This window comes from Colias eurytheme, chromosome 2 (genome assembly GCF_061535395.1).
Source record: "Colias eurytheme isolate Ceu_HAF_F1 chromosome 2, ilColEury1 Martin Lab GWU primary, whole genome shotgun sequence".
NCBI classification, from domain to species: domain Eukaryota; kingdom Metazoa; phylum Arthropoda; class Insecta; order Lepidoptera; family Pieridae; genus Colias; species Colias eurytheme.
Genome location: NC_142981.1, coordinates 7,001,230 through 7,289,587, shown reverse-complemented (window position 1 = coordinate 7,289,587; position 288,358 = coordinate 7,001,230). Strand labels below are relative to the sequence as shown.

At 33.2% G+C, this 288,358-nt stretch overlaps 26 protein-coding genes and 4 long non-coding RNA genes across 39 annotated transcripts; 14 read left to right on the top strand and 16 right to left on the bottom strand.

The window, feature by feature from the left end:
• Positions 1–34,366: 34,366 nt before the first annotated feature.
• On the top strand, positions 34,367–36,060 carry LOC149910455 (uncharacterized). Its single transcript, XM_090114036.1, has 2 exons — positions 34,367–34,392; positions 34,810–36,060. The coding sequence occupies exon 2, from the start codon at positions 34,810–34,812 to the stop codon at positions 35,503–35,505; it is 696 nt and encodes a 231-aa protein (XP_089970162.1). The 5' UTR covers positions 34,367–34,392; the 3' UTR covers positions 35,506–36,060.
• A 4,405-nt stretch (positions 36,061–40,465) lies between these two features.
• On the bottom strand, positions 40,466–50,853 carry Eogt (EGF-domain O-GlcNAc transferase). Its single transcript, XM_090113999.1, has 8 exons — positions 50,372–50,853; positions 50,001–50,091; positions 49,809–49,909; positions 49,142–49,318; positions 48,783–49,057; positions 48,192–48,526; positions 47,712–47,814; positions 40,466–42,963 (listed from the first exon to the last, which is right to left on the bottom strand). Exons 1-8 carry the CDS (start codon positions 50,682–50,684, stop codon positions 42,793–42,795), a joined length of 1,566 nt encoding a protein of 521 aa, XP_089970125.1. The 5' UTR covers positions 50,685–50,853; the 3' UTR covers positions 40,466–42,792.
• Positions 50,854–51,546: 693 nt separating this feature from the next.
• Dp (transcription factor Dp) lies at positions 51,547–60,458 on the top strand. 4 transcript variants are annotated; one of them, XM_090114013.1, is made up of 11 exons: positions 51,547–51,977; positions 52,180–52,301; positions 52,673–52,721; positions 52,793–52,878; positions 52,976–53,145; positions 54,442–54,610; positions 56,361–56,558; positions 57,043–57,191; positions 57,689–57,771; positions 58,029–58,112; positions 58,561–60,458. In XM_090114013.1, the coding sequence occupies exons 1-11, from the start codon at positions 51,929–51,931 to the stop codon at positions 58,719–58,721; spliced, it is 1,320 nt and encodes a 439-aa protein (XP_089970139.1). In that variant the 5' UTR covers positions 51,547–51,928; the 3' UTR covers positions 58,722–60,458. The 4 variants fall into 4 exon arrangements, with proteins under 4 accessions (XP_089970139.1, XP_089970133.1, XP_089970153.1 ...); XM_090114007.1 differs by having other exon boundaries at positions 56,346–56,558; XM_090114020.1 differs by having other exon boundaries at positions 51,601–51,618; positions 56,346–56,558.
• Positions 60,459–61,009: 551 nt separating this feature from the next.
• Positions 61,010–62,197, bottom strand: LOC149910452 (COP9 signalosome complex subunit 9). Of its 2 annotated transcripts, XM_090113982.1 has the most exons (4): positions 62,071–62,194; positions 61,727–61,888; positions 61,492–61,564; positions 61,010–61,210 (listed from the first exon to the last, which is right to left on the bottom strand). In XM_090113982.1, the coding sequence occupies exons 2-4, from the start codon at positions 61,793–61,795 to the stop codon at positions 61,173–61,175; spliced, it is 180 nt and encodes a 59-aa protein (XP_089970108.1). In that variant the 5' UTR covers positions 61,796–61,888; positions 62,071–62,194; the 3' UTR covers positions 61,010–61,172. The 2 variants fall into 2 exon arrangements, with proteins under 2 accessions (XP_089970108.1, XP_089970101.1); XM_090113975.1 differs by having other exon boundaries at positions 61,727–62,197.
• A 2,767-nt stretch (positions 62,198–64,964) lies between these two features.
• Positions 64,965–66,732, bottom strand: LOC149910451 (uncharacterized). Its single transcript, XR_016457921.1, has 2 exons — positions 65,588–66,732; positions 64,965–65,155 (listed from the first exon to the last, which is right to left on the bottom strand). It is a non-coding gene; the product is annotated as an uncharacterized LOC149910451 (long non-coding RNA).
• An 82-nt stretch (positions 66,733–66,814) lies between these two features.
• On the bottom strand, positions 66,815–67,865 carry LOC149910450 (uncharacterized). Its single transcript, XR_016457320.1, has 2 exons — positions 67,522–67,865; positions 66,815–67,005 (listed from the first exon to the last, which is right to left on the bottom strand). It is a non-coding gene; the product is annotated as an uncharacterized LOC149910450 (long non-coding RNA).
• Positions 67,866–68,680: 815 nt separating this feature from the next.
• Dus2 (Dihydrouridine synthase 2) lies at positions 68,681–71,455 on the top strand. Of its 2 annotated transcripts, none has more exons than XM_090113959.1 (6): positions 68,681–69,051; positions 69,708–69,846; positions 70,035–70,367; positions 70,533–70,820; positions 70,919–71,081; positions 71,160–71,455. In XM_090113959.1, exons 1-6 carry the CDS (start codon positions 68,898–68,900, stop codon positions 71,436–71,438), a joined length of 1,356 nt encoding a protein of 451 aa, XP_089970085.1. In that variant the 5' UTR covers positions 68,681–68,897; the 3' UTR covers positions 71,439–71,455. The 2 variants fall into 2 exon arrangements, with proteins under 2 accessions (XP_089970085.1, XP_089970092.1); XM_090113966.1 differs by having other exon boundaries at positions 68,917–69,055.
• Positions 71,456–101,088: 29,633 nt separating this feature from the next.
• LOC149910448 (uncharacterized) lies at positions 101,089–102,204 on the top strand. Its single transcript, XM_090109370.1, has one exon. It carries the CDS (start codon positions 101,089–101,091, stop codon positions 102,202–102,204), a length of 1,116 nt encoding a protein of 371 aa, XP_089965496.1.
• A 2,388-nt stretch (positions 102,205–104,592) lies between these two features.
• Positions 104,593–110,675, top strand: LOC149910447 (protein big brother-like). Its single transcript, XM_090107951.1, has 3 exons — positions 104,593–105,521; positions 105,858–106,037; positions 109,791–110,675. The coding sequence occupies exons 1-3, from the start codon at positions 105,348–105,350 to the stop codon at positions 110,139–110,141; spliced, it is 705 nt and encodes a 234-aa protein (XP_089964077.1). The 5' UTR covers positions 104,593–105,347; the 3' UTR covers positions 110,142–110,675.
• Positions 110,676–116,425: 5,750 nt separating this feature from the next.
• peo (ubiquitin E2 variant domain-containing protein pendolino) lies at positions 116,426–118,441 on the top strand. The gene is made up of 5 exons (XM_090113948.1): positions 116,426–116,680; positions 116,939–117,003; positions 117,243–117,343; positions 117,480–117,667; positions 117,745–118,441. The coding sequence occupies exons 1-5, from the start codon at positions 116,604–116,606 to the stop codon at positions 117,992–117,994; spliced, it is 681 nt and encodes a 226-aa protein (XP_089970074.1). The 5' UTR covers positions 116,426–116,603; the 3' UTR covers positions 117,995–118,441.
• On the bottom strand, positions 118,435–119,304 carry LOC149910445 (UPF0598 protein CG30010). Its single transcript, XM_090113938.1, has 2 exons — positions 119,025–119,304; positions 118,435–118,953 (listed from the first exon to the last, which is right to left on the bottom strand). The coding sequence occupies exons 1-2, from the start codon at positions 119,187–119,189 to the stop codon at positions 118,435–118,437; spliced, it is 684 nt and encodes a 227-aa protein (XP_089970064.1). The 5' UTR covers positions 119,190–119,304.
• Positions 119,305–122,450: 3,146 nt separating this feature from the next.
• On the top strand, positions 122,451–129,765 carry kat80 (katanin p80). Its single transcript, XM_090113928.1, has 16 exons — positions 122,451–122,770; positions 122,862–122,992; positions 123,178–123,511; positions 123,626–123,824; positions 123,921–124,071; positions 124,365–124,539; positions 124,733–124,867; positions 124,977–125,033; positions 125,593–125,772; positions 126,231–126,374; positions 126,452–126,554; positions 126,638–126,779; positions 127,409–127,546; positions 127,842–127,954; positions 128,037–128,111; positions 128,192–129,765. The coding sequence occupies exons 1-16, from the start codon at positions 122,740–122,742 to the stop codon at positions 128,445–128,447; spliced, it is 2,364 nt and encodes a 787-aa protein (XP_089970054.1). The 5' UTR covers positions 122,451–122,739; the 3' UTR covers positions 128,448–129,765.
• A 6-nt stretch (positions 129,766–129,771) lies between these two features.
• On the bottom strand, positions 129,772–130,695 carry Mpp6 (M-phase phosphoprotein 6). Its single transcript, XM_090113919.1, has one exon. The coding sequence runs from the start codon at positions 130,516–130,518 to the stop codon at positions 130,117–130,119; it is 402 nt and encodes a 133-aa protein (XP_089970045.1). The 5' UTR covers positions 130,519–130,695; the 3' UTR covers positions 129,772–130,116.
• A 453-nt stretch (positions 130,696–131,148) lies between these two features.
• Positions 131,149–135,079, top strand: l(2)34Fd (nucleolar protein 10 lethal (2) 34Fd). The gene is made up of 10 exons (XM_090113907.1): positions 131,149–131,375; positions 131,495–131,755; positions 132,210–132,350; positions 132,606–132,814; positions 132,939–133,167; positions 133,298–133,424; positions 133,618–133,786; positions 133,874–134,111; positions 134,322–134,453; positions 134,641–135,079. Exons 1-10 carry the CDS (start codon positions 131,310–131,312, stop codon positions 135,064–135,066), a joined length of 1,998 nt encoding a protein of 665 aa, XP_089970033.1. The 5' UTR covers positions 131,149–131,309; the 3' UTR covers positions 135,067–135,079.
• A 1,067-nt stretch (positions 135,080–136,146) lies between these two features.
• On the top strand, positions 136,147–139,741 carry GrlHz (Gustatory receptor-like Holozoa). 2 transcript variants are annotated; one of them, XM_090113895.1, is made up of 9 exons: positions 136,147–136,333; positions 136,515–136,615; positions 136,881–136,955; positions 137,335–137,498; positions 137,987–138,185; positions 138,292–138,467; positions 138,554–138,734; positions 138,816–139,031; positions 139,415–139,741. In XM_090113895.1, the coding sequence occupies exons 1-9, from the start codon at positions 136,303–136,305 to the stop codon at positions 139,655–139,657; spliced, it is 1,386 nt and encodes a 461-aa protein (XP_089970021.1). In that variant the 5' UTR covers positions 136,147–136,302; the 3' UTR covers positions 139,658–139,741. The 2 variants fall into 2 exon arrangements, with proteins under 2 accessions (XP_089970021.1, XP_089970015.1); XM_090113889.1 differs by having other exon boundaries at positions 136,467–136,615.
• Positions 139,742–142,300: 2,559 nt separating this feature from the next.
• Positions 142,301–159,741, bottom strand: na (sodium leak channel non-selective protein na). The gene is made up of 35 exons (XM_090109356.1): positions 159,395–159,741; positions 157,288–157,473; positions 156,951–157,174; positions 156,735–156,863; positions 156,490–156,635; positions 156,295–156,403; positions 155,901–156,100; positions 155,568–155,728; positions 154,934–155,101; positions 154,651–154,842; positions 154,419–154,556; positions 154,133–154,339; positions 153,807–154,057; positions 153,409–153,534; positions 152,923–153,111; positions 152,410–152,589; positions 151,957–152,077; positions 151,744–151,875; positions 151,255–151,422; positions 150,963–151,030; positions 150,738–150,878; positions 149,490–149,610; positions 149,204–149,337; positions 148,891–149,056; positions 146,149–146,343; positions 145,640–145,857; positions 145,116–145,339; positions 144,705–144,841; positions 144,489–144,625; positions 143,757–143,916; positions 143,470–143,574; positions 143,265–143,328; positions 143,062–143,152; positions 142,895–142,971; positions 142,301–142,440 (listed from the first exon to the last, which is right to left on the bottom strand). The coding sequence occupies exons 1-35, from the start codon at positions 159,494–159,496 to the stop codon at positions 142,301–142,303; spliced, it is 5,307 nt and encodes a 1,768-aa protein (XP_089965482.1). The 5' UTR covers positions 159,497–159,741.
• A 333-nt stretch (positions 159,742–160,074) lies between these two features.
• On the top strand, positions 160,075–169,999 carry Oseg4 (intraflagellar transport protein Oseg4). Its single transcript, XM_090113865.1, has 22 exons — positions 160,075–160,242; positions 160,358–160,469; positions 160,680–160,819; positions 160,955–161,057; positions 161,396–161,556; positions 161,855–162,002; positions 162,299–162,429; positions 162,740–162,943; positions 163,581–163,695; positions 163,812–163,925; positions 164,260–164,482; positions 164,809–165,034; positions 165,466–165,635; positions 165,871–166,086; positions 166,157–166,300; positions 166,369–166,492; positions 166,723–166,854; positions 166,956–167,049; positions 167,633–167,808; positions 169,282–169,368; positions 169,454–169,563; positions 169,828–169,999. Exons 1-22 carry the CDS (start codon positions 160,219–160,221, stop codon positions 169,997–169,999), a joined length of 3,126 nt encoding a protein of 1,041 aa, XP_089969991.1. The 5' UTR covers positions 160,075–160,218.
• Positions 170,000–170,015: 16 nt separating this feature from the next.
• SelT (selenoprotein T) lies at positions 170,016–171,842 on the bottom strand. Its single transcript, XM_090113877.1, has 3 exons — positions 171,558–171,842; positions 171,229–171,358; positions 170,016–170,922 (listed from the first exon to the last, which is right to left on the bottom strand). The coding sequence occupies exons 1-3, from the start codon at positions 171,716–171,718 to the stop codon at positions 170,602–170,604; spliced, it is 612 nt and encodes a 203-aa protein (XP_089970003.1). The 5' UTR covers positions 171,719–171,842; the 3' UTR covers positions 170,016–170,601.
• A 9,838-nt stretch (positions 171,843–181,680) lies between these two features.
• On the top strand, positions 181,681–185,396 carry LOC149910437 (PITH domain-containing protein GA19395). 2 transcript variants are annotated; one of them, XM_090113855.1, is made up of 5 exons: positions 181,681–181,836; positions 181,953–182,153; positions 182,352–182,473; positions 182,794–182,898; positions 185,112–185,396. In XM_090113855.1, the coding sequence occupies exons 2-5, from the start codon at positions 181,971–181,973 to the stop codon at positions 185,320–185,322; spliced, it is 621 nt and encodes a 206-aa protein (XP_089969981.1). In that variant the 5' UTR covers positions 181,681–181,836; positions 181,953–181,970; the 3' UTR covers positions 185,323–185,396. The 2 variants fall into 2 exon arrangements, with proteins under 2 accessions (XP_089969981.1, XP_089969973.1); XM_090113847.1 differs by having other exon boundaries at positions 181,682–181,836; positions 181,936–182,153.
• A 1,959-nt stretch (positions 185,397–187,355) lies between these two features.
• On the bottom strand, positions 187,356–214,170 carry vkg (Collagen alpha-1(IV) chain viking). Its single transcript, XM_090113836.1, has 15 exons — positions 214,059–214,170; positions 198,779–198,964; positions 198,559–198,603; positions 198,023–198,307; positions 197,017–197,268; positions 196,136–196,919; positions 195,685–195,945; positions 195,345–195,567; positions 194,334–194,449; positions 193,826–194,226; positions 189,602–191,672; positions 189,344–189,521; positions 189,002–189,116; positions 188,504–188,724; positions 187,356–188,015 (listed from the first exon to the last, which is right to left on the bottom strand). The coding sequence occupies exons 1-15, from the start codon at positions 214,149–214,151 to the stop codon at positions 187,853–187,855; spliced, it is 5,394 nt and encodes a 1,797-aa protein (XP_089969962.1). The 5' UTR covers positions 214,152–214,170; the 3' UTR covers positions 187,356–187,852.
• Positions 214,171–214,251: 81 nt separating this feature from the next.
• Positions 214,252–228,411, top strand: Col4a1 (Collagen type IV alpha 1). The gene is made up of 12 exons (XM_090113819.1): positions 214,252–214,346; positions 214,507–214,546; positions 217,048–217,350; positions 217,573–217,815; positions 217,911–218,132; positions 218,525–218,830; positions 218,912–219,379; positions 219,810–220,193; positions 220,657–221,113; positions 221,408–222,925; positions 226,682–227,913; positions 227,995–228,411. Exons 1-12 carry the CDS (start codon positions 214,327–214,329, stop codon positions 228,271–228,273), a joined length of 5,472 nt encoding a protein of 1,823 aa, XP_089969945.1. The 5' UTR covers positions 214,252–214,326; the 3' UTR covers positions 228,274–228,411.
• On the bottom strand, positions 217,022–229,671 carry LOC149910434 (uncharacterized). The gene is made up of 2 exons (XR_016457897.1): positions 229,470–229,671; positions 217,022–217,333 (listed from the first exon to the last, which is right to left on the bottom strand). It is a non-coding gene; the product is annotated as an uncharacterized LOC149910434 (long non-coding RNA).
• A 5,592-nt stretch (positions 229,672–235,263) lies between these two features.
• On the top strand, positions 235,264–238,446 carry LOC149910433 (transmembrane protein 164). 2 transcript variants are annotated; one of them, XM_090107929.1, is made up of 7 exons: positions 235,264–235,647; positions 235,981–236,413; positions 236,560–236,742; positions 237,136–237,252; positions 237,441–237,519; positions 237,727–237,827; positions 237,979–238,446. In XM_090107929.1, the coding sequence occupies exons 2-7, from the start codon at positions 236,279–236,281 to the stop codon at positions 238,213–238,215; spliced, it is 852 nt and encodes a 283-aa protein (XP_089964055.1). In that variant the 5' UTR covers positions 235,264–235,647; positions 235,981–236,278; the 3' UTR covers positions 238,216–238,446. The 2 variants fall into 2 exon arrangements, with proteins under 2 accessions (XP_089964055.1, XP_089964048.1); XM_090107922.1 differs by having other exon boundaries at positions 235,264–236,413.
• A 1,149-nt stretch (positions 238,447–239,595) lies between these two features.
• On the bottom strand, positions 239,596–241,608 carry Fsn (F-box synaptic protein). Its single transcript, XM_090113810.1, has 4 exons — positions 240,895–241,608; positions 240,479–240,752; positions 240,150–240,240; positions 239,596–239,992 (listed from the first exon to the last, which is right to left on the bottom strand). Exons 1-4 carry the CDS (start codon positions 241,263–241,265, stop codon positions 239,895–239,897), a joined length of 834 nt encoding a protein of 277 aa, XP_089969936.1. The 5' UTR covers positions 241,266–241,608; the 3' UTR covers positions 239,596–239,894.
• An 869-nt stretch (positions 241,609–242,477) lies between these two features.
• Positions 242,478–244,410, top strand: IntS10 (integrator complex subunit 10). Its single transcript, XM_090113782.1, has one exon. The coding sequence runs from the start codon at positions 242,628–242,630 to the stop codon at positions 244,368–244,370; it is 1,743 nt and encodes a 580-aa protein (XP_089969908.1). The 5' UTR covers positions 242,478–242,627; the 3' UTR covers positions 244,371–244,410.
• Taf5 (TATA-box binding protein associated factor 5) lies at positions 244,401–248,951 on the bottom strand. Of its 2 annotated transcripts, none has more exons than XM_090113764.1 (13): positions 248,914–248,951; positions 248,734–248,821; positions 248,478–248,663; positions 248,186–248,388; positions 247,867–248,066; positions 247,302–247,503; positions 246,969–247,158; positions 246,779–246,854; positions 246,488–246,625; positions 245,997–246,190; positions 245,527–245,640; positions 244,944–245,124; positions 244,401–244,705 (listed from the first exon to the last, which is right to left on the bottom strand). In XM_090113764.1, exons 2-13 carry the CDS (start codon positions 248,794–248,796, stop codon positions 244,497–244,499), a joined length of 1,956 nt encoding a protein of 651 aa, XP_089969890.1. In that variant the 5' UTR covers positions 248,797–248,821; positions 248,914–248,951; the 3' UTR covers positions 244,401–244,496. The 2 variants fall into 2 exon arrangements, with proteins under 2 accessions (XP_089969890.1, XP_089969897.1); XM_090113771.1 differs by lacking the exon at positions 248,914–248,951 and adding an exon at positions 248,892–248,910.
• Positions 248,948–254,396, bottom strand: LOC149910429 (uncharacterized). The gene has a single exon (XM_090113792.1). It carries the CDS (start codon positions 254,349–254,351, stop codon positions 252,876–252,878), a length of 1,476 nt encoding a protein of 491 aa, XP_089969918.1. The 5' UTR covers positions 254,352–254,396; the 3' UTR covers positions 248,948–252,875.
• LOC149910428 (uncharacterized) lies at positions 248,948–254,538 on the bottom strand. The gene is made up of 2 exons (XR_016457890.1): positions 254,394–254,538; positions 248,948–249,082 (listed from the first exon to the last, which is right to left on the bottom strand). It is a non-coding gene; the product is annotated as an uncharacterized LOC149910428 (long non-coding RNA).
• A 5,015-nt stretch (positions 254,539–259,553) lies between these two features.
• Positions 259,554–272,036, bottom strand: LOC149910427 (uncharacterized). Its single transcript, XM_090107911.1, has 9 exons — positions 270,777–272,036; positions 270,284–270,431; positions 267,358–267,586; positions 266,841–266,937; positions 265,255–265,387; positions 263,952–264,169; positions 260,752–261,013; positions 260,596–260,671; positions 259,554–260,135 (listed from the first exon to the last, which is right to left on the bottom strand). Exons 1-9 carry the CDS (start codon positions 272,034–272,036, stop codon positions 259,904–259,906), a joined length of 2,655 nt encoding a protein of 884 aa, XP_089964037.1. The 3' UTR covers positions 259,554–259,903.
• A 7,982-nt stretch (positions 272,037–280,018) lies between these two features.
• LOC149910426 (uncharacterized) lies at positions 280,019–281,811 on the bottom strand. The gene is made up of 3 exons (XM_090109781.1): positions 281,587–281,811; positions 281,272–281,443; positions 280,019–280,251 (listed from the first exon to the last, which is right to left on the bottom strand). The coding sequence occupies exons 1-3, from the start codon at positions 281,809–281,811 to the stop codon at positions 280,019–280,021; spliced, it is 630 nt and encodes a 209-aa protein (XP_089965907.1).
• Positions 281,812–288,358: the final 6,547 nt, after the last annotated feature.

The window sequence follows — 288,358 nt, the reverse complement described above, 5'->3', positions numbered from 1 at the left end:
TAGTTATCCCTTGATTGTAACTGCTACCAATGGAGGCATTGCTCTTGTGTTGTCCACAGTTGTGCGAGTGCAAAAATGAAGAACTGAGCTCGTGGGGAGCTATGTCGAATGAATCTGTGTTAAGATTATGACAGTATAGGACAGTTAGCTGTGGATGCGAAGACAGGACATTACTTTATTCATCCGTAAACACGCGAGGCAGCCACGGACAGCGATATAGCAAGAACTAAACTAGCAAAGTTTAGTTCGCTTACCAGACTTTGTCATGTTTTAAATGCAGTATATCCTCTGAATAGCATTGCATTTATGACTATTGATAAACTTAATTCACCCGTAAACACGAGAAGCAGGCACGGATAGCGATATAGCAAGAACTAAACCAGCAAAGTTTAGTTCGCTTACCAGACTTCTATTTTAAAAGCCGTATAGCCTGTACATTTCATTTATTGCCCCCCCCCCCCCCTCAAAGCAAAGAAATGAGAAGTCATTTGGCAGAGCTTTCTCGTTAAGGGTAGGGGTTCCAAGTAATATCTAATAATAAGAGGCTTTTGTTTGGAAAGATTGACTTTCCGTTATTTATCCTCTATCCTATGTAACTCAACAGTCAGTATTCTCAGCATTCGTTGAGTACTTAAACGTTTTACGTTAATAGTTGTATATAACTTTATTATACAATATAATAATCCTGGTGGGATGACAAAAAACTTGTCTAACAAACGATTATCCTAATCCCTCAGCGATTTATTGTTTGAGCCCCGAAGAAAAATCTCATGGGTGCAATAATGAGGTCAAATGGGTTGAAAAACGAGTCAAATAAATTGCCTACAAGACCGGGCAACTAAAATAGGCCTATGAGAGGTCAACTATACGTAATCAATCGTCATTTGTTACATTCAATCGCTTTGCGATTAAAAAATCTCTTCCGATGTTTGTATATGTAAATTGGTCGGCTAGTGCCATTTAATTACGATACCAAACATACCGTTGACACAAGGCTTGGTGACAATCCTCGAAACCACCGCCACAAATCATCTGCGAGATGATATTTGATCCGACTCGCCTTCCTTTGTTGTGATTAGGCTTTGCATTGGTAAATACAATTTGTTCAATTCCAATTTCCATAATTGGTAAACCAATGGTGGTTTCCTGATTCCTGAAGCGTAAACTTTTAGGATACGAAGTATCAATTTCATGCGCCCATTATTTGACGTATCTAACCTTTATTGTATTTATTAGGTCATTTACTATACTGCCCACTGTGAAGTAGATTTCAAAACCTTTTTCTACCTACCTTAGAAGAGTGAAGATCCGATACGGTCATATCCAAAACTTCTTTCGTGGGTCCTCGTTGACAAAAGCAAATATCTATGATCATTTTAATGATCAATCCATTGTATATTTGCACCAATCGCCATTAAAGCCCCGCGAGGGCTGATATATATTTGCACCATTTCCCCGTGGGGACGGTTGTTATCAAAGCCCCGCGAAGGCTGATATATATTTGCACCATGTCTCCGTGAGGTACTGTTGTAATCAAAGCCCCGCGAGGGCTGATATATATTTGCACCATTTCTCCATGAGGGACGGTTGTAATCAAAGCCCCGCGAGGGCTGATATATATTCGCACCATCTTTTCCGTGAGGGACGATTGTAATCAAAGCCCCGCGAGGGCCGATATATATTTGCACCATTTCCCTGCGAGCGACAGCTGCGCGAGGGATGTTTGTAACTAGAAATAAGTAGGGCCTGCCAAAAAATGCTTAAGAGACACCCTGCGAGGGTGAATTTGACCTGGCTAACCCCTGCGAGGAGTAGTGGCCACATTTATGTATTCTGCTTCGAGCAAGAATACACCTTAGTGCTAATATAAAAATAGCAGTAAATAATCATTTAAATAATATAGCAATTAACAAGGTCCTTTAACTTATTTTCCAATGTTAGCGACATTTAATAAATTCATAATTCAAATCAATTCACTAAATTTTAAAATGTACTTCGATTCATATTTATTTTTGTTCATGCAATCGATGTAACATTTAGTTGCTTTATATCCGTTAACATTCCTTACGAACGCAACCATACCGTCGTAGGACGTTATATTTAATTGCATAAAATAATCTCCACTCACCCGCAATTTTTTACTTTTTGTCAAGGTGTACAAGTTTATAATATTATTCTAAAACGTTAGAAGTGAATTGTAAATCCTTTGAAATAAGTGTATCTAAATCTAATTTATATTAAGATATCTCGATAATTATTATACGATAACCCTTTCAGCACAAGTTCAGTAAACCAAAGAATTTAATTGTAAAATTTTGGTACTTACTCGTTTTAACAAAAAAGTTGCATCATTTGAACATAGGAAACGTAATTTTCAATCAAATTAGCCGTGTGTAATATGTCTATTTTCACATAAAAACGGATCAGAATAATACTCATAAAAGGACACGTATAGACTACGGATAGTTTTGAATGTGTGGAACATTCATGGTACGTATCTACTATACATGAGCGAATTCCATCATTATTCAGTTGAGCGGTAACTCCCGTACGATTTATAAAATAAAATCACAACATGTTCTGACATGTCGTGACTTCTTGGAGCTGACTCATCTCGTTCGATAATTTTTAGTAATAAACTATGATAGGAATTCCGAACCGTTCCTAGCGATAACGACAATGTAATAAAGTCGTAGCAATGGATTGTATGCCTGTAAAGCTTTGAGTTGGCTCATATCCATACTAAGTATTAATTGTAATTTTTCCACGAAAAATTCACTTGTACCCTTGTAATAAAAACACATTATTAAAAATGAAATAAAATATTAAAAATATCTATATACAAGAGAGGGTATTTGATATATCTAGTAATATCAAATAATCACAAAAGTAATATTAACGATTCGAGTAAAGCCGAACGGTAACACCGTTAAAATAGCTTTACTCACAGTATTAAAAATTCAAATATTAATTAGTACATATTGCATAATGAAATATTTCAAAAGAAAAGTTACTATTTCAAGTAAAATGTAACGGTTGTATCGTTAATTTTAAATATCTTTATTCATGCTATTAAGTATTTAAGCATATTGAAAAATAAACTATTGCTGAAGGATTCATTAAAAACCTCAGCATTTTAAATAAAGTCCAACGATTATACCGTTGACTTTAAAGATTTTTACTCATTTTTAAGTAAAATATTATTAGAATAGATGTAAAAATAACTCACTGTACCGATCCGACGGGATACACTTTTTAACACTTTTAGCACTTGCTTTAAGCAATACTTAATACTTAATAGCACCAAGGTTGTAGTCTTGTAGACAACCTTCTCGCGGCGGAAGCTAGACGCCAATGAAAAACATCCAGCGCCCGACATTATCGTGCGCCCCGCCACCTGGTGGAGAGGTGTGCGAGAGAGATAGCATATATACAACGGAAAGAGAGGGAAAAATAGGCGGAAAAAGCTAGGTACCTTCTCAATGAAGTAAGCTTCAAATTACGGTCAAGTGTTTAATATAATATTATTTGTTAAAATGTGTTAAACAAGCACGCAAGAATATTGATACTTGTTTGTATTGCAATATTTTCCTCGTGTCCTGTTTAAAATAACAACCAAATTGCCATGATGTAACGGCCTTTTTTTAAATATCAATGAATGCGTAGCTTTATTTTCTGAGAATAAAATATTTCATGTAAATGAACTGATGTACATATTTCCCCCATAACGTAATTGCGCCTGACACTGTGATCGATGGGTCAGTTATATCACAGCGTTTCGAACTTTAAGAAGCTAATTCCAGATTTAATGAGACAGCTCATCTGATTTTTTTAATTGATGAACCGGTAGTTCCATGTCGTTTTTGTAAGTGTTCACTTGACACAATTAAGTCTACAGCAACTTTTTAAATGCATATTTTTACTAACTTTTATTAATTACTAGCTGTATCCGTGCTCTGCGGCTCTTGCGTTAAAGTAACGTCCCTAAAACGACGGAAAGTTCTCAATTTCTAACTTGTAAACAAACTTTTATTTTGTGGATACCTAAAAATGTTAAAATAAATGGTTATACTTATTCACTAATATACCTACTCGGGTTTGTGAGATATTTCATTTCAAATATGTGAATTTAACCAGTAAGTAAGAGCTCTATTCAACCTTTAATCTAATCGAAGATTTAGATCAAAAGCCATGAAGCGGCTGCCCGCTGCTGGCTGTAGACGCAGGCCCTATGCAATTGCTAATGGAAAACGATACTTTATAAATATAATTTCTTTAGAACTTCCGCTTTTCTTTACTAGTATTTTCAATTTAATTCAGATTTATCCCGATTCTCCAGTAGTCCAATATTCCCAACTCAAGTAGCAGGAACTATTTATTATATAATTTAACATGAAAACGGAGTGGAAGTAAGGCGGCAGGAGAAAGCTGTGCATTCGCCGCGAACCCGACACGTGTCGTTTGTTCAATTAGTGTAGGGTGTCGTATGAGCTAGCGGGCTGCGGGCACCGGGCACCGGCAGCGCACTCGCGACCGCAATCTGCAACGGTTACCTGCGGCCGAAGCCGGAACGTAATGTGATAACTGACCATTGCTTGTATTGCTTACATGCCTCGTAAATTCATGGCCCTTCAATAAATACGTCTTTCCATTATTTATTGGCAAAAATAGCTAGCTAAAGAGGAGAGCTAGGCGAGGTATATTGGGACTCGGGAGAAACTATCGAAGTTAAATATGTATTTTAAAAGCTTTTCTTCATCTATATTTATGCAAAATTATAAGGTGGATACGTTTTAAAATATTGTGTTACTACTTACTCCTTACAAAAACATTGAAAAATAAAGCGTACATTTTATGACGGGAAGAAAATTCAATGAGTTAGTTTTAGCGAATACTACAGGTAGGTATATAATTGTAGTAAATAAAGATAAAAAGCTCTTGATTAAATTTATTTTTAAGTTAACAAATACAATCCTCAAAATATATTAAATTCGTTCATTAGATTGTAAATATACTTATTATTCATTTAATATTTCAACATGAGCTTTGGCTCTGTAAAAGCTCATGAATAAATGATCTTCAATACTAAATGATTGCATTTGATAGGAAATATTAAATTAACTCCTTCATTAAAATAACCACATAACGTAGATACCTAGTAATAATTTTTAACAAAGACATTCGGAGTATTTTGGAATATATTAGTCATTAATAAAATATTAAGCTATATAGTACTTGAGCCGACAAAGCCATGTGACGGCGGTCCGCTTTAAGAATTTTAATATATTAATCATTACGTAAAACTCAGTAATATATTGTTTTCGCTATTTGTAGACGATGTGTTTTACAATGTAACCCGTTTCTAATGTCTAAGATACCAAATTAGTAAAAAAGATATATGTGTTTCGTTAGATCCAATTTCAGTTCTTGGAAAAATGAAGAAACTAGTTTCTAATAGACCTACCTTTATCAGATGCCGACAGCGCGCCGCGCCGCGCCATAATGAAGTTAACTTGTAATCATCGTGTAATCTATTATTTGCTCGTAAATATATTGCACTTATGGTTAAGCTTTTTGCGCTAATTTGTCATTAATTTAAATAAAAAATTATGTATAGGTACCTACTTGTTTATGCCACTCTTCTTCGTACATAATCAACCTCTAATTTAATAATTATTTTCCATTGAATCTTTGAGTTTTAATTGTTTATGTCTTGAAAACAATAAATCCCTAGTTTTTTTTTGTCTAACGACATTGTTCTGAGTGAAAGTGTATAAAAAAAATCTAAAAATTCTTACCCAATGACCTTTCTATGCTCATATCGCTCAACAAAGAGATCATTATTGAATCAAACAAAAGATTTATCGTGACCCGAATTCCCGCCGACTACTTTTTAAAATTATATTGGAATTGGAATTTCGGAACCCTTACACATGCAATAAATTTTGTTATATTTGTGTTGCGATGCTATCTTAAATTCTCATTCTCAGAATATGTTTCTTCCAATACGTTCAGTTAATAGGTATAATAGATATTAAATAAATGCCATTATTTCGCGATAGTTTAAACTTTTTCGAACTTAGTGTATTTTGAGCTGAAAGAATTATCGAAGCAACCGGTAGCAAAGTAATCACCGTAAACCGGCTTTATGCTTTTGAGCTACTGTTCGAGTCTGATTTCATCAACATCTGGCCACATGCCTGCCGTTGCCGAACACATTGAATTGATAATTATCATATTTAACTACTTTATTGCCCTATTAACACTACATAACGATACGTTGTATGAAAATAATCGGTTTTCATTACTTTATTATTGAGTAAGGATATAGGAGGAACAGTATTTTGTAATGTAAAAAAAAAATAGAATCGCAACGTTTAGTGAGAACAATAAAAAAGCAACACAGACATATGTGAAATTTGTACAAACTATGATGAAACATAATTGCCTATTTCGTCCTAAATGTTCGTCTAAGGTGTCCGAATGTAATTACCAAAAGTCAGAGCAGTCCCGCCCACGAGTGCTCTTGCGTGGTATCCGTCTCCAGCAACCTGCATACAAAACTAAATTACACGATCATTCTTTGTGTTGTACTCTTCAGCTATTATCTTTATTATAGGTTTGTAATAACTTATTTTTGTCAGTATTGGTAATAAACGTTCAAATGGTTAGAAAGGTAATCAATCAATAAAGACATTACTTTGGATTGTGTGTGTCGGAGATTTAACGACTCGTGTTTATATTTTATAAATATCAACTTGTAGGTTGGTTGTGATCTTATATTTGTACAGTATTTATATGTAGTATATTTTTTTCTATGAGGAAAGATCTTCAAATTAACAACATACAATTATCTGCATTTTTAAGAATAAGATGTGGCATCGAAAGCTTTGTATTTTTAGAACAATCAATTCATTTTTTATTCGTTCACTTTAATATTAAAGGTAGTAAAATAGGGATTTTTGCCTTGAAACATTAGGAACTAACTTGCTAAAAGTTATTAGCAAAGGGGAATATAGCTTCGTTGCTATTTATAGCTTTGTTTAAAGCTTCATGCAATTAACTGTAACTGTAATGAGTAGTCCATTTTACATTCACCGGCCGCACTGTACCACTCCATCACAAAGAGTGAACATTTAATCGGATAATAGCGACAGATGCCTTATAATCTCAAAACCGTTAAATATTCTAAGCATTATATAAATACACAAAGAACGATTATTAATTAAACTCTATTAAATGTCACATGAAATCAATGTAAGTAACATGGTGTCAGGTTACGGTTGTTTTTATTAAGTCTCATCTGGATTTTGGTTTTTACTAAAATATTAGTTTCAAAACATTACTATTTAAATATTATATAACATAAACGAAAAATTAAAGGCGTAAGTTGATAATGTACATACTTTTACCATTCACGGTTAAGGTCGTGCCGGTAATTTACGAGGTAACATGAAAAACACAGGCCACAATAGAGACATTCTCGTAACCGCAGAGCCTAAACAATAAAACCAACTAATGGATTCCTAAACAGCTTCCATTTAGTTTTTAGATCGCAGCTTAAAGCGTCGTGACATTGTGTCGACTGTGAAGTAGATCATATCATCTCGAGAGGTGAGTGGCGCAGAGTGGCGTGACAGGGACAGTCGGCTCCTCTCCGCTTCGGCCGGCGACAAGTGAGCACAATCGCTAATTGAATCAGTTGCTAGTCACTGTCTCACTGCTACCAGAATACCGCCTCCATAACATCACTTTTCGTTGACGAAATTATGGTTTCCTCCACGCTATCGCCCCATCTGACGCTAAAGAATCTCTGATGAAACCGCGATACGGGAGTATCAATCAATTACTTGCAATATCTTTATCTGTATTTTTAAAGGCAGCAAATTTTAAGATTCAGATTGAAGTGCTTTAGCTGTAACTGTTCAACATTGTAGGTAATTATTTATATACATAATATGGATTTATCTATATTAGTAATATAGTTGTATCAATTTTAATATGTATCGTTCTTTCTCAAATATAACATTTTAAATCACAATATATCTGCTAAGTTCGTAAAAGTCTCGGGATTACAAATTAGCATGAAACAAATAAAAAAATCAACACGTTTGATAATCGTCTCTACCCTCTATTATTTATAATTAAGTAACACTGTGATAATGAAACTCTACCACCTAAATATAAGTTTCACGTAATTTCTACTACAATTTACTAATAATGGGACTTATATTATATGGGCTGTATAATTGTATATTTACTGTACATATTTTTTATCGATAGAGCTTACAGTACCAACATTTCGGAAATATTTCATGGCCGTAAGTACCGAGGAGACTGATAATTATTATTGGCCGACAAATCTTCACTTAAGGAACCGTTACTCGTGATTTGTTGCAGTGAAAACATTCATTTCTTCATTTGCATACAATAGTCCGGTGCCAAAAAATATTGGGAGTATAAACGCTTACTGTGAAGGCATATGAAAGTTCTTTTAAGCTATAAGCTCATTCCGCCTTTGCAGTTAATACAATTTTTAAGATATTCTTTATAAATTGCATTATACTTTCTTTTAATATTATGTAGATTAATCGCTGATTGTTAAAAAAAAATTATCCAGAAATATAAAACTGAATATGTATTGCGAAAAATTTTCATGATTTGGAAAGAGTTTTGTGTTATAATTTTTCTATATGCATGTGTAAATAACTATGATAATATATAATATTTGCATCAGTTTCCATTAATACCTTTCTCCTCAGTTCCTTTTAATTGCTTAATGTCACCTTAATTATTTAAAACATTTCATAAAATTGGACCAAACCATTTAAACCTTAATGAAATTGATAAAATTTCGGCGTGGTCTTGACTCTTGACGCAGATAAAATGGACTAACGGCGCTTCGCAAGCCAATTGTTTTAAACTATTAATTGTACCACTAAGAACAATGCATACATTAACAATGAAACCGGAAAAATCATTTTGATTCATGTAAGACACCGTGACCTATTATTAATGTAGACTGTAAGTGATAAGTCAGATTAGGTTATTAAACCCGCTTTTCTTAATAATATTAAGATTTTAGGAGTTACAAAATAATATCTACCAAAAAGTCAGCAATGATAATATAAAGGAATACCAGAGTTAACGTATATAGGACTACGCTATACTACATAATATTATTAAAGCTATTATCAATCTGAACTAAAGATAGCCCATTAACTATTCATTGTAAGAAAGTACCTACTTTGAAAACAATAGATAATTTGTAAAGCTTTTTTAGAAAAAGTAGTAGTCCAAGAATCACTATAGGTATGTAAAACTTAACGACCCTTCAAAAGGCTTTTTGCTAAGGCTATTTGATCTTCCTGAAAAATTTTCTTTTCATGTTGTCTTGTCTCAACACAAAAAAGTAGGTATTTTTCAATAATTCAATAGTAATTTCAGATATTTAATTCTAAGACATTTTATAATACTCCTACTTTCTTCATCCATAGTGTACCAAGACGCTCGTACGAAGGATGGTATAAGATAATAATCAAAGCCCTACCTATCTACTTGCTTATTATCGTCGGGTGTAAACGGTAGCGGTTAATAGTTAAGAGTTCGTGAGATGAGTACTTTATATCGAAGATTAGGATTGTGGGGCTCCATGATTTGGTTTCGCGGGCGGAAACGGGCGCGCCCACGCGCAGGTCAGAGCAGTGACCTCAGAGCTCACCTCACGGGCGCGGGCACACTGCACGTCTACCGCTCGCAAACCTCATTGTTCCACCTTCTAAGTAATAGCGAGCATTGGTTTTGAGTTGTCGGTTAAAACTGCGCGTTACAGGTTCATATAGCGCTGCCCGAGATAAGGTCAATGATATAATCAACGAAACGAAACTACGATCGTAAGTTTCACTTTAGAAGTTCAGTTAGCTAATTTCTACATTGTACCTACAACGAACATAATATGTAGATGCAAAGTAATTTTTTAACAATACTATGGCAGTGGTGGATTGTTTATTTGGACATTGAAGCAAATTAATAATAATATATAACCAAATCTGTGGTATAACCCTAATATAATATGTTTTTGTTATGGTGTTTGATGGAGTTTTAGGGCAACATCGGATGGGCGACGAAATTGCAACATTTGCGAATGTCGTACTCGTACAAAACCTATTTTATTAACGAACAAACAAAAAAAGCTACCGTAACATTCTCGAATATCAGTATTTTTACACGCTTTATATTAGCTTCACCTGTATGTTTGTAACCGACTTCTTTGGGCGCGATTTTGACCCACTTTAAACGGCCAGATTTCGTTCAAACTTTGTACTTAGATTTATTGAGGTCCGATGACAATACACTAATTTGATAAAATTTTCTATTTTTTAGTTTGGTTTTCTATAAAAAGCGTGTTTTTTAGTTTTTTTTTAACTATTATTATTATTATTATTATAAGCAAGGAATATAATAGACATGCATAACATCAAAACAATTTACACTTTTGATTTACGCTCTCAATATGAAACATTAGGCGAAAGGCCCATCACCTCACAAATTACACCTGCGTTACTAATTATTTCGGACACGGATATATCTTCTCTCATTTAATTCTTTATTTGTAACCGTGTTAAAATTGTATTTATTACCACCATCTGTCACCGCAGTAATGACTGCCGCACCACATGGGAAATGTAGTCTTAATGCTTCAGTTTAAGATCAATTAAACTTCTCGAGGTCATTATGACGAAATCAATGAAGAGTTAAGAGCGTTTTAACATTAATCTGCTGTCTTTTTATTTTATGTTTTTAAAGAGATTATTTAAAATCCTATAAAAAGTGTTCACGGAAGTAGGTACTGGTAGAGCCTTAAATTCGCCTTAACATACATTAAGTTTTGACAACAAAATATAGAATCAATTCAGTATTATACACGAACACGATTTTTGTAAAAAATTGCGAGATAAATTCTGAACTGCGTAAGCAGAGCATTACAATCAATATTTTCTTTCAGGTTGCTGAGGTCTGATCTTGATTTATAGGTGCGCAGCTTAAACTTACCGTATTATTAACAAGTTGTAAATCATTTATCGGAATTAGGACCGTGGAGAATCGGCACTTGATATTTGATGACTCGAGTATTAACAATCGACACTAGAACGATTTTATATAATTTACAATATCTACATTTAATCTGTTTTACAAAGTATATTCTATTTATTTCATTACAACGGTAATTGTTTATTGTAAATGTAAAAAATATATATTAAATAACTGAGTATTTTTCTAATAATGTTTAAGTATTAAATATATTTATTAAATTAATCAGTGTTTTTACTATAATACCTATTGTTCACTTTTTTTCATAAAACATCATTCTCATCTGTTACCACCTTAAGGATAAATAATTCAGACAATACCTGCGTAAATACTACGTCTTTGCGTTAAAGGTTTTTGTTTTTCCGGAACAATATTATCATGTGTCGATTTTAGCATTGGAAATCATAAAGAAGAGTGTACGTTGATAACGACTGCGTCCGCGTCGATTAATTAAAGAAGTTTTTATATTTTTTAAAGTGAAACTTTTATTACATCGTCTCAAACTTTTTGGTCTGTGTAGCGCATGTCGCGTGTATCGCGGCTGCCGAGTAGGTATACCTACTCGGCAGCCGACCGTCACGCGACATGCGCTACACAAAGCAGTGTTCGGAACCGTTCGAACACTTTCACTTATACCGTGGTTTCATAAAACCACACAACATTTTTTTCGTTTCGTTTCTTTCAAAATTTTTGGTGCCCATCTATATGTTCAGTGATAGTTCTATTACAAGCTTTAATTATAACTTTTCATCCGACTTCACAAAAAGTTTTCAATACGAATGTATTTGTTATTTAGGTTTGCTTCCTCGGAGCTCCTGACTTGGTGAACTGATTTTGATGATTCTTTTTTTTTTTTTGAGAGCCTTCCGGTTGGTTCAGATCAAAACTGGACATTATGGATCAAAACTGAAAGTTTATGTTAAAAATAATTATATCTTTATTATGTTATTTTGCGTTTACAAGATAGTCGTGTAGTTACACTGCTTGTAAGTCAAAAAGCTCTGAACAGATTTTAACAATTTTATTTTATTGGATTTGTAGGCGATTGGGTAATAACTGTTTATTAAAAAAAAAACGACTACATGGTCTGAATTGTTAAGCAGCAATTTAGTAATTAAAAATAGTGACAATTTATAACAGTTCCAGTCCTCCATTCGAAATTTCCCTGCAGAAACTAAAGATGAACGACTTGGGTCATTTATTTCTCGCTCTAATTTGATTAAAATAATAGCAGCTAAATTCAGATATAATGTGATCGTAAACTATATAGTATATAATATGTACTAACTTATACTTGCTAAATTAATTTAATAAGTATGTGATAATAAAATATAACATTATTTAGCAATAAATGAGTACTAACAATTTCCCTCACACAAGTGAAAAACGCCCTTATTCAATTCGAATTAAAACATAAATATTTAACCTGTTACTTGAAAACAACATGTAAGTGAGTTAAAGTTGTTTATATCCTTAAGTCAAAGTCATGAATTATGAAATAAGGAAATGACGATGATGTGTGTATTTCGTATTAGGATAAAGACGTCGTTGTCGCATCTAAGAAGTACAATAACAATTATTTTTAGCTCAGTTGCAAACGTACCTATATACATTTCAATGGTGTTGATTTAGCTATAAGGTTGTGTAATGCGATATAAGGAATATAAGATTTATCTATTAAGATGCATTTTACATTCAACAATGGTTTATTTAATTTTACCTGGCTTTCATTAAATTTAAAAACAAAAGTTTTTACTAAACTAATATTATTAATTCGTTCAATTCAACACCTATGACGTCATAATATAGGCGCTCCTATTCTTATTTGGATCGCAAAGTAAAGCTCAAATCAGTGCAAGAGATGGGAGGGGGAGAGAGGTAAATGCATCATCCGTGATAATGAAGTGACTCGCGTGCACGACTGTAGCGACACTCGCATATATTGTAATGCACTATCCGCTGCCTTATTACGGATCTTGCAGACGATCAGCAACAACCAAAAATTGCACAATAGCTGTTGTCAAGCGTCTATTTCTTATTACGTAAAAGCAGACAACAAGCAGACAATCTGCCGTCAACACTGCTGCCTCTGTCGAGCAACTGAAAAACTAAAAATGCAGTTGTCGCTAATGTAAAGTCAAAGGTTGCTTTGCAAACGGTATTATCTATGACTTGTGACAGCAACACGACAGCAACAACTTAGCAATTCATCTGTTAAATATGCGACAGGTCTAATGCTTGTTGTTGACTAGTTGCTGCTTGTGTTATCATCACTAAAGTGTATAAAAACGCCAAATTACTCACAAATATAGTGTTTTTTATTGATTGTTAACTAAGATCATCAAATATTTATAAATATTATTAAAATATATTGCGGTAAGTGAGCAAAATGTTTTAGGTTAACATTTTCGACAAGTTTTCTAACATAATTGTAGCATTGTACCAATAAGGAGGTATTAAATTTTGTCGTCGCATACATTAATAATATCTTAATTTACGGTTTTATAAACAATGGCACGAACATGTTTATTAATTAATAAATGTTAGAGGGAGAACTACGAGTGTCTGTGCTTTTTTATAAACATACGTAGTACCAACAGTTGCCACTTGATTGTGAGTGGCGCTGCTTTCCATACAAAATCAAGTGCATCGGTCGAAGAAAGCAGATGTTGTGCGACAGCGACGCAACAGCTTACATAATACGAATTTTTTTGACGTTTTGCGACCAGTCGCGAACCTGTCGCGCTGCTGTTGCGTGGTGGTCGTTATCTGCTGATTTTTAGCTAATAAGGCCGCCGGTCTCCTAGTCGTGCAATACTCAGGTACCTGTTGCAGCCTTCCCTCGTGCCGTTATTGTGTGAATAACATTTAGAAACTTGTTCGTATGTGATCTGTAACCACTTTTAGAAAAAATTGCTATGTGAAATTGATTAAGTTTACAGCACGAGAATTATAATACCTTAAGCCATATTCATAAAAGGAAATATAGATTTTTCTATTCATTTATTAGATATATATCAAACATAAAATATATAGTAGGTATTATTTAAAGATTGTACAGTTTTTGGAAAAGCTTATTAGAAGTTTGAACGGCAGATTATTTCAAAAAATATATGTACGTATAGTTACATGTATCTATTCATTTTTATCTATTCATTATTGTTTATATTATAATTATATTGTTATACTATTTTTGAGTAAGCTTTTTGATACCTCTCAATTTTAAATCGACACTAGCAAATAGGGTCCTATTAACTCTGAGAAATGTTTTTAGAACAGATATATTGCAAAAGCAAACGTGATATTCAAAGTGCTTAAAGTAGAACAAAGTACCTGTATATATTGTTTTGCAGGACAATGTTACAATGAATATGGACGCCATTTGTGAACAAGACAGGATCTCAGGTTTCTTAAACTGGCACCTCCCACGTGGTGCCTTGTGCCCTTAACCTTTCGTGCGGTCGTATCGCGGCTTATGCGCCTTTTAGTGTGATCACCATAAACGCATACGGTTGCGAGCTTTATCTAAATTTGGAGCAATAACTTCCACAATACAATTACGGAAAAATGGACTTTGCAGACCATTAAATCCTGAATTGGCAGTCAATTAAGTACAGGTAGACATGGTATATTGCAATCGTTAAGTAATTTTTATGGGCAAGATAGGTCGCAAAGGTTTTGAGTACGCGTTTAAATATAATAATAAATATTCTCACATTGAAAAATTATCTCTTTAAAACATAATTTACACAAAAGCTTTATAATTAACCAACAATATAAAAGCTCTACATTTTATTCGAACTCTACTTAAATAGCACTTTCATACAAAACAAAAAAAAACGATTAGGTAATACAACTGAAGGCCACTATTTCACTCCAAATGTGAGATTGATAAGGGCTTTGACGTTCCAAACTGCGGATATCTGAAAATGAATTCGATCAAGCAATGAATCCGCGACAAGCGCGCACCTGCACCGCTCAGTGGCGGCGCCGACCGAGACGCCGACGCACTTTCAAAAAAGGTTTACGTGGCACTGTTGTGTAGACCAACAATATCAGTTTTACGATTGACCTAAATATCAATTTACATTCTCATTCTAGACTTTAAAGATCACTCAGACATGTGAAAGGCTTTTTTTGTTGTTCACCTCATTAAATATTCTAGCTTTTTATACTACCAATATACTTAGTTTATTCGTGCAGACTTTTGATTTAATTACAACTTATTAACGCAATTATAAAAAAAAACTATCCTCAATTAATTCGTGTTAATCTGCATAAAAAAAATATTTTATAGTCTACTTATTTCATTAGAGACATAGCCCCTGGTGAATATTTTTTTAATCGCTTTAAGTTTTGGAGTTTATATGAAAAAAAAATCAAATAAAAATTTCACTTTATAATATTCATGTAACTTTTGAAAAGCTTTAAAAGCGCTATTCTAAGCTAAACAGATAAACGTATTCGTTTATAATATTATGCATTCAAATAAATTATCTGATACATTGCCTGTTTATTACAATATCAAAAATATCAAGTAAGCCAAATTTGCAACTTGAAATAATTAAGACAGCGCGATAAAGATAATATAGGGCAACTCAACAGAATAACAATAAAGGAAACCTTAATGGTTTATGACTACAAGAGTTAAGATTAACAATAGTGCAGATATGGAATATTTTATTTCGCCGTGTCGAGTCTCCCACGCCATTGGATTCAATTATAGAGGAAAAGCAGATAGGTCGACTCGCGAGTGGTCCGCTCGTGACCCGTAAATTGGAACGGTCCGTGGTCGTATGCCCTTGTCGCACCTCGACCGACGCGCACCTTCTCCGTCCACTCCGAACACTCCAACCACACCAACTACACGCTACATTATGTTACGGCACCAAATCAATACAACAACAAATAAACGATTATTTCTCACGCGTGTCCATATTAGAAGCGAACACAAGTGTAATAGCTCCTTTTGCGGAGATCGCTATCAAATGCTTTCTATTCGGCCATTGAAAATTAAAGCCATTGAATCTGAGCTTCAGGTGAGTTGCAGACACCTTTATCCTTTATCGGTTTTCGAAAGTTATTGGGTATAATATCTTTAGACGATAATGTATCCATTTTAGTTTCTATTATCCGTATTTATTCTATTTATACCTACTTAAAAATAAACGAAATATTCAAATAAAAACTGAATAAAATATCTAATGTTTCTGATTTCTAATTCAACACGATGAATATGAATTTCGTAATTATTATTCCAATGTTCCGAATAAATATTGTTACACGTTGCTTACTCGAATATTTAAGCGATTATTAATTTGACAAAAAGAATAATAGGTACGTTTGTCAATCGCAAGTCAAGATAGTCATAATAGGAAACAACATTGAGGTGATCGCTTAACACATATAAATTAAGTTCATTGTTCTGTTCTTTCATGCGCACACATTGAGAACGAGTAATCGTATAAAATTCTCGGAAATCTTTTCTCGCTGCTAAACTTATTATTTTGTTCGTGTTTCATCTTAGCACGTATAAAGTTACACAGCGGCTTATAAAACTGAATTATTGTTCTATAATAATTTGACTTTTAATGGGTGCAAATTAGTAGCAATAATAGGTATGCTATCGGGCAGAAGAAACAGAAACACTCCATATTCGAGCAGTAATGTTTCATAAACAATAGCGAATAAGTATCTAAACAAGCGCATTGCCTTTGTAGCAACTTAAATCAGAAACCTAAAAGCATATCTATCTTTTAGCCTTTTCAGAAATTATGTATGTGCCTTTATTTGTTAAACCATAACATTTTTAATAGGAGTTTTCCTTATTTATATTAATTATTGTAAAAGCATAAAGGATAACTCATTTTATTACTTTAATTACTTATATATCGTTCAATTAATTAAGATTCGTATGAAAAACATTCAGGTATGGTAATACAATTCTATAAATATTTTGCTACCCAAGTATGAAATGATTGATTGGCCCAATGCATAACAGAAAGTATATGAAATAGTTAACCATATCTACACTATACCACTTTTTAATTTAGGGAGATAATGAAAAAGTTACTTTCCTAGTGAATTGTGAAACTTAATTTGTTGACGGAAACCTAAGGTAATAAGCCCTAAGAAGGACATTTAACTGTAAGCAAACATTATGCTCATTATGTTTAAGAATTATGATTACTTTAATTACCGTCCCCAGCTGGATTGTAGCTGGTCGGTGTGCATATTTCTAACTCTATTCCGTAGGAATCTTAAGAATTCCCTGTTATAAGAAAATGTAGATCTCTTTTACAAGCAATGTAAATATAATTAAAGATTTAAATCTCGGAAGAAATTTTTATAGCAAAATAGCTTCGTCCAGTCTAAACTGTCAGTGTTAATCATTTATTTGTTCAGTTTCTATGAAGAAATTCTTAGTGTTGCAATCATTTGGTAAATCTAAAGCAACAGGTACAAGGAATATTTGAGATGAGTAGACGTGAGCGACTGTAGCGGTAAATAGAGGAGGATAAAAAGTACGGCGGGCGCCTGCGGCTGTCGCGTGCCAGCTAGCAATTAAAGTGATCGCTCGATGCGCCTCCGCCACTACGTTGACTAGGTATATAGGCTATAGCTGACTTGTCAATTTTAATTATTATTATCGCTCTTCCTTCAACAAAACAAGTAAATAGCCGAGACTAGTCATCCGTTAGCTGATGCCGTCTACTGTCTAGCCATGTGATCATGATCAATTCAATGAATTTGTAACAGACCTATGCGCAAAAACCGCAGACGAATACAAAGATTTTGTTGGAAACCATTAATTAATGTATAATATTGTAGTTTTTCTAGAATTTCATGGAATCAGCTATTGATTGAACTATTGATTGGATAGAATTCATTAATATTTATAGGTCGTGTTTATGTTAGACTTAACAGAATCAGATTTTATTTGTTCGCTTTTTTTCTCAACAGCAATAGCGCAATAAGGTGATATATTACAATCTTTACAACGACTGTCTTAAGTATCTTATAGTGATTGATTAAATAAAAATGATCTAAAGAAACACCTTAACAACTTTCAGCATTTATGATCTTTACATATATAATAAAGCAGTAAAATAACTGAGTCTGTACATTGGATATAACTATTTAAAAAATAATATGTAATTGTAATGGGTTTAAAAACAGTAATAGAGCAGGAATCTGTTTGTCTATTTGTTTATACACGATGCTAATTTCCGGAATTACTGGACGGATTTGAATTATAGACTTTTTCTGTATAAGTCTGGGCAACATATATAAGCTTTAGTTTATTTTGGAAACTGAAACACCTGATGCAGAACCGCAACAGATCACAAAATTATGTCATACCTTGCAAATATTGTTTCACACGATGAGCATTATCTGCTGAGAGTATATAATTTGAAGACCTGGAACACCTGATATCAATCTCCATGAGCCCAGCAGCTACATTATAATATACATAATATAAACAGTGTGTAATCGTTAAGTGTGCACAGGCGATTATTCCGTAACTATTACAAATATCAAAAAACTTTAAAATGATATCGGAAGTACTGCGTGATTTGATATCAAGAATGCATCATCTTGACGTCCACTTAGAAAATAGGCGACCTTTATATCTAAGCTATACCTACCTAATTTAATTGAAATCCTCCAGTCGTTCACGGCCAAAGGTCACGCGAACGAAGTCGCGGGCACCTGCTACATTGGCATAAAATAATAAGACATATAATATTTAACCCATCAAATAATTGAAAAGGTAACGGTGTGATTTATGCAAATCGATAGCTTGACGTTCAATTTAAACTGAGAGGCACGTTGCGCCTGCGGCCGCGGCGATCTCGCCCATTTAAGCGCTTCGCAGGACACGCGCTACTTTTCTTTATCGGATACATCAATAGCCAAAACCAAATAAGTGCAGTTTCACAAATGCTTGAATAATTGTTAAGTTAAATAATTCTTCGTAATTATCTAGATTCTAGTTAATACATTTAAATATTATTAATGTGGGTTTATTGTTTTTAAGTTTGCCTTTTTTGTACTTATTTCGTATATATATAAGTACTAGCGACCCGCCCCGGCTTCGCACGGGTGCAATGCTGATACTAAATACACTACAGAAAAACTGTGAACGTTGTATATAAAAACATAGCGGCCCGCTCCGACTTCGTATAGATAGCCTGGCGGCCGGCCGGTACCGCCGCAAACGCTACGTCCCGCAATTTTTAAATCTGTAATATCTTCGAAAATATTCACTTAAATCATACGGTGTAAAGGGCCATATAGATCTATATTAAACGAACAATGTATTCAAGGTATTTAATTGGTTAAGGATTAATGCTGTATTGGTTAAAATCGCATCGAAAATAAGCCATTATTTTTCGTAAAAAGTAAATGACAAAAAAATTTTATTGTGGGTTATCCATAAGAGATAGACATATACCATCGCGGACTTTTCTATAGACCTTTTCAATGTGTATAATACTTAGTACATTATTTTGATAAAACTCGTAGGGTTCAGCCTGCGTTTGCAATGTAAGCGGAAAAAATGTAATTTTTTACGACATCACTTTAGAAACCTCAAAAATAACAGTACTTCTCCACTATTTAATGGATGTTATTATACATATAAACCTTCCTCTTGAATCACTCTATCTATTAAAAAAAACCGCATCAAAATCCGTTGCGTAGTTTCAAAGATTTAAGCGTACAAAGGGACATAGGGACATAAGGACATAGGGACATAGGGACAGGGAAATCGACTTTGTTTTATACTATGTAGTGATAGTGATTATTATCTAACTATTTAAATTAGACGTATATTTTGATAACAATGTCAATAATCTTACATAAAATAAAAAAATAAATAATTGGAGTCGTGAGTATGTAATTGTAGAGACATCTAATATCAATTTTTTATATCTCTACCTATACCATTCATATCAACTAGCGATTTTAAATCTTGACAAATATCCAAAACGACGAATGTATCTATGACTAAAGTAAAAACTATTACCACATAAACCACTAGTACAAAGGCAATTAACAGAAAACATTGTTCAGTGTTCAACAGCACAGGGTAAACCAGGCACGAACTGAAATACGATGTCGATATTAAGTTGTAAGGTGCTGTGTAGCTCGTTGGTGAAATTGGCTGCAACATGTACACAATGTGGAACCGACGTACCTACTGAACTATTGCGTAAGATATCATGTCTTATTTATTGGTATATACTAAGATAGGAAATACAATAATATGAGAACTGAATATAAACATTTCTTATGAGAAAATGTAGTTGATATCTGATGAAAAGGATTGTTGTATAAATCGACGATTACCTGATCCCTATATTTTTTCAAGAGTTCAACACTGCGAGTTTTATGTTCCCTTAAATAATTGCTAGAAACTAAAATTAAATCATCAGGTCGTTACAGATTACATGGGAATGCTTACATGGGAAAACTCAAATCATGGATTCCCGCTACTTATACATAATATGCTGATTCTATTTCGAAATTTTCTTCAGTCTTGGTATTAAAATGCTTGACTGCAGATCGAGAGTTTGATTCCATACTCGAGTAAAAATATGAATATTATAATTGGTGATTTTGAATGAAATATCTCATCAATCGTTGATAGATAGCCCTTTATCCTTAGTCCTTACAGATGTCTTAGTTGTTCTATAAGAAATGAAATGATTTTCAAGAGAATGGGGGACAATTTTCAAGAGAATGAGAGTGTAGAATAGATTTCTGAATTCTGGTTTCAGATTCTAGGCTATCTATGCTCTCGGTATGCTTTTAAATGGGATAAACAAACTGTCTCCAAACAATACACAGTTAACCGATGTCGGCGTAATATGCATTATGTTAATAAGAAATAATAATTATACATAAATGTTTATGAAAATGGTAAAGCAAATAATAAATAAAAAAATAATTGATTTTAGTAGAAGAATATAGTTTATCGTTAATTAGTTTGAAGTTCATCTTCGTTATTTAACTGTTGTTAACTGTTATTTTAACTACTTATGTATTATATGGGGCAAAATCACTAGTAACAGTTACCAGAGCAATATATATCTACCTACATACTATACAATAACATAGGTTGCCATCTTCCTGATTCCATACTGTGCTGTAATAAAGTGACTCATCAACGGAGGTGAAAGTTAACAAGTTCGACTAAGCCTCGTAAATCCGAGGCACTTGACAATGAACAATATGACACTTCTTAATGCATTTCGTAATAAATCGCTTAAAGCTCCTTGTGTAACAATACTTACTTTACTACACAAATACTCAAAGCTACGTGAAAGAGACTTGTTAGAATTTATATCTTTATGATCTAAGTGAATATTAAGATAGTATCTCTCTAAACAACTTTAAAATACATAAGTAATTTTATACGCATACGAATCTTAATGCAATTATATATCATTTTTCAAACTGTTTCACAATGAGATATGATGAAATTCAGTGATACAATTTAATATCTATACATCACAGTCTTTGAATTTGAAAATAACAACTATTATTTTAAAAAAGCAACATGCCGACGTGAACTTAAACATGAACAAGTATCGATGATGACAGCGAACAATGCATCTGCAATCACAACTCGCTATTTCAATACATTTGACACAAGTCTGACCTTGCTGTTTAATTGAGTGCTACTTGCTCATATTCATATGTTATTTGGATAGGCCAATACCTTGACACATACGGTCATTCACTTAGTTTTTGTATGCGGCTTTAGATTAAGCTTGACTGACACAAATCATGGAAATACTCAACTTTGGCCTTTAAATTTTTTATATAGTTTTATAGTGTAATATTGCCTGTGACATCGAACTGCAAAATGCTGGAAACTTATTCAGTAGTTATACAAACAAGAATTACATTGTAATTAAATACATCTATATTCTTGCTACATAATGCACATTCATGTTTTGAAAATAGAGTAACGTGTTTCACCATTGAATTGAGAATAAACTGAAATCATTAAAAACTGAATAGTTTTTAATGATTTCAGTTCATTCTCCACTTCACCTGAGACAATAAGTTTCCTAATGTTAAAATTTGAAAAACTACAAAAACATCGACTGCCCAAGCGGAATTAGGGTGAGCAGGTAGTTTAATAATTATAAGATAATTATAGAAAACTAAATGTTCAACATTTGGCTTAGTAAAAGTTACCTACTTTGAGCCTAATTGGTCTCTATTATCATCAGTTCATTGACTTTAGAAACGATGTAGATAAGCTGTGACATTGTCTTATACGACATTTTATAATGAAATAAAGCGATTATATTGTATCGCATACTTTGAAAGTTTAAAGCCAGTTTGAAAATGTTTTGAAAGTAGAGCTCCTGTTATATAGATTACGGAAAAATATGAGCATATAAATTCTCGCAAAAGGGAAACCAAGCAATTAGATTATTATGACCTATTTCTATAATAATTAATAGTTTACTTATATGTACATAATAGCACCTGTAGGTATATTTTGATGTCACAAGATTGGCACTCAAAATGCACAATAGCTTTAATAGCTGTTGTGAACCTCGTTTAATTTTATTTACTTCTTGTTGACAAGTTCTAGGCTATGAATTACGAAAGGGAAACACGAAACATCTTTTTCGCTTTGTTATGACCCATCATGAATCCCTATAGATATCAAAATCTATTGTAGATTTATAAATCGTATTTAAAGATAGATCGATTGATTTCTATATATTTAGATCAATAATGAGTTTGTGTTTAGGTATATGAGAAAAATTAAAGAAAACATTATAACGTGGATACTATAAAATATATAAACTGTATAGGTAGGTATATTAAATATATATGTACCTAAATATTCAAACATTAAGTCAACATACAACTCGACAAACGAAGACAGACTTTCTTAATTCCAACGGATCTAATATTTACAATATTAATTGAAATGGGATCATGATATCAACAATGGGTTACAAAAAATAGATATGTGCAGCATGTTGGCATTAAAAAGGATTGGGGTCGAAGCGAGGCAGCACCCAGCGGCCAGCACACCCGCTCTACTGCCTCCGCACCGTGTCCCCGCTATCGCTTTCACGTCGTGGTTATCGCCGCAGTGATAATCTGCATAGTGCGAACCGTTATTGAAAGCCACGGTACTAGTTTGTGCGTGAAGGCTACAATAGCGGCACTTTAATCTGATATTTATTGACCGAGAGATAGAATGAGGCTGCACCAAGAGGTGACCTAAATCTAGGCTTATATGTGTAATTGAATAAAATCTGCCCTGAACTCCGTGTCGCATAGTGGAGTGCAAATAGAATCCTATAAGAGTTCGACTTAAGATTTATTACTGTTTTCTGTGCTAATATCTATACTATACTATGATAAAGAGTTATACCTAGTGTTAGTAGCTTTGTATGTTACAAACATAGAGCAATCTTTAGAAGAACTGATCCGATCATGAAAGTTCAAAATTACATAAGCTTTTCTCGTGACAATCCGTAGCAAGTGGCTAGTATAATAAAATTATATCAAATTAATTATTCGGGATTGAAACATGCAATCTTAGTTCTATAAAGAGATACCATATGTTCAATAATAGTAAAGTAAAGCGGCGTATGAATTCAAAATATTTGACCTGAAATATGAAGATTGAGAGGAAAATTAAATTGCCAATTTAAAAATACAGAGCTTACAATATCAAACAAGTATTGGATTTACATTTGGGCGTGAGCTTGATGCTGGTGGCGAATCGCGAAGACACATTTGCACGCCTCCTATCAGTGATCAATTTCGGCTTGGATGAGATTATCTTTTCATCGGAGTAATTTCTCTTCGGTCTTTTGTCGATAACATCGTAAAAACAACGGTTTATATCGTTATGCATAATTACAATCTTGAAATGAAAATCTTTGGATTGTGACTTATGTTTCGCTGTTTTTTGCTCGGCGGGAACTCCTACTTTGTATACACTTTGCGTCATTATATTATAATAAATTAGGCCCGTCGATAGCTTATAGAGCTGGTTCTTTTCGTATTAAGTACGTGAACTTTTCTTTATACCTAATGTATTTTATTTGAAACTAGCGGTCCGCCCCGGCTTCGCCCGTGGTACATGTTTACGTTTTCTCTACATAAGAACCATCCTCGTACTTCAAGGAATATAATAAAAAAAGAATTATCGAAATCGGTTCAGCCGTTCTCGAGTTATGCGCTTACCAACACATTTTGGGATTCATTTTTATATTATAGATTGGTACAATATAAATGTTTCGTCGCAATAGTAAATATCTTAAACCAATAAGTGAAAACACAGACAAATGGGATAAAATAGAGAGCAATCAGAAACAATTTTCTATTGGTATAACTCGTTGGACATATTCCGGCAACAAACACGATCGTCCCGCGAACCGTGGGAATGCCCCAGTCAAGTAACGGACAGACGGACAAATGATGTTGGGCGATCTATTGCCTGTAATTGATGATGAGTATTGTACTGTGCTTTTGAAAGAGCCACGAATGTTTGTCTTCGTTCTGTTACCTTCTGTAAGTATGTTTGCCATTGTTTGTCTACTCCATTGACGCTTTAATCGTTTAGTCTTTATCAAATAAAAAGGCACTCGACTTCACTTATATAATTTTCGTTTTGAGATTTAACGGCTGTCAGGTGCTGTTTATCCACTTGGCATACTTAGTAGGTACGTATTATTTTTGTGTAAGTATGTTGATGACAAACAATAACTCCGTTTTTAAATAAAATATACATATATGGATTAAGCAGAAAGCCAACTATTAGCATTTAACACAGGGATGAAAAATCAATCTCCCTTTCTGCATCATAAATCAAAGTCAGTGAAATAAAGGCTTCGTTTGTAATTGCAGGTGCTTTTATGCAAGTGTCCGATTCAAAGTAAATAAATGCTGATAAATATAGAGAATAGTACTGGTAGCTGGCGCCTACGATCGCTATCAGCGACATGAATCTGCAGCGTCGTCGCATAGTCGACCACCGTGCGCGCTGCCACCGCACCGCGCAAGCTAAACTCATCACGAATATACCACTCATGTCAAAGCTAATGAAACAACCACCCGAGAATGCAGTCCAAATATATTTTGTCAACAAAAGGATTATTAGAAGACCGTTTGTATCAAGGTGAAAACGTGCCAAATAAATCTTGTAAGATTATTTTTCTGAGGTTTCTTCGAGCTTATGTATTATTTAATGCAAAAATTCCTATAGATAGATAAATTGCAAGTTGCAACCAAAGATATTTTTATAAATAAATAAAATGATTTTCATTATGAACACGTAGATTGGTTGATTTTAAAATGTACACAGTGGCGAGATTTTTATTTCTTCGGATACAGAGATTAAACTGTGGAGTGGGTCAATTGGTTCACTTAAATAACTACAAGCTCTAAGTTATAGAATACCTTTGTAAGTTGCATTACTACTAAAGTTTACCAATATCTTATTTATAATTTTGTTGTTGTTTCTAAATTAATGATGTAGTGAGATGGATTAGATCCTTAAAGTAGGCCAGTAAATATCAAAAATAAAATTTTAATAATTCATACGGCGATCTATCTATTGAGATGCCGTATTAATAATAGATTCTTAATCGATAGTACCAGAAATTAATACCATCGATAAAATAAATGACATTATAGCTTAATCAAGAGACTTAAAACTGTACACTGAAAAAAATGTGTATAGAGATGTATTAAAAACTATAAGAGATATCATCTCGACGTAAGGATGAATTTATTTCAATTAGCTGTTTGATTCTTATTACCGATACAATCTGGTTAAGCCAAAAAGTTATAAACACGACGCCCAAGGCAGTTCGGCCATTGGTCATTAATTTCCGTCTGTAAATATTGCCTCTACATGCGATTGTTTTACGATTTACCGATTCTCTCTTGAAATATTGTTTTCTTTAGAGATCCGTATCGGGACACTTAAATTATCATGAGATTAATACATTTTGTACTACATATCTGTTTGTATTCAGAAGAAAATTCGGTTTTTGAATGGAATTGGAATATACAATTTATCATCTACTATGATTTAAATTATTTTAATATTTTTGTAATGCTTATCTTATATTCTAACATGTATCTGTGTAATATGCCCTAAACGGCTAAACGCCTAACGGTCTGGGTGCATATCGATCATTTTCCTTTTTGTGTGAAAAGAGATGTCACGGACCATTACTCCTTACAAATAAAATGCTTTTGAATAGGTAGAAAATTCTAAATTTTTTGAAAATGCCACTTTAAAAGGAAGGGTCCTCTTGGTAGGTACTCATCCGCGTAACTGCGTAGGTAACTAAGTTTCCTTATTGATATGGGAACCATATATAGCGTAAGGTATTTCTTATTATTCTGATGATAGGTGTAACTTTGTTGTGTACCTAACTAAGGAAATAGGATTGTGAATGAATTAATAATTTTCAATTCATACGTACTTTCTTTCTCAAAACAAATAGTTAGGTATGTAGGTAATACAAAATCATACCATAATTGGCATATTTATTCAATCATAAATAATCAGATTTGTAAAACATATTGCAAAGAATTGCAGAAGACTTATGCAATATTTAATAATTTAATTCATTGGAAAGTAACGTGAATAACAACAACAGGATAAATCAATATATCAAGTAAAGGAGCTCGAACATCTCGGATCGGAACAATTATCAGTTTATCGTAAGATATAATTACGGTAGTTACGATCAACGGCACTGTTACAATTAACGTAGCGGTTCATTCGCGAAATAATAAATAAAACGAATTAAATCCATATGCGATTCACTTCTAGAGATAAGATGACCATCTCCAGATAAAGACAAAATAAAAATGAACACAATTTTCTTTAACGTCTTCATCCAAGATGTTTTTTGCACGCCTCATAAGCGAAGCGTTGAGGTGGGTACTACTGTCACTTCACGCAAAATATCTGATTTTTCAAACTTAAAATGTCTTTATGTATCATACATTGCACTTGTAAGATAATACATACACACACATATTAAGAAAAAACACTATTTTTAACGTTCATGATATTTTTGATGTCATTTTTGTTATTTAAACTAGTTAAAAAACAGTTTAAAAAAGTTCTGTCTTGGACGTCCGTGTGTCTGTATGTGCGGATCCTTTTTCTTGTTAACACGATAGCGACCGAAATACTTTATTAATCGAGTCTTTTTTTTTCTCTTACGCTTGAGTATGCTCAGGAATAGAACCCTTTCATTTTTCAGGGTCTGATTTGATGTGGTTTAATTGTTATTAAATAAACAAAAATAATAATTAATAAATATTTATTAAAAAAAATTATGAGGCGTGCACTTTTGGATTTTCCAAATTTTTTTTATAATATTGATGATCGATGTGAACTTATGAACATAGAAACATAATATTAATAATTAATTACAATATAGTTTAAAGAAACTGTATATTATACAGGTACATTATACTGCTCGTATACCTCCAAACTTCTTGCGGCCTACATGTATGTTGTGATTTGAATATAAATTGTTTTATAAATTCTAGGAAAGTAATATCTATGAACTTTATTAGGCGCTAAACCCTAATGATTATATAATTAAATTATACTCAATCTGTACATAGTCTAAAGTAATCTGCAAAATGAATCCGACTATCCATAAAACGATAGCGCCTGTTACACCAGACAGGCAATTACGCTTTCAAGAGTTTAGCTTGACGCATATTTCATATAGCCCGAGAAAATTAAGTCAAAATAAATCCAAAGCAGATCTTTGCTCCCTCCCGCCTAAACAGGATCACCAAAATTTAACTCATTCCGAATGTACAAGAGTGGTTAGGTAATGCAAATGAAAATTCTCACATTCTAAATTATTCATATGTACACAACTAGTTTTCCGCCTGCGGCTTCGCCCGCGTTTTCAAAGAAAAACCCGCATAGTTCCCGTTCCCGTGGCATTTCCGGGATAAAACCTAGCCTATGTTACTCGTGGATAATGTAGCTTTCGAATGGTGAAAGAATTTTTAAAATCGGTCCAGTAGTTTATGAGCCTATTCATTACAATCAAACAAACAAACAAACAAACAAACAAACAAAACAAAGTTTTCCTCTTTATAATATTAGTGTAGATGATACGTTCGCTCAACCCAAAAAAAAATAACAAGGACATCACACAGGTAGTAATTAAAACATTTAATTAGTAATTTAACGAAACATTTTATTAAAAATATAATATTACAATATCACAATAATTATAATAATTCTAAATTGATAGTAAAAGCATAGTTAATTTTATAAAAAATAAAAATACAAGCAAAAAAGATTCTGTTCAGATCACACGTAATTAGCAATGAATAGTAAATGATTCAGATATGTGACCAGTCAAGAACAGGTAGGTAATGGACGCAGACCTCCAGTTCACATCTACCTACCTGCGATAGTTCTAACCAACATTTATTTTGATCATAAATTTTTAACACTTACGCAATACGCATACCTACTGTTCATTCGTATAATGTATTTTAGTGAATAACAAAATACGATTTTCATTGTTGTCATCACGAGATGACCACCACGGGCCACGCATAATCCAATGAGAATCCAAATAGAAATAAAAATCCATGTTTAATGAGAAACCTACCACGGCGGAATTGAGGAAGAACTTGTGAATGTTTACGAACAAGAGCCCACGACGGCCAGACATTCCTTGTTTTATAAAAGTTGAAAGTTTCTCTGTATATGTCTCCTATACAGATAAGAACGACCAGCGATGTTACTTGGGGACGTATAATAAGATGTTACCTCAAAAGCCGGACAGTTTTCATGGTTTTTACATCTTGCCAGACACATTTAAAAAATAACTAACATATCATCCAAATAACGTTACTACCTAAAAGCACAGAATACATAATAGTAGCTAAACGCTACTAAATGTGTAACAAATATGAAGCAACCTACTAAAAACATTAGTTTACTATAATTATTAAAAAATAACAGTATAAGACAAGTAATAAAGTCATTAACTACTTATATTTTACGGGGACTTATGTTGATGGAATTCTACGTATCTCGATGACTTTCATCTCGATTGCAAGATGCTACATATCTTCCAACAACGTTTCATCTATACTTACTAATATTATAAAGCTGAAGGGATTGTTTGTTTGTTTGTTTGAACGGGCTAATCTCAGGAACTACTGGTCCGCTTTGAAAAATTATTTCGGTGTTGGATAGCCCATTTATCGAGGAAGGCTATAGGCTATATATCATCACGCTAAGACCAAGAGGAGCGGAGCCACGCGAGTGAAACCGCACGGCACAGCTAGCTTCATATAACTATGAGAAAGGGACAGATATATGAACATTTGCTTTAAAAAATCAAAGAATAAGAAGCGAATTAAAGAAATTGGTGAAAACTTTTCGGAGAGAATTTGTTATAACAAAAGATTTTGTCGCTTCCAAAAACGTATGACATGGAACCCGCAGCGGTCGGCAAACATACTTATCGCTAGATTACTAATCCGCGCCGTTGCTAATTGAAGATTGAAAGACAAAGACGATGTGAATCAGCAATCACAGGCTTTGTTTATGAGAAGAATATGGAAAAGAAAAATGTAGTGTTATAAATTTTTTAGGTGTAATGAATTTGGATATTCCCATTTCAACTGAAGCATTAGTCGTAGTTATCATAACAATGAAAACATAATCGGTCAGAAAGTATCATTATTACCAACAATTTTGACATCTGAAAAGTCAGTGTTGGTTTAAGCAAATTAATAAAAAGACAGTGCAGGTAATCTAGGTGCGTACCAGTGTTGCCACCCTACGGTTTCAACCTTGGTTTCAACAGTAGATTTACTGTTTTTAACCAATGATATTATATGTATATAGAAACAAGAGGTAGATACGCCACCAATGCACCAAAACGGATTCCGTGCACTGGTCTTGTGTGGGACCAATTTTTGGAGTTGAACCTGAAGTCTGAAGTGATTGACTTATTTAATAGAATTCATAACAAGAAAAAGCCTAAAAATCTTTCCGAACAAAATATTCCTCATCACTCAGGAAATTTGCGTTGACACTAAACTTTTATTTCTCTGCAGCTTATAAGTACGTAAGGCGGGTATTTCATACAGCCTTACCACACCCGATAGTTTTTGGAAAATGGTACGAGAACACTTTTATTTCCCCAGGAATTACAAATCAATCTTATCGGGAAACAGATTATTATGCACTCTAGCGGCCGATGAGATGGCCTTGAGACACCAAACCGTACGGACAGGCAAACGTACAGACGGACTAGTAGATTTTGGTTGTGGTTCTTCTAGCACTACTATTGCAGTATTGCCACACATGTTTATGTATTTGTATTAGTGTGTCTTAATGAGACTTGAAAAATCCCTGTGGGGTATTTTTTTGTTAATACATAGTTTGACAGGTGAATCCAAGGCTGAATTGCTAAGGATATGTTTGGTAAAATGTTTTAATTCAGGAGTAGATGTCGTTGCCTTGACTTTCGATGGTTGTGCGACAAATATGTATGTGCGATAAACTACACCAGCAAAATTAATCATCTATTAATAAAAAAATACGAAGATATTCCACTACACACCTCCTCATTGAGATTTTTTTATGCAAATTTACGCAGTATTCGAAAAGCTGGAAAATTGGATGAAATAAAATGCATAATAAAATCAATAGCAATGACCACACATTTACTTATTTTCACCGAGACCTGGATTACGTCGGAAACCGATGCTAAACTGTATGACCTACCAAACTACACGCATATTTATAACTATAGACCAAATTGTAGAGGAGGGGGTGTTTCAATATATATTCATAACAGTATACCATACGAAATAACAGAAGAATTATATAAAGACGGGAACCACTACCTATGGATATATATACAAAAACTATCGCTAAACATCGGAGCCATTTACAAACCTGGAGACACAAATATAAAAGATTTTTTGGAGGTATATTCTCCACAACTCGAGAGCAGAAAAAGATCAATAGTACTCGGGGATTTTAATATAGACTTGCTTACCACAGACACAAACTCCACAAAATATCTACATGAAATTAATGAAAATGGATACGAGATTATAAATAAAATTAACAAACAATACTGTACTCGAGAAACCAGCACTTCTAAAACCATTCTGGACCATATATGTACAAATATAAACAATCACGTATTTAACATATCCTTAATAGAATCAAGCTTATCAGATCATAAACAAATCTACCTGGAAATAGGATCCCTAACGCCACCCAAACCCAAGAAGATTCAATATAAGGCCCTAGACTATGAAAACTTATTCAAGAGTGCGTCATCAGCTACCTATTGTAATGAAGACAATGACTATTGCTACCTCGAGAATTTTATAATAGAACAAATAAATAGTAACAAAAAAGACAAAACAAAATTTATGAATTTACCACAAAAAGATTGGATAAACCGTGAAATAATAGAATCAATAAATTTACGAAATCACTTATGGCAACAAACAAAATCTCAACCAAATGACTATAACCTACAAGAAAAATTTATCAAGCAGCGTGAAAATACTAAAGAACTTATAAAGATGAAAAAAGAGACCTACTATATTAATTTATTCCAAAAGACCTCAAACCAACCGAAGAAAATGTGGGAATTAATAAATAATTTAGCTTTAAATAAAATAAAAGAAACAAGTGCTCCTCCAAAGCTGTTATCGGGTTCCAATTTAATTACGGATGGCGATTCTATATGTGAGTTATTTAATTCTTATTTTTCCGCAATAGGCACAGAATTAGCAAACAAAATACCTAGCATGTACCACACGAACACTGACACTACACTTTATTATACACAACTTTCATACGAGAACAAACTAAACGAACTAAAACATTGCACAACTGGTCTAGACGGCATAAGCACTAAAGCCATCAAATGCTTAAAAAGCTGTATTGCTGATCGCTTAACGCATTGCATCAATAAATGTTTAACTTTTGGGGTGTTTCCGGACTCTCTAAAAGTGGCTAGGGTCAGTCCAATTTTCAAATCTGGGAGTAGAACTGATCCAAGTAACTATAGGCCGGTGTCAGTTCTGCCCGTTATTTCAAAAATATTTGAAAGAATATTGCACAATCGTCTCAATGAATACTTAATCGACAACAGAATATTAATTGATCAACAATATGGTTTCCGTACAAAATCAAGTACTCTTACAGCTACCGTAGATTTAATAACGAAAATTAAAACTCAAATAGACCAAAAGAATTTCGGATTAGGTATTTTCATCGACCTAAAAAAAGCTTTTGACACCGTCAGCCACGAAAAGCTTCTTCGAAAGTTAAAAAGCTTAGGTGTGACCGGTAACGCCCACAAAATGTTTACATCATTCTTAGAAAATAGAAGACAAGTTGTCAAAATTGATAAGTACACTAGCTCAGTTCAAAACTTATCATATGGCTGTCCTCAAGGGTCAATTTTAAGTCCTTTGCTCTTTTTGATTTACATAAACGACATCGATAAAATTGGACTTACAGGATACTTGTCATTATATGCAGACGACACGTGTCTCTTTTACTTTGATAAATCCTTACATAACATTATATCATTAGCTCAAAAAGATTTAGATTTACTTTCTACATGGCTTAAATTCAATTTACTCACAATCAATATTAAAAAAACTTCATTCATGATATTTGCAGCAAAAAATAAACCTCTTCCAAATTCTACCCCAATTATTACCATAGATAACGAAATCATACAGCATTCGAACTGTGAAAAATACCTTGGACTCTGGCTAGACGATAAACTCACATGGACAGTACATATAAATCATATCAAAAATAAACTTACATCATAACTAAAATCACTCCATCGAGTAACACATTGTATTCCGAAAAAAGAACGTTTAATGATTTATAACTCCTTAGTTAAGACACATCTAGACTACTTAATTGAGATATGGGGATCAGCTTCCAAAACAAATTTAGATACACTACAAAGATCTCAGAACAAAATTATAAAAACGCTTTTTAATTACCCGTACCTAACTCCCACAAAAACACTCTATTCATCAACAAAACTACTCAAACTCTCACAAATCTACGCATATTCCACATGCATCCTTATAAAAAATATAACAACAAACGCAACAAAATCAAACTTACAGCTACATAAAAAATCAACAAAGTATAACCTGAGAAGCCAAAATAATTTTCAACCTATCTCGACTAGAACTAACTACGGGAAAAAAACCATACTCTTTGAAGGAGCACAAATGTTTAATAAATTGCCAAACAAGTTAAAAAATTGTAAAAGTATAAATGTATTTAAGAAATTACTTAAAAATCACATTTACTGTAATTTAGAATAGTACAGTAGAATTTATGCTTATTTTGTATAATTATTGCATGATAACTAAAACTAGAGAACTAAGTTAATTTAATTTAAGATAGCATGTAACTCATTTTAAGTGAACAAATTGTTCTTATGAGTAATAAAGTCTTTAAACCTATATAGCTGCCGCTAATCTTCTGCGTTGTAACTTAAATAATGCAATGAACTTGAAAACAACATTTAAACACCCGTCTTGTAATAAATAAATTGCTGTACTTTTGTTTTGGACCCTTGCCATAATATGATAAAATTGGTACGCAATACATTTGAAGCAAAGAGGGTAATATTTAACAATCAAGATAAGCTTATAAAGTGGCAGCTCTTAATTAACCTAAACAAGCTTCAGATGAATCAGAATCTCAATTTTACAAATAAACTATCCGAGAAACACATATATTTCCGGAATGAAATTATGAAAGTAAAACTTGCAACTCAATTGTTGAGCAAAAGTGTCGCTAGTGCTTTACTTCTATAAGACGAGTTGCTTACAAAGACACGTCCAAATTCAAAGACACTGGAGCTACGGTTGAGTTTATAAATAACTTCAACACGTTATTTGTTATTTTTAACTCCCGTGCCAAAGACAAGTTCGGTTTCAAAAAACACTTAAGCAAACTAAATTACACCGAGCTGATCACTTTCTTAGAAGTAGTCAAGAACTACATTTTATCCTTGCGTATATAGGGGAGGGTGGGGTAATCACGGACGGCGGGTAATGCCGGACACATCAGTTTAGGTGTGTTAGAAAAGGATAGCAGATATTCTCAATGCTTCAATCGCGAGTCGAGTTCGAACGTAGTGCCGGACTGTGAGTAGGAGTCTGATTATTATAGTACTCTTTGGTAGGAGAGTGAGGCTGCGCACACTTTGCAAGGTATGTAAAATTGAGTTTTTTTCTACAATTTCATCTAATTTTAGTGTAATCTTGAAAAGTTGTATATTATGGCATTAATGACATAGAAACCTGGTATCTTTTATGTATATCGACATGTAATTAGATAAGGTTTTAAAGTTCTCAGCACTTGCATCACTCGATTCTAACCTCAAATAAAAAAATAGTTCTGGATATTTCTGTGAATCGGCTAATGACGGACGACTTAGATGGGGCAATCTCGAACGTCCGCAATTACCCCTACATAGATTGATTTTTATCTTTTATTTAAAATATTTGTTTCCACCGGTTAACTGCGGTAGTTTTTGTTTCCTTGTATCTAACCTAAAATATTGTTTTAACAGACTCTTAACTGATTTGTTATAAATATGTATACTTACTTACTATATCTATTTTTAGATGCCACGACGTTACCAAAGGAAGACTGAGACCAAATACAAATTAGAAGATTTAGAGAAAGCCGTTCACGATGTAAGGAACAAAATACTGTCGTTAGGAAAGGCATCTATTATTTATTCTGTTCCAAAAAGTACTATACATGACTATCTCAAGAAAGAAATAATAAATGAACCTAAAACTGGAAGAAAAGCTATATTTACTGATGCACAAGAAACTGAATTAGAACAACATATAATTAAATGCAGCAAAGTATTTTATGGCTTAACAATAGAAATGGTGCGAAAAATAGCTTTTAAATTTGCAGAAGTGAATCAATTGAAACATAATTTTGACAAAACATCTCAAATGGCAGGAAAAGACTGGTTTTATGGATTTAAAAAGAGACACCCTGAAATTTCGCTTCGTAAGCCTGAGTCTACTTCTATCAATAGAATAACAGCGTTTAATGAAACGGAGGTAAAAATGTTTTTTAACAATTTAGAAGCCGTGCAAGCAAAATATCACTTTGATGGTAATCGTATTTACAATGTGGACGAGACCGGTATTTCTGATGTCCAAAGGAATTCAAGAATTTTGGCGCCAAAAGGTCAAAAACAAGTCGGTATGGCAACAAGTGGTGAACGAGGCACGACAACAACAGTTGTTTGCGCATTCAGTGCTTCTGGAAGGTATGTTCCCCCATTTTTTTATTTTTAAAAGGAAGCGAATGAATGCTCATTTGTTGCGAGGAGGCAATGCTGACATGATCGCAGCAGTTAGCGATTCTGGTTGGATTAACGAGCACCTATTCGTGGATTGGTTACATCATTTCATATCTTTTGCTAAACCAACTCTTGAAGAACCAATTTTGCTTATCCTAGACAACCATGAAAGCCACATTAGCCTTGCTTGCTATCTGCTTTGTCGCCAGCAGGCGCGGTCCCAGGGGGGGGGGGGTCACGGGGGACATGACCCCCCCCCCCCCAAATTGTGATCGTCATATCAAAATATTGACCTTACAAAAAAAAATGTCTATAATCGCGATGCATTTAATAAATATTTATTTTCCTGACATCTAACGGCGCTTTATTGGACTACGATGTCCGTAAAAACCTACATGCGACATCTAGGTAAGCAGCAAAGAACTACGTAGTTTTGATAATCTGGGCAGTCGATATTATAAATCGTTCGTTTAATCTGAAAAATATTCAAAAATATAGTATTATAATAATTTATTACATATCGTTGTAATAAAGATTTCTATGGATAATAATAATTTGTGAATTGTGATGTTGTTAAACAGTAGTTGTGATTGTGACTGAGTCCTGAGAAGAAAAAATATTGGCGTATAATAATATTATACCTAATACTAATTTGATTAATAACTTAATTACTATAAAATAAAGATATATATTGAACAACAAAAACCTGAATATACAGAAAATGACTTTGATCAGGTGAAAAAATTGTCAGAATGGTACTCCCATTTTTTAACTGCTCCCGCTGCCACTGTAGTTACGGAATATCAGTTATGGTCGTTAAAATGGAAAAGGAATACCTGGAAAAAAAGAACGTACCAAATTGTGTCCTCACTTCAATTGAAGTTTGCGGTGAAGATCTGTACCCCAATATAAAGACATTTTTAAAAATACTGGCAACACTTCCCATAAGCTAAGCTAAGCTAAGACGGGTTAAAACTTGGTTGAGGGCAAACATGTTGGAAGAAAGGCTCACAGGTTTAGCTCTCCTTAATATACACCCAGACATAACCCCAAATATTACTGAAATTATCAATAGATTCGCCAATAAAAATAGACGGCTACCATTTGTAATATAATATGTGTAGGTATATTATATTACAAATGGTAGCCGTGGGGTAAGGGGCAGATGCATAATGCATACATCTGTTTTACTGATCGATTTTCTTTAGGGACAAGTAGTTGATCAGCCTTCTGTGTCCTACCATACCGTCAGCACTGTTAAGTTTAAATCGCTCATCAGAAAGGCAAACAGATCACAGATGATGATGTAGAGAATGGAGATGAGGATTTAAACCCCGTTTTTACAACGAGTGTCTATGCTGCCGAAAACAATGTTGCAATACTGTCTGAAAGACTTAACAATGAACAGTGTCCGGATGTAAGTAATCAAATTGTAGGTTATATATCTGGCTGGATAGCCCGCAAGCTGGCTCAAATTATCAAACGTGAAACCTGTATTGCGGAGTTGTTCACGTGCAATAAAATGTGGTTTCACAAACTGATATCGCTGATAGATGTTGGTGGCTTATGCTACTCTTCAGAAAATCTATTTTTGGTTTCTTTTAAATGTGAAAACGTTATCAAATCATATTTAAACGAAAAAGGAGTTCATTCACCAATATTCAGTGGGTATCATTGAAAAACCAAATTTTGAAGGCATTTGTAGGCACGAACGTTTTTAATTCTAATCCGTATGCAGAACATTCGAGACAACAACCACCCACTCTGAATCATCGACTTAATTTAATCAAACTTATAATTGAAAAATATTTGAATGTGCGTATGCATTTTGCTCACAAAAATAACCCCGCAACAAAAAAGCAGACTACACGACAGAAAAGAAATAAATTAAATGTTTTTGAGGGTGTTTAATAATGCTTTACTAGCTGTGCTCCATGTTTTTGCCCGCAGTGCACCACTTCTGTTGGTCTTGGCGAGATGAAATGGGCTATCTTACACCGAAAGAATTTTTCGCGAGATTAGCGCGTTCAAACAGTAATTCAGTATAGATTTTTTTTTTTTTTTCTGTAAATAACTAGTTACTGTAAAAAGCTATTGTAAATAAATATTATTTGCTTTCGATAAAAAGAAGTAATCTTCATCTTTTCTTTTATTTTTTGAACTACGTACCACTATTATTATATCCTAAAAGGTGGAGTGATGCCCTTCGTACGGGCTAAGATCGCCGTTCGTAAGATCGGTCCTTAGAGATCTTTAGAGAGGCCTATGCCCAGCAGTGAGCGTCTATCGGATGAAATGATGATGATTATCACATCAACTCCCCGACCGAAGGCGTGTTCGCCTTCACAGCTAGTAATAAATACTTTAAACAGTTATATCCCCTAAAGTCTTGTCCTTGTCTTGCCTTATCCTCTTATTAATACAACTTCATAATAAGTAAATAGTAAAATATGAAATTGATACATTTGTACGTGTACAGGAAACGTAAGCTCTATATCACATTGGCGAAGTCCCTTTTTACTGGGAGCCATTAATTAAGAGAAGAAGATGGAGTAACCTGTGTATCATTGTACCTTCTGTGTCATTAATCTATGCCCAATTGCCATAGCAACTATTTATTCTTATTTGTTTTTACGTATTTAATTAGTGAAATCTGAATGACATTTTCTTAAATTTTCGCGCAAGTGACGAACTTACTTCGTCTTTTTTGTTTATACATATGATGTTAATAAAGCTATCTATCTCTCTTATAACATAATATTATGTCAATGTAATAAATTTAAGTAAAATGAAATTGTGTCAAATGCTTTTATGTGTGCGCCTGACGCTGCGTGTGGAGTATTTTATTTGGGTATTTGGTGAGTATATAACGTATCTATACATAAAATATCATTGTTTTTAACATGACAACACTGTTTTCTGTTTTAGTACGATTTTCTACTGTTTTTTTTTTATAGTTTATGCGTGTATCTAAATTTTATAGACTCGACGCGCGCTATGGCTGGGGAATTCCCGTTTTCTTACGCGGCACCGTTCACACAATGAAAAGGGTTTTTTCTTAGACACATTTATACTTACTTGAACATAAAAGAGATAGTTGTGTATTGTTTTTCGTCTTGGATCTTTGATTAGGTTAAAGTTTAAACCAGGTCTTTCCAGTTAAATAAACAGGTTAATCACAGTTGTTTCTCGATAAGGCAAACAAGCTGTTATTTAATAAGTGAGTAGCGAAGAATAGCTGATTCCGACAAAACTCCTCCTAAGAAGAAAGCTTTGAAGTATGAACAGAAGTTTATTGATTTATGGTTACAAGACGAAAAGTTCAAAGGCTGGCTAAAGAAAAGTGCTAAAGGTAACAAGTATTTCTTCTGTTCAGCTTGTAACTGTGATAGAAAATGCGGGATTCATGAATTACTGCGCCAGAAAAGCTCTACGTAATAATTGCAAAATGTTAGTAAAACAACCAACATTAACATCAATGTTATCTTCGAGCTCACAAAATCCAAAACAAGCTGCAAAAAAAGGTGAAATCAAGATGGCTTGTTTTATTATTTATTTATTGCAGAGTACAATCTTTCGTTTAATGTAGCGTTCCATTTGACAAAATTAATACGCGCTGTCTGTCCATATTCTAAAGTTGCTGAGGAACTGTCTATCAACACTCAGCAGAACTAAAGTTAGTGCAGTATTATCATTAATGTAACTGGAGAAACTGCGCTAAAAACCTGATAGAGAATTTAAGAAAAAAAAACTTTTCTTTGCTTGTGGATGAAAGTACGGGCAAATCTACCATTAATCATTTGGCGTTGATTGTAAGAACAGTGGACGATAATTTTCAAGTTGAACACCGATTTCTTACATTGATACCCATTGAAGTCCCACGTCACACAAATTACCACATTGTTCAAAAAAATAACTACGAAAAGCCCTTCAGTAGTGCAAAAGTTTGAGGCGCAAAAAAAGAAGAAAAATTCTACAAAAAAGATTTGGAGACCAAAACGCATTAATTTTAATAATGAAAAATGAAAATGCAGATTACGGTGAATCTTGCCAAAAACCAGACATGCCTACCTATGAATATGAGGCAAGGTTAGGTTAGGTCCAAGGAGGAAGAGGTTATCTTAGCATCCGTAATAAATTCCATTAAAAAAAGGTGTCATAAAATTTGAAATTCTCACTTTCCACTCAGTGAAAATTTTTTATACCATGTCAAATGTTTTGTCTTAGGGCGGCTTGCGCAACATTTGGTCTAAACAGAATTTAGTTAAATGCGTTTATCTTGCTAAATATGTTTAGCCTAAATACAATTAAAAAGGTCTTGCCCATGTCCGTTCGGATGGTAATTTAACTAATCGTAGTTAGGGAGTCGGTAAAGCAGTTTCTTGCGTTCCTTTTTACGTTTTTGTGCGTTGTACACATGTTGTACACTTGACTTAGAGCAAAATGGTTGCATTTCTTAAAAAAAAATCGTGAAATGGACCGACGAGCTTTCATTAATAATAAGTACATTTCCTTACTTGTTGCTGGTTTTTAAATGTGGGGCTATTTGCTGTAACAAAATTGTAGTGGTTTCTTTCGTTAGACGAAACCTTCTGAAGAAGTCAGTCTGCTCTCTCAAACAATTCCCTCGGTCTGTTGATATATTCTATATTCTCCTCATCGTCGTCATAATACAATTCCCACAAATCTATCTTACAAACTTCCTACCGAACTCTTAAATCTTTTATAAAATAATAGTAAACTTCTATAACCTCAAAATGATGACGCGCGATTGACTACTAAACGTATTTAGCGACGCTAAATAGCCATCTTTGGGTATTTAACTTTGACAGTTCGTTAAACGTGATTAGTGCCTAAATTTTTGTTGTGCAAGACGCTAATTATAATTAGCAGACTAAATGCGTTTACGTCGCTCTTAAACTGTATTTAACGACGATGCGCAAGCCGCCCTTAATTTTGGTTATTTTTTCTTATTTTTTAATTTCAGACGACATAGGTATTAAGAGCATTTAAAAGTACAAGTTTCTGATAGAAATGCTATTAAAAAAGAAAGCGTATTGCAGGCTGAAAGTGCTTTATGGCTCGAGTTACTTCGCTGTTTAGTTACAGCATCGAATTTTGGGAAAATCTGCAAAAGAACCAAAGATATCAGCCCTGCTCCCCTTGAAAACCGATGTTATGCGGTTACTCTTTGGACCATGTGACTGCTATACAGCATGGCAAAATCAATGAGTCGCCTGCGCTTAATCAGCTTGCTCGTCAAGAAAAAATTTCTATAAAACGGTGCAGTCTGTTTATTGACCAAGAATGTTTTATTCTTGGAGCTTCACCGGATGGAATGTATGATAATGACAATGCGATAATTGAAATCAAATGCCCTAAATCAGCATATGGAATGATCCCGAATGCGTATTGCAGCAATATGCGAAAAGCTCATAACCAAATGGAAACTGAAAAAAATAAAAAAGTGCTAAAAAGATGACAAATAAAAAAGATAAACTAGTATATGAAATAGGCCTGAATAAAAGCCACAATTGGTATTTCCAAGTACAGGGTCAGTTACACATAAACAAAAAAAAAAGATACCAGTGTTCCAGTGATCATATTTTTTAGTTCTATTTCACGATATTTTTGCTAAACTGTAGTTACTTGCTCCGGGGTATTTGAGCTTTAAATGACTGACACAATAATGAATTGCGTTATTTTGAATTGTTTTTTGTCAGTTTGAATTTTAATTTGCTGTAACATTTTCATTGTGGGTTGTTGCTTAGTTTTGCTTTGTTTTCGCTTGTTAACAGCCTAGCCGCAGTCAAAAAATATTGGCTTTAGTCCCAAAAGAACATGCTGCATCTGAAGGAAGTGGCGCATCCGATTCAGAATGTGAAATGCCTACTAATGAGACTAACCCTGTCAATAACACGAACAGCGGCTCCTCATCGCCTGTTCCTTCTATTGGGTCTTTCGATGACATGGACATTGTTATTTATGAGCCTAACTGGGGATGCTACTTCACTAAAACATTTGTACATCCTGAGGCAAAACTATGGCATTTTTGCATTAGGTGGTTCCTAAAAGAAGTAGTCGTATAAGAGGAACAGAAAACGTACTTCTGACAGAAAAGGTGTTGAAGAGGAAAGAAAGAGGTTGTTTTTCACAAGGGGTGTGCAACGATAATAATTGTTTCGTTGCAGTTCGATGGAACGACAACAAAGTCGTCACACTAGCTAGCTCTTTTATTGCAAGCGAAACTTTCCAAAAATACAACGCTATTGCAAAGATGCAAAAAGGAAGACCGACGTTCAGTGCTCTCAAATAGTTCGAAAACAACAACAAGCATATGGGTGGGGTCGATCTGGCCGATATGCTTATCGCGCTCTCCAAAACAACAACCTTTCAAAAGCCGTAGATGGTATCTAGGTATCTTTGCACAGATGATAGATATTTGCCTGAATAATGCTTGGCTGTTATATCGATCTTCAACCAAGAAGAAATTGAGATTGAAAGAATTCAGATTTGCTGTGTACGAGAGCTTCCCAATGCAAAACCGGAGTGCTGAACTTCAAAAGACTGAGGCCTCCACTTTTCAAAACCTCGAAAGAAACCACCACTTCCCGAAAGCCCTGTAAAATATGACAATGTAGGCCATTTTTCTTCCACTATGGATGAAGTTTGTTGTAGGTACTGCCAAAAAAACCGTTGCCTTTTGGCTTTTGCATCAAATGCAAAGCAAGATTGTGTTTCGTGATTGGCAAAAACGAACGAAACTGTTTTTTATAAAGTAAAAGCAGAAAGAAACCCAGCACAATCAAAGGTTAAAATAAACCAGTGAAAAACTGCAGCAAAGAAATACTTAAATTTCTATACAAAGCAGAAATATTTAGAATGTATTCGGATGAAGAATTTAGACTGGGAAAAAAATCGCAGTCTGCAACTATTTACATTAAATCTAAAATGCTTTCATGACTGATAAATGATTGGCAAAAGTGGTCATTTAAAACAACATTAAACTCGTCTAGAGTTATGGAATAAGTAAAATTTCGTTGAATATTGAATAATAAAGTTACCTACACTATCTTTTCGGAATGTATTTCAGTTTCTTGATCTTTGAGACGACTTTTTTAAATTTATTTTGATTAAGATTAAGTCTTGAAAATTAAGTACTTTTTACATAACTAAGCAACTACCTATTAAAAATTAATTGTACATCAAAATTGTACTATAAAAAAATAATTTCAAATTAGTATCACAAATTTTGAGTTTAAATCTTACTCTAAAATACAATTTATAACTCGTCATTCATACGTCGAGATTCAAGAGATGCCATCACAAAATTTTGGAAGTCCTGTCTTTGTTGTACGTATGCGGCGCATATTTTCACCAATCTCAAAAATTCTTCAACATCAAAAGAGTAATTTGTGAATTTTGCATGCGACGTACCACCTGGGCCATGTCCCTAAAAATAACAGTATTAAAATATAAAATATGATAACAAGTTTAAAATCAATTTAAGAAACTTTTAAAACATATAAAGTAAAAGCTCCTTATTCGCGCTTCCTTCATTCACGGTTTCACTATTCGCGGCACATTTACGGAACCTATTACCCGTGAATAAAGAGCTTTTACTGTAATATGGAAAAACATTTTTATTTTATTTATTTATTTAATTATTTATTGCACACACAAAATAAATAGAGACACACAAAGTACAGCTAATAGGAAATAATGTGTACAAACGGTGGCCTTATCGCTAAGTAGCGATCTCTTCCAGGCCACCGTATGTAATAAGTAAGGAGAGACGTTAAAAGGAGGTGGGTGAGCAAAAAATAAGGCTTTAGGAAAAAAGAAAAATATAATTATAAATATTCAATATATATTATAAATATATGTATAATATCATATACAACAACTATATAGTAGTAAATAGCAAGAGAAAACATAATTATAAATATTTAATAAGTATATCATAAAGAACAAATATAATATAGTAGTAGGTATATAACAAAGAAGAAAATAAGGTAACAGTAAGGAAATAGAGGAAGAAGCTAAGCAAGAGAAAGATAGTGTGACTTAAGAAGGTGTTTAAAACTCCTTAAGGATTGCGCTTGACGTACTTCTAGTGGAAGTTCATTCCAGAGTTTGGCAGCACGAACAGCAAAGGAATGACCATAAAATTTGGTGTTCGTGATAGGGACACGCAAAAGTAAAGTTTTGGAAGGGCGAGGGAAAGGAGAGGTAAAGTAATCAAATTTATCTTTGAGATAGTGAGGAGCTTTAGGATCAAACAGGACGGAGAATAGAAGATGAAGGATGTGGGAGTTACGACGGAAGCGGATGGGAAGCCAGTTGAGTTTTTTGCGATAGTCTGACACGTGGTCAAACTTACGCAAGCCAAAGATAAAGCGAATGCAAAAATTCTGAAGGCGTTCAAGTCGACTCAACTGGGCTTCGGAAAGGTCAAGGTAGGAGGTATCTGCATAATCAAGATGGGAAAGGAGAAGGGAATGAGCTAGCATTATTTTTGTAGGGATAGGCAGAAAGTTGCGCAGGCGCCGAAGTGAGCCAGCGGAAGCAAACATCCTCCTGCTGACCTCCTTCAGGTGAACATCCCACGACAGGGTTTGATCCATTAAAATACCCAAGTTTTTAACGTGGGTACTGTAACCGATCTGTATGCCGTCCAACAAAACATCCGGAAGAGCTGCCCAATCAATCCTTGACACGTATGACGCACTCCCAATGATGATTGTCTGTGTTTTAGCTGGATTTAATAATAGTCCAAAATTCCTGCTCCAGTTTACAATGGTAGACAAATCATTGTTGACCTTACTGATTGCATTGGGCAAGTCTTCCAGAGTCGCTTGGGTGTAGATTTGGACATCGTCAGCATACATGTGGTAGAGAGAAGTTAAAGATTGAGTTAAGGTATTAATAAAAATTGCAAAAAGGAGAGGTGACAAGACGCATCCTTGTGGCACGCCGGCATTGATATTGCGCCAAGACGAGGAAATGTCATCAAGCGAAATTCGCTGCCGGCGTCCATGTAAATAACTATGAAACCAATTACACGCAGATGGAGATAGGTTAAGCGAGCGTAGCAAACCCAGCAGTAAGTCGAAGTCTACAGAGCTAAAGGCGTTGCTGAAATCGAGTAACGTGAGCACTGTGAGCTGCTTGTTGTCCATGCCGAGTCTAATATCGTCAGTGATTTTGGTGAGCGCAGTAGTCGTTCCATGACCAGGACGGAAACCGGATTGGAAAGGGTTCAATAAATTATGTCTATTAAGGAAACTACTGAGTTGTTGATGGACTAATTTTTCAAGGACTTTGGAGAGGAAAGGTAAAATAGAAATTGGCCGGAAGTCACTGTGGGAAGAGGGTTTGGGCTTTTTTGGTAAAGGAATAACCTGAGCACTTTTCCAGGCGGAGGGAAAAGAACCCGAGGAAATGGAGCAGTTTAAAATATGAGTTAAGATTGGGATAATAAGGTCAAGGATAGGGATGATCATGTTACGACTGATGCCATCACTACCGACTGCATTAGACGACACTGACAATACGCTCTTCTTAACATCTCCATCAGCGAATTGGCTCAGATGAAACGGTGGAAAATTAGGAATTGATAAAGAAGAAAGATTATAAAGTGTGTTTAATTTTGTATTATTATCTAAAGTGGGTGGAGAATCGGTGAAATGTTGATTTAAAAGTTCTATATTTAAGTTATCAGGAAGAGAGTTACTACTTTTATTACCAATTCCTATGGATTTTAAGAATTTCCAGATTTTACTGGAGTCGCCGTTCTCGACAGATGAGTGAATATGGCGTCGTTGTGCGTCTCTACAACATGTATTGCAACGATTCCGAATCCTGACATACTTTTCCCTGTTCAAGTCACTATTATTCGCTTTATATTTGGCTTTTGCTTTCGATTTTAAAATTAACAGTGACTTGAGGTCATCCGTGAGCCAGGGAGCTGGTAGATGCTTAAGTTTGACTGGTTTGAGGGGTGCGTGTTGGTCGTATAGTTGTGTCAGAAGCGAAGTAAATAAATCGACTTTGGAGTCAGTATTATCGGCAGAAAGGATGACAGACCAGTCAATCTTACTAGCATCACGGTGAAGACTCTCAGTGTCTATCCCAGCAAAACTGCGTCGCATCACAAGTTTGGGTTTAGGTTTAGGAGGCCGCACACTGTATGACAGGAAAATTAGGTCGTGATGAGAGAATGCACTAGCATCACACTGACCATGTTTCAAGACCAGATTGGGAGAGGAAACAAACATTAAATCGAGGAGAGAAGGAGAGCAATTTGGAAGGGAGTGAGTAGGTTTAAGGGAAAGAAGATGAAGGTTATTGGATTCAGTAATAGAAAGAAGAGTCTTGGCTCGGGAGTCGTTTTTAAGGAGGCAAGTGTTAAAATCCCCCATAAGGATGGAATGTTCATAGATAGGGACAAGTTTTTCAAGGATGGTTTCGAAGGAGTGGAAATAATTGATGGAAAGGGAAGGACTATAAAACACACCCAAGAGGAGTTTTTTATGAGCTAAGGAAACTTCAATAATAAGATGTTCAGCCGCGTCCGGGGGAGGGGGTTGCGGCGACATACTAATAATACTGAACGGTAGGTGGGACCGTAGATAGATCGCGACGCCTCCCCCACCCCTCCCCAGGCGGTCATTCCTTATCAAGTGGAAGCCAGGAAGTGAGTAATTGGAAGAAGGAAGGCAGGGTTTGAACCAAGACTCGGAAATTAGGATAGCATGGACATTAATAGACTCGAAAGAAGTGAGAAAATCGGGATAGTGTGCAGGCAAACTTTGGGCATTTATATGGATTACATTGAAGCTTTTCAGGTTGGGAGGGAGACTAGAGGATAGGAAATTATTCAAAGGGACAAAAGAAGAACTGCGAAAACTATCATCACTATCATTATCATCTTCAGAAGAGAGAGACATATAATTAAGGTCACTAGATGAATTGTCGTTAACCATTTTAAATCAATTATAAAGTTTAAACACCAACTTACTGACACCACGATAGCTTTGAGTTTATAATGAATATACTAAATACGTACTATATGAATACCAATAGACAGATAGATATATACTATAATAATATGTATACTAATATATATATGAATATTAAAATATAAGTTATGTATTAGAAAACGCTTATTTTTTCTACACCCCCAGCAAATACAAAATAATATAGGTTATCGCAAAACTACATGAAACGAAACACTTCAATGACAGTTGACATCTGATATTGACAATATTTGACATAATGTCATTTCATTACAATTTACAAAACAATATTTGAAAACCGACACAAAAATTAAAAAATTACTTACAATAGACACAGAAGAGGGTAAAAATTAATAATTGGACATACAGAAGGAAGTTATAAGGAAAAAGAGTACATAAGACACAACAATAAAGGTGAAAATAGTTTGAAAAGGACATAACATACAATACTGGAGCGTGCTTTAATATACTTTAGGTTTACTTAATCTTATTACCCATTCTTTTAGGTCTTGAAATGGCTTTAGAACAATTATTTGCTATTTATTTTTATTAAACATCAGCTATTTTGTTACACAATCGAGGAGAACAATCGCTTATAGTAGGGGAGGCCAAGAGGGGATTTTGGGATTTACTCGAGCGCGTCAGATTACTATAAGGGACGGTACCTTAGCTATTCATTAGTACCTCTAGTCAATATGAGCAGTTATGGTTGGTGGGTGCGCTCAGGGGCCCCGCTGGAAAATTTGAATAATCCATAATTCCCTAAGGTTGAGCTCGAATCGTCAGATTAGCGAAATGGGGACTTCTTATATTGTAATTAACCCCCCCATATATTAATCTGACGCGCTCGAATAATATTACTTTAATTTTTTACCCTTTCTTCATAGCGATTAAATCGCCACTTAAATCGTCAGATTAACGTATACTTTTTTTCAGTGACGTCCTGGAGCATGCAAAATATCAATATCTAACGCGCTTGAGTATTTCCAAGCCAATTTTTTTCTTTTTTAAATTAAAAAAAATCAAAAACCCTTCCCCACCGCTAAAAGTGAAAACATTATAGGACCTTTTTTTCTCGCTATGGTTTAATCTACCAATTCTAATAGGTTCCCATGACGCTCGAGTAAATCCACATTTAGCATCCTGGGCTCCCCTACTATTAATATGAGCAAAAACTTACTTCATCCTCCTGAATCAGTTTTGTTTTATTTTCCCATGTAACGTATTTCAGACCGCGAAGTCTAGACAAATCTGAATAGCAGTTAGGATCCTCACAATTGTACCTGAAAATTTGCAATAATATTTTTAATTTAAATAAACATACTGTATGTCGATTACATTAGATCTCTTTTTCCAGGCACATCAAACCTATTTTTATACTGACGTACAGACACATTCCTTCAAAACCTAAGCCTTGAATTCCGCACCTTCTCTACATTCTTAAGTATGACTCGTTTTTTAGTTTACAATTTTATAAGAAGTGTTGTAGTCCTTTTTCATTAAGGTTTATGAGAATGGATGTATGGAACCTTTTAAAACTGACTCTGACTTTAAAACAGTTGATCTGTTATCAAATGTAGATAAAATTTCCCACAGATATGAAAGCAATACATTAGTTAACACATTCAGTTTGAATCATGATTTAACAAGTCATACTTACACTTCAAACACTGCTGCCCAATCGGGAAGGAACAATAAATGTGTCAACCCAGCTCCATGCATTCCTATGAACACATCAGTGTTGTGAGTCATTTCCAATTGTTGTGAGAAAGGTATTGTTCTGTCATACACAACTCGCTCCACATGGTATTCTTTATTCTTAAGCAATTCCTTCACTATTTCCTCTTCGTTCATTATCTTTCGATAAGTAGTGCCTCTTGATAATAACGTAATCCTAACTTTGTCATTTTTACGTATATGCAGTGGTATCTTAAGAGAATGTAAAATATGTTTGGAAAATGCGTGAAATAAACCACTTCTTTCACATCCATATATCTGAAAATATTAGAAAATATAACTATTTATAATGTTGCAATTTTCTTTTTAGGACAATAGTTAACATGGTAGCTTAAAAACATTTTAACTGATAAATAAAAGGATATTATTTATTTTTGCAGGGCATGTTCATTTTATCATCATGATCAAGTCTTTTTCTATTCTTTCTACTATATTTTGATATACAGTTATTTTCTGAATGATATAAATACAATACAACCAGCTTCCGTTTCATATGGCTTTGTTGTCAACTTACCACAGGTGTATTATAGTAAAGTCCAAATATCATGCGTGGTAAAAGAGGAAATGCAACATTTTTGAAACATGCAACTTTTCCTCTGAACATTTTTAAGTCCCAAATGGGATTAACAGTAAAAGCTTTAAAAGCATCTTTGAAGGCAGATTCATATGTAAATGTTTCCCAAATAAGAATGTGATTGTCCTTTGAAAATGTTGTTGGATGAGTAGAATTGACATGCAATGATGCATACAAGTTAAAGAAATCACAGAAATGGTGATACATATTCACAGCTGAAATTAAAGAAAAAAAAAATGATGTCATCAGATTAGTATGTACAATATTTACAGACAGTAAATCAAATTTCATAAACTTACTTGCATCTAATTTCATGATGTATGTTGGTTTTTCTATTACTATATCACATTTGCTATCTTTTATTGGTCTTTCCGGTGTTCTTATAAAATTAACAAACTCAGGTGCCCAGGACTGCAATGCACTCATGTGTTCTGCTTCTTTCATTAATCGGTCAGAATAAAAATTGCAATGTCCTCCTGTAATTGTATTAAAAGAGATGATAAATTTAAAAGTTTACTCTTTAGATAGGATTATATTTCCTCTAATAAAAGTTAAAATTGACTACAGGCAACATACATACACATTTTCAAACATAAGCTATAAGTACCATTAATAATTAATTATTGAATCATATGTATTTTACACATTCATATGTTATATTTTTAATCACTGACACCTACACAGTTTATAAACCTTCTTTGTATTGTGTAAACATTAACAACATGCCCGCATGGGAGCGTTTAATGTAACATTTTTGGATATTTCTCGTTTTATTTTTAAAAATTTATTATCGCCATATAACTCATTAGGTTAAGTACTTTCAATATCAGTTTAAAGTTTTTTGATATCTGCAATAGTTACGGAATAATCGCTTGTGCACACTTAACGATTACACCCTGTATATAGATTTATAGAAATTAATTTTATATTCAGTTTTGTGGAAGTATTATGCATAATGTTACTTACCAATCTGACCAGGTCCCAGAATATCCATTTTATATCTTAAATTGTTTCCACGACCAACAAGGCCAGTAAAGTTAAGCATGAGATTCCGACCTCTACAAAATCTATAAAAGATAAATACATTTGATTATTTAATGATATCTATTTATTATCTTTAAATCTTACTTTTACTTGCTAAAGCATATATTTTCATACCTTAAATATTTAGAACACTCTAGAGAACTGTCATCAGGGATAGAGGCTTCGCACATTACCATTAGTTCATCTATTTGCTCCTTTACATAACCTAATAGAAAAATTCTGAATTAAAACACTTATAATTTTGAAAGTACCCACTGGATAAAGAAGCTTAAAGAAAAAATTTACAAGAACTTATCATATTTACTTGTTTTTGGCCTAAGATAGCATAATATTGCGTGGCCACATCATCAAGGAGTTGTTTGCCAACAGGGCACAAATCTATAGACAAGACGAATTCCTATCTTATTTTATAATAAAGTAGAAATTTAGAAACTTAAACCATAAGATAGACCCATACTAATTTTATAGAGCAATAAAAATCTTACCAAAATCAGCTTGAGTATAGAAAGTTTCATATTGAGCTTGTTTTGATTTAACCCAGCCTCTGTGATCACCAGGACATCGAGGCCGTACATGATAAGAATTTTTTTGATTACAATCTGTTTCATAGCCCCAACAAGCTTTCCTATCTAAAAATGATTTGTATGGACAATTTCCATCTTCCGAACAAGATTTGGCAATATCAGGAAAAGAATTGAATAAATATACGAAATGTTCAGGTGGAAGATTAATGTCTTGAACATTAATTGAAGAAACATTATTCCAGAACAAAAATAATGTTAATAATTTTATAATCATTTTTACTTTACTCAATAATACACTCGTAATAAGTACAATTATAACTTGAAATGTCGTCCGTAAAATTCTCTTCTTCCTAACAAATTATCATAATATGTAAAGTTAAAAATAATAAAGATTTAAGTTTTGTTTCAAGGTTATAATCTAAAAAGTAAATAATCGCATCGCCGCTAAGATGCGAAGTGAAATATTGTCAAAATCATGTCATTGTCATCTGTCATATAATTTGACATTAAATCAAAATCAGCTGACTACATGCATGTTTTCGGCGGGCCCGCGGGGTAAAGTGCGCGGCGCGCAGCGCGGTCGCGGTGGCATGAATTTAAAAGTAGGTACCTATCATGGATCACGGCAGGTACAAAAATAGGCCTTTTTTATAGGTGGAAGTCACAGGTGGAAGTTCTGTATTTAATAAAGAAATCGTTTTGTGGGTTTCTTCACATTCAACACGACAACAAACAACATACAAACTTGTGAATATCATTTCTTTTAATTTTTATACTTTATTGAGCAGCATTCGACCAAATTTTGACTAAAGACCTGTGGACCTGAATAAAATCCAACTTTATATTTTAATATGAATGTTACTTTTTTGAACAGCGCCGTTTACATATTATATTGTATAATTTATTAAAAGTATATAAAAAAAATATCATGTAAATATGTTGTCGTCTCTAAATATAAATTAGAGTTACTTTTGAACTGTGTTTACGTACCAAATTGTGATCGAATCACGAATTATTTGTTAAATTATATTTTATTACAGAGTTTATATTATAACGGACAAAAGAAAAATAAATCGTCGTTTATAATCTATGAAATATGCCTTTGTTCTTCGACAGATGTCACTGTGAGTTTCGCGCCTTTTCCGGAAATAAATCCGGCGGGGCTTTCTGGTTTTGGGTACACGTGAACAGCGTCATCCAATCAGCTGGTAAATTTTAAGACCGGCGCCACTTTGTCATCAATGTTGTCCACAGTGATTGTTTAAACTTTTTCATGAAACATTCTAATTAAACATTTATTGTGACTTTGTTTTGTGTTGAGTGGCTAAATCTTAGGGGCTAGGTGTTTTTTATTTGCAGTAGAACGTTGCCTACAGCATTTTCTGACCTTCGAAATATCCCAAATTGTCGCCATTTTGACCATGCAAGTTAATTTGTTGTAGTTTATTTAAGTGTTTTACACATAATTATCACCATATATACGTAAATGGATACCTTATTGCATGGAGTATTGCGAAAATGTCACAGAAAAGTAGTGTAGTAAATTTTGTAATACATGACGCTAATGGTTAGTACATGGTGCCGCCAAATTTCTCAATGTTATTTGCCTACTTCTTTTTTCAATGGTATTTAGTGTTAGGTTAAAAAATATTGTATTTTTACATCTAGGAATCAGTATAAATCATTGCCTAGTATTGTGATTAATTATTTGTGCCTTACACTTAATAAGTAATACATTCAACATAGGATTAAATTATTACAACTTTTAGGAAAGCCTCAAATGGTTAAGGTAGTGCAAAACCCTAACAGTCAACCCCTTACCGAAATAAAAATCAAACAAACCCCTGTGAAAATTTACAAGTTAGCTCAACCAGTAGAAGGAAACATTAAGGCAAGTTCCTAGCTGATCTTAATATATAGAAATTCTCAATCAGTAGGTAAACAATGAGAAATTTACATGAAATAAACTACTGTGTATTTAACATATGGTCCACCAAATTTTTTTCATTAGTTGTTTTGTGTTGAGCTTAAGTAAATAGTACAGCTTTAGTTTCATGTCTTGTCATGCTTCTAGGTAGGAATTCCATATGATTCATTAGGGTATCCATTGTTACCTTTGTTTTTTTTATTTATTTATAGAATTAAATATTCTGATGTAAATATCAGCTGTTTCTGTTGTATATTTTGATTGATTGTGTATGTGCAAGTTGAAGTATACATATTATTTTTACAATGCTGTAAATTTAGCCCTATCTTTTACAGCCTCAAGCATATCAACCTATTAAACTGACTGGCATTAAACATACATCAGGTATGTTAGATTATTCAGTATGTGAAGTGCAAGCAAAGTGCAAATAAATTTTATGAATTTATCTCTTTCAGAGCAATTAGAAGAATCTCTTACTATTTCTACACCACAAGAAGTTGCTACATGTGTTGAGCCTGAAACAAATTTGAATAAATCATTGGTGTGTAATTTAAACACAGATTTTTATTGAACTGAGGTGTTATTAAGGGAATGAATAATTAAAATTATCAATTAACTAATTCATGTGAAATTTTCAGATAAAAGTACAAAATCCATTTACTGAAGTAAACTTAGAATTTGTACCTAAATTAGTTCCAATTGTACGAAAAGGTGAATTAACAACAGATAGCAAACAAAGTGAAGCTTTAAGTATGTCTCATGCATCTCGGAGAAGACATGATTCAGATAATGATGCCCCAACAGAATAGTAAGTAAATTGTAATATGTAAAATTTGTTGTATGACATTTATTACTTTTAACTTAGATGCATGTTTCACATGGTTAATATTGTGAACATACATACAAAGATACAAAGATAAAGTCCCTGAACCAGCTGTGGAGACGAATATTAACTAAGAAAACTTGTATGTTAATTAAGTAAACTTGTGGAATACTGTTTGATTCATATCAATAGGCTCATTGTTCTCAATTTAAAAGCAAATTTCATACTAAAATATAGGATATATTTGATTAATGTTACTTATAAGGGTAAAAAATTTCATTTACTGATCTAATAGTTCTTTAGATAACCTAACTTAAATAATCCCATGTTTTATTTCTCTTGAATAAGCAACTAAATTTGTTGAAATTTGTGTGGTAGTAGTTGTACTTATGTACCAAGTCCTACTAGTATGTATATTGTATATATGTATAAAGATTTTTACAACTCACTAAATAAGTTATTTTGTATTGTACTAGCTTTTAACCCGCGGCATCGCCCGCTTTGTCTAAAACATAATAAATTATATATTAAAACCTTCCTCTTGAATCACTCTATCTATTAAAAAAAACCGCATCAAAATCTGTTGCGTAGTTTTAAAGATTTAATCATACATAGGGACAGAGAAAGCGACTTTGTTTTATACTATGTAGTGATTACATTAGCCTGTAATTGTGTCCCAATGTTGGGCAAAAGCCCCCCCAAAGCGCTTCCATGAATCACAATCTTGGCTATTTTAGACCAGTCTCTATTAAATTGGTCCAGTTCAATCCGCCATCTTTTCTTCGGCCTGCCGTGACGCCTTCTTGTCTGGGCTCCACAATGTCGTTACCTTGGCCCACAGTTCGTCCAGCATACATCTAATATAACATATAACAAAATCTAATATAACCTATACAGCTCCATTTAAGCGAAGCGGCTTTTTGCGCTACATCGCCGATCTTAGTTTTGGAGCGCAGCTCGGTGTTTCGAACACAATCTGTTAATTTAACACCCAGTATGCTTCGCTCCATTGACCTTTGACAGACCTTCAGATTGGACTTTTATTCATTTGTCAAAGACCAAGTTTGTGCAACATAAGTTAAAATTGGAAGAATACACATGTCCATAAGCTTCCTTTTGATGTTTAAATAACGGGTCACACTGTTTAACTCTTTTTTTATTTGAAATTTTGGACCAGTTGTCTGTAATGTTATTGAAGCTGTAATTTTGTTATATGTTAATTATTAATTAATTAAATTAAGTTGATAATTATTAATAAAATATTACTTCTGACAATTATAGCACAACAAAAAGGCGTAAGCATGCAGACAAAGTTGGAAAAGGGTTAAGGCATTTTTCAATGAAAGTTTGTGAAAAAGTCAGAAATAAGGGTTTTACTTCATACAATGAAGTTGCTGATGAACTTGTCCTTGAATTCGCCACTGGAATACATGGATCATCTGATAGCCAAGTGAGTTATATTTTAATTTATTTTATTTAAACCTATCGTATCATTGTCGACCAAGGAGCTATTGGGGCGGCTGATAGTAAGTACTAAGTGCTACAACTGCCCATGAACAAGTATAATCAACTAAGTAATAACTTTGTGTTACTTCCACCTTCCCTTTACAACAATCAAAGTTGAATGTATATTGTAATAACAAGGAAAATAGAATTTCAATAAATTTTTAATAATCGTGACTCGCATTAGACTAACCTACAATATATATATGCACTAGCTTTCCGCCCGCGGCTTCGCCCGCGTTTTTAAAGAAAAACCCACATAGTTCCCGTGGGATTTCCGGGATAAAACCTATTCTATATGTTAATCCAAGTTATCCTCTATATGTGTGCTAAATTTTATTGTTATCGATTCAGTAGTATTTGCGTGAAAGAGTAACTAACATACATACCTACACACACATACATCCATCCTCACAAACTTTCGCATTTATAATTATTAGTAGGAATTAGGATTAGTAGGATAGGATAAGACGACCTAATACAGACTGTAAATTGACATGTACTTAATTACTAGCATCTCGTCTGGATCTGCTCGAAAATAAGTTAACGTTTAAAATCCGTTAAAAAAATTGGTTGTGTGTAAAGTAGGTTTACGATCGAGATGTTTACGTGATAACGTTTTATTGGTGGCAGCGCTCGAGATGAGACGGGAGATCGGTCCGTCTCTCTCTCATTATACCTTTTTTTTTTAAGTGGGGAAATCTTGCATAGATACCCACGGCCTCCGGGGAAAGGGCCGTGGGTTATGTCGGATTCCTACCGACCAAAACCCCACTGTGTTCCGTCAAGCCGCATCAACGACGGGGCCACGGGTATAGGTAGAATTCTTCCGTGACCCCATCAGCAGCTGCCCGTCTCCAGGCCAACACAAACTATGAGCCCGCCAGCTCTGACCTCATGGGGCGGCGTGAGCGGAACACGTCTCACGCCGCTTCAACTCACCGGACGATGGACTAAATCCCCGCTCCATCGCTCGGAATTATAATTTGCGATCGCGCTCGTGAGGTTTTGGTGTGACACAAGTTTCTGAACATGTCACCCGACTAAAACGATTTTAAAAACGTTATCACGTTAAAATCTTTAATTTCTATACACATAATTAATATTGCAAACACGCCATGGCCCGCGAGTACTTCGGCGCGCCGTGAGCGCGCGCCCCTTCGTGTGTTTGCACGTATTATAAATCAATAGACTACAGGCTACACAGATGCCGTACAAAATCAAATAACCAAATTTTTTATGAAATCCCTTACAAAAATGGTGGTCCACAAAGTCGGTATTTATTTTTATTTTCCGACAATTGCCGGGGTAAATTTGGTCATTTGATTTTGTACGGCATCTGTGTCATACCATTTCTAAACTGCTTTTAATCCATTATTCCGCAACGCCGTACAAAAATCATGGAGACAAGGGGAAAAAATCTCTACCTGTACTTTCGAATTCTCATCTGCACTCAGGTGGACAGCTTAGTGCTTAGTGAGGGCATAGTGCTAATCTTATTATTTTATGCTCTTATATTGTTCTAGATAGGTCATTTGGTGGTTCAAATGACCCATAATTTTTTCAATATGGGCCTGTAGTTAACATTCCCATAAAAAATCAAGCAAAATTAACCTACACTAAAAGCTCCTTATGGGAAAATGTTGTGTTCTAATGTAATACAGAGAAACTTAACATTTCAGCAATATGACCAAAAGAATATTCGACGAAGAGTTTATGATGCGTTAAATGTTTTAATGGCAATGAATATAATTTCAAAAGACAAAAAAGAAATAAGGTGGCTGGGTCTACCAACTAATTCATTACAAGAATGTACAGCTCTTGAAAAAGAAAAACAAACAAAATTGGAACAAATTCAAAAGAAAACACAACAGTTACAGGAACTTATATTACAGGTAAGATAACAGTTTTATCATAAGCTATTTGATTTTTCAAGAAATTTCTTGAGAGAAAATGCGTTTGTTTTAAATTGATATTTGGATACAAATGTTTGCACAAATATTTTGATAGCATAAGACTTGTATTAGCAATGGTATAGAAAATATTGTAAGTAAATAGAACAAATAAAATTAATTCTTATAATAATATTTACTGAAGTCACATTGTCAAGCTATATAATTATGCCGTAATTCGTAAACCTCTCTGAGAAAACTGTTTCTATTTCGTAAAATATAGATCATAATTTACTCAAGAACAAGTCTTTCATCATAAAAAATCCTCATAATATATCATTATTAACAGATAGAAAAAACACATGCAAGTTATACCCATTTTTGCTTAGGGGAAAAAAATACTATAGTATCAAGAAGTCTGAGTACTTAATAAATGACGTTGAATTATAATGGTGTATATATTTATGCAGGCTTTTGTATTTTTCAGCATATATCATTTAAAGGTTTAATAGAAAGGAATAAAGAAGCAGAAAATAAAGGCATAAAACCGTCAGCATCATCAGCAATACATTTACCATTTATTGTTGTAAATACAAGTGATAAAGCGCTTATTGATTGTAGTATCTCTAATGATAAGTAAGTATGCTTACTAATCTTCTCTTTAAGATATTAAATCTTAAAAATATTACATACATCTGTATATCATAACACTTTCTTGTATTTATGCACTTTCTACCTTTTTAATTATTTATTTGTCCTATATCCCAAGTAATAAATCGCTTCTAAGCGATATAGCTGCCAAATTGTACACCTATTTTAAGTTATTTTTTTTGTGTGCATTGCAGTGTTTTGTAACAGTTTTATTGTAACAGGGGACAAGCCCGTTTGAATGTGGTTAAACAATGGATGATAAAATCAAATGAGTTTAATTGATTTTTTATCAGTTGAAACAATTATATACTTAATTTCCATAACTACTTAAATTTAAATATGCAAATTAATTCGAAAAAAAAAATCCACTTATTTCTTAATATCTCAGCATATCTATACGATATAACTACTAGCATGTAGGACAAGCTCAATTAATAACTTTTTTCGGCTTGATTAAAAGATTTTTTTTTTTCTATTTTCAGGACAGAGTATATGTTTAATTTTAATAAGAGGTTCCAGATACATGACGACATAGACATATTAAAAAGGATGGGTCTTTTATTTGGTATGCTTTACATATAATATTATTTACTTAAACAAATATGTTTCCATTTTCTTTTCTCTCGGATATCAACATGCATTGTCATATCTGCAGTAACGCGTTGATGCGTTCCCTCTATTATGCACTTAGCTGTGTTTTCTATGCAAATGGAAATTTCTTACATATACATAAGACACGCATACGCGCGCTACACTGCATGATGCGGTACAGTTTGCCCATTGCCTAAATCAATGTTAAAATTGTTATTATTTATTTTTCAGGTTTAGATAAAGGAGAATGTTCAGAAGAAGATATTGAAAAAGCGAAAAGTATGGTTCCCAAATCGTTAGAATGTTATGTTGAACGTAAGTAGATTTTTGTTATCATTATAAAATAAAATTTATTTCATGCCAAGATCGTGAAAAAATATGAAGGTTTTGTTTATTGTATAATGTCCATTACTCAAACAAATGAACTTGCGGTCACTATTGCTCACGCTGAAAAGTTTGTCTTATATTTTACTACTGATTTAAAATGTCCCATCAAGATTAGTTAGCACAAACCATGCACAAACAAGAACTTAATAGTTCTCTTCTAATATTGTCTCATTGTAAAACCCCATTTTACTAATCAAGACCTTTCAGTTGATACTCATATTAAAGGTGTCCCAAAAAAATTTGGTGCATCCACAATTAGAAGGGCATGGGTTAAATTTTTTTGCAAATGTCGCTCTGTTGTTCTCTTAAACTAGTGCAGTGACAGCATATGGGAAGCCTAATCTCCATTAAATTCAATATTTTCTTTGCATTTCAGAAATGGCAAGAGGTCTCAGCAATAACCTTTCGGATATTCTCGATGAGGGATATTTAGAAGAAGGTGTGGATGATGAAACATTAGGTGAAGCAGATGTTGATGATGATCAGGAAGCTGATGCTAATGAGTACAGTGAAGACAGTAGTGACGTTGATGTTTAACAAAGTACTGTTGTTATATTTGGTCTGGGATTTAGTTCAACAATGTATAATTTTGAATCAAAATGCACTTTTAAGTGCAGAATTATATTACAGTTAAATTTAATGTTGTACTTTAACATAATTTAAGTGTGGAATTTATCATTTTGATAAATAATATTTATTTGTCTTACTAATAATAAGCAGGCAGAAAAGCAATAAAAATTATATTTGTTATGTTATCCAAGTCCAAATGTTTGAACTAGAATTATTTAATATGCATCTGCATTATATATCAACTGCATTCTTAATTGATATTTAAAAGTTTAATATCATAAATCGGAATAAGTCTCGAAAACAAATTGATCATTTTTCTTTCAATAGGCTTCACATAACAACATCAATATTTAGGAATTACAATAATGAATTTATTACGTCTATTATCTCCTAGAATACGAAGAGGTAGAAGCGGCATTCGCGTAAAAACAGGTTCCGTTTGAAGTCAGCTAATTTAGCTTATTTGTGTTTAGTTGGTCACGTTGCAAACTCTTTTCGGCTAAGAGTTTAAAATGTCTCGATACTATCTTTGCCTAACGCAGAACGGCTTTAACTGTTAACTTGTCCGCATATACCGCTTCTACGTCAGTTTATTTATGTATTCTATGGTCTACTACGATAAATCGCGCAAGCCAATTTACAACTTTAACAAGACTTAATTCAAAATAAAAAGAAACCCCTGGGCTCGTCATTTCGACGTCCATCGTTTTTAGTTTTGGGGTTTATTTATAATTAATCAGCTTAAGCCTTAACCTCTTGCGTACAATAAACAACTGTTTGCATTTTTTGCTATTTTCCTCCCATACCTTAGTGATTTTTGTGAATGTATATGAGTGATGTCAATTGGTCCTAATTTTTGAAATCCTACGTTTCTTGATAATATTTCTCGACAGCCTCTACAGAAACGCACTTTCTAGCAAAAGGCACTTAATTTAGTTGCAAATCAGTATCTCCCTTATTTCATTGATTTCTTTCCATATTCAATACTCGGTGTGATTAATCGTATGATGACAATTAACTTGAAGACTAAATTACTTAATAAAACTCACAGTTATGTGAAGCAGGACTCGAAACGCAAGTTTAATAAATTATGCACTTTTATAACCCAATGACGGATGGAGATTGTGTAGTTTTAACTTTTATTATTGTAATAAAGGTACCTGTTTTATGTGTAAAATTGTATAAATGTTATAAAATAATAGGAAACAGTAACTTTATAATAAATATACACTGATGTTAAGACAAATTCATATTTGTTGAAATGCATTGATTGTATAATGCCAAGATGCATTATAAAGTAATAAAACATGTTTTATTCTTTTTACCCTCCATAATAATATGTGGATATTTCTAGTTTTAATTAATTACTATAAGATAACCTTATTATTTTGAACTACAAATGCTCAAGCCATTCTTTATGAAATTATATGAATTGTTGTTGACTGTTTCATTTGTAGATTTTTTCTAGTTCATTTTTTATGTTCAAAAAGCAGAAAGGATTATCTGAATTGTCAAATTTGATCTCAAATGAAATTTAGGACGATCACTTATTGAGGCACAGTATTTTTATGATATTTTTGGGGTATTGACTGAATGCACTAGCTGTTACAATGTACAAGATCCGATGACAAAACGTTTTCAGCATATCTATCATTTATAGAATAGATTTCATGTTAAAGAGTATAAATAAAATAATTAAATATTTGTTTTGTTTGATTTTTCACCTACAAATACTTATTTTTGTTAATCTCCCGATTAGCTATCAAACTGGTTATCAATTTTTCAAAGAATACCAACTGCTTTGTGATTGGTTGCTACTCATGGTACCACTAATAGTATCTTAATGCATATATGAATAATAAACTCGTAGAAAAGTCGAAACTGTACAATGGATATTTTTTCAAAAGAATACATACTTGGGGCATCATCTACAATACCAAAGCCTAAAATTAAGTTTTTAGAATTTTTGTCTATGTGTCCAGGCTAAACTCAAAATCGTACTGCATGGATTTACTTCAAATTAATCCGTCAGTCCTCGGATCACAGACAATAGAAAATCTATTGTGTCTCGGCCCGATCGGGCCGCTCGGTGGTCAATGGGTTAAGTACAGAAATAGCTTGAAAGCTGAGGAAGGACAAGGATAGGTTTTATCCCAGAAATCGGAAAGCTAAGAACAACATTTCATGAATTGCTAAAGATAATAATAAGAAGTGACATAATAGAGAAGTTTGTTAGAAATGGATATTAAATAAAATTCTTTGTCAAGTTTTAATGAACCATACACTTATATTTATTAGAAAATTGAATACAAGAAAGCAAGCTTTTCAACATAATAATAGATGGCCAGACTTGAAATGTCTTTACTTCCGTTGTTAAAATTAATAGCTAATAATATAAAATAAAGGATTTTCCTATTGTTATTTTAAATCATCATCATCAAACAAATCTTCAAAATCTGCAAACAGAAAAAAAAAGATTAAATTGTACCTTATTCAAATAATAATAATATATTGGTATGTATATTTTTTTGTTACTTGAATAATAAGTGGTGTTACAATCATAATTAACTATATTTTTCTTCTATCTGTATAGATTTTTAAATTCAAACACTTGAATATTGAGAAATGAATCAAAAGAAAAAAGTAAATTATTATGGTTGTCTCAAATTGTGGAAAACGATAAAAATAACTTGTTATTATTAGTTTAATTTCAAACAACAATTGGACGATACTCTACCATTAAAAAAGTCTCCATGTACTGCTTTTTCATTAGCAGCTAAATCCATTAAAAGGTTGGAAGGTCCACCAGCCTAAAAATATCAATAAAACAATTGTACTATTGTTAAACTACTTAACGCAAGTAGTACCTTAATAATTGTGGTGATATACTGAACATGTACTTAATATTTGTATAAAAGATGAAGTGCACAAAAATAAACCATTTGTTTGTTTCTATAATAATATATACATACTTCCTCTAAATCCATGTAAGGTCCCACTCCTTCAGGAAACATTTCATCAGCAGCCACAGTAGGTTTCATTTTTTTACTGACGTGAGTTGACTCGAATGAATTATCCAATTTAATGTTCGCTAATTTTATTTAAGATGTATAGTTTTAATATCTTCTCCTGCTCTAGAAATATATTTTATAGATTTATAGTATTTGATAATCTCAAACTGTATCGGTTATAAAAAAATATTGATATTTTTATATAAAATCAATAAAGTAATTCAGATTTGTAAATGACACAAGCTCCTGCACTAATACAAAATCACTGATTTACGTAAAAATATTTCTAATGATATCTTATTTACGTATTTGGCTTTTTATTGTATCTTTTGAACACAACACAAAGCACATTTAACTTATAAGCACAGAAATAAACGGGTCGAAAATAATATTTTTAACTGTCAAAGGTATATTTTCAAAATATACCTTGGACCTCAGAGGAATAAACCTATAGAGTACTTGTATCGAGCGTATACAATTTACATATATTTGTTTCTCTCTATCTAAAGAAAACGTCGTATGAAAGAATGAGATAGCTATAGACTACAAGCTACGTTTCAACATAGTCATGGCACCATTTTTACTATAGGTACGTATTTAGATAGATAGAAGGTGATAGTGATGGGATGTGCTTCAATCGATAAAATCGTGAATGCATTTTGCATTTACGGTTTCGTGAAATAATAAATAATAAAAAAAAACAAAATTAATCATTAATTTCAGTTGAATACATTATTTGTTTAATCCTACGAATATAATAAATGCGAAATTATGCGAGAATGGATAACTTTCTCTTTCACTGCTGAACCGATTACAATTAAATTTTGTACATACACACATAGGATAGGTTTTATACCGGAAATCCCACGTGAACGGGAACTGTGCGGGATTTTCTTTAAAAACGCGGGCGAAAAGCTAGTATATTTTAAAATAAATTTTAAAACTTGAAATGTAACTAATTTAAAATAAAGATGGAAATGATGATAAAGTTAAAGGAGTGAGGAGAAAGGCACAGTCAGCATGAATTTTAACAAGTTCATAAAAGGACAGTCTTAAAGAAAACATTTTCCTTACATCCTACTAATAAAGCGAAAGTTTGTGAGGATGGATGTTTGTTACTCTTTCACGCGAATACTACTAAACCGATTACAATGAAATTTGGAAAAATTACTTTTGATCCCGTAAATCCCACAGGAATGGGAACTATGCGGGTTTTTCTTTGAAAACGCATGTATATTAAGTATGTATTTCAATAGTAGTTTCTCATCTATGAGAACTGTCATTTAATCAACCGTTTAATTTTCACATAGTTACACATTTAAAGTAAATGTGTAAAAAAAATTCCAAATAAAAATTCACTCACACACAAATGTATTTATTATCTAAAGGAACAAAAAAAAACGTAAGCGTAAGATTGCACAATTCTTCTAGAGTATCCATCTTGATAACACGCAGGCTCGAAATGCAGTGAACACAATCTAGCAAATTTCGACGGCGTCCAATCTACACGTCTCATGTTTTATACCCATTTTTTATTTAGCTCTGGAAATCTAAAACAAAATGAATTTATTAATAATCTAAAAGAGAAACAACAAACTAAACAGATAAGTCAAATAAAACAACCACGTGGTATTTTTTATTTTCCTGCTGTAGAAAATTTACACCTATTATTTGCAACAACAACTACATATAAATCTGATATAAGAAACAAAATAAATAAATCAACGTTAATATGAAATAGATTTTTTGTCATAAATCGATAATATACGCTAGATGTGTTACAACACTACGGTGGTAAACAAAATGCCAAACGTGATAATATTGTGACATTTTTTAAAAATTATTTAATTCTTTTGTATTCCACAACCCCATAAAGTGGGTAAATGTTACAGTTACAACATAAACTTATAAAAAAGCGCTTGATAAAACCTTCAAATAGGGTAAGAACATAAATATTTATCAATTTGCTGAAAATCACTTACCGATGGAAAGATATTTTTTCATTGTTTTCATCCAAAACTCCCATTCGACTAGTAATAGCCGATAGCTAAACATACAATAGTCATTTTAGCACACTGACAAATAAAAAGAAACACTATACACTTTATATTTTCTAAATATTTCGTTAAAAACACTTGAAGCACTGAGCCCACCAGCTGGTTGGAAAACAAACTGACTGCCGGCGCGCTACGTTTAAAGACAGTGCAGATACTCTATCGCTATCTCAATCTGACTTATGCTGATATTGACTAAGAGTAAGTAGATTAGAAAATATGTATTTTGTTCTGTCTCAATATAAGAACTCTATCTCAGAGGAATAAACCTATAGAGTACTTGTATCGAGCGTATACAATTTACATATATTTGTTTCTTTCTATCTAAAGAAAACGTCGTAAGAAAGAATGAGATAGCTATAGACTACAAGCTACGTTTCAACATAGTCATGGCACCATTTTTACTATAGGTACGTATTTAGATAGATAGAAGGTGATAGTGATGGGATGTGCTTCAATCGATAAAATCGTGAATGCATTTTGCATTTACGGTTTCGTGAAATAATAAATAATAAAAAAAAAACAAAATTAATCATAAATTTCAGTTGAATACATTATTTGTTTAATCCTACGAATATAATAAATGCGAAATTATGCGAGAATGGATAACTTTCTCTTTCACTGCTGAACCGATTACAATGAAATTTTGTACATACACACATAGGATAGGTTTTATACCGGAAATCCCACGTGAACGGGAACTGTGCGGGATTTTCTTTAAAAACGCGGGCGGAAAGCTAGTATATTTTAAAATAAATTTTAAAACTTGAAATATTACTACATAATTTAAAATAAAGATCAATAAAGTTAAAGGAGTGAGGAGAAAGGCACAGTCAGCATGAATTTTAACAAGTTCATAAAAGGACAGTTTTAAAGAAAACATTTTCCTTACATCCTACTAATAAAGCGAAAGTTTGTGAGGATGGATGTTTGTTACTCTTTCACGCGAATACTACTAAACCGATTACAATGAAATTTGGAAAAATTACTTTTGATCCCGTAAATCCCACAGGAATGGGAACTATGCGGGTTTTTCTTTGAAAACGCATGTATATTAAGTATGTATTTCAAAGTAAATGTATATTAAGTATGTATTTCAAAGTAAAAAAGTAAATGTGTAAAAAAAATTCCAAATAAAAATTCACTCACACACAAATGTATTTATTATCTAAAGGAACAAAAAAAAACGTAAGCGTAAGATTGCACAATTCTTCTAGAGTATCCATCTTGATAACACGCAGGCTCGAAATGCAGTGAACACAATCTAGCAAATTTCGACGGCGTCCAATCTACACGTCTCATGTTTTATACCCATTTCTTATTTAGCTCTGGAAATCTAAAACAAAATGAATTTATTAATAATCTAAAAGAGAAACAACAAACTAAACAGATAAGTAAAATAAAACAACCACGTGGTATTTTTTATTTTCCTGCTGTAGAAAATATACATCAATTATTTGCTACAACAACTACATATAAATCTGATATAAGAAACAAAATAAATAAATCAACGTTAATATGAAATAGATTTTTTGTCATAAATCGATAATATACGCTAGATGTGTTACAACACTACGGTGGTAAACAAAATGCCAAACTTGATAATATTGTGACATTTTTTAAAAATTATTTAATTCTTTTGTATTCCACAACCCCATAAAGTGGGTAAATGTTACAGTTACAACATAAACTTATAAAAAAGCGCTTGATAAAACCTTCAAATAGGGTTAGAACATAAATATTTATCAATTTGCTGAAAATCACTTACCGATGGAAAGATATTTTTTCATTGTTTTCATCCAAAACTCCCATTCGACTAGTAATAGCCGGTAGCTAAACATACAATAGTCATTTTAGCACACTGACAAATAAAAAGAAACACTATACACTTTATATTTTCTAAATATTTCGTTAAAAACACTTGACGCACTGAGCCCACCAGCTGGTTGGAAAACAAACTGACTGCCGGCGCGCTACGTTTGAAGACAGTGCAGATACTCTATCGCTATCTCAATCTGACTTATGCTGTTATTGACTAAGAGTAAGTAGATTAGAAAATATGTATTTTGTTCTGTCTCAATATAAGAACTCTATAGGTTTATTCTCAGAGGAATAAACCTATAGAGTACTTGTATCGAGCGTATACAATTTACATATATTTGTTTCTTTCTATCTAAAGAAAACGTCGTAAGAAAGAATGAGATAGCTATAGACTACAAGCTACGTTTCAACATAGTCATGGCACCATTTTTACTATAGGTACGTATTTAGATAGATAGAAGGTGATAGTGATGGGATGTGCTTCAATCGATAAAATCGTGAATGCATTTTGCATTTACGGTTTCGTGAAATAATAAATAATAAAAAAAAAAACAAAATTAATCATAAATTTCAGTTGAATACATTATTTGTTTAATCCTACGAATATAATAAATGCGAAATTATGCGAGAATGGATAACTTTCTCTTTCACTGCTGAACCGATTACAATGAAATTTTGTACATACACACATAGGATAGGTTTTATACCGGAAATCCCACGTGAACGGGAACTGTGCGGGATTTTCTTTAAAAACGCGGGCGGAAAGCTAGTATATTTTAAAATAAATTTTAAAACTTGAAATATTACTACATAATTTAAAATAAAGATCAATAAAGTTAAAGGAGTGAGGAGAAAGGCACAGTCAGCATGAATTTTAACAAGTTCATAAAAGGACAGTTTTAAAGAAAACATTTTCCTTACATCCTACTAATAAAGCGAAAGTTTGTGAGGATGGATGTTTGTTACTCTTTCACGCGAATACTACTAAACCGATTACAATGAAATTTGGAAAAATTACTTTTGATCCCGTAAATCCCACAGGAATGGGAACTATGCGGGTTTTTCTTTGAAAACGCATGTATATTAAGTATGTATTTCAAAGTAAATGTATATTAAGTATGTATTTCAAAGTAAAAAAGTAAATGTGTAAAAAAAATTCCAAATAAAAATTCACTCACACACAAATGTATTTATTATCTAAAGGAACAAAAAAAAACGTAAGCGTAAGATTGCACAATTCTTCTAGAGTATCCATCTTGATAACACGCAGGCTCGAAATGCAGTGAACACAATCTAGCAAATTTCGACGGCGTCCAATCTACACGTCTCATGTTTTATACCCATTTCTTATTTAGCTCTGGAAATCTAAAACAAAATGAATTTATTAATAATCTAAAAGAGAAACAACAAACTAAACAGATAAGTAAAATAAAACAACCACGTGGTATTTTTTATTTTCCTGCTGTAGAAAATATACATCAATTATTTGCTACAACAACTACATATAAATCTGATATAAGAAACAAAATAAATAAATCAACGTTAATATGAAATAGATTTTTTGTCATAAATCGATAATATCCCATTGACCACCGTAAGGCCCGATCGGGGCGCGACACAATAGATTTTCTATTGTGTCTGTGATTCCGAGGACTGATGGATTAAACGCTAGATGTGTTACAACACTACGGTGGTAAACAAAATGCCAAACTTGATAATATTGTGACATTTTTTAAAAATTGTTTAATTCTTTTGTATTCCACAACCCCATAAAGTGGGTAAATGTTACAGTTACAACATAAACTTATAAAAAAGCGCTTGATATAACCTTCAAATAGGGTTAGAACATAAATATTTATCAATTTGCTGAAAATCACTTACCGATGGAAAGATATTTTTTCATTGTTTTCATCCAAAACTCCCATTCGACTAGTAATAGCCGGTAGCTAAACATACAATAGTCATTTTAGCACACTGACAAATAAAAAGAAACACTATACACTTTATATTTTCTAAATATTTCGTTAAAAACACTTGACGCACTGAGCCCACCAGCTGGTTGGAAAACAAACTGACTGCCGGCGCGCTACGTTTGAAGACAGTGCAGATACTCTATCGCTATCTCAATCTGACTTATGCTGTTATTGACTAAGAGTAAGTAGATTAGAAAATATGTATTTTGTTCTGTCTCAATATAAGAACTCTATAGGTTTATTCCTCTGAGGGTTTATTCCTCTGAGAACTCTATAGGTTTATTCCTCTGAGCCTTGGACAGTGTGACATTGACAATTGACATACGACAGATCGACAGATATTATTTATCATTTTTTTTATGACGGCAACGTTTTAACTTTTTGACTTATCGCTAAAGGAATCGATATTTTTTCTAAGCGTAAAAAATCGAAAACGGATCGACCAATTCGGCTAATTTTTTAACGTTCATGTACGCCCAAGGAAAGCCCAATGATATAAAGCATTAAGCAACACAACAGCTGAATGCTATGCATTTTCTTCTGACTTCTGAATTGAAATCATAATAGTTACTCGTCTTTAAAAAAACGCTTCCTAGATATTCATATATCGGCCATCAGCGCTGAGTTACGCGTGTCGTCAGTGTGGTCGTCAGCGTGAGATTAAATTCAGTATTAGAAAAAAATCGTTGCTTTTTGACACAGTTACTGATATTTCTTAGCTTACATTTTATTTATTACTAGCTGTGCTTCTCGGTTTCACCCGCGTGGCTCCGCTCGTGTTGGTCATAACGTAAATCGTAATTATATATAGCATATAGCTTTCCGCGATAAATGGGCTATCTAACACCGAAATGATTTTTCATATCGGGCCAGTAGTTCCTGAGATTAGTGCGTTCAAACAAACAAACAAACAAACTCTTCAGCTTTATAATATTAGTATAGATCAAAAGGTCTCGTAACCGGACCATTAAATCTTCAAAAAAAAAAAGAAAACTGGCATTTCATTTTGACACATCAGGGTGACAGGGTCATCAGGTGTTCACGTAGAGGGAGAGTTCATATTCAATTCTGTGGTTCAATTTGTTGCTGTGATCGCAGCTATGTGTGTTGAGTGATTTTAGATATAATGATAACCACGAACATAACCTTTAAAAGTTAAAACATGAATGATAACTTTATACGAAATTAATATTAGCTATGTCCTCATATTAAGATGTAAAAATCTAATGAAAGAGATAAGTGATTTTCAATTAATTTTTATCAACTAGATTTATTCCAATCAAAATGCTTTCATATGAAAATAAAATTATCCTGGCTCCAATGGTGCGTATTGGCACTTTACCTATGCGAATATTAGCACTCCGTTACGGAGCAGATATTGTGTATTCGGAAGAATTGATAGATTGGAAACTTTTGCGCTCAAAACGAAGGTATAATGGTAGGTATGTTGTTCACCTAAGTTAAATTAAAAATCAAGTATTTAGTAATAATATTTATTTGTGTGGCATTTGTAGCAATTTTACTTGTACAGGTAGCTCAGGTATTAGATTATTTTATTTTTCTGATGGTAAGCTGCATTAGGGTAATTCCAGATGACAGGGTAAATGCAATAACGTTGAATTAATAAGTAACTAGTGATTGATTAAACAAATATGAATAATATTGTTATCAAACCCGTTTATTTTCATGGGATGCCTTCACAATACTCACAATAAAACAATGCTCTGAAGTGGTATTCACAATTTTCCGATTTACCTGACATCTGGAATTCCTCAAATGTTCTAAAAATTATTTCTTCTAACACACATATCTTGCATTAATTAATCATAAGTGGGTTCCATCTTATATATAAAAATGAATCGCAAAATGTGTTGGTAAGCGCATAACTCGAGAACGGCTGAACCGATTTCGATAATTCTTTTTTTACTATATTCCTTGAAGTACGAGGATGGTTTTTATGTAGAGAAAACGTAAATATGTACCACGCGCGAAGCCGGGGCGGACCGCTAGTTTTAAATAAATATGTATGTATCTGTATAATTAATTAACAATTATTTCACAAATTACGTTGACTTGTTGCTTTTAAATTTCTAGATATACTTAAAACAGTGGACTATGTGGATCAAACTGATGGAACCATAGTGTTTCGTACATGTGCAGAGGAAAATGGAAAAGTAGTACTGCAGCTTGGTACCTGTTGTGCAGAAAGAGCTTTGAAAGTGGCAAAACTTGTGTATGTTTATTCTATTGTTATTTTCATATTTATGCATAATATATTTAAGTCCCTAAAATTTGAATTTTCAAAAATTCAAATTTTAGTATTTACATTTTGTAGAAGAGAAATGTAAAAGAATTAAAATAAACTTGGCTAGAACTTGTCGTCCATACAAATATTTTGATTATGTAAATAATACTTTTCAGAGAAAATGATGTTGCAGCAATTGACATTAATATGGGCTGCCCTAAAGAATTTTCCATTAAAGGTGGCATGGGTGTTGCGCTATTGGAGCAGCCAGATAAGGCCTACAATATTTTAAATAAACTTGTAAATAATCTCTCTATACCAGTCACTTGCAAAATAAGAATTTTAGAGACTCCAGAGGACACACTGAAATTAGTTGAAAAATTGGCAAGTTCTGGAATAAAAGCTATAGCCATTCACGGAAGAACAAAACATGAGAGACCCCAGCATGCTGTACATACTGATATTATAAAATATGTTGCAGAAAGATTGTCTATTCCTGTCATAGCAAAGTAAGTTGAGATGTTCAAATTATAAGAGAGCCTATAATTGATATGATGAGAGAGAGATTGATTAAAATTTTTACTATTTGATACTTAGGTATGTTATTTTATAAGTTTGTATTTATTTTACTTGTATTATCATAGAATAAGATTTATTTTTGTTTTTTGTTCTAGTGGTGGTTCAAAAGAGATAGAAAAGTACACAGATATAATAAAATTTAAAAATTTGACCGGATGCTCAAGTGTCATGCTAGCAAGAGCTGCTGAATGGAACTGTTCAATATTCAGAAAGGAGGGTTTATTGCCTATGGATACAGTAATTAAAGAATATCTTAAACTTGCTATAGACTATGATAATTCACCTTCAAATACAAAATATTGCATTCAAAATGTTCTACGAGAGTTACAAGATACACCCAGAGGAAGAAAATTTTTAGACTGTCAGACCCAAGAACAAATTTGGTAAGTTATTAATTTAGTAAGGTTACTTTAGAAAGCAGAAAACTATAATAAATGGATCCTTTTCATAAAGAAATATACTCAAAATAATTTGTTTACAGTGCAATATGGGATATGGATGAATATTGCAGAGAGAAACAGAGCCTTTATCAAACATTGGGTATAAATGGTAGATGGCAAGTGAATCCAGATGAACTACAACCACCCAACAAGAAATTAAAAACCACAGAAAATGAAAAACTGGATGATGTTGAACAAATGAAGGTGTGGTTAATTTTTTTTTTAAATCAAAACATGATATTTTTGACTTCAGTAGTTAACCATTTATGGATATCTTTACAGGTATGTTTTATCCGGGCCAATTTCACTGATCTGACATTGCCAAAAACGGAACTCCATTGCTGGGCTGCCAAGAATGGCCATAAACTTCCTACATATGAAACACAACAAGTGCAGAAACTTTTCAGAACAATATTGACTTTTAATGGGAAAAAATATACTTCTTCATTTTGGGAAAAGAACAAAAAATTTGCAGAGCAGGGTGCTGCTTTGGTCTGTTTATTTTCTTTGGGTCTTAAAACTAGAGAAGATTTGATTGATCTTGGCAGTATAATAAAGTGAATGAAACATCAAAAAAACTTTTTCATTCCATTTTATTCTCTTTAAATTGTTGATTTTTTATTGTTTCTATATTATCTACTAATTCTTTATCAAGTTTTTCGAGTTCGGAATTGAGAACATCATGTTTTTGTAAACCCTGGTTCAATTTCTTCAGATTTGTATAGCAATCGAAGGCTTCTCGTAATGGATCATCATTAAGACTTAATTGCAGAGGCTCTTCCAATTGTAGAATACCCGAATCCGATAAATCTTCCAAAATACATTGCGGGGATGGTAAATTTGGAATTGGATGTTTGGTATTATCCATAATACTTAATGGATAAATTCCCTGGTACTTATATGAAATAGCTTAAAACAGTCAATCCGTTATGTTTTTGGTATTATCATGAGCATTAATATTTCACTGATCAATACATACACGAATACCTACGTTCTCACTTCTCAATCCCAAAACTTCTGATTGACTTTGACGACTTGACGTTATTGACAAAAGTTTTGACATCGTATTTTTGTGTCTACGCCACGAAATAAGTCCCGCGGTGAAGGTATGAACTTAATTTGACAGGTCGGTTAAATAAGGGTTTTCTCTACCACTATGATTTGAATTTGAACCATACGGGAAAATATTTGGGCTCTATTGAAAATTAAATTGCATTACAATCAGCTATGATTACAATATTATAAAACTTAAATAAATTTATACTTCACAGACCGTAATTACCAACTGGACTATGAGTGCAAAATAACTGAGGAAAATTTCACACATAATAGAGTTAATACTATAATAATTATTGTCCTTTTTTTCAATACTCGTCAATTTCAATAATCTATTTCCCCAGTTCTAAGAGAAGAGACTTCTAACCAGCTCAAGAGAGACCATAGACGAAAAAATGTTTTGTGATTTTATGAAACCACGGTAAAAGTGAAACTGTTCGAACGGTTCCGAACACTGCTTTGTGTAGCGCATGTCGCGTGACGGTCGGCTGCCGAGTAGGTATACCTACTCGGCAGCCGCGATACACGCGACATGCGCTACACAGACCAAAAAGTTTGAGACGATGTAATAAAAGTTTCACTTGTATACGTAGTATATTATTATTAGTCTGTGGTTTCACTTTAAAAGAAGTAAACTTCTAAACGTTCACTCGAACGTATACTCATAGAATTCTACCTTCATACTGTACGACGTACGTACTTTAATTTGTCATTATTTCCATACATAAGATTAACGTTGGTCTGGAAATGCAATACAACATACATTTTTTATTCCTCTTTGTGATTGTAGAGTTGGAGTTAAGTTCTCTATATATATCTATTATCTCTCTATTATATCTCTATACTCTATTACATTTCTTCCTCGCGTAGAGTGAGAATGAACCATAGAGGAGGCACTAAAATGACAAGTAATGCGTGAGAGAAATACACTTATGACTATAAAGCTAAGAGCAAGCGAGACAGAAACATTGTTTTTTGTTTCTCTCATGTTATGCGATTTCTTTTGTTGGGGACAAAGGCAGTTTGTCCCAAACAAGCGGCTACAGTCCATTGTTTAGCTAGTTTTCTGTTTTTTCTCGCTGTTAGGTGACTTCAAAGTTTAATAAACGTTGACAGTGATCTGTTTTAATCCGACTTTAAGTGAAAATATGGTGCGTTGTAGTGTGATTGGTTGTAAAAATCGGCCGGAACGAAGATTACCAAATATTACCTTTCACACGTAAGTAAACTTATTTGAAGTATATTGTTTTATAGAACTGGATATAGTTGATACATTTTCATTAACTCTAATGTGAAATTATCTACAAATATATAATATTTTCATCGAAATAGACGTAAACATTTCTTTGTGTTATCCGACTAAATTACGAAGTGTTCTTGTTGTTCAGGACGCCATTTGTTTTTACGTAGTTTCAAATTTATGGTATAATCATGTGATTAACATAAGGGATACCAGTACAGGGTAAAATTTTCCCCAAAATCGTGAAATGTTTTTTTAATATTAAATGTTAATGTTTGTGTAAAGTTTGTTACACGGTTCGGTTTTCCGGTTCAGTTTTCCTCATTTGCATTGGTTTAAGTATTTTTTTTTCAATGTCGGTTTTTTTGTATATTCCAGGTTACGATGCACATCATAACGCTGAAGACTGCGAAGCTGGCCCTTTCACACGAGCTGCAGCTGCCACTGAAGGCAGCGAGGACGCTGCACTGCCCCGTCAGGAGAGGCCGTGTTGGAGTAAAATCCGGAAGGCCACCCCCCCGTGCCTTCCTCACCGCGGTGCGGCGCGCCTTTATAAGAACGAACGAGCGGCGGAGTCGTCCATTTTCGTCTGCTACTCGGGCGCACATTATCGCGGAACCTCTGCCCATTTATTTCTACCGTCATTTTGCTGTTCATTTTCAAATAAATGTATTTCGTTTAATTTGCTTTTAATTTGAACTATTTCCAGTACTTTTTTTATTAAAGTAGGCCGTTTTTATGGCGGGTCGCTAGTTAAGTTAATAAATAACAAAATCTTTTCAAATCTGTCTTTTTCTTCATAAACCTTTCTTACAAAAAAATACCCAAACATTTATAGATATTTTGCCAGTTTTTCGGATAAAAAGTTTTTGTAATAGTTGGCAACATTGACGTAAGCATTCGCCATCTCGTTCGGGTATACGCCGATGTCGTCTCTATAGTTCATTCTCACTCTACGCTTCCTCGTACTATAGATATCAGATGTCGCTATAACAAACCACAGACATTAACAAACAATGCAACGACTATATTGCCAGCAGATGGCGCATATTATTTATTAAAGCACAATTGGCAGGACGAACTCTGATAACGGAATTCTGGGAAAATCAATTTGGAAGATCTCAAATTTTATAGATTTGAATATTTTTTTCTATTGATTATTCATAATATAGTTAATGCATTGATTATGGACACCATAGCACGTCATGATGAAGAGAAAATCTAGCAATGGTGCACAACTCGCAAGCGCCCTTTAGCAGCTTTAATGTTTTAGATATGTTAATCAGTAATCTGTTATTCATATACATATTATAATAATATGAGGTACATATTAGGCATTCTGTATTTATTATTGAAAAACAATTAGTCTTCATGTTTATTGGATACAATTTAGAAAAACATATAAAATATAAAATGTGTAAAAAAATTTTTGATTTTACGTTCCATTTTACTTTTTAAGACCCAATTAAGTAGGTATGTAAGTACATATTGATTTCATAAAATTATTTAATATTTACCTAATTGTAAGATGTTTTAATCGGGATTCACGATGCAAATACATATTTAATAAGAAACGTTGAAGAGATCCGAAAGTTGATATTATATTGATAAATTTTAGAAGGTAGAGATGACTAGAGACTTTTTTATAACTAACGAGTTAATCTATTGCTTTTTTTTCGCAATAACCTCTCCAAATTCATAATTAAAAACAATAGGCAGTAATTCATAAAAATTACGATATTTCTGCAGTTGAAGGGTCCTCAACCGTCCCACACAAATCTGTGTAGGAAGTTACCTACCTACTTATAGAGAAAGGCTTTCAATATTGACGTTTTTATTTCAAACTAGCTGTGCTCCGCGGTTTTACCCGCATTGCTCCGCTTCTATTGTTCTTAGCGAGATGATAATATATTATAGCCTATAGCTTTCCTCGATATATGGGCTATCTTTTACACCGAAATAATTTTTCAAATCGGACCAATAGTTCCTGAGATTAGCGCGTTCAAACAAACAAACTTTTCAACTTTATAATAGAATATTAGTAGTAGTAGGTACATTATATTACCTAGATAATATAAAAATAAATAAATAACATTTCTTTACAGTCATTAACGTTAAACTCGATCAACCAACAATACAGTTGGAATATTATTCCGCATCTATTCTTTGGAATGACTTGGATTAATTATTGAGGTTTTGCAGTCTATTAACCTTAGAATATTTTGCAGTCTATTAACCTTATATTTTCATTTGGACTTATTATGCAAGGACACTCAGTAAATAATACACAGTTAAATAGTAAAATAAAATAATAATTATTTTCAAAATTATATCGTTAGTTCACAATATTGCTCATTGCCATAAGCAAAACATATGGCTCATCAAAGCAATATATAGCCAATATTGTGATCGATTATATTATTGATGCAATACTACAAAATCACATCAATAAAACTGTAAAATACATGTGTAATAAAACGAAGAAAGACGAGATATCTGATGTTCTGGAACGTTGGAGTTATTTAGGTGGATGGTTTGCGGTTTCCTGTCGCGACCGCGGCTGCATCCTTCGATTTACGTCTTTACACGTTTTATGTATTGCTATTCTTATTTTTATTATATTATACTGTAACTAGCTGCTCCGCGCGGTTTCACCCCCGTGGCTCCACTCCTGTTGGCTGTAGAGTGATGATATATAGCCTATATCCTTCCTCGATAATTGCGCTATCTAACACCGAAAGAATTTTTCAAATCGGACCAGTAGTTCCCGAGATAAGCGCGTTCAAACAAACAAACAAACAAACTCTTCAGCTTTATAATATTAGTATAGATAAGTATCTACATGAGTTACATAATATTATAGTACCTAATATACATATAAAGATTTTGGAAAGGAAAATCAAATGTTATTGATAGTTTATCTCTTATGCTATCAAGCTTCGATCAGCTTTTTTGTTTTTTTTTTTTTAAATTCTGATCTGATCTTCAAACAGAATTTATGAAAAATTAAGATAATTAGGTTTAATGATGAATGATATCTGAAAGTTTTAACGAGTGTGTTGATGGATATGGTTGTTTATGATTCCGTAAAGCCTAACCTGTTTTTGGTTAAAGAATATATTTTAAACAATCCTCTGTCAATTGTTATTTTAATTTATTTCTCAATGTTATTCTATTCTGATGTTACCATTTCGATGTTAGTAGACCCTTATAAACTAAAGACGTAAATAATCGAAATAGGCTGAAATAGCAAGCAATTGAAGAATTGAATTTTAAGCTTCATAAGCTAAAGCTTAGCTACTACTAACACTTAGGACGCTTTGATATTAATGAATTAACTTGATATAAGAAAGCTAAGCGTGTTGCGTGTGGTCTTCCGTGTAACCATAATATTTCATATTATGCTCAATAACCGACGCAGAAAGCGTCAAATTACAATCACTTCATATTAGTGTCATTCTGGAATAGTATGGACTCGATGAGTGGACACAACAACTTGAATATTATATATAAGTACATACATTCGATTCGAGTTGTTCGGTCCATCTGACAAATAACTCAGGCCCCGGAATCGCAGACACAATAGAAAATCTATTGTGTCGTGGACCGATCGGGCCGTTCGGGGCTCAATGGGTTAATAAGTAGCTAGATAATATGTTATTTAACTTCTTATTTTGGTAAGTGGATTGAATATGGTGCGCATTTATTTGATATTTTTTTCAAAATTCAATTTTCTTTACACAGCCCGATCAATGCGTTTATAAATCAGTCAGGCAATCAGTCACCTTTGCGTTATACATATCTCTTGTATATTAAATTCTCATGTCACAGTGTTAGTTACCATACGATACTCCTCCGTAACAGCTGGACCGATTACTATTGGGTAGTTCTGAGAATCGCCATGTTACAGCTATTTTTCATAATACATAGATGTAACATGGCGGACGAGGTGATTAAAAATTGTCGCGTAAGAACCACAGCACAGTTTTTTGGGATTATTATATTTAGTCCATTGAAAAGTTACATTTGGGGTTGCGTTTTTTAGAGGACGCAATTTTATTTTTTTGATGTGTAGGGGGGGTCAGTGTGAAGCTATCACCAAGTTTGTGGGGTCCCGGTCGCCACCCTTGTTCCACGGCCGCCATCTTGAAAATAGCGGTTGAAATGGTTTTTACGATATATCTCTTAAACTATTTATCTGATAATAAAACAATGTGAACATTATTTGTTGCAAATTAAATTCTCTACAACTTAGGTTCAGTAACTTTTTGTCGTAGAACTATAAATAAAAAAGTTAGAAGCGTAAATGTTCAGAAATTAATGATGTTTATATTTTTCAATAAAACTTTTTTTTATAAGTTTACGAAGAAATTATATCAGACGTTTTTTGTAGATTGCTTTTCGTGGAACAACTTTTATTACAACATTTTTTCATTAAGTAAATAGCTAAGGTTTTACAGCCCTCCAAAGTGAGTACATGTTATGTACAATTAAAATTACACGATTTTAACAAAGCAACTAGTTATGGAGTTTCTTGCGGTTCTTCTTCATAGATACTGCTTTCCGAATCGGTTGTAAATGGTAAAAATATGTTATGCCGATTCAAAAATGCTTCAAGATGAAATTTATCATAACATAGGTACTATAAGTACTTACAAAACTTATTTAGCACTGGACTTTAGTTAATTTCTTTCTCTACAATTTAAACAAATTACATCGCATTCAGGACAACCACAAAATTACTTCAAAGCATAAGTTCAAGTAACGACTAAACCGCAAACTTTTCTCCGACCTAAAACCCGCATACAAACAAAAGTATCTTCTCATCCATCTATAGGTACAATGTATGTAAAATTCCTGTATAAAAATTATTCTCTAAAAAAGACAAAGTCTACAAAATGTAATATGGCACTAAACTAGCATAATATTCATCTCATATTCATGTAGAGTACTTGTCATTTTATACAAGAACAAAAATGCTAAATGCTGCTTGATTCAGATCTTTGAATTGGCGATAGGAGCTTTGACGATCCCAATGTTATCTGCTTAGTTTATTTACAAAAATTCTAAATAAATGTGGTAACACCGAACATTTTAGAAAACGGGGAAAAAAGGGAATCCTACCACTTTTGGATCCAGAGGAGAGCGGCTCTCTGGGATTTTTCATTATTTTATTATTTAAGAACATAAACTTATTAATATTATGACAGCTGATAATATAATATGTACTAGGTGTTACCTAATAATCCTTATAACAGAGCCATCTCGCATCCGTTTTTATTCGTTGTCTGTGCCTTATCAGGTATGATACCGTTGAATCTTTGTTAAAAACTATATCACTAGATTTAATAATATACTCCTGACTTAAGATGATTTGTTTAATGTAGGTATAGAATTTATTTTAATAGAAGTAGTTGAAAATGGTATTAATGAAATGACAAAACATAAAATGATTTAACTTATCAATTAGGTAATGGCCACAGTAATGGCCCTAAATGTCTTCGTTACTCATAACTTCATAACGATGAGAAATTTGCGTACATAATATGTTTACTGAGTTGATTATCGCATTTAAATATTACTCTGTATTTTGATACATTTAAAAACTTGAATTGCATTGTTTGACTTCAACAATGACCCGTCGCGTCGGGCACATTGTCTGTCTGCATATTGAAATTTCAAATGACAAGCAATGCGACACTCATGTTGAAATAGGGAAAATATTTTTTGTTATTATATTTACTTTGCAGGCACTTTAAAAGCTCGCGATTATTCTATTTCAATAGGATCTGATTCCTGTCATCTAATATTCATAATTTATTGATTAAATTGCCACATATTTTAATTAAACTTTATAGCAGTTTCTGCGACGAGAAGCTATAATTTCTTAAATAGGTATAATTATTAATTTTCCAAATTTGAAATTTTAAATCAGAAAAGTATTAACGGTCTCATATTAATATTTATTTATGAATTTATGTTCATTAAGTACAAATGAAGCTGTCATTATTATCTCAGCTTCCACTTGCAGGAACGTGCCAGATCATAATCAAGAATAATATCTCGTAAATAAATCGCGAGCTATGTTAGAAAAACAAAAGGGGGTTAAGTTATTAGGCTGAAATAAGGGCGCGCGTGCCGACGCACGGGTGGCTGACAGACTCGTAACGGCTCCGACGGTAATAAATTGCTTTCGGAGACAGATGACGTCCAACGGAGAACTTTATTTTTTCTCTTAATTCTTCATTATAATTTACGAAATAAAAAGAAACAACCCGAGAAGGTACTGGGTATATGGTGAAGTCAATGTCTATGGTTCAAATCTCAAGCCATTCACAGTACAGTATGTACAGTAACATCAGTAGTTTATGCATTTATCCATCACAAATTAAAAAACAAAACATCGAACTAAACCCGAAAAAGGGATTTCTATGATTAAATGAGTCTTTTTTAAGCTTTTAGTCTACTTTAATAAGCTAAAATAGTTAAAAACAAAAAAAAAGTTGTTAGGAAGTAACTGTCATATTATTATCATTTTAAAGAAATAAAGCTTCCCAAAATAAGCTACCTACCTTTACATTTTATTAATTGAATTGTTTTCTTAACTGCATTTCCAAATTATTTTTATTTATGAAAAAATAAGCTTTGTTTGAGTGAGAACAAATAACTCTATAACTCTATTTAACGATCGCTATATAAAAACAGAATGATATATTTGTAAGGACGACGAGTTCCAACTGTTACAGTTGTTTACAGAATTTACGAGCGAGCCCGAACACGGCAAATACATTTGTTAATAGACACATTAGCTGTTAAATGCGCCTGCGCTCGCTCTTAATTGTCGACATATTGTCATGTCTACGGATTGTTAGTAGTTGCCTTTGTCAGATCCCAGCCCATTTAAGTATTGAGCAATTTATTTAGAGTCCACTTACTTATAGAACAGTGTGAAATTAGTTTTGAGTGCTACCTTCGTCGAGGGCAACTTTTATGTCTCGTACAATAAACAATTAACTAATACGAGTAAGAGCGATGGAACAGGGAGTAAACTTATGCTAGTGTATATTTGGTGTTGGCAAAATTGGCCATAGTGGCGAAATTTTTAACTAAAACTCGTGGCAAGTCATTTTATAATGCCTCTAAATTTTTTAAGTAGGTAGTTACATCTGCATCTTGATGTTTGAATGGCATTGTAGGTAATACGTGATAAGCGATTATAATGAAGTGACTAAGACGTAGAAATTATCATATGGTAAAACCGTGTCCTTAACCTCGCGTTTTGTATGTTGTATTGTCAAACAATTTCAAATCTGTGCCAACATTGTTATTAAATCGTGTCAAGAACCTTATTAAAATGATATTTTTACCTATATTAAATACTTAGATACTTACTTATACATTTATGTAGTTACATTACCATTAATTTTACATTTGAAATATGACGTCTGAATATATTCTTTAAAATTTATTGGAACAATGAATGTGATGGAAAAAGAAAAGCTGCTCATCAATCTAGTACCTATCTATCGCTCTGCAATTACAAAACCTTTGATCCTTTGAACCTTTGATCAGGTTTGGGTTAATCGATATAGACTTAAAAGTTAATTGTTGGATATGCGACTCAAAATCATTTTTTTCTCCAAAATTTTAGGTGTGCTCTGAGGTGGTGCCATAAATATTGTACAAATGAAACAAAAAAATTAAATATTCTAGTTTTTAATTCTTAAGCATTTCCAGAAGGAACGCTAGAAGGTATTACAATACAGATCCATTATGTACATATATCCCTGTCTCTATGGTTTGCAACTTAATTTGTCATCATACGTAGCGATTTTATCCTCAAGTTGAAAATTCTGCGTATTATGCGTTTGTTGTGCCTATAAATCTAGCTGCTAGATAATATGTAAAAATAATAATCAAACATAAAATAGCGATGAATAAAACATGAGTGACAAAACAATAGTCGGCGCGCAATTAGCGTAATGGCAACGTACGGCTCATACAGCTTTGTTTTAATGTTTTGAATACGTCACTAACGAGCTTCAAGTGGCGCGTGCTCCGTGGGCCTCCGCCTCCTCCGACCCACCCTTTGTTTTATTCCTTTTTGATTTCATTGTTTTTTGTTAGGTATGTCATTTTGCATTACTAACATACTTCCATGGCAGCTTTGAAAGGTACGTTTTGTTAGTTAATTAGAAACAAAGACTAAATAGCAGTAACTGTCAGAATTAAAAATATAATGCTAGGGATAAGCTAGGGATTTATATATAATAGCTATTAAAATTACTGAACTTAATGTTAAAATGTTATTTTAAATTATTTGTTTCGGTCTGCGTAAATATCTAACTCTCCTTTTGCACATCTACTAACATGGGTAAACTTGGGTAACTTAATTACTTGATTTTGGAGTTTGTATACCTTAAAAATAATTATTAATAAGAAATAACGTTAACGGTGAAACAATTAACTGAAAACTGATATAACATTCCAAGAAATCAACAATAGCTTTGATAGAGAGCAAACCCCGCTTTGGATGATTTGTAGAGTTTGCCGCTCGCAAGGCAAAAGACCGTGCGTATCTATACAATATGAAAAAAAAACTTTATCATCATTTAATCATTAATTAATTTTATTTTAGACTAGCTTTCCTCACGCGGCATCGCTTGCGTGGTAACATAAACATCCAAATTGCACATCAATTATTCAATGTACAGAAATGGCTGGTTACTATTTTCTTAAATACCTACACTATAAACTGGTAATTTAAAGAGTACCTAGGTACTTTCTCCGTTTGTTCATATTTATTTGTATAGGTAAACTGTGTTCTCAGAAAACATTGAATACCTATTTAGTATTTTTAAAGTAGGTATCTACTTATCTGAGAAAGCTCTAGTATTTTTAATTTATGACATTTTATTCATGTTTTTTTAATTGTTATAAAGAAATCATCGGACCTTCCTTTAGAGATATAAACTGTAACTTTGAGTTTGTATCTAACATGGACATCAGCACAACGCATTAATGAATAGCTTCTAGTTTTGCTCTATTGCAAAACTACAAGACGTCGTAATGTCTGCCCGATACTAACAACATCCGAATTATACGCTGGAATACACTCGATTGAGATAAAGATAACAATGTACTACAAAATAAGTTTCATTGAGTCTTTCAGTGGGACAAAGAGAGACTTTAAATGGATAAGAATAGTGAAAGACTTCGAAAATCAGTGAGCGCATGGACCACCAGAGTAGGCGGCACATCAATCACATACTTAGGTGTTTAATAAGCTAGTATATTAAAATTATAATTTTATGTACATTTAAAACTGTTGTGAAAAATGGATAGGTATCAAAAAATAGAGCAAATCAAGAAAAACTCACGTGCTACCGCCTAGCCTACCACTGTTTACTACTTAAGTAGGTAACTCATAAGTCATTGAAATAATTATACAACATATACATATGTAAAATATCGACAAATCACAGAGATGTAAGTTCGTAGAGAGAAACTAAAGTAAAGTAAGAACTAAGAAGGCTTATTAATCATATTGAAGATTGTAGAGTGTAGAGTGTAGACATAAGCAAATAGTTACAGATTACATTTCATCATTCCAAACAACAATCAACAAGACGTCTAGGTAGCAGAGCGTTGTATTGTCAAGCATCCATTCATCTTGTTTGCTATTCAATAGCAATCTATACGCGTCTAAAGATCTCTCGTTCACGCATACTTTAACAAACAACAATGTTGCAGCTCGCGCATCAGACTCGCACCTATACCGAACAAACTATATCCATTCAAAGGAAAATACGATCTTATTACTTCAGTTTTAATGTTATTTGTTGAAAAACGGGCATTGATGTTATGGAGGCGGCATATTATAACACAGGGCATGTTATTCTTAGCTAATCTTTTGTACAAGTTAAAGTTTTTATACAGTTTTATTGAAATGTTTAGCTTTATGTCAGTAATTCGATAAAAGAAGTTCTACATTGAAATACGATTACAAAGGATATTATACTTTTCGGAATGCTATCGAGCATGGAAACGGCCTGCTTATGCAATATTGAGACGGTGTTTTACTATGATGATCGTATTAAATTTGAGCTATAAAAATCAGTCTTATAGCTAATTACATTATAGTTTTATTATGTTATAGGGAGTTAGGAAGAAACAGATATAATATTATACTAGTAGTAGTAGGTACTTACTGTGATTTATATTTTACCTACCAATCACCATCACCATTCAGAAATATGATGATAAAAATCATAATATAAATATAGGTTATAATATTCCATTGTGTCTGATAGCGTATAAACAACAGTCAGAAAACAGTAATAAGTACCTAAATAATTTTAGCAATCATAATAATTATGCTGCCTGTTTACGCGCAATCAAAGATCAAAACTAATATAAAACGTGAGGGTCCAAAATGAGAAAGATGCACTGTATAGGTATAGCAACCCCACCTTCTCACGTTTGTTTTCAATCGGCTTCTGCTACTTATCGTCAATATACATAAATTATATGTAATGCCCATCAAATTTGAAATCTGATGGAAATTAGTTTTGTTCTTAAAAAAATATTTTGTTACCTAATTATAATATAATTTTATTGTTTAAAGTTTAATACATATATTACTGTAGTTTGGTATATTAATAACGAAATAGCTCATATGCGATGCCAATAAGTTTAAAAACTATAAATTAATTATCATTTTCGACGTTAAAACCAATTCCCCTCAATTAACGCTCAAAACAGTACAATTTAAGCCATTTAACGCTCCGGAAATGGGCGTTTATATGCTATAAATAAACAAAAAAGAGGGTTGTTTTAATTTTAATAAAGAAGATAGTAGTCATTAAAGATCATTTAAGCGTCCGAGTCCGTCGTGCGTTGCACTCTCTAGGCCCGACTACCACTATATCATCGTATCGGTCACGCGCGCCTCGCTCCAATTTTAGCCCTCCGTAAAATAGCGCAACAACAGGAAGGGTTGGATTTTAATTACGATATTTTTCTATTATTTCCTTTGCTGTCTTAGTTTCGGGGCAAAGGGGCCATGAGATGTAATAAATTTCTTTTTTTATGAGGTCACGGTTAACCCTCTTGATAACGTTTATCGCACATCTGGTGAAAATGAGAAAACCATTGTTATTTCGTACTGATGATTTTATTAAATTACGGTAGATTCTAATAAAAGCGGGATGTGGAACAATTCTTTAACACAAAGGAATTTAAATAATTAATCTAAGATTTAAGTACCTACGTAGCTCACACCTACATCTTTTATTCTCGAAAATAAAACACAACGACATACTTATACATAATATATTATGTATATATGTATATGTGTGTGTGTTATGTAGATGTGTAGGAAAAAATTTAAATAAAATAGATAAAAATGTTTATCACAAAACAGCAATTTGAAAACTTCCACTGCAATTTCAGAACCGAATTAAGAATTGTATGGAAGCGTTTTATCATGTCTAAGTAAAATGTCACATCAATGATGGATGGAATTGAATGTTCGTTGTATCAGATAACATGAGTATATGTCATGTGAGAACTTGTCACACCGATCTGTTCCGCCATGCACGAAATGGAGAGCCCTGCTTTACATTTTCAACTGATTGCACACGAGAAGCGTAAGTCCGGATAATTTTATTGATCACGCACACGCCTACCTTTATTGTAAAAAACTCCGCGAATAAAAGGGTTTAATGGTTCATTGTAACTCAGAGAATCTATTGACTCGCTTTTTGAAAAGGTGGGTTTTTAACTTGTATCTATCTATATTGAGTGATCAATAATAATATTCTTTATGGATGGTTTGTCTCAATCAAATGTAGAAGCGTCACAATCATCTGACTAACTTGATGTACTACTCGACCAAGCCAACTAGACGCTCGGGTGGAATGCGGCCTCCCCGCCCGCTTACCGCCTCAGGTACCGCGTTCGCCTTAGTACGGTTCGCAGCATCGACGCATTCGTACGTTTCGCATCGCTAGTTATTTCTGTACTTTTTATTATTAATCGTTAAAGCTTGTTGTTGACTGTTAAGTTTTTCGTTGTTATTTGTTTAAGTTTTTACTGTGTTGTTATTCATAGACAGCCCTCGAAATGGGGAAAAATAAGACTATTCATAGCGGAGAGCGAACAGTGATATTATTAATATTTTTTTTTTGCTATCTGTACCCGAGACATGGGCGGGTGACGTCACAGTTGAAAAGGGTCTAGTTGGCTTGGTCGAGTAGTACCTTACCTCATAATTCGCTGTGGATATCAGTCGTTAGTCGTCCTAAAAAAATGTAGAGAATACAAATTTCTGCAGATTTGTATTCTCTACATTTTTTTTTAATTAATACCTATTCACATACAGTTTTTTGAAGATCAACAAACATTTAAATGAGTAGGTAGAGCTCATTATTCCTTCCTCATAGAAATCAAATCTAGAGGCAAGATAATTTTAATAAATTTAGTTACATTTCAATCATTTCAACAAATTCAAAATACTTAACTACCAACTATTTTTAATTTAGTAATTTGGCACCATAATCTAAAAATATGTAAGTTACAAAACTTTAATACCTATTATGTATAAGTTACTATATAAATTAAATTATATTTTAAACTAGCGGTCCGCCCCGGCTTCGCCCGTGGTACATATTTACGTTTTCTCTACATAAGAACCATCCTCGTACTTCAAGGAATATAATAAAAAAAGAATTATCGAAATCGGTTCAGCCGTTCTCGAGTTATGCGCTTACCAACACATTTTGCGATTCATTTTTATATATATAAGATTAAATGTCTAAAAGGACATATACTACGTATAATATCACATTACTGTAAATACGGTAGTATAAATTAACACGTTACATAATATATTAAAGCCCATTTAATTTAATACACTATAAAATAATTTAAAACATAATACGTAAAAGTTTGCATGAGCAATATGCAAACAGAAGGCGATAGTTCGAAAGGATTGTGCTGTCGTCGGGTATGAATAATTATAATTCGTTTGTAGCGAGAATGGATTTGTGTACTTAAATGATTAAAATTATTTGAATACAGATTTATCGCAATAGGTATGTGAGTGGGAGCTTTATACGCAAATACAGATGTTCGCACTTAGGGAGAATGAAATGTGCATATCGATCCTAGTAAGCTTTAAATAAAATCTAATGGGATATAACCCACGTGTTGATACTTTCCTAAAGATAGTAGTGTTTTAGATTTTATTATAAATTTTCATTTCAAAATACTTTTTGGATGTGATTAGTAGATAACTTTTTGTAATGTTACAATTCCATTGTGATCTCTAAATATAATTTTTTAATGCACTTATCACTAGTGAAACTTCATCAATAAAACGTGTCATCAATAATATTCTGGATAGTCGATTATTGTATAATGTTCTCTTCTCATATTATATAAGTAGCCAATCAATCACGATACGCCACGTGCTTCTGCGTCCAACGTTTTTTGGACAAAATCGATGTTTTTTCTCAAAAAAGTGCTGAGCTTCGACAATAGATTTACACATCGCGATAAAAGTGAACACACAGAAGATAAGCAAATATTTGAACGGGGGCGTAGCGGAGCATGAAACTCACGAACAAACCCGTATTAAGCGCGGATTAGGATAGACGTTGTTATTTGATTACTTAGACACATACTATACGAATTTGGGAACATTGGATGAACCTTTATACTTTACACAAAGAAACGGCTCTTTTGAGATAAGAGGATTTTATTTTTGAACCTAACAAATATAGTGAAGAAACGTCAATATAAATAAACAATTTTAATAAGACCGTTATTTAGAGCTGAAATTATGTTGTTTGTTTGGAGAAGATTTTGAGTTTATTTTATTTCTTTAAATCTGTGTCAAAAAACATTTAACTTTTTATTAAATAAAGTAGACACTTCACACTTGTAATATTTTTTGTAATGCATAGTACGTTTGAAACATAGCGTCTGGAACTGTAGGGTAAAAACCGGATAGTTGCGCCAGTGGGATACTTGCCGCAGTTTCGAATACACTATGTTACGGACATTAGTGGCAATAACGCTTTACTATAGTTGTAAGTACCCCTCCCGCAGACCTCAGTGCCACGTCAATCGTTTGTGTAGAATCACGCGTTTCATCTGTGCGAGCGAAATTGTTCCGCGGTGAAACTTCGATAGGCGTTGAAACTATATTGGTAAGTCATTTGTATTGAATATTTTTGTTACTCATTGTGATTTCAATGTAGTTTATGTTTCTTTGCGTGCATTAGACTTTAAATTATACTGTTAATTACATTTTATTGCAAAATATTGTTGATTTATTTCGCAAATAAAAAGGGCAAGTATCCGTATCAAAAAGGATAGTCGCCTTAGAAACTTGTGCGGATAGTTGCTCTCGGGGCAACTATCCGCAACTACAAATTCTTTCACTAGCAAATATTAATATCATTGCGTTTTTATTGGTAATAAGGCATCTCCGTGCCGGTACAATATTCATTTCGCTAATTTTTTATTTAACTTCCAGGAAAATACCCTGTCCTTGATTTTGAAAATGAAAAAAGACTAGTGACTCATATACTAAAGCTCGGAGACGCAGGATTTCCTCCTGAAAGAAATACAATTCGTCAGCTAGCTTACCAGTTTGCCGAAAATTTGGGGTTAAAGCATAACGGCTGGGCCACAACGGTTAAAAAGCTTTCTGGAAGGAAATCCCGAAATAGTTTTGAGGCAAGCTGAGGGTTTATCAATTGAAAGAGCGAGGGGTCTCAACAAGAAGATGTTGCAAAATTTTTTGATCTACTTATTACCTACTGTCTTAACTGAGAATGAATTGCTGGTTAAACCAGATGGAATATTTAATATGGATGAAACTGTATGCTGCATGCGATGTGGAAAGATGAAATCCCTCACTTCTGATAATTAATGCCAAAGTTGTAACAAATAATAAAGACTGACTAAGTGAATTGATATAAATTTGTTTTTTTATTTAAAAAAAATATTGTGAGGCATCTATCCCCTCACGAGGCAAGTATCCTCTGAAGTATTATTTACGATAGGCAACTATCCGCTAGATTGGGCAACTATCCTTCATTTGAGAGGTCAAATAAAACAGGATTTACTCAAAACCTTTAATAATTATGTTTAATAAAATAGGCTAATATGATGGTTTAAAGACCTATCTTTTGGTATACATGTTTCATTATTCTTATTAAGTACATAATTTTTCATAATATAGCTTTTTTGAAAAGTGGCGCAACTATCCGGCTTTTACCCTAGTCTGTAGCGTCGCGTCGTAGACTCGTAGAGTTTTTTAATCTTTAGCACATGACATTCTAAATTAGTTTACAGCAAAATTGAAACATTCTGCTTAGATAAAAGTAATAAATATGATTTCAGATCTAGGTAATAAAGGGTATAACGAAATGGTTGAAGGTGTCCTGGCTGCCGTCGACCCCCAGACGTCTATTACGCCTGCGCAGTGTTACATATACGCGGTGTCTTGAAATCGATCGAAACTATGTAGGTAGTCTGTGTTATGTACCTATTTGCTATTGTTTTATAGGAGTAAAGACCTTTACAAATCGTTTCATAAAAATGAACAACAGCTTAGAGGAAACGTATCTCAAAGGATAAAGATAACATAGTTATGTCAATGATTCAGAGTTAAGTAGATAATTTTCAGTTGAATTTTACAGGGAAACACAATTAAATTGTCTATAAATAAGTATTTATTTATTTATGATTTACCATAAACAATTAGATACAATTTGGAACTTAACCTTGGTATAGGTAGGTGCATTAAGACAAAAAGCTTATCGCTATGTCTAACTCTACATAGCAATTTCTTCCAGACAGAAACGAAACAATTTCAAAAGCTAAAATTTCTTAATCGCTTTAGCTGTGTAATGTGGAACAAGATCTTTAGATCTATTGATACATGGGATAAAGTTGTATTTATGAAATAAAAGGGGGAAATATCGACTAAATCGGTAAAATATGGAGCGATAAGGTCCTAACATAAATCATCAGATGCGCGTGAAATCAAATTACCGTTTACCAGTCGCCGGCGAAATGAAAGGGTTGCTATTGCTCCGCGTGACCAATACTCCCCAACGCTTCCAACCTTTCTATCCCTTTCCTGTTTATTGAAAATCTAGTAAATAGAAAAGGGACATACATACTATAAATCTATGTGGATACACACCGCAAATCAAGAATTGTGCAAATCGAAAATGCAAACAAATTTAGTCATGAAATTGGTTTTGTGAAGGCGATAAAATAAGTTATTATGTGTAATGAAAATGTCATGCTGAGCTCCCAGCCCTAAACACTATTGATGATAAAGAGGATTTTCCCAAGTGACCATGGGAAAATAGTGTAAAAAGTGTTTTTAGAGCAGATTATGTAAGTATCGGTTCTTTGAGAAAGATTATAGATTAATTTACCTCATTTAAGAATTCTTAGAATTGTAATCATTGAGGTAGATAATTTAAAAAAATGATGAATTAAGTACGATTGTCATACATAAAAACATTTATTTCTATTGCTAAAACAATTATGTAAATTGTCAGTGAGTTTCATATATATACCTAAGTATAAATTTTTGTCTTTCCCTGCAGATAAGCATTTCGACATTATCGATTTCTAAACTTTAAACTAAAAATGTTTTGAAATAATCGTAAATCAATACAAAATTAATCTCTCAGATTGAACTTATAATAGCTGGTTCCTACAAAGAGCACAAAAGCCGTCGAAAAATGTGGCGCTCACGTCAAACATTAATCCTGCGATTGACTTTTGTTATCGAAGCTCAGTTTTTAATTAGGGCAAATGGTCCGGTGCATGGCGGAGGCGGACGTGGCCGTTGTTATAGCCATGATTGACACAAATTGCCTCTAATCGAGAGCGCATAAATGCTGTCCAATACGTACGTGTTTTTAATTCAATATCAGATGAACATTATATTGTGTTCTGTAGTAAAATCAGAAAGTTAGCAGCCGGTCTAATAACTATAGTTTTTAATCTACTTAGTACTTACAGATAAATATTAGAAAGACGTTTCTAAATGATTTGTATGTAGGGAATAAACTTAGAAAGTACTGGTCTAGTCAGTTGTGCCAGGCAAAATTTAATCCCGCTGTTCATATCTAGATACAATTTAATACAATTTTAAATAATTTTAATTATTTAATGCATTCGTATTATTTACAGTTACCAAAGAGTTAACATTCAATTCAGGTAGCGATATACCCAACAGAATTCAAAAGGATTGAATTAACAAAAATATATCGGGCTTAAAATTAGATTTAATTGTATTTTAATCTCGGCGATAAACGTCAATCAAGTCTGTGAGACTGATGTACAAGTATCAAGAGAGCTCAACTCACGTCGCGCCCCCATCGCCATTCAAAAAGGATTTTGAGCAAGGGTGAAATTAAAATGTCAAAATAGTAGCAACGTAGTGCGAGATATTTGTCTCTACCTTTGTTGAGCGCTATTGTACATTTTACATTTTGTAGGCCGCTCAAAAACGATACCATTTAAGTATTTTATTCATTGAAACATGTCACCCTTTTATGTCCGTCATCGAGTTGTAAAAAGTTTTAACTACCATTATCAATAGTTTCAAACATCTGAATTTTTATCGGTGTAACCAGCTTGTGATATTTTATCCATATATTACCTACAGTTTACTAAACACAATGTAGCTAATGTTAGGTTTAAAGCTTTGCGACTACAGTAATTCTAGATAATTAATATTTCATATTTTATCACATCAAAGTTACACCTTTTATTTGAGTTGTAGCTATCAATGTACCTATAATTTTTATATCATCTGTAGTCTGTACTTACCTATCAATTCTTTCTTATACAGGGCGTCCCACTATTGGTATACTTAGCGCGAAGGGACTTGTAGTTTTGCATACACTGATCACGTAAAAAAATACTTAAACAACAAAATTACATCAAAAAAATTTTGCTACATTTTTCCTGATAATCCATATTTTCTTCTCTAGCTTCGCGCAGCCGGCATATACCTACCGCTTCGCTAATATGAGCATTTTGTCTATGAAAACGTAATCTTAAACGATAGGTCACGTGCTGGTAGCAAAGTTGGGCGGATTGCTTGTTATGGTTGTACCTACACATAGAGTTTTAAGAATTCTATTTGAAAAAAAAACTGCGTCTGGAATTTTATAAGTATTTTTTTACGTACTCAGCGTATGCAAAACTATAACCTCCTTTGAGCTTAGTATCACAAAATAAGATTGTAATACTGTGTTAGTATACCAAAAGTGGGACACCCTTTATAGAGATTTTATTAATAACATATTTCGTGTTAACATAGACATACTTTATTCTTAGAAACTTAAAATAGGTATGTTTTTAATAAGTTTTAAATAATTGGGTCGATCAACTTTTAATGGTCCGACGGTACACGCATCATGTCCCTGAACGATAATTAATAAACATGAAATCAGAAAGAGTTAAATTGGTTTTAATTATATTCCTCTTAATATTTTCTAACATTATTGTGAACAATATTTTACTTGCTTTATTAATTTGTGCGTAGTTTCATGGTTGTCCAGAGACTAAATGCAATTTTCCAGTACTATCACATTTGTCCCCAAGCTACTATGCATAAACAAACTTCGCATCACGAACACATACTATCACGACCATAAATACCAAATAGACTTCTTGATTCAGTTCATGATTATTGACATAAAAACATACAAATATTTTTTTTTTATTGGATATAATACGTTTTTCAGGCATTTTACTTTTGTCCCCATAAATCATCTACATGGCACAGGTCTCACAGACAACCGTAATTTAGTTATGGAAACAAAACACAAATGGCGCGGTAGATTCCTAAACAACAAGCTAAACACAACAATTAACTGTCGGGCTCAAACGCCATTTTGATTTGTATAAAATCACGGCAACAGTCGTCCGAGCGATGTTGGTGAGTGTGGGGTGGCTTTATTGTCAGTCCGTCAGACAACTGTGATTAAAGCATAAGTACTTGATGCATTGTTATCAATTATACTACACGAGATGCGCTTTCGTCTATAATTTAGTGTGAGCTGAGATTAATATATAAAATAACAATAGTATTTGCTTGGCGGCTCAAAACGTTAAAAATGTCCCGCGGACAACCAGTCACTGGGCCAACCAAAGTGGTTGTACCATGGACAATTTGGTTGTACCTAGGACAATAATTATATAAAACTTATACTTTAACAGTTAAATAGTTCATGTTTTGTTTATTACTCGGCTGTTTCGGGAACACATTTTTATTACGCGATTTTATGTCTAGTTTAATTGTAATTTTAACATTTCAAAAATCAAGACGCTACTACTACAACTAAGATGTCCCCATATGAAAATCACATTATACTTCATTCATTCAGTTATATCGAGAATCAGTTCATTTTAATTAAGTAAAATCAATAATGCGATACGTAACAACCTCGCCTTAATAGTTTTTTTGTAAAAAATATCACTATTTCCGCTTTACTGAAACTTTTTTATATATGAAACATTATTTGGTTGTTCAAAAGACATCATTCGTTTCAATTTTAATAAAAATATTTCGTATTTTGGGTGTAAATAGAACAAATATCAAAATATTATTTATTATTTAATATTAGAAGAATTTGTTTTAATTCTTAAGGGAATTTAACATTTAAAAAAGTACTATTGTGTAAGTTGTCCAAAGGACATTATTTCCCGTGAATAGATCGGTTCGTGAAGGTAAATCCACAAATGTATTAAATCAACTGCACTGCTGCTTATATAATCTTAATCTACGAAGAATTATCTTCTAAATGAAATAGTAAAATGCTGAAAATTAAGTAAAAAAAAAAAATACGAGAAAATTATGATCGGGACCTTTAAAAATTGATTGACCCAATTAGATTATTTCAGATTAATAAAGAATACCAAACATTTTTCAAAAATTCTCGTTATTATTTTCGGATCATTTATTTGTATGCAATTGAAAAGAAATACGAGGGATAGGAGTGCAAATAAATAATTACGCACATTCTGTAGATACTTGGCCCTGGGCCGAAATGCACTTGTCTATTGTCGAATAAAATAGGGGCTGCTCGATATTGCGACATTTTAATTATCCCCCACTCAGTGAATTCTAATATGCATTAATTTGACTAGACATTTTAAATAAAAAATTCAATAAAAAAATTATGTCCATCTTTTAATTGAAAAAATGAATAAGATGTTTGTGGAGTAGGTAGGTATACTTAAATTAAAAAATATAACCATTGCAAATTTGACAAAAATAACGAATATGGCGATAATTGAAATGTTTAACAAAATTGCTTTTGTTAGATTCTGAAGGGCACACTATGCTAAATGCTTTTATTTAACATGACGTATTTTAGTGTATCAATTAGAGTTCTGTATGCTGACGGCCCAGCGTGAGCCGACGCGCCCCGGGTCGTTGCCGCCCGGGGTTCGCCCTGTCCCTATGCTCCATTCACATTATATTACACAAGCAAATTGATCGCGTTGTTTTAGAACAAATATGCTGTTGCAGATGTTCATCGTGTACAAAATTTGCTGTATGAAATTCCAAACCTATATCTATCGGGTGTAGGTGATCGGGGTGGATAGGATACTTGTGTAGCTATGGCGATATTAAAATAATGTTATATCATCTATTGAATGAAATCTAACGTCATGCTACTGGCTACTATCCGAAAATTTTATAGGTTATGGGCCCTAGCACGGTATCTAATGGCTATTTGCTGTGGCTATAATAATTATCTTATTATTCTGTTTTTAATTATTTAACTTATAACAAAAGGTGGCCTAAACAAAACAGTTCCATTCTTAGTCATTATAACGAAAAAGCAATAATATATTTTTTGTAGCTGTTACCATTACGAAGCGACCTGCTGTGCTGCTTCTCTATAATTACGTTGCCGTGAGCGACATTTCCAAACCTTTTGAAAACGATAACACGGAAGCTGTTACGAAAACTTAAAAAATAAGTAAGTATTGTTACTATAATGCATTTACGAGTAAATATTGAGTTTATACAAAGCGGGACCCGGCAACCCTTAAATATAGTCCGCAGGGTGCCATTAGATCGGCTCAAAGAGTTGGGTGTGCCGGCGGAGCTGCGAGAGTCGACTTTGTAAATCTAATTAAAATATCAATATGTTCACTGCACCCGCGTTAACAATTTGATTTCACGCTTTTTGGCCTTTTAATAAATTATACTCTCTGATAAAAGTATTGCAGTATTTTGTGACTCACGTGTAGGTACTGCTACACTGCGTCCTTATACTTATTATATTCACATGTGAGTGACATAAAATCGTGAGTAAAAATATAATATTTGAAAAATAACATTTACGTTGTGCAGAAACTTCTTGCAAGTGAACATCGATTATTCGCCCGTCATGATATGTTTACGAATACAATGAAGTCAACGACTTCTTCGTAAACTGTCACATATCGAACAACGGCCTGTCGACACACAATCTAACTACCCTTATTTTTCTTTCAGTAAAGGATCCAGGTAGCAATGCAAACAACTATAAAAACGTGACGTGTCAATCGATTTTTTGCCAATATGTCACATTCGCACCAATCAAACATATAAGTGATAAAAATTTCCTCACACAAAGAAGTTTTAAAAGTCGCTCAACAGGGAGCAAGCTTTTGATCTTTTGTGTAGAAGGATCATTAGTTAGCAAATGTCAGCCCGATTTCGTTTCTATTTCGATTTCTTAACCTTAGCTTAACAAGAAGGTAAACGCGTAAACAATCTTAATCATGATTTATAGTCACTTCAAACTTCCTACTTCTTGTTGATATAGGTACCTATATTTGTTCGTCACCTGTCGGTGTTTGTAAACTTTAGAGTTAATTATTATACATATAATGAAAATGACTATCGAGTATGTTTATTGTTTAAATGCTAATTGATTTTAATTTTAAAGCTCTCAAACTAGACAAGACAAACTAACAATATTCCACAAAATATAAATTTTATCGTAGCTCTGTTGTTCATTTTAATAAACGTTTCACATTTGAATATCAATTCCGGATCATTAATAATAATGTAGATCTACTAAAGAACAAATGTTACAATGCACGCCTTGCACAATATTTCATCGCTCATTCTCGCAAAAAGTGAACCCTTTTTTCTTTCTATTACAATTGTCACCCTTTTACTTCCATTTCAATTAAATAATGTCTGGTCATTTGGGGCGGGCGAGTCGCGTAGAGCGAACGGGACGCGCAAAAAGCTCGCGTAGTGTGAAGTTCGCGCCTCTTTAGCCCTCGGTGTGCCGGCGCAAAGTGCGCGTCATCCTGCTAGGACATTAATCATGGCCATTATTAAACTTGTTATTGTGTTGATTCGAAGATAACGCGTTATAAACGGTGCCGTCCGCTTTCAACAAAATAAGCTTTCTGTAATGACGTGTAAGCGAAACGTATGAAGAGTTCTATATAAAAAGCATGATTAATGACATTTTATACAGTAACAAATCCGCTTATCTTGGTAATATATTGTAATTTTAAATCAATCTGTAGTGAATATATATTGATTAAATTGTTTATGCAATAGGTAGGTATATAAATTTAGATTAACATGAAGTATGTACTTAGTAAGATAGAAAAAAACTACGATCCATACCCATAGGTAGATATGACCAGAATAATTGGACAAAAACTACGATCCTTATAAACTGCTTGCATCATCAAATATTAAAAATAATAATTTCTTAGTTGTAGGTATAAGTATTTGAGCGGTAAAGGAGCTTGATGAATTACCTACAGAAGAACTGGAATTCCTGCAGGGAGCCTAAAAGTATAAAGTGTTTATATCGTAACTTTCTGAACACGAAATCTTTTGAAAGTTATCAACCTTAATCGGCAAAAAATAACGAAGTATTTTTGAAGTGAAACTTCTTTATCGGGGTTGGAAAAAAATTTAGTGTAACATTTTTTCGTTACGCGTGACATTTTTCCGTTACACGCCATCTTTTTCTTATCCCTACCACGCGTGATTCGACGTATTTCTATAAAGATGCATATAGTAAATTATTTTTTGAAAAATAAGGTCATACAGAAGTTACGTTTGTTACGTGTGTACACTAGTACACGCACACATTTTTTTTTAAAGTTACATGTAGGTAGAATATTAATGAAGTCATAATATAATAAAATATGAAATATCTACTTTCTCGCATATCGAATCCTACATACTAATATTTAAATACGATAGTAGCTCTATCTTTAAGCGCCGATTTCATGCTTAAAGCTGCGGAACGTATTTGGATTTAAATTAATCATTGAACCATAGGTTGTTTTTGTTTCCATGAATTATTAGACTATGAATACGTGTAGTTCCCAATACATATATATGTAAAAAGTGACACACGAACATCAAATAAAATAATATTTGGTATAACTTTGCTAATACGGGTTTTATACGAATTACGAACATAAAATAAAATATTTGGTATAACCTTAAACTATTGCTTATACGGGTTTTCCGATTTGATGACGGAAACTCAATAGTTTTTTAGTAAGGCGCCGCGTATAAAACACAGTTAACTATGATCATTTGTGACGTAACAATGTGACGACAGCCTCCGCGCACGCGTAGTAACTGGCTAGGAATTTCCGATCTTGACGCAATCACGATTTACTCGACGAGCCTTACGTCTGTTTCATTCTCAGAAATGTTATGCCAATTAATAGCGTTTTTTTCCTTATTTTCTGTATTCTTAAAGTACTACTTTAATATTACGAAACTAGGGTTTTTTAAATGTCGATCACCAACTTATTTGCAGAATTTTGAGAAAAATATACAGTGCCAGATTTTCAATTAAAAGAATCAGAAACATACAAGTGTGTGTAATGTAAGGTTCATTACACAACCTTTCAATTACGCAGAACAGTATCTTCTTAATCGACTATAATCATTGGAACGAAGTTTTTATCATAAGCATGAATCACAGATAACATAGGTAATAACTAATAACTAATACCATCATAAGTAAAGATAAAAAATTCATATCAATTTGTATTTCAAAATATCCTAAGTACCTAGGTAACTACATTATCCTAATATTTTAACACAGTTAATCGAACTCATTATGCAAAGTGCACACGTCTTAGGAGGTGACTGATCGTAAAGTAAATAATGACTAAGTATTAAATGTTATATTAGAACGACATACATAACTACATACTAGGTAAAATTGGTATTCCCCATATTGTGTTTTCCGTATTTTTTGTACGTTAAATTGAGGTATTTTACAACTCTTTCTTACCTGATGTTGCAGCTCTACCGTTAAAAAATAGAAAAGTAAAGTGTCAAAGTCAATTACAGTGGTAGAGAAAAGCGAAAAATCTAAAATACCATTTGTAATCTAGTTAGTAGATTGATAAACCTCAAGAACAAAAGAAACAACTATATTATATAGAAAATAATATAATATAATTTGCCTACATCATGTATCTACACCGTTATCCGTAAAAAGTAGAAAAAAGACCTTTATCAAAAAGGACCCTTATTCAACGCGCATCTAGATTAAGTTGTTATGGGACTTATGTGGTGCCTTATAAGTTTTTTGTTTTCCTTTGATATGGATGAGTTTCACAGATTTTTTCTTCAGGCATTATATTATTTATAGTGCCACTGCAGCAAAAAAAACCATCGACCTTTTGACCTTGAAAGTAACCTATTACTTTCATCTGATGAAGTTGAATTCCTAATTTTTTGTTAATTAGGAATTCAACTTCACTAAATTAATGATAAAGAATTTTCTCTTTTTCTTCTATCTACGGCACACATGTACTTACATATTATTTGGTTAGTTAAAGATATTAAATAATTAAAACAAGTAGTTTCTACATCAGTGGGTAGAAACACTGATTCGTATTTTAATTATAAAACGGATACAAACATGATTTGTAAATTAATTTCAAGAAGCTTGACGTAATTGCTTTTAGAACAGTGGAAAACCCGATGCTGATGAGATGCTGGAAGCATTATAAGTATTGATGGCCTTTTTAGTTTTTACTAATAAATTTATGAGACACCTATATAGCTGTGCATATGCATCCTGTATTTGATTCGTATTTCCAACTACTGTACAATTGATCAACTGCATTATCTACATTGTAGTGTTTCAAAGTTATTTCAAATTATTTTATTGAATTCAACTACAAAGGAATCCACTGCAGTTACCGGTATAAACAACAGTATAATTTATTGTACTATAACAATAACCCAAATGTTAAACCCTTAAGACAATAGTAGCAATAGTGCCGGTCCGGTGAAACTGGTCCCGGCTACGTCATTCAGGATTCATCTTTACAGTTTAAAATTTAACAAAGGCTAATTTTGTTGCATTTTATTGCTTTGAAATAGGATCAACAGCCATTAGAATATTTTTTGCCACGCCTTTTATTAGGGTGTCGTTCGAAGGCCATGCGGCAAAAGACAAAGCGTTGACCGGAATTGCTCGCATAAACAATGTTTGACGGCTTCTTTGCTAGTTTACGACTGCCCGAACTTCGAGCTGTTCGGCCTCTAAAATATGACAATGTTTTCATCCTGCAAATGACTTACTATTGAGTATCAACGTGTGATTATTTATTGAAATATGTACTACTAGATCTTTATTAAAAAAAAACATTGCTTTAACTTTTGTGCATGCAATCACTTTCAGTTACAACGTTTGAATTCGTCTTTTTTTTATTTTATTTTTTAAAGATTTAAGGCGCGAATTTTTTAAGCCAGTTTTTAAATTAAACTATGGATAGCTACATTTTTGTCAGAGTGATTGTTCTCTTTTAAATAGTTTTATAATAACTCTAATGTAACAAATGAGTCAACTGCCCACAATGTGCCTCACAATAAAATGCATGCTAATGGGAACATGTTGTAACCCTTTCATTGTACACGTTTTTTATTGTTTTATTTAGGGGTCAATGAATACATTTTGCTTTACAATTGTAAAAAGCTTTATGGATCAATTAATTAAATGTCTCTACGGTCATTGTTGTTAAGCAAATATGGAAATGAACTAGTTAGTAACAATACTATGATTTATTAGGTCAAACGCCACAAAAAACTAAGGTGTGAATTTTAGGCGTCAAAATAACCGTCGCTATGTGTAGAACCCCTTTTGCTCAAGTAAGAATTTCTTTATTATGTAGCGTACTAGTAAAGCAAACACAAAAATTTAACAGCAAATGCAGCAGAGCTTCTAGGAAATGGGAATGTTGGTTGTTTCGGTGAACAATAACGGCCGCTGCTTTGAAAACAGAAATTGCACGCCATTTGCACTACGATTGTTGTCATTGAAATGGGCCGAATAAAACAATTGTATCACAAAACAGCGTTTATGACTGTACCAAGGACTGTACTGTGAAGGTCGGTGAAAGTTTAAATTCTATGAAATGATTATTTTTTATTGCAAGCTGCCTATTTCTGGCATAACCATAAAATATATAAACCAAACCTGTTATCGTCACGGATGTGGTTTATAATTCGTTATCAAAATCCGTGAAGCAACAAAAAAGGTAAAGGCAATAATTATGTAAATATTGTTAGAAATCATAAACAGTTTAAAGGAATCGATATTTTATGTTTATGGTGTTTTAAATATGATCGTCCGTATACCGATTAGGTACACATGTTGAATGTTGATACATAATAATATGTTGTACTTTCACACATTAAACTGCTAAATCGCTGCTAGTAAAAAATGTAGAAAAAGAATTCAATAAAAATATTACCTTTTTAATATTATGTATTATCACAGTTTTATTTTATATTGTGAATTTTATTTTTTAATACGAGTGAACATGCGTCGCGCGCGAATTGGACAACTCACACCGGGGAATCAAGTTTATTAGAAACTAGAGGTCCGCCCCGGCTTCGCCCGTGGTACATATTTCGCAATAAAAGGTAGCCTATGTCCTTTCTCGGGTATGAAAATATCTCCATACCAAATTTCATGCAAATTGGTTCAGTAGTTTAGGCGTGATTGAGTAACAGACAGACAGACAGAGTTACTTTCGCATTTATAATATTAGTATAGATTTGTAAATAACTATAAGATAAGCTTATAAATAACTACATGTATAAGCTAATCCTTTCTTTATCTTTATTATTAAAATCGACAATCAATTTGCAATTATGTAAGACCTCGTTAAATGCTCACGGAAGATGGTAGAGCCTGTCTTCACTCGAACCAAAAGCTTTGACGATTGTAACAATTTTTTTACCAATCAAAACAAACAATTCATTATATTTTAATCTAAAGGCTTTAATTGAGGTAATATTTATTGAGCCACTTACTTCTTTAATAAAGACATCATTTTCAATTTACCTGTACACCATTAATTTATATTTCGTGTTAACGTAGAGCTTTTGTAGAGCAAATTCTAATCCTAAACATTAAAAAATTAGGATTTTATTAATCTTATACAAACAGGAGGTGTGACAAGCCGATTTAAATAATTATGTCTTGTTAGACAGACATAATTAATTTTTACCACTACTAACACTTCCAACAAAAACTTCAAACCCAGGACACCAACAAGAAATAAGATGTTGCAAATGACCATAAATTAAAAAATTATAGAAATTAGTGATAATGTTATCAAATGTGCTTCTCATTTATCGAAATTACTTCACTGGCCTGAAATCGTGGGCGTGAGACCGTGTTATTTAAATGGTCACACCAGAATCACTATCAGTCTATTATTATACTATATTTGATATCGTGCGCTAGACGCGTTCGGAATCGGACGTGATTAGTGCTAGCACAGTAAGGAATTCACATTCGCGCTACGCGCGGCTTTGCCGCTGCATGAACTTTTATAATGAGTTGTAAAACACTCATTGTAAATGAGCTGTTGGCGTTCATCCAAAATGCCATCGATACAATGGACGAGGTTAGCATCATGCAAATCTGCAAAACTAACTTTAACGAGGAGGAAATCAGCAGTGGCAAGGTGCTACTCTACCAAACGCTGGACAAGATTGCCACGATGCCGTCCCGCCGCAGGAACGGGGGTGAAAAATGTATACAGGACATCATCAGCCTATTGAAGGTGACTGATCCCGATGACGTGCCCGATTTCGTCGCAAAGGAGTTGCATAAACTTCCACCGGTGGGATTCGATCACGTCGATGTTACGAGGCTCCTTAAGGACATCACATTCCTTAAGGCGAGTCTGGCCGAGGTACACACCAAGTTGGAGGCTTCAGAGAAGACCATCTCCGATTTACGAGTCGAGTTAGCGACATATCGCGATGCGCATGCAATATGTAGGTCACCCGTGCCGTCATATGTGAATGCACGACGCGGAGCGCAAAATGCAAACGTCGGCATTTTAACCGCTGATGTTGACGTGTCGCCGACCGCCGATGACCCGAGTGATGCCCCGCGCCCCGCTCCCGTTACCTCTCCCCCGGAGAAGACATCGCATGTCACGTTGCCAGCTGCTCCTCAACGTGACTACGCCGCTGCAGCCGCAAAAATGACTGCGACCCCAAAACAATCAAAAGGAGTAAACGCACCCGTGCGGAAAAGTTTACCTTCAAAAACGAAGGGCGTCGACGAGGATGGCTTCATTAAAGTACAGAAGAAAAGGAAGCTGACTCGTCAGAACAAGTGTGGCACTGCAACGAAAGAACCAAACTTGCGGATGCGCGCAGAGGTGCCGACGACGCCGCTCTACGTGTCTCGTGTGCACTACTGTACCAAGACTGAAGATGTTGTCGAGTACTTGCATGCGAAGACAGGTTTGAGTCTGCGAGTGGAACGGCTGGAGTCTCGCCATAAAGTGAGCTTCAACTCTTTCGTGGTGAGAGTGCCGACCGCCAAGCTGAGCGTCTACATGGACGAAGGGTTTTGGCCGCAGGGAGTTGTGTTTCGCCGCTTCCGCGGACGGATACCCGGCCCCCCGGAATCGCGTCACACGCCGAAGACATAGCGTGTATTAATTTAGTATTTAAGTAGTTTTAAGTTCATATGGGCCGTAGTTTTAAAGTTATATTAAGACCTTTTTAACTGTAACTACATTTGTTGCCTGAAATAAACAAATAAATAAAAAAAATAAAATAAAAAAATTATTTGCTATTAATCATTTTAGGATATTATGTTTTATATATGTTTCTCTTATTTTTCTGTCTAGAGTCGTTTGCTTTCTAATAAACTTGCCAGCTATTTCATGACAATTATGAATAGGTACTCAAAAAATTGAAATTGTAATAAGAGGAAAAAATATATTACGAAGTAGGTACGTGATTTGCAAAGAATTGCAACATTTAGTAAGTGTGGGTGTTCTAACGAAGGGCGCGTGTAGACCCTCTCAACTAAAGCCCTGCGTGGCGCTGGAGATCAAACGGCATTGCTTCATGCCACGTGGCTGCCATTTCAATAAAACGAAAAAGACGTGCCTAGATAGATAAGAGCTGTATGAATTCATAATAAGCAGTTACGTACGTACCTTTGAGCAGATTACTATTGAAATGAATAATTTTAATAGTTTTATATAAACTTTTTAACAAAGATCGGATCACCTTAACACTTACCTTAACAGATACAGGGGGATAATAATTTAAAAGGTGTAATTTTTTGTGGTTAAAACAACGGTTATCGGTTATATGTTAGTAAAATACAAACATACTGCATTAAGTTATGAGGTATCTCTCGGTAGGTGTGCAAAAATGAATAAATTTGGACGATGTAGGTTAGGGAAACCATATTAATTATGAAATAAGCTCAACTTCAATTTACCTAATGCACCTATGTTTTCTATTCTATATAAGTACTTACCTATCTTTAATGTCTATGTAGCTGTGAAGCACTAATAATCGTAATCGATATCGATACGTTTAAAGCATTTTTTGTTACTTCTAAGGACCAAAGTGTCTCAGTCGGCGCTATTGAGTAACAGTTTAAATACGAAACATAACAACAAAGGCGACACTTAGCGAAGGCGTTATCGAGGATCAATCGATCATGATACTTTTAAAACATTCGATACATTTCTCGACTAGCGCCGCCTATTGTGAATTTAGTAAAGACGTTACTTTTTGTGATCTTAATTGATGTTCCTTTTAAATGGAATCTTGTTGAAGCATACATGTTTTGGCACAAATAAACGATGGTATTTATAAGTATAGTTATATTATATACAGGGTGTCCCAGTATTGGTATACTAAACGCGAAGCGACTTGTAGTTTCGCATACCCTGATCACGTAAAAAATACCTACTTAAACAACAAAATAACGTCAAAAATTTTTTGCTAATTTTTTCCTGAAAATCCATGTTTTCTTCTCTAGCTTCGCGCAGCCGGCATATACCTACCGCTTCTCTAATGTGAGCATTTTGTCTATGAAAACATAATCTTAAACGATAGCTCACGTGCTGGTGGCAAAGTTGGGCGGATTGCTTGTCATGGGTGTACACTGCAGTACCTACAGTGTACACTGTACACATAGAGTTTTAAGAATTCATCTACATATTTGAAAAAAAAATGCGTCTGGAATTTTATAAGTATTTTTTACGTACTCAGCGTATGCAAAACTATAACCTCCTTTGAGCTTAGTATACCGACGGTGGGACATCCTGTATAAGAGCACAAGAGGCTATGGAGTAAAATAGAGATTTAAAGTAACGAGTGCTTAAATTTCATTTTTACCCCTAATTAAACAATCAAATAACTTACTTACTTACTTACTTACTTATATTTTATCACGAAATTCAGCCAATAGGTATGTTCTATAGGTATCGACCAGGTATAGGTAGGTATGCGAGGTCTGATTTGTTCTCTACTTATTTAGTTGGAAAGGAATCAAAAGTTTTGCTTAATTTTATTATGTTTATGAAAGATGAAAAATAAATACTTTTTGGTTTTCAAAAGCAGCTAGGTATAAAAAGCTTTTCTGACCTATAGCTTTAATTTTACTCTTATCTTTAAAAAAAACTTTCTTCTCTTCGGAAATCTAATGAATTGAAGTAGGTACTGGAAGGGTTGAAATTTTATGAAATAACAAATCCCTTAAAAACCTTGCGCTCTACATTTTTTATAGGTACGAATCAAAGTAGGTATTTCATACGGAAGAGTTATCGTATAAATTATATTGTATACCTAGGTAAAGAGATACCTAGGTATTTTAGGGTTCCGAACCTCAAAAGGAACAAACGGATATACTTATAGATTTTTTAAATAAATAAAGGTTATAGTTTTCACGAACTGAATAGAATTATGTAGAATAGGTATAGGTACGTAATTACCTACTTACTTACTTGCCTACATTTTTCAAAATGTTCACTTCTTCATACCTAGTATTTAGACAAGTCAAACACAGTCGTTAGCAAAGAAAAAAGTGGTCCAGACTGGTTAATATTCTAAAAACTAAAAAAATACTTTGTTATTGAAATCACTTATCACAAGCGCACTCTAAACTAGTTACGAGTTAAAACAGTTTAAATTTTAAACAAACTACAAAGTATGAACCTTGTGCTCTTTGCTCCACAAACGGACAAAGGCAAATCAGAAAATGTCGCATTAAAATATTATTATTTATTAGGTATATCATTTCAGTAACGCTTAAACTAAATATCGTATTTCAACGTATCCTGGGATCATGCTCCCCCTATTGAACATAAAAGTATATAGGGTATATTTATCTTCTTACAATGGAACAAAAAGCATGATACAAGTACATAAAACACTCGAAACGTCGAAAGCATAATGCCCATCATTATAAATTCATATGCTTTGTTGCTTACAGTATTTATTTTGAAACATTTCGAGGGGAGAAAACCCTCTTTCCGCTCGAAAGCTCCCGAAATTACGCAAAGAAGGCGTTAGCACTAGCGGGGCGGCAGCGACGCTCCTTACCATTGGCCGCTTGTAACCCCTCCACGGGGAGACCCCGCCTTGATGGAGATTGCCGGGCCCGGTGCGCTTCCTACGACAATCATTCGGTAGTTGGATGTCGATGTGTTAGGTCGTCGTATCGGAAAAACCTATAGTTCTGTGAAGATTGATTCATCGTGCGTATTACGCCAGTGTGATAAGTAATGTGGAGTGTGTTTTTGTGACTTTATTTCAAATTTATGGTATGCACGCAATGAGTGACCCCGCGTCGTTGGCCGGAATGTTACCCTTTGATTCAATTGGACTCTATGAGCAACCGAAACCAAGGTTTATATTTAAGATGCCCCGTGTAGTTCCTGACCAAAAAGCTAAATTTGAATCCGATGATCTCTTTAAAAGACTGAGCAGGGAGAGTGAGGTAAGTTCTTAATATGGCTCTATATTTTTAACATTGAACCTTATCATTTTGTTATTAAACTGAATCATTTCAACAGGAAAACTAGAAAACAATAATGAACATTCAATGTAGGAGTTAACAAATTTCCTTATAAAGATGATTTACTTAATTCCTCTAAATACGTAATAGTCCGAACTCCGATTTAACAGCATACATAATAATAATTAATATTTCTTAACAAGAAAGTAGAGCGGCGTCAAATTAGTGATTATAGGTAGATATAACTAAAACTAAAAGAGAGTATAAATAAGGATTTTTATTTAACATGTATTTTTATAACGTCCATTTCTTCTATAGGTGAGGTACACTGGTTACCGTGACCGCCCTCCAGAGGAGAGGCAGATGCGTTTCACGAGCGGCTGCCGCGAGGGCCACACTGAAATCGCCTTCACTGCGACCGGCACGAACCTCCAACTGGTGTTTGACCATTCTCCATACAATAATAGAGGATGTGATTTCCAGAAGGAAAATGGCAAAGTAAGTACACATTTTAATAGTGTACAAAGACACAGTGTTAAGATATTCTGCTCTACAATTTTGTTTTATGGCGTTTATCGCATATAGGCGTGATAGTTGTATTCTCGTTTTATCGTAGTTGTTAAGTTACTAACGATGAATGATTTTTTTTCTAATTGACTTCTAAAAGGAGCTTCTCATTTTGAATACTTTTTATTTTATTTTTTCACCATCCAAATTATCTTGTCAACCAAATTAGGTGTAACCTACGTTAAAAAGTAATATTATAGTAATATAGGGTAGGATGTATTTAATACGTATTTAGTTTAAATAAATGTAATTTTATTTTATTTTATAAAATAAATGTAATATATTATGACATAGGTAAATAAATATTCGATAATTTTGGTTTTTCCATATCAATGCTTTTTTTTAAATATGTATTAAATTAGAATTAGATTAGGTTTTTTGAATACCTTTTATATTAAACATAATGAATGGGTAGCAAAAACTCTAAGTAAAAAGCAAATCACTCGGTGTTTCTTTAACAACAAAATAAGCATAAAATTTAATTAGCTTACCCGCGCAACTTCGTCTGCTCCTAAAAGTTGAAACTTAAGTTGAAACTGATGTTATAATATATAACCAGCTTTCAAATAAACGAAAAAATCTTTATATAAGTGGACAAAAAGGGACAAAATATAATAAAAAACCTATGGTATATGCCATAAATATAACATTGACCATTGTATCCAATATAAACAGTGCCAATAATATCGCACGGAGTTCTTTAAAACCAGTAAATAACTCATTGGTACTAATTTTACAAAATGTTTACTAGATTCCTAATTACATACCTACCACATTAAATAAGCATTAAAATCTCATTTTTTCTGGAACTGTACTGAAGTTAATCAATTAATTTTGACGTCAGTTAACAATTTTGCAATGAGCGATATTATTAATCGATATTATTTACTAATTAGTAACTGTACTTCCTGTGACTTTCCGCTTAAACTTAATTACATGTTGTATAATGCACAATGTAGGTAAATATTATACCTAGGTTCAGTAAATACATGTAATATAAATATTTTTAAAGTCCGCCGCTACCTCATTTACCAACCCATTGTATATTATTCATTATTATATATTTAAAGTTTCTCGCCAAAATTGGCTACATCACCCACCTGCGAGCACACGACATCGACAGGGTAATGTTGACCCACCATAGCGACGATACTTTTTTTTTTTTTTTGTGTGGTGTCTCTCAATGTTAGCCAGAAGGGCTTCTACATTTTAACGCGGACGCGGGGGTGAACTGAAGGTTCACCCTGGTAGCGACATGCACAAGGGCGTCCCCCCTTGACGGGGACCACGAACCTCGGCTTGAGCTGTCGCTTGAGTGGAGGAGGCCAGAACGGCCCTAATCGGACGGGCAGCGACGATACAATATAGCACACGCTGTAGCCGGAAATCGGCAAGGAGCGATTATTATTGTATTTAAATAAAGTAATGAATCATTAGGAAATCCCTTCATCAAGGCCAAGCACTTTACCTGTTAAAATCTCTAGGCGCTACATGTAGAGTTAGAAAAAGCATACCTACTCGACTACCTATTAATATTTCTAAGTAAGTATAATAGGTTCATTTGTATGAATATTACGACGTCGTTATATATTTTATAGAATATATTTATTATAGATAGATACTTATTTTGATTTTATATTTTGAGGCAGAAGAAAAGCGAATCGTAATACCACAGACCGTAATACCCACGCAGGTCATCAGGTACCTAACAGCTACAGCAAAAATGTTATCAAATCTTCCAATATTTTACAAAATTTTAATAATGTAAAATAAGCCTAGAAATAAAATATTCTTCTGACGACTCATATTAATTATGAGTCACATAATGGAACGTGCGCTTAGATAGACGCCTAGGCTTCACAATATTAATGACCTCATTTCCAACGTTGTTTAGACTCTCGCACGTCATCAACTTACATTACTTCCGGACAGAACATTCATACGAAAATTAAGACATAAATAACATTAGCCTCTCACAAAAAATAAAGCTATAACACCGTATATAAAATGCTGGTCACGCTCTGTACTTAATTCATTTTGAATGAAAGACATCTTATCTACTCCGTTGATTATTCCGGTTGACTTGATGTATATTGTAAACCGTAAGTGGAGTTCATGTTAATGCATTAATTTTTGAATACTCAACTCATACCTATATTAAAATACGTTTTTAAAATATTGCACGGTTCTTTAATGCATGAATTTGAATTCGAATTCTCTGTATGAACTATCGAATTTTAAAAATAAACTTTTGGAAAGGATTGCTGCCCAAATGCTTAGATTTATAATATATGCAACTCATTCAAATACTGTAAATCCCGTTAATTAAGTAAAATCCATCGATAACGTCGAAGTGCTTGATGATATTTCGAAATGTATACGGGAAAACACTCGAGAGAAACCCAGTTGATGGAAAGTTTTATTGAATTTAGCCCCTTCGTTACGCCGAGGCCACCCGCTGTGGGTCTCTATGCATACTTATATTTATTTACACTTGGTTCATTTAACAGTACACTTCAGTGTGCACGAGCCCTCATCTTTTGAAAAATATTATGCATTATATTATTTGGATTTTTTTCATTTGTGGCATCTAATCTATCTACTGTGCGCATTATAAGTAGTACATACCTAATATACATAATAGTTACTTCAATTAAAAATAAAACCGCATTTTCAAAGTTTATATAAATCGAGGTATGAAACTTTATGATACACGTAGAATATCTAGAAGAGTAGGTATACTAGAATTCAATAGTACGAATTTGAGAACTTAGTCTTATTTAGAAAAAGCTAAAAATTAGAAAACTCTATCTTTTGTAAGTCTGGCGAAGGCAAAACAACATGAAAGGAAAATGGTTGCCTGAAATCGATAATGAAAAGCTCCTGTAGCATTGGAGATGGGGGAGCTCCGCCCGCCCAGCAAACATGGCGGCATTATTTTCCTTCTCCCTCTGTAGGCCCCTCTCAGCGACATCGAATAATTAGATTTTCCTTTTGAGGGGCCTGACAATGCCTTCGAATATTTTTGTAATATATTTAACAAATTCGTTAGATAAAAAGTATTCAATAATATATGTTAGTTAATACATTTAAAACAAAATGATATGAAAACAAAAATATAATATTGCGTATTTAATTATAAATGAGTACTTTTTCCAAATATAAAGCGGTTACAGAGGAGGGATGCAAGGCAACTGTATGATGAACGTGCCATACGGTGAACGTAGATCTTAAAAAGTAAACCTGTTATTAGTAAAATTACTGTGTCAGAAAATAGAGCCCAAAAATTAAATACTTACGTGTTACAAAGAGCGGATGCCGGAACAAACAGGCACGCGATGCCCAACTGCAATGCGCCTGCCTTCTGTCGTTTATGTCTGTACTATGTACTGAAATAAAATACCTATACAAAAATACTTAATGTTATAACTATGGTCAGGGTCTATAGGAACAGATTGCATAATAAGATATCTAAATATGTTATTCTTTATCACATCTGCTTAGAATAATGTCCCATAATTTGAGACAAAAACGCTAAGAGAAAAAGCTCCAAATCATTTCTTCCAAGATTAATGCGTTCTCAGTTTTGCTTCACCACCTACATCGAAATTTTTTGCTCCCTTTTTTAATTCGAAGAATTTAGATTTGTTTCACCATAGTAACCTTTCTTTTTTTCCTTAATAGGCGCACATTGTGTCCCGGTTCATAATGAATGGGGTCTGCGTAAGATGGCGCGGATGGATCGATTTGGAGCGGCTCGACGGCGCTGGGTGCCTCGAACTCGACGAAGAACGGGCCGCGATTGAAGATGCGGCGTTGCGTGATCAGATCGAGCGCTACAACCAACGTCTTCGTGACTTTGAAGACAAACAGCGGGCTTATCGGGAGCATGGGGAAGAGATGCGAGCTCACTCACAAGTACACGTGCAACGGTGCCATCCAGGTCGCCAGCCACCGCACGCCACGCACCCTGCCCATCCGCATCCAACACACCCGGTTCACATTAAACATTCACAAGGAGCGCTCATATCCTAAGAAATGAAATCTCAAGAAATATTTTATGCGCTAACCGAAACGCTCAATACATTTTTGAATCTCACGTAGAAAAACTGTATAGACCTATGTATTTCCTAATTAAGCCAATGAATATAACCAAATCCATAATTTTATAAATACTAATCATTATCAGTATTTTCAATGAGCAACTTATTGCAATCGTTGATGTATTTTAATTTTAAGAAAATAGAGGTAGATAATGCAAAATGGATTTATAATTGTTTCTGTAACAAGTTTTTTGGATTTTTTTTTTTCAATTACATAACTAACTACCATGTTTTAGCATTATCAATATTTGTAATTTCATAATAACAGATATTATTCAATTATTGGTATGGTCATCTTACTAAAACAGATTCGATCCTATTTAAGTTCTAAAATATTTTTTTGAATTTATGAAATAAACGTTAATTAATTTAGTTGAATGACATGTTATTTAATTTTAAGATTATTGTTTATATATTATGTCAAATGTGATATCAATGTGAATAAATGTATACAATTTAAATCTTATTTCTATTCTTGTGTTTTATTTCCCACGTATGCAAATATGTACTTACAGTTACATATCCATTTATAAGCGTTGAATTCCACTATTAAAATGATCATACAACTCCATCAAACCTTCAATATACAAATATTATTAACTGATTAAAACCTATAAGCATCCAACCTTTTTATTCATAAAGTTGTAGAGAAAATAAGGCCAAGTGTTATTTTTTTATAATAGATTCCACTATAATTATTCTAGCTGAAACGGCCATTAACTTTAATGTTACCAAATTAGCAAAGTGTTAAAAACGTCAAATCCCTCCAAAAATATTTTCATGTAAAATGTCGCAAATACGCGATTGCAAGTAGCAAGAAAACCTTTAAAAAGTTATAGGTCTCATGTAGAGCCAAGCGTCTATACTTATAACGTCTCTAGTTTAAACGTGTAGGTATACTCTACTAGTCTTAACTTAAAATCTTCACCTTAGTTAAAATATTAATTTAATAAGTTAGGTATGTCGTTTCGATACTACAAAAAGTACCTATAGGTACTTCACCTCCTGAAAGTCGGCCTAATCGCATATTTTAATTAAGGTGTAGAGTTTGTATAAACAGTTGAAGATAAAATGGTGCTAGAATTTAAAAAGTATTATGAATTATTCCACTACGATTAATGATTTTGAAGAAACCACATTTTCATCATTTTGTTTGCGAAAACTTCAAAATATGCGTCGCCCGCAGCTTCGCCCGCGTATAAAAAGGAAAACCATTTCATGTGCAGTTCCCGTTCCCGTAGGATTTTCGGTGATTTTTCTATATGTGTGTGCCAAATTTCATGAAAATTGGTTTAAGCAGTTTTTGCTTGAACGAGTAACAAACAAATATACAAACATTCGCATTTATAGTATTAGCAGGATTTTTTTATCTGCTATAATTACCATCACTGCTGCTTAAATCGGTGATAAAATACTGTGATTTCTCCGGTATAGGTATATGCCTCTACAGCGGGATTTAAATAAGCTGATGATGATTATGATGTGCCTCGTGAATGTTATATGGTTAATTTTCAAAGGCTAGATTAATAGTAATGGCTATGGCTATATCAATCCTTTTAAAGTGAAACGACAATATTTTTTTATTTCTGAGTATTATCTATACTCTATAGAATACTGGTCAGGACAGGAATTACTGTGATTTGTAGATGTTGTAGTAGGTATAAAATAATCCTTATCTAAAGTAAAATAATAAATAAAATAATAACATTTATTTGACTCTCTCACAAGGGTTAAAAATTTGACAATGAATGAATACCTAATACATACTGTACATAAATATATTAGGCAACCTTATGAGAGCTGGTGCCCGAAGTGGGTTCTGCAGAACCTGTGGTACGGGTCACCAGGCCCCACTATACTAAGTTGGGCCTGGTGACCCGTATCACAGGTTCTACAGAACCAATGTAGAAAATACAATGTAGCAGTCGTATGGATCGAATCTGCAGCAAGCTTGTTGCAAAGTCAGGGTAATCATGGGTATTTTAAAATTTTGGTTTAGGTAGCTAGCTACCTACTAGTTATTATTCTGTGGTTTAGAGAATCTATAAATAGGTTATACAAAATTTAAAGGATATATGTAGATAGCTGCTTAGGTAGGTATAAGTTGCTTACACATACTAGGAGCTTAACTACACTGAAGTACTTTTAATTCAATTCGACATAGAAGGAACCATGAGCAAGATAATTATGCATAAATGGTGAGTATTATGTTAGGTCAATGTATTTTTATAAGAAGGTTGCTGTATGGCATTCGACACATGTTACTTTTAGCCAGGTAGGTAATAGCGATTATTGTAGCTGCACACGCCGTGCACCTGTGTCCTAAACATCGAACCAATCGACCCTCCCCTGACATACACCCTCCTTCGATATAACTAATTTGGAACGGAAATGTTCACGTTCAAAATATTATTAAATGAGTTTAATTGCTGTTTAACAACGTTTCTTTTGTTTGTGAAAATGCCTATAATTAACATAATAAGTTAGGCTTACAAAAAAAAGGGAATTCATGCAATACTCGTATAATAATTATTATGTATTGAGTAGGTAGGTACTTAGGTGTAATGTGATTTTATTTTAAGAAAAGCACTTCCGGTCTAACTAAATGTAGGCAGATACGATACGTAGCTATACCGAAATACCATATTGATCACGCTCTAAAGCTTTAAACATTGTATTTTGACCATATTCATATTATAATCTTCTAAGAATAGTGATAAAAAATCAAAATATTTTATCAAAGACATTTGGCAAAAAACCTTATGCATAAAAGTTTACGCGGAACTGAGCTTTACATATCTATTACAAAGTTAGATGGTATCTTAGTTTTATTGTGACGCACAACACCTTCCCGCAAACTTGGGCAGGTACCTTTCCTGTATCGGACATCAGTTAAGATCGATCATGGCAAAAAACTGGACGGTAAAAGGCAATAATCAGGGAACGCTTTCCTGAGCCTACTACACAATGAACCCGTGATTTATCAGTACATTCTTTTTGTGCAAAAAGCGCAGGTCAGTGTTAAAGCGAAGCACCAAAAGGCCATTTCGTGTAATCCGCGTATAAAACGCGTGGGAACGATACAACTTGTTCACCCGATCATGTCAAGAATCTAAAGTTACTTGCACAATCCGTCTTCCGTTTAGTCGCTTGGTTATTTTTTATAGCTGTATTATAATATATATACATGCCATGAAAATATTACACCTACATCTTATTTTAATTATTATAGTTAGGTAAGTTACATGATAGATAGTCTATAAACTGTACTTATTGATAACGGATAACCACCATAAATGCTTAAAACATACTTAATTGGAGTTTAAATTGCAGCTTAAACTTATTAAGTCATTTAAAGGGTTTCACTTTCGACTGATATCTGAGACGAACTCAACCAGTCTCGTATCATGCATGAGTGACATTCTCTAGTAAACTTGTAATACGCATTATGTTGGCTTCACTTCTCAGTTCCCATAAAAAATACGTTTTTCTTTTTGATATTAATACCTCGTGATTATTTATTGAATGAAGCTCTTAAATAAAAAAAATGCTGACTAGATACTATTTTAAACGTCATCTCAATTGACTGCAACATGACTGCAACCCTATAGAAACATGATTGTGTCTAAGGCTTGGTCTAAGGTAATAGTTAATTTTCACCCAATATGTAAAAAAATAAATGAATCAAATTTAAACGATAAATAAAATTAACAATTAATAATCCTATTAAATGTGCATGTGCTTACATTCAATTTGGTGATTGCAGGCTTGCAAAGGATCAAACAGCATTCAGGATATTGATATAGAGCAAGTTGAATATATTTAACGTTTACGTTCGAATTTATTATAACATTTAGCTAAGACCCTAGGTATGTATAATATTATGATGTGGTCAATAATATAGAATATAATAATTTAAATTAACAAGACACACAGGACGTAGGACTATAACAGTACACAGATAACCTACACTAACAGATATTATATTTTTAATTATCTCTACTAATTCCACCATCAATGTATTTTCTCGTACTTTCGTATCAGTTCACTTTGAGGTTTAGGTGTTTACATGGTATATATCTATATAAGTATTTATATTTATTAATGTCTATATGTGTTATAAATCAAAATTCACATTCAAAAATAAATTATTGTATGCGCACACATAATGTCTGCATTGTGATATGCAGATGTTTTTTTGCCGGACTAACCTTTATTATAAAATATTCAAAGGCAAAAAAGCATTTATTCTATTTACAAGACAAGTAGATAGTGAATACTGAATACTCATCATGTGACAGGCAACATCTTACTGCATAATCATCCGGGATAAAATAACAGAATTGTTTACTTCAAACGACAAGTAATGAGGAAAATAAACTCTAAATAAAACTGTTTGTTTATCCTGGCTCGAATTACTAAACTGCAGAGCATACATCAAATGATGAAGTTTTATTACGGAGCCGTTTAACTAGCGAGCGGCACTTTAAAGCGGGTAGCGCCATCTCGTCCATATGTTTCCTCGAATTAACGTCTGTTTTCTTCGAAGAAAGCTGCCGTCGTTAAATATGTAGATTACTACATTAAACGTTATTAACTACTTGTTCGTAATAAAAATAACGTTTATAGCCAGATGCAAGATTATTAGTATGCAGTCAGGAGTCAGGACATCATTATGACTCATGGCGGATATGTATTGTTCACATCACGGATATCTATATGATAGAAACGTTGCATAATATATGGTCACAAAATATGAATGCTATCTTTTATGCATAACGAACTTCACAAACTTAGTTCAAAATTCAAAAAATATGTTTATTTTTTCGCCTCGCAGGCATGCAATATTGGTCTAATTATGATCATCTTTCGCAAAACGTGAGATAATATGCGTAAAATATTTTATTATTGAGCACACAAGGGCTAATATTATACCTACCTACAAAATCGCAGGGAATTATGACCTCTTATTTCCAGACAGATTACGCCGTGAATTGAACTGACTGGCAAATTCATATTATGGTATTCAAATGCTTTTTTTTTTAAATTCATGCTTTTTTGCTCCACAGAGTAATATATAAATGCGCTATACCGTATTGCAAAGACTAAACTAAAATGTAAACAACTGTATTTCGTGACATCTAGATACAAATGGTATCTAAGTATATTATGTAAGTATAGTTTAGAAGTTTTTCGAAAAGAAAAATTTAATAAGTTTCAAAATTGCATGCCGCTGACTATAGCATTGCGGCTATACAATATAGCCTTTATAATATTACAGTTTTTATTTAATTTTTTTACTACATACCTACTTTATGTTAATTTTGTTTTCACACAAGGTCCAATCAGGAAACGCTGAGGCAAATTAACTATGTAGTAAGTACGAAATTAAATTACAATATAAGGAATTAAATAATCTCGTACCGTACAAAAAGTTTCACCGTTAATCTACAGCCACGTGCGCTATAATCTCCACTAATTGAGAGCACACGTAATCTAATCCTGGGATCATCAGGTGATCTCAATAATTCCAATCCCCTGATAGCAAAAGGGGAATAAATAAGTGAAAAGGACTTATGGGACGATTCATAATTTTAGTGTAGGTAGATACATATTATAAGTAGTTACCTACACTTGAGAAATAAATTTCTTTAAATTGGGAACCTAGAACATTTTATGCATTTCATCTCATTTCGACTTCTGTTTGTTATCCCAAATAAAAAAAATAATAATTATAAAATTTACCAATTTTTTGAAAAAAGATAGTCATCCTCAATTCGATCGATATAATAAGTATCTTTTGGCGTGATGGCTACACCTTATTGGGTAGACCCAAATTGGGTCACGTATAGCTTCTTTCTTATTTAAATTTAAATAAATAAAACACTTAAAGAAAAGTTGCGCGTGTGTAATAATTGGTATTATACGTATTATTTAGCATGTACGTAGCCGTGGTAGGCACTCCGCGGCATAAGGATTAAGGGGTAGGCTGTGGGGGTAGGGCACGCGTGCCATACTATTTACTTTAACGCCATCTATGGGTTTCCTGCATGAAATAAAAATGTACAATTACCTTAAATTTCTAATGAACACTGATCTTTACTCATAAGATGCTTTAGTTAAATCCAATACAAAAAATTTTATAATATTATTTTCATCCCAAAAAATTATATTATTTTATATACGCTGTCTGAGTGGACCTTTATCAGTGTCAACTGTCAAAATTAGGCCTCGATGACGTTTCACGTTGCTATGTATTATATTTTGTAGTGTTCAAAAATAAATTAATAATTTGCGACATATTAATTAAATATTTATATTTGTTATGGAACGTGGTTGAAAAATAAAACAGTATTTAATTTTACTTCATTTCAATTCAGAAAAATTTACGCTCATGAATGAGAAAGAACAAGAAAACATGAAGGAACTTTATTCAATTTTCCGACAAGAATATATTATTATGGCTGAATAGTAAGATAATATTCTCTTTAAAAGCATGCAGTATGATTTAGGGGCGAATATAAGCAATCCATAACAGTGTAGCACTTTCTGGAGAAGAGACCTTGTATCCTATGTCTGAGAGCAATGAGAGTGAATGTTTGCCAACTATGTCATGTAAATAAACAAAAAGTATCTTTGGGCTACTAAGCCATACTGCATGATTCTAAGGTTATATGAGTCCTGTAAATTCAATTATCACATGTTTATATTGCTTATTAATACTTTCAGTCGAATGCTACAAACGGAAAACTTAGAAGGGATTTATGTAATACCATCATATGAAAATTCATTTGGTAAGATTTTTGAACTAAATATAGTAATCAAATTTCTTATCAAAAAACTTTGGAAAAATCTGCTATAGAATACTAATCTATAAATTACATAACATAAAAATACCTGGCCACATCAATATTTGAAACTACAAAATGAGTGTGTGTACACGCATTAATTACAATAATTCAGTGCCAATCAAAGATTTTTTTCAAACTTACGATTGAAGTAAATAGACACCTTGAAATTATTTTTGTTTCAGAATGGTTTGGAGTTATTTTCGTAAGAACAGGCATATACAATGGTGGAGTATTCCGATTTACCTTAATATTACCTGAGAAATTTCCAGATGATAAAGTTCCTGTAAGTGTTATTTATTTATAATAATTATATCAATGATATATCATAATATGATATAATTAAATTTAAAAATATTTTGACTTATTCATTAAGAGTTTACATGATTATAAAATCCTAAAACTATTAAATTTTTTTCCAGACACTAGCATTCACTTCACAATTGTACCATCCAGCAGTTGATGCAAATACTGGTGAACTTAACCTCAATGAAGTTTTCCCGCACTGGGATAAGAAACAAAATCATATTTGGCAAATACTAAAATATTTACACTATATATTCTCAAACATGAACATAAAATCACCAGCAAATAATGATGCCTCTATGATGTTAGTAAATAATCATAATAATATTTTTTTGTGTTAAATGGGTTTAACAGACATATTTTAATTACCCTCATTTTCAGGTTTAAAACAAATAAAAAGATGTTTATAGAAAAGGCCAAGGAGTGTGTTTCATTAAGTGCTGAACATTTATATGATGATCCTCCTACAGAAGACAAGCATTACATAACGTTTAAACCATATGACCCCAAAATACATGACGCTGCAAGAAATAAAATGCTGAAACCGAGAGAAATTGATGAGACTTCACATGGGATTTCTTGGGTTCAAACTGGAACATATCAGTCTTTTTCTAAAGAAGAAACTTCATGATTCACTTAAAAAAATATATGCAAATTAATCAATAGCCATATTAAAACCCTGTGATAACAAAGTATAAACAAAATGCTGATAAAAGCACAATAATAATATATTTAAAAAATTTCATTTTAAAACATTTATTTCAATATATTATTTTCTTATTTTAAAGTTTGACTAAGTTATACATTCATTAACTAATATTATATACATAGTATCTAAGATATTATAACATTATAAAAATAAAAAGTATTATTTTAACAAGTAGCCTTGCAAGAATGATACACAATGATATCTAAAAAAACAATACACAAGTGATAACCCATTTTTTAAATTAATCAGATAAAAGGCACAATTATTTTTTTACACCTTGATCACAATTTACTTTGGCATTGTATTTACACTTGTTTCTATGTAATTCTGTTATAATGTAAGTATATAAATTAAAAACTATATTAATCAGGCACTGTTCTTATTTTCAATTTGTACTGTTTCACCTTATCTTTAAACCAAAATTGATCTAATTCATAGGTATTATCACCCCATTTGAAGTGTGTTGGTGGACATGAATCTCCTTTTGCAAATGTAAAGTTTTTACTTAATTCAATTGCTAGTTTTGACCGTATTAAACCAACTCCACCATATTTTTCATCAGCTGGATGATAGACCCTTCCAGTCTCTGGGAGCATATAGATTTTCTCAGGCATAAATTTAAACATCATGGATTCACCCACATATGCATAAGTCAAGAATTCCATTTTGGGAGACTCCTTAGATACAATATGTGTAAAAACAATTGGAACATCATCACATCTAATGTAATTTCTTTCTCTTCCACACAGTGATATGTAAGGAAATTCATCCTCATATTTACCCGTATTGTTTAAACGAAGCCTTTTGAAGAAGAATTCTAAAAATTTCTTTTCTTTAAAACAAGAAGTAAAATTCTTCATTTTTGAATCATCTAAAAATAACTAAAAAAAAGGAGACAATCATTTTAATGGTTCCAAATTCATTGATATTCAACTGAATTAGAAATACTTACCATACCTTGATGGTCTATGTAGTAAAAATATTCTCTAATTTTTGGCTCGGGTTCTTGCCCTTGAACATATTTTAATGACCTTATTTGAGACAGTAAATATTTTAAGTTACTTGTTCGTAACTTATTAACGTTCAGCGTTCTACCAATCATATTTCTATAGAACATTATAAAAAAATATTTAATAATCGCGAGAAGTAAACGTTGGAGGGTTGGAGTGTATACTGTGTGTATACAATATGGAAATTCTCTATATACAAAGTGAGTACAAAGTACTCTGATGGTAATCACAGATGGAAATGCCAAATGGAATAAATATTACAGTGATTGACAATTGAAACTGACAATTAATGACAAACACTTTTTTTTGTTAGGCAATGAGACAGTGCTAATCTGTGGTGTAAAGGTCCGACAGCACTAGGGATAACCATGGGGTAACTACGCGACGCGACACAGCGAAGTTTGAGGCACGTCACGGTCACGGAGCAAGTAGAGGCACGTTTGAGGTGTAGCAATTTGTGCAATACACGCGCTTTAAACTACCTACTTTAGCAAATACAGTCAAAGTTCCTTATTCGCGCTTCCTTCATTCGCGGGTGGAAAAAATGCGACCTAATTTCTATATTCGCGGTCCAAAATTCTTTATTCGCGGATCGAATCGGTACATCGGTACATACATATATGTATTTACCTAAATAAAAATCAATTGTTATCCTTAGAAAACGCCTGAACTACAACTACGAATTTATAATGTTGACTAAAAAACGAGTAAAAAGTGTTAAGCCATTGCCTAAACCTGAAGATAATACCGAATTAAATGGTAATCAATAAATATGTATGGTCAAAAATTTCAATAAAACTGATTTCTTTATGTATTTGCTTCCTTATTTCGTCACCTAGGAACGTATCCCCTATAACCCCATACAAATTACCATTCCATATTCACGGTTTCTCTATTCGCGGCACATTTACGGTACCTATTGCCCGCGAATAAAGAACTTTTACCATGGAACTATATATACTACGTATGGAACCCACACTCCCTAAGAAAAAGTAAAGTCAAAAAATTTGACCTTGAATCTTATCGTTTCCCCTCCGTCTCTTTCTAGTTACGGTGAGTCATAATATATATAGTATGTCTATATTTCCGTGGGGTGAGTATAAATGTAAAAAATTCAGGATATTAAGGAAAAAAATAACGGATACATCAATTTTATTCGTATTAAAATTTTACTATAATACTAGATTTTGCCCGCGACTTCGTCCTCGTTGAAGTCATAAAACATAAAATCCCATTTATCCCGTGGGGATTTCGGAATAGCCTTTCTAAGTGCACCTTTAGGATACTCTAGATATACAGAGTGTGCCAAATTTCATGTCTTTAGGTCCAGTGATTTTAGGCTGTGCGTTGTCTGTCAGTCACTAAGTAACGGGAGAGTTTTATATTTATTGATTGATTGATGGTTGATGATTTACGGCGGAAATAAATTACGTAATTGCATTTATTATTCTAATATAGTTACTGTAGAATTTTTGCAAATAGATAAAAAATAGATGTTCAAGTATTTAACATTGGAAAATTGTAATGTTCCTTTCAGCGTTTTTTCATGTTTGCGTCTTCCGTCTTGCATCTTCAGAACACAGGACCGCTATAAATTATGACAACATTTTGCTGTATAATTTGGCGTTACGTCCAGTCATTTGAGGAATTAATGAAGTAAAATATCAATGTGTTTTTATAATATTTATTTATCATTACAATGCCAACTGCCTTTACAAATTTGCAAATTATAAGATAATAACAATAAAAAGTAACGAAATCGGTTCACTGAAAATATTTTTATCATTCCATACCCTTAAGTATTTAAATAGTTTTAAGAGTACTTGAAATATGAGATCGTGGTCTAGCGCTTCCCTATCATACAATAAAAAACAAAATATAATATATTCAGGGTGTAATCGTTAAGTGTGCACAGGTGATTATTCCGTAACTATTGCAGGTATCAAAAAACTTTAAACTGATATCGATATGATACTGATATGATACTTTACCTAATGAGTAAAATAACAATAATAACTTTTTTTAAATATAACAAGAAATATCTAAAAATGTAACTTTAAACCCTCCCATACATTTTATTTCCCGTAACGTATATATTACGTTCCCACTGCTGGGACATGGCCTCCTATGAGGTTACAGCCACATCCACCACACTGGCCAAGTGCGGGATTAAAATGAATGTTGCATATCTTCACTTTTTCAAAACAGGATATTTTTAATTCTAGTATATTTAGCCATGTATTACGTTCCGCTAGATTGGACGGAAACCTGTAAAGAGAAAAGAAGATTATTTGCAAAATATAAAAAAAAAAATGTCATTTAGATACAGATAACACAAAATTTGTGCTGTTGTCTTGTGCTTCTATTTCAGTAGGTACCATATATGTATGTACTTTGAGTTTTTGATTTTACAATATATCATTATATAAAAGTAGTAAACAACGTTTTTATACCATTAACTTTCACGCCAATTGAACTAACTCAAGTGGAGAAAGACTTCTCCTCATATAAAATACCATACCGAAATATATGTACACAATTTTATAAAGTATGGACACCCTAGTCTAATATTTATTACAATCATGAAACATTTAATAATAAGCAAATAACGATGTTAAATGGAAAAAACCTAATCAAAATTAACATTATAATCACAACTTCGATCTATTATTCCAGATTTAACAACAATTAAAGTAGAAATATTACTAAACTACAATTTTACATGAAGCGTAGTTTATGCATGGTTTTTTGTACTTACGAATGAAATATAATATCACATCCTGGATGCCATTCACTTTTGCAACCGCGCACAATATATTTACAACCATTTCTATTAATTTTGGCTCAGAATAATTCCAAAATACAAGGACAAACTCACGAAATGAACATAAACATCCGCCATTTTGCAGTAAACATTATTTGACACCTAGAATTGGGGCTGCCGCGCAACGATTTTCATAACATAATTCAAAATATGGGAAAAAAATTATGAGCGTGTTCGATAAGCAGTCCATTTTAAAAGTTGTAAACCTTTGTTATTTCAATGGAAAAGCAAACCTGCATGAATCTCGTTTAAATTTCATTTTTTTAGCGGATTTTATTAATGATTTATGTCATATAGACTATTATTACTGACAGTCGATTTTTTAATGCACGTCAATAGGGGAAAAATTTACAATCACGCTGGCTACCCTATGGGGTAAACAGGGGTTACTTGCGGTCATTCTATCAGTTTTTTATTTATTCTTAGGAGTTTGGGTTCCAGTATGACTATAGTTCCATGACTTTTACTGTACTATTTTGGTTCTGAATGACAGTACTAATAGAGTTCTATATTATCTGTGACTAAACCAGAAACCACACCGAAACCGTATTCCTACTGCTTGACAATGACAACAAAGAAACATTTCAGTTTCAAACTAGGTACCTACATATTTGTCAAAATACTATTCATTATTTTTGCCATTGGAAGATTGTAATATAAAAATTTCTAGTTATAACTTATAAACAAGACACATTAGATTATTGTAATTGACCAAACAAGTAATTTATTGGGAGAAATGATTGAGTGAATACGGAATGAAAGTTGATTTCAGCAAGATTTAAAGTGATATCCAAATAAGGTTACTATCACGTACAAGGAATGCTATATGAAAAATGGATACATTAAGACGATCATGGAAACTTCGTAAGTTTTATTCTATACATAATTATGTTAAAAATATTTTATTAGCAATAGTTAACTCCTATTTATGATTTATGTCTTATTATATTTCTAGAGGAATTTGTCGCCCACAAAGCAAATGTCAACTGCTTGGCCATGGGTCACAAATCCAATCAGGTGTTGGCTACTGGAGGTGATGACAAAAAAGTTAATTTATGGGCTATAGGAAGACAAGGCTGTTTGATGGTTTGTAATAAGTGTTTATACTTTAGATTGAAGTGTTCCAAAAGCTGTTTGTTGTCTGAATTCATTCAAATAGCTATGTAATAATGTTCATTTAAGAATTGTACTATGTCATGTATATGATATGTAAACAATTAAATTACACTAACAATTTAGATAGTTCTCCTTATTTCTATTTATTTTTCCAGAGTTTAAGTGGGCACACCACTCCTGTAGAATGTGTTTGTTTTGGACATTCAGAGGATTTGGTGTGTGCTGGTTCACAAACAGGTGCTTTAAAGATTTGGGATTTAGAAGCTGCAAAATTGTTAAGAACATTTACAGGACATAAAGGAGCTATTAAGTGTATGGATTTTCATCCATATGGAGATTACTTAACTACAGGATCTTGTGATAGTAATATTAAATTATGGGATACTAGAAAAAGAGGATGTATTGTCACTTACTCAAGTCACCGACTGGCAGTAAATAGTCTTCAATTTAGTCCTGATGGACAGTGGATAGCATCAGCTTGTGAAGATGGTGAGATCACTTTGAAAATAAAATACCATGAAAGTTAAAATATTATTAAATAATTAAACTACCTATTTTATAAAAATTCTATTGAGTGAATTAGTTTTTTAATTTTTGTTTTAGGTCTGGTTAAAGTTTGGGATGTAAGAATAGGCAAAGTATTACAAGAATTTATGGAACACACATCAGCTGTAACATGTGTAAAGTTCCACCCACACGAGTTTCTTCTTGGTAGTTGTGGTACTGACAGGACAGTTAATTTTTGGGATATGGAAAAATTTCAATTGGTGTCTAAATTTGAAAGAGACAACACCTCTATAAGGTTTGTAAAATTATGATAATGTTTGACATGCATAGAAATGTTTATTATTAAAATTACAAGAAAAAAAAAATACATATTTTATATGTATTTTTCTAGGCATATGGCATTTAGTGATGACGGTGCTACACTGTTGGGCTGTGGCAATGATGGTTTGCATGTCATTGGTTGGGAACCAGCAAGGGTTTTAGACACAGTTGCTGGTCATTGGGGACAAATACATGACATGACTGTGGCTCAAACACAACTGGTAAGCTTTCCTACAATATTTTAATTTTCAAACAAAACTGTTTGCTTTAACTTCACTTAATAAATTATATAAAAAAAAAATTGCTATAATACCAAATTTCATATAATTAATTGTCAGATGAAATTTAATTGTACATGAGACTTAAAACTGACATTACAATAATCGTGAAAATTGTGTTGTGATCGAGAGCCTAATCAATTATTGTATGTAAATTATAGGTTTAATGCATCTACTCTTATAAAAGAAAAATATTATTAATAATAATGTCTTAAATTATTATCAATTCCTTACAGATTGCAGGCTCATTTCATTCCACATATGTGGTGTTGTCAGTAGTTGATCTCAATAAAGTGCATCCATTTGGTGGACCTCCACCAGCAGCACCAACAGTAGTCAGAGATCTATCTCCATTCCAAAAGGGTCACACCGTTCGAAAGAGCTTTTCCAAAGAGAAACCTGCTAAAGAAGGTAACCACAATGCTTAGGACCTATCCTAATGCTAGGATTTTATTGACATTAAAAATAAATTCAAATTCTATCAAAATTGTGATGTGAAATAACAATAAGGTTTCTTATTCTATACTTAAATAAAGCATCTCATTTTAAATGTGAATAAAGTATGATAATTGATATGAAATAAAAATAACTAACTTATTTGCAGTTCTTCATAGACCAACACTCCTTGATGAGAAAACAGCAGAAGAGTCGACTTCAGGGACTGAAGCTGACGAGGACTCAGGTGCCATTATATCAAATATTAATGACTACACTGAAATATTTCGCCCCTCTAGAGCATGTGAGTAGTTTTATATGAATCAGAATCGGTGTCCCCTAAACAATTGATATTTATTTATACATATTTGTAGAAATTGTGAGAATAAAAGTAATTGACTAAATTTTTTCAGTGACTCGTACCCCACCACCTGCTACAAGCTTATCATCGGAAGACTTTTCTGTCTCAAGTAAGTAATGATGATGATTAATAGGTATTATTTTAATCAAGTTAGTATAAACTATTATATACTAGCCAAATAATTGTCTTTTATTCTCCTGTTTTATCTTAAAATCATTGATAAATATGTCGAATTATTTTCTCATTAGTCATGACAAACTAAATTATCATTATGCAGCCCTGCTCTTAGAAAAAGCTATTTTTTATTTACTAATGCAATGTAATAAATGACGAGTATGTAGTCCGCACATTTGGACTGCGTATTCTTAAAAATTTATTTCGACATGAAAACAGGCACGTCTAAACTTTCTACTAATGAAGTAGGTTTACGATCGAGATGTTTACGTGATAACATAATGCAGTGGCAGCGCTCGAGATGAGACGGGAGATCGGTCCGTCTCTCTCTCATTATACCTGCGATCGCGCTCGTGAGGTTTTGGTGTGACACAAGTTTCTGAACATGTCACCCGACTAAAACGATTTTAAAAACGTTATCACGTTAAAAACTATGTAACTTCTATTTTTGGTGGTAGAATACTCACTAAAATGATGAATATACCCATTTACAGCACACGATTGCAAGCTCGAAGGCTCAGTCAGTACATCTCTCCGTGACCTGATGCTGGACGAACCCCCTCGACCACCACCACAACCCTCGCCCCCGCAGAGACAAAGACCGGAACACTGCTCACGTATACCCACCCCTAAGGAACACTATGTAGTAATAGAAAAGAGAACTGAATTCCCGCGTGAGTATAGTGACTAGTGAAGTGTATATTGTGTAAAGTAACTATGTGTAAATATTAATTATGGTCTTTGTATTTATGTGATTGTTGAAAATTACTTCATGGAATAGCAAAGTCGCTTCCCGCTATCTGTCGCCACGGATTTTGAAGCAGGGTATTTAAATAGATTTACTGATCAAGGTTTATACATACATAACAATAAAATTAACACAATAAAACACAATAAAGTTAACAGAGTAGCGACCACACATCATTGTGTGGCCTAAACAGGGGCTCTAAACAGCGACCTTTAACCCATTGAGCCCCAAGTTGCCCAATCAGTCCACGACACAATAGATTTTCTATTGTGTCTGTGGTTCCGGGGCCTGAGTTATTAATGGCTATTCATAATTATTAAATTAAATCGACTTTATTTATATGAATATCATCTGCTTTAACTAACGCTATCATTTGGTTGGCAGGTATAATAGACAGCAATAAGGACGAAAGCTTACTAACTAGTGTTCAAACAACAACTATAAATGACTTTACTGTAAACACTGTACCAACACCCAGTTTAAACAGGCATAACTCATATAAAGAATCAAAATCATCTACCGACATATGTAAGTCAGCATTTGCTTGCTTTTGCCAATTGAAATATAAAATGTAAAAAATTAAACTTGACTGCAATTTATTTTAGCTGGAACTAATCTGCGACAGAGTAACAGTGAAATATCACTAGGACCAACTTCGTTAGGTCCTAGATCCTTGTCATTTACGAGAGCATCTACTCAAAATTCCAGGTGAATATAAGCAGCCTATTATTATTTTAAAACCTTAAAAATGTATGTACATATTAATAAGTATTTTTTTTCTATTATTCAAGAACCAGAGTTGATGCAGTAGCACGAGAGCGGGTGACAATTAATAGAAGTGTGGAGACTGCAGTGGAAAGGGATCCTGAACCAGAGTTTGTGCCACTCTCCATTGATAAACCTGTTGGGTTGGATCTTGATGACTTTGTACCTGTAAGAACAAAAAAAATTACTTATAGCATTAGTCTTGTGTCATACAAAGCAAAATAGGAGAAATTTTGCAGCAGCTAAAACAAACACTTAATCACACTGCATAGAACACAATAATATGTATTATAATGTACTTATGAAAATGTTTTTTAAAATTGTCAAATATAGACATAGTAAAATAATCCATACTTAATATTATAAATGTGAAAGCAACTCTGTCTGTCTGTTACTCAATCACGCCTTAACTACTGAACCAATTTGCATGAAATTTGGTATAGAGATATTTTGATAGTCGAGAAAGGACATAGGATAGGTTTTATCTCGGAAATCCTACGGGAACGGGTTTTTCTTTGAAAACGCGGGCGAAGCCGCGGGCGGAATGCTAGTAATCTATATATATAAAACTCAAAGGTGACTGATATAGTGATCTATCAACGCACAGCCCAAACCACTGGACGTATCGGGCTGAAATTTGGCATGCAGGTAGATGTTAGGACTTAGGCATCCGCTAAGAAAGGATTTCCCGAAATTCTTGCGGGAACGGGGAAAAACGGGGATGCACGTACAAAGTCGTGGGCCGAAGCTAGTTCCTTATAAGAAAGTCGTTAATATTTGAATATGATGTTGTATAGCGCGGTGTGACGGCGGGCGTGCGTCGCGGCGGGCGCGGCGCGGGCGCAGAGCCGAGCGAGCAGGAGGTGCTCGGCGTCATGATGCGCGGACACGACTCCATGATGGCGGTACTCGCGGCTCGCCAGAGGGCGCTACAGGTGCATATCTACTAATGAGAAATCATTTCAGCAGCAATACTATTATTATACCGATCTTTATCGAATAATAGCTTGATCTATATAGAAATAGTCTGTTTCATTACTTTTCATAAATTGCCATGGTTATACTAGAGTCGCCTCATTTGGTTCAAGGTGTAAATACATTTCTTAAATACTACTTTAATAAAAAGTTTAAAATACATTCAAAACTCTAGTATGATTGATATGTATTTTTTTTAGTGATATAGTTATTATCAATAAAATAAATCTTAATTTTTTAAAGTTTTAATTTCAGATATTCCACTCCGTTCGAGTAAATAAAAGTTTGAAATCGGCATTAGAATCTGTCATCGCATTAGAAGACGCATCTGTGATACTTGATATTCTGAATGTAATGGCGCATCGACCGTGAGTATTCATTTTATAGAATACCAAATATTTTCCGTCGGATAACACGAATAATAAAATTGTATTTGTTTTTTCTTTACAGGTCATTATGGAATTTAGATATTTGCTTACTAATGTTGCCTAAGATCTTTGAATTGTTGCAAAGTAAATATGAATCGTAAGTATCAAATATGTATTAGAACTTTCGAAATAATTGTGATTAAAATTTTAAACTTACATGAGTGTTATTTTCTCTAGGTATATGCAATGTGGATGCAACGCTTTGCGGTTGATAGTACGAAACTTTTCATCGGTAGTTCGCGCTAACGTCAGTGCACCAGTTCGCACACTTGGCGTTGATATCCCACGAGAGGAACGCTATGCTAAATGTGCTCAAATCCACCAACTTTTACTCGATATTCGAGCATTCTTGCTTAAAAGACAAACATTACAAGGTCGACTAGGTGCTGCCTTCCGTGATCTGCATACATTGATGCAACAGGGCCTAGATTGATAGTGATACGTATAGAAATAGAAACACGCTCTGAAAAGTCTATGCACACGCCATTTTAGTCAGGCCTTAATTTTAATTTCTATGGAAACTTGAATGTTAATGAGGAAGCAGGATTATTTAGATTCATTTTATTATTTCCGAGTACAATTTATGATTGAAGTGATAAAACACTTTATTAATATTTTTAAATTACTTTCCTTGCAATAAGATGAAAATGGGATATAACACATTCATTATTTCATCAGATGTGGTGTACATAGACTTTCAAGATTTGTGAGAAAAATATTTATTATATAAATGAGTGAAAAAATCTTTAAAATATTCAACTTGAGGCCTTATTAGAGAAATTAAAAAGCATTTAAAACATAGGATCTCATCACTTTAATTTGTTTACACAATTGAAATGGACATTTTAAATTTATAGGTATGATTGTTAATCTTTTGCAGTTGTCATTAATTTTCAGGAATTTCTTACCATAATGAATTATTAATATATGCTTCTATTCATAAAACAATGTAAATATGAGTTCATTGAATGGAGTAGAAAGGATTAGTTCATATTACCAACAACTAATGAAACAAGTATTTAAAATGTATTTTTTATTAAACACAAGTCTTATAGATATGTTTTTATAATAACTCTTAGCTTAAAAGTATTAAAATTAAATAGTATCATACAATAGAAGCTTATTACTAAATACCAAGTAACTAACATAACAAATTTTCACATCATAACATTTTTAATGTAGCTCAGTTTTTTAAAGTGAAACTTTTATTACATCGTCTCAAACTTTTTGGTCTGTGTAGCGCATGTCGCGTGTATCCGTCACGCGACATGCGCTACACAAAGCAGTGTTCGGAACCGTTCGAACAGTTTCACTTTTACCGTGGTTTCATAAAACCACACAACATTTTTTTTGGAAAGTATGTTATTCTTAAAACTAATGTTTAAGCAATTTCCATTGCAAGTTTTAACTATATGTCATAGGAAATCAAATTGATAGTACAGTAAAAATAGTCACAGAGCTGTAGTAGTAATAAATCATTAATGTGCCTTTACTCTGCTCAGGAAGACAAACTACCATATGAATCTGAATAGTATGACTTGCACAAACCCACCTATTTTACTAGCACTGTGAACATTGTGTATTCACCTATCGGTCTACAATGATGTGTAAGTAAGTTTGTTGTACTTGCTTCCTGAACAGTGTACAAGACTAGATGCTCAACTATAATACTAGATCTAACAGTAAAATTACATATTAATAACTAACTCAATTATACAGCTGGATAAAGCATGATCAGTACTTAATTTACAAATTTTTCTAAGGAAAATTACATAAATATTGTAATCTTGGATATAACCGATTATTTAAAGTTTCTTTAACAATTAAATTCACTTTTAAAAGTTTATAAGTTGTCTATCATGCATGAGATTTTTTCCTTTAAAATTTACATGTTTTTAGTTTATAAATTATTTTAAAATAGACTGATATACTTTGTATATAACATTACAATGTAATAAAATAATTATAATTTATGAGACATTTTATTTCTTTATCCATCATATTGTTAGATAAATTAAAACACCTCATATTCAACATGATAATTCATAAATGTATTCAGCTATATACCAATAGGTAGAAAATTTCAAATTTCTATTTTCCGTTTACCTTTTCTTCTTTATGATACTGTATTTACTGGGACTTGAATTCCTTTTTCTGTTAAATTTATTCATTTTGTTAGCCAAAAGTTCATCAGATACATCTTTTTTCATATCCTCCTCATCATTGATATCAGGCTTTTTCTCAAGCTCCATGAGTCTTTCTATTTCTGGATTCATACCTTTAAAGGATAACCTTCCTTCTAAAAGATCCTCGCAAAAAATAAAACTTGATTCAGCAATATAATTCCCAGAGGCATGCTTCATTTCATTTGTAATTACATTCGCGTATAAACTCTCGTGATCTTCAACGTTTTCCAACTCTTTTTGTAATCTCTCCTTAGTCTTTTTCATAAATTTCATGTCTAATACAGATTTTGGTAAAGTTGGTCTTTTAATTGGTGCCATTTTATTAAAAATTCTTATATTATGTGACCGGCCCGATTTAAGTTTTCCAAATTTATAAGAAATACTTATAATGTAGACGATTCGACACTTTATTTTAGATAGAAACGTGAATTCTGTAAAATAAACGTGCTATTATATCCAAACAGTCCTAAATTCTGTTTTGACTTTTGACAATTGAAATTTTATAGTGACAATGACATATATAGCTATAAGCGTTAAATGTCAAAATAGATTATTAATTATAAAAAATGATATTCACTCCACGATTTCTTGCTAAGATAATATAGGTAAAGATAAGATTATCATGTTTAAATAAGCATCCTTAAGCATCCCTAATACTGTACACGATTATTCAGATAATTAATTGAAATATCTAATTACTCGTCGTTCACTTCGCTTCCGAAATTTTAAAATTAGTGTTCGAACAAAACATTAAGTTTTATTCTCTAATTATTAATATAATATTTTCCACAATACAAAAACCACACAGCAAACGCTGCAGCTGATGGAGAAAACAATGAATTATTAATATATTGTCGACTGTTGATTTGGCTTATAGGTCTCGTAATCAAGCCATTAAATCTTAAAAAAAAAAAAAATTACTGTTGATTGTTGATAGTTTACAGTTGACAGTTGACACTTGACAGTACATAAAAACACATGGTCCATGCTTGAAAAGTGTTTGAAAATTGAAAATGTTGAATGGATATTTTGTTAATTTATATTATTGTATTATAATAGAACATATAGTGCTTTAAAGTTTTGAAGAAATAGTCCATAAATCTTTCAAAATGCAAGTATCAGAAATTGATAATGTTAAGATTTATAATCTCAGTGCGGGAAAATCATTACCCGATGTAAGTTAAATATTTTTTTATTAACTTTTTAAGTATTCTTATCAATACAGTTAAGAAATTGTAAATTAAGTTGAATTTTCAAATCATTATTTTGTCTCAAAAATCTTGTTTGTTTATAGTGGTTAACAGAAAGAAAGAAACGAGCAATTTTAAAAAAGAATGTAGATCTCCGACGAAGAATTGAACTTATCCAAGAGTTTGATATGCCAGGTGTGAGTACCAGCATACGAGCTTCAAAAGATGGACAGTATATTATGGCTACTGGCATTTATAAGCCAAGGGTTAAATGTTTTGATGTCAACAATTTATCAATGAAGTTTGAAAGATGTTTAGATTCAGAAGTTGTTACTTTTGAAATACTTAGTGAAGATTATACAAAGGTAAACATCTTAAATCTTTCTTAATACATTATGTACCTATTACAATAAAAATCTATGTATGCTTTGGTGTAAGTACTAAACCAAAATAGTCCTAGACTATATCAAATAGTACTTAGACTTAATTCATGAAATATAACAATTTATTCATCAATTATGTAAAATTAATGAAATATATATATATTTATAACTAGCTGCTCCCCGCGGTTTCACCCCCGTGGCTCCACTCCTGTTGGTCGTAGCGTGATTATATACAGCCTATAGCCTTCCTCGATAAATGGGCTATCTAACACCGAAAGAATTTTTCAAATAGGACCAGTAGTTCCTGAGATTAGTGTGTTTAAACAAACAAACTCTTCAGCTTTATAATATTAGTATAGATATTGAGTATTCTTCAAGTGAATGGAATAAACTAAGTGAAATTATTATAATATGAATGCTATGGATATATTTTCAGATAGTGTTTCTTCAATGTGACCGCTATGTGGAGTTTCATGTGGGACATGGAAGGCATTACAGATTGAGAGTGCCTCATTTTGGTAGAGATATGACCTATCATCGCCCCTCTTGTGATCTTGTTGTTGTTGGAGCTTCAAGTGTAAGTATAATATTATTAATATTTATTGGAAGTTTGAATTATTTCGATTTTAGAGATCTAGTTCAATAATGGCATAACAATTAATTTGTAATTTTGCTTGTAAGTTACCTATAACTAGGGAAAGTTTCAATTCTTCTTAATGTTGTCACTATCCTATAATACTTTATAGCTTTATATTTTAGCTACTGCTAAAATTACATCCTATCTAACATTCAGATTTTTAAACATTATTTTAAAGATGGTTTTTGTTTTCAGGAAGTGTACAGATTAAATTTAGAATTAGGACAATTTTTGGCTCCATATGTCACCAAGGCAAATGAAATTAATTGCTGCAGTGTAAATGAGGAACATGGCTTATTAGTATTTGGTTCAGAAAGTGGTCATGTTGAAGCATGGGACCCTCGCACTAAATCTAAACAAGGAGTGTTAGATTGTGCTTTACACTGCTCAGATGCTCATTACAGGTATTTTGGAAACATTTTGTAATATATAGAAGAGCTTTTCTTGAGATTTGATAAAGAAAATTAACCAATTTAAAATACAAATTGTCAATAGTTTACTATACTTTATATGACATATTTTTTACAGAAACTCTACCATGCCATCTATAACAGCTCTAAAATTTAATGGTGCATTGCAAATGGGTGTAGGAACTTCATCAGGGCATGTTTTGCTTTATGATATAAGATCCAGCAAACCATTATTAGTGAAAGACCATATGAATGAAATTCCTATTAAAAAAATTGAATTCCACAAACAAATGAATTATGTTTACTCAATGGATTCTAATGTTGTTAAAATATGGGATAAGAATACAGTAAGTAATTTTATTATGAAATTGCGTTATTTGGACAGTAGTGCATTTACCTCAAAGTTTTCCTTTATGAGCAAAGTGGGTGATTTTTTTAAACCTTAATATTGTGATTAATAATTGTTTTTCTTTTTAGGGCAAACAGTATACCAATATAGAGTCATCTGTTGATTTCAATGATCTCTGTGTAATACCAAATACAGGACTTTGCATGATGGCAGTTGAGGATCAGAAAATGCAAGTTTACTATGTACCCTCATTAGGTGAGTGTTGAATAAATTTTTATAATTAGTTATTTTAAATTGTGCATTGCCAGTAGTTAAGGATGAATAAAAAATATTAAATATGTTTAATTTATTTGTGAAATGGACAGAGCTTTGTGAAAATGACAATAATAACAAGACAATAGTTAGACAATAGACTGATTCATTTACTAACCTACATCTTTGCTTACAGGTCCTGCGCCAAAATGGTGTGCTTTCTTAGATAATTTGACAGAGGAAATGGAAAGCTCTGCATCACAAACTGTATATGATGACTATAAGTTTGTCACTAAACAGGAGCTTGAAACTTTGGGCTTAGATCATCTCTTAGGAACAAATCTTTTAAGAGCATATATGCATGGGTATGGTTACATACTAACTTTTCATTTAGAAGACCTTCCACCATTTTTATACAAAATATGATTTAATAATTCATTTATATTTTTTAGATATTTCGTTGACGTGCGATTGTATAAACGAGCGAAATCGATTGCCGATCCATTTGCATTTGAAGAGTATAAGAAACGCAAAATCAGGGAAAAGATTGAACAAGAAAGACCTTCTAGACTTAAAGTGGACGATAATTTGCCGAAAGTCAACAGAGAGCTTGCATCTCGTTTATTGGAGAATGGAGATAAACCTAAAAAGAAACAGACTGGCAATCTATTGAAAGATGACAGATTTAAGGTTAGTTTGTTGAATAATTTTAAGAATAGTTAAACTTAAGTTAGGTACATTTTGCAATTATATTTCTGTATGCTTTTATTTAACTGTATCAACTTAGGTGAAACATAAATGACTACATAATATCTTATTAAAAACAGGTGTTGTTCAAAACTGAATAAGCGAATAAAGAGTCTTTACAACAATAATATGACAATATTTTTTTGTGTTTAGGCATTGTTTGAAAATCCTGACTTTGAAGTGGACAAGGGTGCTGAAGAATATCGATTATTGAACCCAGTACTATCTCGATTGGATAAAAGTAAAGATAAACCCAAGCCTGAAGCTGAAGTGGAACAAATGGAGGTTTGAATAATATTTTAGTTATGTTTATATTTGAAACAGATCTCAGGGAAATAAGGTTACAACAATTATGTTTAGTTCTCTCTCACACTGTTATATAGAAAAAAAAATATCTTGGGCAGAATTAAAACAAGATTCTTATTAAGTCACAGTTATAAACATTCAAATGGATATATTTCCTATATTTTAGGATGATGCTGAAGAAAAGGATTCAGACGCAGAGTTTTATGACACGAGTGGCGAAAGTTCGGACGATGACAGAACGTGGGTGAAGGAAGTTAAGAAACAACATAAAATTATAAGGAATAAAAAACAACGCGACGATGACGAAGAAGACGACGACACTAGAAAAGAGAAAGTCTACGAGTTTAGTAATGCACCCAAAACAGTAAATATTAAGAGTGTAATGCAAGTTAGTAAAAAGAGCTTAGGAGAACGATTAAACAAAGAAGGGTCCACTGTTGTATCAGGGACTGGTGGTAATAGAGAAATGAAGTTCGTTATGAGAGGCAAGAAACATATTTCAGATAATCAAAAGAAAATGAAGAAACACTATGAAGAGAGAAAACAATTGGTTAGAAGAACTGGATTTTTAAAGAAAAAGAATCGATCATAGTAGAAATAAATGTAAATATATTTTTGAATATGGTCTTTTTTTGAGATTTTCCTAATACCTTCTTATATATTTTACTTAGACATATAACCATTACGCTTTTAATGCTAGAATTACATAAGGATGATTTGCCGTCTTAATATTAAAGAAATATTGAAGAAAAATAAACACGCTATAATAAGATGAACTCATAAAATTATTCTATAGTTGCCAATCCTTGTATAAAAATTTTTGACTAACGGGAATTTGATTATCGGGTATAAATATAAGGAGATTTTTTACATTATAAAATCTAGATTTATCTATACGAATCGAAGCCGCAATGTCTTCTCCAACTCATACTATAAACAAGGACATGTACGCATAATTTGAAATAGGTGACATTTATTAATATACCTACGAGATGAGCAAAACAAGAAATATTAAAAAGAAAGCTAAATAAATGCTTCACGCTATCAACCAATTACGCATAGGGCATCAGAGTTCAACATTCGTAGCGAACCTTCGGTTCTTAAAAGAATTTATGTCAATTAGTGTACATCTGGGAATGTTATGTGTAATGTGTATATAAATTTTTGACTAGGTACATATTACTTTGTGTTTGATCAATAAAAACTTAAACTTAAACTTTCCACCCGCAGCTCCGTCCGCGCAGCTGCGTAGTTTCGGGTAAAAATCTATCCTCAAACCACATTACTACACATTTTGTACTAAATTTCTCCCAAATAAATTCAGCGGTTTAGGCGTTAAAAAGATTAGAAGAGATAGACAGACGGATAGAATGTTAGTTTCGAATTTATTTTATTAAGCAAAAATATTGAAATACACCGTAATTAAACCACGATATTAAAATCACACTTTCTTATAATTCAGTAGAATAATGGATTCATTATTCCTCATCCATCCTGTATGATATATTTTAACGACATATGAATAATAAAGAAAGCACGAAATAAGCGTACGAGAATAAATCAATGATTCTGTTTATATTTAAATATTCTATTAATGTTGATAATTTCTGATAAGTTGCATTTTATAATGAGAGTATCATATATACCTAAAAAGTTGCATTAAAATGTAGTTCATTGGCACTCACCATCAACAAGCAATTTGTAAACACGTATTTATTCTTAATAAGTCATAATAATAATTTTATTATGAGGGTAAGCGGTTGCAATAATTCGTTCGTGCTAATGATACCGGATAGAAGTTTTTGAAGATTCACAATTTGAATATAATATGCAAAACGAAAATGGTTCCTACAGTAGCAGTAAGTACACGACTAAAATTGCAGTTCAACATGTTTTAATTGTTGCTTTAATTAATAATAGAAATAATAACATTAATAGTGTCGTTAAGAAGTTATTGTATGAATAATGTTTTTCAAAGTAATTAATGTATAGATATGGGCAATAAAATGGATAATGTGAATTACTTAATCGGTCGTATAGCTAGCGATCTACTGGACAGCCATGTACTGGGCAACGAGAAATTGGATGTGCCAGCTATGGAACGATCCATGAGATCAAGCGTAGATGGAAACAGTGTCGATGTGAGTGTAAACGTTTTGTTCTGTTGTTCGTGAAGGACATTATTGTGACCCAAAATCCTAGCAACTAACTATTATCAGAAAAAGTTTTGCGTGTATCGACTAGGTGTGCTTCAATAATCGGAAATTTATATTTACTTGTTTTCCAGTTAAAGAAATATCACAAATTCAAAACATGGTGATACTGTTTTTTAAACATTTTTTCTATGTTAATAAATAAATAATATCCTTTATTTTTTTCTAATAACAATTTTTTTAATAATTCCAGATTGGGGAAATCACGGAATCACCCGAAACAGAATATATGAGTACTTCAGCAATTTTACACTATTGTAAATCCAAAGTGAGTAGAACATAATACATATATTACCAATATTTATTTAGATACGTTAATTGATAAAATAAAAAAGACGGATAAATTGAAATAAATAAATTGAAAATTTTAGTACTTAAGTAATAACCTATAGTTAAATTTTGGGATTTGAGTTGTATTTTAATTTTAAAACTATGGTTATGATTTACCCACTTGTGATTGAAATTAAACAGAATTTTTTTTAAAAGAATAAAATTTTGCATGTTGAACCAAAATAAATCAGAAACTATGCGCAAATGATGTCAACATAAATTATACCTACGTCTGAAAAAATTCCTTATAACACTTAAGGATTTTATGTTATAATAACAATAAAGAACATTGTTTACAAACATTTATTTTATTCTAGATATTACTGCCATATTTAAAACTGTTATCTGTAATGGGTCTACGTCCTGGTGCAGATGCGTCAAATTCTTCCTGCTATACAAATTGCTTGTCTCATTTTCACTCTGCACAAGTAGCAGTATTTATGTGTCTGGGATATATTCTACAATATATGGCATGTTTCAGGTAAGACATAATGCCTTAACATTATAGCACAAATCTGAAGAAGTTCTAATAAGACAGAAGTTCCTTTTAAGACGAGCCTGCGTCAGAGTTTAAACTAGGTCGTGGGAACAGTTCAGAACTTAAAGGTTAATATTAATCGTAGCATATTTAATTTATGTTACTAGCCAGTTAGTCTATTTAAAAGGCTGTAAGAACTGGGGATTGTATGTTAGAAAGACGTCTCGTTTCGAAATTCCAACTAAGATCTGAAATACAATGGCTTGTACTATCGAGTAGAATGTTTATAATATGATATTATCTATATCCATATTAATAACAAATAATGAACAAAAGAGAAAAGAAATCGCCAGAAATATCTAATAGAAGCGATAGCTATACAAGCTAGGGAGAACATTGCAAGCATTGCTACATGTTTTGTCAAACTGTATCCAAATTCATAATTGAGTTCGGTATGATTATAACCTATTATGTATTTTCTTTTATTGCAGAAGAGATCGCGGCTTCTGTTATAAACTTGTGCCCCTAACACTTACTTCGATAGAATACGATGCATACAAACAAGTTTGTTACGGGAATGTCACATTTACATACATTGGACCTAGTTTATTGCATTTTCTGGGATTTATTTATGCTCTTTATCTATTTAGGATATCAGACAATGAACAATTACAAAATCTGATGGAAAGAGTAAGTTCTTCATTCTTTAAAAATATTAAAAAAATACAATAATAAAGATTTTCAAGTTGAAGGTATAACTTTAAACATCCTAATAAAATATCAGGAATATTTTTAGGTCTTCCTTCTATCTTCCTATGCCCCACAAGGTACACCGACTACGAAACCAAAGCGTCTATTACGTATGCTCTGGTTTTTTATTATTTTGAGTGTGCTTTGGATGTGTATGTCACTATGTTCTGTAAATTTAATGTTGGCCAGAGGAACTATTATGTTTCGGTGGATGGAGGATTGGTACGTGTATACATTTGTAATTTATTTTTCTTGTATTCTTAACGCTGCAGCTGTATACTGATCCCATCCCATTTCTTTTATTTCAGTTCCAATGACGTTCTACTCGTACTAAAAATTCTATTGATCATATGTACATTAATCCACGACATGGTTCAAGCGACAGTCATTACAAGTTATTGTTTACAAGCACAGCTATTACAAGCTCATTTGATGTTTCTGAAAGAACGTCTTCTGAATAGAACAATATCACCATTAAATTGGATGAGGGTATGTTTCAATTTCTACATTCACTGAATACATGACATATATTGACATAGGCTTTTATTATCTGAAACATTATTTTTTTAGGAAATATCCGAATTTAGAAAACTTCTTAAGTACTTGAACGATGATTTAGCGCCCGCTGTATGTTTGTTTACAATAGTAAATGCATCGTGGGCAGTGTCCGGTATAATGTGGCTCCTGGATTTAGATAAAGTGGATACAGGAACAGAACCCATTGCTGGAATCAGCATACTAAATCAATTATTATGGGTTTCTGCTGTCGTCGTACCGTTCATACAGGTAACCATTTGAACATAACTTAGTGAAATTACTACTGTCCTGTCCTTACCAAATATACATGTTAGTTCTGTTGAATCTGTTGCTAATCTGTTGCGAATCTGTTTTCGAGCTAACAACACCAAGTTCCCATTTCAACTGAGTTGTATATTTCTAACGATATTTGAGACATACTGGGATTTTAAGTTTTTATTACATCGTCTCAAACTTTTTGGTCTGTGTAGCGCATGTCGCGTGTATCGATACCTACTCGGCAGCCGACCGTCACGCGACATGCGCTACACAAAGCAGTGTTCGGAACCGTCCGAACAGTTTCACTTTTACCGTGGTTTCATAAAACCACACAACATTTTTTTTTTTCAACTTACGTTTGTGCATCTTTTCAGGCGGCGAGACTGTCAGCGGAATGTCGTCGCACGCAATCAATTGGACACGAGTTATGCGTCCGCCCGTTCTTACACCAAGATACGTCACAGGAAGATATCAGTACAGTACTTGCGTATTCCACTTCTCTAAAACTAAGAGCTAAACTTTTTTGTTTCCCAGTCGCTGGCCGATATATCTGCTTATTATTGACCCTGACCTTAATAATTTTATTCGCATTAGGAATGTGTCATTATTTACAATAATTGTTTTTGGATCGAAAATTTTAATTTAGTTAAAATTAAAGATGAAATTTATTGAAATTATTATTATAAAATAAATAGCATGAATTTGTTTAAAATCGTTTTATTTCACAGCACATCAATTCTAGGAATAACACTAACAATATGTAATATAAAATTTTCTATAAACATCCACTACAATAAATATTTACGAAACCAGCAAACAACATTTATTTACTTAACTTAAAATATAAAAATTGATCATCAAATAATCGCACAGTACACACAATATAATTAATAATAATTATTTGCGTAAGAAAACTGATATACAATATGAAAGGTTACAACAATTAACACGTATTAACTATACATAACGACAATGATTCGTAATCTTCTAATTCTCTTCTCTCTCTTCTATAATATAAATAAAAAATGCATTACTATTAAAACTATAAAAAGTAATGGTTCAATCTCAAAATATTTTAATATAGGATTTTCTACGATATACTATAAGTTTTACGTTTTAAACATTTACTTATACTAAAATATCGACCATTACCAACTTGTGACACATGGATTTTTATTTTCAAATTATAACTTTAATTAAGTCTGATAAATAATTATAACCAACAAGAATAAACCTACGTTAATAAGTTTTATACAATAATTTTCGTTTCCGAACTAGTTTTAGTCCATTTACTGTTTCTAATAAGAAACTATAGTACATCCGATGCATACATAATAAAGTCTTTAAGATGTATAGGTAAACCAGAATCTGATGGCAATTAGGGAAATCAAAATTTTGAGTGTGCAACCCTAGGGAAAATGGACTGAACGATCTTGATACTGCTTATTTTTTAGTTTGTTCTCAATATCATTAGTCACATTACATAAGTGGACAATACTGTACTTAATAATGAGATATCCACTTAATATTATGTGGGTACTGGGTACATACTTACATGTATAATATACATATTACTTTTATACAGGTAATACATATTATTATTTACACATACCTATATTTGTATGTTCATTATCATTATGCCATGTGAAAATATCGATAGAAAACTAGACTGCTTATAATTTTTTATAAAATAAAATAAAAATAAAACAAAACTATATTTATTTTCGTAAGTATTAACAGATACACACATTATAAAATTGACTTGGACAGCTTGGACTTGACGAATAGCCGTATTGGAAACTCCTGTAATAAGTTTTCATAAAATTATATTCCAATCAACAAACAATATTATAGTTACCTACATATAATATTTTTTAATTGAAAGTATCAAAGCGGGTAAGTCCAATTTAACAATAAAATCTTCTAAATTGAAAATTGTGATGTGTTTGACCCTTCTTCATCAAATATTTTTCTATACACATTATAAACAACACCTCTTGCTTGTGATCACAGCGGCTTTTTCGACATTTTCGAAGATTTTTTAGACAAAATCCTAAAAATTATTTATCAACTGCAAAAAAGACAAATAATTTGACAACCAATTTGATAGTTGTCAAATAAGTTGCCACATGAAAATCTTTTATTTCTTAAATATAAATATGCCATCAGATTCTGGTAGACCTATATGTGTAAGTATATCTATTAGCTATTGCATTTTTTACGAGTTACGGTTTTATGATTATTACTGTATTTGGGCGTACTCAGAAAGAAAGCTTGAAACTTATAAGCGCTTATCGGCGCTTGTCAGCGCTGGTAACCCGCGCAGGAAAATATATGAACATGACAAGCGCCGATAAGCGCTTATAAGTTTCAAGCTTTCTTTCTGAATACGCCCTTTCAGTTATGACAACGTTGTTTTTACTTTTTTAATTAGGTAAGTTACAATAAATAGACAATTCATTTAAAATATTTAGTACTGCATAATCATCACAAAAAATATGAAATAGGCCGTAAGTCAGACGCACGTGAAAACAGGAAGCTTTATTTCATTAATTATTGAGAAATTAATGTTTTCATTTTGCTGCTTTGTTAAACTCTAAGTAATTCCATGTTGTAATTAGTTCGTTCATTTCAGCCGTGGGACGTCCACTGCTGGACAATGGCCTCCTCAAGGATTTCCAGTACGGTAATGTTGTAATTAACTAGTGAGTTAAAAAAAAAAAAAACAAACAGCCAACCGTCATAAAGCATTATTTCGTTTGTTCGACATGTATACAATATACATGTCGTTGTTTGGACGCGTTCTGATAAACTTACTTTAGCAATTGTGCGTCTTTCGATTAAATTAGATGCGTATAGACAACGTGGTTCAAACGCGATCTGATTAACTTTCTTCAGCAATAGTTTGTGAATATGAGGTCGAACCGAAGCACATATAAAAAGAAAGACGGGTTGCACTCCGGGAGTGCCGGCAGAAGTGAAAACTTGATTATTAACGTTGAGCATGTTTGATATTTTGGAATGGTATCCGTCTTACGCTTTTTCGATCAGGTCACGTGTTCTGACGCGAGTTTAAGATTTTATACCCATTACAGAAAAAGTGCTCAACGCCGCTAAAGAAGTTTTCACTTCAACAAAAGAACTCACTGCACATTCTAGAAGGCTCTGAAGCTGGGCGGTCGCGAGGCGGGCGAGCGGGTGCGCGCGGGCGGCGGGCGCGGGGCGCGCGGGGGGCGCTGGGGCGGCGCGCCCGCTCGGCGCTAGTCCGCGCCCCGCTCCGCCAGCGCGCCGCGCCACCACGCCACCACGTGCGTCAGCGCGGCCGCCTCGCGCGCTCCGCCAGTATTCATAGCGGTGCTCATGCGGCTGTGGCTCTTCATCACCGCTGCTAGGCCACACACTGCAAGGATTAACTTTAATTGTAATATATTCTATAATTTTTATATTATAGATTCATTATTCCTTTTGAAAATACTAAAAAGCCATCCAAAGGTCCGAACTGGACATAATTTAAATGGGATAAACAGGAGGGCACTAGTTAGTAAAGCTTTAGCAAAACAAAAAAAAAACAGTCGAGTACTTTTTGATTTTTTTGGAATTGGGTGAAAAAGTACAAAGATTGTATTAAATATTTATGAATACGCGTACACACACGTTTTATATGTTACACGTAACAGAACTGTCTTTAACGTAACCATAAGAAATTTAAAATTGAATTAATGAGTTATTATAACAACATAGATTTTAGCAACTTAGATCACGCGACTAATTTTTTGATACAACCTAGACATAACACGTATTTACACGTACGCGTCTTTAAATATAATATACATAACGGTTTTGTAAACACTCACGTGCGGGCTTTTTGTTAAGAGCTGGATGTGGATCGCTCAAAGTAGGCTGTAGATACTTCTTAACTGGACTCTCAGGCCTACAAATAATATGAACCATCATTATAATGTTTAAACACGACTAACTAACTTGTTAACACCATTTATGAAACAGTAGAATAGTTTTATACCTTGGTATAGTAACTGACGGCAATCCTGAGCGCTTGAATGGAGTTTTAGTAGAACCTCGCTTTGGTTGTGAATCCAAAGAAGTCGATATATCTGCAAACGGATTTTAATAATTTCATTAATAAAGAAGGGAAAAAAAATGTAGCTAATGCAATATTGATCTTGAAGTTTTACTACAAATAAAAATATGAAATACACAACTTACTTGAGATAATGGGTTGAGATGTAGACTCGGTTATCTCCGTGCGACCAGCGATCGCCGTAGTTTGCTATAAAAACAAATTCAGCTATTGATTGTACATTTAATTTCCAATTAATGTAGCAAAATATTTTTATTCAATAAAAAAATAAAATTGTTTATTAATTAACTCATATTAATACATAATATACAATATCAAATTAATACTTACTTGAATTTCGGCTTCTGCTTTCTCTTTTTCAGTTTTTTCATTGGGCAATTCCAAAGGCTGTTCATTCGTTTTTCGTAAGCCAGCAATGAGACTCGTTTGTTGTTTCTGAAATTTAAGTTTTAACAATTATCTCAAAAGACTGATGACAATATTATCGAACATACTAGTTTTCCATATAAATCAAGTGGCTCAAAAATAGATAATAGTCTTGATAAGCACAAAGGCTACTTTATAATTGGGTAGCACGCGCATCAAGCCGCGGTATTCAGCTAGTAAATAATACTCACGCTACTGTTGGCACGTATTTTCTTCAAACATCCCTCTAACCAAGTGCGAATTGTTTGCTTGGCAACCTCTTCCTCTATAAGGAACTCAAACTCCTCGCGTGCTAATAGTTCTTCCATTTGTAGGGACTTACGAATGTCCACAGTTCGGTATGATAACATACTGGAAAAGGAAAAATTAATGTATGCCAAATTATATTCTACAACGGCCCCGTAAAATTTAATAAGTATCCTGTTAATGATTCTTTTTTCAAAAACGTGATTAATGATGGTATTTTTTAATTTGTTATTTTTCATTTTTATTTTGCATTACACATAAGCATAAGCTCTAACCACGGACGCGTCATATTATAACGAATACATGCAATCTAGAAATAGGCGCATTTTGTAATCGTTAATCGCGCTATAAAAATTTTCAGTTTTCTTTCAACTATCTGAGCATGTCAAGTAGTATCGATGTAGGTACCCACGCCGCACGACAAACGCATAACGAGCGGCTGACGAGTGACGCGACGTTGCCGCTCCGTGCATACAGTTTTGATTGTTTCTACGCAAATTGCATTCAATTCGTCTTGAGCGGAGACAGTAAAAATAAATAATAAAAAAAATAATGATTATGTCGACCTAGTGTGTCTAAATCATTAAATAATTAATTATTTTTCTACCTAACATTTCGTCTATTATGATTAATGGTTTAATATTATTAATACATAATATGTAGTACAGAGTTCTCACTTGATGACATCATGGAAAGTAACATCCTCGCCGTTGTGCAGGCGTTCAAGCTCGTAGCACATGTACTTGAATAAAAGACGCTCTTTGTGCGTATCGCATTCGAGTCTACCTTTTAGCAGACGCAGGATAAATTTCACCTAAAATTAATTACATAATTGAAATAAAATATTTAATACACTATTGCTTAATTTCACACCATTGACTTTTATAACTTACTTTTTTAACTGGGATAACGCCTTTTTGATGAACGTCTACTATATTCCAAGTATTTTGAAAGTTCCTTATATCAGCGTAGGAGAGTAGTGCGTCTTCTTCGTTTGAATAGAACAACGAAAAGTTCTCCATGATAATAGCTGTAAGGAAAGTAAACTGTATAAATATTTAATGGTTCCATTCAAATTTAAATGCCTTATTATTCTTTATCGTTATATTTATTTCATAATTTTAAAACGTGTATTTCAAGTAGAATGTGATTTTCTTCAGATTATCAAATTGTTTGCAACGAACTTTGCTTATTTTTTAAATATTATTTTTTTAACCCGTAGCGCATTATGGCGGGTAGATAACAATATTACTTTATTATCCTAAGTCTATACTATGCTATTAATCACAAAAGGATGCACAAACCGACAAGCAAATTGAGCACAATATACGTGATGATCACATAAAACGTGCAGAAGTACGCAAGCGAGGCTGTAAAATTGCCACAATCTGTTTCCCAGTAGTTATCCGCGGGCGTGCAGTATGGCGGCGCTACCATACAATCGTGCATTATCTTGTTCCAGTCTTCGCCGGTTACTATGCGGAATAGCATGGCCACACTGTGGATGGGGGAATTGAAGTTTGCGCGCCTGTAATAGAAATAATAAAATAAAATTTGATAAATTTTTATTCGTAATAGTGAAGCGGATAAAATGTTGTACAATTTGAGTGATAAGTTTATGCCAAGTAGGCCCATCAGTAAGGGAATATACATCGGTGATCGTTATAACTTATATTAAGTTGGTGCCAACGATGAAGCCTTTTTAACATTTTACACATTAAAAGCATATCTTTAAAACGTTGGCATTTTTCACACATTTGACTCAAATAAAATTGAACGAGATGTAAGTTTGATTTAATAATTATGAAAATTATTATCTAACACTGACCTTCCAATACCTTCACCGTATTTGACGTTACCGAATACAATAGTTCCAGCAAGCGCATAGAAGAACACCAACAAGAACATTCCAAATATAATGAAGAAACTCTTGCACACACTCACACCCACGGTTAGCATTAACATCTTAAGTGTCGTGTGCTTTCCCGTTATTGTAAAGAAACGTAATATCACCACCATGAAACCCACGAAATATGATAGGTCATTCTGAAAATGAAATTTGTCAATATAACTATTTAAAAATACACAGTTCATAATGACGACTGTCGACTACATTTAATTTGTAGGTGTATTGGTACTCTGGGATTGTACAAAGCGACATTATGTTGAATGAGCTCTCAATACCAATTTAATTGATTTTCTTTCTCTAATTGATAATTTATTTAAGGTTCCTTAATATTGTACTTAAGTGGAAAATTTCTTAGCAATGTCTCGATATTTGGAGACTACTATCCTACTTCGGATGTGATTCATAACTATCAAATAAAAAATATATACCTTTAGAGTGAAATGCATAAATATCCAGATACAACCAGCCACAGTAACCAATAAGTCGTATCTATTACGTCGACTCTGCCAATACCCGCGAGGCGTGAAGGCTATCGTCTTCAAAAGCACTTCAACCACGAACACTAGCGTTAGCAGCGCTGAGGTCAGCGCTAGACGCTCTGTGTTCGATGAGTGACGAGACCACTGGGGAATTATGTATTTTTTAAGTACTAGTGGTCCGCCCCGGCTTCGCCCGTGGTACATATTTGGCAATAAAAGGTAGCCTATGTCCTTTCTCGGGTATCAAAATATCTCCATACCAAATTTCATGCAAATTGGTTCAGTAGTTTAGGCGTGATTGAGTAACAGACAGACAGACAGAGTTAGGCCCAGTTTCATCAAGCTCTGTTAGTTAGTTTAACACGCTGTTAACTCTTTTAACGGGACATCAATGTAAGGGAGTGTCCCACCATGACCTAATCGAGGATTAGTTTCCTTAACACGGCATTATATTTAACCCGTGGCATAGAGGCTCTTTAAATTTTTAACAAGCGATTAGAAAAAATGATTTGAAGTTTTCTTGCTGTCAAGATGGACTCTGCATACTATTTTATTTTTGAAAATGAAGATGTGTTGGATGATTTGTATAATTTGGATTATATAGTGCGACCGCGACGGCCCAGAATTTATAAAGACGTCGTCATTGTTTCGAAGAATATGATGATGTTGATTTTAGTACAAGATTTCGTTTATCAAAACAATCGGTTTTGGAAGTATTGCAATTAATTGAAGATAAACTCGAATAACCGTCGGATCTGTAAGTAAAACTATCTCGTGAGGTAATATTTATATTTATGTGCATAAAAGGTTCCTTCCTACATACTGTATTATTTTCAATTAAACCATAATAATCCTGTGAGTCATGTCAAATCTAGTATTGAATACCAATAGGTACTTAAAATGTAAACTTCACCACTACTCAGGTAAGGCTCAGGCCTCCTCATGATTATGAAATGTACTTATCTTAATTTTAAATTCTGTTTTAGGAATCTATCAGTTTCACCTACAGACCAACTGCTTATTGTAGTGCAGTGCAGTGATGGCTCAGTGGTGAAAAACATTGTGAGGAAACCGACATATCATAAGATAGCGTGGTGGATAATGACCTGATCCCTTACCGTGTTTAAGTTAGCACTACCAATCCCATGTCCCAGCAGTGAGAAAGTATATGGGCTGACGATGATGATGATCCTAATTTAATTTAAATGTGACATTGTTATAGAAATATGTAATTTTTCATGTTACCTAAATAAATAAAACTTGTGTTTTTATAAAACATTTTTATTGTACCCTTAGATTGTACCTATCAACATCATTCAATAAATAGGTTATAACAACTAGATACTAGGTTATTACAAACAATAATTTACTATTAATTTACTTTAAATGTATCTTGCTGCTTTGTCTTTATTTTTCTTGTTTTAATTGCTCTTCTAGTATGAGATCTCTCGCACTTTCCTTCGGACTCCGAATTTTTTTTCGTAATTTCAACCAGATCCAGTTTACCTTCGACCAAGTGAAATTGAACCGCGATTTTTCTTCAACATTATTGTAATTTGTATTTATTCAACTCAAAATAAAATTAAAATAACACAAGAAAAATCACAACAAAACAATCTCCAAATAACATCAAACATTTGTAACCATGGTAACGACCAAATCGTTTGACATATAAACCAGCAAACGTAAAAGTTTCTACATGATTATTAAATTGTATACTGTGTTAGAACATTTCAATTTAGTCGAATTACCAAACATGACAGTTATTATACAACTAGAACAAATAGCCCCAACGTGCGAAACTATGGCATTGTCAACTATGACATTTTGTTTCGGGCGGTTTAAAATACGAATGAATGATTCGTGAGTCGCTCAGTTAATGGTCGATTTGATAATCGGCTGTTAGATTTCCTTCTTGGGACCTGTAGAGTTGACAACGATGTTAAAATAAATGTTTAATTTGAAGCTCGATTAATAAATGTCTGATTTAGAAAATATTGGTGAAATTGGGTCTTACTTTCGCATTTATAATATTAGTATGGACTAGCTTTCCACCCGCGGCATCGCCCGCACAGCCAAAGAAAAACCCGCATAGTTCCCGTTCCCGTGGGATTTCCGGGATAAAACCTATCCTATGTCCTTTCTCGGGTATCAAAATGTCTCTATACCAAATTTCATGCAAATTGGTTCAGTAGTTAAGGCGTGATTGAGCAACAGACAGACAGACAGAGTTACTTTCGCATTTATAATATTAAGTATAGAAGTATGGATTATTATGTACTGATGGTTAAGAATGAAAAAAAAAATATGGTAACGATTATCATGATGGAGCACATTGATTTTAATTTATTAAATCAAAATTAAAAAAAAATATGCTGATTATTTAGTAGCACGTCCACTAAAAATTAAAAATTAGTAATAGCAGCGCTGAGGTTAAGTGCTAGACGTTCTGCGATAAGCTGCTTGACAGGGCCATTGATAGAATAATTAATATTGTTTATTGTACGAGGAACGCATGACAAGCGGCTGATGCGACGTTGCCGCTCCGTGGACGTATATTAAAATGACAATTATGGGCCTAAGTATGAGATATTCTATAACAAATTTTGCATATTTTAATTAATGCGTTCATAATTAAAATCACAACCGTAAAATAGCAATGTCAAGTTTAAGAAAATTTTATTCACATACCGTCACAGCTAATAGACCGCTGTTAATCAACACAACTATTGCAATAATCCGTTTAAAGGTGAGATTCTGGGTGACGTCATAAGCAAAAGCGCGCACTTTCCTGCCATCGGGCCGAGGAGGCAAGTGAAGGGGTTGAGCGATTTTCAATCTCTTTTTCAAATCACACCTGAAATATAGAATTAATACATAAGATGAGAAAATTGTCGAATATTATTGAATGATATAAATATAAATAACAAGAATCAGTAGCAAATTTAGGTCAACTTTGTAAATCGTGAATTATAATTTGAACATAAAGGACTGAAAAGCTTACCAGCGTCTTTGATCGACTGTCAACAGAGCAGTACCCTTGTTCTCAGAATAATTAGCAATTACTACACCAACAAATAGAGTCAGTCCAATCATACATCCCAGGAAAATATACACGTGAATATATATTGCGTGCACCTAAAAGTAATAAAAAATATATTTTAATAGTTGAAAAAGTATTATATAATATAATCTATGTCTGTTTTTCGAACTTCATGCTGAGACAATTTTTTTTTTATATATTTATAACGAATTTACTTAAAGCATGATTAGTAAATACAATAACTAACCGGTCCCAAAGCTTTAATTAAAACGTCTCGAACATCCAGCCATCCTTTAAACGACAGAACCTCAAATAATGTTAGCAGAGCATCGCCAATATTATCAAAGTTAAACCGTTTTGGATTTGCCCTGCAACAAAACTTAGTATCAGCATCATCAAATCATTTTATAATTACACTAGTGGTCCGCCCCGGCTTCGCCCGTGGTACCTACATGTTTAAACTTGGGTTGTTGAGGAAGTGATTATGAGGAAGAGGAGGAGGAAGAGGAATTTTCACACACAAATTTAGGGGATGCGGATGAGGAAGAGGATATTTTTTTGAGGAAGAGGATGCGGATGAGGAAGCGGAAGAGGAAGCGGATGAGGATGAGGATGATAGGAAATTATAATCATAATTAAAAAACAAAAACTTTTAAAATTAAAAATTAAAACATATGCCATTCTCCTGTCTGTACATATTGATGTTTAAGGTTAGGGGAGGTTAGCTCGCCCGATCGCGAATTTACAAAACCTAAGTCTAAGTACTATACTATTCGAGTCACGAGCCGGACTCAGATGAGCTTTTGTTTATGCATATTACTCGAAAAAACCTAATCTATCTCAGTGCCAGAAGCGACATTAGGCGATTTTCACAAAAAAAACTAACTGGTAGATATTATGTAAGCTTAAACAACTTGTTTGTTTTTTTATTTAAAATGACTTTTGACACACATTATTTGGTAAAATATGTTTCTTCTGAGTATGAGAGAAAATGTTATATTATTATGTTTAGAGATAAGTGTTAGGCGCAGATAAATATGGCGGTAAGACTCTACTCTTGTTCGTTAGTAGAGTCCGACCGTAACTCAAATAAATAGTAAGTCTAAATAGGCTTTGTAAATTCGCCGCCCGATCGGATCAGCATCCTCATAAATTTCCTCTAAATTTTGAGGAAGCGATAGCGGAAGAGGATTTTTTTATTTTCATTTTTGAGGATGCGGTAACGGTAGAGGAACCCAAAATATTGCGGAACTTCCGCATTATGAGGAAGCGGAAGAGGAATCCTCAACAACCCTAGTTTAAACTATCCTATCTCTCAAGTTTGATCGAACTACACATGGTGTGCGAATTTTATTATAATCGGCTGAGTGGTTTAGGAGTCCATTGAGGACAAACATTGTGACACGAGATTTATATATACATATTAAGAAGATTAATTACATACACGTAAATTAAAAATAAAGGGAATATGTACGTATAAAGAAAGAAATCATACCAGACTCGAGGGACCAGCATGGAAGGAAACGTCTCATTAGGTCCGGGTCTAATTTTCATTTTGGTTACGAAAACTCTGCGCATGAACACTCCTACACAATCTTCACGACGCGTTATAGTGGGATCGTTACACCGAGCCAACCTTAAAAATACATTTTTGTTCAAACGCGACGTAATAAAGGAAATGAAAATGCAATGAAAAAACAACTTTTTTATTTTAACATACCTTCCACCATAAAGTTGTACCCCATAGCTCGCAAATACAAACATGAGTAATATAAGTAACGTCGATACCTGAAATAATACATTACTGTTGTAATGAAAATTTAATAGTTTTGATTTATACACTAAAATTTATAAAGAAAAGTAACCGTATAATAATAACTTCCCGGATAAACTAAAACGAAATTATGCAACGTCGTAATCAACTTCAATTTTTGCAAATTTATTACTTTAGTTACTTAACGATTTTAGAAGTAAATTAATCAATTAGTATTATTATTTAAACCTATACATACAAGTAAAATCTCCTTAAACCCGCGGCACAGTTCGTACACAACCTTACGCATGTGCGGCACGAGCGTAAATATCCGCAACGGTCGTACGCACCGCAGTATTAGTAACATTTGAGCCGCAGAACCTGCGCGTACTCGAGCGGGCATCCAGCATAGAAATGTTAATGATACCTGTTTTATGGATATTATTATATGGCTTGAAATACTTAATTAAGTTCAAAATGTGTTAAAATAACAGTGGACATTAATATGCGGATGGAAATAGTTTTGGTGCAGTTTAGGTTTAGTGTTTAAATAATAGCAGACAAAGACACACAAATTATACATCATTTTATATTAATTTGCAAGAATCACATTTAATAACATATTCAAAGATCTAGATTTTCTGTCTCTTTACTCATTTGAATTAAAATTTAATGATTTTGAACCTGCATTAAATGCATGATTGAGAATTAAAAAGAGTAAATTATTATATTCTTATATCATACGTACGATATAAATGAATACATCCAATACTGCAGCAGCGTCTTTGAGGTACGCCTTTGGTGTAAAGAATAATCCATCAGCCAAAATTTTTAGAGCTAGTTCGAAACTCATAAAGATTACAAAACCGTACTCTGCAATCTGAAAAGATTTTCTTCATAATAATAAGCATTTGATTTCTATATAAAATGAGTAGTTACGTATTTATATAAAAAAACATACCTGAAGGACGAAGTTGTCCATAACTCTATATGTAGGTGTTTCAAACATCATCGACACACACGAAAGCGTAGTTACCATTATCATCACCCAATCCAAATAAGTGACGAGACCCAAGAAATTACTAAAACAATAGAAAATTTTCAATATCATATTAAACTTATTACTAAAATGTTTGATATAATATTGTTATATATTTCATAAGCGTTCAAACGTTGACTATGCTTTATAGATTTTTGCATATAAGACTATTTATTGTATCTTCTTATATATAAAATTCTCGTGTCACAATGTTAGTCTGCATACTCCTCCGAAACGGGTGGACCGATTCTCATGAAATTTTCTGTGCATATCGGGTAAGTCTGAGAATCGGCCAACATCTATTTTTCATATGTACCACGGGCGAAGCCGGGGCGGACCGCTAGTCTTAATATAATATTTAACAAGATATCTTACTGGAAGCTTTTATAATGCACTTTTCGTTCGTTGCCAGTGACTGGATCTCGCAAACGCGCGTCATACCGAGCGTCGACTATGGCTCTACATATTTTGCGGAAACGGGATTCTCTGGGTACTATCAAAAGTGGAGTGTCAAATAGAGGATGGTTTTCTCTCAAATCTTCTTCTCTCTGGTTTCTGTATACACAAAGTATTGAGATTTTAATAAATATAACACAAAAGAAATTCCTTCTGAAACTAATTAATTGCATTTAAAATACATTTCGATGTAGAGGAAGGATAAATAAAAATTTAATTAGGTATATAAATTTCTGAATGAACAATCATTTTATTTATTTTTCTAAAGTGTTTGCAACGTTTAAATAAACAATTGATAAACTGTTTCAATTTTGACTTATCACAACAAAATATCTGTTTAAACTACACATATTAGATGAATAAATTAATAAGATATGTATATAAAAATTCAGAATCTATATTCTACACAAATAGTTTAAATAACCATCTCACCGTCTCATTTCAGCCTGTTGCCGTTTCGCTTGCAGCAATCTTATATCGAGGTAGGGCGGTCTCGCACGAGAAGACGGAACCACGCGGGACGCGGCACCGATATCACCGTTCTCTAGCAAGTGTTCATATGTCTGTTTCAGCTTTATCGAACCGCTGCGTACTGACCGCCGGATCGAGCGTGAACCGAATCTTTTGTGTGAATAAGCCTTGTTAAATATGTAGGTAAAGTAATTTTAGGTGATTTTTTTTTACTGTGGATATGTGCTCGAACATTAAAGCGAATGATCAATGAGAAGGCAAAACTGTCCTTGCCATAAAAATTGGTAATTTCTGTAGATTTTCTACATGCGATATTCGATATTATACATTATACATATCGGATATTTTGAAAAAAAAAATTGGCATTAAACATAGGTACTTACCTAACTTTTAGAATAAACATAATGATATGTAAGTAATTATACTTTATTTAAATTGAAACCTTACTTTTTCTGATCGACTCTCAATTGCTTAGCACTGGAAACAGTCCCTTGCGATTTTAGGCCTGATTTACCACCAGTAGCCAAAAGTGCCGAATCACCCAGAACAAGACGTCTGTGATTGTTGGAATCACTGAAATTTATACATGTCATCAATCAATTAATTATTTAACCAATGCACAAGCTCTTTGAAACATTTGAACAAAGCGGACAAAAATAAAAATAATAATGATAAACTAAAATCAAACAAATATTGTATACCTTGACATTAACGACTACGTGGGAAAACATCTGAAAAAATAAAAATAAAACATAAAAATACCAAATAATCGAAAAAGAAGCAAAAAAAAATCATAATAGTCTGGTATTTAGTATGAATAATATACTTTCCAAAATTGGACTTACTTGATAATAGAAGCGACCACGTGTCTTCTAAGCGCTGAACTCGGACGTTGCGACGGTGGCGCCACCACAAGAGTCTTGACAAGACAACGTTTTCGGTACGGAAACGCAATTTTATCAACACCAATGTATTCAAAAGCACGTCTCGACAAATCGCCAGCAATAGTTCTACCCCCTATTGGCCCTCCTACCATTCCACCTTCTTCATCACCCTCTACTTCACATACGAACTGACGCATAAATGACTCTCTAACCTAAGAAATAATAGTCAACAATTAGTAAAACGAAATTCCTCGGGTATATATAAAAATGTTCTTACCAACACATACCTTTGGCAAATTGAAATCGCCAGGGACTTTATGCAATTTAGTCATTTGAGGACTATCAGGGAACTTTTCAAATATTCGCAATCTAAATGGTAAGGTTTCTTTAATCTCGGCACTTTGCTGTCTATAACGTAGCTGTTTAAGTTTTTTAATATCTTCATCTAGTTCTAAGTTGTCAAGAATAACAGCTACGAAAAGCGAGAGCACGATCTGTAATGAAATATTCACGTCAAATATTGTCAATAAAAAGTGATTTTATCTATTTGTAAATTTAATAATGTTATCTTACCAGCGTAACAAATAAGTGGTACAATATAAAATATATGGCAACTAATGGAGTAAGTGTTTGGCTCGTCCGCACCATTGTCTCGTCCATTACTTCCACCCAGGCTTCTTGAGTAAGGATTTGGAACATAGACATAAATGCCTGTAAAAATATAAATAAGTATTCATAAGATTTTTTTACTTTTTTCGACATAATTATTTTGATGTTTTTAAGTCATTTTGGGAATATTTCTTACCTCAGGAAACGTTTCGAATTTAGTAAACTCGCAAAGAAAGCAAAATAGTTGCATAGATATCGATGAACTTATGATCAGCAAGCACATGGTGAATATAATTAGACTTCCGAGTTTCTTTCCAGGTCCGAATATTTTGTATACAAAGCCTTCTAAAAGCGGGGAAGCCTTTATGAGCCTGACAATGCGGAGAACCTGAATAAGAATAAATAATTTGAAAAAGAATATGTGTAATTATTAATAATATAATATTCTACTAGGAACTGGTTAACAACAAATAGCTTACTTGAAAATATGTGAATCCAGACATGTACAGTTGCGGTATTATATGAATTGTAGTGCCAATTGCTAAAAGTAACTCAAACTTGTGTACTGAATGTTTGAAATATCCCTTCCATCCAAGACACCATATCTTCATCAATGCTTCGAAGTCGAGAAATATTGTGAACGCAATCTGTAGAAACGGTGGGGATAATAAGCCTTAATAGTATAACCAAAAGGCACGTAATTTATTTTTTATTAAAGTTAAAATTGAATACTAATTTAATAGTTTTTCAACTCGGCTTTTCGCTAATAACGTAATATATTTTTACCACGATTTTTGAAAAATTAATAAACCTAGCCATGAGCTGAATCCGAATATCTTGAGAACTTTATTGGCGCTTAATCGTATGTTCTAATTTTAAATGCTTTAATTTTTTTTTCTTGTGCTGCCTATGAACTTTGGCCTCAAATTAATATGAACATTTAAAATGAGAAAAGGCTTGACGCTGCGAGAGCATATTCAACATAGGTAGAGATCGCAATTCGAAAAAATCGAATGATGCAGTTTGTTAATTTATCAAAATCGGCTTCGTGACTCCAACTTTCTTTGTGATGGTGGAAAAACACATTCGTCCTATTTTCATCAGAATACATACTTCTATATAATAATATTTTTCGTAAAAGAATTCACGCGGATTGTCATCATGCTTGAAGTCCATTGTAGCTGTTATGATGCCATTTGCTAATACAACACCCATGACTAAGAGACGAAAATATGCAGACTGAAGCAATTTGTGCAACATTTCTGGTGCAGTTCCTGGAATAACAATATCTCAATTTTATTTACAAAATAACAAAATTAGTAGAAAAATGCCTGTTAGCCTGATTTATTATTAAATTAAGTAGGAATCACAGTGTTTTAAATGTGGGATATTTGTTGTTGTTATAATGAGATATATTTTTTTTATATATTGGACAGTATTACCTACCTGAGTGTTTATTCTCATCAATTGTAACCAATTTCCAGCCATTATCATCTCCAGTAAAGAACTGTGTAGTGCTGCCTTTAGTAATAGGGTTTCTTACACCCCACATTTGTTGGAATTGAACTCTTATTTCATTAAATGTTTCCGTAATTACTGCAATGAACACGTTTTTGACTAGCCAGGCTAGGAAGAATATCATAGTGCTGTAAGAAAAATAAGAATTATAATAAGTATTCAGTTTTAAGTGCTGCATTGAATATTGTTGTGTATATTAAAATATTGCATTTTTTATCTACAAGACTAACTAATTCTTCCACTATACTAATTTCAGCAGGTAATCTAGGAAATAATTGAAGGAATTGTGATACTGAAGAGCTATTCAAATTAATAAACAAACCTGAAGTAAAGTGCTGATCTCCATGTTGGTAAAGAATCTATTGCCCTGTACATGATAAACACCCAGCCTTCCTGAGAAGATGCTTGGTAGACAGTGAACAAACTGGTGGCTGAAAAATATAAAAGACAGATAATTATGACTTGTTACATCATGACATGCAACAGCATTTAAAGTTGAAAAGATAGTTGCAATTACCAAATTCTTCAAAACCATTGAATCCCATAATATATTTTGACAAGTGTAATTTTATGCATTTCATCCCTTTTGAACACTGATACCCAGAGTTTGGTTCTGGAGAACAAAATGTATCAGGTATTGCTAGAGAGTTAATTGTTATCTCACTGAAATAAATAAAAATTAATTCATTAGGTACATATCATTATTATGCACATTGCACACTACCCATATATAATAAGACATTTTAAAATTTATGTACTCACTTTGGATTAGTATCATTTCTTACACAGTGATGTGTTAATTCACCAAAAAATTGAACACCCAATAAACTATATAATGACATAAAGAATAAGAAAAATAGAGTAACATTGTATATCTGTTGACTTGATCTCCTGCAAACCAGAAATGATATGTGTTAGCTATCTATGGTACAAAAAGTTGCAAAAAGTGTATTAACAAATATAGACTCAAGCACTTACTTGAAAATTTGATTAATTCTAGACTTTGGCATGGAGAACTTTAAGAAAACCCTCAAAAATCTAATCATGATAAGAGGTCTTGGTGCTCTCAAAATACTTAAATAACTATATCTTGGCACAATTCCAGTCAGCTCAAACATTTGAAGTAAAACGGATACCCACAGAAAAAATACCATAGAAGCATCAAATTGGCACCAATGATCTTTTAAATAGGCAACATCACCCTAAAAATGTAATGTTATTAGAATTCATATAAAAAAAAAAATTTACACCTTATGCTAACAAAAATTTTAATTAAATATTCATTATAATAAAGGATAATAAAAGAGATACAAACCCTTAAAATTCCCCGTATATGCATTTTAGCAATCATTTCAGCAGTAAATAAAAGTGTTACTGAACAATCCACAGCAAATGTGACTGTCTGCATGTACGGATATTTTTCAAATGTTTTTGGTGTATTGAGGGATACTGACATTAAGCTCAAAAGAGCACAAAATCTTAATATTCTTCGAACCCATAACTGGAAAATAATCAGGAATATAAATATTAATTACTATTTAAACAATTATTAAAAACATATAATGGATTATAATATTTAAACATATTATTATAGGTATAAAGTTTCTAACTTGTTGTTGTAAATATTTAAATTATGTAGTTATAACTTAAAATTTATACTTTATAATCAAATTATTACCTATTCTTATACTTATATACAGTGGTGGACGTTTAATTAGAAACTCGTAACACGATGAAGTAGTCATCAAATTCATTTAACATTTACGTATTAACGTATTAAAGATTAAGTATTATTTCGTATGTAATAGAACACCCGTTTATCTAGTTTTATAAGACAATGCTTAATTTTAATCAAACATTAGCTTAAATTAATAAAATTAAACAACTTTAAGTGAAAACTGATTTCCGAGTATTTTCAGTCTGGACAACAAATTAGAAACAGCATGCTTCGCGTGATCCAAAGTCGAAACATAAAAAAAAAACAGTATAAATGGTTAAAAGTATGATTTGTGACCAATCAACAAGAAAAATAATTTTAAGTTTACATTTTGACAAAAACTAGAGTTACAGGAAAATTGCAAATCATTTAGAGTGTTCGATAAAAATATATTCAATGCTATAGTTTATTTAAAAGAGCATGGTACTTCCGAAAAAGTGCCTAGAAAAGCTCTATCATGAAAAACCACTGCACGCGAGGATAGGCAAATGATTCTTTTGGCAAAGATGGATCCATTTAAAAGTTCAAATTCTATTATTAAATTAGGTTTTTCCGAAGATGAACCTCGCAATGTGTCGATGAGATCGGTTCGCAGGCAGTAAGTCGAGGCAAAATTTTTTGGGAGAGACGCCAGGAAAGTACAGCTTCTTACTAGGCAGTACAGGGAACAACGATTTTCATTTACCTACTAAGAAATATTGCTAGGGGACAGTCCGCCAGTGAAAATGTTTTATTTTGGGATGAAACTAAAATTAATTTAATCAATTCTGATGGCAAAGGATACGCGCGTCGTTCAGTTAACCAGGCCTTAGATAATATATAAACAGTTCAGCATGGCGGAGGAAACATTATACTATGGGCATGTATGGGGTTGTTTTTAGACTGTTATAATCTTTATAGACAACAACGGCTTTACAACGTCGTGGCTTAGATTGTATGAGATTTTAAGACGTTTGCAAAAATATATTTTCTAATAGAATTGGAACCATTAAATGGATCCATCTTTGCGAAAAGAATTATTTGCGCGAGCATAGAGCAGTGGTTTTTCATGGTCGAGCTTTTTTAGGCACTTAATCAGAAGTACCATGCTCTTTTAAATAAACTGTATCATTGAATATCTTTTTATCGAACACTCTAAATGATTTCCAATTTTCCTGTAACTCCAGTTTTTGTCAAAATGTAAACTTAAAATTATTTTTCTTGTTGATGAGTCACAAATCTTACTTTTACCCATTTTTACTGCAAAGCAAATTAATTTTCTGAAAATTTTAGATGGAATGTTTAAAAAACGGTGCAAATATTTGTAGAAGAAAAAAATATTGGCGGCATTTCAACAGGTTTTGACTTTGGAACACTCGAACCGTGCTGTTTCTAATTTGTTGTCCAGACTGAAAATACTCGGAAATCAGACTTCACTTAAAGTTGTTTAATTTTATTAATTTAAGCTAACGTTTGATTAAAATTAAGCAACGTCTTATAGAACTAGATAAACGGGTGATCTATTACATATGAAATAATGGTTAATCTCTAATACGTTAATACACAAAAGTAAATAAATTTGATGACTACTTCATCCTGTTACGTGTTTCTAATTAAACGTCCACCACTGTATAAAATGCCATCTCAAATTTATGCATTATTTATTTTTTTATAAAAATGTAGATCGAGAAATCATATAAAAAATCACAATATTAGTTTTGTTTACCTTGTTCACCCACTCTATATCAGCACTTTCATTTAATGATTCTTCTGGGCCATAGTCTGCCAAAACTGGCTCGCCCTTGAGGCTTTGTTTTCTTCCTAACATTTTTATATTTTTGAAAATAATTTTTGTGGTTTATAATTCACTTTTTATATCAAAAATCCCCTTCCCGAAGGGAAGTATAATAGTTATCACTACAGACACAATTATATTTCCAACGGTGCATAATTTTAATTTTTGAGCTATATTGTTTAGAGGGTCATTTAAAGTTGGTTGTGATGTGATGGAAAAATGTAATTTATAGCTTCGGAGCAGCCTATATTTTTGATTATTGATAATTGAAATTTGAATCAAATTGAAAACAGCTGATGTTAAAAATCAATTGACATGTTATTGATTTTCATAAATCTGCGTTCACAAACAGCTGTCACTCTATATTCTCGAATTTAAAATTGCAATAATAATTGATCATGATTATTTTATTATTATGCAAAGTTACATTGCAGTTTTTACAGGTGTGAAATGGGTGTGAATAATAAGATGTATTTAAATGGTTAATTATTTCAACAACGACTTACCTACAGTCCATAAATATTATTTACTCTGTGGCAGTCTCTCGTTAGAGAGTAGTATATTCTTTGCTCTGTGGTGGTTACCAGGCAACGATTTGTTTACATCCGGGCTTTGAAGTCCTTACATTGTGATTAGGATTAACAACAATGTTCAAAATATAAATTTTAACTGTTTACAGAAATAATTTAAGACAGATCTTTTTTTAATAGGATTAAGGATAATTTCTACGAATTTGAAATACATAATTCAACAAAATGTTTATTTACATGAGTAAAAAGGTAGAAGATGAGAAATGATAATTAAAATCACACTTTTCACTTCTTAATATTTAACTGTGTTGTAAATAAATAAATATTACTAAGTAATAGTATAGAAATTTATTACTTTTTCCAGATAGCCATCCCAAAACAGTCAAATGTAACGTGTTTATCATGGAATCAATCTTCTGGATACATTGCTGTAGGTGGAGAAGATGGAATGTTAAAAGTTTTAAAGTTAGAATCAGGTGAGCTGGTCAATCTTTATCACACCAATATCATTCATTACAATTAGAAATATATATTTGTGTACTTAGTAAATAGTTACCAACTTCAAACTATTTTCAACTTAATAATTTAATTAATTTTAAGTAGGTACTTTAGTGTACTTAGAAAATTATACCTACATCTTGAGAGAAAGGATAACAATTAACAACAATCAAAATAAAAAAATTCAGGTGGCGGAGGGAACTTATCCATGAATTTAAGTCTAGATGGACACTCTGGACGCGTTTGTGTTGCTATATGGAATGAAATTTTTCAAAAACTCACAACTAGCGATGAACATGGAGTCATTATTGTTTGGATGTTATATAAGGTAAATAATTAATTATGTACTTACTAAGGAATTACTTGCCCCATTTAGGTACTTACTTTTTTTTCTTATATTATACTAATCAAATTAGATACAAAGCTTACAAATCAATTAATTACACAATTCTCCTAATTTTAGGGTTCATGGTATGAGGAAATGATAAACAATAGGAATAAATCAACAGTGAGTGGAATGGCTTGGGGATCAGATGGCCAAAAAATATGTATAGCCTATGAAGATGGTAAGCAATCATAATTTACTGCTATACTAGCTTTCCTCCAATGGTTTCGCCCGATTTGTGCAAAGAAAAACCGGCATAGTACCCATTCACCTATCCCACGTACTTTCTCAGTCTCAAGCTATCCTCTCTACCAAATTTGAAGTAAATCCATGCAGTACTTTACATACAGACTGACATACAGGCTTCAAAATCAAGTGTAGATCCATGCTCCAAGTATAATGACAATACTAAAAATATTCAATGTACAGTTTTGATTTTCCTACGATTTTATAATATGTATAGATAATACGATACTTAGTTGCGAAATAGATAGTCATTATTAAATTCTTTTGTTTCAGGAGCTGTTATTGTAGGCTCAGTTGATGGGTCAAGAGTGTGGGGTAAAGATATAAAGGGTCCAGGTCTCAATGCTGTACAATGGTCACCAGATAATTCAACTTTATTATTTGCATTATCTAACGGAGAATTGCATTTATATGATGATCAGGGAAACTTCATTGTAAGTTAAGTCAGACAACCCATTAAGTTTAACATTAAAAATGTATCTTGTAGTTACTATTGTTAATTTTCTGTGTAATTAATTTTTAATTAAATTCAATTGATTTCCCAATAAAAATTTAAATTACACTGCTAAAATCCGTAATCTTATACATAATAATAAGCTAGCAGTAATTATATAGTTCAACAGGTGTGTCATAATAGTATCCATTATTACACCATACCTATCTATGCATGTTTGATTGTTATCTACAAAATATTCCCAAGCATAGAACTGATGTATCATGTTACTTTTTTAGATGCCAATTGCTTCTAGTAGTGCTTCTAATGGAACGGATATAGTGGCAATGGACTGGTTTTCAGGAAAGGCACCAATTAATAGACCTGTACTTCTGATTTGCTACAAAAGTGGCCTGATGTTGTTAATGAAAACTTGTACAGAAGAGGGTACGTGTGCTTTTTATTTGAAGTGTTTTACTGTAATTGTGATGTGGTCATGTTTGCCAGTGCTGCTTAAGCTCCTGTACAGGGTATAGTTATAGAATTTACTTAACAACTATATTTTACTTTTTCCTCATTGTACAGCTGAATGTACTATGGTTTAGTTTCTTAATACTAATTATTTTTTGTCCTTGCATAGAATGACGACTGTAAGACTTTTTACTCTTTCTAACATTGTGATTAAAACTAAACTCACTCATGCAACAGATACATGAATAATAAATGAAGTATTCCTTCTTTAGAAAGTGTTATGGTTGAAACGAATATGAAGATAATAGACTGTCACTGGAATCACAATGGAACAGTAATTGCTGTAGCTGGGTGCACGCAAGATCAAGCTAATGTTGTACAATTCTTCAGTGCTTATGGAGAGGTATGCATATACAAAATAACGTCATTTGATTGGTTGAAACTTTAGTATAGAAAAGGAAAGACTGAATAGTAAATATTTAACAAATCCAAAGGTTTATTTTTTTTCCAAATCTGGCTCAAGCTTTTACTCATTACTGTTATAGTAGGTAGTACCTACTAGTTAATTAGGATTAGCACTTCAAAGTAAAATATTTCATAAAACACTAAATCCTTCATTCATCAGAATCAGGCTCATTAGAAGAAAACAAAAACTACTCAAATCTGAAGTCAAAACATTATTATAATATGTACTTGAAAAAATTTTTCTTTAGCATGTCAGAACGCTCAGGGTGCCAGGAGGTGCGATGCGATCATTGTCTTGGGAACATCATTCGCTAAGACTTGCGATTGCTGTTGACTCGTTTATTTACTTTGCCAATGTGAAGCCAGATCATAAGTATGCTTTTTACGGAAATACTCTGGCCATTGTGTCGGGGACGGAGACTGTGACCTTTTGGGATACAGTTACACACCAGGTGGTTATGTACTTAAGTTTTTTCTGTTACTTGTAAGTTAGGACTTGACCTTAAATACCTGTAGAGATTGTCTAATCTAAAAATGAACGCCCCTCCACTGTGTTTACGCTCACATTCAAAGTACGTGTATAGACGCAATACACACAAATTGGTCTGCCTCATTGGTCGTTCAGTCCTCCAGTCCTGTCCATGCCCGAACGACAGGACCAGTTGGCCAACTAGTGCATAAATGACGCGATGCACGACAGAACGGACGTGTCATTCCGTACATAGCGCACTCTCCCCGCCATACAATGCTAGGCACCTGAACTGATCGCCCGATTAGTTGACAAATCAGTGCGCGAAAGTCAAAGTTTGCAGTAGAATCGCCGCGCGCACACATATAAAAGTGGTTCAATAATTATTTGTCCTCACACATTGAAACAATTAAGTTTAGTGGAGGGGCGTTCATTTTTAGATTAGACAATCTATACCATATTATAATTACCATACCATATTATTATAACAATACCCATTTGAATTTTTTGTTGGTTTGCCCAATTCTGCTAGTAAATTGTTGTGATTTTCAACTTAACTTTACACAGTGTATATTAAGATTTGGATATTTAAGTTATACAATATTTTATTATAATTGTAGTCTTGGATAAATCATATTCCTGATGTCAATGACATGTGCGGTGTGGAAGAATATTGTATTATAGCCACCTCGGATTCATTGATAATTTTGAATCAACAAGGCATCCAGTGTGATGGTGAGTTGTTCAATATATTTAACCATCGTTTTAACTTCAAGTACAAGAAATTAGTAAATAAATGCCGGAAAAAGTCATCTAATAAAATACTTATAAATATTATGAACTTATTGCAGCCAAAACAATCTCCATTCCCATATCTTACGTTGCAATAAACAGCAAAGCTATTGCCGTAGCTGCTTCCAAGGAAACATTTTTAATATGGAGATTCTCAACACCTACTCGACCCCGTGAGTATATTATTTGATGCATTTTTGTTAGTTAAAAGTAAAAAACCGGCCAAGTGCGAGTCGGACTCGTGCACGAAGGGTTCCGTACTATGGGAGCCCCCCTTAATATATATAGTTTTTTTTTTTAATTTTTAGTGTTTGTTGTTATAGCGGCAACGGAAATACATCATTTGTGAAAATTTCAGCTTTCTAGCTATCACTACACACACCCTATCACACATTATGAGATACAACCTGGAGACAGACAGACCGATTCGGTACAAATGTGTCTTCACATACTTTTAAGGGTTTAAAAGTATGTGAAGACACATTTTATTATTTATCTTTTTTTCAGGTATCACAGAACAGTTTTATCATCCAGATGGGTCACCAGTAACATCTGGAGAAGCCGGTTTCCATGACGACACCATTTGTTGTATATCATGCTCAGACAGTCATTTACTTATTGGAAGGGATTCTGGCACAATCCTGCTCTTCTCATTGGTTAACTTTAAAAAAATTACACAGATCAATATGAACACTAAACCTTATAAATTGGGTTTGAATTCTAATTCAAGGTACATAGTAAACATATTTTTATTTACCTATAACTAAATTCGTTGGACCAATTTGTAATTTAGAATTTAAGTACCTATGTTGTTAAATATGTTGTGCTAGATTTTGTTAGCATAACTCATTTTTGTCGTCATATCTATAAAAAACGGTTCATTATAATATATCATTATATGCGTTTAGGAGCCCGATTGATTAACTCAAAATAATAAGCGAAAAATATGTTTAAGATAAAAGGGTTTATTACTTTTTGATGTATAGCTATTTGCTTCATACAAATATTGCATCTTTTTCGGCAAGTTGTTAAATAAAATAATTTCAAAACTTCCAGCAAGTTCTTCATAATCGACCAGGCCGGTTGTCTCTACATCCTCGACACGGACATGTCGAACAACATAAGTATAGGTCAGTCGATACGCAAGGACGTGTGGAGCGCGATCTGGGCGGCGGATAACGCGCAAATGTTGGCTATCGCGGAGAAAGCCAGGTTATATGTGATGCGGGATTTGGAGCCCGAGGAACCGCTCACTATGCAGGGATATTTGTGCGCTTTTAAAGTAAGCTCTAACTGCAGTTACATATGGTTATTACTGATCATAGATGTAGCGACACCTCGCTCTGAATCGCACAAGCGAAATGTTTTCGCTACAGAGCACATAATATACAACTTTCCGACATCAGTCATCGGGGCCTTAACGGTCGGCCAGTCGAGTAGACTGGTCAAGGATCCTCCCTTTTTCGATGAAGGAATTCCCCCTTCCATCCTCCACAATAGATGTGGGTATTGTGCAAATAGATTGATAGGTTCGGGCAACGACATTTAGTGGCACATAGTGTAATGTTTGACACATCAAGTGCATCTTGTTTTACGATGCGATCGGAAAATCGGTTGTTTATGTTTTATTGCGTTGCAAATTAAAAAATAACTATTACAAGAATTACTCTTCTAATGCAAGAAATTAATGCAAAATTTTGTTCTTTTTTTAAGGAATTAGAAATTACTACGGCATTACTGGATAACATAACAGATAAATGTACACCCCAACATATAGTTCGTGTTGAAGTAAAATCATTGCGAGATACCCGACAATTGATAGAAAAAGTTGGATTGAAGGAAGCGGAAAATTTTATCAAGGATAATCCTCATCCTAAATTATGGTAAATATGGTCCCAACTCCCAACCAAGTATCTATGTACTGGTATTTCTTATTACATTTATAAATTTTTAATATAGAACTTGTATTGAATTAAAAAAGACGTAGCAATCTACAAAACTCCATACTAAAAACAAGCTTACGACAAAAGCTAAGGAATAAAAACAATGGAAGTTCAAATATTGTTTCTCTGTTATACAAACGTATATTCAAAAATCACGCTTTGAACAATATTACAGGCTCTTGTTAGCAGAAGCTGCACTTAAAAATTTTGAAGCAGAATCTGCACTAGAGACCGCAGAAGCAGCTTTCGTGAGGAGGAATGATTATGCTGGTATTCGATTCGTGTCTAGGCTGAACGCATTGCATTCTAACGCGCTTAAGAGAGCCGAAATACTAGCGTATTTCAAAGATTTCGACGGAGCCGAGAAAATATATCAAAATGAGGATCGACGGTAAATAATCAACAAATAAATAAAATTATAAAATTGATTTTAATGTTAAATCAATAATAATAATTTGCAGAGATTTAGCGATTGCGTTACGAAAACGACTAGGACATTGGTTTCGTGTTGTCGAATTATTAAAAATGTCCGTTACTACGACTGAGTCTCAAGTGAAGCAAGTGTACAATAATATAGGGGATTACTATATTGATCGACAAAACTGGTAAGAAAATATTTCTTGTGTATTAAATGTTAACAAAAAATCGTTCTAAAGGTTTTTCTCAATATAAGGGCTGGAGCGATTGAATATTACAATATGTCGAATAATACGGAAGGGCTCAAAAAGTGTTATATGGCAATGGAGGACAGTGCATCATTGGCAAAGCTTTGCATAACATCACCTAGATCGACGAAGGTAACAAACCGTTTTTTTTTTTAAATTAACAAATTACAGCATGGACTATTCCAACAAAAGGTCTCAACCCCGATTTATTTCTGAAAAATATTAAGTGATAGACAATATTATGTTTTTGAAGTATCTACGCAATTGATTTATCATATATGTATTATTTATATTGATCCAAATTCATAAAAGAACGACACCCCAGTATTTTTTTTGTCTACCCACTTTTTTCGTTTTTGCAGACCGACTCCAGCATAGCAAAACAGAATGTTTTAGAGGAAAGAATAGATATAAATCACGAGACATCTATATTGCGTATCACACAATTAAACGAGAGTGGCAGAATGTTACAGGCTGCGGCTATGGCCTTTCAGGTATTTACGCTTTTTCGATTTATTTTCAAACTTAAAATATAAACTATACATTTTTCGTACATATACCTAAATTATCCAATAAAATCATATCTCTATTTCAGTTGGCCAATATCGAAGCTTCTAGAAATAGCTCACCATGGAAGATTAAGAAGCTATATGTTCTAGCTGGACATATGTATAGCCATAGTTCCGTTGGTAAGATAAAAACATAAAAAATCTTTCATTCTAGTACTAAATTGCATTGAAAACATATCTATCTAATGATTTATCAATTATTCTGCACGTAGTCGAGTGCTATCTAATGCCACATTATTGCATGATTCAAACTATCTATGACAAGGTCGCTTGGGAATTAGGTACCTACATTTACTTCTGTATTGTTTTAACTGTTATAATGTATAATAAATATCATTGCAGCTTTAACAATAGCCTCAATGTAGTTTAATTCAATTTATCTTATAACAATTAAAACCAAAACATTACATTAAAACGAAATTAATGGTTGTGATACCTAATATGTCACCATCACCCTTTTTTTATTTTGCCTGATTTGTACATCAAATTTAAATACTTAACGTTATTTGTTAACTTATATGATTAATAAATAATATATATTTTGAATTAATAACTCAGTATCGATCATATTCTTCTTTGAATCATATCATATCGTTTATATATTAAATGTTAAATTACACGAAATTTCGTACATTTGCAATATTGCACGTTTAACAATATCGGTATCTAGGTTCAACAAGTCAATAGTTTAACATATACACAGAGGGCGCCAAGAGCCGCGACGCAATCCGCAGCTACCGTCTAGCGAGCGCGCAGCACTGGGCGTGCCTCGCGGTGTCGCGCGCGCGCGGCCAGCCGTTCCGAGCGGACGCGGCCTTGCGTGCGGCCGCACGGCTCGCCGCTGTGCTGCACGACTTGCACGAAGCACAGCACTTGCAGGTTTGCTAATAGTTATAGCATGCTACAGTGTTAAGCATGATTCATGATATACAATGCCTGGGCTGGGAAATAAATGAAATAATATTCACATAACACTTCTCAAACTACCTGAAATGTTTTTATCGACATCATTTTGCTTTTGAACATGCTGTAAAATATTATAAGTACTTAGAACAGATAATTTTTTTTCTTTTGAAATATTACCGAAAAGCCGATACAAGAGAAGATATAGAGTTCGAGAAGTGTGCCTGATTTAGTAAAAGCTCATTATCACACTGTTTGTATGCATTTCCTGAGAACATTTACTATGGTAGTGTTTATTTTTTTTTTACACGTAGATTTCAATGAATAAAAGGCTCCCCAAGTTTCTGAAAAAAGCTGATATTTTTACGGGTGACTTTTCGATTGAAAATTAGGTTGTTTTTTTTGGTATTAATTCAAAATAAGGCGAAAAAATAAACATTTTCAATCAAATAAATTACAGTGTATTTGGGACATTATAAACTAAGTTTCCACCAAATTTCGTAGAAAAAAAAATAAATTTTGAAGTAGATAAAAATAGTTTGGAAAATCCAAAAGTGCACGCCTCATAATTTTTTTTTAATAATTATTTATTAATTATTATTTTTGTTTATTTAATAACAATTAAACCACATCGAATCAGACCCTGAAAAATGAAAGGGTTCTATTCCTGAGCATACTCAAGCGTAAGAGAAAAAAAAGACTCGATTAGTAAAGTATTTCGGTCGCTATCGTGTTAACAAGAAAAAGGATCCGCACATACAGACACACGGACGTCCAAGACAGAACTTTTTTAAACTGTTTTTTAACTAGTTTAAATAACAAAAATGACATCAAAAATATCATGAACGTTAAAAATAGTGTTTTTTCTTAATATGTGTGTGTATGTATTATCTTACAAGTGCAATGTATGATACATAAAGACATTTTAAGTTTGAAAAATCAGATGTTTTGCGCGAAGTGACAGTAGTACCCACCTCAACGCTTCGCTTATGAGGCGTGCAATAAAAGACCAAAGGTTATGTGAAAAAATTGTGAATACAAAAGTTGTAGAACTTTTAATTACCTACAACTTTGCGATTGAACTTTTTTCCGTAGGACTTGTAGTTTTGTCGGAAATAAAGGGAAACCATTTTTTTTCTCTTAAAAGCTCCTCCCACTTCCCGAACTCGGATTGACCGTAATTTATTTTTCCTTTTATTTTCATCATATTCCCCTCCTTTTCTAATGGGTTTCATCCGACTGCGATTTTTTTTATCTTTTTATTATTTTTAAAGGCTTCTACCCCAGTCTATAACTTGAGTAGCGCTTTGACGGTGAATTTAGGAAAACGTTCTTGCGTTGACATGAACTTCAAATTTCCTAATATTTTTGACAATAAGGTGGTTTAGTATGTTGTTAAAAATAATTATTGATAAAGGGTGGACATATACAAAATTAATTATGTTACAGGCATGGTGCACTATTGCAGCGATAGCTCTACAAGCTAGAGCATTTGATTTATGCTCAAAGGCATTTATAAAATTGGAAGCTCTTGAAGTTAGTATATCTTTATTTGATTAACCAATTAAATTTATGTCTGAGACAATATTTAAGCATTTAACACTAACCTTTATTATTTTAGCCTCAGACATTTGAAAACTTAGCAATTGAAATATTTACGAGGTCGAGGCCTAAGGATGCTAAAGGCAATAAAGTGGAGTGTCCCAATTGCCAATTTGGCATGCAAGATTGGTAAGGATCCTGAAGCTTATCTTACCGAAATTATTATTTTTCTTAATAATCAGCCGAATATATTTAATGTACTTATAAACAAATAATTAATTAAAAAGGAATATTGATGCATGGCAAATTATTGTTGCCTAAATTATTTTTCATAATCACTGCTCAAAAATATTTATAATGTATTAAATTAAAGTCTGTGCTTCATTAATATCAGTTTTGACAAAAAACATTTAATGATATTGTTAAAATAATCTATCTCTATCTATTTCAAAGGATGGTTGTGTGTCCTGGATGTGCTACCGAGTTTCCAGGATGTGCTGTAACAGGACGCACGTTACTTGCGCCGCATACTGTATGGACATGTGTAAAATGTGACGCTAAGGCCCAGCAACATGAACTTGTACTAAGGCATTCTTGTCCAACATGCCATACTCAATTAACATAAATAAATACAAATAAAATAAGCAAAACATCATTTATTAAATATTTCCCACCACTGTTTATCTCTGATATTGCTGCATGAATCATATATCACCTGACTAGATAATTTCTCTAAGATATATAACAAGGACAAATGCTTTAAGAATAAAGTAAACAGTTATCCATAGGAATAGATAAGATACTCAAAATACAATCTCAAAAAATGTATATTACAAATGAATTAAACAGAATGCCCTGTTGCAAACAGAGTAAAACAATTATGATCACTCATGCAATATCAATTATTGAACTCTTATTCACAAATAACCTTCTTATTTCTAAAAATACTTACATTAATTACAGTACCAAACATACACATGGATATTCTATATATTAAGTAAATTCTACTAGTGTTTAAAATGTTGAAACATTAAGTTTTTTAACCCAATTAATATAAAAATATTTTTTCATTTATAATCAGAAAGATTTTTGTGAATAAGGAGCCAGGTATCATTGGCAACAATTATATTTTATACTTGTTTATATTATAGAGTGAAATATCTGACAGTAATGTTCACTAAAACAAAATTACTTATAAGAAGAGTTTATATTGGTAATATTACTGAGTTACTGACCAAAATTATTAGCAGGCATTTCCATTTTGGAAAATTGCAATGTATTGTCAATGATTTGGAATAGTTCTGGTGGCTGTGGAATTCTTCCTGTCTCCAATTTTGACCACAGTGGAATGTTATTAAGGGAGATTTCAAATGCACCAGATGATACCAATTGTCCTTCAATCATGTTAGCCATGAAAAACATCATCATACAGGCATATAGCTTGTTTTCAAGGCACCAGCTCCACCACGATGGCTGTGGTTTGTTTAACCATGCAAATATGTTGACTCCACTTAAAATACACATAATCACAATCATCTTAGCAAACCCCTGAAATAAAAAATGTGTATCAAGTAAGTGTAGTTAGGAGTAAGTAAGTGTGTTTCATACATTGTAGTGATATTCTATGAATCCATATTAATATTATAAATGCGAAAGTAACTCTGTCTGTCTGTCTGTCTGTTACTCAATCACGCCTAACTACTGAACCAATTTGCATGAAATTTGGTATGGAGATATTTTGATACTCGAGAAAGGACGTCGGCTACCTTTTATTGCGAAATATGTACCACGGGCGAAGCCGGGGCGGACCTCTAGTATTGATATAAACTAAAAGCATACCAAATAAAAACTTACAATCAATCGTGATAAGTACATATTTAAGCCGGGAGGATCATAATTAGCTCCAAGAACTGATATTTCGGGATATTTTTGTTGTATTATTCCTGCATAATCTTCAAATACTTTTCTGTAGCCGCATGAATAACTGTAAAACAGATGAAAATTTAGTGTCTTATTTAACAACCTCAGTTATCTTCAAACATGAGTATTTTAATATGTCTCCATAAATAATTATTATATACAATTTAACTTTTTAGAGGAGTTGTAACAATGATAACATAAGAGTGCAAACTGTAAATAATACATTGGGTGCAAGTTATAGGAACACAAATAAGTAAACAAACCAATAGTAAATATTCATTATATGACCCATTCCTTGGCCTATTTTAGAAATACTTTCAGCGTCATTCTCATTTGCTAGGACGAAGTTATCAGTTGATATTAACACACACAAAATTAAACTTGTAACAAAAAAGATAAAGCAGCCGTTATTAGATGCAGACATAGTGTTATCGTTGTTCGATAAAGTTTCGATAAATTTTAATACTAAAGAATTCTTAATGTCGGATATTTATTCTAGAACTGAAAAACTCTCAATAATGTACAACGTTACGCTAATTAGTAAATGACAAAATCAGGGTCTTTTCAGCTAGAACATTTCACTCTCAGTACATTTATGTTGGTTCATTTTAGTTCGGACATAGCTCAACAGATGTCAGCCTTACAAATTCTTTTGACAGATGACAGTTGACAGTTGACACATGTTTGTTTTATGTTTATTGCCCCTCGCCCCCTCACTCCCTCACTCCGTTTACCGGCGTTTGCGTGGCGTTTGCGCATTGGAATCGTTCATAGTGTTTTTTATGTTTATTCGGATTTATCCCCACGAATTGGCGTGTTTATGGACTTTTATGTATCTGTTGAAAATCGTGACCCCAGGCTTGACTCCGGACTTTGATTCTTTCGTTTTGGATTTGATCTCAACTTCATTTCTGATCACTATGGCTGCCGAGAAAAAGTGCTGTGTGCCGACCTGTGGTAAGTCTATAATCGTGTTATTTATTTGGATTTGCCAAAATAAGTAGCTCAAATAAATACATTGCTGTTTAGGCTTTGCTACTCACGGGCTGATAGTTAGGTTAGTTTGTGTTTGTCAAGATGTTCTACTTTTATCATCCTAGCCAAAAGTAATAGAACTTATACTTATAATCAGCGTAAAATCAAAGCATTTACCTTAAAAAGTGCTATTTGATGTACTTAATGTCTAGCACATTGTTATGCAATACATTATGACTAGACATCGGATTATATGCATTTGCATATTTGCATATGCAAATGCATAAATCTCTCTAATTACGGCGTTAGTGCATATTTTAGCCTTTTTCACCAATCGTGCATATTTCGTTAAGTAGCGGGAGTTTTGATTGGTCGACTAACCTTTATTAGCCAATCAGAACGCTCAGCGAGTAAACAAACCCTATTTTGGCATGGTAAAATGGCAAAAAATTACAAAAATTACCTACATTGAAACATTTTCACTAATAACTTATATTTCTACTTTTATTTCTATTTTCCATATGTACATTTTATATGCCTTAACCCTAAGCCTTTGAAATGTTACTATTAATTTGGCAAATTGATAATACTCATGCTCAATCTCACACAAAACTAATTTAAATGATTACAGGTACCTACTTATCTATTTCAAAATTGAATGTGAATCTAGTGTTTTCGAGTTTAGTTCTTGAATCATTTGAAAAGTAATATAGGTATAAGAATAATTTGATGTTTTTTATTCAACTATAAAATTCATCATTTATAAAATCAGCACTTGTTAGTACTAAACTTTTCTCGGTTATTGCATAAAAATTACACTAAGTATGATAAATTAAATATTTATTAGGTATTATAATATATTATTGCCTTTACATTGCTACTAGTTCTAATAATAATGCATCAAATTATACTTTCAGGTTCGGATACACAAATACTTCACAAGTTTCCAAATCCAGATAAAGACATGGAACGTTTCCGGATATGGCTTTATAGAATTGGAGGCGAAATTTTGGCTTTGGATAATGCATATATTTATAAATATCGCAAAATTTGTCATCAACATTTTGAAATTCAGTATCACACCAGAAGCAAAATGCTTAGTCCTAATGCTGTCCCTTCATTGTATTTGCCAGGTGACTAAACATTTAGAAAAAGTTTTATAATTATTTTTGTTAAGTAGGGTAAACCACCCAATTATTGGCACTTTAAGCAGCTACTTCACAAAACCGGTGAAATTTGCATGTACAATTATGTTTTAATTAAGAAAAAAACATTTATACTGGTATTCTAATCTATGGAGAATATTATAAAGTACTTTTCAATTTTAAATTAAATCTCTTTATTTAATATAGTGAATCTTTAAAAGAAAAACCAAAAATACCAGTTGCTGGCATAGTCAAACCTTTTATTGGCAGTGATTGTTTCCAATTATTGTCACTATTCAAGACTGAAAAATATTTACTAGATCTTAAGTAGGGCTTTCAAAGTGTGTACTATGACATCTTAAAGTTAATTTTTACCATTCATAAATTAACAGAAATTAATTTTGAAATAAACAAAATAAAAGACTTTGTTAAAAGAAGTGTCACATTTATTTGTAGAGGAACATACCATTTCAGTTGGAACGCTTATTTTTTAAATATGGTTTTAGACAACCAAAAAACCTACTTAAATAAAACATAGAACAATTTTAGCTTACGATTAAATCACAGTTCTGATTGAATGACATCATAAGTAATTTTTAAGTTTCAATTAACATTTTTGTGTGCCAATAAAATGGATAAACAGATTTTAAACAGTCCAATTGTTGGCATACCACAAATAACTAAAAGTTGGCTGTTAAATTTTAAAATAATGTTTAAAAAAGGCAGTTCATACATTCAATAATAAGACAAAATTAATATGCATAAGAAAAACATAACGGAATTGCAATTTCTTTTAAGTTCATGATAGCTCTTACCTTAGTAAAAAACGAATATTTTGAATATTTTTGCCACACAAGTCCCGGCTTGTCAAACAGATGGTTGATACGCCGCAATGTTTTAAGAAATAAAAAACATTGTTAGCTAGTTGAGTAAAGAATGATACGCTACTTATTAATTTCAACTACAAAATTTATACTGGCTACAAAAAAATCTTAATTTTCTTAAAAAAACTGGAGCATGCCAATAAATTGGTAGAGTGCCAATAATAGGGTGGTTTACCTATATACTTTATTAATTCTTTTGTTATTTTATATTTTTGACGATCTTATTTTATTTTGACATGTAACTTATTTTATTATGAGCGAATCTTTTGCACAGAATAAATCTCTATAAAACTATTTATCGGCTAACTTTGACCAATAATGTCAGAGCCCCTGATTTTGAAGTAAAAGAGAAAAAATAATTATTGAGTTAACATAAGTAGGTAAGTAGGTACATAAATTTCCAAAAAAATATTGAATAATAGTCAGTTATAACATTTTGAACTTCTGTTGATGAATTTATTTTTTGCATCATTAGTACATAATATAACAGTTTATCATATTACTGCACTGTATTTCATCATATATAATATCTTACTTCATAATATATGTATGTACCTTATTAACTTATAACTTTTTTGCAGGTTTTAAAAAAAGCCTTCCATTGGCCGATGTTACAAATGTTGCAGCTGCTTATAGCTATACTGAAGGAATTTCATCAGCATTGCCTTCAACATCAGGTTAGTCAGCTGTTTTATTATTTATAATTTATTTTTAAAAATAATTAGGTACTCAATCCGCATCAAGTCCTGTTATATCATACTAAGCATATCTTGTGCCATGGAAAACAGAGAAAACAAACATGAAACAAGGTGCCTTTAAGTAGCCATAAACTTTGACCATTATAAACTCTCGGGGCCCCCAATTTTTAAGTAATATACAAAAATAGTTTTTGTACTACTTTGTACCTAAAACAATAAGTAGGTAGTAAATTACATCAATTTCCAAAACATATTGAGAAATTGTAAAAGTTTGAACTTCTTTTGATGAATTAATTTCTTGCTTCATTAATACATAATGGCTTATCTTGTAATTGCAATGTATTTTATCATTTATTTTTACTACGTCATAGGTAATATAGGTACTAAAATCTTTTACAGGTTTTACAAAAACAGTTCCATTGGCTGATGTTACAACTGCCAAAGATTCTCATTGCTGTACTGAAGAAATTTCAGCAGCATTGCCTTCATCATCAGGTATGTCAGCTGTTGTATTTTTATTACTAATCATAATTTATTTAAAATATTGAGTAAAGTAATAAAGTAATCAATCCTGAAAGTCTTGTGATCCGAGTAACAAAAAAAATATAGGTACCAGCTGAATTGAGAACCTCCTTCTCATTTTTTGACGTTGGTTTAAAATAGACAACTAATACTTAAAATGGACTGATCTAGGTACACTTAAACTAAACAAATCTGAAGAATTACTTCTTATGAATTTTCAATGGACTGATCTAGGTACACTTAAACTAAACAAATCTGAAGAATTACTTCTTATGAATTTTCAATGGACTGATCTAGGTACACTTAAACTAAACAAATCTGAAGAATTACTTCTTATGAATTTTCAATGGACTGATCTAGGTACACTTAAACTAAACAAATCTGAAGAATTACTTCTTAATATGAATTTTCAAAAAAAATGTTCTCATACAACATGCGATGTTATCTGTGAAATATGTCATATTATTGTTAACATTTTTTAACTATATTTGAAATGATAGATAATTGCTATGCATAGTTAATATTTATAAACTATCGTTAATTAATAATTATTTAATTATTGTAACATTTAATATCAATAAGTTGAAGGAATAACAATTTATTTTTGAGAATAAAATAAAGTTTAGTTTATATCCCACCATTTCTGTATGTTTTGAGGGAAACTTATCACAATATTACAAGTGTTAGATAGGTTATTTTCCTTTCCCTATTATTATGGAATGTAATTGTTTACCCTTAAGAACTCTTAAACCTTAGAAAGGTATTTATTCCGACCTTAGAAAAAAAAAATGTTGTGTGGTTTTATGAAACCACGGTAAAAGTGAAACTGTTCGAACGGTTCCGAACACTGCTTTGTGTAGCGCATGTCGCGTGCCGAGTAGGTATACCTACTCGGCAGCCGCGATACACGCGACATGCGCTACACAGACCAAAAAGTTTGAGACGATGTAATAAAAGTTTCACTTTAAAAATCACAATTTTTTAACTTTGTATGGACAAATTTTCTCATACAACGTGATATGGTATAACAATTTATTCCTGACAATAAAACAAAGTTTAATTTATAAACTAACCAACATTTCTTTAACTACAGGAAAACAGCAATCATCTCAAATTGAAGCCAGAACTAAATTGAACATCCAAACTCCGAAAAGTAAGTTTTCTTGGAATTTATTTACTTACATACATAATATCTATCCTAGATAAATGTATTTACGGCAGAAGTGGTGAAATCAGGTCACATTGACTTATGTTATAATATAACACTATTTCATATTTCATTCATTCATTCATTGATTCATATTTATGGTAACTTTAGTAAAAAGATTTTTTTTATTTAAGTAAAATAAACACTACTTTTTAAGGGAAACTTATCATAATTTTAGTGTTAGGTTATTTTCCATTCCCTATTAATATAAAATGTAATTTTCAAAGTTTAAGAACTCATGTAAAAACTTTTGTATGCGAATTTTTTTTCATAATTTTACTTTTATTTAGCTGTTTACTCAAATTATCATCCTTTAGCCAAAAAATCACAATTTATTAGAACTTTGTATTGAGATGTTGTATCAATACCATATTCCTCTTATGATACAACTACATACATAGAAAGTGTTTGCTCATTAGCTGCTTATTAACATTACACCATGATGCTTCAACTTTAAAAAAAAAATTACTAAAGGCTTTTTTCACCACGTGTGTGGTGGTGGCCTCTGAACACTTTATCTTTGGCAAAAATCTTAAATCTCTCCTTTCTTCTCATATTAATTCAAAACTTTTTTTTTCCAGGAAGCACTAAGAAACATACAACAAATGATGGGCCACGTTTGTACAAGGAGATACAGAAACTACAGAAAAAAAACAATTCATACAAGCAGAGACTTAAAAATGCTAACAATCTTTACAATAATACAGCATTTCAAAATGCACTCAGCAAATTCAAAAGATTGGCTGCTATTTTTACTATTATGCAGTTTCGTGAAATTATGAAGCCTAAAATGGGGCGACGATTTACTAAAGAGGAGAAAATAATGGCGCTTTCTGTTTATAAGCGTGGACCAAAATGCTACAAATGGCTCAGCAAGATGTTTATTCTGCCTTCCCCAATGACTTTAAGTAGAATGATTTCAAGAGCTGCTTTGAGACCGGGCATTAATGAAAAAATATTTGATCAATTAAAAAAAAAAGTGCAAAAAATGAAGGATAGTGAAAAATTATGCACCCTTATTTTTGATGAAATGGCTCTCACCCCACATTTTGATTACAACAGAAAAAAGGATAAAGTTACTGGCTTTGTAAACTACGTGGGGGAACCGAAGAAACAGATTGCTGACCATGTTCTAGTGTACATGATACGAGGAGTAGTCAGAAACTACAAGCAGCCAATTTATTATTCATTCTGCTCAAGTAGTACACCGAAACAGGTTTTAGCAGCGCAAATAGAACTTATAATAAAAAAGCTTCATTTTATTGGATTTGTCGTTGTTGCGACTGTTTGTGACCAAGGCACCTCAAACACTGCTGCAATTAATAGCCTTATAGAAGCAAATAGAGAAGAGCATTTGAGGAGAAATCAAGTTTTAAGAGAGAAAGTATTTACAGTTGATGGTCAAGTAGTTATCCCATTGTATGATGTCCCACACATGTTGAAAGGTTTACGAAACAACTTGCTCACTAAAAATTTACAATATGTAATAAATGGAGAAAGTAAAGTTGCCAAGTGGGAACATATTGTGGAACTCTACCACAATAATCCTACATATAAAGGTTTAAAAATTATAAAAAATTTGACAGAAAGCCATTGCTTGAAAGAAAAAATACCGAAAATGAAAGTTAAGTACGCTGCTCAACTCTTCAGTCAAACTGTTGGGAAAACAATGGGCTATTTAGCTGGTAAGTTTATAAACTAATTATTTTTTTGTTTATGCTAGCTTTCCGCCGTGAGGTTTAAATATTTTCTCATAGCAATAAGACGTTTTCTCGCTAAAAAGAGTAGCATGTGTATACAGGGTGTAACAAAATTCTCAAGCAGTACTTAAGAAGAGTTGATGAGCCCATGAAACTGATCTACTTTTCTGATATGAAAAAAAAATTGGTGCTCCCATACAAAATTGGCTTTTGATCCGAAAAATCACTATGCCCTTGATGCTTAACTCATTTAATGAGACATATAAACACCCCTATAAATATGAACCACTAGGTACATACATATATTCATACGAAAAAGTAATTTAATTTCCCCCATGGTTTTATCATTAAGTTATTATATTATCATTAAGGCCGGTTGCAGAGCTTCACCGACCATCAGTGCGTACGTCAGTCGCGCTTGTCATATGTATGGAATATGCGTGCGTATGGGCGTATTCAGAAAGAAAGCTTGAAACTTATAAGCGCTTATAAGCGCTTATCGGCGCTTATAAGCGCTGGTAACCCGCGCAGGAAAATATATGAACATGCGCTTATAAGCGCTGATAGGCGCCGACAAGTTCCAACAAGTTTCAACAAACTTGTCGGTGCCGATCAGCGCTTATAAGCGCCGATAAGCGCTTATAAGTTTCAAGCTTTCTTTCTGAATACGCCCTATGGTCGGTCTAGCTATGAACGGTTTTATGAATTTCCATACATATTATGACAAGCGCGACTGACGTACGCACTGATGGTCGGTGAAGCTCTGCAACCGGCCTAAGGATAAATACGAAAGTTAGTCTTTTCACTTTCACAATTACAGAGCAATTAGAGTAAATTAAATAGAAAAAAAATTACCAATAGATAAGCAAGCTGGCTATCTGATTGGATTACAGAATTTTTGATGTACTTCATCATTAGTCAAAAATGTCATTTTAAACAAAACCTTATTTTTTGTTACAGAAATTGGGATACTGTCTGAAGAATCGAAAAATACTGCAGATTTTATTATTTTTATTGATAACTTATTTGACTCCATGAATGGAAGCAATAAAAATGCAAAAAATCGAAGTGGCAAAAACCTGCTGACCAGTGTGACACCAAATTCAGCCCACAAAGAACTGTGGACTGAAGCCAAAAGAATTTTAAAAACAATGAAATTTATAAGCGTAAATGGAAAAACTGGTACCGTTCCATCCATTAATAATTGGATACATACCTTAGAAAATATGGAACTACTGCGAGAAAAACTTTTCAGTGAATATAATGTCAAATCAATTTGGTGCAGACATTTCAATCAAGATCCCCTTGAAAATTTTTTTGGCAACATACGTAGTCATGGAATTCGAAGCAACTCGCCTACGTGTGCTAACTTTGAAGTAGCTTTTGCCTCCTTATTAGTTAGTAGTTTGAGTAGCAATTATTCTCCGGGTTCGAATTGCGAAGATGATTTTTGTAATGTGTTCCAATCATTTGATGACATATTTTTTGCACCAAATGAAATTAATAACGAAAGATGCGAAATTGATTATGAAGATCTAATGAATGAAAACATAATAATTGATTACGAAATTAAGCAAAGGGATCCCAGAATAAAGGCTCAGCTAGAGTACGTATCCGGATACTTATTAAGCAAAGCAAAAAAAATTTTCAAAAATTGTGAGTCGTGTGTAAAAGATTTTTTTGATAAGTCCGATTCTAATAAATATATAAGAAGGAGAGAATACAAGAAAAATAAACAATATTTAACTTATCCCAACGATAAATTAAAGAGATGTTTTTCTGAAATGCAGGATGTTACATTTTACATTCTATCAAAAAAAAGTGAAATTAACGACTTAAATGCTTACATTAAAACACTGATGTATGTATTAATTAATACAAGCTTTGCTCAGTGTACAAATCATAAAAAAGATGTGATAGAATTTATGTTCGACTTTTCAAGCCGATTTTTTACGTATAGGTGGTGTAAATGTACAAATAAAATCTTGGACGGTACCAGTCGGGAACTGAATAATAATGATCCTATTCAAAAACAAGCTTTTTTGTATTGTAATAGAAGAAATAGAAATAAAAAATAATAATACTTATAATATTTTGTTTTATTCAGAAATCCTTATGAAAAAGATAAAAATAGCGTTATATAATAAAACTACCTATAATACCTATAATAATAGTTATAGGCGGTATAGTTATACATTTATATGTAATAGTCCGGACATCGCTCGATAGATGGCGCCCATTCATTTTTAGCACTGTTTACTCTATACCCGTATATTCAATGTACTCTGTGGACAAAATTGACGACTGAAGCTGACAATTGACATTTCGTAAGACAACTGCATCTAAAACTTTTGTCTCTGTCATGTCACTGCTCAGAGAGTGTCACTGTGTCACAGACAGGCAAAGACGATAGACGATAGGGTGCAAACCTTAGGGCGTATTCAGAAAGAAAGCTTGAAACTTATAAGCGCTTATCGGCGCTTGTCATGTTCATATATTTTCCTGTCAGTGCTGGTAGCCCGCACAGGAAAATATATGAACATGACAAGCGCCGATAAGCGCTTATAAGTTTCAAGCTTTCTTTCTGAATACGCCCTTAGTGATATATACAGTATTATCTATGCCTTAGTGCAAACAAACTATTGGACGCGGGCGGCTTACAGTCGCGACTTACTTTGTTTTTACTGTTCTGTGATTGCTATATACTTAGTTAGTTTCCTTTTCCTTAAAAGCGGAAGCTAACCAAAAACAGTCTGAGTGAGAGGTCTCCCAAAATGAATTATGAAATCGTTCTTGTCTAAGGGAGTATTCAGAGAGAAAGCTTGAAACTTATAAGCGCTTATCGGCGCTTGTCATGTTCATATATTTTCCTGCGCGGGTTGACAGCACTGACAGGAAAATATATGAACATGACAAGCGCCGATAAGCGCTTATAAGTTTCAAGCTTTCTTTCTGAATACGCCCTAAGTTCTAACTTGTCTGTTGCTGGGACAAACTGCCAGCGTTTGACGGCATTCGTTTTTGGCTGTCGACGGCAGCCGTCAACGTATTGACTGCTGCCGCTATGTTTTTACTGTTCTGTGGCTGCCGCCGAAGCTTCAACGTCTGCCGTCGACATGTGGCAACAGCTGAAGTAGCCTCTGCCGTTCACAACTTGCCGTTCGTCTCTAAAGACTCTAAGTCGCTTCGCTCGAAGATTTTGATACTGGCAACAATCATCAATGCATTCAATGTCAACTGCCAAAGGATATTTCTGTCAAGTGTCAAAATCAAATTCAAAATATAAAAATCATTAATTCTGTATTTCGATTTTCGATGCAATCAGCAATACAAAAGACCAACTTGCTATCATTATTGGGTCCATGCTTGCTATTATACTTGTATATTATATATATGAACGTATAATTATAGGTAAATATTGATTTGTGACATAGCATATTTAACAACTACAAATTTATCTAGGGAAAAAAAAAACAATCCTACTCTAATATTTATTATTCTTACCAAAAGGTAGTGTTATCACATAGGTTTAACTGGATTTCGAAATGCCGCATAGTCACTGCCATGGCGAACATGATCATGATCATGGGAATCCTGCAGAGTTGGGATTTCAATACAATCTTTATGCTAAAATTGATAAGGATAACTTGCAATGTTTGAATGAAACAGTTGATGGGTCGGGTAAAACGGTATTTAAACCATGGGAAAACCGACTGGACAGGACTGAGGTAAGCATCTTATGTGATAAAACTTTTAAAATGCAATTTTGCAGGTTCTGCATTTGAAATTTGTACACCTACCAAGTATACAAAATTCTTGTTGTATTGTAATTACATACTTTGATATACCATAAATTTATTGTTATTTGTTGTGCATTAAAAATATTATAATTTTATAGACCAAATAATTATCTTTTTTGTTTTTAGTTTGTAGAAAGTGATGCTGATGAAGAATTATTGTTTAACATTCCTTTCACAGGAAATATTAAATTAAAGGGTATTATCATTTCTTCAGAAGATTCAAATGCCCATCCTTCAAAATTGAGATTGTAAGTTTGAAAAAAAAAAACTTATATTTTAAAATGTTATGTTTGTCTGATTATGTATATAGACAGTAAACTGGTTTATCCAATATACCTATATGCTTTTCAAGGATGTAAAGAATTAAAAAAGAAAGCTATTCCTGGCAGCAGGAATAGCTTTCTTTTTTAATTCTATTTAATGGTGGAATTAGTTAACAATAATGCTAAATAAATGAGTTTTGTTATTCAGATACTATTAGAATGTATGTATACTTTATTTTCTCTCAAAATAATTTACATATTTCACTATTTTTATGTTTGAATGTTTATTTATACATATATTGCAGGTATAAAAATAAGCCAAATATGACTTTTGATGATGTTTCAATGGAACCAGACCAGGTATTTGAATTACAAAAAGATAGTGAAGGAATTCTTGAGTATGCTCCAAAGTAAGTAGTATTTATTAAATTGCAAATTTGCGAAAGATTAAATATTCTACAGAATGCCCTGCATTTACTATGGTCAATGGAACTGCAACTTACAGTCCATTCAAATAAGAATATTTAGGAATTTCAATATTAACCCATTGAGCCACGAACAACCAGATCCGGCCGCGAAATAGATTTTCTATTGTGTCTGTGATTCCGGGGCCTGATGGATTAATTGTGTATAAATTTCTTGTGAAACAACTTTAGATAGATATTATTATTTATTTACTTGGAAATCCCGTTTATTTTACAATTTTTTTTGCAAGTAATGCCTCACTCATAGAAATCTAAATAACAAGACACATAGAAGTGCTATAATGTCATAATTAGTATGAAAACCACTGTCGCCAAAATCCACACATTTAAAACGATATCTAGACAGTTCACACAAGTAAACTATGCCTTTTATTGGACAGCTTCATTTTAATGAAAACTAACATAAATAATAAATTTCGCATTTTAATATGTACCCTAACTCACGACTTTACGGTTTATTTTAGTATAACATCCCTAGGTACGTAAGATGTTTTGTTTCCTTTTGCTTAGAAACTTCAAATACGAAAAAGTTCGGCTACTCGACAACAGAGGGCGTTAATTTTTGATAGATATAACTTTTAACCTCAACGCATAGAAATAAGGTTGAAATTTCATTAACGTTCATTCAACGCTTTAGTGATGTAAGACTTCACCAGCCTTGTTATCGATAGTGAAGTGATAGTTAACAAATAAGAAATATATAGTTGTTGATTTTAATACAGTGGTAGGCTCATCTCGTGGGCCCACGGCAGACTGTACATATAGGTATAAGAAATAAAAACATGTTATGTACTTAAATATTTATTTATCTATATATACAAATAATAAAACAGTGTCTGTACATTATATATTTAAAAAAATGGAGGGGGTTTAGAAACTGAGAGTTTAAATTTGAAAATCTCGAACACCTGATGCAGAACCGCGCCAGATCACCAAAAATTATAAGAGTTATAACAATTACTTAATGTACGTCTTTTTGTTGTGACATTGAAATTATCTTCTTTGAAATGTTTTGAACATATCCTACTATAGCCTGTAGGGAACCAATTTCTTTTCCCAGTCGCGGATATCCATTCGTCCTTAATGTCAGGACGGCGTTGTGGAAATCTACAAAGAATATATTTAACATAAAATAGTTTTGTCAACCTAAGCGAAGAATGTCCTTTACATTATGGCATTATTGTATATTTAATTAATGTGATTCTGTATCGACAGTAAAATTGTCCGAAAATGATTGTATCGATGTACTTAGTTTAAAAAGTTATATATCAGTTATAAAAATAAAATAGAATTCAAATTAAAATATAATCCAATTATTCCATCAGTCGTCATATTACGCAAAAAAACATCGTATTACGATATCGAAAAATTTTAACACATCACATCACTAGCTTGCGACTATTTACTCTTTATCGTTAACAATGCAGTACATTGCTTCTTGTAATTGTCATTTGATAACATCTGGCAGTTATAACAACCGACCTGTCAGATGTTGACAATAGTAAAAGGCAATGTATAGCTAAACGTGATGAGAGGAACGGTTGACTGTGTCATTCGTATTGTTTGTAAATATTGTTTAATTTTAAGGAAAAACGGCAATATTTATAAACAAAAATACTTGCCGGTGAAATGTTATTCCTTTATTAGTATAATTACAATTTATGGAAGAATTTCCGCACTGGGAAATGCTGCAACACACCATGTTTACTCACGCACGTGTCAGAAACAACTGAACAAGCGACCACCAAGCGACGAACAGACTTGTGGAATGGTAACCACCTGAGCGGCGACAATGTCACGCGCGCTTACGACTTCTAGTGTCTTGTTATTTAGATTTCTATGGCCTCACTCTTACATTAAATTAAAATACAAATGTTATATTTTGATTCCTTTCAATAAATTATTAATTGTTTTGAATTAATACCAATGATGTCACAAATCCTATAATTTGAATTTTAATACATAGAATAAATATTTTAACATCCTTCTAAATTAATCTAAATTAGTTAAATCAAATAGCAATAGGTTTTAAATAAACAGTGTTCAATGTATATATTTTTAATAAAATTTCCAAAGCCATGCAAAATATTTCTGATAAAAATTTTAATTTGTAAAAAAAACGTTATTTTGTATTTCAGGATTGTGATATTTTCATCAGTGTCACACTTGACAATGCATTTTCCTAGTAATTTCGGGGCAGATAATACAAAAATATTTTACATAGGACTAAAAGGGGAATGGACACCGGGTCATAAACATGGAGTTACTATTTGTACTTATGAAGCAAGACCAAACCTAGATGATCATAAATTGAAATATTTGGACTCAGTGAGCAGGCACATAGAATAGTGCTTTTTGTGACATCATAAAATTTTTATTTGCATTGTTTAAGTTTAAAATATTTAATAAAATAAATTTTGCAATTTGGGTATTTTTATTTAAACTTTTTATTTAAATTATTTTAAAATACTTTGCCGCACGGTTTCATGAGGACAAAAAGTAGTATAACATTAGCATTTTGGTTTACTATTCTGGTAATACTTATAAGTTATAAGCAACAGGTACAGCATTGCCATTTGCCAAGTATCATCAAAATTCGTCCAGTAATTATTGCGTGACCAACATAGGTAAATCCATCCCTATAAACTTGTTCGCAATGATATTATGTAGGTTGAGAATAAAATTTCAAGGTCGCGTCATGGAGTAAGCCGACGATTTTAGTAGGTATCTTCAAAGATACTTAAATACACGCTCTTTTTTATATGTAGGTACTTGATACTTTTTTTCTCACCCCTATTGTATTGCTAAAATATACCCACATAAACCTGATGTTGTGCTATAGATAATAAAATTATTAGTTACTGCTACGGATAGTTTTTCGTATTATTTCATAAAAGTTGGTAAATTTTATTAACTAGTTAGGTATTACACAGTTCATTAAAGAAACGAATCTTGAATGGCAGCCAAAGCTGACACTGACGTATGGTAGGGTCAGCAAAAAAGAAAATAACGTAAATGGATAATTATTTTATTAATTATTTCAAATTGTTTGTTTACAAACCTTTTTTGAAGGTATTTGTGTATTTATATGAATTACATATCATATTTACGTATACATAATGTAACAAAATCCCCATAATATTTGTAATGAGCCCATAAAACTGAACAACTTTTCCCAAAGAACATATTTTGTCAAATTCCAATAAAACATTATTTACTTTCGCAAATGCATAATTGTCATTGTAAATTTATGATAAAAACTATTATAGGGAAAATCAAATACATTTTATTGATTTTATTTTTCCATTTTTTTTTGCATGCCGTACGGCCGTGTGTAAGCGAGAGGGAATGATAAGCGCCGCCATTGAAGATTCGTTTCTTTATTGAACTGCCTTATATCATTACATTATTAATTGTTAGCCTGTACCATTACTTTGTCTGTAAATTTGATAGAGATCAATGAAAATAGGCATATCCGTATTGTTGGTCAGCATTTCTTGATCACACACTTTACTTGCAACATGATTAATAGATAGTAAGTCGGTTATGTAGCCCGTTAGGGCGTTTGTCCACTACAAGGAATTTTACGGTCCGGCATTCCGATTTTTTACGGTCCGGTATGGCACGCAATTAATCTAAATACTAGCTTGTGCACTATACGTAATTTTACTGTCCGACATTTTACTTTTCCCTATTCCGGATGGTTTTTTGAGTTTACGAGTCGCTGTAGGTATAATTGTTTTCGAGTTCCCACTTGCTTGGATTTTACTCTTTTTATTGCATATGCCAATTGAAAGCAAGCTCTTGTTTTACTTTCTTTTAGCTGGCAATGAGATTTGAGAAGTCGGTATTGTTATTTTATATACATTGACCAAGCATTGACCTATAATTATTATCTAAGTAAGTGTTGGTAAGTTAAAGTTCAAGTGGGAATAGATTTAGCTCCTCGTCACCGATTAAAATAAATAAGTGAAACACGCATTTTAAATCTCTTACGGAACTTTACTTTTTATTATAACGAAGTAATATAATATTTCACCTTCTATATTTTTACTCGTTTCTTGTACCTAAAATGCGAAAACAATCATTTATGATAGCATTATACCGCCATACTTCCTTGAACTGTACCGCACTGATCCGAGTAAAGACGGACAGGTGCACAAGCAATTCATCGGTTTTTTCATGCCACACCGGACCGTAAAAAATCGGAATGCCGGACAGTAAAATTCCTTGTAGTGCACAAGCGCCCTTACGAGCGAATAGCGATTAGCCCGTAAAAATAATGTACTCTGTGGCGATTAGCGTTTGTTTAAAATAGGGAAACGGCTAAATAAAAATGAAGCTAACTAGGTAGTTTAGATAAATATTTATTAAACTAGCAATAGGTTTTGACTCGTTTATTAAATACATTTTATGAACAAAGGATTGACATAAAGAAATATTTACAATTGTAAGTATTATTTAAATGTATATAATAATATAATATAGTTAGATATTAATAAATCTTGAAACTACACATTTTAAGTAATAACATATCTTGTAGCTTTTATTAATATTGGCATTATATTAAAATGCAAATTATAATTATTAAACTTCTTATAAATTAAAGTAGCCAAGCCAGAATATAACTAAATAGTAAGAATTGAGAATCTTCTCAACTATGTGTTTCTATATTTAACCTACCTACTAGGTACAATTCTTTTAGTGGCAGTGATAATATGATCATATATTTTTACGTCCTCCTAATCTTGAATGTCTCAAGCTCTATGGCAACAAAAAATTATATTCATAGAATACATCTATCTATTTTTATTATACAGTGTAACTAAACTGCAAGTTGTTCTTGCTTTACAAAATCACCACGAAAAATATTCACTATTTAATGTCGACGTCTACCGCGGATGTTCCTTCTAAAGTTGGATCGATTTCTCAGTGGGTATTGTGTCCTTCGCACTACAGCATTGGGTACAGCTTCAACGCTGCTCGTTGGGTGCGCATAGCCTGTCGCCACCCCTGGTCTTCGCCTCATACATACAGCACATCTGAAAAAACGATATTTAATTCGTATAGCTTGAAATATATAAGGATATCACGTGTTGGTGGTATTTAAAATTTCTCGGTGTAGTGATAATTCTTAGATCGTTGAGTAGCTATGTGGACTTTGTTTGTTATCATTTTATCCTCTGCTTCTTATTCTTATATCTTTAAAAAACAGGATAGGTATCTACGCAATAATACATACAAATAATTACCTTATGTGAAACCAGGAGCAATCAGTTATTCAATCATGTTATAATTTTTTATACATAATAATTATGTAAAAGTTGTCAAGCCAGAATACAACTAAAATAAATTACCTATCTATTATGTACAGTGTATTTATTTTAGTATTTTAGCTTAACATCGAGTAGGTTCAAAGTATTTCAGTAAAATTCGTTGCTAAAAAATATTTGAATCACTACATATCCGTATTTTTAGGTATTTCTTATATAAATGTGTGCATATAATATAGGATGTAATAGGTTCTCACCTGCTAACTTTAGATACTTGGTCGAATTTAAGAGTTTGTTGTTCTGGACGTAAGAACATTCTGTTGTCGTCTATGGTTGATAACCAATACGAGACTGCTGTAGCGAAATAATTGCATCTACCCAGGCCATTGCACTCTATAAAAGGTCGCGTCCTAAATTCACGAAGACATGATCCAGGGGATATTAAGCTTTGTCCCGCTGCATCTGGTCCTGCTGTATGCTGTTAAACAAAAAATATTATAATGATATCGTAAGTATTTAGTATATATAGGTTATCAATATATTTTCAAAATATGTATCCCATTTTTTCTTTATTTGTGTACTTTACTTGATGGTGATTTTCATAATAGAAAATCATACATATTGAACTCTTTAATATCGATGTGTATCAACCGTGTATGCGGAATAAAATAATCCGAATTGGGGATAAATTTATTACTTGAATACTTTAATTTTTCAATTACCTATTATTAGGTACCTACTGGTTGAAATCTTACCATTAAAAAGCTGTATCCAACCCAAAGCTCTTCCCACTCGTCTGGACAACTAGGAGGTGTGTTGCTTTGACTATGTAGGGCGATCGTTCTTGTGGACGATTCACAAACTTGACATCTAAAAAAAGAAGCAGGTAATTTTTTCGTACATACCTAATCATTATAAATAGGTAATTTTAAAATTGTTATTGGTGTGTGCGTGTGTCGCTACGTTTGATAAGTGTAATTCTGTAAGCTTCGCTAAAACGATTGCGAGGTCAACGGAATTAAAGAAAAAAAATATTAAATAAGTAATTATAGTTAGGTAGTGCATAATTATTGCGTTTAATTTTAAATCGTAGTTACCTAGAAATATATGATCCCACATCCCGGGCCATGATTGGTGTCATAGCCATCGGCATTGGTTCTGGTGTAGATAACCAAAAACTGTAGTCTTCCCTTTGAGCAAAGTCGCAAACATTATTAATATTACAGAACATAAACGGCATCGTAGAGAATTTACGGAGACAGCTGCCGGGAGCACCTGGAAATGTACATCAATATGATTTATTATGCGTTATGTCATTTTTCGTAAATTTGTTTTAGAATATTTATTATCCATACCTAAATCTTGTCCATGAGCTTTGGCGTTAGCTACAATGTGAAGTAATGAAAATCCATCCCATAAAGGTGAAGTACCCGACGGGCATTGCGGTATCATTCTAGACTGAGAATGAACTGTGAAATAATAACCGCGTGATCTTGGTATTGGCGGCGGCGGTGCGGGTTGACCACGAGAACCAGGTGTACCACGTGCTCCTTGTAATCCAGACATTCCTTTTATACCAATTGCACCCTGTTCACCTTGAGGGCCTGGATATCCAACAACACCAGCACTGCCAGTATCTCCCATTTCTCCCTTTAATCCTGGTAATCCGTTTATTCCAAAATCACCTGGCAAACCTGGATTTCCAGGACGACCATCGAAACCAACTGGACCAAGGTCACCCTGAGGGCCAGGTTCTACATCTGATGGAAGAACAGTATCACCTCTATCACCCTTCTTCCCTTTAAGTCCAGGATAACCTGGTAGCCCTGGTTCACCTTCATCACCCCATTCTCCTTTAATGCCTTTTTCACCCTGTTGCCCAGGAATACCATTCCGCCCAAAGTCTCCAGTATCTCCGCTTTCACCTTTTCTACCATAAAGACCTGGTAAACCACTTGGTCCAGTTTCACCTTTAGGACTGATTGCAAATCCAGGTTCTCCTAAGTCTCCTTTTATGCCAGTGTAACCAGGTAAACCTTCTATTCCGCGTGGTCCGGGAATTCCAGTATTTCCACGACGTCCTGGCCATCCATCCATTCCTGTCATACCCTTTGGTCCTTGGAAACTTAGTCCAGGCTGACCAGGTAAACCTATAGGGCCATCAATTCCGTATTCTCCAGGTGCACCTTTCTGTCCCATGTTTCCTGGCCATCCTGGTAACCCATCTATACCTGCTTTTCCTTTTTGCCCCCATTCAGCATTAAATCCATCTAAACCTGGCAATCCAGGCGGACCAACATCACCACTATAACCTTTTTGGCCTGGCAAACCATCGTCTCCAAACTCACCTTGTAGCCCTTCTTCGCCACGTTCACCTTTAAGACCTTTTAGACCGAAATACCCATCATCACCTACTTGTCCTCGTATACCTGCATCACCCTCAAAACCCATATCTCCCATATCACCCTTGGTTGCAGGAGAATACGATGAGGGGCCAATATCTCCTTGTTCTCCTTTAATGCCAGATTCTCCAATTTTCCCTACAGGACCAGGGAAACCAATGTCTCCTGGTAATCCGGGGAAACCCATTCTTCCAGGTTCACCATCCATTCCCCTTTCACCTTTAATACCAGTTTTACCAGGAACTCCTATGGGTCCCAATATTCCTTTAGGGCCGTTAGATCCATATCTTCCAGGAATACCTGGATAGCCTGGGTATCCTTTATCTCCCATTTCGCCAGCTATTCCGTCTTCGCCATAATCACCAATTTCTCCTTTAATACCTTTGAGTCCGGGTAATCCATATATACCTTGATCGCCTCTCTGTCCTTTTACACCGTCGTAGCCCTTTATGTCCAAACCTCTTTTACCTTGTTCACCTTTTTCACCACTTAAACCTGGTAAGCCTGGTCTCCCGGGAATACCATCACGGCCACGATCTCCTGAATCACCTTTCGCAGCAGCAAAAGCATCATCTCCTCTTATACCTTTCAATCCAATTAGTCCGATATCTCCAATTTCTCCTTTTATACCAGACCATCCATCTAAACCAACTTGTCCGGGCATACCAACAGTACCCATCATTCCTTTAAGCCCTGGTAAACCTGGTAATCCAATTCTCCCTGGCGTACCAACAGCGCCGGGACTTCCAGGTTCTCCACGGTCTCCTAATTCACCTGGACTTCCAGATCTGCCAATCATTCCTGGGAAACCAGGAAAACCTATTTGACCGCGCTCGCCAGTTGTTCCTCTTGAACCGATACGTCCAGTTTCACCTTTCATGCCTTTTTGGCCAACATCTCCTTGCAACCCAGGGTAACCCGGGAGACCAGGAAGTCCAATGGGTCCAATAGCACCCATTGCACCAGGTTGACCTGGCATACCCTGAGCTCCTTGCCTTTCTATTCCGGGAAAACCTTTACGGCCCTGTAAACATAAAAAACATCCACGATATATAAAGCATTTGATACACACGAGCATAATCATTATTATCAAAACCAAAATCAATAAAAAAACTTGCTGTGCCCGCTTCTTAGTTTGCACGTTGAATTCAGTTTGAATTTGAATCGAGGAATCTTCTTTAACGTCAAAAAAAAATGGAAAATTATATTTGTGTGATCATTATTTTTCTAAATCAAAGAAGATATTTTTTATTCTTCTGACTTCTTAGGGTGGTTAATCTTACATATTATATACAGTGTAGAACTTTTCTATTGAAAAATCACTTGCTTCGACCGGGAATCCAACTAAAAATTAAAAAATGACGTGTGGCACTCGGGGACTGCCGCGTCATAGCTATTGCAATTTGCATAGCATGCCTTCAAGCCACACCTCCGTGTCCGTCGTAGTGGGGAGCGTGAGGTTTTATCGTTACGGAATTTCTCGATTCGGTCCCCGCGCTCAAGGCCCGCGATAGAATCTATGTAATAGGTTTAAAAAAATATGTTTTATTCTTTATAGAGAAACAAATTAGTATTTTCTTTACCATATAATCCGTAAAATATAAAATATTTATTATGGAGTATTAGTTATTACCTATACATGGGCTTTGATTAACGTTTACGAAAAATTGTCCGTCTGTTAAGTGAACAACCAGTCATAATTTTCTTATGACTTAAAGACCAAAGTAACATCCGAAGATGTTAAAGTGAAACTTTTATTACATCGTCTCAAACTTTTTGGTCTGTGTAGCGCATGTCGCGTGTATCGCGTAACGCGACATGCGCTACACAAAGCAGTGTTCGGAACCGTTCGAACAGTTTCACTTTTACCGTGGTTTCATAAAACCACACATTTTTTTTTTATTATATGAATTTTAGGTAAGAAAATAGTTTCATTGGTAATAAATAAAAAAAGACGTGTGGCACTGGGGGACTGCCGTGGTAAAGCTATTGCATGCTATGCCTTCAAGCCACACCACCGCGCCCGTCGGAGTGTCTCCACTGAGATTTTTCGCTACGCAATTTCTGGATTCGGTCCCCGCGCTCAAGGCCCGCGATAGAAGCTTTGCAATAGCTTAATAATAATTAAATGCACATTTTTTCTTAGACGTTTCTTTGTTATTGAAGTTTTAAAGTAAGTAGTACTTTTTATGCATGTTTGCGGTGCAAGACCACAGTATTAAATTTCGATTATTATTTTGTCTTTTTCATTTGTTTTACAATTAATCATTATGTATGTATCTGTAATTTCAGAAGAAAATCTTAATATATATAAATCTCGTGTCACAATGTTTGTCCTCAATGGACTCCTAAACCACATAACCGATTATAATAAAATTCGCACACCATGTGTAGTTCGATCCAACTTGAGAGATAGGATAGTTTAAACATGTAAGTACCACGGGCGAAGCCGGGGCGGACCGCTAGTAAATAATACATATATCCTGAATGAGGAGTCTCATTTTGAACAATTTATTAGTGAAAAAGTGTTTAAATTAGTAACGTTCTATAAGTTAACATGTTGTTGCATAGTGCATATAATAAAAAATTTTCAATTCCATGATATTTCTATTTCTAAGAGCAAATATTTATACGAGATATTAACAATTAATTATCTTAAACATTGTTTGAGTCGATTTTAAGATTAAAATAACAAACAATATTTTTCATTTTAAGTTAGTTCGATTCCCGGTCGGAGCAAATGAATTTTCGAAAATCTTTGAATGTAGTTTTATTTCTCTTTAAAAATAAAGGAATGTTTCCTTTCAGCAAAATTTGCTATCTTCATTATTTCAAGTACTTTCCTCCAGGGCCCAAATTTCCACACTGTATAACCACGCCCTCCCGGGGAGGGAGCCGTGGGTTTTGTCTGATTCTTATTTTATCGTTGCGTACAATTCGTTCACATCTCTCCTCAGAACTTTCGACTGGGAGAACTGATTTGAGACTGATTGATTCTTTTTTTAAATCCTTCTGGTTTATCCCATTAAAAAATTTCCCAGTTCATACAATAATTTTCAAGCAGTTTAGTTTTTGTGAAAAGACGATTATTTTCATTAATTAGTGTAATGGACAATTTTTTTTTATGTATCATACAGAGACAATTAAGAACCAATAGTAAATTAATTTTTAACTTACTGGGGGTCCCATGGGTCCAGGTGATCCCTCATCACCTGGCAATCCTGTTTCACCTTTAGGTCCCATTGGGCCTGCTCCTCCTGGAGTTCCAGGGTAACCTTGTTCGCCCATATCTCCCGTGTCACCAGGGTAACCGTTGAATCCTCTTTCACCATAGATCGTTGCTAGACCAACATCTCCTCTTGAACCCTTTTTGCCACTAGGCGCTGGAAATCCTGTAGGTCCTCTAGCTCCTTGACTTCCTGGTTCTCCATACGGACCAATATCACCCTTCTCACCAGGGAAGCCTCTGGTTCCAATTGGACCCTCGACTGTAACACCAACATCACCTTCGTCTCCCCTTTGTCCTGGTATTCCATCATAACCCATTTCACCTAATTCTCCTTTTCGTCCTTTTAAACCTGCAATAATATATTTTATTTATAATTTTTATTTTCGGAATGATCTGTATGCGTAGTAGGTATGCGTTAAAAAGAAAAAGAAAAATACTTTTTTATTACGATCTTACCTCTAGGCCCGACAGGACCAATGTCTCCTTTAGAACCTTTGGAGTTTATTTCAGACCCAATTGCTTCACCGCTTTCTCCTTTTAAGCCGTCATCTCCAGGCTCGCCTATTGCACCCCTAAAATAATTACATTATTAATAACATAATACAAAATTACCAAGAATCCTAAATGATGCATGCCAGCATTTTTTTTAAGCTTAAAATGTAATATTTAGTTCTTATTTACACATATTATACAGTAACTTAATTTAAGTTTAAGATAACGAAAGTTATATAGTATATATAAACATATTACAGTATTATTAATTACATTTCATTAACTGAATCTATTTTTGTGAAATGTTCTCGAATTGAGTATTTGAATAAAAAAAATTATAAAATTCTTGATGTTGTTATATTTATATGATCACCGCTTTTTGTCAGGAGTTGCCTTTGTAGTATTCGTACATAATGGTACAAAACGATAACTTTTGAGGTTCGCCATTTTTAATATAAATTTAAATAATATAATTAACAATTAATATAATTAATATGTAATTTAATAATGACAACAAACCAACGGATTTAATTTAAATTTTGTATACTTATAAAAACCCGGTAACAATACAATAATTTCATGAATAAATTTATCTTATTATCCTGTTAAGTTTTTCAAACTATATTTATTTTTCTATCAACTGCAATGAGTGAAAACTAACATTATGACGTCACACGCGCTCGGGTGACGCTTCGGGAGTAATTGTCGGCGTGTCTTCGGTACTGGATTCAAAGACTAATTTTTATTTTGAAATAACTTTTGAATTATTGCAAAAAAAATAAAAATAAAAACAGTTTTGTTATAAAACTAATATAATTATAATCTTTCCATTTATCACAAAAAAAAAATTCATCCATAGTTAATATGTTTTTTTTTTATTTACTATAGACATGAACCAAGTCAGCGTTAACATTAACATTAATTATCTCAGTTGGATTTCTCTTTTAAGTTAGCATATTGTTTCGATTTGCTTACTTTATTCCGCGGTCTCCTTTTTGTCCAGTAAGGAATGCATATGGAATATCGGCTCGCATTCCCGGCCAACCCGGTGCTCCGTCGCGTCCTCGTGTTCCGTTTCTTCCAGGTAAACCAGGAAAACCGTCATCACCTGTACGGCCCTTGAGACCTGCCATACCGTAATCGCCAGGCAAACCCGGCCAACCGGCATCACCAGAAAGACCTGGTTCTCCAATAAAACCTAAACAAAAATAACTTTATTTTTACGCAATTGTTGTCCTATTTATTTTTTCAGTTTTTATTTGTCTGTACTTCATAATAGTTAGTAAATAACATGAGAATTAAATGTATTTTTAACCTTGCTCTCCTTTCGTTCCAGATTCCGCAATAGTTAGAGCGTAAGCTGGATGTTGTAAACGACCTTTACGTCCTTTTTGACCAGGAGGTCCTGCCATTCCCGATGGGCCTTTATTTCCTTTAGGCCCTTTAGGGCCTGGCATTCCTGCGATTCCGGCATAACCTTTTTGACCGCGAGGGCCTGGTAAGCCCTCAAATCCCATAAATCCTTTTTGTCCAGGAAAGCCGTCATCACCTCTTTGTCCTTTTGGTCCTGGGAGACCTTTAAAATAAAAACGTAAACAATAAGTGACAAAATCATAATTTGATTTTAATTAATTTGATATTTTAGATAGAAGAAGGTAATATTTTAAGTAAGTTACGGCATTTGACACATTTTGATAAATTTTTAGTATAATTTAAAGAGAAACATATAAATTAATGAAATAAATACACCCTACAGTCCTACACACCTGATCTACAGATTGGACAATCATCCCCACGCTCTCCTTTAGGTCCATGATAACCTGGCCGACCTGGCTGTCCACCGTCGCCCGCAGTACCAGGTCTACCAGGTGGTCCTGTCTCACCCGGTGGTCCTACGCCATGTACACCTCGGCCTGGATAACCTGGTGGACCCTGGTAACCTGCATCTCCTCTGTCACCGCGTAAACCAGGAACACCATCAGTTCCTGGTGTTCCCTCTTCTCCATCAGGGCCTACGACTGTGGTTCCTTTGAAACCTTTTGGTCCCATTTTTCCTTGAACACCCGGATATCCAGAGGGTCCGTAATTACCAGGTAAACCTTTAAAGCCATCGTTTCCCGGTTCACCTTTAGGAGATATACCTATTACACCAGGACGTCCAGGAAAACCTTTAGTTCCTGGTAAGCCGGGAGAACCCATAATTCCGGGTAGCCCCTTAGAACCATCAAGACCTGGATTGCCTTGCGGTCCCGGTGGACCAATTGGACCTTGAGGACCCATTGAGCCCGGCCTTAATGGTTCACTCAATCTATCATCGTATATTCCTGGCTCTCCCATAAATCCTTGTTCACCAGGAGTTCCGGGCCTTCCATCTTCTCCTAGTTCACCGGGTAATCCGTCTTCACCATCTAAACCTGCATAACCTGGTGCACCTTTATCTCCTTTAAAACCTGGAGGACCTTCTTTACCTCGATGACCCGGTTTTCCTCTGGGGCCATTATCACCTTGATCACCCTTAAAACCTTGTGGTCCGTGCGTACCGTATGGTCCCTATAAAAACAATCATAAAAACACATATTGTATATACTTAGTTAGGTAAAAAGTAAGTACCTAGAAAAAAGTATTTCAAAAATTATATCATACTAACCGGTGCTCCAGTTGTACCGAGCTCTCCTTTTACACCTTTTACCCCCTGCATACCTCGTAACCCCTTGTCGCCTCGATTTCCTTTCGCTAAAACTGTGACGTTTTGTTGAAGTTCATCGATAATATAAATAGTTTGTGCTGGTCTTCCTGGCTCTCCAATTTCTCCCTGGTCTCCTTTCTCACCAGGCGGTCCAACTACGTCTTCGCCAGGATCTCCTCTATAACCTGGAGGACCAGGAAAACCTGCAGGCCCCTGGGAAATAAAAAATATTGCTTTTATTCACTTCATGTTAATTCTAAGTTTTAAGCGCGTCACACACGGTGAAGATACTATAATATTTTATGTTAAGATTCTCTAATATAAAATATTACAGTATCTTAAGGTATCCGGTAACAGCATTCTGACCATCATTTTTCTTTTTGTCATTGCGTAAGGTACTAAGACCCCGGCCCTGTAGAACCGCCATCCGGTTCTACATTTCAATTTCCGTGTGTGACGCGCTTTACATTACTTAAATATTGTACTCATTTCAATTAAATTCTTTTTATTTTTTAATATAGGTTTCTGATCGGCAATGAAATGGCTATTATTAATTTTATATTAAAACAAAAACTTAACAACTACATAGATTAATTAATCCATGTTTTTATTTATTACAAGAAAAGCTTTAAACTAAGCAATTTGGAAATAATAATTATTTCTGAATTATTAATTATTGGGGGGGCAAGTATCTCGCCTCGCGGCTTATTAATTATTTATTACATATTATTAATATTGAAATTTCGACATCAACTCCTAAGATGAATTATGAATTTTAAGAAATATTATCTTATCGGTCATTATTAAATAAAAAATGTTTGCACCATTTAATACATATTTTTAAATTTTACGGTAGTTTACTTATATTGAAATATAAATTATTTTTATAGAATAAAAAGGTACTTAATTCGATACAAACTGTTGAAAAATGTTCATTGGTTTAAAACAAACATAATTTATAACATACCTGATCGCCAGTTTCTCCTGTTAATCCACCATCGCCTATCCAACCCATTGGTCCAGGTGATCCAGGGGAACCGCGGCGACCGAATTCACCTTGGTCACCCTTGGCTCCACGTGAGTTAACTCCTCCCTCACCGGCCAAACCTTGTGATCCTTTTTCACCGTAGGGCCCAGGCAACCCTCTGTCTCCCGGGATACCTTGCGGACCAGGTTGCCCTATTTCACCGTCAATTCCACTGCAACCGTCTAAACCAGCTAAACCCCTGACGCCTGACAAACCCGATGGACCCTACAAAGTTAAACTGCCATGAATAAAATGCACTATTGAGAAATCGTGTATCGAATAATCAATCCATGTATAAAAATCATGTACGAATATTATCTTTATTATTATCTTTTAAATAAATATGTTCTTATCTAATAATGAAGCATTTAAGTTTTAAAAGTACTAAAGTTGTGATAATCGTAATTTTTGTATGTTTTTCTCTGTTTTGCCGGAACTGATGAGGTAATGAGTAGGTAAATATAATAAGTTTATACCTGTGGACCAGTTTCACCCCGAAGTCCATACGGCCCGTCTACTCCCTGAAAATAATTTATGTATTATTATCTCTGAAAGTTTATTTTGATCATAAATATTTAAATGTTCATCGGTATTAAAAACTAGGTGATATTATGAATGAATGAATGAATGAATGAATGAATGAATGAATGAATGAATGAATGAATGAATGAATGAACGAATATATTATATACGTACTCTTTCGCCCTTGTCACCCATGTCACCTCGTTCTCCCCATTCGCCTGGCTCCCCTGTTATGCCCATGCGACCTTCAGGACCGTCATCTCCGTAATCGCCTTGTATTCCCATTATTCCTGGAGGTCCAATGTCTCCTCGATCTCCTTTTAGGCCGGCGCAGTTGCATCGTGTTTGATTGCACACCACCTATAAATTTATAAAGTTTAATATGTATTCAAAATATAATAGTAATTTACCAACTAAAAGTGTCTGTACAGTATACCTACTTAAAAAATATGTAAAGTGCATATAAGCTTTGCAAGATTATCAGCAGTCTCAGTTTTAAGTTTTATTGGTTGTATCTAATACTATAGTTGGTCTAGTACTTTTAATTAAGAAGTTCAACATTTTATGCTGTCGATGAATTCATAAATAACGATTAATCGGGAATATTACTGTAAGTAAAACAACGAACGTGCCTTATCGTCGGGACCTCTGACATACATATTGCCAGAGCAAGTGTAAGACCGTTGCACTTCCTACCACTTAGTAGAGCATATAAATTACTTTGATTATAGTTTTTATAAATATATTTTTATGTTATTATTACAGAAGGAAGCTTTAAGGAAATAAGTTAAATAGGTAGGGTCAACCGGGGCAAATGCAACTAAAAAATAACAAGTGTCAAGTTTGATCGGTTGCAGTTATCTCCTTTTATATTTGGTCATTTATTTGACCCATTTAACTAGTGATTTTTGTATTTATTCAAGATTATTTTGAACCAATCAAGCAATACAGTAGTCTTATAAATAACTGGTAGTGAGAATATTTCCTAAAATTGGTAGAAAAAGTTACATTAACCCCTAGTCGGGGGTAAATGCAACTAACTGCCATAGCTCTTCTTCTATTTCATATAAAACAACGAATATAGAATATATTTATGAGATTTCATGTTATTCATAGGATTTTGAACTGGATTACCGTGTAGCAAGAACGAGTTTTCAGGAAAAATCTTATTTTTCTGATTGTGGGGCAAATGCAACTATTTGTTAGAGAAATAGTGTGGGGAATGCAAAAAACTTATTCATCGATATATTTTTATTATTCTATATATATATATACAATAACGTTATCTATACAATAACGTTGCGATCGTAGATGGCGCCGCATTATTTAGAGGAAAAACTCATGTACCTACTTTGATTTACCACTTTAAATCGCAACAAAAAAAAATAACAGTGTACTACCTACTAAGTCAATTTTAGTTTTTGGTCAGAACAAATAATATTCTTTGTGTTAAATATTGTTAAAAACGTAAACCAAACAAAATACGTTTATTAGTTAATCAACCGTTTACTAAAAATTACTTGAACAATCACAGAACTATCCTACCTATCGTTTTTAGTTACTTATATTCTTTAACCACGCTTTATCTAATTTGAATTTTACTTATGAACCCGTCTCTGGGTATAATATCGAAGAAATAATCGATGGTTCTTCTTTAATTAATCATAAAGAAAATATATTTTGACTACCAAGAAGGATACATAATAAAAATATCGACACTGTCACATCACTAGTGTTTTTAGTTTCAAATTCAAATTCAAATATATTTATTTGCTCGTATATGGTTCATAAGGGTGTTACACAAAATTTTTTTTTTTTTATCGCATATACTGCCATTTTAAATGGCGTGCAAAAATTTACAAATTAATACAGTCAAGTTATAAAATACATTAATAGACAATTACAAAATTACCCACAAAATACATTAATAAACAATTACAACAACAATTACACATAAAATTACAATTAAATTAAATTAAGATTCATACATTAATGTCACGATCATATAAAATAATATTCCTTAACACTAAAAATTACACATAAAACAATTACACATAAAATTACAATTAAATTCAATTAGGATTCATATACATTAATGTCACGATCATTTAAATATTCCTTAACACTATAATAATTTTTAGCTTGTAGCAGTCTATACAGTTTATTTTTGAAAAAATTCAGTTTCAATTCTTTAACGTTTATGGGTAAGTGGTTATAAATAGTTATCGCCATGCAATACGCATTATTTCTATATAGTGCAAGGCGGATCTTAGGTGAGCGTAATCTTTCTTTGTGTCGTGTAGTATTTGTTTCATCATATTTTTCAAAGAAGATCATATTTTTTTTAACAAATAAACATATTTCCAAAATGTATAGACAAGGTAATGGCAAGATTTTTAATTTTTTAAAGAGGGGTTTGCAGCTGTCCATAAAATGTACTCCACACATTGCTCTAATACATTTTTTTTGTAATTTAAATATTGGTTGTATTGCTACAGAGTTACCCCATATTATTATGCCGTATCTAAGTACCGATGATACGTACGCGTGATAAGCGATCATAGCAACATCTAAATTAATCGTCTGTTTCAACTTTTTTAGTACATACACAAAACGATCCAATTTATTTATAATTTTTGCAATGTGTGGTTTCCAGTTACAAAATTTGTCTAGTGTTATACCCAAAAATACACATTCATTAACAGTAGTCAATTGATTATTTTCGTATTTTATGTCAAGTTGTATGTTTGTATTATATGATTGGAAATTAATTATATTTGTCTTAGTCATATTATACTGTATATTCATACAAAAATATAAGGGGCTATTGTAACTAACCTCACAGTTGCAATAACCCCACAGTGAAATTTTCATGAGGCAATTGTAACTGCATCAATAACACAAAATAGAGTCAACTAACGCACTAAAAATATAAATGAAATATGCTTAACGGCTTGTGATAATCGCGTCCAATCAAAAACACCTGCAAAAAATCACAACTAAACAATTTTTTTGTCTGCAAAACTCGACACCTGTTTTTACGCACACCAACTTCAAAATAGCGGTTTGACACAATGGCCTATCAATCAAATAGTTTTCATCGTAGGGGCACCATCTATTACTTGTAAGATTTATTAGTCGTTGAGCTATTGAATCATAGGTGGCGATTTATTACAACAACTCTAATAAATTAGTTATGATAACTAGTTGCCATAGCCCCATAGTTGCATTTGCCCCGGTTGACCCTATATTTTTATCGATAAAAAATATTTTGTTTTGATAACATACTAAAAAGAAATTACCGCACAAATTGTGTATGCCATTAAAAATGTAGTATTCAAAACTTATTATTACATTACATATTCAAATACATTATTCAGTATCACACTGATACGTTATACTGAAATAATGAAGAGCTATCAATATCAGTAGGTACAAAAAAGGGAATGATTGGAACAACGATTTCTGTATTTTTTCCTGGCTAAATTTCAGTAAAAAAAAAATGTGACTGTTTTCGTGATTTATATTTATTTGCTGCAAATAAGACTTCATAGGAGACTCCTCAGGGAGAGCAAAACATCTAGGTATTATTTATTGGAGTTTGACGGCATTTTCTCCCTTAACTCTTTTAACTTTCAAGTATATTCTGTGTTTACATTGACCTTGATGTGCTAGGTCCAATCATAGCAATCCAGCCATAAATTCAATAGGCTTAGCAGAAGACAACTAATTGGGTCATGATGTTATGATGTCATGATGCTCTATAATTGAAATTTATTATATTCCAAGCTCAAATTATTATGGAATCATAAATTAAATGGAGTGCAAGGGTATAATGTCGACCTAATATGCAAATATTATTCAATATTGTGTTCTAGGTATTTTATGTAACGTTTAATATGATGTACCTACCAGTATACTGAACTTTTAAATAAAATATGTACTGTGTCAATTTATTCAAACACATAGTTAATAGGTAATTATTTATTTATCTCGCATATTATATTTCTACTAAAGTAATGAAATTTCAATTAATTTCAGGGCTGAACTTCGTCTTGTCAATTACATGGCTCAATAATTTTCTGTGTTATGATTGGCTGCATGTAGAACACATAATGCACAATAATAACATGCGTCATAATATATCCAATAGGAAATCTTAACGATTTATTTAAATTTAAATCTTTCTAAAAAATAAGTTTAGTTTTGTAAAGTTATACTATCCTCTGGAATTTCTATTGTTTTGCGTCACAGAAGTGATTTTATAACCGGTCTTGTCATCAGTTTTCGTTAAAGAAACGCTTCACAAATAAATATGCGGGTATATCAATTTAGTGACTCGAAATTGATTCTTATGAGAGTTTATATTTATATAGGAAACTCAAATGTACCCATCATTTACAATAAACGATTTCAAATTACATTTTTTTTATTAGGGTAGGTATATTAAGATTGTACTGAAAATGGAGCTTTCGGAGACTAATTTTCAAATATAGCCAAATCAAGCAAATCTAATAAGTCATGCAATGTTTTCATTCAAATGTATTAAGTTCTTTTGCTTAATTAAAAGTGCAATAATTATTTATCACACGTGCTTTACGCTTGTAGGTAGGTATTTGCTGATGCGAACTGTTAATAAGAGACGAAGTGTCATCTTAGTGTATTATTAAGATATTTCAAACGATATCAATTTACATCTTTTGAAGTTTGTTATTTCGCTTTGCGTGGTCATATGAAAGTAGAGATATTATTTTCCGTATTATTTCATGCATAGTAACTTCAGTCACAGGTAATAGGTATAATACTTTTCTAGTACCAAGTGTCAGTACTGCACTCTGAAGTTGTGCTAATAAATGCTACTTATCTTTTTTATTATTGGGAGAAATCCTTTGCAACTGGCTGGCTTATATTATGTTGACCATGTCTTAGATATTAATTGACTAATGTGTGAATTATAATAATAGTTTAGGGTTTCAGCAATTTTCAATTTTCAACGTGCGTGTCTTGCGAATGCCATAATGTTATTATGCGTATTGGTTGCAACAATATAAATATAAATGAAGAAAATGTGGGTAATAAATAGTTTTGGTCAACTTGTTTCTTATTCCCAGGAACCTGTCTCATTCATAATACTTGACTGCTAATTGACGGACCATTTCAATCAAAGCAAAGCACTATATCACCGAAACGTATTCTCTTGACGTTATCTTAAATTAGTTTATTGTTTTGCGTCTGCTCGTTTGTGACCTATTTGTTGGTTATAAAACACTAAACATAATATAATCTACGTTTTAAACTATATTCATTTAAATTCATTTCTAAAGATACGTAATTATTTATTATATACAGATGACATTTTGGATATATGTACGGTCTATATTTTATAATACATATTCAGACATTTAATTTACTTCATATTTAATACATCCATTTTTATAGCGATGAATCCTGGCAACCGATTTTATTCAGGTTCATAAATTTGCGATAAAACAAGTGTAACGATATTTTATAAGCTCGAAGCTTAATTTTCAGCGTACGAACTTGCAAACGGCGAGGTCCCAGCACCGTACTTCCTGCTGCGTAGGCGATATGGACCGCTCGCGGTGCGTCCGGTTGACATGCGTGTCCTCGGACAAGCGAATGCGTAGCAAAATATTTCTATATGTTAATTATAGTTATACGTTGTTATACGTTACACATATAATTATTTAATTTTAATACTCCCTAAGAATTATGTCACTTCTTAGCATGCGGATAGCTATTTTATAAAATAGAAAGTTATTTTCTTGATAAAAATTATACTGAAAGAAATTATTTGAAATGAAATGAAATGAAATGAAATATGTTTATTGTGGATACATAGAAGATACAAATAAAATAAAACAAGAAACTTAAATCTAACTTAAATCTATGTTTGCCACAAAAGGCCTGCCACTCAGTGCGATACACTGATTTTCAGTGGTTGCCTTAGAATGCCCTGCTGACAGCGGATGTATGTTTTGCTCAAAACTGCGTTATGTTATTAAAAAATAAAAAATAAATATACATTTAATATTATGATAATATACATATACTTTAAAATACTATAATTATTAATTTTAATATTATAAATTATAATATATACTTATACTTAGGAAATAAATAATATTTAAACATTAGTAACGAGATTATTGGATAAATACTTAAATAATAAATAAACACATAGGGACATTATTGGGGATGCTAAATTTTTTCTTGTTGACGTTTTTGAAAATCGAGAAGATATGACTTTAATTTTTTTTTAAAAGAAGATAAGCTTTGTTATGAACGAATAGGCGGCGGTAAGTCGTTCCAACATTTTGAGGCTCGATACCTAAAACTGCCTCTAAATGTAGATGTTCTATGCAGGGGAATTTCCAACAAAGAACATGCGTGTCTAGTCTGGTAGGTTGTATTATTTTCCGCCAACCATTTCAATTTATTGTACAAATATACAGGTACTCTATATTTTATAACATTAAATAGAAGCGTAGCCAGGTGTAAGTGGGTACGATATTCCATTTTAAGTGAGTTGTGTTTGATCAAGTACGGTGTGACATGATCACGATAGGGAATATTGTAACAATAGCGGGCACACGCATTTTGCACCCGTTGCACTATTTTTTTCGTTGATGCCAGCAACCTAGGACCTACAACCACATCCGCGTAATTAAACTTAGACAAGATAAGCGACTCACAAAGTAATTTCCTGACATTAACACTCAAGGACTGTCTAATCCGATAAAGCAGTTTCAGTCGTTACCGTCGTCGGTATTTATATCGTTATAAACGATTATTATTAACTGAAATCGGAATATCAGCCACTCAAGCTGATATCCATGATTTTTATAAACTCTATTGAGTGTACATAATATATTGGATCTGCATTTAAATATTTTTCAATTTGCTACTTAAAGATAGCGAAGCACTTCGATTTCATCAACATAGATCTACCCGAAGCCATTCGATTCCGAGAATGCGCAGGCCGCGAGACTCGAAAGACGTCAGCAATATTCTTGCATTACGTGTAGTAACAACTAGACAATTTAACATAACAATTTAAAATAATATTCATTCAATATTATTACGTTCAAACTAATTCATAAGTCATTAAACAAATACGACACTTGTGCATGAGGCTAAATTTTGTCCTGTTTAGCAGAGAAAGATTAAAAACATAATTGTATCTACAAGTTACTATTAAACAATTATGTAATCGTATCATTGCACAAACAAATAATACATTATTCCGTCTGCAAAAGTAATTACAATTAAAAACTTGGTGTTCCGATAAGCGGAGGCAGAAGGTAAGATCATTAGTTTGCCGAATTTTTACAAGCATTATGTCATGAACTGATGATGATGACATATGGTAGGTATTACAGCAACAGCGATTATAGAACGAATGATTCATTAGTTGCAATTCATGGAACAGGCTGGATAAACAATCATTGCAGTGTCCAGGCGATAACGGCCATTCGCACATCCCGCAGTTTCCGTCCCTCACCCCTCCCGGCCACCACGTGCCATTCTGTTTGTAATTCAGCAATTTAAAAGCAATAACTTCGAAATTTTAGTTTGTAATTGATTTATCTTGAATACGTAAATGTAGGAATGGAATTTTATAAAATTTTGTAGCTTTCATTGACTTATTGTATGAGAATAATAGAAAGCCAAAGACAAACGTTTGCGTGTATAAAAAATCACACATGCAAATAATTTTAATATTGCCAAGGAAAGATGTTTACAACACATAAGGGAAACAAATTATATTTATCTATTATTATGTACATATACATATTCAAAAATTATATCCGCGACTTTTACCAAAGATAATGAGTAGGTACTAGCGATGACTTTTGCACTTTAGTGTAATCAACCATTTTTTATTATTAGTGTCTTTGTCATATCTTTGTTTTATTATCATCCATAATTATAACTATGTCAAAAAATCGAGAGCAACTGGGATTTACGATCAGTTTACTGGAATCTAGTGACCCCGGTAACTCGTAAACGTGTTCCCGATTTACATTGCTTGTAGTTGCAATATGACTAAATCATACTGCAAAAATAGATGTTACCTAGCGTAATAACCTTATTTTTACGGTTTGATGAATTAATCACCTATATAAATATGTAATCAATTTGAAGAATACTAATTTTTCATTTTGTCATCCATACTAATATTATAAATGCGAAAGTAACTCTGTCTGTCTGTCTGTTACTCAATCACGCCTTAACTACTGAACCAATTTGCATGAAATTTGGTGTAGAGATATTTTGATACCCGAGAAAGGACATAGGCTACTTTTTACCCCGGGAAATAGGATAAGTTTTATCCCGGAAATCCCACGGGAACGGGAACAATGCGGGTTTTTCTTTGACTGCGCGGGCGAAGCCGTGGGTGGAAAGCTATTTATTTATATAATCTAAATGGTAAACAAAAGCTTTTAGTGAACAGTAACTATTACCAAGTGCAAGATTGAAAATAATGGGTAATATACCTAATTCGAACCAACGACCTCATGATATCTAATGAACAACAGTCACTTTTATATAACACGACGAACAACCACAACGTCTGAAACCTTCGAATCATCAATTTATTGATGTAATAACGTAATCCATTAGATAAGTTGTGTAGTAATTTTTCATAGGTATGGATTGTTTATTCAGTCAGTGACTTATTAATCTAAATATAGCTGAAGAACATAGCAGTCTATTCAACTGGCTTTTGTTGCCGCGCTGAAACTATTGACCTATTTCACATTACTGGAAGTAAGCAATAACTTTCAGTGCAATGCTCGAGAGTCGAGGTAATAAAATCAACTTGCGAGTTACTAAAAGCTTGCGTACCTATTGCACAGTTTTAGCTGGTAGAACAGTTATGATTCTGTAAAATTAAACAGATTATGTATGCACTCTTGTTGAGAATTCTTGTAGATTTAATCTAATTACATAATTTAATTGTATATCAAGGATCTATGTCAATAGATCCTTAACAAATTTTCACTTCTGGAACACGATCATTTAAGTAAAACAAAGTTATATATTTTAAAAATCGATTAAAAATGAGGAACGTAGCATACTTCCTCTAGGGTTCAATGTTCTAGTGTGATGTACGTCACGGCGATAAAACAACCGACTCATGAATTGAGCCCGAGCATTGACAGGACGACTCACCCCGGAATAAAGTTACTGAACGTTTAGCAGCGACAACATCAAAACAAATATATTTTTATATTTTATAACAAACTCAAAAATAAGACGTAAAGCTATTTTAAAAGACCTATTATGCAGCCGCGGATATTATCTCATTTAGGCATTTTATAAAATAATATAATAAAGCTCCTGAATAAAGCTTCGTTTGAAGAATTAAAGATACATTATAGGTAAAATAGAATATCCTGTCATGGCCCTACGGAATTTCTTGAATTACTTACTTTAAATATTGTTAATATTTTATTTGAAAAGACATTAAACTCTATTACCTTATTAATGTATTATCTATACTAATATTAATATTATAAAGCTGAAGAGTTTGTTTGTATGTTTGTTTGTTTGAACACGCTAATCTCAGGAACAACTGGTCCGATTTGAAAAATGCTTTCGGTTTTAGATAACTCATTTATCGTGGAATCATTTATCGTATAAGCGCAGCTAGTGTATTTATAATATCCTTATAATTTTACCAAAGGTAGGTGTAATTTTTTAATCATAGATGGTTTCTCTTTTCTGCTCGTAATTTTGTTTCTATAAGAAGTTTTATTTGTACCAAAAATGAAAAAGGTAAGTACATAACTTTGTCTGCAATCGGCTAAATGGCCACAAAAATTCATATCACTTATTAGTTATTTGATATCGCATCGTGGGAGTAGAAATATAATTATTTCGGCAACAATTGCAAAAATTGTGTTATACTAAGCGACAAGTTGATAAAAGCTTCCTGTCGGCTCGATAACAGATCCTGCCGCTTATGTCGCGACCTCGTTACGACAGCTTTGTTAATGGAAGCTGATTTTGACCTATTTGTATGACTCTGATAGCCTACTCTAAATTATAATATTTACTCAATTTATTTCCTCGATGGAAGACCTGGTTCACAAATGTTAAAACCCACTGTCATAGCGATAACATCAACTATCTAGGTACAGCATCCACAATATTAATCAAGATCAAAGGTGATGTAGGTATTATATTTAGACGTTCTAAATTTGGAACCACATAACTACAACTGCAATTCAGAGTCATTTTATAGTACTGTGTCACGAAAAGCTTTTCCATTAGGAGAAATACTTATCATTAATATCGCCAATATAACTGCCATATGTTAATATATACTCGAAATATTATATGTAATTTTTATTTCAAGATATTATCATTATTAAAAGACTGGGTTTTTTTTTTTAAATTCCATTTTTTCTACAGCACAATCTATTAGGAAAATAAGTAGGCACTCTGTGTTATTTACATTATTCTTTCATTATGGTTTTATTTTATATAGAGGAAGAGAGTCCCGTCTGTTTTTACATTTAAGGAAATGAAATATATAAATAAATTGTTCATGTGGGTATATTTATTTTTCTCTTCTTGATTTCCGATCCAAAAGTGAGCAAAATTACCTACGTTTCCGAATATAAGATACATTTACGCATCTAGGGAAGGATGAAATTCGGCATAAATTATTACGCACATACTTAATATGTAAAATATATCATTATAAACGAACATTTTGTCCGCTAAATTATCAAAGGTTATAACCCAAAATGTCGAAAATTAGTTTAATAATGATAAGATATATTTTTAATGCAGAGTCTATTATCAGTTCAGCGTGCTGTAATATGGTAGAGATATCAGAGACGCGGATTTAATTAAGTTCTAAAATCATAACACAATATACATAACAATCAACTTCCTTTGTAACTTATATATTATATTTAAGATGAATACTGAAGTTATTATTTTTTAAGTAGTTAGTTCAAAGAATTCAAATCAAACATCTTAAATATAACTAACTATATAAGTAACAAAGGAAGTTGATTTTTAAGTTTTAACTCTACAATTTCAAATGTCATATTTATTCTTCTATTTTAAGCAATTAAAACCAAAAAATAATATTTTATGTAGAATATTAATTATCATTAAGAAATATTAATTATCGTTAAGAAATAACAATTTATATTTAAATACTGCCTTAAAGCTTAAGTTAATCATATTAGTAATATCCTAAATACTTTACTTATGTCGACGTGACTTGGTGAATCTATTTCTAAAAAAGTTTTGAAAGCAATCTCTAAAAACTATGTCATTATATATCTTCCCCATATAGTTCGTTAATTCATTCACTATTATAATAACATTTTAAAAGAATACTTAACTGTTTTTTTAGGTCAGGAGGCTATAAGACGATAAAGAATTGTTGTTGCCAGTTGATATATACCGAATAAAAACGTTAGTGATAATGGAGCAAAGGTTACCGTAACACCAGATTGACAAACTAACGAGCACATAGAGGATCTGTATCTATACCATGTTCTCATTGTTTTTTTTTTGTGTTAAAACATTGCGCGTGTATAACCAATACAAAAATGTCGGAGATCATGGTCTAAAAATATATTTATCTTTTGTATTTCCTCGAATTAAGTGTTCCTACTTTGCAGAATACAGATAGTTAATATATGCTTTGTAAATTTGTCGCATTGTATTATTTTATAGTAAAAACAAGTATTTTGCACTGAAAATTATAATGTATATAAATAAGAATTTGAACACAATCTTATCTAAAAACTGATACATAGAATGTAATTTTGGACACACAATGCTGCAAAATTAAAGTTCTCATAGACTTTATACAATTAACAGATAACATAGAGTTAACTATGTTTTCTTCCATTTTACTAATTATTATCATATTATGATTTATATTTAGTTAACCTATGTCTTATCTTTCTATTACATTCAAAGTTATTTATTTTATTTTATTTTAAATAAGATAATACTAATAGGATATTGATATTATACCTACATTAAACATACTAAATATGCGATTTATACATATTTGTGAAAGTTCATGAGGATGGAGGTATGTGTCTATACTCTATGTTACTCTTTTGCGCGAAAACCACTGCATAGCTTTTGTTGATACATACTTGGTAATGGTAAAGCTCTTGAGAAGCGAAGGAAAGGATACCTTAGTTAGTGGTTGTGTTTATATCTAGACATTATTCAGCGTTTTCAGGATAACAGATGACTAAAATTTTCGAATAGAGATAGATTTGATCTTAGAAAGGAAAGTATGCTATTTTATTGTAATAAAACATTTTGTGAATAATGAATTTCAAGATAAATGGGTGGTTATGGATGGGTTTTAACCCAATTACATGTTTACATCCCGAAAGAGAAGCTTCATTAGGGTAAGTAAATTTACTTTGTCGCGTTTTATTAATGCGTTCGACGGAACACAGTGGGGTTTTATTTTAGTCGGTAAGAATCCGACGTAGGTAACCCACGGCTCCTTCCCCGGGGGTCGTGGGCATCTATGCAATATTTCCCCACTTAAAAAAAATGTGATTATACTTTCTGTAGATTTTATAGGTACATTAATGAAATAAGTATAAAGTAAAAGTAACATGATCAAACATAGGGATGATAAAATAGACAGGTACCTATATTAATTGTAGACCATGGTTGCTCTACAAATACCTCTTTATCGAAATAATCGCAATAATTATATTCTTGGGAAACTATATTTTTAAATTAGTACTACAGTATGTATCTAAGTCTTACTGTTTTTAGTTCTAATAGTAAATGGAATAGAAAAAAAATGATTTTGAAGAAGCTCACGTTCATATCAGTTTTCTACTTTTTAAACTACCCCGATTATACTCACCCGCTCACGTTCATACAGCTTAATTACTGAAAATATTTGTAAGATGTATGTTTTATAACTAATAGAAATAGAACCTCTAAGAATAGAGCATATTGTAGTGCACTAGAAATACATAGTAAAATATATTTCCTACCCAAAACTTCTTCATGAATTTTAATCATTAAAGTTTAAATGCAATTCAACCTACTCGTATTTTTATTAACTTCCTTTTTGTTTTGTCCTAGTATAAAAAATATATATAAAATATCGTCTATGTTATCATAGTTATCGCTTTCTTATACCAAAATATTTATCTATACTAATATTAAAGAGTTTGTTTGTTTGTTTGAACGCGCTAATTTCAAGAACTATTAGTCCGATTTGAAAAATTCTGTCGTTGTTAGATAGCCCATTATCGAGGAAGGCTATATATCATCACGCTAAGACCAATAGGAGCGGATCAATGCGGGTATAACCGCATGGTACAGCTAGTTTTAAATATAAACAATCAAATATTGAAATAAATCTTTGCTTCCTTTCCTTAATAATATTGGATGAATAAAGTTTAATTTGTTACGGATACATTTCTAAGTTCCAATAAACAAATGTTAATGACAATATTTGCTTTTAAAATTAAAAACATAACTAACCCTTCTAGAAAAATAATCAAGCTTATAATCAGGAATAAAACAATATTTTATGTTATAACAAACTTTGTTAACTTTTATTTTATTGAAGAAAGCAATGGGGCTAAACTGAGCCTCAGTTCAATTCTTTCAGTCATATTTCTTAAGAAAAGTTATATAGTTACAGTGGTAAACGTCATATACCTAGTCATCTCAGACTACCATAAAAAAAAATCTTTATTTGTCCTTTGGCTGTACAATTTTAGATATGAGGCTCTGGCTCTCTTGCTAGGCACCATAGATTAAGTAACTTACTACGTAAACTCTATATCCCCAAGCACTATAATAACTAACGTGTTTGTGAAGTATAGAGATAGACTACAGAAGCTTAAATACACACACATCATACTTTTCATATTGTATTTGGCATTGACTCTATATTCTTAGCTACTAAATATTATCTTTTTATTAGATTGTTCTAATAGATATAAACGAGCTTTATACTTTTTATCAGTTGTAGATGATGATGCTTTGGAAACCGCTTTAGGATCCTTTAGGCTTTAAATCAATACGAAACGGTCAACTTATTAGATTAAAAGCAAACTTAAAGAAAAAAGCCTCTACATTACCCATAAAATATAGGGTATACATATATAGCTTGTACTTATAACATTTTTTTATGTAAAACATCTAGAGTTTTGTTTATTATGTACTTAAATGCAGGATTTTTTTATTTGATCAAACGTATATACAACGAGTAAAACAAAAATTAAAAAGGAAGAGTTAATAATTTTGTTTGTAGAAAGTTATCCAATGAAGTAGCTACTCAACCGATATTGAAAATTGTTTTACTGGCAGAAACCTAAATTCATGAGAGACATAGATTATGTTTTAATATTGCATATATATTATCTGTGATCGAAGTTGTCCCAACCTAAGCAACTTTTTCTGTTCTTGACCGCTCTTGCAACATTTTTCATTGATGCTCCGCGCCTATGATCTACGGTGGTAGTACGATGTAACCCAATCTTTAATGATTGGACTATCGAACACAAAACTTTTTTTTAACATGAACCAAAAAATACAAAGTATTCATGAAATTTTAGAAAATTGTTTGAGAGAAATATAAAATATTGCAAAGGACTTAAAATTTATTTAATTATTTAAAGACTATAATAACTGTGAAATTTTGAAATTAATACACTTCCAAGTTATAATTATTGTTATTATACTTTCGTATATTTTATTAACCGACAACAAAAAAGGAGGAGGTTCTCAATTCGGCCGGTAGTCTGGGTATATGTGTGTTATGTATTATGTTAAACAACATGCAATGTAAATTCTCTGGAAATCTGATAGAATCTAACATAGACATAATAGGTATTATACGGAGATAGGAGGTGTTATCTTTCAAACTTTAATTATTTCAAAAAATAACCTGAAAATAACGTTAAGTAAAAATCATTATTTTACAGATCCAGGTCTATTCTTAAGCTATAAAAAAACCACCAGCCACTAAATTGTGATGCAATCTCAATGAGTGAGCAAAAACATCAGCCAATAATGTCAGATTCTATTGTTTTAAAAAGTTTCTTATTTGCATTTTTACGTTTCATGTAAGACTATAAATGAAAACATAGTAGATAGCATGGAGAAAATCCAAGACTGTAGTTATTAAATTTATATATTACAATAAAATACATGTCTCATTTGACATTTCATTTATGGTCATTTTAGATCGTGTATCTGATATAAATCGTCATTCATCGAAACATTAATTACAAGCCTTAATTCAGTCATACTTTGTGAAACAATTACTAAGTATATCGACTTTGTTATTGTGATGCGAAAACTTAAGTGTACCATGTGCCATACATAAAATTAGCGCCGAACGCGTTGATGTCGTTTTTACAGTGCGAATCAAAGAAACTTTAGTACTTACAGCTGAAGCAGGAGTTGGAATCCATTGAAGTACTAGAAGGGTGGCGAAAACGATGTGGACCACGAGAAGGCGCGCACGCGCCGGGCCCGACATGGCTGCGCCGCACTACTGGACGCGCGCCCTGGCCGCGGGCCGGGCGTCGCGCCCGCGCGCCTCGCTGCGGGGCGGGGGTGGCCGGCCGCCGCCTGAGCTTCTGCTTCTCTTTTCCTTAGTATCCCGGCTCAAACGGCGCGCGCGCACGGGACATTAGCGCTGCGCGCTCCGGGCCATGGCGGTCCACGTATTATGGTAAGATTGTTATCATTTTTTCGTGTAAAAAATTATAATAAAAAAAAACTGAAATCTGTGTTGATAAAATAATTCCTAAAAATAATTTTTCTTAATATTTCAAAGGTATATTTTTTTATTTCATAAATATCTTTCATCAATGAGAAATATTTTGCTATAGGTTGGTGGCTGCTCTGGTGCTTTTAACTGGAGTAAACTCGGTAAGTAATATAAATTTACTTTATAGAAAGTGATTTAAAGTTACATTATATGTATAATAAATATAAGCCGTACCTATAAGAATTCGGGAATGTTACGCGACGACGCGAAGGAGAGCGGGACGACTCGCCCGTCCGCTTATTTCGTCCTTTTGCAATTTCTTCAAAACGCAAACTTAATTTGCAAATTTATCTGATTTATTTTCGGGAAGCTTTTTCTTGTTTAACATATATGTATTTTAAATGCATTGAATAATTTAAAAAAATAAAATAAAAAAATAATAGGTAAGTATAATAATAGGTAAGTAGTACTGTTGCAAATTTTGCTCATGTAAAATATAATATGTATCTATTATTGAACAACGTACTTCCAGTACTCAGGCCAGAACCGACAAAGTTTATCATTATTTCTCGGATGTAAAGCGTCGGCATTGCGCAAACAATAAAATTAATTATAGAGCAGTAACTAATGCATAATGAATAAATTAAAATTTTGTACATTATTTTAAAACATTTTGAGAACTTATTTATTTTATAACTAAAATAAATATTATAGGACATTATTATATTTTGATTAATTATACCTAAAATAAATGAAATATGTAGATAAAATAAAATTAGTTCCATAAAAATAATTTTATATACCAAAAAAACCAAACCAAAATTATTTGTTGTTTTATATCGGGTAATTATTGATTCTATTATCTGGTTATTTAAAATTGTTATGAAATGTTATATATAAAGTTGAATAAAAAAATGCGATACGTAACATGTAGAGTCAGGCAGTATCAGTTTACTACAAAAATGCGATCTCTGCTAAATATCGTGTAACAACTAGGAGCTAGGTGGAATAATTGCAAATTAATAATTATATGTATTACCTAAATTTAGTCTAATGTAATCATTCTATTTTTATTTTTATTTATTTTAATTTAATTATCCTTCGAGACGTGATGGTATCAATATTATTTTAAAATGTAAATAAGTATTTAAGATATAGATTGTAGAGAGTAATTTGACATCATTAACCGACTTCAGCCTTTAATTAATATATCTCAAAGTTTTGTAAAAATGATTTTAAATATGTTTTCTAAAATATAATACTTACCTAAATATAAAACATGAATATAACATTAGGTTAGTAAAGATTTTAATTTTTATAAGGTCTGGAATGGATATTACATATATGATATATCTACAGGGTGTAATCGTTAAGTGTGCACAGGTGATTATTCCGTAACTATTAGGTACATATATCAAAAAACTTTAAACTGATATCGAAAGAACTTAACCTAACCATAATAAATTTTTAAAAATAAAACGAGAAATATCTAAAAAATTAACTTTAAACCCTCCCATACTTACATTTAGTATGAGATACGAATATCCCATGTACATTTAATATGAAAGATTTTAGCTTTTTCTTTCTTTTTTTGGTTTTCTGCTTTAATAACTTCGCAAATTTTAAGGGAAATTGATTTAGAAACTGTTAATAGAGCTCCTCATTTTATTGCACAATGAGGACATCACTTCGAAAATCTGCTATTAATACAAAATGTATGGAAAATAAAATGTATGGGAGCATTTAATGTAACATTTTTGGATATTTCTCGTTTTATATTTAAAAATTTATTATGGACATTTTACTCATTCGGTTAAGTATCTACTTTCGAGATCAGTTTAAAGTTTATTATATCTGCAATAGTTACGGAATAATCGCTTGTGACCACTTAACGATTACACCCTACATAATATGACACACCAAAAAATTGCCAGCTGATTAAAAAAAATGAATTTTATAACTTTAGATAATACTAGCGGAATAAAGTAAGATATTTCTGACATACGTCAACACTTATCTCTTGTAAGTATTTTATTACAAACTGTTGATAACAATAGAAGTCGTTTTTTATGAAACCACCTTTTTATTCCTTAATAAAAATCGGATCAATAATAATATCTACTTAAAAGTTTTGCATGGAGGTAATAGTAGAGGCAAATATTTATTGGTTCGGCATAGGTATTGAAGTCATAAGTAGTAATCGCTCTATAATATTTTTTTGCCTTACGCAAAAATGAAGTATTTAAAAACATGCCTTTATAAATTAAAGATATTTTAACCGATTTTTAAATGGATTTATTATAATGCGAGCAGGGGGACCGTCAGTCGTGGTATCACCGAAACTACGCTCACTATAAAGTGTTCCAAATAGTTAAGTAATTGCGTTTAAAATCTGTCAAAAAGTCTTACATTTCTAAATTAAATCTAAGATAATAGAACCGTATGAATTTCGCTGATATGTGCTGATCGGTCCAATTCTTTATATTTTATAAAAATTTATAGTTCAAAATTTACAACTATAAAACATTTTTGTAAATTTTTAAAACTGTTTCATCGCATCACATTGAACTGACTTGGTTGTATTTCGTCAGAGAAGTCAGTTTGTTTGGAATGAGGAAAACAAATAAAAAATGCAATAAAATACATAATAATTTATTTGCAGCAAGATGACTACAGAAGGGGGGATGTTGAGGAGAATAACATTTATGCAAGTCGGTGGCCACCAACAGAGTGGACCACGAGAGATGTCTACCAAGCTCCGTCTGTGAACACGTATGGATTGTCTAGGCGACCCGATTTTCCAGTTTCACAACCGGTGCCACCGACACAGCCTGCGCCACGGTCATTTGGTCAAAATTTCGCAGTTTACGACCCCGTTACTCGACAGCGAACGACGGCTTTTGACCGAAATTGTACTGCTCCTGGTTGTTGTGTTCCAAAATGTTTCGCTGAAAAGGGAAATAGGGTATGTGTGCTGAGTTCATTTATATTAAAGGAGAAAAATAATTTAAAATTTTATCGAAATATTGAACTAAAATGTAGGAAATAAAAATAATAATGTAATATTGTACTTGATTTAAATTTAAGATTATCAAATTATTACTTAAAGATAATACTCACCTAGTAAAGTACTGTAAGCTCCTGCGTGTAACTATTATTGTAGCTTAAACTATAAAATTAATTTTAGGGATTTCCGGGAATGCAAGGGCAGCCAGGATTGAGGGGTCTTCCGGGACATGAAGGAGCTGAAGGGCCACAAGGTCCCAAGGGGCAGAAGGGGCAAGTTGGCCCTCAAGGGCCGAGAGGGCCTAAGGGTGACAGGGGAAAACCCGGTGCTCAGGGATTCATCGGATTAATTGGGCCACCTGGACCACAAGGTGAACCCGGTTTACCTGGTATTCATGGTCGAGATGGTTGTAATGGTACAGATGTAAGTTACTCTTTGGTTGTATGATACATTGGTAATTTTGGAATAGACAATATCTTATTTTTAATTATTTATTTACATTCGTATTAAATTGATAGGGTGAACCGGGTCTAATGGGACCTAAAGGATCTCCTGGACCCCGTGGAATTCCTGGTCCTAAAGGAGACAAGGGAGACAAGGGTGAGGCTGCCCACATTGGAAGGTATCCGAAGGGACAAAAAGGAGAACCTGGAGCAGATGGAATGCAAGGACCTCAAGGTCCTGTTGGTCCTACGGGTCCAACTGGGTTACAAGGACCAAAAGGAAATTCCGGCCCTATGGTTAGTTATACATTATTGTAATATTATAATATGTCTTTACTAGCTTTCCGCCCGCGGCTTCGCCCGCATTTTCAAAGACAAACCCGCATAATTCCCGTTCCCGTGGGATTTCCGGGATAAAACCTATCCTATGTGTTAATCCAAGTTACCCTCTATATGTGTGCTAAAATTCATTGTAATCGGTTCAGTAGTTTTTGCATGAAAGAGTAACAAACATCCATACAAACTTTCACATTTATAATATTTATAGGATTTGCATTTCCAATGTTTTTATTGATATAAAAAAAAAAACATAAAACATAATACATTCTATACATAATATACATACTTTAAAATAAACTGAGATTGACAAATAATAATTTATAATCGAATCAATAAATATTATTATTTAGGGTCAACCAGGTTCTAAAGGTGATAAAGGCTCTAAAGGAACCAAAGGTCAATCTATACAAGGTGATAAAGGAGATAGAGGTGATCGCGGTGACAAAGGCCCTAGCTGTCCACCGGCTCCTTTACGTTCTTTTGAAAATAAGGGTGCAATCAAAGGTGTCCAAGGAGACCCAGGACCTAAAGGAGACAAGGGTGAACCTGGAAGAATGGGTGAAAAAGGAGACACAGGGTTTATGGGAGAGCCTGGTATAGCTGGTCAAATGGGTATTAAAGGAGAAAAGGGTATACGAGGGAATCCAGGAGAAAGAGTAAGTAATTATAAAAATTGTTAGGTTTTTATTACCATATTTCAAATATGTAATAATTTATTAAATTAATTTATTTGTAAGGGTCGTGATGGTATGTACGGTCCATCTGGTCCTATGGGGCAAAAAGGAGACCGTGGTTACGATGGCCTACCAGGACTTCCCGGACGACCGGGTACAAAAGGAGAACCTGGAAAGGATGGGGCACCGGGATCAAGAGGATTAAAGGGTATACCTGGTCCACCAGGTGGAAGAACTGGATCACGAGGACCTCCTGGTCCACCTGGTCCAAGAGGTTATATGGGACCGGCTGGTGCACCTGGAACTGATGGAAGACCAGGTGATAGAGGATCCCCTGGCCCTATGGGTCCTCCCGGAGGTCAAGGTGAACCAGGTACACCGGGTATAGAAGGTCCAGCAGGTCACAAAGGTGAAAAAGGAGAACCCGGTTTGAATGGTTCACCAGGAGAAATAGGACCAAGAGGTTATGATGGTCCAACTGGACCTACAGGACCACGTGGTCCGAAAGGCGACGATGGTTTTTCAATTCCCGTAAGTGGCTTCTTTTGTTATTTTTATACCATATTTATTGCCTTTAAAAATAATTAAATTCTTTTATGAAAAGCTTCAAATGGTAAAATTTCATTTAAATCAGCAGTTCTACTGTTTTTGCTTTAAACCATAATTTGTTATTTTTTTAATATTTACTTTGAAGATTAATTATAGAATTTTATGCATTGTTCTAAACATAACCATTGAACTTTTTAATTAAATTTAAATTAGATGCTTATAAAATAAAAAATATGTATAAAAATTTAACTGGAAACCTGACTCTTCATCATGAATCACTCAATTCACTAGGAAAAAAATCTGTAAAAGTGTATTATTGATCTTAAATAATAATATAATAATATTATTGATTCGTAGTCGTAGTCGTTCCGTTCGGGTTAAAATTTAATATAATAATATTATTGATTCGTAGGGTGAACCAGGAAATCCTGGGCAAGCTGGGTTACCGGGTGAAAAAGGTCAAAAAGGTGAACGCGGGTATCAAGGTTTGAGAGGTTCCCCGGGTAATTCTACTTTGGGAACTCCGGGTAGTCCTGGAGAAATGGGTCCACCTGGGGAAAAGGGTGAGAAAGGAAGTCCAGGATATGATGGTACACCCGGAAATCCAGGCCAAAAGGGTGACATAGGAGGTCGTTGTAATGAGTGTTGGCCAGGTGGGCCCGGCGCAAAAGGAGATCGTGGTTCTGATGGTATCCCTGGTGAACGAGGTGACAGAGGTCCGCCAGGACCAACTGGTTTGCCTGGCGAACGAGGTTCAGATGGAGTCAACGGATTACCTGGGTCACCGGGAGCAACGGTAAGTGAAACTTAAAATACATAATAAAAATACATAATTTAAGTTTTACATAATTCAACCTAACGTCGCTTCGTTTCTCGCCACAACATTACATAATATAGTATTTTAAGTGAAACTACTTTAGGCGTTTTTACGACTATTTTCGTTTCTTCGAATCTTGTTTCAAAACCAAAACCAAAGAAGTTTCACTTCTGACATGTGTGATCAGCACACGCTCTTTTTCCTTTTAACACTAGAATTTTAACATATGCAACTATAATGGTACGTTCAGACGCGTGGCAAGCAGCCCAGCAAGTAGCCCGGTAAGCAGCCCGTGCGCTTAAGGTACAAACATGCACAAACACATATTGTTTGTGCCTGTGCTCGTTGAATATCACTTTGAACGCAAGCGTCTGAACCCACCATATGCATTGATTAACTGGGAAATACAGCAACCCTAATAAAACTTTTTTCATACATAAAGGGCGAGCGAGGAGAGGAAGGCCCGGCAGGTCCACCAGGAATCAACGGAGCAGATGCAATTATTCCATCGAATTTGGTAAAAGGACCCCCTGGGGAGAAAGGTGCAAGAGGTGACAGAGGACCTATGGGCCCCAAAGGTGAAAGAGGTCTAACTGGCCCTAAAGGAGATCGAGGTCTTAATGGTATGCCAGGTCAAAAGGGTGACCAGGGAAGGATGGGTCCTCCCGGAGTTGATGGAATCTCAGGAAGTGATGGAATTCCGGGTACTCCTGGTACAAAAGGAGAATCAGTTAAAGGAGAGAAGGGAGAAATTGGAGAACAAGGTCTTAAAGGTGATAAAGGATATTCAGGTCGCGGTGGACAAAAGGGTGAACCTGGTCAATGCCCGAACTATTTAAAATTACTGACCAAAGGTGACAAAGGAAATCAAGGCGCTCCTGGACCCCAAGGTCCACAAGGTAATAAAAATTTATAAATTTATACGAATAAGTAATGATATATTTTTTAAGCGACCGTTGCCTTAATTTACATATTTGGATCATTTTTTATCAACGTGTGAGGAACGATTTTAACCGTCTATTGGAGATTATAAAATAAAATTCTCGATAAATATCTAGATTCTAGAAACTAGACATATTTGTCCATATTATATGTATTTTTTTCTTATATTATTTTTTATTATAATTATTTTGTTCATGGTATTAGTAATATCATGCAGATTATATTAATTATATAAATTTTATTTTCCACAGGTTTACCTGGTGATAAGGGTGATAGAGGCTTTACGGGTAGAACGGGAGATAAAGGTCAAAAAGGATTAGCTGGACGAGCTGGCCCTGTCGGACCACGAGGTCTACCTGGATTCAAAGGAGACAAGGGAGACATGGGATCTATGGGATTCCCGGGAACTGCTGGAGAAACTGGACCAAGAGGATTCCCTGGCCTTCCAGGTTTAAAGGGCGACAAGGGTGAAATTGGACCATCGATGCCGGGTCCTCCAGGTCCACCTGGCTTAAAAGGAAACAAAGGTGATTCTGGGCCAAGAGGTCTATCTGGAATACCTGGTACAGATGGCCCAACTGGTCAAATTGGATTACAAGGTGAAAAGGGTGATAAGGGATTCTCAGGTCGACCTGGTTTACCTGGTCCTATGGGCTTAAAAGGTGATGCAGGTCCATTAGGACCTCCTGGAATTCCTGGTATACCTGGTATACCAGGGCGAAATGGACCAAAAGGTCAACAAGGTTTCCCTGGTAAAACAGGACAACCCGGTATGATTGGATTACCAGGTCAAAAGGGTGAAATAGGTATGCAAGGCCCTGATGGTCCTAAAGGCTTTCCAGGTCCTCGAGGTCGTCCAGGACTCCGTGGTATCACAGGGGTTGATGGTAGTCCAGGAGAAAAGGGAGACAAAGGAGAAATTGGTATAGCGGGTCTTCCAGGTAATCCAGGAGCAGATGGTCCAATGGGACCTGCTGGTATCATGGGTTTGAAAGGAGATCAAGGTTTTCATGGGCCCCCTGGTCCTCCTGGACGAACAGGCGCTCCTGGAGATAAGGGAGATCGAGGATTCCCAGGGCCCATGGGTCTTAAGGGTGATGCAGGTTTAGCAGCAAGTAAAGGCGAAAAAGGTGATGCTGGTTTACCAGGTTTAAGAGGATTAGATGGACAGCCTGGACAAGATGGTCAAAAAGGAAGCAAGGGAGACGATGGCCTTCCCGGCTATGGTATTCCTGGAAACGCAGGCGAAAAAGGTGACATGGGTCTACCTGGATTGAATGGAACTCCAGGTCAGCGGGGAGATAAAGGAGATCGCGGTTTAATGGGATTATCTGGAATGAAAGGTGACAGAGGATTAACAGGAGAGCCTGGACGTCCTGGACAGCCTGGTTTAGATGGAGCACCAGGTCCGCAAGGAGATATAGGTCTTCCTGGTCTTGAAGGCGATAAAGGAGATAAAGGTGACAGAGGATTTGACGGTAGAGATGGACTTGATGGTCCTAAAGGTGATAGAGGTCCACTTGGACCTCCAGGATTAGAGGGTCAAAGAGGTTATCCAGGCCCGAAAGGAGATAGAGGGCTTCCAGGTCTTTCAATTAATGTGAAAGGAGAAAAGGGAGACATAGGACAACCAGGATTACCTGGCACTCAAGGAGAAAAGGGTGATAGAGGCAGAGACGGATTACAAGGCATGCAAGGAGAAAAAGGAGAACGTGGATACAATGGACAAAAGGGAGAAATGGGTCGCACCGGACTCAGTGGCGAAAAAGGTAATAGTTACTTTCTTATAAATTATATTATATTATAAGAAATTACACGCGAGACCGGGTTAAATATTAGTTTTAATGTAAAAAGAATGTTCTGCGCTTCTACACTACGAAAGTGGCTTTTTATAATTTAGTATTCGACAGCTAATAGACCGGGAGATATTGACACAAAATTTGGAGTCATTTGTACCTGGATGGCGGTTCTACAGGGGTCTTAGTACGCAATGACAAAAAGAAAAATGATGGTGTGAACGCTGGTACCGGCTGGAACCGGCGGCTTAGTCGCGGGGGCGTTAGTCGAACTCGTCGGAAAAATAGCGAAAGTCAAACGATTTGTAACACAAAAATTTTAGAATTTACCGATAGCCCATAAAAAAGAAGTAGGCGGTAGTGTCATGCCATACTTTTCCGGTGTGACTGTGAGCCCGCCATACCGACGCGAATGTGTTGATTTAAATAAAACAATTATTCAACCATTTGTATCAGGCTAACTTTTGCACAGGTAACCATCGTCCTGCAGCCATTTACGAAAATCGCCATGCCATACTTTTCGGATGATTCCAAATGGTCGCCATATCGCAAAAAAATCTGCAAAAAAAATTATTTTGCCATACTTTTTGTACCAGTATTGCATTTGGATTTTTGGAGAGTATTTGATAAAATGTGACCATTATTATACTTGCCATACTTCTAGTAGGGGGAAAAAGTGCTGTCATACTTGAAAAATTAATTTATTATCACTACATAGTATAAAACAAAGTCGATTTCCCTGTCCCTATGTCCCTATGTCCTTATGTCCCTATGTCCCTTTGTACGCTTAAATCTTTGAAACTACGCAACGGATTTTGATGCGGTTTTTTTTAATAGATAGAGTGATTCAAGAGGAAGGTTTATATGTATAATAACATCCATTAAATAGTGGAGTAGTACTATTATTTTTGAGGTTTCTAAAGTGATGTCGTAAAAAATTACATTTTTTCCGCTTACATTGCAAACGCAGGCTGAACCCTACGAGTTTTATCAAAATAATGTACTAAGTATTATACACATTGAAAAGGTCTATAGAAAAGTCCGCGATGGTATATGTCTATCTCTTATGGATAACCCACAATAACATTTTTTTGTCATTTACTTTTTACGAAAAATAATGGCTAATTTTCGATGCGATTTTAACCAATACAGAATTAATCCTTAACCAATTAAATACCTTGAATACATTGTTTGTTTAATATAGATCTATATGGCCCTTTACACCGTATGATTTAAGTGAATATTTTCGAAGATATTACAGATTTAAAAATTGCGGGACGTAGCGTTTGCGGCGGTACCGGCCGGCCGCCAGGCTATCTATACGAAGTCGGAGCGGGCCGCTATGTTTTTATATACAACGTTCACAGTTTTTCTGTAGTGTATTTAGTATCAGCATTGCACCCGTGCGAAGCCGGGGCGGGTCGCTAGTTAATTTATATAAGTGAAGATTTCCAACACCTAAATCTTTGAAATTTTGTATTTATATTCGTTGATCCTCAAACTTACAGGAAAAATAAGTGCCATACTGTTACTTTCGTTTGACTTTCGCTATTTTCCGACGAGTTCGACTAACGCCCACGCGACTAAGCCGCCGGTACCAGCGTTCACACCATCATTTTTCTTTTTGTCATTGCGTACTAAGAACCCTGTAGAACCGCCATCCTGTTACAAATGACTCGAAATTTTGTTTCAATATCTCCCGGTCTATAGGCGGCATGTTCAAAGTTCAGACATGAAATAATGACAACTACATTGACAACTATTTAGTCCATTGAAATGTTCCATTTTTTAGGCCTAACCTTGCGTTTTTTAGAGGACGCAATTTTGTTTTTTTGATATGTAGGGGGGGTCAGTGTGAAGCTAAAACCAAGTTTGTGGGGTCGCCACCCTTGTCCCACGGCCGCCATCTTGAAAATAGCGGTTGAAATGGTTTTAACAATATATCTCTTAAACTATTTATGTGATAAAAAATATCGTTAACATTATTTGTTGTAAATTAAATTCTCTACAACTTTGGTGCCGTAACTTTTCGTCGTAGAACTATAAATAAAAAAGTTATAAGCGAAAATGTTCAGAAATTAGAGCTATTTATATTTTGCAATAAAACTTTTTTTATCATTTTACGAAGAAATGATATCAGACCATTTTTGTAGAATGTTTTTCAAGGACTTTTATGAACAACATTTTTTCATTCCGTCAATAACTAAGGTTTTACAGCGCTCTGAAGTGAATACTATTCTTCAGTACTCTTAATTATACAATATATATTGGCTATTGGCTCTTTTCCCATACTCCAGAACAATAGAAGCACACTGCAGAACATTTCAGCCCTGCTTTTCGACGTAAAAAAAAGCGCGCTCCCAGACGCTACCTCCTGGGTGGTGGGGAAAAGACTCAATAATTAAAAATATTGCAAAAAAAAAAACAATTACTGATGACAAATTATTATTAGTACACACATAATATAAGTATACTCTATAGTTCAGAGTATTGAAAATTTGTACTCACTTCGGAGCGCTGTAAAACCTTAGCTATTTTGAAAAAATGTTGTATATAAAAGTTGTTCCTCGAAAAACAATCTACAAAAATGGTCTGATATCATTTCTTCGTAAAATGATAAAAAAAGTTTTATTGCAAAATATAAATAGCTCTAATTTCTGAACATTTTCGCTTATAGTTTTACGATAAAAAGTTGCAAGACCAAAGTTTTAGAGAATTTAATTTGCAACAAATAATGTTAACAAATTTTTTGAAGTGAAAACTTCAGCGTCGTTGGGTATAAAATCTTAAACTCGCGTCAGGACACGTGGCCTGATCGAAAAAGCGTAAGACGGATGTTTTTTTTTAGCCCTTATGTAAGACGGATACCATTCCAAAATATCAAACATGCTGAACGTTAATAATCAAGTTTTCACTTCTGCCGGCACTCCCGGAGTGCAACCCGTCTTTTTTTATCAAATAAATAGTTAGATATATTGTAAAAACCATATCAACCGCTATTTTCAAGATGGCGGCCGTGGGACAAGGGTGGCGACCCCACAAACTTGGTGATAGCTTCACACTGACCCCCCTACTCATCAAAAAAATAAAATTGCGTCCTCTAAAAATGCAACCCCAAATGTAACTTTTCAATGGACTAATTCATCCACAAAAATATTAAATCAAAAGTTACGTTTAACAATATTTTATTATTATTCAGTGGAAGCTTTGCTGATATGTGTATAGTATTTTGTTTTTATAATTTTAAGAAACACTGTATTGTTTGTTTCCCAAAGATAAATAAAAAAATAAATATAAATCATATAGATAATGGTAGACACTAGACTACTTATAATAAATTAAATGAATTATTAGTAATAAATGGAAGTTCGTTTTCGAAAGCGTCTATACGTGAAAAATATCTTAAATTCTCCAGTGTTAGAATATTTTGAATCACTATGTGGCATTGCAAACTATTTTTTAACATGGGTCGAAAATGAAGTCGTTCGATTTTCCCAAGAATGAATAAACAGATAGAATTATTTTTATACGCTATAAGTAATAACTAAAAGAATTTTATATACTTATAAGTATTACAAATTTTTAGACTAGAATTTGTATCAAGTATTATTCAGACATTGTTCTTTGCGGTAGTAAATGATATAACGACCGACTAATTTAATGTAATATGTTTACTGCTAATCGGAGATATTTTTTCTTATGGTAATTTTATATCTTTACAATTTTCAGGTGATAGGGGCCTAGCTGGACCCGAGGGAATACCCGGTCTTACTATTAAAGGTGAAAAGGGTTTACCGGGTGTCCCTGGAAAACATGGACGTCCAGGTTTACCAGGCGCACCAGGTGAAAAGGGTGAACAAGGTCTTCCAGGACTGCCGGGACAAGTTGGAGTTCCAGGAACTCCTGGACAACCAGGACTACAAGGCGAAAAAGGAGATCAGGGTCGTGAAGGTGTTGCGGGTCCTCCAGGTTTCGATGGTAAACCAGGCGCACCAGGCCCCCCCGGTGTCGCAGGTGAAAAGGGATCTAAAGGTGATAAAGGTGCTATTGGTTTCGGACGTCCGGGTATGAGAGGTGAACCAGGTCCTCCAGGTTTACCTGGATTACAAGGCGAAAAGGGCGACAAAGGGGAACGTGGACTTGATGGTCTTGATGGGCAACAAGGTCCAATGGGTTTCCAAGGTGATAAAGGAAATAAGGGAGTTCAAGGACGACTTGGTTTATCTGGAGTTGAAGGAGTTAAAGGTGACAAAGGAGACGCAGCACAAATTGTTTACGGAGCCAAAGGTGAACCAGGTCCTAGAGGACCTCCTGGACTGGAGGGCCCACCTGGTCGCGATGGAATACCTGGGTCGAGAGGATTAGATGGCAACCCGGGTGAAAAAGGAGAACGTGGTTTCCCAGGTCCCAGAGGTCTTACTGGTCCCCCTGGCCCCCAAGGCTTACAAGGATTCCAAGGTGAAAGAGGAGATATAGGACGCACTGGTATGCCTGGTGTACCAGGTCCTCCAGGAGCGCCTTGTGAATACAAAGACTACCTTACTGGATTCCTTTTAGTTAAACATAGTCAAACTGAAAAAGTGCCACAGTGCGAACCTGGTCACATTAAACTTTGGGATGGATATTCCTTGTTATACATCGATGGCAACGAAAAAGCTCACAATCAAGATCTAGGATACGCGGGCTCCTGTGTACGTAAATTCAGTACAATGCCATTCCTATTTTGTGATCTCAACGATGTATGCAACTATGCCAGTCGAAACGATCGAAGTTATTGGTTGTCTACTAACAATCCTATACCTATGATGCCGGTAGAAAATTATGAAATTGCAAAACATATATCAAGATGCGTGGTTTGTGAAGTTCCTGCTAACGTTATTGCAGTACACAGTCAAACTCAAGATATACCAAACTGTCCAGCTGGATGGAACTCGTTATGGATAGGATACAGTTTTGTTATGGTAAGTAAAATCTGATTTAATTAGGTTATTAGGTTTCTAACCGAACCTAAGCATTAAACTAATTTAACATTATTGTTATAGCACACTGGCGCTGGAGGAAACGGAGGTGGACAGGCTCTGGCAAGCCCTGGCTCATGTCTTGAAGATTTCCGAGCGACTCCATTTATAGAATGTAACGGTGAAGGTGGTACTTGTCATCATTTCGCTAATAAGCTCAGTTTTTGGATGGCGACAATCGATGAAAATAAGCAATTTGCTATGCCCGAACGTGAAACAATAAAAGCAGGACGGTTACTCACACGAGTATCAAGATGCACTGTTTGCATTAAAAACACAGCAAGTCAGCCTATACCATATTAAGTGTGTAATGATAGATTAAATGAATGTTATAAAATAGAATCTTCTCGATAATGCAACTTTGAAAAAATACTGTTTTAAATGTAATTGCAAATAAAGGAAATTATAATAGATAGATGGAAATTACACTTATATTTTAAATATTATTTGCATTTATACAAAAATACACCAAAGCTATTTAATCTTAAGATTAGTTTTAGTTACAAAATATTTATCAATCACACAACGAAATAACGAAATATGTGGCATAGAACGTGTGAAACTGCATTTGCAGTATTTACTGTATTTAAGTAGAATCACTTTTATATATATTGACTAGTCACTTAAAAGATTGTTCCATACAAACAAATTAAAAAATAATAATTTAAATCAGCTTAGTTATCACATTGATGGGATGAAGTTACGTGTCATCGATTCGAAACATTAGAGGCGTACAATTTTGTTTTAAGATTTAATTTCTATTTTTATTTACTTATATGAATTTCCTACGTAACAATTTAAGTATAGGGAGCTTTTGTGTATACTTAACTTAACTGCTTACAATACTTAAATGTTTAATAGTTTAAGAAAAACACAAAGTAAAGAAAGCTTATTAAAATGATCCACATATATTTGAAATGTCTTTTATCTATGGTATGTAATAAAAATAAGTACATAAACACTGCCATTGTAGATAAATTAATAATGTTATATTATATAGATATTGAGTATGATAAGTTTTCATTTTAATAAAATAATTCCAAAAAATATTACTCCGTGTCTGAATATCTATTTTTGACCTTCTTTATTTTAACGAGTATAATTTGAGGTGGTGATGGGTTATGTGATATGTCCCCTGTGACCCTTCAAACCGCGCCTGATGATGATAATATGGGGATGATGGCGGTTTACAATAGATCGATCCTATAGAGCGGTATTCACAAATTTATGAAATTACCCCTCATCAGTAGGTACTGAAAACAAATTAGGTAATTTCCCCAATTTGCCCTAGCTATACCTACAAATTTTCACATACAATAAATTTGTTTGTTTGTTACGATTTTACTCAAAGGTACTTGACCACTATGAAAATTTCTTCTGCTAGTACCTACTACATCATAATATTTAGAGTGCAAATACTCTACTAATAATTATTACAAAATGTTTGTGTATAATAATTATTACAAATTGTTTCCTCTACGCTCCTCTACGAATATTACCTATGAAGAGAAGAGCCGCCATTCGCAAACAGTCGTGTCCCTTCGTCCAGCATACTCACCACAACTCACCATGGAATCCTGATATTTCATGAATGTCAAAAAACTGTTCTGAAATAGTGCTAAATAGTGCCCAAAGGAAAAAAATAGTGCTCTTGTACTTGCGAAGTTATAGCCATAGTTCTATGAGTATGCTGGACGAAGGTTTCGCCCAGCATACTCACCTCCGTCCGGAGAATCTGTATACGCTTCAAACATAATTCATACTTCAAAAAAGTTTACAATCAAATTTAATGGTTTTCTAGGTCAAAAGTCAAGCAAAAATTGGACTGATATTGGGCACTATTTCAAGCACAATTTTTTGAGACGTAAATTGTTCCTATAGCTCGTTCGATATTCGCGCACTGAGGTGAGTATGCTGGGCGTAGAACCTACGCCCAGCATACTCACTGAACGAAGCCTGTAACTCCGAAGTTATTCGAGCACTGTTTTTTCTTTTTGGGCACCGTTTGGCACTATTTGGGAACTATTTTTTGAAGTATGAATTATGTTTGAAGCGTATACAGATTCTCCGGACGGAGGTGAGTATGCTGGGCGAAACCTTCGTCCAGCATACTCATCGAACTATGGCTATAACTTCGCAAGTACAAGAGCACTATTTTTTTCCTTTGGGCACTATTTAGCACTATTTCAGAACAGTTTTTTGACATTCATGAAATATCAGGATTCCATGGTGAGTTGTGGTGAGTATGCTGGACGAAGGGACACAAACAGTCAACAGAACTCTGAAGATTTATAATAGGTAAGTAATTTGTAATAACTCGGTTTGCGCTGAGCCCTATTATTGATTACGAATGCCTAAATTTTTCTTGATTAGAGGAAATACAGGGAAATACGGATGAAGGCACTATTTTGAAAATTAGGTAAATAAAAACCTATTTAATTTAAAAAATTAGCCCTGTCATTCACCTTGTTCCCGTTGCCCGAGTTCGTTTCAGAACAAAAACTGATACCGTCAAAATATAGTAAGAGAACAGACGAGCGACAATTTTGTATTGTACATATTTTTATTGTTTGAATATTAATACATAATATCAAAGCGCGTCCACCACTTGCACACACGATAAATGGTTAGAAAAATACATATTATGAAAACGATATTATTGTACAACAAAAATTATTGCACAAAAAAAAAATATAAGTTAAAATTTAAAAAAGTTAAAATACATTCTCATATTAATTCATGTTTTAAACATAGATAACAATAATTTGGAAAATCCAAAAGTGCACGCCTCATAATTTTTTTTAAATTAATATTTATTAATTATTATTTTTGTTTATTTAATAACAATTAAACCACATCGAATCAGACCCTGAAAAATGAAAGGGTTCTATTCCTGAGCATACTCAAGCGTAAGAGAAAAAAAAAGACTCGATTAGTAAAGTATTTCGGTCGCTATCGTGTTAACAAGAAAAAGGATCCGCACATACAGACACACGGACGTCCAAGACAGAACTTTTTTAAACTGTTTTTTAACTAGTTTAAATAACAAAAATGACATCAAAAATATCATGAACGTTAAAAATAGTGTTTTTTCTTAATATGTGTGTGTATGTATTATCTTACAAGTGCAATGTATGATACATAAAGACATTTTAAGTTTGAAAAATCAGATTGTTTGCGCGAAGTGACAGTAGTAGGTACCCACCTCAACGCTTCGCTTATGAGGCGTGCAAAAATACAAACCTATTAAATATTATGTTAAAATTTTTAGCTACATATCGAGTATCCTAACTAGGTACCTATGTATATCCTTCAAACTATACATTCTTAAGCGAGGCCACACACCAGCGCCACATGTAGGGTTGCCAACCGTACTATAATAAATAGTATTGTACTATATTTCGGGTCTGCGTACTATATACTGTTGAAAACATATATAGTACGCAAAAATACTATATTTTCAACACCGACAAATGTTACAAACAAATCCTTCATTAAAAAAAAATAAGAACGCGCCTTTTAATTGTTAAGATGGCTAAGTCATATTATAACCTATTGCGCATATACCAGTGGCGAGAAGAAAGAAACAGAAGTAGTGTATCATTAATAAACAATGAGCTTTTGATTTATAAATATTAATTTAAAAATTGAATGTGACAAAGCTTGACACTTTTATTTTAAACAAAAAGCTGTTACACATTGCAAGAAGTGCAAAAAAATATAGTATTTATAAAAATAAATATATATTTGTCTATTTTTTTTTGTTTTTCCCATAAAATACTATATTTTTTTTAAATGTACTATATTTTTTACACCTTATTTTGGAAAATACTATATTTTGATGATGAAGTGTTGGCAACCCTAGCCACATGCTACATGTTTCGAACCTTAAGATGCCGGTATATAAAAAAAATATGGGTCATTTGAACCACCAGGTGACCTGTCTAAAACGATATAAGAGCATGAAATAATAAGATTCAGCACTATGCGGTCACTTGTAACTTGTAAGCTGTCCAACTGAGTGCAGATGAGAATTCTCATAGTATCAAAGAGTTTAGTAGTGCTAAATTTAAAAATTATGTAAAAAACGTTCAGAGAGCCTATTACAGCATTAAGGAATATATGGAAGATAAAAACCCATGGAGGGTTGTTGCGTAAAAACCACAGGACAGTTCATATACAGTTACCTACATATTTTGTAAAATTAAATTGTAATACTGATATGATTTAAAAGAGCAACTATGGAGTTTCTTGCCGGTTCTTCTTCATAGATACTGCTTTCCGAATCGGTGGTAAATGTAAAAAAATATGTATTGACGTTTCAAAAGTGCTTCTCGAAGAAGTCTAATTGAATAAATAAACATTTATTTAGTTGAGTTTGAGTTTGAGTTTGAAATTCGAAAGTACAGGCAGACTCGGTAAATTTTGGTCATATATTTTTGTACGGCATTGTTAACCACCGATAGATCCATTAAAAATAATAAGAAAACGCACAGTGCCGTACAAAAATGGTCAAGTCCACAAAGTCGGAATATTTTATTTATTTTCCGAGAATTTCAGGGGTAAATTTGGTAATTTGTACGGCATCTGTGTCATACTATTTCAATACTGCTTTTAATCCATTATTCCGCAACGCCGTACAAAAATCATGGGGACAAGGCATTGAGTTACATGGGGAAGGGGAAAAAATAGAGAGTTGCAATCCCCTCTCTTTCCCCACTCCAGGGGGTGATTTGAAAAACATTCGGTCCAAAACATTATCTATTTATAACACTCAAAAGTAGGTACTATTAAAAGCAATGCCGTCAAAAAATGATTGTTCTTTTAAATGTATACTATAGTCCTTTTCACCTGATGATTCCTATGACATACCTATCGATTGTTGACACGTGTAGGAATTGCCTTTACTGAAATCGTATCAATTGTTTCCGATAATCGATAATATTTTATATGGAAATGTAATCGATTTGAATAAAGGACCAAAATTAGTTATTTCAGCATTTCGGCAACAATTAACTAAGGAATCTTAGCAAACAACAGCGTCAAAAAGTGAACAAAAACAATTAGTAATAATTGAATACCACGTAAAGTATCAATATAAAATGCAACATGTACAAAGCTGATGGATTCGTACCTACAGACGATTGACGCGATTGACAAACGATCACAAGAATCAAGATGGGCGTCGATTATAGGATTTTCCAACTTTATAATTTTTCAACGTTCGTTTTCTTGTACACGAATTGCGTAGGTATTATTTTTTGTGTTATTTTATTTTATTTTTCGTTATAATAAACTTAACAATACTGTTTTTGTTTTAGTAGCTTAAGATGTTTCATTTTTATATTTTTGGTAATAATGCCGCCATAAAATAAAAATATTATGCATTAAAATAATTATTTTTGCTTTTTAAACATAAAATACGTAATTCGGAACACAATGAAGTGTCACAGGAATCATCCTAGGTGAAAAGGACTTTAAATAATCATCTTAATTTCATCGTATTCTTGATATAAAGAGCTGTAAGGTCATAAGCCATGAACGATATTGTAAAATTCAATTGTTATAGTCCGGGATACATCGCCCATTTTTGCAAGTGATTACTATCAAGCTAATTTTTCGTGAGTAGCTTTATTTTGATGAGATGCCCAATAATTTCATGTATGAAACTCTCGATTGTGGTAGCTACCAGAGGAAACAAGGATAAAATATTTTGATTTGATGGTTCTCAAATATTAATTACTTACTGAATGTTTTTTTTTGTTCAATCTCAAGATAATTATCTAAATTATTCGAAAAAATATTTGTCCTACAAAATCTATGGTTTAATCAAAGAGTCCCCCTTTCCAATGTGTATCGATAACGAAGTCATCATAAATGATTACTAACAAGCTGATTTTTTTATTTTCACTTATTTAATACTTATATAATTCAACAGACATATTGTCCTACAAATTGCGTAATAAATATTTGAGAACCGTCAAATTAAAAATTTTTATCCTTGTTACCTCTGTAAGCTACCACAATCGAGAGTTTCGTACATGATATTATTGGGCATCTCATCAAAATAAAGCTACTCACGAAAAATTAGCTTGATAGTAATCACTTGCAAAAATGGGCGATGTATCCCGGACTATTACCTATATTATAGTGTGTGTTTAATACCTACCAATGATTTCAAACTTTCGCGCCTTCACTCTCGATTCTATAATCACTCTCATCAGTATCCCCCACAGACATACATTACGATAGACTACGCGAGTGTATGTACTTCCCGTGTCCAAACTAAAGTATACAACACTTACTTGACGCTGGCCTACATTCAGTCCGGGCTTGCAGTTCGCCAAGGAAAGACGTGAAACTGAATAGAGTAAAATGCCGAATTGCGCAGTTATAAACAGTAGAAACTCCACGGCTGTGAGTGGCTGAGTTATCGGAGATGTTTCCTTCCACCGGTAATTAATTTTCTAATCAGAATATATGCACTACCTATTTATTTTAAAATCAAATAATGAATATCTGTGGAAAACGATCGTGACAAACATGCCCCGTTTTCCAATTACAGAGCATAATGCGACTCAGTGCCGCACAATGCCGAATTATGCTGATGCTTAATTGGAACGTGAAACCAGGTTGCGCTAAGTTCAGTGTTGAAAAAAAAATATTAATAGAGTTAGCAATAACCTCAATAATGTGTAAATAAAGTGGTATACATAATAATTTGTTGAAAAATATTTACGGTTATTTTAAGTAATTTGGATTGTGATTTTTTTTTTAACATTTTTTTCAATTTTTGTACCTTCATCCATACTTATATTTATTTTTTTAACACAATTTGAATTAACTTTGATTATTTCGAAAAAACTACAATGAAACGAAAGCTTTAAATTTTTTTCCAACAATTAATAATTACTAACGATAAATCGATTGCACGCGCATTACTTTTTCTAGTGCTCGATTGTGCGAAGCGTTGCTGTAGTTGGAACATTCAACGTTAAGCATTATGCTGCATAATGCGCTCTAGTGCTGGAAAACGGGGACAGATACAAAATCATATGGAATGATTCGGAATACATTGCGGCTTTTACTTGGCACGGTAAAGATCGCGTCGTATGGTATTAAGCAATGAATAGCATCTTCTCATTTTTCTGTTCTCATTTTTCTGTCCAATTTTGTGGTTACTGGTTAGTGATGTACATTCGATTCTCGATTCTAATCGATTTTATAATCGAACAGAAAAATGATAATTTGAAGGAGCAATTTTTCAGAAAAAAGGCATAGATTTTTTATTATAATACAAACGTACTAAAAATAAATATTATGACATGGACGCCATTAGTTAAAGTGTCATCTTGGGAGTTTTTTTTAAGAAAACTCCTTATTTATTGCTTAGACTACGTTTGTTTTTTCAGTTTTCCAGTAACTCGAACATAAAAGAAAAATGGATCGAGGCAACGGGACATAAAGATTGGTTTCCAACAAAATATTTGCTCTAAACATTTTAGTGAGCCAGCTTTGTTGAAGGAAAAAAGCTTTGACTATTGACAAAAACAGTCTATCCGACTGAAAACGATATACCTACACTAGAATCGCCGCGCGAGTGTCGTCCCTAATCGATTTAGCGTAAAATGAAATTCCCATCACTAAAAAGCGCTCGTGACGTCATAACGCGTCAAGGTCAGTACAAAAAAAAAGACGGGTTGCAGTGTTGCACTCCGGGAGTGCCGGCAGAAGTGAAAACTTGATTATTAACGTTGAGCATGTTTGATATTTTGGAATGGTGTCCGTCTTTACACTTTTTCGATCAGGTCACGTGTCCTGACGCGAGTTTAAGATTTTATACCCATTACAGAAAAAGTGCTCAACGCCGCTAAAGAAGTTTTCACTTCAAAAATATGACACGCTTGGTTTTCATACAGATCGCGGTACTTGCGTAGACAGAGAAACCACTCTTGGTTTCTCTGTCTACGCCCCCAAGCTTGGATTCAAGCAAGAAGGATTCAAGCATAGATTAACTACCTACCTATTCAAGTGGCTCGGATTGAAGGGCAAAAATCGAAACCAGCATTTGAATAGACTAACACATGTTTTTTATTTTATCTTACGGCTCACGTACCCGAGACCTAAACTTTTGTTGAACGAGTTGGCAAGTGGCAACCCTACACCGTCGTGTCATTAAGCGGGAAAAGTCTCAGGGCACCGGATGAAAATTGAAAATACCTAATGTATTTTTTTATTGAAAATATACAAATTTTTGACTGTAATGCAAATTGATTTATAATGTCCAAACTGTAAAAAAAATATCATAATGTTTGAATGGGCGTACAGTGGTGCGAATAAAGCTGTACCTAGAAATGTGGGTCCCGAGTGTGCATATTTTCTATCCACTCAAAGACAAATAATTGAAACCATTCTTGTAGTTGCAGTTTGTATTTATGTTATTGTAAGTATGTATTTTTTGTGTTTTAGCTTATATTTAATTTTACATCATGCTCAAAGACATAATTTAATTAAAAATCTATGCCATTGCTCACGATGTATGTAGTCTTGTAGATCTAATTTAATTAATATCTTTTTTGTATTTGATAGGTAAAAACATACCCAAAATTACACATTCCAAATGAAGCATCGTATGTTAAGAGTGACAGAGGAGGTAAAAGGTTACTTGTGATACTATTGGCCTTATTATGGGGGATGGAAATTGGTTTCAAATTTGCATCTCGCACTGTTATATATTTATTAAATCCATGCCATGTGACAACTTTAATTCAAGTGAGTATTTTAATTTATAATATTAGAAAATAAAACTAATTCGTTGGTATCCTTGTTTGCTACAAAATAATGGCATAAATATTTTATTTATAAATAAACATATATTTCTTTAAATAATTGTTTTTTTCGTTAACTTATTAACATTTTTTTTTAATTCTTAGAAGACATCATTTAAGTGAAAATAATTTGTAAATATTAGGTCACATAAATTATTATTCATGTAATAACTAATAGAGGCAAAATAAGTAAGGCTATTCCAAATATTTAATATTGGAGCGTGTGTGAAAACATTAATGAAGTATAAATGAAGTAATGTAACAAAAAAAATTGCAAATTGCAACACACAATATTCCTACTCTTTTATCCTACATTAATTGTTTATAAATATTTCAGATTTATTTATTGGCTGCACCTCCTAGCAAAACAGTAACAGCTCTCTTTAGAATTCATTTAAATCTACTAAATGGACCACTTTTAGCTTTTTTGTTTCCAGAAACAGCTTCTAGAACTGTAAGTATTGAAATTTTTTACTAAATTGTTAAGGATTGCTATCCATTGAAAAACTATAAATTCTAATAATTTATTTGCAAAACTTTTAATTCATAGTAACATTTAACAACTCGCCAGGCTTTGAAATGCTGATTGAAAATATTAAAGGTTAGATCAGGAGACTACTAAAATTTTTATTTTATTTTTAGATATTAGCAGAAGCTGCATTGTATTGGATTCAACATGGTATGATGTTTGTCATACCATACTATTTGCTCAGAATTGGTGGTATGTGTAATGAACTCAAAATTTTTAATTTTTATACTTAAGTGGAACCATATCCAAAGGTTTAAATATTAATTGGTTAAAAATCATCTTTTATACTTGAGTCAAAACTTGTTAATTTAAAACCTTGCATATGGCTCACCTCAAGCCCTAATAATTATTGAGTTATAAAATCCTATTATCCTTATGTGTAATTATTTTAATTTTTAGGTGTTTATAACATTGAACCTTTTTGGGACTTTAATTGGGCTATCTTCAGTTACTGTCTCAATTTGTTATATCACTTCATTATTTTACAAATTATTGCCATAGTAAGTTAAACCTTCTCAATATTTTACCTATAGTTTATTTATGTATGTAGATTTAAATTTTTGTTTGCTAACAAATACAATATAATAATCATTTATATAGTATTATTTGTTACAGTTTTTCAGTTCATTAAAATAAAGTTTTCTTTTTCAGCCAGCACAAGTCAACTTAAATCATATGCTCTGTCCAGCTATATTGGATCCATTTGACGGTCCATGGTACCGTATAGCTGCAGTATTACATCAGGCTATTCTCTGTCCTATGTTATGTAAACTTTTCTGCCTTGTCGCAGAATTTTGCCTTACTAAGTTTCCGCCTACTAAAGTTAAACCAAAGATGAAAGATAATTTATTAGACAATATTCTAGAGCAAAGACAACATGCTCAGTAGCTTTTTAATGCTTATTTCAATATAAAAGATCGTTTACGCTACTTCCACCGTGCGGAAATAGCCATGTGATATATATTCAGCAAAGCCTGAAATAAGCACCAAGTAGATTGAATATGTAGAAAATGCGCTAAAGTTACCATAAGTATTACGCTCGAGTTCGCTTTAATTTTCGCACATTGATGTCGTTATTTGAGTACAGTATAATTCACAAATAAAAATGTTGAGCTATAACTTGTAGTTTCTGTTGGGATCCCAGTTCTTTACCTTTTTTTTCGAAAATAGCCATAGCCAAAAGCCACAAAAATGAAGTAAATTATCAATTTTCTGACAACGTTGTGGAATAATTAATGTTCGCTAATTAGGAAGATCTATCCATCATAAAGTGGTTTTAAGTGACTTCATAACGAATAAATTAACATTTTTTCACGATGGAAAGTTTCTAGTGATTATGATGATTAGGTACCTCATACAAACAAACCCTCACATTGTCGAAAATAACATATGTAGGTACATCCAGATTGTCCGGGGCTCGCCCGTTGCACATAATTATACTTAATATAGCCTCTAACACTTTGGGATCATGCACATATCCTAGGGAGAAATATTTTTTTAAAATCGAGTCAGTAGTCCTAGAGTAGTCCATTCAAATTACTATAGAAAATGTTCTATACACTTAACCATCCCTGATCCCAATAAGCAATCATGGAAAAATTTTATGTGTTAAACATGGTAAAAGACCAATAATTGAATTAAATAAGAAAAACTAAATAAAATGTTCCATTATTAATTGTGTATATTTTAGCATTAATGATCTATATATCAAAGATTATTCTGTCGTTTGTACAGGATACGAAAGTAAAACTACATTTATTTACTTTAAAAATAGCTGTATAATTCAGTGTTGCCTAATTAAAAATATTAAAAAAATACTCATTATTAAAAGTTGAGTATTTCAGAACCAAATATTTATTTTAAACTAATCAACACAGGTTAATTATAATGTGCTTAGTGTGTTATCAACTGACAGGTCATTGGGCATTTTATTATGGCAAATGACTTGCGGCGCACATATAGGATTTTTCCAAGGATTGAGGACCTCCCATGCTGGAGGGCCACTGGTGGACAGCCCCTTAGTAGCTAGTTAAGAACATTGAATTAGAAATATAACCTCCCTGAAATAACCAAATATACCCAATGACCTCTCTTATATTTTCATGACAACTGTCAATAAAGAAATGCACAATTAATGCAATGATTGTTAATTTTCCTGAATTATTAAAAGCGTTAAATATTGAAACACACAATTAATGAATTTATGAAATAATAAAACAATATGTCAAGTCAAGCTCACAATAAAAACATAATATTATTAGCTATTATTAGGAACTATTTATATATAACAAATCACTCAAAATCAAAATATATCATATGACAAGTAACTTGACTAGGTTAAGGAAATATATCCATATTATGACTAGAATCATACGAGACTAATTGTTTGACTATAATTACTTAGAGTTAATATAAGTTGAAAAATTTAGTGATTGATGCTATTTATTGCTATGGCTTTAGAATATTTATTCATGTACCCTCAGTTTTTTTTTATGCATGACCATAAAGATATTATGATATTTATCACACACATTGACTAGTTGCACCCATAATTTGTACAGTAGCAATTAACCATCAAGGGGTAAACCAACATACACCATTGACACTTCTGTATTACCATACACTGCAGACACTGTTGGGTACAACTTCGTTTTGAATGGCAGATCTGTAAAATAGTGTTGAAATATTATGTATAATAATAATATGTAATTATATATGTATAGTACATATATGTACCTAATTATATTGTTGTAAGGTTCATCAATTATTTGAGTAGATTGATTATAAAAAAATTTAGTTCATCATGTAACAAAATTACTTACTTCTGAAAGCAACACCCAAAAATTCATATTTTTTTTCAAAACACAGAGTTCCAGAGTCACAATCTAATATAACTCTCACACGCTCTCCAACCTGTGAACAAGAAACATGTCAAATATATATAAAAAAGTCATATTACATTATTTGTATTGCAAAAATGGCTAAATAGATTGTAATGGTTTGTTGGATTTATCTCTGCTTGGATTAGGTTATGACCTCCATACATAAAGCCTTCCAAGGGGAAGCTGAGGTGACCAGCTAGTTCTAGCTATTTTATCATGCACCCTCAAAATATTCATGTCATTCAAAGTATACAAAAAAGTTGACTTACTTGATATTTGGGGCTATTGTTTAATAGGGGATATTCTCCATGAGTTTCTCCATTATGCAGTAAAATGTTGTCAACCAAATTCCATCCCCAACTATGCTCATCATAGCCCAGTAAACCCACATACCCCTGGCACTGCACAGGTGCCTCTCTCGTAGAAACCCCTATTACAGCAACTGTTCCCAAGGGTCCTTCCCAAACAACTTCCCATGCATGTCTGCCTCTACTAAATCCCACTTTGCCTCTACAAGCATCTGTACTTTGTGCAACAGGATTTCTAAAATGGTATTTAAAACATAATAAGGTGCTACTGTATTTGCAGTTTTTTAAGACTATTCAAACAATTTTAATCAAATTGTAAAGTAGTCAAGAAATACAATTAAAGGTGACTTATTTTTATAATTAAAGCATTAACTTACCGATGTAAAGTAAATCCATTTGGTTTGATGTATATATTTCTTGAACAATCATATGGGTTCCATGCATGGAGATACGCTCTTAATTTAGTTTTGTAGGTTGGAAGGCTTGAAAGTAAATCAGATCTTAGAACTTCTTCTGCTAGCCTTCTCATGCAATGGTATCTCCACACATCATTGTTTTCGTCATTAAGTATTCTTAACCATGTTTTACATACCAACATACAATTTTTTAAATCTCTTAAATTCAGATACGAAAAAATATGTTCTAAAAGATGATCTCTAACGAGCACTGCAATAAGATAATGATTGTGGGATTGGTATCCATTTATCACATTGATGTTACAATTACGGACAGCTCTTTTGATATACATAGTATCTTTATTCAGATTATGTTTTGAACAAACAAATCGGCTAACGCCAGCGGTCCTAATAATAAAGCATTATTTCTATAGACACACTCATGCAATCAGATTAATAATACAAAAATTAAGTTTGCGCAGACACGTAACATTATTTTTAATATTTTAAATAGTGACTTTACATGCGTTAAAAGTCTTATTATTGCAATAATTAAGCATTGCTTAGTGGATTAATTTACTAAGGTGATAAATTATATTTCTTTTTGTTTATTGGATACATATACAATATAAACTAATTATTTGTACTTAAAATTCAACAACAACAACAGATTACAATTTACAGATCATTACAGATAAAGCAAATTTTTACTTAATACTTGACACTGACAGAAGAAAACTGCGCAGACCTCTGAGGCGCAGACAGGCGCAGACCGCAGTCGCCGCAGTACCACTATGTACCACAGATTATTAGGTACCTAAAAAACATAGTTTACTAATGCGGGGTACTATAGTAGTAAACATCTTTAGCGGTGGGGGCCCAAAGTCCAAACTTGCTCAGAAGTAAAATAATAAGATAACAGGTAGTATTAAAACATCTCTTGAATAAGGTATCTAAGAAATAATACTTAAACTTGCAAGCTTAGTGCCAAATTTCCCTTTTTTGAGAATCTCTCCCCGTTTTCCAATTACAGCACTAGAGCGCATTATGCGGCATAATGCATAACGTTGAATGTTCCAACTACAGCAACGCTTCGCACAATCGAGCACTAGAAAAAGTAATGCGCGTGAATTGATGCGTGCAATCGATTTATCGTTAGTAATTATTGTTGGAAAAAATTTTAAAGCTTTCATTTCATTGTAGTTTTTTCGAAATAATCATAGTTAACTTATTCAAATTGTGCTAAAAAAAAAAAATAAAAGTATGGATGAAGGTACAAACATTGAAAAAAATGTTAATGAAATAATCAAAATCCAAATTACTTAAAATAACCGTAAATATTTTTCAACCAATTATTATGTATACCACTTTATTTACACATTATTAATGAGGTTTTTGCTTACTCTTATGAATATTTTTTTTTTTTCAACACTGAAATTAGCGCACCCTGCTGGTGTGTTTCATGTTCCAATTAAGCATCAGCATAATTCGGCATTGTGCGGCACTGAGTCGCATTATGCTCTGTAATTGGAAAACAGTCTTGGTTGTAGTAGATGATAGATCTGTGAGCACAAGAGTCTGTTGAGCACTGAGACCTGACACCTGTCACCTGAGTAGATTAGGATTTAGGCTGGTAAATACCAAAGTATTGAATACAGACTACAGTCAGTACCTAATGTATTGTTGTTTATATATTAGCTATTACGAATAACAATATGCCCGCAATCGACGCCACTTATAATGAAGACGATGAAGATTACATAATATCAAGAGCCAAAGAAGCCCAAAAACAAAACATTCATTCTGCTAAAGCATGGATGCTAACAGCAAAAACTTTGTTTCCAACAAATTTTAAGATACAATTCGAAGCGTATTTAATGGAAAAACAGTCTGGAAATGTACACGAAGCAGCGGAATGTTTCAGCTCCCTAATGACTTCTGGACAAAATTTACCCGAGTTACTTCCAGAAATATCTGCAATTGCAAATGCTTTAAAATCATACGAACCTAGTTTCTTAAGTCAAATGTTCGATAATATATCCCCAGACATACAGTTAACTATTCTAAAAACAAGTGTTGAAAACAGTGATGATACAATGGAACATTGTCGGTTATTAGTACTTTTGCTTAAAAAATTTCCACAGCTTGGTGTAGATAGTCTTGTTAAGACTTTAATTAATGCTGAAAAATTTTTTTGTGATAATAGATATGCACGATTACTTGTAGTGGAAACATTACCGCTTCTTAGCTCACTTGAATCCCCTAGATTGCTTCAACGACTCTTAGTAAAAGCAATAGATTTTTATAATACATATGTTTATGATGATAATGAACATGATATCACTGATCCATGGCAAAGGCTTTTCGGAGTCTTAGATTTGTTAGGAAGGCAACTAGGATGGGATCCTTACCTAGTAAATTATGCTAATAGTCTTAACAAAGAATCATATTTTCAAAAGCTTTTAACATTGAGAAATGTAGAGGATTGTCGGCAATTACTATACTGTGGCTTGGCTTATTTCCTAAGATCTCTGTACGAACACAAATCACTCAAAGGCAATCATTTATTAATTGAATCATTATCAGATCCAGATTTACCACCATCAAAGAGAAGGAAGGGGGATATAGAAGTAACTGGAGTATCCGCTTATCAGTTTCAAGCAGCTGCAAATTGTTGGGAACTCCTTCATAGTAATGATATTATTTCTAGGGAATTTATGAAATTGACATCCCAACTGCAAACTAAACCATGGTTAGAAGGATTTACGGAAGAATTAGCACTTTACAGAGGCAAATATGATGAGGCTATACCTCCACCTAGTGTGACAACCCTCTCTGCAAATATAATAAGAATATCAATCAACTATTTTCAGAAGAATTATACAACCTGTGTAGAAAATATTTTAGCTGCTCTTCCACAATTGCCTTCTGTTGAAGGTACATTAGAACCAGATTTGATTGTTGGTGGAAAACATAGACATCTCCATTTCCTACCACCAACTAAAGCTGCCATAATGCACTATTTCTGCTCATTGCTTATCAGAATTTTACTGAATACTGGAAATACTGCTGATCTTACTTATGGACATATGTTAGTACTTATGCAATTAGGATGGCCACAAGAAGAGAGTATATTCCTACACATCTTAGATGTTATAAGGCAAACAGGTGTATTTCATTATCATTTATTTTCAGCATATATTATTCATATAGATATATTAGAAGAATTAAGTTATATTTGGAATGAGCAAGGAAAGAGCATTGTATTAGATATTCTTCCTAATTCTCAACAGCATTTAGGACAGAGAAGAATTGGGACCAGAGGAGCCGATAAAGGTGTTAAGGAAGATTTCAAACAGGCAATGAAAACTCAGGTTGCCAGATGTAATGAATCAATGTTAAATTTAATGATTCAATTTATTAATTCTGAGCGATCTTATTTACTTCAAATTCTTTAGTCTCAAAAAGTTTTTATTAATAAAAACATATTATAAGGTCTTTAAATTGTTTTATTGAAAAATTTCCTTACATTATAATGAAAAACGTAATATCTAAATTATTCAGTAGATAATTATATTGGATTATTAAGAACTTCCTTCATATGAACCAACAGCCAATAGAAGATTGCGCCTAGTAAAATGTAAATTTTTAAGTGGTGAGTTTTTAGTTGCAAAGGAGCGTAATAGAAATTTTTCTTCTTTTGGCGCTGAGTTATTTGCGGTGTTATCATCATTTGTACTTTCATCTGTGATAGCCGCAAAGTCCCACAATTTAATAGTACAATCCAGAGAACCTGTAACAAAAATGTTTGAATAAAAACAAGATAGATCTTGCAATGCAAGTCCTATCTAACCAAGGTCAACCAGTCTATAGGTAGGCTCTATTTCCGACATGTGCAATTACGGTCTATAATCAATATGCGCAGGTATAACTGTACAGGTGAACCTGTTAGGTCTTCTGTAGCGTGTGTGGCAGCAATAATAACTTATTATTAATATCTATAATATGAGATAAAAATTGCGAAAACTAACCTGACGATAATATTGCGCCATCACGGCTGAAAGCTAACGTGGTTATGGGCGCAGTGTGGAAAAGAGGAAGGGCGGCTGTCGGGGAGCCGGTGGAGATGTCCCACACGATGATCTCACCGCCTCCACCGCCGGACGCGATCCAGCGCCCGCATACTGAGAATGACAGCGTAAATATTGTCCGCTGAAAAAAATGTTGTTTGTGTTATTATATTGAGAATATATGCAGTTAACCAAGTTTTAGGCAAACTCAAAAATCTTAAAGATTATAATGAAACATTTCTGTTCAGAAAAATAATCCATACTATAATATTATAAGTGCGAAAGTAACTCTGTCTGTCTGTCTGTTACTCAATCACGCCTTAACTACTGAACCAATTGGCATGAAATTTGGTATAGAGATATTTTGATACCCGAGAATGGACATAGGCTACTTTTTACTCCGGGACATAGGATAGGTTTTATCCCGGAAATCCCACGGGAACTGGAACTATGCGGGTTTTTCTTTGACTGCGCGGGCGAAGCCGCGGGTGGAAAGCTAGTTTATTATATATTTAAATAAAAACTTATACACGGTACCACTTACTTTGTGACCAGTCATAATGCGAACTTGTTGGCCAGTCAAACAGTCCCAAAGACGCACAGTTCGGTCGCTCGACCCCGTTGCAATATAGTTCGAGTTGGGATGGAATTGAACGCACTGGCGGAGAAAAATGTATATTTTAAAGAAAATACTATTTCAAAAAAAATATGAGAGTAGTGTCTTATTACTAAACAAAATACATTTATGTACTCGTAATTAATATGTTAGTTATCTTCTTAATATATTATATAAATCTCGTGTCACAATGTTTGTCCTCAATGGACTCCTAAACCACTTAACCGATTATAATAAAATTCGCACACCATGTGCAGTTCGATCCAACTTGAGAGATAGGATGGAGGAGTTTTTATGAAACAAAAAACGTAAACATGTACCAGGTAACAGGTACCACGGGCGAAGCCGGGACGAACCGCTAGTATATGTGTAAATAGATCATATCAATTTCTGCTTACATCAACATCGGACAAATGTCCAGCAAAGATCCTCAACGGTTGATGATGGTCAGTGGCCCACATACGTACTGTGCGGTCGTGGCCACTGGACACAAAGTAGTGACCATGTGGAGACCACTTCACATCCCAAACTGGCCACACATGACCTCTATATACCACTAGACATGTCCAACATTGCAATGACCATAACCTGACTGAAGAAAAAAAATATTTAAAGTTTTTTATTTAATAACTTGAATTCGATATATTGAATTGTACCTTAGAAAATTATACGAACCACTTTTATTTATAAATAGAAAATATGTTTATATAATACTTTTTTTTGTGTTTAGTAACATTTTTTTTATTCGCATATCTGCATGGTATTATCCTTATAAATCTTAAAATAGTTATTGAAATTAACATGTTTCACGAGAATAAATAAAAATACTACTTGCTTTTTGGCGTCGATGAAAATGGTAAAAAAGAAGCAGAACTTTTTCATTTATTACCTGTGGAATCTTCCGAACAAGACAGGAGCATTGTTTTAAATGGATCAAATGCCACTTTGTAGACAGGTCCAGAATGACCATACAGTGTACGACATGTATCTCTGTCTTTTTCCTCCATCATTCTTACAAGGACATCACCTGTTAAAATTATCACTTGAAACTACAAAATTATACAACCTGACTAGTGACTAGACTTACTTTACTTTTAATGAAAATAACTAAGAAAATCTTTTTCTTTTTTGTCATTAATTAGAATATCAGAATTCATAACTTATATAGTAAAAATAATACCTGCTTCTCGATCAATATCTTGCAATTTGTCTACAGATTTCATTCCCCGTAGTCGTACAGTTGTAAGCGTCCATACCTATAATAAATTCAAAATTATTTCTGTACATTATTTGATGCAATAACTATGTATGTCAAACTAAACATTGTATATAATTGTTACAAATTTTGATAATTGTTTTATTTAACTAACCTTAATAGTGGAATTGTTAAAGCCCACAGAGAGTAAAGTGGAATCGTCACAAATGTCAGCGCACAATGCATTATTACCACTGTTGAGCAGTGTATAGAAACATATAGAAGGCAGTGTCTCTGGTCCCAGTTGAACACGCTTGGATGCTTCTCTTAGAGCTTTCCCTTTTTCTATCTTGTCAGTTTCTTTCCTTCAATTGCAAATATTTACGGTTAAAAATCAGAGACCATATTAGATTATTGTTTACATAAACATAATATGGCTAAGTTGCAGAATAGAAAAAAAAACTCTAATTTTAATTTTATAACTTTTACATGTTCATTCCTAACTTACAATTCTGGTAAAGGAATTCTGTCATTTGGAGGAGCATTGGGATCCAATTTTGGTTTTTTCATAAAAATATTATCCTTTTTAGCTTTTTTCTTTTTGGGTTTATCAGGTGTTTCTTCTACTTCCTCTTCATCTTCTACTGGTGTTGGAAGAACTTCAATATAGGGTTCTTTGAGAAGGCCATAGTATACTTTGGCCCGGTTCTCTGTAGGTACAGTGAATGCATCAAGAAAAAACATCAGCTTCAACAGTCACAATGTAAATTTGCGGCTTTACTAATAAAAAGTTAAACAATGGATAAATTTTAACCATTTTCTACCATAGCTGTGTCCTGCTCTTGCTCACATGAAACGTCAATCATAAAAACAAGACAGGTTATTGCAATAACTAATCCATTGCATAGCGAATGGATAACATTTTATTAGTAAGACCGTTAGAGTATACATAAACTGTCTAGTTGTTTTGCGAGACCATGTAAATTTTGTGAAGTTAATATTTTAGGTCACACTGGTTTAGGCTATTTTATTAGTCTGTTGCTGCATTAATAAGGAAATTATGTATAACATACCATTTCTTGTGGCTTCACCAAGAATTCCTCCAGCAGTTGCTCTTACTTGAGCTTGAGTTCTCCCAGGTCCATCATGTACATCAATTTGTATGTGATTATTTATTATATTTATAATAACTGGTGAACTTTTCTGTTCATGTAGAAATCGCTTTAATTGGGAAGATGCATCCCTTGATAGTTGCACCTCAAATTTATTTGAACTAAAACAAATAATTATATCTTATAATGTAGGTATGGAATAAATTTTTTAAAAAGGATAATAATAATCATAGCAATGAAAATATTTATTATTTATCACAATCTACAAGTAATTTCATACCTATATATCTCAGCAATTTCATTCCCTTTTATCTGTTCTTTCGTTTTCACTATAGACAAACGTTTCAAATCATCCTGATAATAATCCTCTTGTTCCGGACCAAATCTTTCCAAAAACTTTTCAGCATGTTCATTGTGGTCATATAATATAAGAACTAAATACATGTGAACAAAAACTGGATAGAGTAGTGTTGATAATTCATACTGTAAGTAAAAATTTTAATTCCTGTTTATTTAAAAACAATCTGAAATAATTTAACAATAATTAAAGTGTGATTCAGATATATATTTACCTTATAAATATCTAAGGAGTTTTCAATATATTTCTTGAGACCATCGTATGCAAGTTCGTAAGTAAATGGATCACTCTCGGTATGATGAGCTGTGAGGATACTTGCTAGTTCAACTTCTGGTAAGTCTAAATTGTCAAATTGAGTATCTCCTAAGTTGGCTTCTTTTCTTAGAATTTCTTCAGTGCCCTGAATATTAAATAAATGTAATATTGATTCTGTATTTAAACTGCTATCTCAGTATAAATTGGTATATTACCTTTAGATTGTATTTTTTCAATAAGTGGAGCACAGCAAGAAGCGGTGTAGATTTGTCTCCCATTTTTAATTATTTATTCGGCAGATGCCTGAAATATGTATGAAGTTTTAAATAATGTTATTCTTCGTCAATATATTGTACTAGGAACAAGAAAACACATTTTTATAACTACACACATACATGACACAAACAAACATTTCACCACCGAATGTCAATTCAATTCAATTCAATTTTTTCGAAGGGTGGCAATTTTGTTTGAGTACAATTCTGCCAATGTCACGTTGGGAAGATAATACACGCTTGAGAAACTAACATTATTATACCGATGTCAATCAAAACACAGATATACCTAAAACAAAAAGAGACAAACACAATATATAGATACACAACATAAAAATTAGTACTGTTAATTCAGACAGATAATAAATGATATGAGAGTTAGATAAAAACAAACTAAATAGGGCTACTCAATATTGTTAATATATATTATATATTTATAGTAAATTAATCTAGGTGTAAATTATAATTTTAATTTATTAGTTGTGATAAAGTTGGAAAGAATTTCAATTATAGGTGAGTTTAACATTGCTAAAAGAGTGTTCATGTTAGTGGGTCTAGGGATATCTGGAGGAAGGAAATCATACAGGGAAGGGGAGTGATTAGGACAGTTGAGGAAGATATGGTCTAATGTGCCCTCGTCTATGCCACATTCACATAGTGAGCTATCCCTTACCCGAATCTTAGCCAAATGGACAGGGGTACATGAATGACCAAGCCTTATTCGACAGATCACAGAAGTAACTGGCTTACTTACCTTTTTGAATTTTGAGAACCAAGGTCTGGATGGAATATCACCCTGGATTGAGGCATAAAACTTACCTTTCATTAATTGGGATGATTTCCAAGAGGCTTTCCATGATTCAGTGAGGCGCAGTTGAGCAAGCGATAAAAGATCTTGGGAATATACTAGATTGTGGGACTCAGATGCCATCCTGGAGGCAGTCTTGGCACACCAGTCTGCTGACTCATTGCCGAGGATACCACAATGACTGGGGATCCAGGTCAATGTCACACGAATATTTCTCTCATGACATTCAAATAGGAGTTCTTTTATTTTGAGGATAATAGGATGTTTAATTTTGGCTCGGAATAGGTTAGAACATAAAGAATTTAAGCAGCTTTGGGAGTCGGAGCAGATGATAGATTGATCCATGTCATGAGAGAGAATATATGAGACGGCTTCCAGGATAGCCAATGCCTCTCCCGTGTAAGAGGATGTCAGCGGTGGGCATTTGCGACATAGCATTATGGAGAATTTTGGGATCCAGACGGCGATTCCTACATTGTCAGTATTCGATAGCTTTGAGGCATCCGTAAAAACAGTTGTCCAACCATGGAACTCCTCAGCTATGATTCGGTTGAAGTTCTCATTAGCACCAGGTCCTTTCTTAATACTGAAGCAATGGATATTAGGGCGAAAAACAATTGCCTGAAACGGGATAGTGAATAGGGGATTGCAGGTAATTTGATAAGAGGGAGAAGGGAGGTTTAAGAAATAGCAGAGTGAGTTTAATAGAGGATAGGAGCTGCTGTTTCCAACCAGGCTGTATAGTGTATGGAGTTTGGAGATAAGAGGATGGTCAGAGATTTGCAGGACTTTACATAGGAATCTATCACAAAGATATTGTTTTCTTAGTTTGAGCGGGGGCTCTCCACATTCTACCTGTAGCGCATTAATCGCGGTGGACTTCATCGCACCTATGATAATGCGTAAACACTTAGCCTGGACCTTATCCCAACTCGTATTGCAAGATTTATTGCATGGTTCTAACAGGAAAGAACCGTAGTCAAAATGACTCCGGACTATGGCGTTATACAAAATTTTTTGACAGAAAGGATGAGAACCCCAACTTACCCCTGATAGAGCACGCATTACATTAATGCCTTTTTCACACTTATCCATAACGTACTTCGAGTGAGATTTGCCTGATAATTTAGAATCTAAATGTATGCCTAAAAATTTAATGGAACTACTAGTGGGAAACGTTTCTGATTTATATTTTAGGAGCAGAGGAGGAATGTTCCTCTTACGAGAAAATATGACCGAAGAGCTTTTGGTGACTGAAAGAGAGAGGCCATGTTCATCCAACCATTGGTGGAGATAGAACAAAGCAGTGTTTAATCTCACTTCAGCCTCGTTGATGTTTGGGCAACTAACATATAAAGCAATATCATCCGCGTATTGCAAGATTTCACAAAAATTTTGAACAGAACATTCTAAATCGTGGGTATACAAACTAAACAGAAGAGGGCTAAGGACAGATCCCTGTGGCAGACCTTTCCATACATACCTGGGAGCAGATAGAGAGTCCCCTTGACGTACGCAAATTGACCTGGACATAAAGAGGTTGCAAACGTAGCGTGTTATCCTCGCTGGAATACTCAGATTTTGCATTTTCTGCCTGAGCACAGGAAGTAAGACGTTATCGTATGCTGAGTGAATGTCGAGAAAGGCCCCCACAAGGAACTGTCCCTTTTGGAGAGCTATCTGGATATCTGTTGTTAAAATAGCAACACTATCTAGTGTGCTCACCCCTTTTCTGAAGCCAAATTGGGTTTTGGGGAGTAAATTTTGATTTTCGACGAACCATTCTAATCGGTTTTTTATTAAAATCTCCATAACCTTCAATAAGCAGGATGACAGTGCTATAGGCCTGTAAGAGTTGAAATCTGAAGGATCCTTTGCAGGTTTGAGGATGGGTATAATTATTTGGACTCGCCAGGGTTCAGGGATTAATCCGTAGGCAAAAAAGGAGTTAATTAGGTTAAGGTATAAAGATAGGATTTCTGGGGGCGAATTCTTAAGGAAGGAGTAGGGAATACCATCAATACCTGGAGTTGAATCAACAAGCCCAGATAAAGCGCAGTATAGCTCGTCCATGGAGAAAGGAGCATCAAAGCAGTTACTGGAGGGGATAAAAGAAGGATTTGTGGGCAGAGAATCGAAACTGGGAGCCATTGGGGGAGCAAGTTTGTTCATGAAAGAATTTAGCCACTGGGATGTATCAGATGATGATATATTGTTGGGATTCAGTGAATTTCTAAATATTTTGACTTGTTTCCAAATGAGAGATAAGGGAGTTCTTGGTGAGAGAGATTGGCAGAACCTTGACCAACCTGTTCTCTTTTTTGAACTGAGTAGCCTTCTTGCTTCTGCAGAAATTTTTTTAAAGTTAATATAATTTTCATTTGACATGTTGGCTGTATATAATTTTTCAGCATCGGCTCTTTTACGGATTATTTCTGAACAATCTGCATCCCACCAAGTTGTTGAGGGTTTGTAATTATGCAAAGGTTTTAAGGGGATATGTTGTTCGGCACTAGAGATAAGGGAATCAACTAACCAGGAGTAGGTATTCAGAGCATTGTCCATGTCATTAATAAAAGGAGCGGAACTCATTTTCAAAACCAATGATTGAGAAAATTCGCTCCATTTGGCCTTGGATAATCTAAACCTAAGTAAGGGAGGAGGATTTGAGCTGGAAAAATGTTTATTAATGGACAGAAGAATAGGATAGTGATCGCTGCCGCGTGAGTCAGGGAGAACAGTCCATGAACTAAGTAAAGATATAGAGGGGGAGCAGAGGGAAAGGTCTACAGCACTATTAGGGTTTTGAGAGGGAGTAACACGATGAGTCGGAGAGCCGGTATTAAGAATACAGAGGTTAAGGTCATCAATTAATTCTAGTAAGGACAAGGAGAAAGCATCTGTTTTGTTTGAGCCCCAGCACGAATGGTGGGCGTTGAAGTCTCCTAAAATAAGTATTGGGGCAGGGAGAGAGGAGAAGATATAATACAAATCTGGGATTAGGGAAGAGTTAGGATTTGAGATATAGAGGGATATAACAGTGAAGTCTAAGACTTTTGCTGCTACAGCATTAATGTCTTCATGATGGGATGGGATAGGGATTCTAGAGAAGGGGATATTTCTTTTGACAAAAAGTGCAGATCCAGCGTATCCATCACTTCTGTCGTCGCGTAAACAAGAGTAGGTGGAAATATGAAAACGAGACTCTGGAATAAACCAGGTCTCCGATATAGCAATAATTAAAGGTTCATAATCATTAATTAATCGAATTAGTTCATGCTTTTTCGGCCGCAAGCTCCTGGCATTCCATTGTATTAAATTCAGTGGAGCCATTGTTTACTTGAACCGTTTCAAAAATTTTGCATAGCACAGATCTCACGTTGGACGGTAATTCAGTATCATTGTACATTCTCAAGATGTCATAAACAAATGAAAGGCAAGATACAACCACATTGGAGTCGTTGTTAGATGAAGGATAAGAGGAGGGAGAGGGGAGAGGAGAGATAGAAGAATGGGAGGAGGGGATAGCCCCAGATAAAGCACATCCATTGCCGAACACGGATTGAGGAGCCTGCGTTATCTCAGAGTGAGCCGCTTTGTCGTATGTTTTACCCAGAAGAGGGCGAGGGCGGGGAGCACGGAAGACAGTTTTTTTATAGGAAATGGTATTTGGTGTCATACTTGGGAAGGATGTTTCAGGGGCTTGGTCTCTGAAGGACGGAACGGACCGGGAAGCATCAGCATAGGACTTTTTGGAAGTCGAGAATCGGAGTGAAGCTTCCTGATAGGATATACTTTCCTCAGACATAACAGATTTAATATTCTTCTGCCGGATTTGTTCAGGGCATGAGTTGTAAGATGCAAAGTGTGAGCCTGAGCAATTAATGCAATGTGCATCTGGTTCCCTCACCTCACATTCATCACCGGGATGGTCTTTTGAGCATTTAAAACATCGTGGCTTTGACCTACATTGGTTTTTAATGTGGCCAAACCTACAGCATTTCAGGCACTGGATTGTTGGCAGTCTATAAAGCTCTACTGTTAAGGATGATTTGTACAGGAAGACCCTGTCAGGAAGCTTCTGCCCTTGGAATGTTAGAACTAGGGAGTTTGTGGGGATCCATTCAGTGCTCTCTGTCGTACGATTTTTCCTATTTAACCTACGTGCTTTTAAGATATACCCAAAGCCCGCAGGGATTTCCAAATTGGCAGCAAATTCCTGCATAGAAATGTCAGTGGGCACTCCTCTCACAATGCCCATTCGAGAATAATTGTATAAGGGGATAATTGCGCTAAGGTTGTGCTGAGCCAATATCGGATGACCAATAAATACATTGGCATCTTCACCGCTTGAGAATTCAATAGCCACCCTATTGCGGCCGATTTTCTTTATGCCATCTCTGCAAATATTTTTGATGCCGTTACTAACAAGTAGTTGACCGATTTTGATGGCACGGATCGAGGTGCCTGATGCAGGGTCATTTTCCATCTTACTGCAGTGAACAATGAATGGTCCCGAGTCAGTTGCAGAATACTGTCGAATAGGGCCTTCTAGAAGCGGATGCTTATATACGGTATCTATGGAAATAGAGTTAGGACAATCGATTAGTGAAGATTTCTTTGTTTTACCTCTAATATCCTCACCAACATCCTGGTCAAGATGACGTTTTGGCCTTGGACGGGGCACATTATCACTCATAGTCTCAGGAGGGGGAGGGGGATCAGGTGGATCAGGAGGTGATACCTCCATGACTTAAATAATATCTATTATCTATTAGAAATTAGAACAAACCTCACATAAACCGCCACCAACACACAAATATATCAGGTTTGATAGACTTAATATAGTAAAAAATCAAGATTAAACTAAGAAATATGAAGATATAAACACTTTAAACACAAAGCACGTGTATACACTTACACCACCGCAGGCCGAAAAAACATCGTAAGCCCAAAATCGCAGGTAAAATAGTCCACCGAATGTCAAATCTGAAATCATCGCTGCTTCATCGCTGTGAAGTGTGAGCTGTCAATTGTCATAACAATCATAGATTACTTATAGTGATTATAGATTAAGGAATATAGTAAAATAATGTGTAAAATAAGGATCATTTTTGGCACTTGCATGCAAAGACTGTTCTAAACTACATCTAACTACTATTAACTAGTAAGAGCATTTTTGTTTCAAACCTGTCTCTTTCTAATTAGGTGACCATGGCTTATATAATAATTGTAGTTAAACCCGCAGATTTCCAGGATAACCTTAGGATAACACTCAATTATGTAGTTTCTCATGTCTCAAGTCTATCTCTGTACTAAATTTCATCCAAATCGGTTCAGTTATGAGACGTCTTACAGAAGAGACGAGACAGAGTTAATTTCATATTTACCTATTATAATATTAAGTAGTTAGGATTAGGTGAATAATATTATGTCTTATTTAGCATTGCCGACGCGTTCCTACCCATAATATGTTGAGAATAATAGGTACATTTTCCATGTATGTTGTGTATAAGAGTTGACTTTTACCCTTAGATTGTAAATATTTGTAGGGATTTTGAAAAAAAATAGAGATTCTGGGCATTTGACTGGACTATAAGATGACTACGTGTTGTACACGTAGGTAGTCATAATTTGTGGTAAATAATTAAAATCAAATGTACCCAAGTACCTACCTAAGTTATCTTTTAGTTAGTTATTCTTAATAAATACATATTAACAAATAATTACCTTAGTTTTGATATTTTGAGACGATTTTTTTGTTGTAAAAATAATGATATGCAAGATTCGTCTCAGTATGGGAGTCAAAAAGAAAGCGAATCGCAGATTCCCGTCCCCCATGTGACATGTCGCGGTTTTCTTGTTATTTTCCTAGTTGCATATTATGTTCATCTCATGTTATACAAAAAACCACTAAATAAAAGGAAATATCACATGAAAAAGAAACTCATTAATACTTAAAGCAGTAATTTATTTTTGTAGTTTTATTCAGAAAAAAGCATAAAATGCATTTTATTCTAGGTATAAAGAGCGATTACAATCTTAAAGTATCGTTTTATTTTGTCTATTTAATTAAGATATGTGCATTTGTTCTCACTCTTTCTACAATATTATGAACAGTTATTTTTTTATTTCTAAGTAATATAAATTTAAAGCATGGTTTATTCTACACATATAAATTATTTTTGTATTAGACCATACATACATATTTGTGATGAATAAATTATTGTAGGTAGTACACGTTTTCTAGAGCTGTTAGATCAGAGCAATGAGTTCGATAAACTCATAAAGTTGAGAAATTAATTGGTAAATTCATATAAAACAAACAATAATAGGACCAATATGACTATGAATATTGGGATCCAAAAATCCTTTATTTTAGAAAGTTCTAGATTCGACATAAAATTCGAAATTCAACACATCCAAAGGATATACAAAATATCCTTAGATAAGCCAATGAGATTACTATCAAAGGCACTCAATGCACTGTGCGGGCACAACATCAATGAATTTTAGTTTTCGTTTAGGATTTCCAAGATTTTATTATAAGGCTCTCTGAAAATTTTATGATACGAGGTGAAGAAACTTCATTTACTTTCTGTATATTATATTCATTATTATTATATTCATTCATTCCAATATTATATTCATTATTTAAATAACCAATCATATCAGACAGGCGACAGCACTAGAATCGTTATTTCCATATTACATTGTGTTCGATTAAAAACGTATTTAACTTTAGTGGTAATCAGACATAATCTGAACAACAATCCAACTAGAAACGTGAAATGTTCGTTTAGGTCATGGACGTATAAAAAAAGACGGACGCCGTATTACGAACAAACAACGTGAAGCCACCATAGTAAGCTAGCGATCGTGTAAAGACAATAAACACGCACACACTCTCACCATAGTAAGCTAGTCGGCCGCCATTACGTCGTGAACTACCGACTGATTAACTGCGTCACTGTTTCACAAAAAATATTTAAAATGCCGTCTTGCGTGGTTAAATGGTGTCGCAACAGTACAATTTTAAATAACAAAACACGAGGGATTACATTCCACAGGGAAGCAAGTTATTTCTTTTTTGTTTTAATGACAAAATTATTACGGCAAAATTTATAGAAAAAAATACAGCCGCCATTGTCAACAGGACAGCTGTTGCCATGGCAACATGGCACACACACATGGATGTTTCGCCGCCATTACTAGGCTTCATTCAATGTTTAGGCGATATACCGTCCGTCTTTTTTTATACGTCCATGGTTTAGGTATTATATTACTAAATAGATTTCAGTAACAAATACAAAATGTCGTATAATAATCTCTCATTACGCAAAATTCCAAAGTCCAATGGCCAAAGAGCCTACTATAATTAAACATATTATATTTAGTTACTATGCTTTATAAAATTTTAAAAATTTTGGGAGTCTTTTGAATGGGTAGTAAAGTATAAACGGTAAGTTTTATCTACAAATTACCTACCTTCAGAGTAATTTATTTGGTCGTCATAATAATATAATATGTTTTATCTATAAAGCTTTATTATATTAAAATGCAAAAACTGTAATACTTAACTGTAAAAATTGATTAACCAGTAAGTAGTTGGATATATAAATGGTCTAATCTATTAAGCAAACCAACGCCTATAGTATTTGTTAGAAATAATTAATTATGTTAACATTTATAATTAATGCCAATGTATGAATTTATTAGAATACTACATTTGAATAGTGTACCTCTTTGTTGAAAGAAATTTGTGATGATTTTACACATATTTTGTGATTTAAAGTAAACCCAGATATCTACTATACAATTCTAGAACAAACAGAACAGTTTTAAAATTATCCTTAAAAAAAATATTCCAAATAAAAGTTATTATATGAAATATGATAACAAAAATCTTTCTACACTAAAAATTAAAACAAACAAAAACAAAAAAAAGTTACAATAAAAATAAATATGTACCTAACTTTTACCGTTGGTCCTAGAAATGGACCAAAATGTAGTAAGGATTATTAATATCCGTCTATCCGTCAGTTTAATTCGTCTAATTTCCGACTATATAGGTAGACTAATTTTGACACAACCTATAAAGAACATATTATTATTTATTAGATATAGAAGTAGCGGTCCGCCCCGGCTTCGCCCGCGGTACATATTCACGTTTTCTCTACATAAGAACCATCCTCGTACTTCAAGGAATATAATAAAAAAAGTATTATCGAAATCGGCCCACCCGTTCACGCGTGATGCCGCGACCAAGGAAAACGGGTTTCATTTTATATATATGTTATAGGCAAACTCCGAAGCTCCGGCGCTCCTAGGTTGGACTGGTCAATCCTCAGGTCAGACTGAATGACTTAGTCAAAGCCCAAACAAATGTAAATTTTCGGCCTTTGACTAAACAATTTTCGTCAAACCTGGGAGAGACTAATTTGGTCAGGCAAACGTCAAAACACAATTTTATTAAATCGGGGTTTGACGAGTCAAACTCCGATATGGGAATGAAGTGTCTTATCTTCGTATATTTGGAAGCATTTTATCATTTAAGCAGCTTTCAAGTCTTAAGAACCGCTTAACTCTGCCAGTTCTGACACCTGATTGGTCAGCTTACGTGATTTTCACTTTTATATTTGAGATGCTTTGAGAGAATGCCGTGTGGCATTAGGCCCGCCTTTTGTACGATGTGCAATAAAGTATAAAATAAATAAATAAATGCTTTGGAATATACGGAGGTTAGTTTGTATAAGATTAAGTATAAAAAAATAACATTTTTAAAATTTTGATGTTTATTGTTTTAATAATTTCTTAAGTAATTAAAATGAAAAATTAATCATTTTTCTGACATGGTGAGGCATTAACTTTAATGTTAATTGTTTTAATAATTTCTTAGGTAATTAAAGTGACAAATTAATCATTTTTCTGACATGGTGAGGCATTAATGTTAAGTAATTGTTTTAATAATTTCTTAGGTAATTAAAATGAAAAATTAATCTTTATTCTGGCATGGTGAGGCATTATAACATTTAGAATTGCACAATACATTAGACCTTTTACATTTGCATAATTTTGAAGAGCAAGAGGAACACCGCGGTCCGCGAGAGACATTATGAATCTGTTTAAACATGTTCAGATCAACGTTTGATCGAGAATTGCAGTCGCTTCTAGGATTGACTAGGCCAAAACCGAAACAGAATAATTTACTTTCGACGTTTGACTGAAAAGTTAGGAGCTCCTGGGTTTGACTAAACATACTTCAGGCAAAGGGCGAAATTGAAATGTATTTCGGGGATTGCCTGATGGCTTTGGCCAAACCTAGGATAAACCAGTCCTTCCGCGAAGAGACTGTGTATCGGACTTTGACTATAACATATATAAAATTCTCTTGTCACAATATTAGTCTGCATACTCCTCCGAAACGGGTGGACCGATTCTCATGAAATTTTCTGTGCATTTCGGGTAAGTCTGAGAATCGGCCAACATCTATTTTTCATACGTACCACGGGCGAAGCCGGGGCGGACCGCTAGTTTTTATATATTAAAGTATTGTATAGGTAGATTATCACCTTATTTTCTCACATGCGTGTATGGATACATTTAATATTTCTAAATAATTAGATAATTAATACATTAATAATTAGATACATAGATACTTATATTTCTCTCTTCTTTAATATTCTAGATAAATAAATGTTATGTAGGTATTAGTTTTCAACAAAGTAAATTATTAATTTTATATACACAAGAAAGATTCGGAAACTTTTCGGAAACAATGTAGCCCATTATTCTTTTTATTATCTAACAAATTGCTTAATTGTTACCGTTAAAAATTCAAAATTTTTACAATAATTAGGTATGTAGTGTTCCTTGATTTGATTGTGCCTACACATAAAGTACCTTTCTGGCGAAACATAAAAACGACAATATATATTCAATATCCACATAGTATTTAATGGATAGTTATTATTTTTGTTTCTAAAAAACATTTAAATTGAAATTAAATTTAAAATTCACTATAAATATTGAATAATATTAACTTATCCTTTATGAACGGGGATAAAGTTCTATCATTTCTAGGATACATTATGTTATTAAAGCTTGGGATTTATAATCTAAGATTCTATTAATATAATATAGACCTAAAGTCAAAAAAACATATTTGAAATATTATTTTTTCAGTACTGCGAGCATATACAAATGCGATCGCTGACGAGTCTTTATTTCCTACACTAGCTGCACATTGCAGTCGAATAAGTACCTATTATTGCTTATGATAAAAAGAGATATGTGAGTAATTTATACATCTTGGCTAGAACAGTTGTACGATTCTATCGTGCGTGGAGCAACGTCTTCGTAAGGTGTCACGTTTGCTGAGGCAAGTTCGCGTGATACTCGTTCAGCAGCACTCAATACGCGCAATAAGTTTAGTCCTGCGAGTTTCTTCAAATCTTCCATAGTCCACCCAGCTTCCATCAGTTCCGCAAATAGCAAAGGGTACGAGGATACGTCCTCCAGTCCTTGGGGAGTGCTGTTGACATGATAAACGATGAATTATTACGGTTCCACTGCAGATATAACGTGACAGTGCTCGAGATATCTATTTAAACTTTAATATAAATATGATGTATAAATCATACACGCATTATATCAACTTATGTAATGGCAAAAGCCTCCATAATAATAATATTTAATCAACCTTCGAAAATTTTATTTTTAGTCATTCAGACATAAATTTTTGTATTTATTTGTTCACATCACCACTGTTCTAAACGATGATGGATGAAAAGAGGGGATATTATTGCTATATACATCTCAGTACATACATTAATTAGGAAAGTATAAACTTAAAAAATCATCTACTAAGTATTACGTGTGATCGAGTGCAAATGTTATTCAATTGTGATATATTTTACTATTGATATTTTACTATTATACTATACAATTAAAACACATTTGTATTTTGGAGCATGAATAAATAATATACGTACTAATTAATTCCATCATATCCAGCGCCTAAACCGACGTAGTCCACGCCAGCCACATCGCGTATGTGATTTATATGAGCTGCAAAAAGTTTTTATATCACCACAACGGTCGGGTTATTTTTAAGTGTATAAAACCATCAATAATAATACAATAAATACCTATAGCATCTTGCACGGTGGCTGTTGTTCGGCATGTTAAAAAAGATGTATAGAAGTTGACCATTACAAGGCCTTTGTTAGCTGCAACAAGACGAAGAACTCCATCCGGAACATTGCGTGTTACATTGCACAATGATCGCGCAGATGAATGGGAGAAGAGAACAGGTGCTCGCGATATTGCCAACGCATCACGCATAGTGCGCTCTGATACATGTGATAAATCCACCAGCATTCCAAGTCTATTCATTTCCTTGATAACAACCTGTAAAATGCATTAAATATGACGAGCCACATAATTCATAGTAGCCGTAGCCGAACAGTCCTAGTAATAAGCAGATACTAAAAATTCTGTCCAACGCTTTAACAACGTGAAAGCTCCCCAGAGAGTTGAAAAACTACGTGGTTGTATCAACTTGGTAGGTACATCTATTTCATGAGTTTGATAAAGTACTGATACAAATTATTAAATTTTCAAGATAAATCTAGACATTTCATTTTACACAAATTGTAATCCTTAGTACCTAATTTAAGTAGGTAACCTACTTACATGGTTGTTAACTAGGTATATAGGAATAAAATTGACCTATTGCAATGTAGCTATAGCAAAACTTACTGTTTATAAGTATTTTAAAAAATATCAATAAAAATAAAGCATTTATTAATTGTCGTCTTTTCATTAGTACCTTACTAAAATTACAGAATTCTATTTTATTCTATTGTCCTATAGTCCAATTAGTGCTCAGAAAAGTTTCTCTAGACCTAGAAGTTTTACACTTTACTTTGCATTTTTTTCATGGAATTTGGGCCGAACTGAAAACTGTAAGTCTGCTTTTATTTTTATGTAGCTCAAATCGTTAGAAATGTTCATATTTTTAATTGCGTTCGTTATTAGTTATAACGATAGGATCTAGATTTCGCAAGATTAAGATTTCAATCGATTTTAGCAGTATCGGCGAGATATTCAAACAAAAGTTTATGGTATGTGAACGGAATGTCATCACTATGAGGATTTGATCACATTTATGTGTTTAAATTTACATAAAATCGGGACAAAGATATGCATTGTTATTACACTCGTTAGTATCTTCTAGCCCTTGAATATGTGTTATACCAATCTATTATAAAAACTCCGCTTTTATATCATTATTTTTATAGGTGGCTCATTAAAGTACCTACGACAGGATAAAAAGGAGCAGATGCTATTACATATACCTTTAGCTAAAAATATTTTCAAACTATACTGCCTAAGTAACAAATAGTAAGTGGGTAGGTAATATAACCAATTACCTATGTCTCAACGTACAGTTAAAAGGTAGAATTTCCTCCAATATATTTGAAAAACAAATATAAAAAAAATATGTCAAAATTCCACTTTTATTTTAAAAATCATATCCATTTAGTAGTTGCTTGGATTTAAGTTCTGAGGATTTAAGGTCTTTAACTACAGGTTAAGGTTCAAATGACTATTAGGTTACGAATTAGGTTTCTATGAGACAATGAGAAATCGTAGAACAAAAATAATTTGGAAAATCCAAAAGTGCACGCCTCATAATTTTTTTTTAATAAATATTTATTAATTAATATTTTTGTTTATTTAATAACAATTAAACCACATCGAATCAGACCCTGAAAAATGAAAGGGTTCTATTCCTGAGCATACTCAAGCGTAAGAGAAAAAAAAAGACTCGATTAGTAAAGTATTTCGGTCGCTATCGTGTTAACAAGAAAAAGGATCCGCACATCGCACATCCGCACATCCGCACGCAGACACACGGACGTCCAAGACAGAACTTTTTTAAACTGTTTTTTAACTAGTTTAAATAACAAAAATGACATCAAAAATATCATGAACGTTAAAAATAGTGTTTTTTCTTAATATGTGTGTGTATGTATTATCTTACAAGTGCAATGTATGATACATAAAGACATTTTAAGTTTGAAAAATCACATGTTTTGCGCGAAGTGACAGTAGTACCCACCTCAACGCTTCGCTTATGAGGCGTGCAAAAAGCGCTACGTAGCGTAGCGTGCGTAGCTAAGAAGTTGTGTCGCATGGTGTGAAATAACTTTAAGCACATATGTACATTATGAAAAATAGATCAATTTTCTTTAGGAAACTTCTTTTTCTTGAACGTTGAAATTCATATGCACTATCAAATTATTTACAGAAAAAAATATCGCTAAAAGAAAATAGGATCACAACAATTAACCTTGTTTTTCGTAACCCCATTTTGGTAATATTTTACAAAACAATAGTGTGCTTAATGTTTAGTGCTTGAGCTCTGCGTTACGCGCAGCGAGTGCTTACAACAAAAGGGATTATTACGGAAAGAATCGCTGTACAAAAAACAAATCAAAGAAAATAGCGTCGCAACTTGAAAGCGGTCGAAACACTTTTAAGCAAAATGTAGGTACACATATATTGTAGAAAACATGTAAGTATATTACATGGTAAAAATAAGTAAAATTACTTTTCCTTCAATACATCGATCGCACTGTGCACTTTCTATATGTACGGGCACAGACTAATAATAATATGTACGGGTTATTTTCACAAGATAGATGGGCGTATAGCGAAAACAAAAGGTGATAAGCGTACGCTCTTAAATAACTGGAACAAAAGAAAATACCTTGCAAATTGCTGGAAATAAATGCCTAGTTATGGTTTTAATAAAAATAAAATACCTACAGTGCTTAGCGAAGTTTTCTAAAATGTAACGTCTTTAGCATAATTTGCCACCCTATTATCCGCGGAGAATATTACGGAAGAAAACATTTTGCTTCACAACAAACTTTTATAGAAAAAACGGAAAGCGGTCGTGCAACCCCTCATAACTTGCCGCCCCGGGCAACTGCCCGGCCTCCGGCAAACACACCATTGAAAATTCCTAAGTGTTTTAACTCTGTTTTCGTAATATTTTTTATGACACTGTGCATGATCCAGAAATACAAGATGCAATATAAAGTTACTTAGTTAAAATTACAAACTTTTAGAACTTTTAATGCTTATACAAATACACAGTACTTTTGTAGTTTCGTTTCTTTTCTTATTAATACCCCAGATAGTTTCTTTGATTTTTTTAATAACAATGGCTAGAAGAAAAAAAAAGAAAAATCATATATACAGGATACAGTATAACATATTGATTATTAGGATTATTTTTAAATAAATTCAAAAACTTTCTGGAAGTATTCATTACCTTTCCAAATGGTGAAAGACCACCTCGTAGACTTGGTTCTGGACGGTCAGTGGAAGCGCACTCGGCCCATGGAGTGTCACACGATGACGTCAAGGTTAAGTAGCGAACTCCGACTTGATATAACGTTCTCAACACTCCGAGGGATCCTCCTATAGCGTGCCCACCCTCAACACCTACCAGTGAACACAGGCGGTGGTTAGCGTGTGCTGTTAAAATATCTGAAAACAAATTATATACTTCATACACACCCTATGCAGTACATGCCTACATTGGCATCAAATGTTTTAGGAAATTTCATCTTTAGATATAATAATATTTGGCCTGGAAGAGATCACTCTTTAGTGATAAGGCCACCCTCTGTGTTAGTTTAGCTATAAGTTTTAGTTTTAAGTAATTTGTATTATTAACTAGTATAGTAAAGTGTTAGAAATAAAATAAAATAAAATAAATATTTTATAAAAGGCGTGCTTTGTAAAAATTTTGCTTTGGTTATAATGATTTGTTCATAATATTACCTATTATCCCGACATTCCGCACACTTTGTAGAGAGCGTGGTTACGGAGAGACTTATATATTTTTATTTAAAAAATAATTGTTTATGTATTTTATAATATAAGGTGGTATCGAGAAAAGTTGATTGTGTATTGTATATAGGGTATAATTACCTAAGACATTGAGATCAATTAATAATAATATAATACTTGATGATAATATAATGATAATATAATACTTGAAAAATTCATGATCATTAATAAATTCTGCATAAATAAATGATTTTTCACATTAGTAGAAAGAAAGGGCCATTAATATTTCAGTCATTAAATCTTCTTAGAAAGGGAAACAGAATGAATATCGAGCGAATATCTATAACGAGCGCCATTAAGTAAAGTAGAAGGTTTCTGGCAGCTAATTTGTTTAGTTATTTGTATATTACAACAAAGGATGTTTGTGATGTCGAAATGCTATTATTTTTCATATGAAAAACTGAAAAGTCGAGATAAAATGCCAGCGAAACCTACCTACTATAGTGCATTAGAGTAATTACGGACCTGTATGTTCAGAGCAGGTGATAAATTATAATGAGTTTAACCAAAGTTTTGTGGTTTTTATTTCACTTTAAAAACCATCCGTATATAACAACAGAATCAGGCAAATAAAGTTAGTCGTGGATAGAAAAAGAAATAAATGGTGGAAAATTGGTGTTCTCTTCGTATTTTGAGTCACGACACGACACACATCCGTTATAGATACAAATATTTTTGACATTTTAAAAATAGGCAACATATTAATTTAAAATACTAACCTTCAGCTGAAGTGCAGAACGTGAGCTCCGGGTGGTACTTGTCAGTTAAACGCTGTATCAGGTCTATTTGTTCGAAGGTAAGCTGTACCGCATCTTTGTGTTGAGAGTCACAAGGGACGTATGCTGCCCAAAACTATATATGAGGAAAACGTTTTTAAGCCTTTCACAAAATTTACATACCTATTCAAAGTTAAAATCTGAAATATTTTCTAAATAAAAATGTTCACCAATCGATTTAGTTTTTGATTTGTGTTAATCAATCGATTTTCGAAAGATTGGTATTCAGATGACACAACTTATAAAACACGACTATAATGAAGTAATCTTGTTCGTTCTATTTTGTATAATAATATGTATTAGCAATTTTATTGCCTTATCAACCTTACTTTATGGTAACTAAACTAAATTAATAAACAGAAAATATATGTATTGTTTCTACAATGATAAAAATCATTTTAAATTGCATTCAAAGCTGTCTTTGTATATTTCTTATTCTCTATGTAACATCCAGCAATAGTCTGCTATGATTTAAATGTCGCAACTACCCCGATACTCAATTACATATTGACTGAAACGTCCATATCAGTGTGGTGGCCGGTTTCAATATTGATTCTTAAAGCATTCAATATTCAGTCTTCAAAATAATTAGTTTACTTATATGTATATATTTTGTACTAGTGTATACGTATTATGTATATACATTTGGGTAATAGCCATAGCCAGCCTCGTGAAGTAATTCAGGTAGTGCTCTACTCTCGACTTGTTAAGATCAAACAGTTTTATGGATTTGGAAATCCCTTGTGATATGAGTATATTCATGTTAGACTTAAATAATGATAAGCGAGCATTATTAGTTTAGTATTTAAACAATATATCAAGGTATTATTTTTACAGGAAGAAATTATTTAAATTATAACTTTGGAGTGATTTTAAACACTAACTGAGATTAGATATAAATTAAACCAAATGGTACCTAAAAACGTTCAGATACATACAGGATCTACATTGCAACATTTATCATAATTTTTCATTGTCCATGTCGTCCCACGATGGATACGCTAAAGTCCAGTGAATATGACAAGAAATAGTACCTAGCACGAAGATAAATTACACCCTGCATTAAAAGTTCTTATAACCGACCAGAATAATACGTGGCTAATGATCGCCTAAATGTATTTTAGGTCATGTGTGCATTTATGTACCGCACTTTTATATGTGAACTGTGAAGTGAATATGGAACTGATTACCTCGATATCAAGCACGACTTATGCACGCTTACTGAATGTGATATAGCAGAGTATCGTATGCAGTGACATGTAATAAGAAACGTGATATACTTACAGAGGGGAATGATATTTTTTATTGATTTATTCTATTGCAGACTCTACAAAGTGCAGAACGCTATTAGGTACGGACACGACTGCAATTTAACTTGGACTGTGTGCTTTCTACAAGTAAAATAATTTTATCAATGCCATCGAAATTTGTTCAGGCTCATTATTTATGTTAAAGAAAAAGTTTTTTGTACAGAAATCGAATAAAATAAAGTTCTAAATAGGTTGATATTTTATGAAACAAAGACTTACTTGGGCAGCAACTCGACCTTGCTTCAGTCTAGGCAAATCAGTGTGACTCCAAGAGCTAGTGGCCCATGGAGAAATTGTTCTCAAATCTTCATTAAACCTGTTTCATTTATCACATATTCACATATGTATTGAAAATGATATTTCATAGACAATATATTTCGTGGTTGCAATTAGGACGAAGTTATTAATTAATTTCGTAAACCATTCATAGCGGAACACATAAAATGATGCCAAATATTGATCTGCAACCACATATTGATAATTGTACCTACATGATAATATGGATTTTAATTTGAGTTAGTGCCATTTAGGTATAATAAAAGTATTGTGTTGTTTGTTTCTTTCTCGTGTTATGTCTACCATTTTTATCAATAAAAAATAAATACATAGTAATCATCAATATTTGATAACCCTCTTTTTAGTTTACATATTTTGTTTACATGAATAAAGATTTTTACGTTTATTACATGAACCCGCTAGAAAACGCTATTAGCTTTCAGGTAAGTAATTCTCTTACCGGAAGTCCTTTATTTTGTTGTGTAAAAATTTTCGTATATTCCAAGGTAAGTCGTTATGGCCATCTATAAGTGGTGTGTCGTGTAGCAAACGTTCTGCAAGGCGAAGCCGCTCATGCAGCGGGGCTCCGGGGGGCGCCCGCAGTGCTAGAGGCCCCGCCACGCAAGCTGTACCTGCCACTAGCACCAACACTGCCACGCAGCACCAACGTCGCTGCCATCCTGATAAACCTAGGATAATAAACCTAGGATATAAAGGGCATTAAGAAGCAGTTTTAATCTTTGAATTGAATAAAATAAATAAATAATACCTACCTCATAATTATATAGATACTACTACATACTAACTAATTATCTGTCCATCCATTGTTAAAAGTACGAATAAGTTAGGTATGTACAAAACTAATAAAGTAATTAATTTCAGAACAATTCTTTAAAACTTACGCCCTTATAAACAAACTTTCAGTTGACCTAGAATTTTTAACACAAAGGCTGGTCTCAAAGCGCAAAATTTGAAAATAATTTATTTCCGATGCCTACCGTAAAACTTTTACAATACCTAACCCAAACAAAGGCGAATATTCGTTTTCTTTATAAAAATTTGAATAAATAGTTTTTTAAAGACACCTGTTCCCTAGATTCCGCTTCAAAGGTTCATTGCTACGGATAGATACATATACAGTGGTGGTCACATAATTAAAGACACCCCCTAATTGACCATAAAAGATTTACATTAGGAACTACAATTACATATCTGAAAAAGGTATTTAATCTAGTATTATTTTTATTAAACCATACAAGACAATGTGTTCTTTAAAATGAGGGACAAAAAATAGTTATATTCCTTGTTAGTTTCGACACTTGCTCTCTGTGGGAATGTAACACAAAAGTTTGTTTACGTACGTGTAGCTGGCCACTTAATTAAAGACAACAAGAAATGAGTTATATTTTTTTATAAATAAAAAGAAACAGCATTGTGCTTTTCTTCGTTTTGCCGCGTAATTTCATAAATCGTTGACACTCCATAATTTTTTTGAGTATTTTTAACTTTTAAAATTAAAATTCATACGTTTAATTGTTTTAATATCAATTATTATGGTTAAAAACAAGAGTTGCGACTCGTCCACAAGAAAAATTATTTTTAACTTCCATGATAATTAAAATGTTCAAAGGATATGGTTATGAATGCTATAAAACATGTCAAGATGTTCCACACGACCGAAAACGTACTCAGAAAAGCAAATCTAAGTGAAACTACTCGGCCGAAAGATTAAAAAATGGTGTTGGCTAAAAAAGATCCATTTAAAGGGTCGGAACTGATACAGTTCAGAGTTGTATGGTGCAGCAGGCTTGAAGGGGGTGTCTGCAAGAACAATTAGACGGAGACTGTGTGAGGAAAACTTGCACTGAAGAGTATCTCGGAAAGTACCACTTTTGAAAAATGTGAAGGCAAGATTTGACTTTGCTACAAAATACGAACACTGGACTGAACGAGAATGGAAACATGTGCTGTTTTTGCATGAAACTAAGATTAATATGATTAATTCTGTCAGAAAACATATATATCTCAATAAGGAAATGGATCCAAGATACACAAATAAGTAGTCATACATGGGGGTGGAAATATCAATGTGTGGCGCTGTTTTTCTGGACTTGGTGTTGGACCTGTCAAAAAGACAGAAGGCAACATGGATAAATTCCAGTACAAGTATATTTTAGAGCAATCCATGCTGCCCTATGCGGAGGAAAATTTACCTTTTGTTTGGAATTTTCAACACGATAATGATCCTAAGCACACAGCAAAAGTAGTGAAGTGCTTGTTAAGGAACCAATCTGTAACTGTTTTTGGATTGGCCCCCCTACAGTCCGGATTTAAATCCGATCGAAACCTTATGGAATCAAGAAAGAAAGAAGTCGCGGCAAAGCGGTCATCAAACGTCGACTAACTTTGCAAAGCATTTTCGAAGAATGGAACCAAATTAGTGATGCAACTTGTACAAAATTAGTTGCTTCAATGCCCAAGAGATGTAAACCGTCATTACTGCCAAACGACATGCAACCAAATATTGAAAAGTGTAAAAATGTTTTGTAAATACGTCAGGCATTTTGTGTTGGAAAAATAATCTCATTAAAATAAAAAAAAATTATATTTCTCATAAGCGAGTCTAATATGTCTTTAATTATATGGCCAGACCTTTGCTGGGTTAAAACTGCTAGTAGTAAGGATGAATCGATTAAAATCTAACAAACCGACAAGTTTTGTAGATAAAATTTAGTTTAGCATTAGACAACACATACCTGAATATTTTAAAATTATTTAACAAGTTCCAATGGTAGTGTAAAAAAAAATGTTGAGAGAAGTGTCTTGGGTAGTATAAAATGCTCTTAGTGTCTTTAATTATGTGACCACCACTGTATATTTTTTATGTTTAATAATAATTTGGAGGTCACTAAGTATACCTACGTCAACGAACCGAATAGGCTTAATGGATATGGGAAAGGTAAGTCTTTCTATCCATCTGTTATATTTACGTCCGAAATCCTGTACAACAAGGTAAAATACTTTTGTCCAATATACACCTGTAACTAAATAATACTCATCTTTAGAGAATTAAATATGTATTTGTAACAATGCTACCCGAACGAAGTGGCGGACTGGAACTGTTATTATCCCATATAGACACGTAAGTTGGTATATAGTAGAGTATTATTACAGCCTTGATTGCTTACATACATAATAGTTATCAAATAAATGAATGTCGACTGATAAACGTGCATTGACGTTATCATACAGCCCGAAACTAAAAATGTCATAATTAGCTGTAAGTTAATGTTTTTAATTTTTATTATTGTTTAACATTTAGTTGCTCAATTATTAATTTCAAATATCTTCGCAAGGCATTTTTTCTATGATTAATGGTAACTTACGTGATGAGGCACCAGTTGTGGTAGAACTATGGCTGGTTGTAGAAGTAGTAGTGTTTGGAAGCCACTGGCTGGATTTACAGGCACTGCACGAGATTCTATCTTGTGCCCTGTCCGTCACATCGGGTGCGGGAGCTGAGCGTTTCTTTCCCTTAATTATAAAAAAGTCATTTAACTAATCCTATACAAAAAAAAAATAACTTTTCTTATTTTTGAATAACGGTTTCACTAATTCTTAAACCTAACACGCCAAAAATTACGCAGGTAGAAATGTTTAACTTGCAAATTTTATCGCAGAAGATTTGAATTTTCTTTCAGAAACTTTAGATAAGTTTAGAACTCAAAGCGCTATTAGATTTAACTTAAGTTATAAGTTTTCCGTCTGGATCATGGTTTTGATTTGAAAATACTAAACTATATTATGTGAAACTTATTCAAGCCAATAACATATAGAGTAAACGAAAGAAATATTTTTAAAAAGAAACATAGGACTTACATGTGGATCGAAGAAAATAGATGGAATTTTTTGATTTTGGCCCGTATTACATGTACATTGTGCATGCAGAACTCTATGATCGCTTCCTACACTTCTTTCAGCATCTACAAACGTGTGGCTTTCTTCGGATGACACATTATTTCGCGTGTTAGTCGAATCATCAGGTGACCATGTTTCTGATAACCCGCTCGCAAATCTCTCAGAGGGAAAGTCGTTGTATGACATCTGTCTTCTTATACCTCTACATCGACTTCTGTTGTCTAAAGTGGAAAATTTTATCGAGGAAGAGCTGCGTAAAACGACGTCATCATTTCTATCTAAAGTTCTTATTTTAGGTTTTTTCTGCGATTTATATAATTCTGCGTTGCAATCTCTTATACGATCGAAACATTGATCAACGTTTGATGAAAAGTTTGCATAAGTATTTATATTTTCTTTAAAATCATTTTTAGATTGTAAGCTTGTAGCAGAAAAGATGCAACTTTGGCTATTCGTTTTCCTCTGTGACTTATCTACGAGTGATAACATCGACAGCTTCCGCAGCGAGCTTGTTGAGCCCGCACTTATCTCCGCTAACTGAACGGCGTTTTGTGGTTTTTTCGACATTGCTTCTCCTCCAATTCGTTTTAAATTTGATAATTTCTTTTTAATTTTTTGAACGAGAGTATTTGTTTGGTCGTACGATATAAATTGTTTAGAAATGTAATTTGAAACATTTTTACTTTTAATATGTTTCCTGTCCAGACTGCGATGTGTTCCATTAATCAAATTATTACGCCCCGTTTCTCGTTTAATTCTGTCCATATCATAAATATTAAGCGTGTGACCTCGTTGTTTCACAGAATCTCGGTGGCAATTAAGGTAGTTGTTTTGTTGAACATTACAGTTGCAAACTAAATCAAATTCATGGTCTGACAAGTGCTGGTTATAGCATTGTCTTTGGGCGGCTAGCGCGAGGCAAGCGTCACAGTCTACGCCTAGCAGAAGTTCAAGACTGGTATTTCTGATAAAACCATCACTAAACGTACGTGAGCGAAAATTTGAAGCGTGTGCCGTTTGTACAGGTTCAAAATCAGATATCAGTGTCGGTTCATTAGTACTTCCACTTCGAGGAACACAATTTGTTTCATCGTCCATCATTGTAGCAACATCACGATTTACATGAATTACTCTCGGCTGCCTAAACACCCGACTATCGCTGCGTACAGAGCATCGAGATGGTGATGGTGAAGGTCGTTTAAAGTCGTCTACTTGAATCATGATTTTTATAACTTTGCATTACCAATCGAAATACCTGTAAGAAATATTGGAATAAATATTGACTAAATTAAAAATATCGAAGAGCATTACTGTGTACATATAAAAAAGATAATATTATTTTTATATACCGACGAAAAAGCGAGCAAAATCTTAAATAATACCCATTTAAAGTATGGACAAATGGGAGTATTGCATAATTCATTTCAAAACATAACGTTATTGTTTCAATTTTGAATGAAACATATCGTCTTAGCGGGAACTGTGACAACAACTTGAATAAAAATGTGTACACGATGGAGAGACATCCCGGCGCATCGTTACCGGACGACAATAAGTCATTTTTGGTTTATGTTTGTTTTACAATTTTCAAATGACAATACAGCTTTTATGTAGAGTATTCATTTTAGCGTTCATTATCATGAGATTACACGCGCGCCGGTCAAGAATGAGTCTTTATTGTTCTGCGTAGCCAACCAATCACGTATTTTCCGAGATTATTTCTTGGAAAACTTCCTTTTATTCATATTTTATGAAGTGATTGTATTTGTACGAAGAATAAGTTTCAATAAAAACCTATTAGCATTTCATATAGGTAAAGTCTACATCGTTAAAATATGCTTGCATTAATTTTATGATAATGTTTTAAAATAGTAAACTGTATCACGTCTAAAATATTATTTATTTGACAACTTTAACTGCATTTTAAATATATATATTTTATAAATTCAATTTATTCTTTTATTTTCCAGAAATAAATAATCATAAGCAAAACATCCCTACTAGAAATAATAGAACACAATATTTCAACCCCACTAAGTGAGGCTTTCCTAAGCTCTACGAATAATAGTGCGGGCGATTGTGCGGTGCTTAATTTTTTTGTGCCATTACCCACTTAATTGCGGTTTCTTAGAATTAAATACGAACAATCCTAATACATCCTTGATTTTCTCGTGTTTCTTGGTTTCGTATTTAGTTCTGCCAAGATTTCTAAATCAGTAGATACTTTTCTAATGTTCGTTATTTGTTGCTCGTATTTTGTTGTAAGTATAATTATTTAAATAAAATAGTAAAAGCATCGAAGCTTTGTTAAAAGGTATATTTAGATTTTTATAGAAATCGTGTTTTAACATAAATATGACTAATATTGTTATAAGATTACATAAATCACAGAATATGACACTACCAAAAAAATCTCTCTTTGTCATCATGCCCAATCTGAATTTAAGTGCTTGTTCAAATAAACGTGTTCTCAAGACAGGTGTAAACATTTCCACCAAACAAATATTCTCTTTTCTTTGAGAAGGTTAGGTACATTTTAATCAAAGACGGTAAGGAAATATTTCTAATATCAATATTATTTTTAATATCCTTCTAATATTTATATATGTATTCAGAATGTATGTAGTATACCCATTTGGGTAGAAAGTAAATAAATAAATAGATGTGTTGTGACGTAAAATAAAAATATATGAAACATAATAATACATAAGAATCTACATATAAGTTGATCCGGAGTCCAAAATAATACCTAATATAGAAATCTATCTCATTTGTTTGAAAACAACGATCCGATTCTTAATAACAACTCCATAATTGTATACATATAACAATTATGAGTACGTACCTATTTATAATATCGTCGTATAGAGGGTAAGAAATATTATATTTCAATATAATAATAGTTAATCAAGAAAGATATGTAATTCTTGCCTGAGGAGTATGCTCATTAGGCTAAAATCTACAAAACTTGTAAAAGAACTTTGCCAAATAACTTTAATTTTTGTTTTAGGTTAAGTACAATGTTTTTATTTTGATGGTATTTATTAAAGTACGCAGAAATTAAATTATTGTTAAATAACGTAACATGTTTTACATAATGATTCCTTTAAAATCTTAAAATCTTGTTAATTAAACGATATTTATTTATCTTTTTATTATCTTTTCTGATAAAAAGAGTTTCACTTCATAGAAATAATTAATAAGGTTCTCTACCAATAATAAACTAAATGTTTTGTATCTAACTTTGTATGTTATTATAGAGAGTTATTCTAACTAATAGCCTTAAACAATAATATTATTTTGAAAAGTATCTTATTTTGTAACCCCATAAAAATACAAATCGTTATCGATAAATATACAAATCTTAATAAAATTATACTTACTCCAATAATTTATCCCTTTGCATTATACAAAAATCATTGTTTCCACAGGTGCATATTTTTTGGCATATTACAAAAGTGTCATCATAAAAACACATCGGAAATATTATAATGAGCAAGAGTTTGAAAGTATCGGCGTAAGCGAGCCCAGAGAGTAGCTACAGGGTAGCTTTTGCCGCTATCTACGGACGAGTTACGCGAAATCTTAAGCTACGAAAGGCTACGAGAGAGGCGAGCGGCCGCGGGGAGTTCGCAGGTCGCACTGGTTCCGCTGCCGGCTCCCAGCGAATAATCCATACCCGAGAGGCGAGGAGGCTGTAGTCACCGGACAGGAGGGCGGCCGGCCGACCAGCACCGACTGCTGCCTCCCGCAACCGCTACGTTAGCCGTCACCGCGGCTTGTTCCCGCCGGCGGCAGCGGCGTGTTGACACAATTTGAAATAATGTCAAAGAGGTGATGCTAGGATTTTCAGCAAGCGTGTATTGTGTAAATATTTTTACAGAATACAAAAAAGGCAAATTGTAGTACATAACGTTCTTAAAAAAAGGATTAGTTGTTTGTACTTTTTTGGGGGAGAATATAGATAAAGATGTCTGCAAAGTTTCTTCAATTCATTAATCACTGGTAATGTAAGAGACAACGGACTATCTTGAAGATCAAGAGCAATCGCAAAGAATTAATTAGATTCCTGATTGCTTATTTCAACTTTCGCCACGCCAACACAAAGAAATTAACATACTTAGGTACCTACTTACCTACTTTTAGGGTGCTATCAAAAAATTGAATGACGCCGAAATAATAATCTAATATCATACGTTAACAATATTAATAAAATAATGTTTAAGACGCTGCATATAAAAGGAAAACAGAACATAAATATGATGGTGAAGAATAAGATTTTTCTTTTTAACTTCTATCACAATAAATTAAGCAAACGTGCTTGGATTATTAGTAGCTGCATTAGGTAGGTGGGTCCATAGACGAGAAAAATGAAGATTTAAAATTCAGACTCGTACTCTTTATTGCAGAGGGTGGCTAAAGTATTAATTATAAGCTATACAAATTACAATTCAACTTATGCAAATATACGTAATATTATCAAAATTTAGGTACCTTACAGATTTATTTGCATTTGTATTTCGGTAAAATTGTACCTATCTTTAAATTACATATTCTTAAAGATTTGGAACATATTAAAAGTATTTTACTCCATTTACGATTTCTTAATATATATTGAGTAGGTAGCAATTAACATAACGAGATAGAGTTTATAGAGATTTAAGATATATTCAAGACAAATATTTGAAAATAAACAATTAACTAATAACTTCCCATGTTTTTGGAATTTTGATATATCTATAAACACGGTTTTATAGTAAATATTGATTCAGGTATCAAAACAGATAGCGATCAACTACAAAGTTGTTACGTCACTTCATAAGCTCTTCTCTATCGGAAATTAAATGCGATACGGTTCGATTCTAGACGTTCAATTCTAAAGATTTTAATGATTTAAAGTAACTTATGGATAAAATGACATTATAACTACCAAAACCTTACAGCCATAGATTTTTTTTATTTTATGTCAGAGTGGGCAATCGAGATAGTGCGTCGTCTGATGGTAAGCGACCACCACCTAAAGAAAGTATTGATGGCGGGCGTTAAAAATGCACTGCGAAGAGTGAGGAAAGGGATACGGGTCTCCGGCTCTTCCATTTATCATACAAAACACGGTAGCATTAGTAGCACGTGCTACTATTTTACACCGATCTTCCGTGGGTGGTGTGGTACTTCCTCCGCAAGCTTAAAGTTGTCAAAGCCTGCTTGATAACCGAAATATTTAATAGACGAATTTTAAGGCCTTATCTAAATTGTGGGATGTATGACTCCGACACATTCAATTCTTTGGAAATCAAAATGCGGACACAAATCATAAATATGTATTCAATAAAATATTAAGTATAGACTAAGTTCCTCGAAAAAAGGACAATTAAATTTATGATTCTACAGAAGGTAATTATTAATGTTTTAAAATGAAACGTACAATGTTTTCGACTTCATATTAGACCCAGGTGTTTATTATTTGGCATGTTCGTATATCAACGGTAAAAATTTAATTAATATTTTTCAATGTGAGGTCGAATGACGGCCATAACAATAAAGCTACGTTTGCTTTATGGTCCTTTTCAACATTGTAAGTTAAGCGTTGTATTTTGGAGGGTTCAGAAAACATTCATTTAGTAGAGAACTTTTTATAGGTCCTTCAGAGAGCCAAGTGCTAATAGGAATTCCTTCGAAATACTGTAAATGGGAAGACGTGATGAGGACACTACTGTTTGAATCCGTATTATGTTTAGGATTGACTAGGACTGCACAGACTTAGGTGAAAACCGACTTGATGGAGATATGTTATCGAGATTATATGAGGGAAAAAGGTAGGCTTAGGGTTATGTGTTTTGTTATTGAATTTTGTTTCATATATAATACACAAAGGAATTGACGTTACAACATATGAGAATTATTTTTTAGCTTGTATTTCCGTTCTTTCCATGTATTTCCATATATGTTTTGATAATTTGAAAATATATTTTAATTTATTAACTACAATATTTTAATTAAGTTATTACAAATATTTTATTTTGATTAAACAGGAGCTATTTTGTTATTCGACGTCACACATAAATGTGGACAATTCCACTTCTACATTAATAACTGGAAAGGAAGTATACCTTATAAGTAAAGTTTTAAACTAAATACATTATATAAATCAGCAATTTCAATGTCAACTATGCTAGGGTACGCCCAAATTGCCATATAACGTTATATCGAAATTTGCTTAATTTTGGCATTATTCAGCTTACTGAAATTCATACATAACTCATATTGATCGATTGGTCTACTGCCTATAACCAAGTTTAATAAACACAAAGCTTCAAAGAGGCCTCCCGCTGAGCGAATGAGCGATGGAGGTTAGCATTATTATGCACCAAGGCGGTACAATATCCGGTAAATTTTAATTATAAATGCTTATATCAGTTCTTTGGCCACAACATATTTTAGTATATATAAAAGGAATCTGAATATTATGTTAGGTTTCTCAGTAACTTTAATTAAAAATCATGGCCGACTATCTCTTCCAACAAACAACGAACTACGTACATTATGTGTAAGAAATATATTTCATGTTATAAGCTTTTTTATCGGGATAACTAATAAATGAATAATTCTTAGTATTTTGTCTAATTTGTGGAAATACACCTAAGAGTATTGGTACCAAGCAGTTACCCAGTTTTGTCTCTACGACTGAGAACAGCTATCGGGCGAGAACGGTAGTATGTTAAAACTACATATTAAGTTTTATTGATACAAAATATATCCTAGAACTAACCAAAGCATTTGGGCTCGAATTTTTACTTTGTTGTACATACATAGGTTAGCAACTGAAATAAATATTTTCATACTAATCCGTACCAGGTAGATTAACCTAAAACTTCATGAATAATGGTAGAGGTCTTAAATAGTTTTATCCATATAATTTATTTTAGGAAATGCAGCCTCGCTAAACCTAAGTAAAATATTTACTTTTTATATGTTTCCCTTTAGACTGCTAAAAAGTTTTATTTACGCTATTCACCTGTGTATGTTATTAGTTGGAAAAGCTATTCCATACTAAGCAGTAGATACGCGTAAAAAAGTTGAAAAATACACACAAAATAAACACACTTTCATCTTCTTCTTTCCCTTTAATTGGTAGGTACCTAGTTTGAAATTAAAATATTTTTAACATTTTAACTTAAAAAATTCTAAATTAAAGTTTAGTAACTACTGTTGACAAAAATTGAGAGGATTCGAGGGACTGTCGAAGTGTGAATGTTTCACATTATTTCCAAATTAATGAGAATAGGGATTAATCATGCAAATAATGTATGTAATTATTTACGAAATCAGATGTTATTTGCCCAGTAACTGTTCCAATTCTCGTTTTAGTTAATTGGCTGAGTTGTTTTGAAAACGGAAAAAACCCTAGGTTTCGTAGTAAAAATAACCGTACGAGAGCGATAATTGTAGAGAAATATATGTATCTATATGCGCCGAGACTTTAAGAGTAGATATCTAGACTGTATTCTGTTTCAGATAAAAACTATAATTTAATTGAGTTTCTGCTTTCTGTATAAAGGATATTTTGCTAACTTATACCTAAATGAAAGAATAAAATCCTTCTATTGAAAAATAACCTTATTTGTTGACGTCTAGTGTACTTCGGAGAGAAATAAATTTATTCTGTTGAATATAGGAAAATTCGAGGTAGCAGTCAGAACTCAGACCGTTATTGGCCTTGAGGTTTATAATATTATCAAATATCGCTTGTGTACCATCGTTGTGGGGAAATTAAAAGTGCTTTCTTTGGAGATTATGTATTAAATCCTGGGAGGTGGTTTCAATAAATATCGTCTTTGTAACAATATAAGAATAAAATTTGCAAGATAATTGTTCTATAGCAAGCAAAACGGCAAGAATGAATAAATATGAATAATGTAGAGCTAATTGAAATACAGCAAGCGAGTTCTAATACATGAAATTGTATTTGCTGTACTTGATCATAATTTATTACGGTAAATTACCTGCGAAACGATTAATACGGTTATTGTTACCACACTTTGCCGATCAATTAATTATATATATAAATTAAGGGAGCAATGGCCGCAAAGTGATTTTAAGTGCCGCTGCCTTAAGCACCTTTGTAATTATAGTTGGTCGAGGGTTCGAAACCAAGCGAGCCTGAAAATGTTGTTTGTTATTTGTGATGAATGTGAACGTGAATGTACAACTGAAGAACTTATTTACAAGTGTTCAGAGAAAACCTTAATCTATTTATTGTGCAGAAACTAAGTATCTTGAACAGACATATTGGAATACAAAAGTAGATAAGCTTAGAAATGTAAAAGATGCCAAAGAATATGTACAGAGGGTTAAATTTTTTTAAAATCTAAATGTGGGCTGATTGGATGTTAGTCGAAAAGAATTGTTTTCAAAGATAAAATTCATTTCGTTCAATGATCGTTTTACAGGACCCTTATTTATTCCTAGACTTGCGTTTCAAATTCCTTTCTCATGGGAAAGTTTTCACGATTTTAATGTATAATGTAGATTGTGGTATAAAGGTATTCTATATAAGTAATAGATATCTACTAAAAATTAATCAAGGTTTCTGAGAAAATGGTTTCGATAGATGTATAGACAGACGGACGTACAGTCGGATGTACAGGCAATGAATTAATCCTATAGGGTTTCAGTATATTTTGAGGTTGGATATATCCAAAAATTCTAGCTCCTAATATTGTGTCTTAAACATAAATATATTACCACTTACCTAGTGATATAGAACATTTAATTCTAAGCTGAACAGAAAATTGATAAGTATAATAAACGAGGGATCGTGAAACAAAAGGTAATTACGGCGTTAGACGTACATAAGCAAACAACAATTTTAATACTTACTTCGTACAATATACGCTCTTAGATAACTTGTTTGGTTATGCTTCGTTGTTAGATTAGAATAGATTATTCTAAGCACAAGAGCCAAAGACACACTTCACTGGTAAACCGCATTAATCACATATGGGCTCGTAGGCATACAATATGAGGTGAATACCGACTAAAACCTAGTTCAGTGGTACGTGGATTTGTCGCAACCACTTTGAGGCTAACCGCGTTGCTACGTTTGACCGCTACGGAGGTCATTATTTGTATAAATCTATAAAATACGATTAGGCTTTATCAATACTATTATAATCAGCTGTACATCTTCGATAAAATAATTATTAAAGGTCAGTGCGTGTGATGTTTCGAAGGTATAAATAAGATCTTCCACCGGGTCCTTCGAGACCTAACGTTGCTGCAGCGATTACACAATCTCTTTCTGTAGAGGGCACCTCGTCGACTCGAGCCATTACAAATGCTGTCATATCTTCACAACACATCATGCCAATATATTGACCCTCCATTTTTATTCGAAGATCTGCGAACTTTATTAAGGGCTCTGGGTGTGGGCGCACTGAAATAAAAAGTAATGATTGTCACAATCGAAAGTTTATACCAGGTAATGTTCTTTCGAATAAAGATTTTATTGTATTCGAGTAGCTTTGTGTTATGAATATAATTATCATTATGTATGGAAAGGCTACATAGCCACCCCATTATCACATAATTTATCCCAACGCAGATTACGCGTTTGCATTAAATATTAATTTGTTTATGATTAACTTGTATGTACATAATAATATTAATTTTGTGATCTTATAATAATTTGATTATTTTGCCGTTTTATAGTATGGTATAAAACATAATAATCTAATACATATATAAGAATTTCAAATGTTACTTACCTACATAGGTTACTTACCAACATTTGAAATTCTTTTTATATTATTATTAAGTTAAATAGACTGCCTGTAAACTAAAAAAATAATTTTGTTATGGTATCGAAAAGCACACCTTCTCGTAGTTACTGTGTTGTCGTCGTGTTTGTCTGCGAATAGTAAATTAACTTAGTGTTGTCTGTTTTCTTATCAAATTCTGTAGCTTGTTTATTTTTGATATTCTGCAAACGACTAGCGACCGTCCCTGTTATGTTCATTAGCAACCATCATGAGAAAAAAACCGTTTAAAAAGCGTCGGTTTATTATCATTATGAGTCAAGTCGTGGAAGTTAGGAGCGGAAATGGCGCGCGGTAAGTACTTACTGCGAATATTACTGCCGTACCTTTACTGCGATGTTCCATCTTGATGAGTGCTTGAAAGAATTGATTGAATGAAAACTCTTGTGCCACAGCTGCTAGTGTAAGTGTTCTAAGGGATCTTTTGTGATATTTAGAGAAAGTGTAGATAAAACTTTAAATGTTTTGTAATACTTAAAATACAGACGAGTTTACTTACGTATATAGTGCTGTAAGCTTAAACCACGTGTCATGTGTTTAAACGATTCACTAGATTAAACGAGTAAAAAACATTTTAAAGTTCTGGATAAAAAATTTCAACGTTAAAGACAAAATAAAATACTATAAATAAAAGTCACCTTTCTGTCGTTGTTCCATTTTCACAAGTCCTCGGAAGGCACCCGGCGTCCCTGCGTAAAGGAGTAGTACTTGAACGCCGGGCCGCGGTTCCATCAACAGGGTCGCCTTGTGCCACTCAACAGTTATGTAGGGGTCTATAGCTTCTACTACTGCTCTAAATTTACCCAACTTCTACGGAAAAAGGTGAATGAAGCGCATTCTTCAATAATATTCGAATTCAATTAGATTTGAAGGCTTATTGTATGTGCAATAATTTTTTATTGGACACAATGTTATCTATTTATCAAATATTTAAGGTAAAATAGTTCAGATACCTTCTTGGATAACAAGGAGAACATAATTGGATTTATTTCTGTGTTGTCTGACCAAAAATATATAATTTTCCATTGAGAATCGACGACTGCATACGGATCGAATCGGGCCCCTCGTTCAAATATCTCGCAGGTGGTGATATTAAATAGGCTTATAGCCAAAACATCCCCAAACCCTGACAACGCGTGGAACAAGACTATTACAAATATACCGATTCGTGAAAACATTTCTTGTTACTGTTCCCTTTGTTATTTCATTTCGTTGTTTACTTACGTGGGTTTATATTCGCGTTTCATTTCAAAGATTCGATTATTTCAGACATGGGATGATTAAACATGTTAAAGTATTAGAAGAGATGTTTTGAACATTATTGTGTTTAATAAATGTATAATTTATATAAACAATTATGTTTCCGTTCTAGTTTGGTTTACATAAATTTAACTTTTATTATAAACTAGCTTTCTGCCCGCGGCTTTGCCCGCGTTTTCAAAGAAAAACCCGTTCCCGTAGGATCTCGGGATAAAACCTATCCTATGTCCTTTCTCGGGTATCAAAATATCTCTATAGCAAATTTCATGCAAATTGGTTCAGTAGTTAAGGCGTGATTAAGTAACAGACAGACAGACAGAGTTACTTTCGCATTTATAATATTAGTATGGATTGGGGTACCTAAAACTATCTAGGTTGATCTACCTTTATATATTCAATGGAGATAATAGGTCTGCTGAACAGTGGACATACAGTTACGTATTACTATTATATATTCTGTGGTACAGTGCCCATATAAGAATGTTACTTATATAAAAAATTTTAGGAAATAAAACCTATACGTTAAATCTTAATAAATTATTTGTCGATTTTTCATCAAGGAGTATATACTCTTTGAACACAGAATTCATTCATAATAATATTTCGTGCGTATTTACTAACAATATATTCCGGTCAAAATATTCAACAATCATTGTGAAAGTTTAAATTATTATGGACAACTATAAACACAAAAATGCGACCATGTGTCGGTCATAGGGGTTTTAAAAATGATGAATAAATCAAATAAGCGAAGTTGCAAATGAAGAATAATACTCTACGTGGGCAGAGTACTCTGAAAGAGAATTGAAAGTGAATATAAGATTCCTTTGAGAGTTATATTTATAACCAAACCGGGAGAATGGATTGAGTGTAATCCTCAACGGAGGCTCCTGGCCGACTGCAAGCTCTATATCATGTCACCCACCGCGCCAGATATCTAGACTTATGTTATTCTCTTATCATTACTACAAATAGAGCTACATTTGATCAAAATACAACAAGGTTTTCCTTTCCTAATAATAAATATATTGTAAAATCTCATTACCTATTTATCCTTACGTACAATGTCGTTTAAAATTCAAATTAACTTTAGCGGTTTGAACGTAAACAATAGTTATTACAATATAATCCGAATTAACATTTTACAGAATCCGCGCGTATGCATCGCGAGCAAATAAATTATTTATTAGTATATTTCGTTATGTACCTATTCAACGAAGCGAAATATAATAATTAAATTAAAAAAATTGAAATATTACAATAATTAATAGTAATTATCATAAATGGATTTATAATAATTATTAGCTGTCCGGGCATGTTAGAATTTCATGAAAATCGGTACAGCCGAACATAAATATATACTGAATATTTATATTGATAGATATTCATATATGTATTTATGTATGATTTAAATAAATCAGAGACTTTCAAGGCAAAATTAGTAGCAAGTTTTAAATTTTACTATATATCTTGCATCGTAAATCATTTTCAAAGGTAAAATAGATCTGCTTACTTATTATTTTTCCCTTATTTTTTTTTTATTATTATTTCGGTAAATTTGCTCTACTAAGGAAACCTACAGGCTACAGGTAGGTAATATAATTTAATACCTTATATTTGCAAGAAAGGCTTTCTAAAATAATTACATACATATTTAGAAAATAATTTGGATAGGGCCCTTATTATAATTTCGAGTGATGGTAGGGTTCACCCGAACCGGTATCTGTGGTTAATCAAAATGTTACAAGTTGAATTTGACCCACTTCCCGATGTTCAACTGAGCTGAAATTTAGCCTCTATATGTCAGTCACATGACAATGCAATATTATGGTATCATATACCTACTCTGTATATCGCGTCGAGTCGGAAAGTAACCGCAAATCTTTCAGTTTGTGATCGTGAAGTTTAATTTTTGTTCCCGGAACTTTAGAATTTTATAGAGAACAATAAATCAATGATACACATCTATTATACCATAATAATCATAACAAATAGTGTTAACACATGTTTTAGACGTTACATGTCCTATTGTACGTTAACGGCTACCTTAAAACCCATAATGGAACTCAAGATTTCACTTTGATCCAGCCACTGATTCAATGACTATAGAGTGAGGTTACTAACTCCGTATAAGCGTGACCCAATTTGTGTTCAAACTTGCAAAAACAACACATCTGGGCAAGAACTCTAGGTCCCATTAAACAAACATTACAAAGCACGATAACATTTCCGCAATTGTATGTACTATATTGTTATAATAAACGCACTTGAACGACTGTATTATTAAGCTTTATTGTACGTAATTAAAGAATAAGAGAGATATACAATAATTATTTCCCTGAAATAATTTTCCCAGTACATTTGTAAAAAAATGCAAGAAGTGATTTGGTACCATCAACATCACTGCAGTTTTATTCACTGATTCCCAAATAACTAAATGCAAACAAGTAAACTAAATGAAAAATATGAATAAAGTTTTTGTATTAAATAACATTCTCTACCTAAAATACAAATGTATTCCTACAGAGAGAATTATAACATGCCGTAGTGCAGCCCACACCGCACTGGGGTTACATAACCTGCAATAATAACCATAAAAAGTATGTATTATTCAATAACCTAAGTGGAGAAATCTTTAGATTACACGTGTACCAAATAGATTTTTACAGAGGCTTCCAATATTTCACTTCACTGTTTAAACAAAAGAAATTGGATTGCAAAAGTGCTGATATGCTATCGTATCTATAAGTAAAAGAATTTACCCAGTTTAAATGGTTGGAAATGTTATAGTTTTGGAAATTATTTGCGCAAGAAAGTAATAACATGATAATAACTATAAATCTTTATAACGTTTATGCATTTTTATTACATTTATAAAGGATCTAGGAACGCTCACTATAAATATATTACAAGATTTATAGCGTAAGTTTGTTGGTGCTTTATTGGAAATTTACACGGCTTTGTATTTTTTCTTAACGTTGATAATTGATATTTATTTGTAGGTATCACAAAATCGCACCTCTACAATTATAGTCCATTGAATGAGTCCCTCCAAGGGGGGTCTAGAGTGCGTCAGTTAGTAACGTAAGATGTTTCTTCGGAAACATGTCAAGAGTCCCTAGGTAATAAACATACTTAAACCCCGGGACACTAGGTGGAGCCCCGGAGTGGGGGGAGGGGGGGAATGGGTCCATTTTTTCATTTAGCGCTTAAATCTCGAAAACGGTACATGTTAGAGAAAAACTTTCAAGGAAAAGTTGAAAGGCCATAAAATTATCTACAAGTTGTAACTAGATCATTTTTTCCTATATCCTACCGTTTCTGAGTTATACGCAGTAAAAAATGATTTTGGCTCAAACAATTTCCCCATACTACACATCAATCGATCAAAAAATATTTCTTTCTTCCAAAAAACTCAAATGTGCAACTTATGACCGGTACTGATAGATTGCTCTTAATTACGTCTATAATTGGTAAAATAAACACATTCCTCCGTGGAAGCCTTTAGGAGGAATCGATTGTCAAAATATTATATTAGGGTTACTGAACTTGATTTTTTTATTTTTTTCTTCCAAAAAACTCAAAAGTGCAACTTGTGACCGGTACAGATAGATTGCTCATAATTAGGTCTATCATTGATAAAAATACCAGATTCCACCACGCAGGCGTTTACGGGGAATTTAATTTTATCAGGGTAGTTACGATACTTGAACTTTTTATTTTTTTTCTTCCAAAAAACTCAAAAGTGCAACTTGTGACCGGTACAGATAGATTGCTCATAATTAGGTCTATCATTGATAAAAAAACCAGATTCCACCATGGAGGCGTTTAGGAGGTATTGAATTTTATTAGGGTAGTTACGATACTTGAACTTTTTAACTAACTACCCTAATAAAATTCAATTCCCCGTAAACGCCTCCATGGTGGAATCTGGTATTTTTATCAATGATAGACCTAATTATGAGCAATCTATCTGTACCGGTCACAAGTTGCACTTTTGAGTTTTTTGAAAGAAAAAAAATAAAAAGTTCAAGTATCGTAACTACCCTGATAAAATTCAATTCCCCGTAAACGCCTCCGTGGTGGAATCTAGTATTTTTATCAATGATAGACCTAATTATGAGCAATCTATCTGTACCGGTCACAAGTTGCACTTTTGAGTTTTTTGGAAGAAAAAAATAAAAAGATCAAGTTCATTAACTCAAACTACCCTAATATAATATTTTGACAATCGATTCCTCCTAAAGGCTTCCATGGAGGAATGTGTTTATTTTATCAGTGATAGACCTAATTATGAGCAATATATCAGTACCGGTCACAAGTTGCACTTTTGAGTTTTTTGGAAGAAAAAAATAAAAAGATCAAGTTCATTAACTCAAACTACCCTAGTATAATATTTTGACAATCGATTCCTCCTAAAGGCTTCCATGGAGGAATGTGTTTATTTTACCAATTATAGACGTAATTAAGAGCAATCTATCAGTAATAGTCACAAGTTGCACTTTTGAGTTTTTTGAAAGAAAAAAAAATAAAAAGTTCAAGTATCGTAACTACCCTAATAAAATTCAATTCCCCGTAAACGCCTCCGTGGTGGAATCTAGTATTTTTATCAATGATAGACCTAATTATGAGCAATCTATCTGTACCGGTCACATGTTGCACTTTTGAGTTTTTTGGAAGAAAAAAATAAAAAGATCAAGTTTAGTAACTCAAACTGCCCTAGTATAATATTTTGACAATCGATTCCTCCTAAAGGCTTCCATGGAGGAACGTGTTTATTTTACCAATTATAGACCTAATTAAGAGCAATCTATCAGTACCGGTCACAAGTTGCACATTTGAGTTTTTTGGAAGAAAGAAATATTTTTTGATCGATTGATGTGTAGTATGGGGAAATTGTTTGAGCCAAAATCATTTTTTACTGCGTATAACTCAGAAGCGGTAGGATATAGGAAAAAGTGATTTAGCTACGACTTGTAGATAATTTTATGGCCTTTCAACTTTTCCTTGAAAGTTTTTCTCTAACATGTACCGTTTTTGAGATTTAAGCGAAAAAAGAAAAAATGGACCCATTCCCCCCCTCCCCCCACTCCGGGGCTCCTCCTAGTGTCCCGGGGTTTTAGTATGTTTATGACCTAGGGACTCTTGACATGTTTCCGAAGAAACATCTTACGTTACTAACTCACGCACTCTAGAACTTTTTATTCAATGGACTATTACCTAAAAAAATACCAATAAATTTCGTACCTTACGTACTGTACTTTTACACTTATACTCTATGCTTCTATCACAATGTAGGTACATATAATGAGTAAAAGTTTCCATCTTCATTAATATTTTATACATATATTAAGTGTATGTTAATATACTTTATCTCCTAGTTCATACAACCCGTGCCGTCATTACAAATCTTATCTGAACATTATTTAATTCGATAGATAAACTAACTGATTGCTTTTGTCTGGTGAACTATCACTTCGTAATGGAACAATGAGATATGGAGTTGTAATAATGATTAATACATATATCACATAGAGCAGGGTTCAGCTCAATTTTACCTATGAATTGTCATAACCATGTTAAATAGTTTCCAGCCTTAATTAGTGTTGTGTAAGTTCTGCGAGATAGCTAACCAGGCGGCAGATAGACGTAATTGACTTGCATGAGACAGCTATTGTGATTTCTGTCCTGGAAATATAACTACTATACAATCTATCCTGCATTCTACATCCACACTCTTTGTTGAATGTGATAAATAATAATATGGTTGTCATTACGACAATTAAGTTCAAATGTGGTTTAATTATTTTTGGCTGTAACAATAGATTATGATAATATAGTTTACCATTTGAATATTTAGTATTTACTATGGTCCTGATAACTTGGTTTTATATATATAGATACTATTTGTTAGTTAATGTTATTGACATTAAAAAGTAGCTTGAAATGATTAACTTATGCTCGTTAGCCTACTTACTTTGTGTAGCGTTTTGTTAATGATAATGAATATTTCCAGGAACCTATCTAGAACGATTTACCTAAAGCTTTAAACACTTAATTACTACGAAGGTGTCGTCGTTAAACATAAAATGTTGAAATAAAGCACTAACAGCAACACCTTGAAGCCGTCTGTAGAAATCATCATAACAACAAGAGTTGAGTCATGTAAAAAAGTTAAGACAAAATCAATGAAAACTATTTAAAATAGTCGAGGAATGGCTTAAACCCTATAATAGAACATATCGAGGTGGCAGGACGTGGGATGCTCAAAATATGTGATTGTTGAGAACGTGCCAAGCCGTTATTATTACAACTCTACTATTCAAAACGAGGTTTTTGAAATGTACATTAGTTTCGGTGTAGCACCAGTGAATGACCGATAGCGATTTAAATTTAGAGATGCGTTTAATATTATTACCGACACATTACATTCAATAAAATATAGATTTTCTTTAACATTTTCAC

Bases quoted from the DNA above. Each gene is read 5' to 3' on its own strand.
- GrlHz (XM_090113889.1), top strand. From the start codon at position 136,303: ATGCAAAACGAAAATGGTTCCTACAGTAGCA. The intron at 138,735-138,815 runs GTATGTTTCAAT...TTATTTTTTTAG, and splicing joins CACCATTAAATTGGATGAGG to GAAATATCCGAATTTAGAAA. The intron at 139,032-139,414 runs GTAACCATTTGA...GCATCTTTTCAG, and splicing joins TCGTCGTACCGTTCATACAG to GCGGCGAGACTGTCAGCGGA.
- peo (XM_090113948.1), top strand. From the start codon at position 116,604: ATGAATGAGAAAGAACAAGAAAACATGAAGGAACTTTATTCAATTTTC. The intron at 117,004-117,242 runs GTAAGATTTTTG...TTTTTGTTTCAG, and splicing joins ATCATATGAAAATTCATTTG to AATGGTTTGGAGTTATTTTC. The intron at 117,344-117,479 runs GTAAGTGTTATT...ATTTTTTTCCAG, and splicing joins TTCCAGATGATAAAGTTCCT to ACACTAGCATTCACTTCACA.
- LOC149910445 (XM_090113938.1), bottom strand. From the start codon at position 119,189: ATGTTCTATAGAAATATGATTGGTAGAACGCTGAACGTTAATAAGTTA. The intron at 118,954-119,024 runs GTAAGTATTTCT...CCTTTTTTTTAG, and splicing joins ACATAGACCATCAAGGTATG to TTATTTTTAGATGATTCAAA.
- Fsn (XM_090113810.1), bottom strand. From the start codon at position 241,265: ATGTATATCAAAAGAGCTGTCCGTAATTGTAACATCAATGTGATAAAT. The intron at 240,753-240,894 runs GTAAGTTAATGC...ATACCATTTTAG, and splicing joins AATGGATTTACTTTACATCG to AAATCCTGTTGCACAAAGTA. The intron at 240,241-240,478 runs GTAAGTCAACTT...TCTTGTTCACAG, and splicing joins ACAATAGCCCCAAATATCAA to GTTGGAGAGCGTGTGAGAGT.
- kat80 (XM_090113928.1), top strand. From the start codon at position 122,740: ATGGATACATTAAGACGATCATGGAAACTTC. The intron at 124,868-124,976 runs GTGAGTAGTTTT...AAATTTTTTCAG, and splicing joins ATTTCGCCCCTCTAGAGCAT to TGACTCGTACCCCACCACCT. The intron at 127,547-127,841 runs GTGCATATCTAC...TTTTAATTTCAG, and splicing joins CTCGCCAGAGGGCGCTACAG to ATATTCCACTCCGTTCGAGT.
- LOC149910427 (XM_090107911.1), bottom strand. From the start codon at position 272,036: ATGATTCAAGTAGACGACTTTAAACGACCTTCACCATCACCATCTCGA. The intron at 267,587-270,283 runs GTAAGTTACCAT...TTATTATCCTAG, and splicing joins CACAACTGGTGCCTCATCAC to GTTTATCAGGATGGCAGCGA. The intron at 265,388-266,840 runs GTAAGTCTTTGT...CCTCATATATAG, and splicing joins AAGGTCGAGTTGCTGCCCAA to TTTTGGGCAGCATACGTCCC.
- Dp (XM_090114007.1), top strand. From the start codon at position 51,929: ATGTCACAGAAAAGTAGTGTAGTAAATTTTGTAATACATGACGCTAAT. The intron at 54,611-56,345 runs GTGAGTTATATT...TTAACATTTCAG, and splicing joins ATGGATCATCTGATAGCCAA to CAATATGACCAAAAGAATAT. The intron at 57,192-57,688 runs GTAAGTATGCTT...TTCTATTTTCAG, and splicing joins TGTAGTATCTCTAATGATAA to GACAGAGTATATGTTTAATT.
- Col4a1 (XM_090113819.1), top strand. From the start codon at position 214,327: ATGGCGGTCCACGTATTATG. The intron at 217,816-217,910 runs GTAAGTTACTCT...TTAAATTGATAG, and splicing joins ATGGTTGTAATGGTACAGAT to GGTGAACCGGGTCTAATGGG. The intron at 218,831-218,911 runs GTAAGTAATTAT...TTTATTTGTAAG, and splicing joins GAGGGAATCCAGGAGAAAGA to GGTCGTGATGGTATGTACGG.
- LOC149910429 (XM_090113792.1), bottom strand. From the start codon at position 254,351: ATGGAGGTATCACCTCCTGATCCACCTGATCCCCCTCCCCCTCCTGAG.
- Oseg4 (XM_090113865.1), top strand. From the start codon at position 160,219: ATGTTTATTTACATGAGTAAAAAG. The intron at 165,035-165,465 runs GTAAGCTCTAAC...TCTTTTTTTAAG, and splicing joins GATATTTGTGCGCTTTTAAA to GAATTAGAAATTACTACGGC. The intron at 169,369-169,453 runs GTTAGTATATCT...TTATTATTTTAG, and splicing joins TAAAATTGGAAGCTCTTGAA to CCTCAGACATTTGAAAACTT.
- LOC149910433 (XM_090107929.1), top strand. From the start codon at position 236,279: ATGTTTGAATGGGCGTACAGTGGTGCGAATAAAGCTGTACCTAGAAAT. The intron at 237,253-237,440 runs GTAAGTATTGAA...TTTTATTTTTAG, and splicing joins CAGAAACAGCTTCTAGAACT to ATATTAGCAGAAGCTGCATT. The intron at 237,828-237,978 runs GTAAGTTAAACC...TTTCTTTTTCAG, and splicing joins TTTTACAAATTATTGCCATA to CCAGCACAAGTCAACTTAAA.
- Taf5 (XM_090113764.1), bottom strand. From the start codon at position 248,796: ATGGGAGACAAATCTACACCGCTTCTTGCTGTGCTCCACTTATTGAAA. The intron at 248,664-248,733 runs GTAATATACCAA...TTTAATATTCAG, and splicing joins TGAAAAAATACAATCTAAAG to GGCACTGAAGAAATTCTAAG. The intron at 246,191-246,487 runs GTAATAAATGAA...TTTTTTCTTCAG, and splicing joins TTGTTCGGAAGATTCCACAG to TCAGGTTATGGTCATTGCAA.
- LOC149910447 (XM_090107951.1), top strand. From the start codon at position 105,348: ATGCACGCAATGAGTGACCCCGCGTCGTTGGCCGGAATGTTACCCTTT. The intron at 105,522-105,857 runs GTAAGTTCTTAA...TTTCTTCTATAG, and splicing joins GACTGAGCAGGGAGAGTGAG to GTGAGGTACACTGGTTACCG. The intron at 106,038-109,790 runs GTAAGTACACAT...TTTCCTTAATAG, and splicing joins TCCAGAAGGAAAATGGCAAA to GCGCACATTGTGTCCCGGTT.
- vkg (XM_090113836.1), bottom strand. From the start codon at position 214,151: ATGTCGGGCCCGGCGCGTGCGCGCCTTCTCGTGGTCCACATCGTTTTC. The intron at 195,568-195,684 runs GTTAAAAATACA...ATTTTTGTTTAG, and splicing joins TGGAACGAAAGGAGAGCAAG to GTTTTATTGGAGAACCAGGT. The intron at 188,725-189,001 runs GTAAGATTTCAA...TTTGTTTAACAG, and splicing joins TTGGATACAGCTTTTTAATG to CATACAGCAGGACCAGATGC.
- LOC149910426 (XM_090109781.1), bottom strand. From the start codon at position 281,811: ATGTTTTCACGAATCGGTATATTTGTAATAGTCTTGTTCCACGCGTTG. The intron at 281,444-281,586 runs GTATCTGAACTA...CTTTTTCCGTAG, and splicing joins TCTCCTTGTTATCCAAGAAG to AAGTTGGGTAAATTTAGAGC. The intron at 280,252-281,271 runs GTGACTTTTATT...TTTTTATTTCAG, and splicing joins AATGGAACAACGACAGAAAG to TGCGCCCACACCCAGAGCCC.
- Eogt (XM_090113999.1), bottom strand. From the start codon at position 50,684: ATGATTATAAAATTATTAACATTATTTTTGTTCTGGAATAATGTTTCT. The intron at 49,319-49,808 runs GTAAGTAACATT...ATACAATTACAG, and splicing joins TCTGGGACCTGGTCAGATTG to GAGGACATTGCAATTTTTAT. The intron at 47,815-48,191 runs GTAAGTATGACT...GCAAATTTTCAG, and splicing joins TGGGCAGCAGTGTTTGAAGT to GTACAATTGTGAGGATCCTA.
- SelT (XM_090113877.1), bottom strand. From the start codon at position 171,718: ATGTCTGCATCTAATAACGGCTGCTTTATCTTTTTTGTTACAAGTTTA. The intron at 171,359-171,557 runs GTTTGTTTACTT...TCTGTTTTACAG, and splicing joins ATAATGAATATTTACTATTG to TTATTCATGCGGCTACAGAA. The intron at 170,923-171,228 runs GTAAGTTTTTAT...TTTTTATTTCAG, and splicing joins TGTACTTATCACGATTGATT to GGGTTTGCTAAGATGATTGT.
- LOC149910452 (XM_090113975.1), bottom strand. From the start codon at position 61,795: ATGAAACCTACTGTGGCTGCTGATGAAATGTTTCCTGAAGGAGTGGGA. The intron at 61,565-61,726 runs GTATGTATATAT...TGATATTTTTAG, and splicing joins CTTACATGGATTTAGAGGAA to GCTGGTGGACCTTCCAACCT. The intron at 61,211-61,491 runs GTAGAGTATCGT...TTCTGTTTGCAG, and splicing joins ACATGGAGACTTTTTTAATG to ATTTTGAAGATTTGTTTGAT.
- na (XM_090109356.1), bottom strand. From the start codon at position 159,496: ATGTTAGGAAGAAAACAAAGCCTCAAGGGCGAGCCAGTTTTGGCAGAC. The intron at 154,058-154,132 runs GTATGTGTTGGT...ATTATTTCTTAG, and splicing joins GCGATTTCAATTTGCCAAAG to GTTAGAGAGTCATTTATGCG. The intron at 152,590-152,922 runs GTGAGATGGTTA...TTGTGTATACAG, and splicing joins CAACAGGCTGAAATGAGACG to AAACCAGAGAGAAGAAGATT.
- LOC149910455 (XM_090114036.1), top strand. From the start codon at position 34,810: ATGCCACGACGTTACCAAAGGAAGACTGAGACCAAATACAAATTAGAA.
- LOC149910437 (XM_090113855.1), top strand. From the start codon at position 181,971: ATGCCGCATAGTCACTGCCATGGCGAACATGATCATGATCATGGGAAT. The intron at 182,474-182,793 runs GTAAGTTTGAAA...CATATATTGCAG, and splicing joins CATCCTTCAAAATTGAGATT to GTATAAAAATAAGCCAAATA. The intron at 182,899-185,111 runs GTAAGTAGTATT...TTTGTATTTCAG, and splicing joins ATTCTTGAGTATGCTCCAAA to GATTGTGATATTTTCATCAG.
- IntS10 (XM_090113782.1), top strand. From the start codon at position 242,628: ATGCCCGCAATCGACGCCACTTATAATGAAGACGATGAAGATTACATA.
- Mpp6 (XM_090113919.1), bottom strand. From the start codon at position 130,518: ATGGCACCAATTAAAAGACCAACTTTACCAAAATCTGTATTAGACATG.
- LOC149910448 (XM_090109370.1), top strand. From the start codon at position 101,089: ATGAGTTGTAAAACACTCATTGTAAATGAGCTGTTGGCGTTCATCCAA.
- Dus2 (XM_090113959.1), top strand. From the start codon at position 68,898: ATGCTTTCATATGAAAATAAAATTATCCTGGCTCCAATGGTGCGTATT. The intron at 69,847-70,034 runs GTATGTTTATTC...AATACTTTTCAG, and splicing joins TTGAAAGTGGCAAAACTTGT to AGAAAATGATGTTGCAGCAA. The intron at 70,821-70,918 runs GTAAGTTATTAA...ATTTGTTTACAG, and splicing joins CAGACCCAAGAACAAATTTG to TGCAATATGGGATATGGATG.